Below are 288,358 nucleotides of genomic sequence, written 5' to 3' on the forward strand. Positions count from 1 at the left end.
TTTTCACTTTTTTTTTTTTTTTTAACTCTCTTTGGGCTAATTCTATACAAATGCAACCACTGAACTAAAAGTGCATTTCAGTCATTTTATAAGAATTTGTATTTTCCATTTATATTGATAAGTTTCTGTGCATTTTCCCCTTGGTCACCCATGCAGCCCAGGCTTTATACACCTTAGGCTGTCAATGGACAGAATAAATGGGAAAAGTGGGTCCTGACTGATAATATAAATTTATCAACATTCAGCAGAAAATGTTGTCATTTAGTATTCCAGACTTTGACTTAATGTGGAAGTTTATGACGCCACAAGAAAAAAGGTATTCACTCAAAACTCATTGATATCATAAAACAATCTAAACAGGATTGCATTTTGTTGTTACTGGTGGGAAGGTCATGTCTTTAAAAAGTAACATTTTGCTCTCAAAACTTCTTGTTCATCTTTCAATTAATCATGTACAAGTCTAATAGTCATTGATGTAGCGTATGAGGCTGATAAGAAAATGAGAGCAACAGCACGAATCATTAATCTGATGAGAAAAATCAGACACTAGCCAAAATGTGAAATACTGGTGTTTATTTGTTGGCACATTTATATTACAATCTTCAGTCTTCTCACACTGGTTTTATTCCACAGTCCCAAATGATGACAGGAAAACAATATTCCAGTGACACATAAACCGTGGGGAACACATTTAAAACAAGGATGTGACTTCAAAGCTGAGCTCAGCAGCTGGAAGTGCACCTGTAATCAGTTTGTGTATTAATTGCAAGTATCTCAGTGGGTGATGTCAATAAATCCTTTTGCAGTAAATCCGCTGATAAATGAGACTAAATTATCAGCTGCTTGGTGACATACTTTTAATACTATTATTTTGGCCACAAGATGGGGCCGGTTAACTGACATGGCAAACATGATTAGGCCATCACCTTTGGTACATGAAACAATTTTTATCTGCAGCTCGAGGTGGTTAAAGAACATCCTCCGTTTTACCACATTGAAACAGGTTGTGTCACACTAAAGAGCCGATTCTTGTGGCAGAAAATGTCCAGCAGAAAGGGGTACATCAGTTTGTTCCATCTTTATGCCACTTAAAACCCAATGTGAATTTTATTTGGGAGCATTTCCTTCAGTTCCCTCCAGCACCTTGTCATAATTGCCATTAATAACAGGAACTGCCTGAATTTTAGTAAGACGGGTTAAAAAAACAAAACAAAAAAAAAACAAAAACAAAGACATCCAGTAAACCTTATTGACCAAAGTGCTTCCTCTGGCAAAAAGGGTGTTGTGTTAGACACATACAAGACATTAGCTTGCCAATAACAACTGATTAAAGAACAAAGAAGTATGGTTGAAGAACAAGTGGTCAATAATTACAAAATTATGGACCAACATGTGGAAATCCTCCTCACATTCATTTTGACAGTACCAGTCACCCACTACAAACCTGACAGATCCTTGCCAATTTCCTCTGGGCTAAGTTAATCTTTTGGGGGGGGGTCAGTCAGATACAGGCTTATCCTACAGCTAATTGCACATTTACATGGAGACTAAAATGTCTAATCAACAAATGTGGTGCCAGGTTGGGCATCATAAAGCAAGACTTTGGCCGCCACACCTTTCAAAAACACAGCAGTAATATCAGTTCAAAGTCCCATGAAGGAAGAGACTTTCATACCCTTCCACCCATACTGGCATTGAGAAAACCTCTGAATGGGCACCAGTCAACACTGGCAGTCCACCTGAAGACACTGGCAGTCCACCTGAAGCTGCATCTACTGATACAACAAGACTTCTCTGCTGACTGAAAAGAAGAAGAAGAAAAAAAAAAAAAGCAGTCCTGGTTGTTTCTTAGACACTTTGTTCCTCTTGCTTTCAGATCTCATTGACATTTCCTGTGAGGGGTTTCTCATCAACATGAATCATCCTTCTGTAGTTTTCTGTACATATTCAGTTAAATGTGCTCAAGTGTAAAATTAAACTTTTTTTTTTTTAAACTAAGATTAAAGCTAGTTTATTTGTGTGCCTAAATATCCCAATTTTTTTTAAGCAGACACTAAATTAAGGTCATGTGGTACTTTGAGTGAAATATATGGGCATAAAGGGAAATTATTAAACAAAAACTGATTACTTTTACATTGAAAGTGACCAGAATTAATGTACAGAAGGAGTTTGTTGGAGATAAGTCCATTGACATCCATCACCAGACAATGCAGTTTCTCTGCTTTATGGCTCTGGTCATGTGTACCAGTTACTGTAGCCATCTAGCAAGCACAAAGGCAAAGATTTGACTTTAAAAGGGACAAAATGGCAGTTTTGTAGCTGCAACTTCTTTTGTCATAAAAACAAAAGAAGTTATTAGACTTTTCAATATGAACAGAAAACACAGTTTTATTTACAGGCATTTGGCCCCACAGGGCCAATGAGTAAAACCCTCAACAGGAAAATAAATGACTAGCTGCTGAAAAGTTATTAGACTTGCTTATTTTCTGAAGTACTGGATTGGAAACTGACTGCAGTTGCACTTTAGTTTGTCAAAAGATGAAAATGAGGAATTCCTTACTATTACAAATTTGGTTTGGCATAGTATAAGAAAATTATTAATATTCTTTGTTTAAAAAAAAAAAAAAAAAAAAAAAAAAAGGCTCTTTACTCTCACCCACAACCACATTCCGTGTTCTTTAGCCTCAGATGTACTGTATGCTATTTCAAGAAAGTTTCCGACAGCTCCAAAGCCAACGAAAGAAGTTAAATCAGTTTTCCAGCCTCAATTGTAGCACTCACATGTAAAGAGGTGTTTTGTCATTTGTACTCTCAACTTTGATCTATACAGAAATAAACAATTTACAATAAAAACCTCTGACACGCTATCTACAGCGCCTCCAGTTTCACAGTATTTAGCCAGCTGCCCCACGTCACATTGAGGCAAAGTGATGCAGCTCAGCTAGAGAAATTTGCCAGACATAAGAGAAAAGAAAAAAGGAAAAAAGAAACAGTATCCAAAAGCATTTTACATGTTAAAACAAGGTCTCAAACTGTACAAGGCTTGTTTGTTCTGCATCTTGCCAAAGACAGCATTATATATCCACGACTTCCAATGTCAAGCAGGTGTTCTGATTTGTTTGGGGATGCAGATTAAATAGAGGGTTTAAACGAGAACAACAAAAAAAAAAACCCAAAAAAAACAAACCTGTGACTGTAATGAAAAGTGCCCGCTAAAGTCATCTGTGCTGTTACAAACACAATGTAAACAATTGATTTTAACCAAACTGAATGTGAGGAGTAAAATATGGACATGGGTTTTAATAACTTAAGTGATAAGTGCTGCATTTCTAAAGTCCTTGATTCTTATCTACTACATTTCCTTTCTCAGTTTGTGGAGGAAGACTTTGTAGTCACAAAAGAGCATTTTCTTAGAAAGCAAAAAGAGAATAAGAAGAGGTAAAGTCAGAGTAGAAAGGTGGTTCATTTTACATTGTATGCTGACATTCTTTCACTCTCTACACAGTGTTTTATCTGTTTGAGAGTGAAACCTGTAGTGCTTGGCTAGCTTCCCGAATAAGAGAGAAACACAGTTGACACCTGAAAGTCTGCCGATAATGAAAAAGTATTCAGGGACCATATCATTCCGATTTAACAAAAAAAAAAAAAAGGACACTGACTACATGAAGGAGAAAAAGAAGAAAAGCCACAGACCTTACCACAAACTTGTTGCACAGTCAGCATCAGGTCACTCAAGCTGAGTGAGACACAATGTAACAGTGCTCATGCAAGACACTTTCAGCTATTCTGTTCTTTCAGATACACACAATATTTCCTATCCTTACAGCAGGGGAGAGGTACACTAATGGGCACATTCATTCACAGAAAATAACCAAAAATAATGGCGGAGACGTTAAAAAGACCACCAAAAGCCTTCAGCTTAAGCACTAAGTATACACTTTTACATTACAACAGTAAAAAGTAGTTCTTGCATTCAATAAACACCACGCTAAGGGCGCATAAGGGACAGGGATCGAGGAGAAACTTCATGCATTGTCAGTAAAAAGGAAAAAAAAAAAAAAAAAAAAAAAAAAAAAAAAAAATTATATATATATATATATATATATATATATATATATATATATAGAGGGGTCAAAAATTACATTTACATTTACAAAGTGTTTCAGACTATTCACCCAACACTTGTCATCAAGTCTGTGCCACAGTTCTGGCACAAAGGAGTTGGCAAGGCAAACCATGTCATTGAGACAAAAGAGAACAAAAAAAAAAAAGAAAAAAAAAAAGAAAAGAGGAGAAAGAGAGAAGTGACACAAGTAAGAGCGCAAGTGGTGGCGAAAGCTCCTGGGGAGGGTGTCAGAGTTATGGTTTTAGTTATCTGATACCCGAGACGGAGCTCTGATTGATGCTGTAGGTAGGAGAGAGGTCCCCACCTATCGTGGTCACCAATGGTGTTCCGTTACTGGTCAGGCAACTCTCCTGGAGAGCCTCGAAGTAGGTGGCCTGCACAGGCTTGTGACACTGCAACACTTGTATGGCATCGTCTATTTTAAACCATTCCCTTTTTCTCCCTGTTGACAGAACCAGAAACAATTGTAGAGGCAGTTGACAGATGAGACACAACACAAGGAAAAAAGGCATTAGGAAATTTATGTCAGTGTAATTATCTTTGCTTCACTCAGAGCTGATGGGAAAATCACAAGGGCAGGAGCGAACCCCCCCCAGCTAACATAGACTAGAATCTTTTAGCTGTGATATCATCAAAGCTTGGAGGAAAAACAAGAAAAAAAAAAAAAGCCAAAGTCAAGCATGTGACTGCTTGAGAACTTTGTCCGTATGATTCCCATTTTGAAAAGTAAACAAACAGTGCTTTACCAATGTTGACAGAGTCTTCCCAGTCCTCCAGCACCTCTGTTACAATAAGAACATACACGTAGGTTCTGTGTTTCCTCTCCTGGTTCTGCAGGGGGAGGGAACAAGGAAATTTCAGATTTTAAACTTCCAATCATAAGCACAATAAAATGTACATTCATTTCCTAAATATTTAAGGGACGAAAAGATGGAAGTGGAACACATCTTACCTCAAATATTCCAACTAAGCGGCCTAAAGTCCCCTTCACACCAGCCTGTAAAATAAATAGCGAGTTAAGAAAGTAATGCTAACAAGATACATTCACAACAGATGATTAGGAGTTGCAAAAACACAGAAATGCAGTCTAACAGGTCAACAAAAAGCACTTTATCTTCGAACTTTGGAGTGTTTTTGCTGAAAAGGATCCAGAAAGGTGCTGATGTTATTTGTATAGTAATTGTGAAACTCTAGTTTATGTTTTTGCTGCAGTGGATTATATTGCATCATGAGATTGTATTTATCCCCTGCAAACTAACTCCATCTAATTCCTTGGCTGTGGTTAAATCCTACATCCACACAAGGATGACGAACACAAACATGTCAAGATTTTGTAATTATTATCACACATCTCTGCGGTGGGATTTAAGATAGCAAACTGACAAACAATTTTTAGTTTTCAGGAAGATTTTTAGTTTTCATTTTTTCATTTAATCTGCTAAAACATGTATAATGTTATCCTGGATGAGGTTAAAGAAGAAAGTATGAAATGATTTGTAATGTCACATAATTAAAAAAAAGAGTTTTGCTGTGAACTACTATTATTACAAAAAAAATTGACAAGTTGAAATGATCTATTTTCATGAATATCAGTTGTTTAAAATGTCCTCAATGATTAAGGACTCCCTAAAGCAGTTGGCAGGTTATTTTATGTTGGCGGCATGATCATCTAAGTTAAAGTTTCTGAATTATACAATTGCAAACTGCATAAAGTACTGGATTGGACCGTTGTTCAGTCGTCATCACACACAACTTTTATCACAAAATCCTAAAAGCATCATTGAAAATTGTGCAAAATGGTCTAAAAGCAAACAGAATACTCCCTTTTTGTTGTAATCTGAGGTTAATTTCACCATTAAGGCCATACAATTGTCTATTTTTCCTCCTGAGAGGACAACTGTAAAATTTCTCTGTAATCATCAAGCTTTAAGCTTATTCTAACAAGTAAAACTATCTCTACAATTCTAATTCCCAGGTGAATAGTTAGTTGGGTTTAAATACAGAGCCGGCCACACGCTGGCATCTTTGAAGCTTCTTCAGGTTCTAGTTTCAGGCTATAAATAAATGTTGACTCCACACACTGCACCATGAACTGAGTGTTGCACTTCTCAAGCCTTCAGCTAGATCATATGGAAAAGAACAGGCCCACCACTACAAACTCGTAGTCATGCCAGGGATTAAGTAATAGGCCAAAAGTCAACCTGTACGTTCTAATGAAATGGAAAATGTCTTCCAGCTCAGGCATCTGGGTAACTGAAGACTAATGGGCATCACCCTGAAAATGGATGGACAGCACTGTGGCAGCTTTACAAATTATGGAAAGATTTGCCTTCATGCTGAAGGTTTAAGGTGTATCACTAACGCCGCAATACGAGATGAGGTAGGGAGCAGGTAAAATGGACAAAGAAATCGCAAAATAACCAGTGGCCTGCTCCCAAGTCTTCACTGGGTGCTCTGGCTAAACTCCAAACCAATAAGCATAAGCAATCGCTCGCTGCTCATATGCTAATCAGAATAAGCTTGGTGGGATTAGAATATGTCCTGTTACACCACCGTCCAATAAGAGGCTTAGAAAGCCAGAGTATGTGGTGATGTATTGAGCACCACTCAAAGTCACCACAGAGTTTCTGAATGCAGCCTTTCAGCACTTTAACAAACCTCAGTAGGGATGTGACATTGCTTTTGACCCTGTGGAAATGTGCTGGCAAGCTTCTGTGTTCTGCAGCCAGTAAAGCTACCAAACAGCAGGGGCCAGGATAAGAGATGATATCAGCATCCATCAGTGCGATAGATCACACAAAGACTAGCCTTTACATAGTCAGATGTCTGCAAAGAGCCGACAGCTGAGCGAGATTCAGTGTCTTCAATACCCCGAGTGTTCATTCTTATCAAACAAACAAAGGGCATGAACACTGGAGAAACACCCATTTTAACTGGCAGATGCTTGTGATTTTTAATGAAAGACACTTTATTATTTCTAGAGGGAACCAGAACATCTTTTGTTAGGATATACATTTTTGGGGGGGAGAGCAGACTGCTAATAGTCATTTATCATCCCAAACATATACCAATAAAAACATTATATTTTGCCCTCCAATGAGTCTGCTGTCATAAAAGTTAAACAATGAAGAGTGAAAGTCAACTGTTATTGATTTTGATGTATTCATGGGACTAGTTAGTGCTGGCCCCGGACAAAGTGCTCAATCTCAGCGTGATTCTTGACACCTCAACACTGCCTTGAAACATGAGGCTATGATACAGCTTACATGTTGCTAGGCTTTCTCTCTCTGTCCATGCAAACAGGATGACTGCATTGATAAAATGGATAGCAGAGCAAGGTATTAGTCCCAGTGTTAAATAGAGACATGATTTAACAGAAATGTAATACAATACTCATCTGAGCCTACATTCACACTAATTTGCCATGCTCCAAATGGAAATCCATTCTCAGAACATTATTCCTGGCTTGGGACCACATGAAGGCAGGTTTTACATCTGTTTGTCAGAAAGGGTGTTTATCACAGATTACACACTCAATGATGACTGCTTTGGAAAATACCTGCTGCTGAAGGGAGAAAATAAGAAAGATGGTTCACACAAGAAGCTTTAAAATGACATAAAATGTCTTTAAATGTAAGCTAAAATGTAAGAGTATTGGTACAAAATAAAAAAAAAAATAGAGCACCAACCTCTTCGCACACTTCTCGAGCTGCAGCAACATTGGGCTCCTCTTCAGGCTCCATTCCCCCTCCAGGAACTATCCACTTGTCAGGATGTCGACTACTGCTGACTAACAGCACCTGCAATGCATCCCAAACAAAACAGACATTACATCTAATTGCTACTGTTTGCTTCTCTTCTTCACACATCATAAAATAGTAGTCATCATGAAAATATGATCTACTTGAGGTGATCCAGTTGGATACTGTGTAAATCTTATTGGGTTAATTCACTTTAAAAAGAAACGGCTTGTCCCACTGGTTCCAAATGAAGTTTTTGTTTAGCTTTATTCTCCACTTGGGTGTTCAGAGTTCTGGGTGTTGCTGGTTCTGAAATAGGTTTTCAGTACAGCCACAGCTTTCAGGTAACCTAAGGTTCTTGAGATTTTTGTTTTTAATGTTCTCTGAGCACTGGTGGTACTGGTGCATGTCCTGTAATTATCAGCCCAAGTTTTTCACCATTTAGCCTCGACTTTAGCAGGAAGAAGAACTGATTTAGTCTCATTTCGTCTGCTCCCCTGGTAAAATGTTTATATCACAAAGACACTTTTGTGCTTGTTGCTGGTTACACACGAGTTTCACAAATTGCTTCAGCAACAGCAGGCGAGTTTGTGCTTTTCGTTGGAGACTGAAGACAGAGCACAATGACAGCCACGTTAAGTAGCGGTGTGCTGAAATGTGGGCACAAGGTTGTTACGGATTTTATCATTAAGATGATATTCTATATCTAACTGCATGAAGTTTGCATCGTCACATAAGCTAGACGGCTTATCGCTAGCACAGCTATCTTTATTTAAGCTACCACTGCTAATAGCTACATACAAGTCCAATTTTAACTAATAATACCAGTTGCATCAACGCTAACATTTTGTAATATGTATACCAGCATCTCTAATAAGTATAAGGCATTTCACAATGATTACTTAACGACTTACAATTATTTCTGCTTATTTAACGGCTCACGGAGATAAAGTCACCTCTCATCGGAGCCAATAGTTTGGGCTGTGGCCGCTGGCCGACAGCCGGCTGCCTGAGCAACAGTACGGCTAGTTAGCACGCTAACTCTAGCGTTAGCACGCCGAGCATAAAACCCGAGGCTTCCATCTGCACAGCTAAAGAGCCTTACATAACTCTTAGGTAAGTACGGGCTAAAAACTAACTTTCAACGTCCTGTCTAAAAGGACCATATGGCGACCCGGAATACAAAAGATCAGACATGTCCACCTGCCGTAAAATCATGGCTGTGTTGATAAATATGCTGATTTACTGGCTGATTAAACATAGAAAGCACCTACGGCGGCTAACGCTAGCTCGGCCTTCTAGATAACCGCATCACCGGACTCACCTCCTCCTCAGTCTCACTCCTGAAGCACAGACAGGCGGCCCGCTTCTTGTAGCCATCCCCGTCATACGTCCGGGTTTGGTTGGACTTGAGCTTCATCATTTCGGAGGCGCAAAATTTCAATATTACAGCTAAGGGTACCACTTGTAAAGATGATGGTTAAAGGCGCAAAGCCCTCCTCCGGGGAATCTCGGCGTTTTACTTAAAAGAAATAACTTCTTCTTCGCTTCATTTTCACAAACCTAGGCACATCTACGGCACGGTCGCCATTACAAGAAGCCGTTACGCCCACAACGTAGCTTAGCATTTAATAGGTCTACAAGCGTAAGGATTTTGCCTATCAGGGGTTTAAGAATTAGAGCAGCGGAGAATGAGGGGGAAATGCAACACCACGCTCTGACTGGAGCGAGCCGGCGAAGGGAAGCAGGCAGCTCCAACCAGCTTGATAGGGCCACTTCTTTGAGGCTGGTAGAAGTTTGTTGTTTATCTTCAGCCTGGACAGTTCAACCAAAGCTTTATTAAAGGAATATTCTGTTAAGATTATAAAACAGAAAAAAGGATTAATTTACCACCTTCCGCACTACAGGTAATGGACAGCGACAATTGACCTTTTTTTTTTTTTTTGTTTGTTTTGTTTTATTTAATCAAAACAAGAAAATTTACCGACGTTTGTAAACACATAAATACATAAAATCAAGCCAAAAAAAAAAAAAAAAAATCTATTTCAGCTGACAATGCAGTTTTCATTCCATTCACCTTTGGGAGACTGGGTTAAAAAAGCCAAAAACATTACTATAATTTTGATCACTTCTTGGTGTCTTTGTTGAAGATTTTATCCTCAGGTTTATTTTCTGTTATTTCCTCAGAAAAGATCAAACATATTCTAAACTTTTGGATTCCTCACCTGTCAGACAACTTTATTTGGATCTGGACCAGTTTCCTTAATTACTATTTTACTCTTGCGCTCTCTGTTTTTCTTTGCTTCTTTTACCCTCTTGTGACCATTGACTTTGTTCAGACCATTTGTCATATGCTTTCCTCCATTTAAAATATATTTCAACCTCTCATCTGGCACCCAGGGTTTAACATGCAGTTTAAGAACATATGTGTTTGCTCTTACGTGATGTGTGTGCGTGTGTGTGTAAGCAGCAGATCACTTGTATTGTTAGGATTGATTATGTTTCTGAATCTAACAAACAAATAAAATCACATTTAAAAGAGACAACAAAAACAATTCAAATAGAAAAAGAGAATAGCATTTAAACAAAAGAAAAAACACAATTTATTTTATCAGATGCCTTCTAATAAATGCAACACATATATATGTAAAGTGTTATATGATTTTTAATAAACACCACATTAGGTCACTCAGTGATGTGTTCAAATAATAAAAAGTAATGTACTGTGCTCACTAATAATTTATAGTGTTGTAGCTGTAAAAGAAGAAGCAGTTGTTCTTTTCTCAAGTGTGTACATTTTTTTTTTTATTTGTAAAACATATACTTACAAATCAACTCTAATAGTATTGGCTGTCATAAAAATAAACAACCAACAACAAGTTCTTCCATAAACCTGTTGTTCGAGTCTTTTTTATTGATCATCCAAATTGTTTTTTACCTTACTATTCCATATTTCACTCTCTGTTGTCTTAATATGCTGTTTCTATACTGGCTTATTTATTTATACAATATTTATTTATACAGTAATGTTTATACAATATTCAATATTCAAGTTTCATCTTGCAGGGACTGACATTTGAAGTGGATCGACATTCTTTCACAGTCTCAGATGGCTCTCATGAAACACACATCTCTGCTTTAACAATTTACACACAATTCAGACACATATAAATAAGTTATGATATGCCATACTGATGAAAACAGTTCATCTCCAACATAGAATAAGTTGTGAATGTAATGAAATATGCTAACTGATAAATTTTCTGTGGATTTTGTTAAACCTTGGTATGATTACATTCTCGTTTTTACATTTTTTTAAGTTTTAAATTTGTATTTATTATTGCCTTATCTTGCCATGTCCCATTTATAAAAAAAAAAAAAAAAAAAAATGTTGCAGGCCTGAAATAATAATAAAAAAGAAAAAACAAAACAAAACTGATGTGTATTAACAAATAAAGTGAAGTATTTTGGGTTTATACTCTGCAATGGCCTGGCCTACCTTGATCTGAGTGGTTTTCTGCTGACAGGGGCTCTGTGGTCATGAGTGGGCAGGCGCCTGGCATGAACAGATCCCCAAGATATTTCTTCCTCACAGCAGTGTCAAGGCAAATGTTAGGACACATACTTGGTTTTTTATTACCATGTGGGGGTTTGGATGGTTATGATTTGGGTGGAGGTGGCACGGTTAGTCAATATGTATGTGTGCGTGTGTGTGTGTGTGTGTTTGTGAATTGGTGCATTTGAGAGAGAGAGTGAAACTATGATTAGGTTATTATGTTTAATACTTGGATGTGGGAAGACTTGTTTTTACCGGGCCACAACTGTTTTTATGTAAAGTACTTTGGATTACTCTTTGTATGAAAAATTCTTTTATGAATAAAATTTGATTTGATTTGCAATGGCCTGAATAAAGAGTGCAGAAGTGTAAGAATAACTGCGTTTTTCTTTCTTTATGTAAAATATTTTGTACACCACCCTAACATTTGCTGATTTGGGGACAAATGAAGATTTATCAACTTATTTTTATTAATTTTATTGAGGTTAATTTTATTATAATTTTTCCTCTCAATATAGATTTTGTTTTTGTTTTTTGTTTTTTTTTAAATGTTGCTTTAGTCATCAATGATCAATACAGATTTTATTGACTTCAACTTGGGACAAGATGATGTTGTGAAGTTATAAAATTTGAATTATTTTACCATTTTAATGGATGACAGGAATGGGTGTGAATTTGGGAAAACAACTTTTGGGATTTTACTGAAATGCCATCGGCTGTTGTTGGATTATTTGGTTCCCGTGTGTCACATGTTGGATCTAAACCCATAAACCCAAGGCAGTTCTTTCAGACTTCCTTCTGAAGAAATCTTCTCTCAGATTCAGTTTCAAACAGCTTCACAAATGTAAAAACAAATTGAATTGAGTTTTATGGAAAAAAAAAACAGACAAAAAACACTTTGAAAAATGATTAGTTTGTTTTCTGTATCACGATAACTATTAAGATGTGATGAAGACAGTGTGGGTTGATATTTTTAGTTTGTGCTCATTAACTCTGTGTGTTTAACCATTTGCATGTATAAATACCAAAGAGTGTTTGAAGAATCTGTTCCAGACTGTTAGTTTTACAGTTTCCTGCTTACACATGCACTTGACATTTGGAGATTTTCCATGTTGAGATGCTTTCTTAAAAAAAACAAACAAAAAAAAACCAACAAAAAAAAACATAGAAACTGCAAGGTAGAGCTCTGAGTTGTAGATATGATTAAAAAATATCCACCAGGAAGTCTGGAAGTTATGTACATCCTCTCATCCAACATATAAAATATATACATATAAAAACTGCTTTAGAGTGTAAATAACAGCCTCATTAGACACTTAGTGAAAGCAGAAGATAAACATAACAGATGCTGCTTCTATTTAGTCATATTAGAACAAGGTAACCTGCCCTCCGTGAGCTGTCCGTGAGACTAGTGAGCTGTCCAGGGTGTACCCTGCTTTTGCCCAAAAACTGCTGGGCTAGGCTCCAGCTTCCCCGCGACCCTACATCGGACTAAGTGGTTAGGATAATGAATGAATGAAAGGTAACCTCCACAGCAAATGTATGTCAAAACATCTTCCAAATATGGCCTCAGCAGTGTTTACAGCAAAGCCAAAAGCTATAAAAGGGTGCAAAAGCCTAAAACATACAAAGAAGTGAGAAAATATTCAATCATAAGTTCTTTTAAAGCCAAACATATTGCACAGCATGATGTTGTGTCCACTTGTTCCTGTGTATAGTCATGTTGACTGCTTATATATTTAAATATTCTACAAGATGCAACAGATGTTCCCCTGGGTTAGCAGAGACGTAAACATCAACACACAAATGCCATCAAAATAACAATTCAAGGTTTCTTTTTTTCTTTTTCGGAGGTGGGAGTCAAGATACTATCAGATGTTAAAAGACAAACACCTTTATTTTTTTTTAATTCAACTCTACCACAGACTAACTACATACTACTGAAATATGATCATCACATTCCAGTGAAAACATGCTGATGTTTAAAACATCATTATACATGTTGTACAATCTTCTTTCTGTTAAAAACACAGCTTTTTCTGCATCTGTGACAGTTATCTTCATTATTTAGTAATTATTGTCGGCATATTACATTGGCATTCAGTAAAAATCTTGTATAATGTGGAAGAATATCCATTATGAATGGACGATGACAGAATGAATGGTTGTCAATGACAAAATTATTAAACATGTAAAGAACTAAAACACGGAGCACAGCAATGTCTCACACAGGAACAGAGACTGGATGGGATTAGATTGTTTTTGACAGCACAAGTTCTTTTACTTTCTATAAACACTTCTAAGCTTCAAACACTTGTGTTGATGCTGCATTGAAAGGTTGTTTTTAGTCTAAGTGCAATAAAGAAAAAATAATCCAAAACTTATCATTTGAGGTTCAGAAATATGAATGAATGATTGAAGTGAGAGCAATAAAATCCTCTTTTCTTTTTTATCACCTCTTTTCGGTCTCTTTCATTAGAGGCGAATGAGACCGAGCCTCACACAATTAAACATTTCTGTGCAGGGTCACTCAAGAGGCTGCACTTTCACTATCTGCAGTTGCTACGGCAACCCATTCTTTTTGCAAGTCTCTGGTGAATCGTTCACACACAGGCACAACAAATACAGTGAGTTCCCTGTCCAAAAGAGGGCGCTCACTTCTTTCTGAGAGCTCACTTCAGCATGAGCCGCGTTTTTCTGAAGAGAGACACTGTTGTAAGACTTATGAGTATTATTCATAAAGTCTCTGACAGTTTAATTATTTTTGGTCATAAGACAACTCCTTATTCAATTAGGTACTCTGCGTTGCTTTCCACACCATTATATGCAATCCCTCCTTTGTTGTGCTTTGTGAGTTTTTTTCTTTTCATACTTTTTTTTTTTTTTTTTTGTTCATATTCAGGCTTTATGTAAATAGTTGCACGTTGTTGGAGACCGCATCTTTGCACCCAGCTCCATGAGGAAATCTTTCCTTCTTACAAAAGTCTAGGGACATGATTCATGCATGGAGAAATTTCTGCTCTTACAGCAGCTGCTTTGTGTAAAACAGGTGAAACTAACTACACAATGATGACAGAGAAAGAAGAGTGATCAGGCAGATGATATTCAGATGAAACTGCATAGATCATCAAGCCAGTGGAGAACTTGGGTGGGACAAGGAAGCTTATTGGATACAGTGGAAAGACATAACATGAATCCACAAAGCATCTCCGCTTTGCTTGGGTGGGATTCAAACTGTTTAAGGCTACGTTCAACTGGGTTAAAAAAAAAAAGTACTTTGTTTGAACATTATAAGATGTTATTTAACTTGAGCTTGCATGTAAATCATTCAAACCACGTCAAGGTTATTTAATAGAAATGCCGCCTCAGACGATGCCAGTATCTTACGTTTAAGAGACTGATACTGGTCCCCAAGTCTTCTGACATGCAGCTCCTTTCACAGACAGCCGACGGCATGCCTGTCCTCAAGAGTGTTTTTGAATTGGCCGTCACAGCCGCAGTTTCAGCCTCGGCTTGTGTCACAGACGTCAGGTCTGCTCTGGAGCTGGTTGATGCAGATGCCAACTCGGCCTCCTCCAAAGTCAGCCCTCACAGCTGACGCCCTGTCTCCTCAAGGTCTGATCAGTGCCAGCCCATTCGAAGAGTCAGCCCTCCCTGCCAGCCGTCTGCCGGATCCAGAGCTAACTGTCTGACCCTCAGTCTGAGGAGAGTCCGTCTGCACTGTTTGATGCTGGTTTACAGTCTTTTATCTGTCCTGCATCCCAAGCTGAACCCCAGTGTATTTGGCTTACCAACTTTGGAGTCCTCATCCTAGCTATTGCTACCAACATGATCCTGTGGGGATCCGATTGTTCCACCTACCGACATACCTACATTCAGGCTGACCGGCTGATTTGCCACTTCTTTCAGTCGTGTGTTGTTTCATAGCCTTTTGAATTACAATGCTGGAGTTGGACTTGACTTTCCTCAACAAAGAAACAATAAAGAAACATGTACCACAACGCTGGAATTTACACACAGACGCTTAGATTTTCTTTTCTTTTTTTTTTTCTCCCACAGTTGCCAGTTCCTGTTCCCAGCGAGCTCTAAGTGTTTATTAGGAGTAACTTTATGTTTAGAAGAGTATATGGGGAATGCAAAAATCTCATGAACTCAATAGGATCCATCCATCTAAATAAAGAAAGTGATTTAGAAATATGCAGCACATTTCTAACAGTCACGTAGCAGAAAAGCAGAGATGTCGCAGCCAGGCTGGCAGTATAAACAAGAAAGGAAATTCTGCTTTGGTGCTGTAGCTTATAATGAGGCCATCCCAGAGGATGCCACACAACCAAAGGCTATGCAGCAGCGTTTGTTTAATAGAAGACTGCAAAGATATTGGAAACATTAACCTTTCTAGCACCTTGTTTCTGCAGGTAAATATGCACATTAATGACTAAATAAGCAGGAAATTGTGTTGTCTGGCCCAAGGCGAGAATAGATTGTGCTTAGCTTCACACATGAGCAAAGCAACTGTGTTTGATTTTTTTGGATTAAAGCGACATTTCTCTCTCTTTGCTGGATCCTTTGCTTGAAGGCATCAACAAGTTGACATAATCTAAAATCATGACTCTCTCATCTCAGATATAGCATAAAGTTAGCTTTTATTAAATGATCTCAAAAGGGTGAACCTTTGAAGACTAAATGAGAACCAAACATTTTCTGTCAGCGGGGGAGATCTGCTTATGTGTGTAAATATGTGTATAAAAGAACACAAATAACTGATACTTTAATGTAACTACAGGGCTTTAATTCCGAATTTGACTGCTTGTCTCCACTGTGGCATGCTTATTTACAGCCATTACTTAAGTACATTAGCTGTTGTACAAGAGATATTGTTCAGTACGATGCAGAATACTTACTATGTCTTATAATGAGCCTGTTAGGGTGCAGAGTTCAGGAAACATTTGATGTCAAAGGATGTTGAGCGTTATGGCCACCAGGTGCTGCTATCATGCCAGTTACAACAAACTCACATTTTCATCCATTTCCAACAACTCAGTAGCATAAAAAAAAAAAAAGTGAGCTGACTTCATGTACCGGAACTTTCATTATTCTAATGTAAAAACAAACCAAGCTGTAATAAGAAGAACAAACTCAACATCACCAACAAGTACTATTGTTTGTCAGGGATTTCAGAGCCAACTTTTTTTCAGTTATAATGAGAACTAAAGACTAATATCACAAAACCTTTATGCATCGGCTCTTTCATGGTTATAATTAACAGAAGTAATCATTCTGTAGTAGTTCAGTGGGATGACTGTGAAAACTTATTGTGGTGATTACATCACTCTTATTAGGGTTTTCTCTCCCCCCCCCCTCAGTTTTAATTCTGCAGCCATTTGCTCTGAGTAACAAATACACCAATTTTCCTCCTCCATATCACAGATCAAGTTATAGTTGGTAAATAAGCTGACAGGGATCAAAGATTTCACCTGTGACAACTGTCAGCCAGCCAGGACCTCAACAAAATATATCCCTCACGCATACTGCATGTGGTCAGACAGTCTGACCTGGCTGCTCTGTTTCATCACTGTAAAATATAGCTTCAAACCAGAGTGACAAAGTGACTCATTCCAATGTCTCCCCCTGTGACAGTCTCCATGTTAATAAATCGCATGTTAGCAACCTGTGTGTATAAATATGTATACATACATATATATATATATATATATATATGTATATATATATATATATATATATATATATAGACTGCAGAGGTTTTCATCTATGGTGAAGTGAATATTCTTGTGACCCCCTCAAAGAATTTACATTTTGATTAATTCCTCTAATGTATCCATGAAATGAGAGACGACTGGGGGCAGGTGATTATGTCTGAGTGGCTGGTCTTTTTGACTGGGATTTTAACTAGTGACTCGAATTAACATGGCTTAAATTCTCTCCGCCCCATAGCTAATTGAAACAAGTAATCTCTAGAGTTTGTTTCGCAGAGAAGGATGGGGAGGACTTAGTGGCACAACATGTTATCCTTGGAGCAGGCATGCTCAACAAGGCTGTCTCCCAGTGTACTGCAGCAGAAAGCAAAGCAGCTGTGGGCCTCCTGGAGAAAATGGCTTTTGTATACGTTCTCTACAGCTAAATCATTTACTTATGTTAACCATGCTGAACTGAAATTGAACGCCGGCTTGAGAAGCTCCTTTATAAGATGTGAAACACTGTTCGATAATATACACAAGTAAGCTCGATGATTCTTTTACATGACTTATATGGTCCCAATACGGCTGGTGAGACTGTCAGTGTGTAGCAGGAATTTGCTCCAGTAGTGGTGGCGATGAATATTCAGAGGCTCAGCTGCCTTCAGGGCCAACAGAGACATGACACACACACACACACACACACACACACACACACACACACACACACACACACACACACACACACACACACACACACACATCCCTCTAAGAACCCCCACCTCCCTTTATATTCTCGTTTCACACACACACACCATCCACTTTCCCTTGATGTGGTGGAGTTGGTCCAGCACTCCACAGGTGTGACCCACTCAGACCTGTGAAAGCCTCCGCAGACAACACTTCTCAGTCCTGCGATCAGGAAGGCAGAAGGAGCAGCTGCCGAATTATCACCATAAGCCTTCTATTGGACTTCAGGGGAAACGAGTCAAACCATTAAACTGACAAATGAGGAAGTGTTTTATCTCTAAACAATGCATTGTGTATGCTTTCAAAGGTGAATTGCCAAAAATAAGGGGGAAAAAAAGTCCATCAGTCTCACTGAAATTTCCAGTAATGGCATCCTCGTGCCTGCTTAAAAGTAATTTCTTGCACTTTTGCAGGATAATGTTGGACATATAGAGGCATGGCCTTGGACATAATTTTTACAACTTTGCTGCAGAGTGGAGCTGCTGTTACTCAGTGAAGGCACACACATACACTCCCCAAACATAAACCTAGAGTCTAGATTGAGTTTTCCCACACGGTGATTGGACTTGATAATGTTCGTCATGGTTTACGCATAAGCATCCCAAACGCTTCCAGCCTCAAACTGCGTCGGGCTGCAGCAGCACCTGTAAGGCGTGAGGCGGCCGAGCCTGCCAAATATCAGAAATAATAAAATCAAATCTTCTGCAGTTGGGAGCTGGAAACTGAAATGATTGCAGAGGTTTTTTTTTATGACGTTAAAGAAAATGAAATAGTTTCGCCTTGTTTTTGTCACTCCAGATGATCTGGCGCGCAGTAAAGGCAGAGATGAGATATTTTTAAAGCATCTCTCCGTTTGTAACTGTTTAGTGGCAGCGAGGCTTTCTTTGCTTTAATGTTACTTCCTAGACACGACTAAATGCAAAACCTGACACTCAGGTCTGAGTGTGCTGAATGGGTAAGGCAGTAGGCGGCCAAATCGACGTTCAAATTTAACAAATTTACGCAAACGCTGCGTGTCTCATTGTGACTGCACGCGCTGCCAAAAGCGCTGGTGGTAGTACATGCTGTAATTTGGCATTCACACATCTCGCCTTGCTCATTGATGGTGCATAAAGGCGGTGGACTGCGATGCATTCAACATCAATCACAACCAGTGCACGGGCGCGTACAGTCAGTCCGTCTATCAGTTGGAAAGAGCTATCGCCTCGGGTGTGGGATATGCGCCTCTCCGCTCTGTTATCCCGTAAAAATCTGATCTTCTTTTAGCTGGAGCTGCCTCAGTGAGCGGCTTGACTGGACATGCCGTTGATTTTTCATCCACACGCAGCGTAAAGTTGGAACTTGGGACTTTCAGCACCACTTTTTCCGTGGACAGCGCTCGCAGTTTTTCTGGGAGATCGACGCAGCCTCGAAATACGTGTGGATTCCTGTTGGATACTATTCAGAAACAATGTCTAGAGGTTTTTTTTTTGTGTTCTTTTTAAATAATAACTCCTCAGGAAATCTTCTCTTTGTATATTGATACACCAAAAATATATATATTTTTTCCCACGTTGGATATGGGTCAATTCATATAGATTCCTCGTGGGCAGAAGAGAGAGGTAAGTAAAACCACACAAGCTGCAGAAATAGGTCATGCATGGCAATCAGCAATGTAAAGATCACCTTAATTTTCACGAGTGTAAAGACAGAACACCAAAGATGGGCATTACAGATTGTTGTGATCCATGACACCAATCTACAGATGCACGTAAAACATTTTCTCGCGCACGTTTAAGTCCTGGTTAATCCTCCCATTGATGAATGGTTTACAGAGTTGTGACAGTTTTGAAAAGTATATGCGTTTGCTGTGTATGAAAGCAGTGCAACGCCCTGAACTGTAAGGGTATTGATTGTTTTTGCGCGTTAAGGCGCAGCGTTTTGTGAGGAGCTCCCTGCCTCGCTGCGCTGCAGAGGAGCCTGAAGTCTCACAAAAAAAAAAAAAAAAAAAAAAAAAAAAAAAAAAAAATCATAAAAGAATGACTCAACATCGAAACTGCTGCAGCCGCAGGGTTTTAATATAATTATAGTTACTGCTCTGAAAGCACAGATTAGCCAAACCATGGATAAACCCGTTTTTCTGTACAAGTCAATCCAGTTTGATTCTGAATAGCAACAAGAGGATGCAAACAACCGCTTCAACACCCCCCAGCTCCCTTAGATTTATCTCATCTCCACCTCTCTCTCTCTCTCTCTCTATCTGCGTCCCCCTCTCACGCTTGGAACAAGTTGGAACAGGTAGGGGGAGCACCAACTGGCTGGGTGTTTTTTTTCTTTTTTTTCATGCTTCTTCTTTTTGAGGGGGGTGGGAAACAGAATGTGAACCATCGATTGTCAGTCACTGTGCTTGTGCAGATGTGCAGCCTCCTGGCGATGCAAGCGAGACAGGAACTGCTGATGTCAAACTGCCTCTGTGCACCCTGGAGCAAACTTTAACGGGTTATTTAGGCATGCGTGGTTCTTCCTTCAAGGCCGTTGTTTTGTCGACAGAGATGCTCATAATGCTTAATTTGCAGATACTGTGTTTGACTGTAGGAGAATTATAAAAGACGAGAATTGATGGTCAAGGTTCATAGAGAAAGTAAATACCTGACACTCAAGGAAAGCTAAGATTTAATACTGCTTCCATTTTGAGCTGCTCCCTGGGGCCTCTTTGCGGGGCCAAAGATTAGCTTTGTGCTCTACTACTCTCATAGGCTCAGTTCATGGTGGGGTGGCTGCTATGATTACAGCCAAATATGCCGTTGTGCGCATTCCCTCTGAACTTACAGGCAAGAGGGGAAATGTTCTTCATATCAGTGGATAATTATGTCAAAACCGTGAGTCAGCAAAAGAGAGCTTTTAATTCAGCCTCTGAGCTCCCACGAGGTGGATTTTATGTCTTATGTTGGGTTATTTCTGTTTGTGTGTTCTTCACAGCTGAGGTGACTGATAGTCTACCTGGCTCTTGCAACAAAGAATGCTTTAGAAATCTCCCCCAGAGAGAGATTGGGTGGAATACTCTGTGTGTAGATTGTAGCTGGCAGAGAGGTGCGGGGCTTATTCAAACAGCCTTAGATTTACTTTTCCATGCTTTGCCTGGCTTATCTCATCCTTTGAGTTAGTTTAACAAGTGCAGACTCAGCATAAGACTGCTGGTTTGCCTTCTGCTAAGTTTTCTTGAATATGTCATGGGCTGGAGTGTAAGCAGCTCTGAAGAGATGCTGTAGCACAGGCTTATTCCCTACTTAATAATACACAAGGATTCAGCAGCATGCATGCTGTAGCTTCCTTAGAGAATCCACACATTAGTTTAGGTTTCATTCTCTTGGCGAAAGGGTCAAATAATGAACACGTCACACTCATTTGATTGAAACTATGGTGATCAAAGCTTGTGAAAATCAGGGGAAGGAGGGGGCGTTTGATCCTGTAGTTCTCCAGTTTGCAGAGAGACTCCCCCCGGTAGCCACAGCTTTTTACTACAGCTGCTGCATGAATGCAAGAGCAAGACTGCAATAAACAAACCCGTGCACTGTTTCCCAAAACAGAGCCATGGTTAAACTCCCAGCAGACCCTGGGTTGTTCTCTTTCATAAAGGTTGGTGGAGATGGGGATATATGTGTGCTGAGTATAAAGCTTCCAGGTTCCAGCTTCGTTCTCCTCCCGGCAGATGCCATCTGCTCACTGGGGGAGGTTTTCCAAATAATTCCATATAGTAATGACAGGCGATGTGAGAAACATGGCTGCATGCTATGTTTTTGTTTCTGTGGAAAAAGATAACAGGTAGCTTAATCTGACAGAAAACAGATGAGGAGATATCTGAATGCACCAGAACGACTCAGGTCCTCGTGTTGTTTCAGACACACACACACACACACACACACACACACACACACACACACACACACACACACACACACACACACACACACACACACACACACACACACACACACACACACACACATGCACACAAGTGTGAAATATTTCATCTGAAAGCATTCAGAAACAGTTATTACTTTGCTCATATTTCAGATTCTGTTGCTTATCAGGAAAAGTCATCCATGTAACCACACTGAGGAAGACTTTTGTATTTGATGTGTTTCTAGATGCAAATACCTTTGAGCTGAAGAAATGTTCAAGATATGTGTTCACCCGATTCAGATATGGTGTATATAAATAAACCTCTTTTTTTCCAAGTTAGATGATTCTCCTGTTTAATTTGATGACCGGAAATTAAATGTTTGTTCCTGTCACAGAATATGTTTACTTATTAATTATTATTATTATTATTAGTAGGATAATCTATAAGGATGTAAATCTAAAAAAAAAAAGGGAGAATTTCAAAATACAGTTTAATGCAAATATGTTCAGCCAAATGCTGACTTCTGCTGACTCAGTGTATAAATTCAGCTCTCATTATTTGTCATATCATTATTTTTAAAATGATATGAGGGGAAAACTGTTAGAAATTACCAACAATGAAGAGAAGCAACAACAGAAATATGAAGAAGAGTGATGCTGTGTGTTTCCTGAGTCATCACACACATGGATTCTTCCTGGGGCAGCATTGTGTGAAATGGAGTGTGAAATGAGTGCACTTAACATCCTTGCAGTGGATTATGCACATTATCTTACACTAGGGTTCGAAACCATCTTGCCTCTTACCCGTGAATCTGCCATCAAGTTGCATTCACCTTTCATGAGGCCTTTGTAATCTTTCCTACGTGCCCGAGCCTTTTTGTTCATCCAGTCGTCTTAGGGATCACCTTAGAAAGCCATCATTAGTGCATCTTGAAACAAAGTTGTGTTTCCTCGCTGTCTTCTTCTGTTGTTCCTGCAGACTGATGAAAGTACACGACCCCTGTCATAAACTAAAATATGGAGCTGTGCTTAGAGATAGATGATGATTATACTTTTCTTTATGTGGAAATTTTGAAGTTAACCCTTTGAGGTCAACGTCGACCATTTGGTAGAGGTAAATTTGTGGAGACTTTTATGAATTTACTTAAAAATCTGTGAAAATAAACCTGCCTGAGCCATTTCTACCATTCGGTTTGGGTATGTAAATCACAAACTACATGTTTGTTATAACATTACTGTTTCAAATTTCAGCTATTTCACATATATATATGTTTTTTTATTTCACAAAAAAACATTTATTCTGTTTATTCTTGTCCAAAAAAAATGGAAAATCACAGAGAAACATTTTCCTCTGTCCTTTTCCTTAGTGTGAACAATAAAGGGTTAAAGAGAAATTGTACATTTAATATGTACTTTTTACGTGGCGGACAGTTGTAGAGATACATACAAAATTTTACTCTAGTAAAAGTACCAATGTTGAAGTGCAAAAATACTCACAAGTTAAAAGCAAACTTCTTGCTGAAGTAATAGTGAGATTTAATTAAACTAATAAAGTTCCTCTGACTGTTATATTGTTCTTTATGACATGATTATTATTATTACAGTTATAGCTGCTGGAGGTGGAGTTTGTCTGAACTATTTCATAAGTTGTACATGCAGGGATAGATCTATCTTCCACTTTCTTTCCCATTAACAACTGCATCATTAATCCTCTCATGACCAGCAGGGAGAATTTAGATCCGATATTACACACTCAAAAATAGAGGTACCAGCTTGTACCTAAAAAGGTACAAATGCTTGTCGCTGGGGGTGTACTCTTTTGAGAGACATTTCTGTACCCTTCAGTTCTGGTCTATTTTTGTACCTTATCAAGTTCAACCTTACCTTATCAAGTTATGTTTTTTATGTTTTTCACAGCATTAGGCCTGGTCCATGTAACTTAGCAATATTATCTTATCTTTAATCTAGAAATAATCTTCAAAAACTCAAAACACTGACATTGTGGGCTACAGCAAGTGTTGTGCATCTAAACCGTGCGTTGTGCGTCTACATTTCTTTTGAAGCGACTTTTTAAAAATTTTTTTAAATAAACTCATCAAATATCAGTTGTAATATGTGGTGAAGTCGTAGGAGGGTATACTGATTGCTGAAGAAAAGCTGGTAAAAGTCCCAGTATGCACCATACGCTGTAAAGAATAGTCCCGGTACGCAAAAGGATAGACTTTAAAAGTGCCGGTACTGCGTACCGCTGCATACCGGCACACCTAAAGCACTGCTGCTAACAATAGTTTTTGTCACGACAAACATTTTTCAATGCTGCAGGTACCCTTATGGTTAAAATGGTACAAATTTGTACTTTATGTCACTTTGAACCCTTTTTCGTACTCTGAAGGTTTGCTTCTGGTCTCTTAGAGACCAGTATTGTACTTTTGAGAGAACATTTCTTTAAAATGTACCTAGAGGTACAGAAATGTCCTTATCTTGTACCTCTATTTTTGAGAGTGTATGTGTCTGTAATAAGAGAGGTACACTTTTATTCAGTAAATATACCAACATCACCAAGTCTAAATCACAGAGCATCAAGAAGCTTCACGCTCACATTTACTTTCTCCAGCATGAACAGACTAAGATGGAGGGAAAAAATGCAGCATATTGACTAAAAAAAAACAAACAAAAAAAAAAAACAGATACAGCCAAAATCACTGCTACTATCACATTTTAGTTAGATAGTGCAACAACTGTAGTCTCCATTCGCCCACGGCTCTAAACTTGCTGGAAACTGTTGACTGTAACATAGTCCTTTTATTCTTTTCTGAGGGGCTTGTTAAATGGCAATCTGGAAAACAAAGACTAAGGAGGAACATTGTACAAAAGAACAACTGTAGCAGTAGCAGATGAAGCGAGCAGTTGTTAACAGAAACATCACCATTTTCTAGCCCAGTTTCCACATCAAAACAGTTACAAATTTAGTTAAAAATGAAAATAATCAGCACGGGTTGTGTTTTTTTTTTTTTTTTTTTCATCAATCCAACCTTGTTGCTTTCTTTTATTTGTTAAAAATGTACACTACTGAAAACCGGCAAAAATGCAAAAAAACCCCTAAATGAACAAGACAAAGTGTCTGACAAGGAGCAGAAGTTTTAACAGGCCCGAATAAACTATGATATCAGTTTAATACACTTTTTAATGCAACTTCATGACAGAGTGCATGGTAGTTCACTAGGTCTGTGATGCAGATTCACAACAAAACGTCAAAACATTTTTACGTTTTTCGTTCTCATTTCCCTCTGTTTATGACCACACTGCCAATCTGATGACTTTCTAGCTCAATGTCCACCCACACTTCTCTGATGATCTAGTTATAATTTGACTAATTTTCATTCATTTAATGGTTTAGTTCAATTAGGGGTCGCGAGAAGCTTGAGCCTATCCCAGCAATCCTTGGGTGAGAGACAGAGTACAGCCTGGACAGGTTGGCAGTCCATCACAGGGCCAACACAGAAGGACAAACAACCATTCACACCCTTCCTATGGAGAATTTAAAGTGATCAATTAACCTAACATGCATGTCCTTGGACGGTGGGAGGAAGCCAGAATACCTGGAGAGAACCCATGCATACATGATGAAAACATGCAGACTCTACACAGAAAGGACACTTGTTCAAACCTCCCCCAGCTGAGGCTCAAATCAGTGACCACCTTGCAGGGAGGCTGCAGCGCTAACCACTACACCACCATGGTATTGTTTTATCAGTTGTAGTAACTGTATGGAGTTAGACTTGTGTTTTTATTCAATGCAAGTAAATATGCAATCTGGGAGGAAAAAAGGTTTTGGAAGGAAAAACAGACTGATCGTAATTTTTTTCACACCGATATAAAAAATAATATCTGATAGTATAAAAAAAAAGTTTTAAGATAAAATTTTCTTTCATAGAATATATAAAAAAATAATTTGATATTTAAAATATATATACTGTAAAAAAAAGAGAAAGAAAAAAAATTCACTCTTTTTCAGAAGAGGATCAGCAAGAACAAAGTTCTTGCTTCTCGTGCAGGATGGAACAAGCTGGTGTTGGCACCATAGCAGGGAAATGGTGGATCACCGCGTGCAGGGAAACCAGGGGGTTTTGTCGTAAATATTAATGAGAAAGGCAAAACCATCTTGCAAAAATAATCTCCACCCAGCTGTCAATTTGATTGAGAATGACCAATGACAACATGAAAAACATCATCAGAACTATTTTTTTTTTACCATCAGATATATATATGTATATGAACAGCTTTTTACCATCAGATATATATATGTATATATATATATATATATATATATATATATATATATATATATATATATATATATATATATATATATATATATATATATATATATATATATATATATATATGTATACATATATATATATATAAATACATATATATATGTATACATATATATATATACATATATATATGTATATATATATATATATATATATGTATACATATATATATATATATATATATATATATACATATATATATGTATATATATATATATATATGTATATATATATATATATATATATATATACATATATATATATATATATATATATATATATATATATATATATATATATATATATATATATATATATATATATATATATATATATATATATATATATATATACAGGTGCCAGTCTGTCCACATCAAATATGGACAGACTGGAACCTACATGTTCAAAAAATGATCTAATTATGATTGTAGTTATTTTATTAGTTAATTTATTTTGAAAATATTGAAAATCTTACATACTCCACCTTTAACGTTCTTTTCCCTGTCCGCTTCACCTCACTTAGAAATAGTTAGCTGAGGGTTAGAACAATATAGATAACCAGGTCTTGCCTGTTCTGTCCTTGATTTTTAATTCTAATGGCTGAGAATATATTTGTTGTTTAACCTCTGATTCTGATTGTGAGAGCCACTCTTCATACAGGCTACTTGCTTTTGTACTATGTATGAAACCAACTCATTCTATGAAAAACATGCCCTGATAAAGTTGCCAAATCTGTGGGATGTAAACAAGATGATAAAGACAGAGATAGAAGAGGTTACCATTTGGTTAATTATTACATTATGCAAGAAAAAAAGAAAAGCAGCGGTTTCATAGATTGCTATAAAGGCTGCTACACCACACACAGCATGACAATGGAGAGTTCGTCACATCTAGCCATCTTGAGAAATTGGTGAAGACAAACACTGTCTCTGTTATTTTACTATGTCTGTAGGGACTTCTGATGACCTGCTTCATTAGATTATTCCACTGACACAACACACAACACACCCTGTTATCTTGTCAGTTCATCTAGATGTTAAATACCTGCTTTCTCCCTCAACTTCCTCCATATGAACAGTCTCGGACCTATTTTGACTTCATTTGCATGTCTCCAAATCAATTTCTAGAATCACTTTAATTTCTCACTTTCTATTGAGAAAGGCATTTTGTTACTTTGCAGAACAAATGATGCAGCATAAAGTTGCAGATTATTTCAGTCTTGCTCTGCAAGCTTTTATTTAAACTGTCATTTTTACCCCCCATCACTTACATCCCATTAAATTGATCCCTACACTGCCCTTACTGGGTACCTGCATATTACAGTTTGTAGACCCGTAGCACAGATGATGTGCACAGATGATGACTCCCATGCAAGATATGCAAGGCAGCCATGTGACTTGTGCGTGTAATTAAAAGTGAATATCACCTTCACCTACATGTAGACATGTAGACATGTAGACAGACATATTCCACTTATTTCCTGTGTAAAATAAGCTGTTTCTGTTTTTCGCTTTTCCTTTTCTGTTGGGGAACAGCCACATCATGTGACTCCCACCGTCAGGACTTTCACCTGAAACATTGGGGGTTTTTGTGTCATACTTTTTATCATCATCATCGTTATTATTATTTCAGGACACAATTCAGTTTCTCTTGCCGTTAACTTTATACAAAACAAACCAGATCTGTCTTCTGTTCTATATTCTCCCAGGTTGTCCTGCATGATCATACATTGTAGGAAATACAGGCACCTCACAAAAGTGGAGCCATAATTGCTAATTTAATGCATTTTGCTCTGTGGACTAATGTGGCTATTATAAGCTTTGATGTGTGACTGGGTTGCTGTTTCATCACTTCATTAATCTGAACAGGACTTTTGTATTTCATCAAAGTTTTAATTGTAAGTGTTGCAGGGCAGTTTGATGAAAGATCTTTCTACATAATATTTTTGTATACTTTGAGGGGCCTAAATTGCTCTAACCTTCACTCACTGTGGATATTTCTCAAATAGGAAATTGTATCCCAGATATGAGAAGACATACTAAAGTAGAAGATGCATAATAATTCACACGGAAAAACAATCTCTTTTTGGTTTAACACACAAAAAACAGATGCTGACGTGAGCTCATTCAGCAAACAAGCAAGCAAAACAATGTGTCAAGAGTGAACTTATCAATCACACGTCACAGAATAAAACCTGCATATATTTTCCACTCATAATGTTAGTCAATACTCACTTTTAACCTTCAGCTCCTCTCAGACTGCCTCCATGCCAGCCTCCAGTGCACATCCTCTCTGTTTTCCTCTTGCCTTGCCCACCTTTGCATTAATAAACTCCATTAACATATATGTGCAGACACTTCCCCATGCCAAATGGCGTATTTATTAACGAGAAGCGGATGAATACAGTCTATTCTTGACATGAAATCATGGGTCCCTCAAAAAGAGAGCTGCACACTTTTGTTAGTCAGTTTCCGCCTTCTTCCATTTTCACCCAAAGAATGACAGTAACAATGAATCCAGAGATGAGAGGCTTGGCTGAGAATGAGCACTGTGTCACTGCTGATATTACCAGTAGTCGTTGCCTTCCTTTTCCTCAAACTATCACCTGTGATTTCTTTCCCTCCAGTTCATGCATGGTTGTGTAATGTTTGTGAATTTCTGTGTTTCTCATGTATTTCGTCTGCATAATGAAATTATGGAAAAAGAAGCTGATGCCGCAAACAGTTTATCCAGAAACACACATTAAAACAACTTCAGTGGATTGAGTTGTTGTTTTAGCATGTCCTGTGTACATTTTAAGAGCAGAGGAAAGCTCTTATATTCCTACCACCTCTAAATGTGGGCGTGTCCTCTGTGATCACGCTGCACTGCACTCTGCACATCTCCATTTTGCTCATGTTCCTTCTTAACTTCTTCTCAGATAATCATCTTTTAAAGCAATTTGACATTATTATTTTCTTAAATTTTTTATTATTTGAAATGTATGATAGGCTGGTGGTTCAATTTATTCTGCCAGTGTCTGAACACCAGGCTGAAAGGAGGATTTCTCTGAACTGTGGATTATTTTGCCCTTGCAACTGAACACAGGTCAGGGAAGACTTTGATATTGTAATAACAGTCAGACATCAAACTACAGAAGGTCAGAATAAATAAAAAAAAAATTCAATTGATGCTAAACTGCCACATATATTCACCCACTTGATGGCAGCACAACAAGATGAAGTCAAACGGCACTAAATAGTCGTTCGTATTAGCAAATCTGGCTTATTCACACATCCAACAGCTGTACACATTGACCACAGACTGCACTCAAGTCTTCTGTGTGGATTTACTCAGGAGGGAGCACTTACTAACTAGAAAAGCAGCACTCTGCAGGAATCAGCTGCTCAGAGCAGAGTACTGCATGGCTTAAAAAGAAGATGCGTGGCTGAACACAGCAAAAAACAACAGAACACTCCATGATGTCAAATCCAATTTTTTTTGTTAAAAATTTTTTTTGTTTAATATAAATTTTAGGACTCAATAAGTTGATTAAAATGCTACGAATGATTGCCTTATCATAAACCTCATCTCCAAAAATGTGCATACTTTCATAAATAAAGCACATCATAAGTAAGCAAGTGTTTTTTATTAGTCTATTGAAAATAGTTAGTCTGATCAAAATGATTGGAAACTGAAGCTCTTAGAACTGTAGTAACGCACCCAGATAATGCAGCTGGGCATTACATCACTCCTGCATGTACACACACAGTAGACTCAGATGAGACTCCCTATGTGCTCTGAAGCTTCATCTTTTTGGGGAAAACAGAATACAGTAAAGGATTTATTTTTTCTATTAATACATCCAATACTCTGATGAAACCACTCTCCTTTTGATCAGGCATCTAAAACTCTGGTCTTTGAGGACAGCTAATACTGTCAGGTTTTAGATGTTTCCCTGCTCCAACACAACTGTTCCAAATTAAAATCCAATCAAAACCTATTTCTGAACCACAACCCATTCATTTAGTTCGCTAAAAATGAAACAGAACATAAGAAAATGAACTCATGAGTCATATTTCCTTCTTGTGGTGCTTTAGAGGATCCTCCTGTAGGTGTTTGATGTTTCCCTGCTTCAACACCAATGTATAGGTGATTAGTATCAAACTTGATAACAACATCTTAGATCCATTTAGTCCTTAAGAACCCAGCGTGACATACATTATACATACAGTTTCTGAGACATTCCACATTTCTTTATGGTACAAACCTTTCTAAAAAGTTCAGTCTCATTTTTGTCTTTTGTCTCTTAATGGACACCAGAAAGCAGAAGATTACACTAAAAAATTTGACATATGACATGTTAATAAATTGATATCCTTAAAAAATGTGTACTTTATTTTATTTTACACTTTGGTAAATGGATTAATAAAGACCTCTTTTTTAAAAAAAAAAAAAACTGGACTTAGAACATTTTTTCATGGCTTGGGTCTTCATGGGTTGATTTAATTGTTGGAGGGAAACACCTAAAACCGAGGATAATGAGCCTCGAGGACCAGAGTTTGAGATCCCTTTACTTGGGGGTAAAAATAAACAACCAAATGATTTAATTGTTCGTTTTCATTGGAAGACTTGCTAACTACATTTTATACCCGCTTCTATTTGGTATTTACATTATCTTGCAGAAGCCAATTTTCACTTTAATTATTTTCCATGATGGGACAGCACTGTTGTCAGTCTCTGATGTGACAGGATGGCAGGAAAAACTGTTTTAAATCTAGCAGTTTTATGATAAGATGCCACTATGTGAAGATTTGGTCATGTTCATGGACACATTATCATTTTTGGTTTAAATAACTATTATTTATATAACTATTTTTCATAGGCCCTGTTATAGACTGGCAACCTGTGCAGGATGTACCCTGCCTCTCTCCCAGTCATTGCTGGGATAGGCTCCAGCTCTCTGTGACCCTGAATTGGACTAAGCGGTTGAGAAAATGGATGGATGGAAACTGTTTTTTTTATATTAAATTTAGCTTGTTATGGTTGTTAAGCTTATCATGTGCCTGAGAACAGAACATGGATTAGGGAGGTATTTATGAAAAAAACTCAATAAACCTAAACTAAAGATTTATCCACGCTTGCTGGGAGGACACGGCTCAGCGCTGGACAGCATGTGTCTTTAAAGATCTTTCACAGTGAAGCATTCATCATGTAAACATAGTCTTAATGCATTCTTTGTTTCTCTACCCTAAGCCAAATAAAGTAAGCACATAACACCAGTAGACCATAAATATAATTTACTTTAATTGCTGTGACTGTATATAGTAGAGAAAATGTATTAAATACTTTCCCATGGCAGATGGCTTAATTAACAACATTATTTCTCCATAAACTTGCTGTCATACTGACAAGTGATAAGTAGATTTCCATGGAAGACAGGATTGCAACAGGAGATGTTTTCCAGCATCATCATTAAAACATCAAATGAGAGGTTCTGGAAGAATGCCGTTCATCCCTCCAGCTGAATTTTCAACTATAGGCTTGGAAAGACTATATAGCAAGGATCATTAAATCTACACTAGCGGCTCATGGTGGCCCGACACTTTACTAAAACATTTTCTCTTCCCTCTGTCTTTTAATTTGTCACCCATTTCACAACATACCACCTGATTAACAGTTTGTTGCAAACCCATATGGTTTAAATCTCTGCTCTAAAACACGGCTGTCATTCAAACCGTGGCTGTCAGTATGTTCCTTATTAGTGACAGTAATGACCCCTAAGAATTTGTGAAGAAGGAGTTCAGCACACGGACAGATATCAGGAAGCTCATAAAATCCACCCACAAGTCTGCATTCCATGTTTTATTTTGGGGTTTAATACAATGCTACCTCAGTTTCTAAGGTGGTCTGCTTGTTGACTTGATTTTGGTTCAGCTTGTTTCAGAGATTTATGCTGACGCCATGCTGATATGCTGCCTTTAATCACCCTGTTGCTGTCAGTGATCACAGCATGGAAACATATCTACAAGTAGCTGCATGTTTAAGGTGTTTTCCTACCCTGATTCCTGCTGTAGAAGAACTCGAGATCTCTATGCAGCCAACTCTTATCAACACAGGTGTTGATAAAGTGGCCTCAATTATTGGCTTGGACATCAAAATTACAAATGGATGCCTTGGCTGTTACCTGGGGGACAGCTCCAGTTCTCGCAGTCACACTCCACCGACTGGTAGGGAAGGCATTTGATATAAAAAATAAAAAAAGATAAAAAAAGACTGCTTGGAGATAGATTGCTAAGCTCGCTGTGAAGATTAGTGTGTTGCAGGTTTTGGAGAATTGACGGAACATGAAGGGGGCTCTATAGCGGCTATATACGACTGATGTGCCCTAAAATTAGCATCTCTGGGCACCAAAGCGAAGGCTGAATCCTCTGATGGCCTGTGGTGATTCATTTAACTTTGAAACGGTTGATTAAACTGTCTCTGCCTCTTTGTTAACAGAGCAAGACAGAATGACAGTTTGACACGTGAAACCTGTTTTATTTGGAAATTGCATCACGCCGTTTACAGCTATCAGTGGCACCTGTGTATGAAAGTAAAACTTGTAATCACTGGCACAGATGTGCATGCAGGCAAACAAAGGTGAACTGGCAGGGACCAATTAAGATGATAATCTTACTCAAAAGCAACTTGAAAAGAGTTTTTTTTGTTTCAAATTGTGATCGCAAGTACAAGCATGTTAACAAATGAGAACATCTAGCAGTTGTATGCACCGAGACAGAACAGAAAGAATCATCGACTCCTTCGCTGGTTAGAAAATTTGGTAAAAACAACCTCAGATGAACAACAGTAAGTCATTAATTATTTAAGAAAAACAAGTGGAAATCCAAAAGTCAATTTTTGAACTAAAATAATGCTTCTTAAGAAATGCTAAAATACATTCCTTTAGCATCTACCTGACATAAAAGTCTCCTGTATGATCACAGAAAGTGCAAATGAAGCACTAAAAAGTACTAAATCACAATAAAATCATTGACTAAATTAAAACTATTAAAAGCAAAGTAAGTTCAAAGTTACTATGCAAGTGTTATGCATAGGCTCATGAGAAAAGAAAGGTTTCTAATCTAATTTAAAAAGTCTCTAAGTTTGAGGAAGGTTTAATTTCCACTGGCAGTTTGTTCAACATGTTTGCAGCACATCAGCTAAATGCTGCTTCTCCATGTTTAGTCTGGACTCTGGTCTGGACTAGTTGACTGAAGTCTTTGGATCTAAGAGCTCTGCTTGGTTTAGATTCTCTGAACAAAATACAGATGTATTTTGGGCCAAAACCCTTCTGGGATTTGTAAACAATCAGCAGGGATTTAAAATCTATGCTGTGATTTTAAAATTGGTGTGATGTGTTTAAATCTCTTATTACTGGTTAAAGCTAGAGTTTTAACCAGTACTAAGAGATGATGAGCTGGATGAGCTGCAGATGTTTAATGTTTTCTTTTTTAGGAAGTCCTGTTAAAAGCTCATTGCATTAATCCAGTCTACTGGAGATGAATGCATGGATGAGTTTTTCTGATCTTTCTGGGAGACTAAACTTTTAAATTTGTTGGTGTTTCTGAGCTGGTAAACATCTGTTCTTAGTGACAGCCTTTATGTGGGGGCTGAAAGTCACATCTGAATCTATCAACACTTCGAGGTTACAAACTTAGCTGGTGATTTTAAAAGCCCGAGCCAGTCCTGGCACTCCCCTTTTTGCTACCAAACAGAATAATCTTAGATTTGTTTTCATTTAAATGTAGAAAAATCTCTGTCATCCAGGTGTTTATTTGCTCCAAACACTGACAGAGTAAGTCTATTTGACTAGACACAAAAAGTTGTGTTTTGTCAACACAACTGTGGTAATTCATGTTAAAGTGGAACTATTATGTGCATTTCAGGCTAATTTTTTTTCATTTCTGAGACCAGAAGGACTGGGATTGATCGAATTATTGCCACAAATCGCTTTATTTACTTCAGACCGACCCTCTCAGTAGGCTGTCAGATCAGCCTGTGGGCAAAACGAGTGCATTGAGACTCTTCCACATTAAGCCCCGCCTCCCGCCACTGCACTACATTGGGAGCGCGCACCGCAACTGCTTTTGCCATCATTGTAACATCTCATAAACAGAAGGATTAGGCTAATATGAACTCAATAAAAAAAAAACAAAATACAATATCAACACATAGCATACAGCCCTACATGTTGGAACCTGAATCAGACCCTGAAAACGAAGTGGAAAACAGCAACCCACAGCACCGAATGCAGCAGGATGTCTCTCTTTGGTAAACTCACCAGCCATCGTTGGAAATAACTTTATCTGACGTTTTCCACCCGCCTGATGTATTTGTACATGCCCGTGTTAACCAGTAGAAGGTAACCAATCACCGAACCTTATCCCCCGGGACGTCACAAGGATTTCCAAGTAGAAAAAACTCTCTAAAACGACGCGTTTTTCGTCGCCATGGAAACCAAAAGGAGAGCGTGCTGGAATTCGAACTCAAACTTAAACATGCGTTTAGGTGATAAAAAACGGTGCCGTTCACATGTCTGATGAGGATTCAACACTGTAACACTGTAGAAAGCTCCGAAAACTCCAAATACCACAATAGCACCCCTTTAAAGTTCTGTAGTATTTGACCCCGAGGGAGTATATCCAAATTAAACAGAAGAGGTCCATGGACTAACCCCGGGGGGGTCACCACTAGTCATGGCTCAGAGTCATAGCTGGTAATCGTAACAAAATAACTACAGCTTTCTAAATACGACCTGAACCAGTTAATGACCTCTTCAGAAAGTCCAACACAGTTTTCATAAATGGCATTCACTTGTGCACAGCTTTCCTCAGATCCTGGTACAATAGTCTAGTTGAGGTCTGGACTTTGACTGGATTATTTCAACAAAACGATTCCTGAGTCTTTTCTTTCTCAGTTGTTCTGTTGTAGATTTTCAGACATATCTGGGCTGCATGACCCAATTTCAACCAAGGATAAGCGTTGAACAGATGACCTTATATTTGATTCAGGGATACTTCAGTATAGAGAACTTCATGATTGATTCAGTGAGTTCAAGATGCTCAGGATGTAGCTGCAAAACAAGGCCAAAGCTTCACAGAAATATGTGAGATTTAGTTCAAACATGGTTCTTTATAGCTGAATATCTTTTTTTTCCCTTTTCTACAGGAGCCTTTGTTTCAGAAATGTACGTTTTGCTACAGGGTTGATCTTGTAAAGAAAGCTTTCTCTACACTCCCCTTTTCTAAACGTAGCTATGTACTATTACATTTATCATCCTAACTAAGGTTTAAATAGTTTGAAATGGGGCTCTTTGAGTTTTTTCAGCATCTGCATTTGCAGTTTTTTAGCATCTGAACTTTCTTGGTCTTCTTGAAGTACTAGCCACTTTCTTGAACGTTTTCCACTTGTGAATGAGGTGTTTCCACAATATAGCAATGGACTCCAGGCCAGCAAACCGCCAGACTCTCTGCTTTTCTGGAGCTGCTTCTTCATGAATCATGTCATTCTGATCAGCAACACCTGACTGCAACTTGTCCACCAAATTTCCTCAGCAGTAATTAATATGTGACATTTTTTCACAAACTACTTTGGCATTTTTACATACTTTATTCAAAACAATTAATGAATGGGGAAATTTCTCATCTGTTATTCATCTGAGATTGCACTTAACTAGTTTTACAGTATCATAAGGACCAGATGTAAATTTCTTGCGCTATCAGAACCAGAAGCAGATTTATTGGCTTTTTCAATACAAGTTTTCATAAACTAGGAATTTTTTCTTGGTGCAATGATACGACATGGAACATAACATTTAGTAATACAAATAAAATAAATAATAAGATAAAAATAAAAATAATCTAACTTGAACAGAAAATACTTCTACTGTATAAAATGCAATATATACATGTAACGGGAAGCAATAGTGTGAGATGGTAAATAATAATGGCGGTGTGGAAAGAAACACATAGTGCAAATGGCAGATGTTAATTAATGTCAATGAGTCCGATTAAGAGTTATTTAGTGTTCATGAGTCTAATGGCAGAGTGGAAGAAACTATTCATGCGGCGGAAGGTTCTGATCTGGATGAACCTTGGCCTCCTGCCTAAAGGGAGAGGGACAAACAGATCGTGTCCATGGTGAGAAAGGTCAGCTGCGATCTGACCTGCACACCCCCGGGTCCTGGAGACATACGGGCGCTGGAGAGATGAGACCTTCTCAGTAGTATGCACGATGTGGCAGTGACTCCAGTGTACCACACGGTGATGGAGGAGGTGAGGATGGAATCTGATGGCTGTGTAAAACTGTACCAACATCTTGGTGGGCAGCTTGAGTTTCCTCAGCTGCTGTGGGAAGAACATCCTTTGATGTGTAAAACCTTGGAACTGAAAGAGGGTATATTTACTTGTACATGTGCATGTTATCTATGAGTGCACACACTGACAATTCATATTTAATTGTTTTGTTTGCTGATATCTAAAAAATGATGGATAGGGTGAAGACAGAGAGATATAACAGAAAAAGGCTTTCTTCTAAGTTAAGATGTGCAAATTTTTCATGTTGCATTTTTCATATTGCAAATGAGAAAGAGGATTAATCACTCTTATCACAGCTTACACATGGAAATATTCACTGAACCTTGGTGCCATTGCTTTAATTCTCAACATGTGGATATCATTAACAGAAGCCCCCTGAAATAATGTGAAAACACAACATTTCTGACCAACTGTTGTGTGTGCACACATGGAAAGGCAGAATGTGATTTAAGTTCTGGGAATATCTGTCTCAACCACATCCACCTACTCTTTGCACGACAAGCACAGAAGCATATGTTGGGAGGCGTGCGTACACATTTTGCTTACTAGCATGCAAAAAATAACCCATGATCAGACAGATACAGAATTATTACAGCATGCTACTCACATGACATATTTCATATATCTGCAAACATGCAAATCACAAATGTATGCACAGCTAAGGGGGCGGATGCATAGAGAGTGAGCTCATGGGTTGTATGAGCGCTCTTCTGAGATCCCTCTAGCCAACCGTGGGTGTTTTGTCTTTCCTGCGAGGGATGCTCGTTGTTTTGCGGAGGCAGGTTCAGCTCTTGGATTAATGAAAAGCTCCATCTTAGTCATGAAAAGAGCATTTTCACAATCTATTTAACATCATGCATACCAAAGGCTCACATTAGGCACTGTTGACTTATGCTCGCCTACAGCAGTGTTTTCTGATGCATTCACTGCCACTGCTGTGATCTTCTGTGGGTACACTGCTCCCCTTCAGACATGCCCATTGAGTCTTTTGCATTTCTTATGCACGCTGTCAGAAAACTCATTCTTCAGCACAGAGATGAAATATGGCACACAACTGGAAGTCTGAGGGAGTTATGGAAGAAATGATTGTAGCTTCCCAGGACTTCAGTGCTCTTTTTAGATAATGTCTTTTTGTCATCTACAGATGGATGGATGAGTGTCCGCAGAAACAGAGGATTCATGGCCACACAGCATGGTTTTAGGCAATTTAGTCAAAACCTTACAGGTCACACACAGCACTCTGTGAGCTTGCTCAGAGTGGCACCAGGTCAAAGGATTGCAAAGCAGGATGTTTCTGTCTCAGTGGTTAGACCCAACCGACAGAGACTTAAGTGGTGTAATAGGCTGCAGTAGAAAAACCCAGAAAAGTGCATTCCATGAGAGCCGGGTGTTATTACAGTGGCTGCGTCTGGTGAATTATTTAGTGCAAATGGTTGTAATTACACTGTGACTGCAGTAAGCGCGATTAGCTTGTGGTGTGTCTAGATCATTTCAGGGATCAGAAGACTATGCGATGAACTTAATGGCATTCCGGGAACTGCTGCACACTTTCACAAGCTTCATCATCCCACCGCCCTATAATTCCGCCCCGAAGCTCTGTCAGCGATTTCTCTCCTGTGAATGGCTGGCGTCAGAGGCTTCTCCAAGCTTTTAAAAGGATGTTAAAGGTCCTCATGAAACACCACCTCTACCCCCTTCATTGCCTCCAACACCCTATTGTCCAGCCAGCCCACAAAGCCCTCCAAGCACTCACGGCTTCTCAGGATGTCAGTTAGCATTAAAACAAGCCCCCTTACGCCTGTGATCAGGGCTCAGCCAGGCAGGGGAACTGGGGCAAAGCGAAGATGCTCGCTTTGGAACAGCCAAAGGAGAGACTGGTCATCTCTGCCACACTGACCTTTCAGGGCCTTTCAAAGATTGTGATGCAATGACGTGGGCGGTGAGTGATAGTGGAAGTAATGCTCAGACTCATCTGTTGGTGTAAACACAGAATGACTAGCACAGCTCAGTAAGAAGCAGCTAAGGACTCAAAGAAGACACAAATGTCACCCAATTCACTTTTATAAGAGGGAGAAAACTGGAAGGCCCATTATGTGGCCCTACTCTCTAGTCCTGTCCAGGTTGGTTCGTCTGTCAAGGTAAAATGGCAGGACTGCAAATTCTGCTTGACAGCACAAGCTCCCCTTAGGGAGACTAAGTGGCGTCAACCTGTAGTAGTCACACACTGTTGCTGACAAGGTGATGATGAACACCTTTCATTAAAAGGCAGGAGCTATAGGCTTGTCCTCTGAGGGAGCAAGTTCTGGTCTTAATGTCAGTGGAGAAAGGATCAGGGCAGGAGAAGGCCATGGGGTCCTCTCGCCGTGTGACTTTATATGCCAAGATCTCTTGTATGTCACCATGCATGCTCAGAAATTCAAAAGACCTCCAATTAGAGGGATATAAAAACCTTCCTGCTTGGAATGCAGGGCTACATTGAACACGTTTGAGCTTGTCACGGATGCTGCCGTGAACATATGGAATGCAAATTCATTCTGCTTGAAGGATGAAGAGACCAAAAGACAGGGTGACAGGTAACTATTGAAAGTTTGGCGATCTGAAATTGTAGCTTCAGAAGATATCAAACTGCACAAAGCAATATTTTCCTGTTTGAAACTGCTTTAATGGGAGCAAATACTGAAAAGTGTTGTTGTTTTCTTTAATCCAAACATTTGCTTGCTGCTGATTAGCTATTAGCCTTTGTTATATTTGCAGTTATCTAACACTAGAAATGCATATACTTTGAAGGGGTTTTGGCTTGGAGTCTGATATAACAAGTTAGATTTTAAACCTTACTTATTGTAGCTTCCAGATTTATTGTCTACCTTTAGATTTGTATGAGCATTTCATTCTGTTGCTTAGATATTTATTGACAGCTTGCACCATCGTACCGTCATGCTGCAGTGACATTTTGACAGATGTTTGGTATCCTTCAGAGAGTTAAAGAGTCATACTGCGCTGCATAAATGCATTTCCTAGCCTAAATTTTGCACAACAGATAATCACAGACAAACAGTGTTGAACCAGCTGTAAATGCTCCATTAAACATCCAAAAGATGCAATGCTAAGAATACTGATGATCATAATAGCAAAAACGCTTGTACTAAAAGTAGTAACTACCATTAACAGAACGGAAACTTGTTGTAAGATCAAAACACTACATGTCCATTGATTGTTTGGCTGAACATCAAGGGAGACAAGGAGTGTTGGATCCATTAGGGTTTACCTAATGGATGTAAATGATGAATCGAATATAAATGATGTCATTAGCAGCAATAAAATAGCTTGGATCTCTCGGTAAACAATAATACCTGAAGCAGACCTCCTGCCAGTGTGCAGCTTCACACCTACAATCTATCCACAAATCATTACTGCCTAACCAGCAGCATTAAACCCTATAACATTATGACAAGTTTAAACCATCTCCATGACAACAAGGATTACAGAAAAAAAAAAAGTTGTTCTGTCACTGACACTTCCTTTTCCTTCACTCAGTGCAGCTTTCATATCCTGAAACTTTATACAACCAATTCTGACAAGTGAGAGTGTGGAAATGTTTAGTTCTTGCATCCGAAGAGCAGGATGCGGATTCTACATTTCATCCCTTTTTTAACGCAGAACTGAATGTACACCCGCCATCTCAGTGACCATAGAGTGTTCTGTCACATTGATTTTCCTCCCTTTTCCCTCATAGGTGTGCTGTGTGAGGGAGAGTAAGAAGAAAAAACAATTGGTTTACCTGATATAGTTTCATTATCAGATAATATTGACATAGACTAAAAGAACATGAAGGAATTTTGAATGAATAATATTGGATTATTGGTGTTTAATAGCATCACTGAGGTCTTTATTGAGGTGTGCCTATCTGTGAAGCCTAAAACAAGGTTTTTTTCTTTTTTGATGTATTGTGAGGTTTTCAGGTATTCAGGTGGAGTTATTTTTTACTGCACAATTGCTCCTTATTACTGTTGTGATGGAAGTAGTTTCATGGCTACATATCATGTTTACTGGCCTTGTGTGTGGAAATGGATGAGTAGGAAGGGATTCGCACTGTTGTTTGCTTATTAGTATAATTAGTTTTAGAGGAAACTGCAGCTTCAGCTCCTATTGTCATTTACAACTTTTGTTAAATTTACGCCAAAGTAATGTTATCTTATGACATACAAACTAGATGATTTTATTATGCTTTTTTTAAAAAAAAAAAAAAAAAGTGCATTCAACAATGTGTTTCTAAAATCTTCTTAAGGGGATACTGTGTAAGAATCACTTCTATCTAGTGTTAAAATCATGTATCTCATTGAAACAGATGGTGCATTTTAGTACCTCACCATTTTGGACGCCTTTCACAACAACGGTGGCCGCAGTGTATCAAAAAGCCTCAACGTCACTTTAATAAGTCATCTACATGCTGTATATTTGTTCTGCTTGGCCAGTCAAACCAGCTTAGGTTACACTTCTTTCTTAAGCTGTTGTTAAGGAGAAGATTCGCCAGTGGTGTTATTAGCTAGAGTCAGGGCACAACCTCTATCTCCATTTATATATACTGCTAAAAAAAATAAAGGGAACACCTAAACAACACAATGTAACTCCAAGTCAACCACACTGCAACTGTCCACTTAGGAAGAAACACTGACTGACAATCAATTTCACATGCTGTTGTGCAAATGGAATAGACAACAGGTGGAAATTATTGGCAATTAGCAAGACACACCCAATAAAGGAGTGGTTCTGCAGGTGGTGACCACAGACCACTTCTCAGTTCCGATGCTTTCTGGCTGATGTTTTGGTCACTTTTGAATGCTGGCGGTGTTTTCACTCTAGTGGTAGCATGAGACGGAGTCTACAACCCACACAAGTGGCTCAGGTAGTGCAGCTCATCCAGGATGGCACATCAATGCGAGCTGTGGCAAGAAGGTTTGCTGTGTCTGTCAGCATCGTGTCCAGAGCATGGAGGCGCTACCAGGAGACAGGCCAGTACATCATGAGACGTGGAGGAGGCCGTGGGAGGGCAACAACCCAGCAGCCGGACCACTACCTCCTTCTTTGTGCAAGGAGGAACAGGAGGAGCACTGCCAGAGCCCTGCAAAATGAGCTCCAGCAGGCCACAAATGTGCATGTGTCTGCTCAGACAGTCAGAAACAGACTCCGTGAGGGTGGTATGAGGGCCTGACGTCCACAGGTGGGGGTTGTGGTTGAAGCCCAACACTGTGCAAGACTTTTGGCATTTGCCAGAGAACGCCAAGATTCACCACTGGTGCCCTGTGCTCTTCACAGATAAAAGCAGGTTCACACTGAACACGTGATAGATGTGACAGAGTTTGGAAACGCCGTGGAGAACGTTCTGCTGCCTCCAACATCCTCCAGCGTGACCAGTTTGGCAGTGGGTCAGTAATGGTGTGGGGTGGCATTTCTGTGGAGGGCCACACAGCCCTCCATGTGCTCGCCAGAGGTAGCCTGACTGCTATTAGGTACCGAGATGAGATCCTCAGACCCTTGTGGGACTGTATCCCTGTGCGGTTGGCCCTGGGTTCCTCCTAATGCAAGACAATGCTAGACCTCATGTGGCTGGAATGGATACTTTAGTCCAGGTCAGGGAGGAGATCCCCCAAGAGGACATCTGCTGCCTCATCAGGAGCATGCCCAGGTGTTGTAGGGAGGTCATACAGGCACGCGGAGGGCACACACACTACTGAGCCTCATTTTGATTTGTTTAAAGGACATTGCATCAAAGTTGGATCAGCCTGTAGTGTGTTTTTCCACTTTAATTTTGAGTATAACTCCAAATCCAGACCTCCATGGGTTGATACATTTGATCCACATTGATAATTTTTCTGTGATTTTGTTGTCAGCACATTCAACCAAGGAAAGAACAAAGTATTGAATAAAAATATTTCATTCATTCAGATCTACAATGTGTTACTTAAGTGTTCACTTTATTTTTTTGAGCCGTGTATATATATATATATATATATATATATATATATATATATATATACACACAAACTGATTATATTATTTAGTATATTATTGTCAAAGTATGCTTTTGCATTGTCCATTTAATGATTCACTGAGATTTCTCTCCAAGATATTTTGATATTCTTAGCTAAATGGTTCTCTTCAGCGATTGGTCAGTTTAGCGGATTTAGAAGCAATGTTATTCAGATTTGCATTAACTGCACCTAGTGCTGTTATTACCCTACTCTGAGACTGACATTTAAGAGGCAGTCTTACGGTGTGATTGAGATACTTGATGAGTAACTTTGAAGTGCAGCTTTTAGCAAGGAATTTTTTTTATTCAAAAGTCAACTCTTAACAGTGTTTTTTGGAGTAATTCTAAGAAATTTGATGAACATGGCATGGTTATTTACTCTCATAATCAGTTACTCCCACTCCGAACCTTGGTTTCAGGCTTTCCGTGTGGCAGTAGCATGTTCTCCCTGAGCAGATTTTAGTTTACTTCAACTTCCTCCCAAGGGCCATGGCATGCATGTTAGGTAACTGGCATTTCTACATTCTCCCAAGATGTGGGTATTTGTTTTTCACTTTGTGATGGACTGGCTACTTGCCCAGCAGGCAAGCTGGGATATTCTCTGGCTTCCTACAACCACACATTGCAATATGGGAGTGGAAAACAAAGATGGATCAGTGGTTTGAATGTTAGGGGCTTTCTTAATTTTAAAGATTTGTAATTAAAAAAATTGCAAAAATATGCCAAAAAGATGCCATAGCTGCTGATACTCACCATTTTTGAAATTTTTTTATTTACAAGAATTACTGTAAGAAAAAGTAAACCTACATGAATATAATAAGTGGTCACTTTTAGTCGTGCACCCATGAGAGTTTGTGGGATAGAAATGTTTATTTTCATAGGATATTTCAGCTAAAAGGGAAAAAGAAGCACTGATGTGTCTTTCCTTCAAGCGAAAATGTGACTAGTTCATGTTTAAGCTGCTACTCAGATACTTCTGGGTTACTTAGGTTAGGTCGGTTAGGAGCAAACAGACAACTCAACCAGAACCAGATGTTGTATATGAATGAAATTATTTTCAGTACGTTTATGTCCTTCATTGGACTTGGAAGAGATACAGTGAACACACTGTTATTTCTTCACTGTGTTGTACAGATGATGTAAGGTATCAAAAAATGAAAAAGAAGCCACCCAATTTTTTCTCAGAGAATAAAATAAAAATTAATCTCTGAAACTGCAATAAAGTGCAATTTTAAGACCGTATAAAATTCATTATTGATGGAGTAATCTCGTATGAGTGCATTTAACATTTGTTCCTTGAGATATGTTCCTTTTTATGCCCAAATAACTAAGAGTCATTTGAAAACAAGTGAAAAAGCAGCATATCTTCATAGAAATTCTTTTCTTATTAAGTCTTAACCACTCTTGCTCAAGGCCACTGAAACAGATTTCAACAAAGTATGTAAGACTTCTTGTAAGCAACATATAAAATTGAGGGGGTAGCTCAAGATTTTTGCCCATTAGCCTACTGCATTATATCTTCAAAATAATAACAATACCAGCTACAAAACTGTCCCATCATTAAATGAGCTGTGGTTCTCAAGAAAATATTTTCTTTAAATTAATCTTTGGTGGCCGATTAGCAGCGTTACAGCTAAGCCTTTTTGTCATTTGAAGTCATTCAGGTTTAAATAAAAGCAATAATAATAATAAAAGACAAACAGTTTTATCTATGAAAACAAATGCTGCACAGCTTTCAGGCCTCCATTATCATCTGTGCTCAAAGTTCCCGTTTAAAACAATAGCATCAATTTGCAATCAGTCTTACTTGATGCTGAAAGGCTGCGGTCAAGTTTCCACAAACCTCGCTAAAATTGTGTGTGACTTGTTACATTCCTCCGCAGCTATAAAATCGTACTTTTACAACTTGCTTTGCATGCGAGCGCAGAGTTTGAACTACCTCACCACAACACTTTTTAAAATCATAATAATTTCCTATCTACAGTCATTTCAGCTTTTGCCTTACATGCAGACAAAAGTGGGGTATTAGTTAAATGTTGCTCTGTTCGGAGGTCAGTGATGATGAAGCGGTGAACACCATCAAAAGAATATTTTATTTATTTATTTATTTTGTTTAAGAACATTGTCAAGAATATAATGGGAATGAAAAGTACTCAAAAATAATTGGAAAATTTTAAGAAAAGAAACGATCTTTTACTTGTGAATAACTAAAAGGTAACACCAGTCAATTTTAATTAGCGGCATTACCTTGCTGTTTCTTTTAGGACATTATCTTTGCACACTGAATGACTTCTTATATCTACATCAAAAGAAAACAAAAACTCTCATTAGCAGTCAAGCTCGACACACTGTAAAATTGTCGGTGACACCCCTCTCTCCTGCCTCTGAAGACTTGTTACAGCAGGTCATAAAGGAAAGGTGATGTAAAGCGTTTGAATTGTGACATGAATGCAGAGAGAGAGAGAGGCATTATTCTCCCCAGGAAAATACATCTTTATCCTCTAACAATGCCTGCTTCTTTTTCATTCAGATTATCTTATTTGAGATTGCATTGTTGTGCTGTCTTCCTGAGTGCCACGTAGCAATTACACACTTGTAAAGGCCTGTGATATGCTGCACAATCAAGCCAACTGAACATTACTGTCACTTGTTGGCTGATATGTTGGAAAGTTCTGATATGCAGTCAAACTTGAAATGCAGTGGAATAACTGAGGTTTCCTCTCATTGAATTGTTTGTCAACTTAGTCACTATGACCAGTCAAAAGAATAACTTGAAACCAGGTTTTGTCAAGTTTTATTCTGGATACCTTGTAACCTTGGAAATGTGGACAATCGGTTAGACATTTATCACACATGCATGGAAGTTTGTGCAAATTTTTTATTAAAATGGAGAGATTTTATGACGTTTGATTATAACTCATAGGCTCCCAAAGACATGTGCAATGACAATGGCTGGCAGCCAATGAGTTAAACCAGGGGCGGGAAACCTTGGCTCCTGTCATGAAAGTTTTTAATGTCTCCCTGTTCCAACACACCAGATTCAAATAAATGAGTCACCGTAAAGATCTTGATGAGCTGTTGCCTCCATTTGATTTGGATCAGGTGTGCTAGACCAGAGACATATGGGAAACCTGCAGGATTGTGACCCTCAAGGTCCTGGGTTCCCCCCTTCTGAGTTAAAAAAATTTAACACTCGGTGCAAATCTCCTGTTAAACCAAGCTGCATTTTGCAAAGTGAGACCTTCATTTCAACAAATACATTTTGTTATCAAACCACCTGTCTATCAGACCCCTGTCCCAGTAGTCTGCATGATCTATGTGGGTGTGTCTCATTAAGCTGCAAGTACTCTCCTTGTGGGTTTCCACCTCAAACCTGCACCATAGAAAAACCATTCTAAAGAAAAAACCTGATTTAGACATTTACTTTGACATTTTACTGATAAAGAAAAATTGACAAAGTCTGTAAAATGCGTCCCCGGGGGATGCATAAGATAACATGATTCTGCTGCATTTGTTGTAAGTTAAAGTTGGTGCAAAGAAGGTTGTCCAGCCCACACACTGACCAAATATTTCATGGAGAATGCCCTTTCCCACCTGCAGCTTTGGAAAAAGTTTCCACTCTGCCAACATCTGCTGCAGATCTCAAAGGACCTGTGGGCTGCAGCCTATTTTGTCTTTTCTTTTCTATTTCTTCAGCAAGGTTGGACTTTGATCTTTACAAAAGTTTGACAGTAAGAGCTTTGCTTTCCTTCTAAAAGTCTAAGAAATCTGCAGCGCTTTTCAATGGTGTGAAAGCAAAAATTGTCTTAAAAGGGCAGTTTTAGGGGGCAGGAGCAGGTGTACATGCTCATGTGCAAAATTTGTGTGAAGTTGGTCTCTACAATAAATATGTATTGACGTAACGGAAAGGTTTTCATTAGACATACTGTGTCACAGTGGCGGTCAGGACAGCTACTGTGCACATGCTGCACACACACACACACACACACACACACACACACACACACACACACACACACACACAAGCACATACACACACTCACACACACACACACACACAAGCACATACACACACTCACACACACACACACACAAGCACACACACACACTCACACACACATATATACATATATATATATATATATATATATATATATATATATATATATATATATGTATATATATATATATATATATAAACATATATATATATATATATATGTATATATATATATATATATATATATATATATATATATAAACATATATATATATATATATATATATATATATATATATATATATATATATATATATATATAAACATATATATATATATATATATATATATATATATATATATATATATATATATATATATATATATATATATATATATGTATATATATATATATATATATAAACATATATATATATATATATATGTATATATATATATATATATATATATATATATATATAAACATATATATATATATATATATATATATATATATATATATATATATATATATATATATATATATATATATATATATATATATATATATATATATTAACATGTTGTCATATTGGTTGCAATCCAAAATTAAATAGTAATAGTCATGGTAAAAGGATGACCAGTTGTATTATATTTATTATAGTTGTTTTAATCCAGATTGTTAACGTGAATTCTCAAAGATTTTGGTTTCGCAGATCTTTCAACCATCCTTTTTTATGTTGTGTTGCAGAAATAAAACTCGGGAAATGAATGGGATTCTTTGTTATTCATTGCAACATGCTATCTCAAAGTGGTTTTCCTAGATTGCAGGGATTTTAATGCGTTCCATAATAATATCACATGGACAGTTGAATATTCCTAAATTAAGGCCACTGTGTGTCTTCTTCAGATCAAAACAGGAATAGAAAAGCTTCTCGCTATGGATGTGGTGGAGATTATAAAGTTGCATTCAGGCCTTCATGAAGGCCTTCACATTCTCGATTTACTCCCCACAGTCCTTGGCTTCATGCATTTTGTATTAGCAGTAGTAGATTAAAAATGTTTGTGCAGTTTTGTCTATTTTATATGGGTGATGGCTTCTGCACCTTACTGTGCTATGAATGATTTCTTCCTCTTCTCCAACAGTGTTTGAGGCAAGTCAGTGGGACTCAGATCCAGTCAGTAAACTTGATGTCGGATGACCTGCACTGCAGGCACATAGACACTTGATGTTGGTGTGACAATAAATCATGTTGTTCCCATTATCTTGAAAAATCTAACAAGCTTTATGCCTCCAAACCGCTCATTCTTTCTGATATGTCCTAGTTTTCATATGTTGCAGTTTGAAGTGATTCTGTTGGAAATAAGTCTGTCAGGGGCACTGGCTTGATAAAACACAATTCCTTAATCCTGACAGGCAGGCAGGTCCAGCTTAACAGATACAGTAAATCAATCAATGTGTCTCAGAAGTAGCAGCTCTCTGTATTGATCGTGCTCACCCCCCTTCCTCGTTCCCGTCCGCACACAGACACTTGCTGGGACACTCTAGACAGTGATGGCTTGAGATGTAGTCTGTTGTTTAATTCAAGCACAGTTAGAAAAACAAATCCAGTGGTCTTTATTCCAAAATATAAGGCTTTAGAAACACTGTATTTGACCAAAAGATGAATTATGTTAGGCATCACTGCCACGTAATGCTTAGAGTCAATAGGAGGCTGGAGATGGTTCACCTCATGCCTGGCATCTTTTCATTGGGCCATTAACCAGGATCACATATTGAGTGAGATTAGTTTTCAGTGCTCGAGGGTTTGAGAGACCAAGATATGTTTTTAACCTGTAGACTCAAGACTCAAACCTGACCTCTGAAACATATTCAGTCGTGGCCCCAAGGTGTGCATGTGATGATAGGCAAGAATTGAAAGCTTTACAGCAAGGAGATGTGGTACAGTGATGCATACCAAATAGAGTTGGTGCTTTATTCCTAAAGTATAAACATATGGAACTCTGAATAAAGTATAAGACTGTAAAGATCTGGGGTACAAAGTAGGAATTTGGGTGGAATGGGGGGGTGTTTTTAATTCTAATTGCAAGCTGATCATCACTGAATCAGGAAGTTGGTTATTAATAGCATCTTCATCCCTTCTAGGCAGCATGAAATTTCTCCCTCCTTTCCTCCCAGGCAAGCAATTCAGGGCTTGTTCTCGCATTTCACTCCATTTATCTTCCACTAGATGCAGCTCAGTGATTGTAACCCTCCATTAGCCATCACCAAAAAGCATCTTGAGCCAGTAAACAGAAAATTTGAGGGATGGTTCATTTCTTCTTCAACCTAGTCTTCCAAGTCACTTCCAGTGTCTTCAGAACAGCATGCTGCATAAGTTGTGTTGAAGAAGATCAGCACTGGTTTTGGGTTAATAAGCCCTACGTGCATGTCCTAAAATTTCTGTAACAGGCACAGAAATGGAGCAACTCTCTGGTGTACCTGTCAAAAAGCTGATATTTCATGAGATAAATTACACCATTGTTTCCTCAGGGTTCTCAGTGAAGGGAAATCAAATAGCCACAGTCAGCTATTACATAATATCATGTCTTAGCAAGATTTACCACATATATCTCAGCAATCAAATAAATCATAGTTATTAATTGCACTTTGCTGGATTTCTAATTAATACACCTGAGACTTAAAACACCCCATCTCCCTTTACCTTGAAGAGCAACAAAACACATCCGATGTCGGAGGAAAGAAATGAAAATAATTTAATTTAATTTTAATTTCTATTGGGTTTTTTCATGTTTGGCATATCTTGGAGTAATTTATGAACACACACTTTACACTAGACACAGTGCTATTAATTTAAATGAATACAACCAGTAACTATGGACTGAATAAGTCGATTGACTCATTAGTCAGTCGTTGATTGAATTGCTCCTGCCTCTTTAATCTGGAGATTTGCTCTACACATGTAAAATATTATTGAGAAATGGAAATAATGGCCGCCATATTTAGTCTTGTTAGGTATTCTTAAGTTTCTTCTGGGTGTGAGGAATATAAGGAAGAAACAGCCGAGATTAAATGTTATCTGTGGATCTTAAAATGTATGAGCTTTTGCTTGACAGTATGATGAACTGAACACAAATGACTTAATAAATCACCTTTAGGATGATTGCGTGTAACATTAACGACCACGTTTTTAAGTCTCCCTCTGCAACAAGGTAATCCAGCAACAGCAACTGGAGCAGATTAATAATAGCAACGTCTCATTTAGAATATATTCAAAATGCTGATTTTGTGTTATGTGTTGGTGTACTTTTTCTGTTCTCTGATACTCTCATGTTAAATAATTAAGTAGGTGAGGAATGTCTAAAGCCAGAGTTTCTGTTATCACAAAGCATGGCTCTCTCTTTACTGACCAAGATCACCATGGCAACTTATGCAGCAGGCAGTCCACCATGGACCAGGTTACAATCATATTTTATGATTTATTTTGGCTGTGTCACATTGGCAAGGGAAGCTAGATGAATTCATTTAATGATATGAAATGAAAAATACTTTATTAATCTCCAAAGGGAAATTCAATAAATTTATAGAAAATGTATAAATATGCATCCATGTTTGATTCTGATAAGCGGGCAAATCCTGTGCTGCTATAATTAATACTGTAAATTGATTTTAAAATTGATAAAAAACTATTGAAACATTGCCACTGTGGATATTTACGACAGTCAGAATTAAATAGATAAGATGAATAAATGAATAAAATAAAAAAAAATTACATAAATCATTAATTTTGGGAAAGTGTTGTAAAAAAAATGTTTTTGAGCATTTGCTAAAGATTACATCTGAAGAGATCAACTGTTACAATGAACATTATTGGCATGGAAAATATAGTATACTATCTGGTTAAATTTAGTGAGAATAATTAGCTTTTTTTAAAATGCTACTTTTTACACTCTACATGTGCCTCTGACCTGCGCCTTCCCCTGACTTAAGAAACATTTCAATGTTTTTGGTGTGTGAAAAGTTTTAGATAATACATCCTACACCATCGTTTATGGGAGCTTGTCTTGAACCTGAAAGAAAAAATTTAGCTCAATGACTGAAACTGAAAATGTCTGGAGAGCAGTGCACGTAACACACAGCTATTTAAAAAAAAAAAAAAAAAATATGATCAGTATCATACATCTAGTCAGTCAGTGTGACATGCTTCAGTAATGTACAGCATTAAAAATATTTTACAAATGTGTCGAATACAATTATCGTGTCAGAACTATAAATAACTTTGTTGCTTCTTATTTGGTGTTTTAGGGTCAGTAAAATTTTGACAAATATAACTTTATCCTCCTCAGAGGCTTGACAATCACCAATGCTGCAATCTTGAATATGTTCTGTTACTGCACTGAAGTAAAGTTGTCCACATCAAAATGTATCGTAAAATAAAAAATCTTCACACTTTTGTTAAAAGCCCAATTAGAGGCAGGAGTGGACAGAGTAGAACGATAAAGACAAAGAGTGGGTGGGTGGCTGAAACCCTCAGGGCTTTTGCCACAAAATGAAATCAAATTTATCCAGAGATGATGTGACAGTAAAGCAACATCTTCAATGTTTTGGTTCAAATTGACCAAAATAGTTTTAGCAAGCTCAACCCCTTGCCACATTTATCCTTTGGAGATGGTTCAGAAAGGGCTAATAAATGAGCATTCATTGTATCCTCCTTAAACACACATCATACACTCTGAATATTCCAGAAGCGTAGAGCTGTCACTCAAAATAAAATACATAAATAGATAAAAATTGTGACCGTATCGCATTATAATCTGAAAATTTATTGTAAAAACATAAAATGTATCATGTTTTAATGTGGTAAGTGTCGTGAGGTTATGTTTTTTGTGTCCTTAGTTTGGTTTCCTTTATTGTTTTATAATTTTCCCTCTTTAGCATAGTTTCTGTTCATTAGTTCACCTGGGTTCATTTAGTTCATCCATTTGTCTTATTGTGTTCTTCTGTGTATTTATACTCCTCAGTTGTTGGTTTACTTTGCTGGTTTGTTGTCGAAGTGTAGTTGTCTGCATTGAGTTAACCTAATAAAACAAGATTCCCGGAACCTACTCACCATTCTGCCTCCGTCTCTGCGCTTGGGTCCACACCTCCATGTCTCCGCGGTATCGTCCTGACAGTAAGTTTTATTATAGGAACATGAAACACAAAGTACTATATGCAGATGTTGCTGCAACCCAGAAAAATTGGAGCAAAATCAATTTCTATAGAAATCATTGTCGTCAAGCAGAAACATTTCAGTAGTTTTTGTAGGATTAATTGTTCTACTCTGATTTATTGTTGTACACACAGGAATGTAGGACAGTTACAAACAACACACGTCACCCGCCTGCATCCAGGGAGATGGCACATGCACATGTATTGTTTTTGGTTAACATGTTCCAGGGGTTACGCTTCTAGTCCTCCTGTCTTCTGAAAACTAAATTCTAAATGATTGGATCCAGGGCTACTTATTCAGTCCTACAAGGGCTACAATGATGCAGGTTTTTCACGTATTACTGCTTCAACACACCTGAATAACATTATAAGCATCTAAAAGCCACATTCAGCAAAATGACTCTATTATTTTAAGTCAGTTGTGTTGGAGCAGAGATCCGTGGAAAACTGCCTAATTGTGGCCCATGTAGGACCAAATTGAATACCTCTGATGTCTGCATGGGAGAATGTAGTTATGGACACAATGTCCTGTCTGGTTTATTACAATGTCCTGTGAGCTTCTTCATTATAGTTTCTCTGATGAAGTACAATGTAATCCCAAATGGGACATTTCTTTTTAGTTTTCTCATTTGAAGATGAATATGGTTTATATTCCACATTTTCACTACAAAACGTATCATGTTATAATATGATAAGGTCCCGTGTTTTTTTTCTTTTTTTTCTTTCTTTTGGGTGAAAGCTGTATGCTTCCATAAAGTATAAATGTACGTGCAGGTTGAACTGAATGAAATCAAATTGAATCAAGGAAAACTGATTGTTTTTGTACAGGAAATAGGCCAAGAATTTTTCAATAAGGATTTCGTGGCTTATTTTAGTGCATTCATTTTAAAACCTAAATTAGCAGCTTGTTTTTTTTTTGCTGTAGGTTTTTGCTTGGGCTTATTTAAGTTTGACTTCAGTACAAGACCATGCCTCCCTGATGAAATAATTGAAATCTGCTTAATGTTTACATCTGTAGCTGCCATTACATCTGTGCAACAATGTATTTCTGCTGTAGCACTGAAAGACTTTAAATTATGATGTTTCAAACATTAAAGATTTTTTACTTTTGATTTGACAGTCGGGTGTTAAGATGAAAAAAAGGCAAAAAAGCTTCAGATTTACTTTCAGGTAGAAAGATATTGCCGTAGAAGGAGCTGGAGTTACAGAGAGACCACTGAATTTGCTAAGCAACAGGAGACATTTCCATTTGTAGTTATTACATGGCAGAAGGAGAAGAGTAATGATTTACATATAGGCACTATTTAAAAACCAATGACCAGGGAGGGAAATGTTAAAATCATCCAACCTCTTTTGGAGGCATAAATCCACTCTAAATGGGACAGTAATCATGGTTTGGGTCACATTGCTCTTCTCCTACTGCCATTCACGGCAGGGAGTGGGAATGAATGTGAGTCAGTACAAAGCCAAACTTACATGCAGTTTGGACAGAAATGCCTAAAACGTAGTGTCTTTAATATATAATGATGGCACTGGCCTATATTTTATCTGGCAAATTAATTGCAAAATGTAAAAAAAGCCCCCCCCACCCCTCTTGTTTTAACAGACTTTTAAACTTTCAGATAATCTTTAATTAAAAAATGAAAGTGTTTTGAAGAGTCTACTATGGAAATTTTCTGAAATGGATACTGACATACTGATTATTAATGCAAAATATGCACGCTGCCAATTTTTTTCCCATGATTGAAAATATGTTTATATTTAGAAAAAGTTGTGTTCAGAATTACTGGGGAAATTGATTCATTAGTTTTATCCTGTCTCCTCGATAGAATTTATACTTATGCAGTTTCGGCAACAAAGCAGAATCAAAACACAATTATTTTGAATAACTATATTGGAGCTGTATTTAAGCTATGAGATCTCGAGATGCTGCAGCTAACCTGAGGCTCAAAAGAGAAGAAAGCCCACATTCCCACTGAAATGATCTAAGTGACTGGAGGCTTCTCAGTGCTTTGAAGTCTGTCATAAACAGGTACACAAAATTGCTATTTGTCTCAAATGCATAGCGAAAGAACTGGCAAATAAAAAAAAAGTCTTTTACTCAAGAACTTGTCTATTGTGCTGCATTGAGGTGTTTGACAGATTGAAGATTTACCTTGTCAAACTTAAGTAAATAGACTTGAATGAAGCTGAGCTGTTACGCCCATGACTGTTGAAAAACTATTTATCTGTTTCAGAAAAAAAGGCTTTGTTACATGGCTGAGGATAATGATCTTATTTAAGAACCATCTTGACGCAATTCTTGGTGTAAATTTAAAGACTGGAAAAGAAAAGAAGTATAATGCCGCTCAGTATAATGCATATAAACACATGTTTGCTGGTAAAAATTAATACTGAATGTTTCCTGCAGTAAAAATGACAGCGTTACAGAGGTGGGATTTACTGGTTATGCGGCTGAAAAGCAGCTCAGTGACAGATGGCTTGCTCTGTTTAGGATACTGTTTTAATTTTATTGCACTTCTGATTTTACTGCACTGAAAAAAACAAACAAAAAAGAATAAGTAACATTACCCTAAGACCACTTACAAGTTTGATCCACTTTATTGATGCATCTTTTGTAGGTCTACTTCAATCGTTTTTTGTTTCTTTCATTAGAAACAAAGTGGTAGCCTCCACTGTACTCTCCAGTCCTTGTGTGCAGCCAAGCCCTGCTCTCTTCATTCATTTTCCTCAGGGCAGCACTACTTCTACCTTCCTATTGATCTACTGTGTAGCATCAACATGCTGGAGTGTCAATTAGAGAACCCCTCCTGCCCATCTGTGAGAGGAAAGCTTTCTCTAAAAGTTCCTCTCCCTGGCTCAGCCATCTAGCAGCTGTTCTGGTCTCTGAATAACCTCCTGTCTATAAACATACTTCCACATGCATGCTTGTTTGTACATATAATGTTCCCTTGGGGGAGGGTAACAATTGGGCTGCCAAATAGTCTGAAGTTGGGAAATTTCTAATCTGACGCTATTGTAAAAAAACTGTATTTTTCCAGGACAAATTGGTTTTGTACTATTGTTACTCGTAACAAAAGAAGAGGATATTCATAGATCTTTACTGAGTCACACTGATGTTGGCTTCAATAAAAGAAATCTTTCACACTTGAAATTTGGTTTGGGATGGGGGGGGGGGGTTGTCTTGTACAGAGCCAAGACAGAAAAACATTTACAACATCAGACGCTGCCTATTAATGTCCTCGTTGAGATCATTTTACTTCTGGTTTTAACATCTCTGGAGTCTGTCCTGTGAGATATACAACAGTTGAAATAGTGTCTGGTTTGACTGAGCATTAACTTGGAGAAATCTTTTGTCTTTAGTCTCATGTGTCATTTGAATTGTGATGCAGAGGAAATTAATTAATGATTGTCAAAATCAGGTTCAAGCTATCTTCTACCTTCTCTACTGCAGAAGTGAAATGGGGGAAATCTGTCATGTAGCCAAGAGGATGATGAGCTCAAAAACGGCCTGAAAAGTGATAACTGTCACAGAAAATTATTCTGATCACTTCTAGAGCCTGACAGGAGAGAGTGTGTGAGTGTGTGACCCGTGAGACAAGCTACACAATGTGCCATTCATCTGTTAGCTTATTACATGGTTCACTTTAAAGCCGAAATGGCTTCAGTGATGAGGACTGTCATCTTCCATACATGCTGAAGTCCTTTTAATGACTGTTTTCAAGGGCAGGGGTTAAATTGGCATTTACTATGTGGAGAGGCTGTGATTGGGTAGAGCTTTGATATACAGCAACTACCTTTTACTGACGATTTGATGTGATAATAGTTTTGCCACAGATACAATGCTGAAAAAGAGGATAACTTATTTCTTCTTAACTGATGTATTACATATTTGTTGTTATGCATCAACATGTTCATTACCAACTTGGGTAATAATATTTGTCTGTCCGAACTGTTTACAATTCATAAAGATGATGTAAACATCCTGAAACCAGCAGAAGTGACAACTGAAGTTAATCGGCCATTGGCGTTATGGAAACACAGATAAAACCAGCAATTTGGTCTAAAAATTTTTTTCTATTCTTTTTGTTTTACTTAAAGGTGGAGTATGTAAAATTTTCAATATTTTCTAAATAAATTAGCTAGAAAAATAACTACAATCATTTTTAGATAGTTTTTTTTACAAGATGTAGGTTCCAGTCTGTCCATATTTGATGTGTTAATAAATTACAAGTTTAATTAATGACAAATGACAAAAAGCATTTTTTTTTTTACTGGTAGGCAAACATTTAAGAAGGGTCTTTGTCATTAATTAAACTTGTAATTTATTAATAATAATCATCATAATCATCATCATCATAATAACACATCAAATATGAACAGACTGGAACCTACATGTTAAAAAAACTATCTAGTTATGATTGTAGTTATTTTTCTTGTTAATTTTTTTGAAAACATTGAAAATCTTACATACTCCATCTTTAATATTAATGGGTTTTTTTATTTTTTATTTTTATAGCAGCTATGGCCACCTACAGCTGCAGCAGCTAGGTGGGTTTGCTTAAGTTGCTTAACTGTTTAGTAGCCACTCACTGAATCTTAGACGTGCTAGTGGCTGTTAGCGTGCTAGAGCTGTAGCTGCTACTGGCTCCCTGCTCCTTCAGCTGTCGGTGTGCAGTGCATCCCTGTAATTGTTGGAAGTGACAGAAAGTGCTGAAGCATCTGTGAATGTTTGGAGCAATTGGCAAATGTTTGCTCATGTTTGCTTGCCAGGTTCTGTTTGGATAATTCCATCACAATGCGGTGTTTCCCCTATCATTATATCATTACATCATCATCCATCTGAAATCAGACAAAAATATCTGCATTTTCTTTAAACTCTACCAAGGAAGTGAAGATGGAAACAGCTTTGCCCCTGCAAGAAGTGTCTGGTGTCGGTATCTGGCTCCAGCATTAATAGAAGAATGTCACGTCCACCGCGGCCAGAAAAGCTGAATCTACCGTCATTACAGCGATTTCTGAGTTGGGCTGGGGTTTAAAATTGAGCAAATGTTTTGTTCATCTCAAATCTGAACTTTTGAAACATTTTAAGTGACTTTACTGACTTCACCTTTTTGTCAGGACATTTAAAAAGTAGTATCTTTTTTTTCACCTTCAGTCTCCTTTTTATCACTGCTTTTTGATCGTTTATGGGAAATTAGATGCAACGTGACTTCAGAGCTTAGTGTAGCAGTCAGATGATGTTTAAATTATTTAGTCAAAATTCTGTCATATTCACACTGTAATGCTGTAATCTGGGTAAGTTACCTGTTACAGCCACAGAGTTTATGAATACAAGATCCAGCAGTGCTGATGTTCAGTTTAATGAGATTTATATCCAGTTTATTAACTCTGTATGTAAGTTACACATAAGAAACTAATGCTAAACAGTCAAAACAGACTAATTATGATGTATGGTGTCCATATTTCAGCACAGAGGGGCATCACTCTGGCAGTCTTTTTAAGACTTTGCTTTGAGAAAGTGTCGGGTTGGCCTGAACCCCCCTCCCCACCCCCTGCCTGCTCCATCAGTTCTGTAAACCTGGAGGGAGTACTGTAATTTATACCCATTAGCTTTAAAGTTCCAACCTGGTTAGGACTGGGTGTTCCATTATTTTTGTGGAACATAGCAGCTGCCGGACCTCGCCTTTCACTGTCGATGAAACTTTGCATATTTAAATCAGAAATCCTCAGTTATAACACTGAGACTGATTTTACTCAGGCTATATCCTGCAACACCAAGAAGAAAAAAAGACCTTGTGGGCATAAGTGGATTATAAACTTGGTTTGTATCCAAAGGAAGTGCTTATGTAGTTAGTATTATCTTTCCACAGCAGATATTGGTCATTTTTAAATAGTAAATACCATGGAAAGTCTTTATTGTTCAGTGTTATTAGAGTTGTTGACAGAATTGGGCCTTTTTAAAAGACTTCTTATAGAGCTGCTACAGCTTGCAAGACTCAATAGTAACAATAACAATAGTCTTATTTGCCTGAAGGTTATTGTATGGCCTTTTGAAATGAATGAGTGTTGTGAAATATGCTTTTGCACCTGAAGAAAGGTTGTTCTCCTGATATGAATCTCCAGTCAATCCTGCAGCTGTCTTTGACATTTTGTTGCTGATAAACGTTTTTTGTTGTTTTTCTCAAGTCTGCGTTGTCTGCGTTTGCGGAGTTGTGCCATTAAGAGGTCATCGCTATACATGCATATAGTTTGTTTTCTTCCTCAGTGCCCTTACAACTTGTTTTCCTTTTATCCCCATCATTTGTTGCAGTGTTTTAAAATCAAGATAGATATGAGACAAATTTACAGTCTGCCACGCTTGAAGATGAATGAGAGCCACAACATTGCAACCATGTATTACAGCTTAGTGACTACAAGATATATGTACTCGCTGACAACACTCCCAATATTTTCTACCTATGTGCTTTCTTTTAGGTTAATGCATCGCCACATATCACACTAAGGCCTAACATAAGGTCTGTTAAAACCCCAGTGAATCATTATTCTGGAAGTCTTTGGTTTTATATAAGTAATAGTTTGAGATGATTACTTCAGACAGAATGGCAATTCCACCCAGAAAACTCTGAAAACATAAAAATAACTGAATGAATAATTTCATTCCTGGTCAGAGAGGAAACACTGTAAGATGGTGATGTGAAAAATGGCAAAACAACAAAACGCTTCAAGTAATCACAAACATAAGATCTTCCTTCTGCAGTTACGCATACCAAATACTTGCACAGATTGGCAAATGTTGTTTGCAGTTTGAAGAAGACATATGAGCTGTCACCCCACCATTCTTACTTCTACAGAGTCATGAAGTTTAATGACATCTGTCTGAATACTGCAATGTTGCAGAACATTTTATTATTTGACCAGTTCAGTGCTTATGGCTGTGTTGTTTTTTTCTTCTCCCTTTGTCCTATTGATATCGTGCAGTGTTAGCAGCAGCAGCTCTCAATCCACTTCATCTCAGTGGTTTCTTTAATGTCGGGCATGCTGCTTCTTCGTTTGTATTTAGCTATGGGGTCTAAGGTGGACTGGCTTGCTGCCCAGTTGTCATCTGCTCCGCAGCAGTTTAAGTGGACCTGCAGTGAATCAAGTCTGAAAAATTACTTCTTACGCAGTAGGAGATAGTTGGGTGTATTCAAAGGACCTTGTCTCCTCAAATATGCTATCAATGAATCTAAGTCATTGCTGATCCAAGGTTTCAACCCACTCTCCTGGAAAACCAATGTCTACAACCTTATTCTGCTGGTCTGTGCAGGGAGATTGTTCTTTCAGAGCCCATTACAATCACAGGGCTTAACAGGTTGCAGACATGTACAAGCAAGGTGGCTTGTAGTGGCACATTTTGTGTCTCTCTGTCATCAGTGACAAAAAGCAGAAGGGAGGACATAATTGTGTTAATATATGTAGATCCAGCTTCAAATCTGAATTAAAACCCAGATTTGTTTAGAACTCTTGAATCTATCTAATCCTCCTTTCAGCAGTGAAACAGTACAACGCGGAAAACATTTTATCAAAGCGCTATGAAAGAAGTTCACAATGTGGAGACAATATATGAATTCTTTTGTGGCAAAAATTTACATTTTCCTAGAAAGAGCTCCCTTTGTAGTTACTTGTTGAGCTGGATATGTTTCTTTCAGATATATTTCGATAAATTCCCATGAAATCAGTTTTTAGTTCAAGTGTTAAATTATGAATGCTGCAGTAAGCCTGGGCAATATGGCCCAACAGATTATCTCAGTATTTTTCACAAGAATTGCACTCCATAGCAGATATCTTGGGGTTTTGTGTGAATATGTTATTTTATTTTTTTATTGGAGAATTGATTGCAGCACTCCAGAGAATTTGTATTTTGACGTCTATCAGTAATCAACATCTGTTTGCTTCTCTTCAAACATTTTTAACCCATCGAAATTTCTAATAAAACAGATCTTATGTCTGGTTTTTTTTTTTATCTTCACAGAGGTGAGTTAGAAAACGAAGGGAGCAGATAAACGAATACTGCTACATTTTGAGCAAAACCTATCATAAAAAGTCAGGTCATCTGTGCTCGGTGACTCATTTCATTGCTTTAATAATACAAGTTGGTGCTTTCTTGTAGGTCGCTAAAAAGCCTGATTAGTCACCTTTACAATGAGGTATAATTTGTAAGCATTAAGCTACTGGGGAATGAAATGTCTGGGCAGTGGGTCAGATTGTGAGTCCAGATCTCGACCCCAATGAGCACTTGTGGAATAAGAATAGGATTAGCTTGAGCTCCACTTACTCTTCACATTAGAGGCAAACCCAACCACACTGGTTGACCTTCAGCATCTCCTGGCTAAAGATCAGGATGCCATCCCATAACAAAATGTGACCGGCATGAGACGGTTCCAAACCGCAAAGGCATAATGTGTTGTTGCATCTTTACTACTTTAAGAGAATCATCCAACCCCCCCAAGAAACTCCAAGCAACAGTGAATCCAAACAGGAGAACAACGTTTACCTTTTATTGTAACGGTGAATAATCAGGACTTCCAATGATGTATAAAAAGGCCCAACCCATTTGTATTATTAGACAGGATAAATAAATAAACACACATGTTACTTTTTAAAAAAAACTATGTGTCATGTTTAGTAAATTAAAATGCAGATATTAAGTAGCTAGCTAAAAGTTGACATATTACATGAGTCTTGTCATAGACAGAGAAGGGAAAGTTGGCTGCAGCATGACTGAGAGGAGAAAAAATATACTCTGACATGGATTTATAGTGGGGAAAGATATTGTCAGAATAAATTACTGTAAATGGTATCATCAATTTTATTTTAGTTTGTTGCTCCCCCATGACAGCAAACAACATTCAAAGCTGATGTAGAATGATGAGAGGTAGGCATTTCACAATTATTGCCCCTATTTTATAATCAACGTTTTTCTATTTGAGTTTCTTTGGCTCTTCTCAAATGATTTGTAAAGTTTTACTGTTATGGGAAATTTATTTCTGGATTTTTCACAGCTTTCACTCTTTGTGGCAGGTGAGCTGTGGCCATCTAAAGGTCCGTTCTTTGAGATGGACTAATTGAAAAGACTTTGCCCTTTTATCTGTGTCACAGTCTGTGTTAATGAGAAGTGAAAAGAAACCATGGCAGCTGACCGAGTGGAGATTTTACTTCCCTCAGTGCAGCTGGTGTCACTGAAGGGTTAATCACATTTAGCCAAACATCAAGTTGATAATGAGAAGTAACTGCTTCTGGTGTTTCTAAACCAAAGTGATTTAACACAACTGCAGTGTGGGGTTATTATTATATAACTAGAATGAACCACCATACCTTGCATTTTACACCCAGACTGACATTAAACTCAAAGAACATAAAAGATAGTGGAGTCAATAACCTATGAAAATACTAGTAATAAATATAAATATAACTAATCATCAATGGAATTTCAATAATCATGGCACCCAGGGTCTGCTCAGTTTGAAACCTTTTTTCAGAAAAAAACCTGTGGAGGGTTTTCTCTTTATATTCCATTTTCAATACACAACTCCAGAATGGGGAAAAAAAGCTAACGTGGATGTCAAACACTTTATAAGTTGTGTTTAAAAGACCAAAGTTACAGTAAAAATTAACATGTTTAAATGTGATTAAATTGGCTGTAAATTCTGCAACACAATTTCTACTTTAGGAGAGTTATATTATGGTGGAAGTTTACATAATCAGGCCACTTATACTGTGTTTTGGTTTTAGGTGTCAGATGAATACATACTGCTTCACCACAGACATGTGTTGTCACTGGGCTCTCAGGTAGATACGTCTCTGTTGTAACACTTCTTTTTGGAAAATCTTTCTAAAAAAATCACATTCCTAGTCGTACTACTGTTTACACACTGTGCCTCCCTTTTACACTCACACACATATTTACATAAACGTGGCACTGAATTACCGAAAACCAGATTTAAGCTGTGCTTGAAACTCTGGAGCCTGGCTTGATTTTATGCAGGCTCTTTCTGGAGATCACAGCTGGCAGGTGCCCCTCTAAGGCTTGCTGCAATGTCTTCCCCTGTGTGGTCGTCTGAGAAGTAGCAGATTAAGTTGAAGTTTCCAAAATGCATCACATTACCCTGAAAGCACTCTGTACGGCTTGACAACATATCTGCAGTTTTTAGTGCTGCTGTTTCTTTTGGTTAGCATTTTTTTATAATTCAGCTCTAGTATGGAATGAGCTCAAACGTGTGCAGAAAAACATAATGCACCACTTATCCATGGTATTAATTAAGGCTGGAAATCCAAGCTTAAGCACCAGAATCATATCTGTTATTGCCTGAGTGATTTCCCTGAGCTATTCTTTGCTCTGACTGGAATGCCATGTGACCAGAGTGTAATCACAGTCTGTGTGGTTAGAAAGTCGTGCTTTATGATGTTGCAAATGCAATTAATCATTTGGCCGTACAGCTCAGGGGCTACTTCAGTCTTTGTACACAGTACACAGTTTTCAGACAAGGTGTATAAATATGGAAAACCTGCAGTACAAAATGCAAATACAACAGAAGTTAAATTTATCTTTTCTTTTGTATAAAGAAAAAACAAAAGAAAGCACATAAGTGCCCTGTTTTCTGATGCACTCATATTTTACATTGTATAAAGGTTGATTGTATAATTACGTAATTAGGTAAGTATAGTTTTAGGTAATCAGAAACTGTACCAGAACAACAGAAAAAACCCAAACATGAAATGGTATGGGTGCATCTTTAAAGGAAAATGTTGCTTTGGAGTCTTTCATGGGATCTTAGTATAGAAGAAAAACTACTACAATCAGTAATTCAATGAACTCTCCTTTCCTGAGGGCCTGAACTTAAGAGTCTCTGAGACCCACATATGAGTTCCATCCATTATTATATTAATTCATTTTTTTCCCTGTCGTAAACAGGCATCTCTAGGTAATGCTATAGTGGTCCATTAGGCACAAAGACATTTTGACTTTATCAGAAGCTTATTCAGGGCTTTTGAACTTCCCTTAAAGCCTGGAATGTTTATAATGATCTGACAGGCTTTGAAGCAGCAGTGGTAATGCAGTGGTATGCTGCTTACTGCCAAAGCCAATAACACAGTCTTGTGTTACAGGAAATGTGGAACAATCAGTAATTTTTCACTTTGTAAGGTTAACATTAAAGAGACAGGGGGGAAAAAAAAGGAATGTTGCATTTCAATAGCAAACGCTGGCAAGGTTGGTAGCCTAAAACAGGACACATGGGCTCTGACTCAGAGCTCTGTCAGCCGTGAGAGTCTATAGCATCTTTTTTAAACTAAAAATGGTTGAATTTGTAAAAAGAAAAAAGAAATTACTTAGGGATGAGAACGGTTTCCTCAGTCTGTGCGCTATTATGCTGAAGTTAAAAGGTTAACTTGAAGGGAGGTATTGAAAAGCTCACGCCAGTTCAGATTCTTTTGCCATTTTCTGTTTTCTCTGTGCCACGGTCTCACTTTGCTTCTCTTTTTCATCTTTCAGGAATTCACTCTGAAGCCTGTGGACCTGAGAAGGCCTTAGGGCTCTGACATACACCAAATCCTTGCCCAGGGGAACAGAGGAGATTAAAAACTTCTGATTGAGGTGGAGAGGAAAGAGAGACACAGAGGGAGGGAGAGAGAGAGAGAGAGAGAGACAGTGGGGAGAAATAGCTTATCATTCTCCTCTATTCTTCTTAATGCCCCATGTGAGCGATCGCTACATGTGAGTCTGTGAATAGCAGAAGACACAAAAACCGCTGCCCACCACAGCAGTCAGATGATGGAGTAATAGAGTGAAAGAGAACAGGATTACATCCTGTGAAAGAACCGAGCTCAAATTCTACAGTAAGTGAATACCTAGGAGAGCAGAGACATGAGAGGGAGCCTTTTATGCATCAACTACTTTAAGGGGTATTGCAATTAACCCTCTGGCCATCATAAAATTATACCCGGCTTTTCTTGTTTTCTGTTTTCTGGTGCGGATTTGCGCTTGGACCCTGATCATGTTTCAGCCCCCAGCGTGTAGACCAAATCGGACTGGCTGTCAAAGATACAGGCAAATACTGCCGCTGTCGCTGCTGCTGCTGCTTCTTTATGGCTCCCTCAAGGCCACTCAGGCTGCCAAACCCAAAGGGCCAGGACAAACGCATTTGAACTCCATCCGCATAGACGGAGATATCTCCTTAGGTGGGTTATTCCCAGTGCACGCCAGAGGGCATGATGGCAAGCCTTGTGGGGAGCTGAAGAAGGAGAAGGGTATACATAGACTAGAGGCTATGCTCTTCGCCCTTGACCGCATCAATAACGACAATAATCTGCTGCCTAACATCACGCTGGGAGCACGGATCCTGGACACCTGTTCCAGGGACACTCACGCCTTGGAGCAGTCACTCACCTTCGTGCAGGCTCTGATTGAAAAGGACGGGACAGATGTCAAATGTCTCGGTGGGGGAGCGCCGATCATCACCAAACCTGAGAGGGTGGTGGGTGTCATTGGAGCCTCCTCAAGCTCCGTTTCCATCATGGTAGCCAACATCCTGCGCTTGTTTAAGGTAAGATATTCGCAGTTGTTGGCTTTGATAAAATGCAGTGGTGGTGGGAGCGGGGGGTGACGACAGAACAACTAAAACAACAGAAACTAACGAACAACAGAACAGTGATGTGTTTGCTGTATTGATCAACTGCACACAGTATTTAAATAATAAATAAGTGATGAAGAACACAAGCTGCCGAACAGTGGGAGAGAACAGTATGTGACGGATATCCACTGTGGATGCTTCCATAACTTTAGAGAAGAGATCCGATTGTAAATCTCATCATTCTGACTGTTGCCCTGGAGGAGTTGGTTGCTAAGCAATGGGAGGTATTGCCTGTCACAATACAAGTGTGATTAATGGGATTCTTTTTTTTTTTTCCCCCTTCCATAGCCTTTCACACAATCATTTTGCCATCTAAATTTGCTTACAATAAAAAAAAAAAAAGTGCTATTCATGGACATTTGGACTTAGGATGTGTTAAATAATTCATCCTATCTCCTCACCAGTCAGCTATGGCAAATGTAATAGTTCTTTCTGCTTTACTGAACATATCATTGTTGTTTACTGGTTGGCTTACAACAAAATAACAGCATTTACTACCATGAGCTTACAGTGGTTGCATGGGTATTACACATTTTTACAGAAATACTACTCAAAACACCTTCAGTGGTGCTGTTGTTACATCAAATTCTGTGGTAAGAGAAACAACGGATTATTCTTTACTCTCTGAAAACACATTTTGCAATGTATTTCAGTGATCCTGACTCTAAAGTCAGGAGATCACCTTGGTAACGAAAGAAAATCCATATTAAAAAAACAACCCCTCCCACCTCCACTTTTCTTAAAAGTGCTTCAGTGTATAAAAGTTACCTCACAAAGCGTGAACAGGTTTACTGTCATCACACAAGGCTTTGTATTACATGTGACACTGCAACAACATGCACTTTTAAGGCATCTTGAAGGCTTGTAGAAATAATATTAACAAAAAAAGTGCACACAATTCTTTTAGTTGCACAAATGTCTTCTTTGTTTTTGAGTATTTGCCATTTATGTATCATACAACATCAAATCAGTATCTTTAGTTCAGAAGACAAAACAAGTAAAAAGAAGTGACCATTTGTGCTGGGAAGGGCAGTTTCAGCATCTGTAAGTCCCTGTAGACCAATAGATTAACGTTTTCATTTAAATGATGTAACTGTTGATTAATAAGTAATGAAATTATCACAAGTTGCAGTGTCAGACATTGGATGGTGAAGACCAGGCAGAACCACAAGGGTGTTTCCTCCTGCTGGACCTGCAGATGCTGCCAGCACTTGTGTCGACTGCTAACGGACTATTGTCTGGTCTTGGTCTTTGTGTTTTCATCCAGATTCTGACCAACTTTGAGAATTAGCAGTTAAATAAAGAGATAACCCCTAAGAATTGAGCTCACTCTGATCATCTAGTCTTGGTAGAACAAAACTATCAGTAGTTGGTTATCTTAATATGACAATTAATTATAATCTAATTATTGTCTTAAAATGAGCTTTGTGATTTCGAGATAGTGGAAATGACTAACCTTTTAGAATCCATAAAAGACCATAATGAAGAAATGAATAAAGATTGAACATCTATATCTGGCCTAACTTGACATACCTTCCAATCTCAGATTTTTATGCCACGCAAGTTGTTTTCTAAGATACCAGCATGCATGCAGTATTTGCTATTAGATATGCGCCACATAGATATGTTAGCTATAAACAGAACTCCTAATTACCTCAGCAGGGTCCGATGCCAAGTAAAGCTTGCCTATCATTAAATAAATCACATCCATTTGACTTAAATTTAAGGACTGGGCTCAATGGTAACCTGATATGTTGACCAACCTGTCACTTTCTGAAAGAACTGTCGGTGAGATGCTGTAATATGGTTATATTTGCTTCTGTGTTAGATCCATGTTCCAAATGAGCAAAGTTTAATTTAGGATTAATTTTGCGTTTGGCAGGAGAGAGATTTGGTGTCAGGTTGGTTGTAAACGCTTAAATACAGCACTTTTTTTTTTTTTTTTTTTTTTCTTAATGCGTACTGGCAAAGACCCTGACCGTCCGTTACATTTACCGGGGCATCACAGGTTTAAATGAGACCAGTTAACTCTTGCTTGGTGCTTTCAGCTCTTCGATGAATGTAACATTTTGGGACCGAAAGAATTAGTTAAATATTAAGCTGGTAAAAATAAACTAACAAACAAAAAGGCGTTGTAAGTTTATGGTATTTATGTTGCTGAAAGAGTTCATAATTTTATGGAGTCTCTCCAATATATCTCCTAAAAACATTTGACAAATGAGTGTTTATGGCCAACATATAGAGGTAATTGTATTAAATGCTTTAAATTTAGGAACTCAAGTCAGCTGACTAAAAATGTTTGGTTTAGATTTTTTATTCTGGCCATCTGCCAGTCACACCTGAGCCAAAAATAGTTGATTTTAAAGCCTGCTTGTCTGGATTACTTGCAGATGGGCTGTAAGTTGTCTCTGGGCTTTCTGTCTTTTGGTTGTGCAAGTTAAAAAAAAAAGAAAGAAAAAACGCTTTGTGCATCTTTTTCGCCCTCAAGCTGTGGACATTTGTTCAGAAAAAGGACTTCCATTTTCAGTCATGCTGTCATATAGTAATAAAGTAATACAGGAAAGACATATCCTTAATGCCTGTAGATGGTGGAAAGTGAGCCACATACACATAGTACAGTTGCATGCAGATCATATGAAATACTGCTCTAATAAAAAAATACAATTCTGAAAATATCACTCTGATAAAACAGGAAATGGTAGAAATCCCAGTGCTTGGATATGACAGTATTTTTCTAGGGTTGATGCTGTGCAGCCGTTATTGATTCATCCACTGCCTTCCAGAGGGATCACTTCCATCTTTGCCAACAGGATGCAGATTTTCTCCAGTTGAAAAGATTATTATAGCTGGACCTTGATTTGGATACACATCGTCATATTTCAGTAACTGCATTTATCTTATCATAAATGTTGTTGAGATGTAAGTAAAGTGAATCAAATCTAAGCTTACATGTAAAACACATACAGCGGTGTACAGTGGATGTTTAGTACACAGTCAGTTATTTAGATTTATTAATGTATTAGTTCATCTAATACACCACAGGAGTACCCCGCAGTCTATGCATTATTTGATAAACTCCCTGATTCCTCTTGAGATGTATCCTCCTTGTCAATGCCTCCAGCTTTATCAGTGAACCCACTGTGACAGAATATACACATGAAGGTTTTCTGCTTCTTTGACACACTTCTGATATACTTGTGAGTCTTTGAGTTGGGTTCTTTGCACATGTACTTCATAAAAACTGTAGAAAACAAAATCAGGAATAGCAGGCCCTTTGATGAAGTGTGTGTTCCTACCCCCTCTGTTTCTATCTTATAAAATATGCCTATATGTGCACTCACACAGGTGATGCTCAGTATGAGTCTCGGTAATGAGCACCTCCTGCAGCGTGCTCCTGATCCCACTCTCTCATGGAAGAATCAAATCCTTTGTCATTAACACAGTTCTTCTTCATTTTTGTTAATGCACATTAACGTTGTCCTTGCTTATGAAACTGAAAGATTCTCTGGGCTTCTTTTTCTTTAGTTGTTATGCATGCATTGGCAATTCATGGTTCTGGCTTTTTACATTTACAGTAAACGAGTTTTAGAAAGAAACTCCACTGTCAGCAAGTTAGGTAGATCAACACTGTTGGAGTTTACCTGTTACTATGATCAAACATCTTCCTGTGCAGTGGCCAATCAATCAGCATCCACTCTAACGAAATAACAGTCATTATAACAATGAAAAAAAAGAGAGAGTATACTAGTAAAGTATACTAGTTGGTTACATAGATTAAACAGTAAACCTTTAATGGAGAGTGCTGTGTGGTCAATTAGATGGGGTCTTGATTTATAACTTTCCAGGGATCCATAGGTCAGCCAGATGTCAGCTGGTACTCCTGATCCTGATGGACCTGCTGATGGCCCCGGAAGGCTTTAACTTTACAGCCTTCTCATAACATCCACTGCACCAGCAACACATCATTTACTGCATGACCCAGCATGCAGAGAGGACAACTGCAGCCGCGATACTGCAGTTAGACATAAAAGTTTGCTTTAAATGAAAGCAGTGCATGCACACGAGTGCTGCCTCCAGCATACTGATGAAGACAGGCAGAGTCTTTTAACACATAAGCATGCACACAAGAGCACCATTGTGCTGGAACACACACACACAGTTTGCAAAAGAAAAAACAGTAGCACACACTTCAAGTCCATAAATGCCTCACAAAAAAACAAAACGACACATCACAGACAAGTGATGTGGAACGCTTGCAAGCAAGTTTCTTTAAATCCAGCAGTAGGAACCGTACAGTAGTTAGCAGGTTTACAGTAAAATGTTTCCTCAGCACACAGCTGCATACAGATGTGGTCCAGAATAGCTTGATGAATATTTCACTTCAACCTTATGGTAACACAGAGACCTGAAACTGCAGCTCAAGAATATTTTAGTGGAGTTTTGAGAAGCAGAAGCTGCTGTGACAAGCATTCGGGGAAAAGATAATTCATGATCACAAACAAGCCATGTCAGATGATTACATTATTCATTTGCCTTGCAGATGTGCTAATAAAGTTGACACACATCACCTACAACGCAGATAACATTTGCCGTTTAGCTCAGCAGGAGGTTCTGAAAGGGATTTCCTTTCCAACTCAACCCCAGCAAAAGCTTGGCTCTTGTTCAGTGAGAAGAAAAAAGCATCCACATAAATTTCCTTTGTTACGTTCTGTGATGCACATCAGGGGCACAATGGCAAGGCAGTGACGCAGGTTTAAGAAACTCAGCGTTCTAGCCTTTAATACTCACTGAAAAGCATTTTGTACACTCCTTGTTCTGACACTACAGTTTACTGCCGTACTGGACAAAGCATCTCATTCACTAAATGGTTAGTTTCAGCAATAAAGAACTCAGAGAAGAGTACAAAATGAACCATTTAGAGCATATAGAAGAAAATCTTCTACATGAAAGAACACACAGGCCTTCAGCATCCCACTCATTCTGACATTTTCTTTCAGCTTCTAGGTTCATGCTGTTGTTTCTGAGTTTTATAGTATAGATTTTTTAGCTGGGCTACTTTGTTATTGGTCCAACTTTGACATTGGAAGACACTGAACAGCTGTACTGTAATTTTAAATAATCCTCGTGTGATTTCAGAAAGTTTTTCAAAAACGGAAAGAAAACATTAACACTTGCATGAATGTTTTTCCACTCTGGTGTTGTCAGTGAACTGATATCAATTATTTTTGTTGGGCTAAATCTCGATGACTTAACTGCTACAAACTGCCAGAAATAAACTTAAGCAGACTGTATTTTTATATCTGTTCTTGTTGACATTAATGTATATTCCAGTTTGGAGGGATTTTTGTTTAAAATTGGCGGGAAATCTCCTGCTGGATGCATCATAGTGTACTAACCCCATGAAAATAGATAACAGATTTCTATCAGAGCTTCTGAGCTGGTCTCTTCCATTGTTTTATGCAATGACAGAGTTCTAATTGCGGGGGATTTTAATCTTTATGTGGATGACAATTCCAGTGCCACTGCTCGGGATTTTCTCGTCACCATAGAATCTTTTCATGTCACGCAGCATGTCTCCAGCTCAACTCATAATCAAGGGCACACAGCAGACTTAGCTTTTACACTTGGCTTATTCTCTCACTGAATGTTGATGATGTTGGCATTTTGGATCATGATTGTGTAGTAGTTTTGTAGTAGGTTTATGTTTATGTCCTCTCCAACACAGGAACCATTTTCTTTATATGTATGGTCCATTAACTCTTCTACAGCCAGAACATTTTCTGAGGCTTACATGTCCTCAGAAGCCTCTGTAGGTGAATGCTCTGACTTTCTATTTCCCAACACTGATAGATAAATCATCGCTCTTTATGGAGCTTGTAGTTATATAAATTGTGTTGTTTCCTTAAAGAACAGGAAAACTAAGGAGATCAATCAGATTTCAACCATGGTTAAATGATACTCATACTGTAAGAACATTTTGTAGAAGGGCAGAATGATGTGGAAGAAGGACAAGTTCACAACTCTTTTGAAATGTTTTATTTTTTTCTTATGAATGACCGAAACAAAACCCTGTTTAGTCAGTTAGATATTTTGCTTCTATTGTAGAAAAACACTTGCACAGTCCCAAAGTGCTTTTTAATATCAGTAAGCTTGTCCAGGTCCTGCAAACAGTCAGTTCATCATCTTTCACAGCATCCTGTGAGGACTTCCTGCAATGTTTTATACTGAAAATTGAGCTTCTGAGGTGCAACATTACTCCTACAGAAGCAGACTTTCCTACTGACCTGATCTGTTACTCTGTTTACAGTAAGCTTTAGCTTGCGTCTTTTGCATCTCTGTGATGTCTTTTTACATGTTACTGTAAATGAACTACCTCTCCTCTCCCTACCTTTAAAAGATGTCCTTGGCACAATTGCTCCAACAATCTGCTTAATCAGTAACTCCAGCATAGTACATGGTACAGTCCCTTCTTACTTTAAACATGCTATTGTTCAACCCCTTATTAAAAAAAGAAAAAATCTGGATGGCTCTGAAGTGACTAATTATCCTATTTAAAACTTCCTTCTCTGTGCAAAGTGCTGGAAAAAATCTTTTATTCTTACCTCCTTCCCCAGATACAAGTAGAACAACAGAAACCTTTCAGTCTGGTTTTAGGATGGATCGTAGTACAGAATCTGCTTAACTAATGGTTAAAAATGACCTCCTGCTGGCATTAGACTCAGGAAAATGTGCTGTGTTGATTCTTTTGGATTTGGGTGCTGCTTCCCACGGTGTGGATCACACGGTTCTTTTAAAGCATTTGTACTGGTTGGCATTCAGGGCATCACTTTGTCATGGTTTACTTTGTATCTTAGAGACAGATCTTTTTCTGTCCCATGAAATGATAAATTTTTCTTTAATGCCCCTCTAAATTGTGGAGTTCTTCAAGGCTCAATCTTAGGTCCAGTTTTATTTGTCCTGTTTATGTTTCCACTTGCTTCTATTTTTAGAAAGCAGAATATTTTATTCCATCGAGCCTCTTGGGTTCTCTGTAAGTTAGAATCCAAAAACAGGTCAGAAATCTTGAATTATTTTGTTCTTTTTTTTTTTTTTTACTGTTAGTATTTAATAAACACATCAATTGCCTAGTCAAATTTTGTTTCTTTAGTAAGAGTAGCCAAAGTCAAGTCACTCCTTTCCTTAAAACGCTTAAAATTGGTTACCTTTTATACACATCCTCAATGCTGGCTTTCTGTAACATCATTTTTACAGGTGTTTCTCAGTCTGCTCTGTCTCATTTGCAGCTGGTACAAATTTCAGCAGCAGATTTGTAACTGGAACAAAAAAGGAGGGCAGCATCACTCTTGTTCTTGTGTCTCCACATTGAGTTTAATAGCACATTCACACCAGCCTGTTTAACTAGAACCTCAGTCTGTTTGATCAGAAAGTCTGCTTTGTTTGGGGTATTGTGAATGTGCAAACAAATTCTGATTCAGATCAAAGAAGCGGGCTCGTACTACCTACGAATGCATGTCTCGATTCATTTCAAGCAGCCAAATACAGAAAGTGGAATACAAAACTGAGTGCATTTTGGGTTCAGCACGTGGCATCACAACTAAACACAACCAAAACATACACACTTGCTGGATGATAAGCAGCTCTGCGCGGGAGAAATAGCTCAGACGTGGAAGAATTTGGTTCTAATGGAAATCTGATCCACCCAGACCGCTGTGATCTGCTGTAGCTCTATATGTTCCTGATAGATTTTTTTTTAAAGGTCTAATTCATTTGGAAAGTGCAGCCTGAATGCAGACTTGGTCTGGAATAATATTACATCCCCCAACAAAATCCACCTTAAATTTCTTTGATATGTTTTAAAGCTCCAGAAGGTGCAGTCCCCTTTTTACACTGTAAAATTCCACTGCTTGTCTATTACCAACAGATATCTTGGATTGACCTATCAACTGCTCTTATCTTTTCCTGCATCTAAAGAGAAAGAAAGGGGGATCATGTATTTTCCATAATAGCTCTAAATCTTTGAAGGCCTTTCCTATTTCAGTGTGGGTCTCTATAAATATATTTGAGGCTAAATTTAAAGCTAATTTATTTTTGAAAGCCTTTCGTTGCTCTTGATGTTTTAAAAAAATCTATTTTTAAAAATTACTTTTACTGTATCTGCTTTTTAAAAATGTTTATTTGTTGTTTTTGGTTTGCTATTGATTATTGATAAGCCCTTTGTGGTTGTTTTTAAATGTGCAATAGAAAAATTTTGATTTTATGTTTGGTGCTAAAGTTTGGAGTTTTTGAAATAGATAATTGGCTTCTGAACCTCACACTCCAAGGGGTCCCCAAAGAGCACAAGAGAACACTTTGATTATTCACAGTCTGCTTATTATCATTGTCTTTTCAACACAGAGACACGTTGAGTGTACATGTTTACATTTTTTTTCCTTTCTTTTGACATTTTTTGACATGGAAGCCCCCACCATCTTTCTTTTTTTCTTTCTTTTTTTTTTTTTTTTTTTTGTTTACATCCCGTTGCAAAGTGAATGACTGGGGGTTCATCAAAATCTCCTCTCCTATGTTGAAACATGTACCTTTCAAATTAGGCATGGCTTTGTGCTGGAAGTTTCTGAGGGTGCATTTGCCCAGCCTTTCTGGAATATAAATCCTAATTTTTAAAAAAAATATTTTAAATATTTTCCAGTCTGACATCTTCAGCACATGTTCATTCCACAGATCTGCAGTCCTTAATCATCCTTTGTTTCAGTAATTGTTGTGCTGTGAATTGTTTCAACACGCTGTGATCATTTGTATGAAAAGTCCAGTTCATTTTGAAAGCTATGACTAAGTAACTGAACTCTGTGGCTAAGATTTGAACTCGATTGTGCATTATAAAGCACATAAGCAAGTAAAGTACGGTGAACTAAAATGTGATTTCAGCAGTGATTAATTTTACAAACACAGAGCAGCCTATTACATGCACCAGCAATAGAAAACTTTTAAAGATATAGTTCAGGTTTAGATGCTTGCTTACCTTTACCCTTTTGAGTGTATGTAGTTGTAGAATAGAAAAAAGCAAAAAACAAAACACACACTATAAGTAAAACTGCAATTATGTAACTGTGAGTTAACGCTATCTTGTTGATCTTATTGAAAATATACTCATATATCAGCAAAGTGTAAAGAGGAGACAGATATCATGAACAGCTGACAGTATCTTTTGAGAGCTCCTTCAACGAGCATGCTGATCCATTCTGCAGCTGTCATGTGGTTGAAGCTCCATCAGATTCCTGTTCCCCAGAGGTGCTCATATATATATATATATATATATATATATATATATATATATATATATATATACATTTATATATATATATATATACACCAACATGATAGGCAGTCATATCAGTATGAAATTGTGATGCCAGTGGCCATCCCATATCTCCAGAATCTAGGTATAAAATCCTTGTCCCTATGAAAGCCAGGATTATCATTAAGTACCTCTTGAATCTGGGAGTTTCTCTTCCAGAAATTATTGAGGTTCCAGACAGTGTAACACAAATACCTCGTCATTAACACAACTAATCAGGCTCGACAACTGTGTATAATACAACACCATTTGGTTTATATGAGGAATATCATAAAAAAACAAAACATCAATGTTCAGTCAATCTTAAATGTCAAATAGTTTAGTTTTCACTTTGTTGTGAATTTAGTAAAAACTAGGGAAGATGGGTCTTGAAGCTTCATGCTTGTTCCAACTTGCTTTGATAGTCTTTATTCTGTCATAAACCTTTCAGGGACACAGTAAAATGACAGTCCTGTGCAAAAATTGATTTTGCTGCCTATTTTGGGGGAGTGACAGTTATAAGTACTGTGAGCCCATCAGGGCGTCTCAGGTCAACCCAGACATCTCATTCAGTGAGTCAGTGACAAGGCTGTTCTCAATGACTACCTCATATTTTTTTTAGTTGTTCGGTCCAATGTCAAGAAGATGTCAGGTTTAGACTTCAATCAAAATATTCGCAAAGTTGATGTTATACAACTTGCCGTTCACATAATATAAGACTGAATACAGATCCATGTTTCATGTCAGATCATGAAAAATTTAAATTGCCAGGTCTGCAGATAGAATGACATCTTTTTTCTTTTTATTCAGAAAACTAACATTTTTTCTCTAAAGGGTGACACTGCAACCGTAATATGGCATCGGACACATTATTACTTCATAATTTCAAAATGAGGGCCATTTTCGCCAGAGTACTGCAAGTCATTCTAGGAGCTGCAGGTAATGATGAGGGAGATGATATTTTTCTATTTTCACTTTTTTTTTTTCCAGTGCCTTTTTTCCTCCCTGATCTCGTTGTCTGTCCTGCCATTAATATAATACTATCTGAATTTGTAGAATTTATCCATTGCTTTCTTGTACCTTTTCTAAAGTGCAAATACAATAATTGTGCTGGAGATTCAAGCTTTGATCCATCAGAGATGTTCAGACATGGTAACCTGCTCTCTGTCACTGAGACAGGCTTCTGCATCATCCATGTGATTTCATTCTGCTCATGCAGCCCCTGCATGCATCCAGAGCGCAGGCCTGTTTTCATCCTCAACACATAAAAGAAGTAGCTACTGTGAAGTGCTGCTTTCTTTATTTCTGGTCCTGATTTTGTCAAATCCTAAATTGTACCCCCTAAAACTTTATATTTTTATAGAAGGGTCCACATTTTATGGATTTGCCACACAACCCTTTTTGAGGGTCACACAGTCATGCATGCTGAATGAAAACCATATATTGTTGCTGGTATTTTGTTCTCAGTTTTATGTGAACTTTTTTGCTTAAAAACAAAGTATTGAACTAGAACTGCAACCTCTAGTAAATGGTTGAATATGTCCAGTAATATTGCTGGTAACTGTGCATACATCCAGGGCAAAGAATGTTCTAATCTCCACTATAATTTGGGTTGAACTGTAACTCAGTGAGGAAAAAAGGTTTAAAAGGCCATGATACTGTTGTAGTATTTTTAGTAGTATTTAGTAAGATGCATCTTAAACATATTTCCAGAATAATAAAAATACCTTGCAATGCATCCCTTTTTTTAATGTTTGAATGAAATCAGTTGATGCTGCTTTCCTTTTATTTGGACCCTAAATAACAGCAGTTAGCAGAAGCAACAGTACCATGGACATCAAGACAGAAACAACTTTAACTGTTCAACCTTCAAGATGTTAAAATGGGAAATATGGAAAATGCATGGATCTTAATGTTGCACGGATCATTTTTGCTTCCACTGAAGATGTTTTGTAAACACCGTTCAGATTTTTGATATGTAACCAGCCATGACAGGGACTCTGATTTGACATAATGAATAATGAACTAATGAAATACTATTCAAATGCTATCTTTGCAATCAAAAATTTCCACATTTTATTTTGCTGCTTGATGAGTAAGCGTTGATTCACACACTGACTCATTCAGCTGAACACCAAAAACTCTGATAACACACATACCCACAAGACATAATTTGTGAGGATTTTAGTAAAAAAAAACAAAACATATGTATATCATTTTATTTCTAATTTACATGGTACAAACTGGTGGGTACATCACTTATTGCCCTGGCTGCAATAATGACTGGTTTTGTTTTTGCTGCTTTACCTAAAATGAAGCAACACATTATTTGATGCAGGTGTCAGCTTCCTGTAGTATTTCTCTAAGCTACATGTTGTGTATTCTTACATAATTATATTGTTGTACTCTATAATTAAATTTAGCTTTCAGTATAATCTTAGTTTGCCAACAGCAGGCAGCTCATTTTCTAAGCAAATCAGATGTAACAACATTTTTGTATCTTACAGAGTTGACAAACATTCATTGAGAATCCATATCCAGACCTTCAACCATCTGTCACTTCCCTTCATATGCTAGCCACTCTTGTATGTGTGTGTGTGTGTGTGTGTGTGTGTGTGTGTGTGTGTGAGAGTGCGTGTGTGAGTGGGGATCTGTGGTTAAACATAGAAGTGCATATGTGTCCTAAAATCTGTTTCTTTGCACACTCCAGGTTAATTAGGTGAAAATCCCTGCCACTTAATATCCATGCAGCTCCTTTGGAAGAACTAAATAGAAACATACAACCACAACCACACACACACACACACACACACACACACACACACACACACACACACACACACACACACACACACACACACAGGAAAAAAACAAAACAAAACAACAAAAAAAACCCTGTGAAGTTTTCTCTCACACGTCAGAGTAAATTTCAGGTTAACAGAATATAATATTTATGCATACTCATTAGAAACCATTTACTGCATATCTGTCTTACAAAATTAGTCACGTCTCCTGTGGGTTGTAACCTGTGGGTCTGTTGAAGGGCTGTTGATTGTTGTACCCCAACCAAGTGCTTTTTAAAATACTTACACAGATGGTGGTTGAACCACACAGAATAATAACAATACTGCTTCCACAAAATAAGTTAAATTAAAAGCACAAAATGTAGCCAATTCTGCACAAGTTCATTTTTTTAAATTTATTTATTATTTTTGGATGACAGTCATTTTCATAATTTTGTTATTATTTTCAAATAAAGAGATTTTTACCCATTAAAACTGTCAAACACTCGATTTGTGCCAATTTCGTGAAAGGATGTTGATACCCCTGCGTACAATGATTTTTTTTTTTTCTATACATGGACACAAAAAGAATGATGTTCCATGACATTTCCACAAAGTATAAGTAGATTGTTTAGATTTTGTGCTTAAATTGAACCATTTGATTATGCAGGATGAACAATAAGGTTATATCATACGTTGCCATTGTAGCCTGATACCAGAATGCATTGCTGATCACATGACCAATATTTTATGGCTCCTGAGTGATGTAAAGAAGCACTATTTTCCCAGTGGGGCACTTCCTGACAACAACTAGTTTGGCATCTGTCTTGTATTCAAGCTTTACTCTGAGCTCTCCTGTCTCCTGTCCCATCTCTTCTTCTGTTATCTTTTCTTTTTCTTTTCCTCTCTTCCTCTGATAATATCCTCTTGCATCTTTTCTTGTGAATCGGCCATAGCCAGTGTGTTTATTTCCAATTGCTGGCAAGTGATACATCTTTTTAAGATCCATGGTGTGACTTTAACTCATGTTCAGGCAATCAGTCTTTAGTTACTAAACAGAAGTTTTCAGGCATTTGAGAGAAAACAGTCGTGCATTTTTTTGTCTGAGTATCACGAGATAAACTGTGGTTATACTTAATTTTTTCTAGGGACAAGGAAACGAATATGATAGCACATGTTTCAGTTGCTGCACTAGAATCTTGGCCTCCATCTTTATCGAAACACACTCGCCTCGCCTTGGACAGGGTGAATCATAATGGTTGATCTAATAGAGGGTGGGTTTGATTTGATAAGAGAGAGGAGTGTGCCGAAGAGTGCGGTAAAAGCACGCTGCTCCATGCTTCATCACCTGCTTCATGGTTGCACGCCTAGTTGCAGAAACACTTTGGTTTCCGTCAACTGAAAGAGAAAACCGTTTTTAGGTTCCACACTGATTTACATTTAAGTTTTTTTATCTGGTAATCCCGGGATAAGAAAATCTAGATTAGCAATTTACTTAAAGAACTGGAATCAAGTTCTTAACTAATTACATCCAGCTAAACAGCAGCTGTGAGACTGATTTGCTCTCACTGTTTTTTTTTGTTTTTTTTTCTTTTTGGCAGTTTCACATTCAGAAAAGAGCATTTTTTGACAATAAAAGGCCATATTTATTTTAAATTCTTGTCTCCACCAAGTCAGAGGTTATGTTTTCTGTTTGTCTGTTTGTCTGGTTGTCCATCTGGCTGTTGGCAACATAACATAAAACGTTAAGAGAAGGATTTTGATGCCATTTTCAGAATATCTCTGAAATTTAATTAATATCACAAATGATTAATTGGATGAAGGTGATCCAAATTACCACCTGAATTTGTAAAGATTTAAGGCATACTTTTACAGGTGCAGTGCAGGTGTAAACATACACCTGCACTGCACTGCGTCAAAAGATCTTGATGGAACTTTGTCACATCAAGATCTTTTGACGGTGAAAACAGAAGGTTGCTAAAGTTTGACACAATTACATCCTTATTGATTTTTTAAAAAAGTTTCCTTTAAATGTGCCAAAAGTTGTGTTGTAGTTTGTTGCCGTAAACATAGTTGTCCCACCAACAACAATTGTTCTTCGAACTACCAGCGAGACACAAAAGCCCAGTAAAATGATGGTAAACCTTTGAGTCTTTTGAACTATTTGTTCTGATAATTTTGTGACAGGTTAGAAAAGCATTGATTATGATATTACTGTTTAAATCTGGTTATGTGGTGTTTCCTGGTGGGCGCGGTCAGCTGACAACTGGAGGCACAGCTGATCCACATCTCAGCAATCAACGAACCACCTATTTAAGACCATCTCTGCCTGCTATCCAGCGCCAGATTGTTGATTGCCCTGCGGTAAAACAGCTCTCGGCTTGACCCTGATTGTAACCTGTCCTGTCTTCCTCCTGCTAGAGAAAGCCTGCCTGCCTGTTCGTTCGCTTGCTCCCCTGCCTGCCTGCCTTCCTCCTGATGCCCGCCAGTCTGCCAGTCTCTGAAAGCTCTGTTGGAAGAATTCACAGGAATCTGTGGAAAATCAATAAACCTCTCTCTGTACTCAGAAAGTGTCCGCTCTTTGGATCCTACTAGCCCCTCACCTACAACAGGTTATTTTGCATAGATGCCAAAAATACCATGAAATGACTGGTTACAGCAACAATAACGAACGTCTGTTGGTGGTTTTTGTTCAGTGTTTCCTGTTAGTAGATGATGGATAGACATAAGGACACCTGTTCTGCCATTAGGTTCGCTTTATATACTAGCAGCCAAAAGCTTGAACTCACTTTGCCATTGGATTTAATGGGAAAGTGTGTCCAAACTTTTAACTGGTGGTATATAACTGTATGATATTATGGATAATTTTCTGTCAAATGATGGGGAAAAGCTACAACTTTGAGAAAACGTTGTACAGAGTAAGAGTAAGAGTGCTAGTATGATGCAGGGGGTTGGTTCCACCAGCAAGCTGTTCATAGTCAAGTGACAGCAATGTGGGTTTGTGCTTGCCCATGGGGAGAGAGGGATCATTTGACCATTAAAACTTCTAACTAAAAAAGAAAAAACAGAAAGAAATTAAGGAAAAATGAAAGAGGTCTTGCCAAGGGCTTCTGGGTTAAGTAATGTTTCAATTAAAAGAATTGGACAAGACTGCAATCTCTTTACAAATTTCCATGAGACTCATAAAAATGGAGTTCAGAGATTCAGTATTTAATTCTGTCTGAATAAACCACATTATTAATGATGATTAGAAATAATTGAAACTTAAAAAGTGAGATAAGCATAAGCCAATCAGCTTGCTTGCAACTAACTAACTGTGTGATACTCCAGAATCCTGATGCGACTGGATCAGCTTGAGTTTTTTAATAGACGGCTTGTCTCTCTGGTGTAGCTATAATTTTGGCCGCAAGAGAGTGAAATGCTCACACTGGAGAGCTGACTCTATTTAGACACTAATGACATTAGCAGCCTTTTTGACAAGAGTTGACATGCATCCCATAAAGGTCACCAGAATGCTCCAATCCGTATTCATAGTGTGAGCAGCTGACTCACAGAAAGAAGTCCACTGGTTCGAGTCTGGGCTGTGGAGCGGTTTGAACAGTAGCCTTTCTGTGTAGAGTTTGCATGTTTTCATGTGTATGCAGACTCTCTCCGGGTTCTAAATTATCTGTAGCAGTGACTGAGTGGGTGTTTGTCTCTCTTTGTTGTCCATGGTGTGTCCTGTCTCTTGCCTGCTTATTGCTGGGATAGTTTCCAATTTCCCTTTGACCCTGAACTGGAATAAGCAGTATAGAAAATGAATGAATGATACAAAAATGTTATCTGGTAAACATAATTGTCTAAACATGAGAGGTCCTTCGTCCTGACAAATAAGTTTTACCTGCTTTTAAATCTTTTTCATACATCTTATTTGAGCATTGTCCCCATAATCCAGTTTCCTCCAGCTGTCCAAACCCATGTAGGTCAGTTCAGAGATGAAGGCCCTAAATTGCCTACAGGTGTGTGTGTGTGTGTCATTTTTTTTGTTCTTGACCTTTTTAACCCATTTGTTTAATGCCAACTCTTTTCTTTGTTCGACCCTTCATGGGTAAAGGTAGATTATTAGGAATAAAAAGTGAATAATGAATGGAAACATTGTTTTAGTCACCTGAAGCTTTTACACTCTCAAAAATAGAGGTACAAGATAAGGACATTTCTGTACCTATAGGTACATTTTAAAGAAATGTTCTCTCAAAAGTACAATACTGGTCTTTAAGAGACCAGAAGCACATCTTCAGAGGACGAAAAATGGTTCAAAGTGACATAAAGTACAAATTTGTACCATTTTGACCATAAGGGTACCTGCAGCATTGAAAAATGTAATGTTAATGGCTGTAATGTTATAAACTAGAGCAGAGTTGAGTGATGACAGTAGTACTACTTAACAGTCATTTACTACACCAGACAATGAAGGTCAGATGCTGCAAACTAAGTGTATGGCTGGTCAGTATTTTGAGTTTTTGAAGATTATTTCTAGATTAAAGATAAGATAACATTGCTAAGTGGAATGGACCAGGCCTAATGCTGTGGAAAACATAAAAAACATAACTTGAAAAGGTGAGGTTGAACTTGATATGGTACAAAAATAGACCAGAACTGAAGGGTACAGAAATGTCTCTCAAAAGAGTGCACCCCCAGCGACAAGCATTTGTACCTTTTTAGGTACAAGCTGGTACCTCTTTTTTTGAGTGTGTATGGACAAGTCTTGAAAGCATGTTTACCAAAGATAAAACCATCTAGTGAGCCACAAGATCTACTGTTGTAATATTTAGTAGTCAGTTGTTACCTTATATTTTCTGCACATTTTAATTATAGATGTGTGTTTTGGTGTTTTGTTCAAGTGATTTTTCTCATGGAAAAGTAGGATTAAAGTCTAATTGATCATATAATGCACATATGCTTCACGGTACCATCTGTTTGGAATGTTTTTGTAGCGTTTATCTCAGAGGGATTCATTATTTTATGTTTTAAATATGGAACTACTGAATAAATATTCCTTGGATTTATGTTTGGTGGGACAAAAAACAGGAAAAAGAAAAAAGTGTGTAAGTGAATAGAAATTGTTAGGTATCTTTAGGTTACTCTCCAGCTCTTAATGTTTTATGAGATAGAGAAAAAAATAGAATATAGAAATAGGACTTTACTATTGTTCTCTTTAAAGAAATGCAGTAAACACAATACATTGTTTCCTTCTTCCAGCCTATAATACTCAAGAAACCAATTTCTGATTTCAGACAATATTGTGGAACCTGTTTTAATGAACAAAGCAGGAATTTTTCATCTTGATATGCTTTATAAAAAGTGGTGTTGTAACAATTGGTAGTGTAGTAAATGCATTACTCTTTGAAAACCATGACTTCTCTCCCTGTCACTTGGTGGCATTGCATGCTGGCTTTCTACTGGGATATTCATCATGCATTGTGGTAGCTGGCAAAGAAAACCCTTAAGAGATATTTAAAAAACATTTTTTAAGACTTTCTGATTAGTTGATCAGCAGAAATAAACTTTTTATACTTTTTAAAGCGGAAGCTGCATCCATAAACAACTTTCTAATAATAAACAACTTTAAAAAGATGGTTAGAAAATCTATATCATGCACATTTCAGACTGAACATTCACATGTTGATATGTATTAATTTGTTTGATTGATGGTCCTTTTCCTTGCAAGTATATATTTTTGTATGCGTACACTACCAGTCAAAAGTTAGGACACACTTTACCATTAAATCCAATGAGAATTTGTGTCCAAACCTTTGACTGGTAATGTACATCTAAATTAGTCTGGACTGTTCACATGAACATTGTTATAAATACTGAAGTCAAGGCTAAATTTCAATGGTCTGAGGTCATTGTTTGAACTGGATATGTCAGGGGCAAATAAACAGAACTTCTCATGACATTTTACAAGTTTCTAAACAAAACTAAATCGCCAGTTGGATAATTAATGTAAGAAATTATCTGCAGCAACAGCACTTCATTTCACCCATGTTTTCACTGAGAATTGGCTGAACAATGACATAGAGGTTTTTCATGCTATGCTGATTTATTAGCTGAAGAATGGTACTGAACTGAATGCAATGACACCATTCTATGGCCAGCCTGTAGCTATGGTGATCTTTGACTTGAGCTAATCTTGCTGTGAAAAAATGGAAGTCTATTGATTTGATATTGACCTTCACAAGCTTGATTAAATCTTTTCATGGTCAGATTTACAGACCAACAAACTGTGTGACTGTTGCCATTTTCTCTAAGTCTGACAGCCAAAATCTAAAAAATACATATGCAGAGTGTTTTGTACCTTATTGAAACTAACACCTTACGCTTTACGTAATGTGGAAACCTGCTGGTTTAGCCTAACGAATGAGAACAAATAGTTTTAAATGAAAGCTCCATATCATCCCCTCCCCCATAACTATAACTGTTGACAGGTGAAAGGTTGCTGTAGTTGTTTTTTGACAAGAAGAAGTATTGATTTTGGATGGTCAGGGTTTGGTGGCTCAGCTGTGTTCTTTTCACCCTTATCATTCCCACAGCACCGATACAAGTGATTACAGCTGCTTACTGATGATGGTTGTAATAGACTGGTGTCAGGCAGGGAAAGGCCAGGCTATGCCAAGCAAAAATAATCAGCGGTCTATGGGAAGTCTGAGCTCTTCTTATCAAGCAGCTTGGCTGAGCAGCACAGATCGATTGTAAAGATGCTGTAATATCGGGCTGACCATGTCGAAAACAAGCCAGATCTTGTTATGACAATTTTCTAAATAGATAGATAGATAGATAGATAGATAGGTAGATAGGTAGATGGATAGATGGATAGATGGATAGATAGATGGATAGATAGATAGATAGAAGCCTGATGTTTCTTCAGATGGTTCTGGAAAATGGTTAAGTGACTAACTATTTAGGCAAGTTTTTATTCAAGACACCTTAACAACAGGCAATTTGCTTTGACCTATGGAGATTGTCAGTTTGGCACCAAAGTCGACCGACCAAACAGTGCAGAAAAGCTGTAAACAAACTCTGCCTGTGTGTTTTCCTTCAGTGCATGTGCTGTAGAGTGGGCATATGTGAGTGTGTTTGTCCTCAAGTGCTTTCAACCTGTGTATGCAGCCTGAGCATCTATTTGCGAAAAGGCCACCGGACCAGTAGGGAATTGTCAACCTTCCTGCCATCCAAATCTGTATGAAGTTTTTTTTCAGACCGAAGACAGTCCGCAGTGAGGCATGAGAGAGACCATTACACACACGTCTAGCACGCTCTAGATGATGAAGAGATCTGGGAAGCCATCCTCCCATGGAAACTGCCTCTGGCTCTGATGCTGCACACAGTGCACACAGACCTCATTCGCGCCTTGCAAGGCTCTGCCAACATAACGCTCTCTTGGTGGAAGCTACCCTGAGACAGCCGTGTGTCACACTCAAGTGTTAATAATATAATGAGATGAATGTAGTAGTCCTGCAACAGAAGAATGGGAATATGAGGGGTCACCTTATTAACGGATAAAAAAAAGATTACTTATATCCATCTAAATAATGAATGAAATGAATTATTTATGGACATTGTGAATACTGAGAATTTTTTTTTTTTTTTTAAAAGTTATTAGTTAATATAAGATGGCTCTGTGTAGGTGACACGTATTAATTATTTCTGAATTTAGGAATAAGGGACCTTTTTATAACAATCTTCTGAATTTCACTTGGTCCTCTGGTGGTGTTAAATGCCAGGCTCATGTTCTGTTTGAGAAAACGGCATCAATGAAGCAATTAGTGGAAATCTGAATGCAATGGGAAGTTCTGTCGTCACATACTGGGTCTGTCTCATCAATTCAGGTCAACATCTTGTCAGATGCTTGACCACAAGCTGTGTGTGTTATGTGCTTTATTTTGTAGGCAAGCATATTGAATAAGCCCTTCATCTCCAGAAGCATTGTTATATTAAAACCATCCAAATGTCTTGCTATTTCTCAATAAATTCCTTGCTGTTCTGCATGTATAAAACTGACTCCTAAAGCTGCTTTAACACTATCAATTTTAAAACTTCTTCTTGTGCAGAAGATGGAAGAAGTGTGCAGGAACTCTGCCAAATGGAGACAACATGCTTCACATTGAACGCTTGTATAAATAAATCTGAATCTTAGTGAAAAAAAGAGATTGTTTAGTTTAGTAGTCATTTTTTTTTCTCCATACCTCCTATAAAAGCCTAAATGTTTTGGCCTCTGGCTCATTCTAATAACAAGAATGTAAATAATTGCCCATTTAAAGAGGCAATAACAAATATGAAATATTGTCATTAAGAATAACTGTGTCTCATTCTTCTTTCTTTTTATCAATTCATCGGTATCTTCACTTGAGTGCTTATATTAATGACTCCAGGCTGTGACCATTTGGAGACATTTTGTGATTATTTTTTGGGGATGTGTGACTGCATTTTGTAACTAGAAGCACCAGTGCAACCTGAAGTTATGGCTTCCATTTGTTATTATGATTTTCTATCTTGTGAGCAGCCTGGAGGGGGTAAGAATTTATGTGTGTGCAAACGGCATTAGTTTCATTTACCTGTTCCTGGTCAGAGAGTTGGTCAAGCTGTTGGTTGACTCTTTTTTTTTTTCTTTGTCCTCTCACACTACAGTCCTTCATTTATAATGGTAGATACTGAAATAGATTTCAGAGACAGTAATAGTATGTATTTCATGTCTTGCCCCTTTGTATTATCACTAAACTTTTCTAATGCCAGCAATGAAACACATTTACAGAAGGAACTACTGCATGCCTGCCAGCAGCATTTTGTAATAACATTTATTTATCAGTCATGTAGTCATGATTCCTGCTGTGTGATGGTAAGTCAGTTTAAGCAGTGCTTGTATATTTTCTACTGTTATCATAGTAAAGAATTCCGACACATGACACATTGTCCTCCGGCTGAAGTCTCTTATACCAGTTTTCCTTTTCATACAGATAGTTTATTCTTCTGCCCTATAGAATACACACAACCATAGAAAATAAAAAATACATGTTAAATATTTTTATTTCTTCAAAGTCTTTAAAAATTTAGAACTTCAGCTGTATATTATCAATATTATGTGATTTGCACAATACTTTCAACTTTAGTGACTGGAATGGCTTAGCTTGATGGTTTCTTATGTTGATTCAGTGTGACATGATGCTGGTTTTGGTCCGGATATTTGAAAGGCATCAAGGAGAAATAAGGAAGTTCCTTTAAAGCTTTCATTTTCTGCTTTCTTAACACCTGCAGCTGTGATCTTGCCATCTCTTTTCTGCAACATTTATTTTTGTCTGTTAACACTAACAGTGAAGCACTCATAAATTGTGCGTGTTGTTACATTGTCAGTAACTATTATAAACTACATATACTATAGATATTATCATACTAATATTATATCCCACTATGTTTTGATATGCCATTAATGAACAAGAGCTTTCTGCATTTAAAGAAAATCAGCAAATGGATTCCCAACAACATGTCTGGTACTTTTATAATAGCTTTAATTGAACTTGCTCCTAACCATGTGGAATATATTCAGGACTTAACTATACTTCTGACTGAAAGTCATTGTTTGCCACAGAGCAGCCAATTGTAGTAAATTTATTTAAATGTAATACTATTCTCAGCCATTCAGTAATACGTCACCACAATTAAATCACAAATCAACAGCATGATTTGACTGGAATGTTGATCATATTTATCATATTTGTTTTACATTATAATCTACAGAGACTGGAGCTGTTTTGACCCATTCAGTGTCTCTATAGCATGGGGGGCCCATTCCGGTTCTTGAGAGCCCCAGTCCTGGAAGTGTTAGGAGTTTCCCTTGTGCTTGACATCAAACTCTGCACAAGTCTGCTAATTACCCATGGCTTTGAGTCAGGCGTGTTGCAGGAAAACTCCCAACAGTTGCATGACTGCAGCTCTTGAGGACTAGATTGAACCTACACCTCTGCAGTGTTAATTCTGTTAATTAATCACATTAACCAGAGTTGCTTTAAAAGTATCTTGCAACTCATCCAAAAGAATTTAGTCCCTTTTTTTTTCCCAATCCTATGCATTTATTTAATATTAGTGTCATTCTTCCTTTTGCATTAGCTGAATAATTCTAACATAGATAGCAAGCTACAGTTTCATTTCAGAGAAAAAGATTGATAATGTTGAATCTATTAATGACAGTTAATGTAATAAAAACTGTTTGACAGTTTTCTGTTTAGAAAAAAAAAAAAACAATTTTAAGGAAAATAAATTGCCTGAAAAAGCAAACCTTATAAAGCTTGGAAAAGCTTTTGTCAGTTATGATTATGTAATTAATCTAATGTAAATGAGGCTCCCAGAGAAAAAGATTGTTTTTTTTTCTATTTGAAATTATATTTCAAGGAAAAATATTAGTTGTTTGTGTAGAGAAATTGTATCTTATCTTACTCCAATGCTTGTAGAAATGAACTTATTTTGGTTTTGTTGGCAAAACATTTATTGAATAGATAAAATCAGCATACTGATTATTCAACAGTTGCAGATTACGTTGAAAGTGGTCTATTTAGTAGATGGATGGCAAAGAGTAGTAAGATGGAGGAAATCCGTCCCCACAGGGACCTCACCTAGATCTGTCTGACCTGCAGATGGATGATAGTCGAGAAGCCACAGCAACCCTATAACAAGATTAACACTGAGATGCAGCCCGGTCAGTGCTGATCTAGGTTGAGTTTCAAGATGGAAAAATTAGCCAAGACAATCATTCAGTAAATATTACACATTGTGCTTTGACTTATCCACAGTAAAATGCAGTTGTAGTCTTTCCTTTGGGATAAAACCTATGGTCAGGCTGGAAGGGAAAATAAATAGCTTCATATGCCAACATGAGCGGGGAAAGGGGGTAAAACAGCTTTTGTGGTAAGAGAATAACAAAGAATGGTCTGCATCAATAAAATCTCAGACAGCAAACTAGATGTACTCGCTCTGTGCATACTTGTGATGGGAAAAGCGTACAATTGATGCATTTTAGGGTCTGTCTCTATCTTCAAGAATGATGGTCAAACATACATAATATCCCTCCAGTTTGATTAATGATTATGCTGATGAAAATATGCATCTTTGCAAAATGAAAGAAGCTAAAAGGTCACTCAAATTTTTTTTATACGCTACTCTCTGCAAACACAAACAGTTTCAGAATCACTAGTGATTTAAAGGAGCTTTGCCAAGTCTGTTTTCAAGACTTAAACCTGAACAAAGAATCTCCATTAGAAATCCCATCACATGCTTTTGATCCAATTGACCTCATAGAACAATCTATTTATTTATTTGTTGCCAGCTAAAATTGTCCACATTTGCTAAAGAGGAACTGGTAAAATGGTTTGAGGATATACTGGCAATGCACACAGGATGCTACAGTGTTGGGAGGGGTCTAGGCATCGTAGCACCTTCTGAAGCTTCGAAGTTCTTCTGCATCATTACTGTTTGTTCTTATTTTGATCTCTGATGCTGCTTGATGCACTACTTATGCACAAAACCACAATGTGCTGCATTTAACAGCAAAGCTGTAAAAATCAAGCTTATTGTTACAATAACTTATAAAGCAATTAGGCCTGTAATAACTTTTTCAGTTAAGTCACTGAATTTATTAGCTTAGTCCAAATCTGTCCCTCTCTTTTTGTTTTTTTTATTTTTATTTTTATTGTCTTAAAAAGCATTATTTGGACAAGTAAAACTGCTGAATGAGTCGCTGTAAAACTGATGTAGATATTCATCTGCAGATTAAATCATTTTACTCATTTGAACGTTACAAGCCAATAATTTATTTAAAAGATGATTTTAAAGATTTCTTTTTACAAATAATAAATGACTTAACATATCAACCTTAAGTGTTGCACATTCCTCAGTTTATGAAAAAAAAGAAAAAAAATCGGTCAAAAGTTTGTTTGCATGTAGTGTAATTTTTTTTTTTTTTTTGCTTAGTGAGGTAAAATATTAACTGCTTGTTCAAGCTTTCATTAAACAGTTCAACTTTTTAGTTAGGGTTATTTTCATATGCAATATTCTGCTAAATTTGTTATGACTGAGGACTCAGTTTGTTTGCAACATTACTACATTTTCAATAATCAGCACAGTAGAGTTTGCCTTTTTAAACAAACCAAACATTTAGACAATGTTGTCCCCTTCTCACCTGAGGAGGAAATATCCTTTCAGGTGAACCACAGTTGCTTCAGACTTTCCAAGCAAATGAATTAGGTTATTAATCAAGAAGTTCTGCTGTAAATGCAGCTGCAATGAGTCAATTTTGGTTTAATTTTTCTCTGACTCTGTTTACAAGTTCTTTTTTTTTTTTTTTTTTTTTTTTTTAAATCAAATGACAGTGAGACCAATTTTTAATATCTAGATAAGTAACTGTCCTTAAAAAATATATATTCACATAAAAAAGAATTGTGCAATTCTACTGACTTTTTTTAGATACTTGTCTGTGAAAGATGGTTTGTATCTCACTTTCAGCAAACTGTGAAGCCCACACTGCACATGAAATGAAGAAGAGGAAAGCACAGAAAGCTGAAAAGCTTCTGGCAGAGGGCTGTGGGATGATGCAACAAGGTGTGCCAACTGTTCACTCTTTTTAAAAATACTATGTAAGTGAGCTAAATATAGGACTTGTTCATGTAAATGCAGGCATGTGTTCATAGTGCAACTGTTTGACTGGAAAAGGTTGGATAATCCTGCACCAGCTGATTAGGCGAATCTGAGGATTACATGACATATGCAGTGCTAGAAACAGGTGTTTGTCTGATTTGAAACAAGTGTGGCATAAATAATGTCAAAGAGTGAAGCAGTTATTCGTAACGTTTCAAACCCAGAGGAAAAATCAAAGAATCACTTAATATTCATCTTTTCATGTGAATAAAAACAATGTTTGGTTTTCTTGTAGGTCAAATGTTTCATTAGTAAAACATTTATCAGCACTGATATGAAAATGTGTTGAGTCAGGTGTTGACTTAAGTTATTATGTTGACACATCAGTGTCACTTCTAGTGAGCTGAATACTGAGTCAGACAGGCTATTCACCTACATTCTGTTTTCAAATACCTGTGTTTGATGTTAGTTGATGGTAGGTCTACTTTTCATAACATTATAAGATGTACTAAAGTTTTTTTTTTGTTCTGCAGACTGATTTACTTGGCTTTTACCTTTAAAACTGTTACAGAAACACCTTTTATGGTTCATCAGTGTACTTTGTGTGATGCTGTCCCATCAAACACCAGACCTTTAATGCCTCAGGTCAGTCTGACAAAGCAGTTGTTTAACTGGAAAAAAAAAAAAAAAGGAGTTGAAATTTGGGCTGTGTTTAGATGTTCGACAAGGACCAACGTTATCCTGAGCCAGGCACAGTTAACCACTTTTCAGCAAAATCTAATCAATGTGCCTTGAACACTAAAGGCCCATTTATGCTCCCTTACGTATACTAACAGTCAAAAGTTTGGACACACACTGTCATTGGATTCAATGGTAAAATTGTGTTCCAACTTTTGACTGGTAGTATGCGTAAATGATCTGTCTGTGTCATAGGTGTTCATATGTCGCTGCCTGTCTTATTCCATCCGTCTTTCAAGTTCTATTCTGTTCTGGCCAACCTTTCTAGGGGTGAGGGCTGCAACATAAAACAAAAGCGTGCCAGACTGAAAATAAGTTTTGGGAAATTTTATTGTCCCATATCGAGAGAAAAAGAAAATACAAGCCCAAATGGGAGGGCAGGTGGTGCAGCTGCTACACCAAATACAAATCCAAACTATTTCAAAAGCAAAAACACAGTCAAGCACCATCTAAAACCCAAATCACAAAACAACCGAAACAAAAGGCTAAGCTCAAATGTCACACAAAAAAAGCCAACACTAATGCACATGAAGCCTTAAAGGCTTCATGTGCAACAACAACCAGTCTCAAAGTGGTCAAGCTGTATCAACCACACAACTGCCACTGAATGAAGGAGGTGAAGTTCTTTTATACCACGGTGGAGATGTGTTGAATCCTCATTGGTTTGAGGGCAGCTATTCAGCAATCCAGATGAAGGTGGTATGATGAAGAGGAGCCAATCCCAGCCAGGGAATGCCAGCGGATGTTTTCCATACTGAATGAGTAGACTGAAAAAAGAAAAAAAAAAATTGGTGGCAGCTGTAACATATTCTATTCTACATTTTATTCTACAGTCAGATGCGTTAATCCAAACGACTTGCATATGAGATGAGTTGCTAAGGTTGTTAATTAAACTCATCCACTCGTGGACAGTGTTGAGTTTGGAGTTTACTTCCACATTTTGACACCGGTAGTAGCGGTAACACACTGCTTATAAAGTCATTTACAACCTTCCAAAAACACCAGAACTACAAGAACAAAATGTTTTTCTTTTGGTTCTTCTCAACTGCTTCTGAATTATTTAGATACTTTTTATTTGGCAATTTTTGTGCCATCTTCTTCCTGTTCCTTTTGTTCTTCGCTGGTTTGTTCCTTTTGTCAGGTGCATAGAGAGTTCACAAATCAAAACTGCCCTCGTGATTTCAATGGGATTGTTCCATTTTCTGCATCAGGAGACAGTAGCTAATCTCCTTCTTCTTATTTCACAATAGCGATGACAGTTGGTTAAGTTTTTATTTAGAATTTTAATTTTAATATTTTTTATTCTTTTTTTGTTCAAAAGTAGGAATTTCTTTGACAATAAAACACTTAAATTAAATTCCAGGCCTCTACTCATACTCAGCTGGTTCATGTTTAGCTACCTCGGGCCACTTAATTATTTCTGATGATGACTTTTATGATCCGTTGACTTCGCTTTGTAAAAATTTGAAATTCTAATCAGTTGTTGTTACGCTTTGCCAGCTTAAAATCAATTTTAGATCTGCTATGCAATCTAATATAAATATGTAACATGCTATCAGAAATACTGTTTTTAATTATTAATTGGGACCACAACTGTTTTTATTTTGTCTTTATATCTGTTAAAAAAAAGATTTCAGAGAAATTTGTTCAAGTGAGACCCCAAAAAGAAAATGTTTTTTTTTTTTTTTTTTTTTTTTTTTAAAGATATTCTTTAAAGTCAGCCTTGAAGAAACACCACACTTCTCATGGTGAGCGCCATAAGCATCAAAGCCTTGATTTGCTGTTTATGCACAGTTGAAAGCCAATCCCTTATTCAGCATGTTCCTCCTAATTTCCTACCATAAGAACAAGAGAGGGAAGTCCATGAATGGCTTGAAGGAAACATGTTTATCACTAACTCACAGCTGCATGCAACACTAAATGAAATCTGTGTGTGATGTCATGCAGCGGAGGAAGATTTTCCTGTAGTCACTCTTAACACTGGCTGCTTTGACATTCAAAGAAATGATCTGAGGATGAAATGCTATCTGCCGCTTACAGTCCTAAGAGCCTGTAAGCTGTAAATCAGTCGATTAAAGGTCTAAAAGTCAGAGCAGAACTTTCTTCTTTTTCTGAGGGCAATGACACTCTTGGGAATCCAACTGCGCTGGCTTTTGTACAGCATATACTGATAGAGCTGTGTGTGAAATTCAGACTTTATATGTTTGATGATAATTGAATTGTCAGGAATAAATGTAGCATTTAATTGTATTTTTGACTTTTTTCAAGAAAAGCATTTTTCTTTTATCTTGTAAGTTGAGTTTAAAGGTGAACACGAGGAAGTTAATTAAGCGTCTCCACCTTCCAGCTAGTATGTAAACCAGCGAAGAGTATAAGGATCATTGCTTCCATTTATCTTCCTCATTTTTACTGCCTCGGCAGTGACGTTTTATTGTTTTCATCTGAAAATGTGTTTTGTCACTTCCCTCTCAATTTAAGTCAAAACCATCCCCCACACATTGTGTTTTATGGTATTTTTCATCTCGTAGTTGATGGGATTCATGGTGGCTGAATGGCTTACTCCCATAACATCATCTTTACTTGCTTCTGCTGACTATGTATGTATCATTCAGTGAGGGCGCCAAGCGGTGAAGCTGCGTCTGATCCAGATCACTGTTTTATAGACTGATAGCTTTTGCCGTTTCTGACATAATGAAAGCCCTGTGTATCTGCAAGGGTATTACTCGATAGACCCAACCAAGAGAAGGGGAATGATAATAGTCTGAAGCATGATGAACCACCAGCCACAATCTTCTCTTTATTTCTGATAAAACTTTGGTGACTTGGTCAGTTATTCTAATTAATCTGCTGCACTTTGAAAGCTTTTTTCAGTTGGGGGCATTTATCTTATGTGGCCTTTATCCAGGGCCAATGCAATTTTCTCCCCTCTGCCACGTATCACAGGCACAGAAACCAAACTCTGATGGCGACAGAACGTATTCCTTCAAAGGAACTCCAGTGGGTATTCATGAAAAATGCATGAATGCCGACTACACATGGTTGCCCCCATAAACTGAGGCTCTGAAAATATGACAGTGATAAACAAGGCATAATATGTCAGTATTACTGTAAGAAAGAAGGTGGCTGGGTGTAGTCCATGCTTATGTATGCAGATTTCACTGAGGTTGGTCACAGTAGCTTGGGCCACAGCTGTCATGCTTCCAAAGTGGTCTTGTCCCTCTGAGAGTACAAAACAGCTCAAAATGTGTTAGAGGAACAACTCAGTCCCTCTTGTTCATGTTGTGTACTAAACTGACAAATGTGAAGCTGCTTTACTACATTTCTTTGTAATTAAAATGGTAAAGTAAAGACCGACTGAACTGTGCAGAGTAAATTATTTAGGATACAGGAACAGCAAATCAGTTTGTGGTGGTACTGTTTGATCAGCTGTTTGTAAAAGACCTCAATGACGGGTTCTGCTCTAATTCTCTCATCCTCATCGACACATCATGCTTTGTATTCCTGCAATGAACTTCAGCTGATTAAAACAGTAATTGCACCACTTATACACCTTTAAAAACATGACCTTCCAATCTTGAATCTGCACCTCGATTTTCCAAAACAAGGCCTTCTCAGTCGAATTGGGCGATTGAGGTACAGTATGATACAAAGCAGTAAATTGTTTATTGTAATGCCTTCCTATAATACTGCTTTGTGTTCACACTTATCGCAGAGGTGATGCATCATGGGAGGCAGGAAAACCAGAATTATGACTGCATGACATACATAACCAGCTAAAACGGAGATGTTAAACCCATTTTCCATTTAATGCTGAAAGTCACGGTCTGTTTAAACTAGACCGCTCTAAGCTGATACCGTCTTACATTTACCAAAGAGGCAGAGGTTAGAAAATCTGATTGGAATGCATAGAGGAGGTTTCTGCAAAAGAAATCACGCACAAAAGTGCAATTAATTGGGGCATATATGAAGTAATTTAACGTATAGGCTAGATGCATGGGATAAGATGTGTGTTAGGGGTAAATGACAACAATTTGGTTTAATCAAGTAAGGGTTAAGGGTTCACATACTTTTTCCACCCTGCACTGTGGATGTTTACATGTTGTCTTCAGTAAAACACAAACACATATCATATTTTGTGTAGTATTGTTAAAGCAGACTGTCTCTTGTTATGACTTAGATGAAGATAAGAAAATATTTTATGTCCAATTTATGAAAAAACTCAAATAAACCCAACATGTTCACATACTTTTTCTTGCAATTGTAGATATAGACATAGATATTAGTAGTCAAATTAGTAGTCAAATATTTGGATGCAGTTACTCATTGGATTTATTTACCTCTGCCAAGGTGGTGGTCATGTATTCGGTGGTGTTGCTATGTCTATTTGTCTGTTAGCAACATAACTTAGCATATGGGTGGACTTTGAATCAATTTACAGGAAGTCTCAGAAATTAAATAAAGAACAAGTTGTTAGAATTTAGACATGATCCTGACCACCATCTGAATCCAGGATTTTTTTTTTTCAAAGGAGTCTTTGCTACAGTTTGAAGAAAGAGGGATAATTTTGTAATTACAGCTTCTAACTCAAAAATGATGCTCCTAGTCATGAGCAAGAAAAAAAAAAAGGCTTGGCAGAGGTCTGCACTCTCTGAATCCTTTCAGTTGGACAAGTTCGTCAAATGTTTTGACTGATACTGTTTGTTATAACACAAAAAACAAAACAAACAAACAAACAAAAAAACAAGAGAAACATAATTTCTTGGTACTTTATGGAACAGTAAGAAATATATCTGATAGTTCTTTTTATTATTTGTCAGTCAACTCTTTACAAACTTTTTTCTGCTGTTCCTTCTTTTTTTATAAAGTGATTGTGGGCATATGTTGTACCTTTAGATCTCAGTGTGCTGATACACTGGTTAAATAGTGTGTTTGCTCTGTTCACTTTGCTGTTGTGCACCCACTCCAACATTTGCCTTGATAGTTTAATTTGACTCAGTTGGATCTGCAGCGAAACATTATTCAACCAGATTTTGACAGTCAAATTGGGCCACTGGCTGGTTTATGATCCAGTAACAATGACATATGTAGTGTTCTAATTGAACATTGTGTGAGTTCATTTTTAAACCCCACTAACAAATGAAACAAGACACAGTTTAATGGATCATGGAGAAAAAAAGGGAAGTTAAGCAGTGAAAAGTAGAAAAAAAGTGGAAATAATAGCATTTTAGGAGGTGATGTGATTTTGTCACTGGAATCAGAGACATCATTACATTTTTTATACATGTCAGCAGATGCATGTTTTAAGGAAAGAAAAAAAGCTCATTCAGATTTTTGTAATGTGAAGTAATTGTTTTGGGACTAATTTTGGGTTGGTATTACTGTGCTTTCACTCACAGATTCTACACCAGTCACCCTTGATGTAATGAAATTTGAGCAGTGACTCATCCCTGTTTCATGAAAGGAGAAGATTGCTATTGGTGCAATTCCCACGCTGTAACACATAAAAAAAAAGAAAAAAATGGCAAGGCTTTTTCACATTTTGACAGTTTTGCTTATTGCCCCATTTCCTCGTGTGGGAGAGCAGATGACGTCATAATGCATTCTTCTGGGAGCTCAGCTTTCAAATGGTCCACTCTCCAACAAAACGACGGCGATGCTAAACAAACCCAATTCAAGCAGACAAAAAAAAAAAAAAAGACAAATCCTATTCCAATATAAATCCTCTGCCATCCCCTGTAACAGTTGCTGCATTTATCAAAATGTATAAGGCATCCCATCACTCTGTGAGTAACAGACGGGATCTCCAATGTTACAACAGGGGACAGTGCAACAAATGGAAAGCTCTCACTTGTCAATATTTATGTTTCCCTCTGCCATGTCGAGCCCAATGTTTGCACCACAAGTCGACACATGGACTACAATACAGCTAAAGATTTATATCCCAGGTGAGGCCGTTCAAAATATTGGACATATTTGTAATATCGGACAGCACATAAAAGATACTGATGTATTTCGCCTGATATAGTTCCATGTGGGCAGGCCATTGATAAGAGCTGTCTAATTGAAACAGCAAGTTGAGAAATGGATCGATGATTACACTGGTGCAGAGAACTCTCCTTATGAGAGTCATATTATTAGATTTCTTACAATCTGATAACCCTTTTGCTTTTGATTGATCTTTTCCATTTCAAACATTCAAGGCTTGGATCAATGGTTCTGCCCTGCAGCTGGTACCATCAAAGAGGTTGCAGGTCTGGTAAAACAGAAAGTCGGCACTATCCGAGACTCATGTTTTAGTGAAATTGTGTGTTGTCTTACTGCTGCAGCGTTGGAAAAAAAAAAAAAAAGCCCTGCTGCCTCTCTACAGTAGCACCACTTATTATCTATGTTGTTCACACCAAAGCATCAAAAAGGGAACTTGAGTAGTTCTGTCTGTAATTATGAAATGGTGACATCTTCATGGAGTTCGTCTGATGAGAATTTAACAGTCTTGTGGTCTTCACATTATGTCATCTGATCTTTCCACAGTGTGCTTTCAAAAGAAATGGGATTTGACTGTAAAGGGGGGAGAATAAGCACAGCTAAGTGCTCCTCTCTAATTCTCCCAGCCCAGTCTCTTGAGATATTCCACTGGAGCTGGTGGGTGTAGCTATCTGAAGCAAAGGGCTGAATGAACTGTAATGAGATTAGTAAATACAGTACACAGGAACAGCCATTTTACGGGACTGCATGGTTGGTATTACATATCTTCCTTGAGCCGGCCTTGCCACTGAGCTCATCCTCGGCGTGTACTGGATACAAAAATGTAATCCTTGACGATGGAGTCACACAGTATTTACATGCGTTCCTGAGGTCTTTGATATAAAGAGCTTTGGTGTCTGTAGATGTTGTGTAAGGTCAAGGTATGCCATCTGCATTTACACATCAGTCACAGTAAAATACATTCAGCTGGTGCAATGAGAACAATATGGGAGAGAAATCAATTAGTTCATGCAAAGGAAGAAATATCTGATATTATTCCTAAGTTTTTATAACCTCAGATTTGCAAAACAACCAGTGTGGATAAATATGAAATCACATGAACACAGAGGTAACTGCTGCTTGGATAGTTTTGCAGCTTTACATGACCGTCTGTATTTATTAATCATCTTAAAAATACCAGTTCTCTGGTGTTGTCATAAAAGCACCAAACTTGACCTTTGAATCATTTGGCAGTTTTTTTTTCTATCCGCATGTCCTTACACTCATCTTGTGGGACATACATGTGACTGTAATCCAGAATTTTGCATGAGCATACTTTTTTTAATTTTATTTTTCAGTGAGCCTTGACATGTTTCAAAATCTTGTATTAAAATAAAACTGTGTAACTGCAGACATAGCTCAAGTTCAATGGTCAAAGCAAAGCACTCGAAGAAACCCCCTCTCTCAGTCACACGCTGCGGCATCAGCAGGGGGAGTTTTCAGTGGCCAGCTTTCATGTCAAAAAGACGAGTAATCACCATGTAGAACATCTGTGTTTACACACAGCTCATTTGTAAGCACTTTACAAAGCATACAATAAATGAATTTGCAAGGAATTTTGTGTCTACATGGGCTTGCAGACTTATTAATATATGATTTTATTAGTGAAGCATCACAGTAATGTGCTATCCTGATGCCTCAGTATTAAATAATTATTTAGTTTGTGTGTTTGAGTTCTGATTTTGGCCAAATTGTTTTCATGCCTAACCTGACTGTCCCTGTGATGGCAATCCATTGTGTAATGTGACCATCCACCCCATCCTACTTCCTTGTAAGCATTTTTAACTTGTTCTAGTTGCGCATAATTAATTTGAGTGTTTTAAATAATACTAAATATAAGCATGTAACAGTTTTCAAAACACAGTGTAAACCTATAACCTCTTCATCATGAGAACCCTCTGTACAGGGGGCATGAGATGCGTGCAGTATAGGCGATGTTCGCACACTCTAGAAAACACCAATCATAGCATGTAGCATGCCAAATCAGAGTGAGAAGCTCAGCTGAAATATTCTGCCAAGCACTGCCATTCAAACAACACAGAATTAAAACCCCATGCAAATTTCGTGGGCATGTTATTAAAAACACGAGAACGGCCCTGTACGCTTTACAAACTCCACTTTAAGCAAACCACGCATACATGAAATTAATCAATTTAGGTCCTGGTAGTTTATATAAGAACAAAGGGTGTTTTATAGTAAAGTATTCACTCTTACTGTTATATAATTTTGGTTTAACATCTTTCTGGATCCATTTTTAACCTGAATTTAGATGATATTCCTCAATTCTTCTGACTTATAGGTAACAGAGGTGTCCATCGTCAAAATCAGCTTGGATTTTAACGCGTTGACCTATAGCTACTCACGATTTTCTGAATGTTTTCAGTAAAGAATGAAATAAATTCATAAAAGCCCCAGTTGGGAAGAAGTTTCTGGGTTACTGACACAGGAGGATTAGTTAGTCTGTCAACAGTAAAAAAAAAGAAAAAAAAAAGAAAAAAACAAGGCACAAGAGTTATTACTGTTCTTAGCAATGATCTCAGAAAATAAAGATCGTCTTGCATTTCTCAGCTCCAGATATTAACTCTTCAGTCTCTTTCTACTTTCTACTTCTTTTTTTTTTTTTTTTTTTTTTTTTTGTCTTGTCCAGCATTTAAGCAAGCAGACTGATGTTCTGGATGCTGTGTTCTGCTGAGCAAATTTATTTTGCCAAGGGGAACTTTTGTAGATGTAATGATCCCCTTGTATTTCTTGATTCTTATTTTATTTTTCAATTTGTTTTGGATAATAGCTTGTATTACAGAGTTTATGCTGCTGGACCCGACCGGAAAGGACAGGAAAGGGGCAGAAAGAGAACAGAAAAGAGAACATAAAAAAAACAAAAAAAAACAAAAGAAAGAGATCAATGCATACATGTATATGCACATACATACCCACCTACATATATATGTATATACACTCGCACATACATTATATATATACATATATACATACATACATACATACATACATATACACATACATACACATGCATACACACACATGTACACATACATGCATACATAAAGATAGATATACATACATACATATACACATACATACACACATATATATATATATATATATATATATATATATATATATATATATATATATATATATATATATATATATATATATATATATATATATATATATACATATATACACATATACATACTCACATACATACACATACATATACACATACACATACACACACATACACATACATATACATACATACACATACACTCACACATATGCATACATATATACATATCCATACACATACATACATACACATACACATACACATAAGTACACACACATACCCACCCACACGCATAAATATATACACCCACACAAGCCAACTCTAGATTCGTGGAGAACAAAACCGTTGACAATCATGAGGACCAGAAACTAGCAAGTTAAGTCAAAAAGACAGAAAGAGAGCTACCTGCTGTTAGTGAATAAACTTGCTGGATGACTCAGTGACTGTGACACATGCAGAACATTCATGCAGAACATTCAGAGTGGAACGTGTTTAGAGAAGAGTGATCATGCTAATGTGACCCCGCCCGCCTACAGCTAGAGGAAGGCCAGGAGAACCCAGAGACCCGGGTAACCGACAGTCACCCCCAGGTACAGATCCCAACCCCCCCACTCCAGAGCCAGCCATGCATCTGCCCAGGAGGTGGCGAAGGAGGTGCCCAACCAGAGTCCCCCGCAGTCAGGGGGAACAGGCCCCAGCAGGCCCAGGCCGGCAAGGGCCGATCCCGCCGGGCACCGGCCACCTAGGGCAGACAGAGCGCAGGCCCCAGGGCCCCAAGAGCTCGTGAGCAGCCCCCCACCCCCGCAGGCAGAGGGCACAGCCCACACCGACGGAGGACCAGGATCCCCAGACCGCCACCCAGCGGCAGCCAGGTCGCACCCCACCCCGGGTACAGGACACCACCCCCCCACCACCAAACCACATACACATATACATGCATACCCCCCCCCCCCCCACCCCCCCCCCCCAACACGCACTCCCCTCACACATATACATGCATACCCCCCCCCAAACACGCACTCCCCTCTCAACCCCCATCCACACAACCCTCTGCAATCCATGCACATATACATATACAACCCCACCCCACCTCTACTCACTCACCCATACCAAGTCACACGAACCCCAATCGCCCCCGCCCCCACACATGCTCACCCCCCCCCACACACACGCTCACACCCCGCCACCCCATCCCTCTACTTCTACCCAACCACACATGCCCCACCAAACACCCCTCCACCACCCATAGCCCCCCTCCAAACTTCACCCTCACTCACACATCCCATTCCGCATATACACCCCCTCCCCCTACACACACACACACACACACACACACCCTCACCCTCACTCCTCCAACACAGGCACACCCCAATACAACCCACGCGCCAACATACCCCTCCACACACACATCTACTCATCCTCACACATCCCCATCCCCTCACCCCCCTACCCACCTATATCCCCAACCCTAATCCCCCCCCAGCCATCCCACCATCCATCTGTAACCCCATACACCCACTCCCACACATCCTCACCTCACCCCTCCATCATGTCCCATGTGAGATACCTCAGAGGGGGCAGAGGACAGGATGGCCCCGATCAGGGCCCCCAGAATTACCGCCCACCACTCCCAGCGTCCCCCCCCACCACCCCACAGATGCAGCCGACCCAGCACCCCCCCAGGGCCGGCGACAACCCTCCTACAGCCAGGCCAGCCCAGACTTAGGCCTAACGGACGGCACACTTCCCCCACCCGTACCCCCCCCCAGTAAAGCCCCGAGAGCAGGGGCATGAGAAGACCCTATCATCCCTGCCTCCCCCCCGCTTATGACTGATTGTGAAGTATGTATTAGTTGCAATTAAAATTGAGGGAATTGCCACGCGGTGTTGGGAGAGGGACCACCTAAGCAGCCCCGCCCACCATACACCGCATGCTCTTCCCCCTAATCATGTGAGTCGTCAGTGTTTTGGTGTTTGGTGTCTAAGTGTAATTAAAACTGGGAGGTGAGCCGAGGCTGGGTGCAGCAATCAAGACCACCTTGATGGCCTTTCTCACCACCCAGCGCCACGTGCACACCTCCCAATACCCTGCCTGTGTGTGATGGGGAGCGGGGAGGAAGAGGGGTTGAGGCATTTAAGTCTGGAGGAAAGTGAGCTTTCCTTCAGAAGGTGAGCCGCCCGCGGCACTGGGCATGCCCCCTACTCCCAGGGCCCCCCAAGGACCAGGACAAGCCGGGGACAGCCATCCCCGTAACCAGAGCCTTCGGCGACTCTAACCAGAGAGTCATCACCGACCCAAGAGGGGACCAACTCACCACATGCAGAAGGGGGGCATGAGGACAAAGAGGAGGCGGGGCGGCAGAAGGGGAATCCCAGACCGATTGTCCACCGCCCCCTCACTCACAGAGGACACCCCCACCTGGGGACATGAAGTCCCCCCTTGTCCACACATCGGCACTTCACACTGTCTCAGCACACACCTACAACCACACACACACACACTTCCGGACACATTCAGGTCCACCCAGCCACCCGTTCAGCCCACCCTTAAAACCATCCTCCTGACCCCCACGTCACATCCAAATCTCCCCCACTCCCATCCATCATATCTACACTTATCCACCAGCCGACCCCCCACCCCCAAGAGACAGGGGACAACCCCGGGCACCGGAGCCCGGGACCCCGCCCAGCCCACCCCACGGCGGCACAGGCGCCCGTTACGGAGTCACGCCCGCCAACCCATCCCCCGCCAGCGACCTCGCCCCGCCGCTGCGCGGCAACTCCAGCCGCTGGCCCATCCAGGTCCACAGTAGGGCTAGAAACCTAGCCACTCCAGCAATGGAGCAGTCAAAATCCCCCCCCAGGAGCCCACCACAGACCCACAGCCCCCAGAGAACCCCAACCGGCCACCAACCCCGAGCGCAATAAGGTCACATTCTCCCCCCATACTAAGTGATGGAGCTGATCACAGGGGACCAGAGGGAATAAAGTTCAGCTGACTGATCTCTTGAGGAGGCAGACATCATCTCGACACTGATCTGATCTAATAAGAGATTTCTGAACTGCTGGATACACAGACTTTGTTTGCTTTTCCAGTTTAGAAGGATAGTTTTCTTTGCGATACATAAACTGGTGAGGATTAAGTTTGCAGAATTAAATTCTATGTTAATTTCACCCAAGTAACCCAGTAGGCCCAGTTTGGGGTTTGTAGGGATGTTACATTTGAAGCAATTTGACAGATCTTTGACAGATGAGGTAAGTGAGAGAGGCGCAGGTAAGTGATGTGGCAGTGACGTAAATTTTGCGAGACGGCAGATTTAGTCAAGGCGCGTGAAAACAAATATTCATTCTACATCATATTCTTGCCAATATAATCTTAAAACTGTTTCTGGAAGCAAATAATTAAAAAGTCTTATTCAAGGTAAACTCTGGAGCAAAGCGAGGAGGATCTCACCAGCTTGTCGGAGTTTATTGACGAGTGTTTCAACCGCATCGTCATGGGCAAGACAAGCCAAACACCGACTCCGTCTGCGCCCAGATCCGCTTCAACCTCCAAGAGAAGCCGGAAAGAAGACTCACCCGGAGCGACGTCCTCTAACGGGGACGACACCTCGGACATCCTGATGTCCATTGACAAAAATCTCGCCAGCTTCGACGCTCGTCTGGGCCTGTTGGAAGTTCTCCACCGGGAGTTTCAGTCGCTGCGGGAGTCGCTGGAATTCAGCCAAAAGCAGGTGGAGTCTCTGGCCGCAGATATCGCCAGCCTCAGGGAGACGGTGACTTCTCTCAACGAGGGAATGACTCGACTCACAGAGGAAAATAAAAAAATAAAGGAAACTGATCGATCTCCAGGCGCACAGCATGAGGGACAACCTGGTCTTCGCAGGAATCCTGGAGCAACAAGAAGAGGATCCAGAGCAAACAATAAGATCATTTATCCAAACCAAGCTGAAGCTACCCGAAGACGCGGTGAGGAACATCTCATTTCACCGAGTTCATTGCTTAGGTGGGAAAAGACCGGACAGCCGCAGACCCAGACCGATTGTAGCCAAGTTCGTGAGCTACAAGCAGATAGAGCAGGTGAGGGATCGAGGTCCGGAACTCCGCGGGACCGATTTTAGTGTAAATAATCAGTTTCCCAAAGAGATTCTGGAGAGACGCAGGGTCCTGTTTCCCATCCGAAAAAAGCTCAGAGACGAAGGATCCCGTGCAGTCATCGCGGTGGACAAATTGTTCGTCAATGGACAGCTTTACCGTGACAAAAATACCACCCCCTGGCTCTACTAACCTCAGGTAATATCTATCACTCATACAGCTAATTATTGTTAAATTTACATGTTAATCTGCTATAAGCACATTAATTATGGTAATTCAGAACTGTACATTTACTGCCAGTCTTTGTAAATTTGCTGTTGTTGTTGCTTTCGTTTTGTTCTGTTTTTGTTTTTTGGCCTTTTTTTTCTCTTCCCCCCCCCCCCTTTAGGGCTTTTGTTTTTGCTCTTTTGTTTGTGCTATTCCTTTTATGTGTAGTTGTAGTTGTTTGCTTTTCTCACTCCTTTCCTTTCTAGCTGCTCTTTCATTCTATTATGCCATACCAACAATAATAGGTAGGGTACGCACGTACATCCACATGACACAGACACTAAATGTCATGCACATAACACACCTACAACACAGAGCACATTTAATCACATCAACACTCACCCCCAACTCTCACACACACTCTAAGCATGTGGACAGACATATAGGAACATTGTACACACAGATGAATTTATATACGCACACAATCTACACGCAGCATGCATGCATTAATGTGGGCTTGCACACACACAAACACACACATACTTTTATAGAAACACCTCAGTAGCTTGAGCATGACCACCCTGAGGTTTGTTACGTGGAATATACGGGGAGCTGGTTCCAGGGAGAAGAGGTTGAAGGTGTTTAGCAGATTGAATGATCTACAGGCAGACATTGTCCTGCTACAGGAGACTCATTTATTAAAAACAACAGCTAACGTACTCTCTACAGCACAGTTCCCTCACGTGTACTCGGCCTGCTTCAACTCAAGACAAAGAGGAGTAGCCATTCTGATAAACAGGAAAATTCATTTTACTGCTAATAATATAATTTTAGACCCAGGTGGAAGATTCATAATAATGACATTATCTATCCTAAACATGAAGTTATGCATTGCAAATATTTATGGCCCAAACACTGATGACCCCTCCTTTTTTCATTCCTTCTTCTCCTTACTATATGATCACCTTGATAATACACTTATCATTGGGGGCGACCTCAACATGACCTTAAACTCTGGGATGGACAAGGGGGGCGGAGCAGGGAAACATAGGGTCTGGCAGTCAGCAAGAGTTGTTAAACAATATATGGAGGATTTTGGTCTTTGTGATGTCTGGCGCTCACAACACCTCACTGCTAGAGAGTACACTTACTTTTCATCTGTCCACCACTCATACTCCAGAATAGACTACTTCCTCACTAACAGCTCTATGATGAACAGTATCTTAGAAACTAAAATCCATTCCATCACTATCAGTGATCACGCACCAGTATCATTTACCCTAATGAATAAGAAAACTAAACCATCTTATAGCAAATGGAGACTTAATACATCATTACTTAAAGATCCTGATTTTATCAGTTACTTCAAACGGGAGTGGTCTTTGTATATAGAAAACAATGACATACCAGGAACATCAGCATGTGTTCTTTGGGAGGCAGGAAAAACAGTAATGAGAGGGAAAATAATTTCATTTTCATCACATAAGAAAAAGAAGGAGAGTTAAAAAATATCTGAACTAGAGCTTAAAATAAAATCACTAGAAGATGCCTACAAGGCTTCTCCAGAAGAGCAAGTGCTGAATCACATAAGAAAGGCTAAACTAGAGCTGAATGAAATAATTAACCAAAAAACCCAGTTTTTGCTACAAAGACTTCGCTTAGAGAATTTTGAACATAGCAACAAATCTGGAAGATTTCTCGCAAATCAATTAAAAGCAAACAAGGAGAAAACAACCATCTCCTCTGTTAAAGATTCAAGAGGAAATATCCTCCATGATCTTGATGGAATAAATGACACATTTAGGGATTTCTATAAAACATTATATTCCTTAGAAACAGATCCATCAGACAACAGCATTGAGGAATTTCTCAGCTACCTCAATCTTCCAAAGTTACAACAGGATCAGGAAATGGTTTTGGACGCACCCATTTCAGTAGGGGAACTACATGAAGCTTTAAAACACATGCCCAGCAATAAAGCTCCAGGACCAGACGGTTTTCCAGTTGAATATTATAAAGAATTTTGGTCTATACTAGCACCCACTTTTTATAAAATGGCTTCAGAAATTAAGGAAAAAGGTCGAATATCTCAAAACATGAATTTGGCTAGTATTACAGTAATACTAAAACCAGGAAAAGACCCCAAACTCCCATCTAGTTATCGTCCAATATCACTAATGAACGTAGATCTTAAAATAATCAGTAAAGTGCTTGCTACAAGACTAGAAAAAATAACTCCACTTATCATACATCCTGATCAAACAGGATTTATCAAGGGACGACATTCCACCACTAATACGCGCAGACTAATAAATCTAATTGATTATGCCACCATACATAACCTGGAAACTACAATAATCTCTCAAGATGCTGAAAAAGTATTTGACAGGGTGAACTGGAAATTCTTATTTGCAACATTAAGAAAATTCGGGTTTGGCTCATCGTTTATCGACTGGATAAAGATACTGTATAGCAATCCAAATGCATGCGTCAGGACAAATGATCAAACTTCTCACAGCTTCAGATTGCAGAGAGGCACCAGGCAAGGCTGTCCACTCTCCCCCTCACTTTTTGCAATCTTTATTGAACCCTTAGCAGCTAGCATTAGACAAAACAAAGACATTAAAGGCATTAACTGTAGAAATATGGAGCATAAGACCAGTCTTTATGCTGATGATGTATTACTTTTCCTTCAAAATTCACAATCATCCATCTGTCAGACAATCACACTCATCAATAAATTCTCATCAATTTCTGAATATTCCATTAATTGGTCTAAAACCACCGTTCTACCCATCAACTGTTCCTTCCATAATACTCCTGACACTGCTTTACAGTCAGGAGATATTAGATACTTGGGAATAAACATCTCACCCAGACTGTCAGACCTTATAAAGCTAAATTATGTCCCTCTACTAAAAACAATTGAGGACGATCTCACACGGTGGAAATCTTTACCCATATCACTAATGGGAAGAGTTGCAACTATAAAAATGATGATTCTACCTAAAATCAATTATCTGTTTTCAATGATCCCCATTAAACCTCCCTCCACCTGGTTTAAATCGCTGGACTCTAATGTTACTAGATTTCTCTGGAAAGACAAACCACCACGGATTAGTCTAAAAACACTCCAGAAGACTAAAGATAGCGGTGGCTTAGACTTGCCTAATTTCCAAAATTACTTTATAAGCAATAGACTACAATACATCTCTAAATAGCTTAAACCTAGCTATCTAGATGAACCATGGCTTAATATAGAAGAAGCTATGTGTGAGGATATGGCAATTTCAGACCTGCCATTTATCAGCACAGCTGTCAAACGCGAAAAATGCTTTAAAAGCATTAATATCAGCTCCTCACTAATGGCCTGGTGGGAATTTCTTAAACTAACCAAATCCTTGCTTATTCCATGCAAACTTACACCTATTTGGAACAATCCCGACATCCAGCAAAACCGGAAAATGATAAACTTCCCTCAGTGGAAGAACAAAGGAATAAAACAGTTAGAACATTTAATAGAAAATGGGAACTTTCTCCCTTTTGATACAATTACTTCACGATATGAAATCAGCAGCACAAAATTCTTAGAATACCACCAACTTAAATCTATTATAGGTAAGAAATACACCCCTGATCAATTAAACTTGCAGCTACCTATCAGGGCTGCAGAATTCTTAAATCTCAATGCCCCGAAACTGTTATCCAAAATATATAGATTACTATCAAAGCTAGACGATTCCATATGTCTCCCAACTTCTAAATGGGAAGCAGACTCATCCAGTAACTTTGACCAAAATGAATGGTCACAAATCTGTTCAAATACATTTACAATGACTAAGAATTCAAACATGCAACTAATACAATTTAAAATTCTGCATAGAACTCATTATACAGGACACAGGATGTTCAGGATGGGTCTGTCACAATCAAACATCTGTCCACACTGCACTGGCAACACAATTGACAGCTACTACCATGCTTTGTGGTCTTGCCCACCTGTCCAGGAATTCTACTTTCTACTTCTACCTTGCTCTTCACCACCACATTCAGCTTTACAACCATCTTGGCATTCCTCCATGGAGCTCTCTTTGGCAGTGATCACTTCTACCTTGGGGGGAGCAATGACATAAATAATGCTTCTAATTTTACCATTAGCATGACCCACAAGCCCATCAACTGAAAACAAGAAGGGGGATGAGTAAAAGAAAGCTTTTATAAACATTTCACTGGGCTCGTTTTTTGATACAACAATGGTTCATAAAGCCGATCCTGGTGTTCTGAAATTCCAGTCTGGTTGCACCAGTGTTGTGCAAGTGTTGCTTGTTTAAAATTTAGTTCAATTCAGTTTTAAATTAGACCTGAGAAGTATAAACAGAACCTAAGAAACTTTTAACAAACCTGTCAGTTACTAACTGGGAAATCACACCCCTGATGGCTCCAAGCAGTGTGATCTGGATTGTTTGTTCTGTACGCAGGGGGTCTGGCCCTTTCCTAGTGGCTTTCTTTCTTCAAAATGAGACTTCCAGAAATACCCCAAAACTGGATGGAGGCTTTGACTCCATGTCTCTTGTAATTTGCTTTTTAAGTGAAAACAGACTTGCAGTGAAATTTTAACATTTTACTGTCAGGATCTTTGAATTTGATGTAAACACAATTAGCAGTGTTCATAAATTTGTTTAATTGAAAATGTTAGATGGTGATGGGGTTGAAAGACATGCGGAATCACTACTTGAAGTGCTATGTACCTTCTGTCATTGTAATTGTGGTTGAATGTACAGTATGATGTTTCATGGATGGTGGAGATGAAAGAAGCAGCTGGTGCAGTTCCAAAATTTGATGTGGAGGCTGTTTCACTGATTCAATTTTAATTAAATCTTTATAACAGACTAAGGGTTCAATATAAAACTAAATGAAACATACATCATATATATATATATATATATATATATATATATATATATATATATATATATATATATATATATATATATATACACACATATGTATATGTATGTATATATATATATATATATATATATATATATATATATATATATATATATATATATATATATATATATATATATACATACTATAGATTTAGTGTCATTTTTGCATTCTGCATGAGGTAGCAATTTTTCTCGCAGCACAATAGCCTCACACAGGAGGTGTGTCTTTGGTTGCCAGGGGAACGAGTGCTTTTGTTTTTCTGGTGGAGAGAAGAGGACGTTCAATTCTTGCCTGTTTTATTTATACCCTCTTCCTCCAATTAACGTACCCTCAATTACATCCCCATCCATTAGGAGTGACACTATAGTGAAGTCATAGTGTGTAGGGGTGGTTGCATCCCATTTCTGTTTTTTGCAGCTTGTTTCTGTATTTTCAGTACTTTTTTTTGCATTACATTTCTGTACTTCTGCTTATATATGTAGTATGTTTTTGTATATGTCCGCCACCATGGTAACTTCCTACCTAGACAAGTTGAAATCCCAAAAGTGACTGAAAATGACTCATTTTTAGTCATTGCAGTTTGAGTTTAAGTAGGGGCACATTCACATTGGTGCTGTTTGGTCTGCAAGCTGAAGTCAGTGTCTGTGGCTACAATGATTAATTTGGAAGAGTGTGAACACCAACTACAGTCTGATGTGAACTCAAGAAGTAACTCTTGTCTACTTGCAAGTCCAGGGTCTTGGTTGGCTTTCAAACAGACTATCCAGGAAACGAAAAAAGGAAGAAAATTTAAAAAAAAAAATCTAATTATTTGGTGCTCCACAGTGAAATTATGAATCCCCAAGGCGACATTGTGTGGCTCTGTTGTTTACAGCTTACATTTTGATGAAGTAGCCTTCAGAAGCAGAAAGATTTCATCTTTTTGTCCTGGCCAGTCAAGGAGTCCAAACTAAACCAAACTAAACCAATGCAAACTAAACCAAATAAAGGAATAGCATTTTTTAAGAAATCCACGCCCAATCAAACCAAATTCCTTGAGATATCCAGGTGTGAATGTCCCTAACATGGAAATGAAAATGTGTTCCCTTTATGCTTTCAAACAGTGTACAGCCCTTGTAGTTGTGAAGATAAACCTAATTTATTTTGGGTGTCATTTCAGACAAAAAAGTAGGCCTTCTAACAAGAAATCTGAATGGTCCTTTTACAGTTTTTTGAGCACACAGGGCTATGTCATTTAATGAAAACATAGGTGTGTTAAGTTATTAAAAATTTGACTAATTCTACAATTTATATTATGAAAGCACTTAATTTTGGGCTGTACTAATGTAGCTCTTACAGATTCTGCAGTGAGACTGTCTATGACTTTGCACAAACTATTATAAAATTCAGCAACAACCACAGAAAAAAAAAAAAAAAAACAGTTCTTGGGCCTGCCTAAAAAGTCTTTCAAGTGGCTTATTTGCAAAACCAAAAAATCTGAATTCTAGGATAATGTTCATATGTGACTTTAGCTTCAATTCAAATGCTAGATTTTAAGTCTTTTCATTGATTCGTATGCACCGTGGGTTTTAAGAAAATGAAAAGCAGTTCAAGTATTTTCCATTCTGCTTGTGTGTCTCCAAATGTTCTTTGGCAGCTCTATATTAAAACACAGCAGCCACCCAGAAATGATCAGGTTTGGATTTTTTCAGTCTGTTTGTGGAACCAGAGAATAAAAGGGAAAAAAACACACACACAAAAACAAAAAACAAAAAACAAAAACATGAGACGCATTAAGTTGCTGCATGACTCATTTTTAGTCATTGCAGTTTGATTTGCCAATGTGGGTCCCCATAGTGCTGGCTAACATCACTAGAAAGCGTTTGCCTGTCAGTTTGGTGATGCTTCATGTTATCTGCTCCTGGTGTGTTTTCCTCCTGTTGTCTGAGTGATTGTTAAACTAAATGAAACTGCAATACTGCACACGAAGAATAAAACAGGAGCTCCGCATTTGTGTATAATTCCTTTACTATTCTGTCTTGAAGCAGTGAAATTGAGATCACACATTTGGGTTTAAAAATGCTGCAATTTCACACTGCTGTTTGCCCTTGAATTTATTCTCATGTAATGTTGTTCGCATACAAGCAGAGAAAAGATCAGCAAGTAATGATATGAATGCAACTGACAGTAAGCTTCTGTATTTTAAAACTATGAAATATTAAAGTAACGATAACGACACCATCACTCTCAGTCTTCTTATTTTCCTTATTAAACCTGGACAATCTCACATTTATGCCGAATTAAGAATGAAACACCAAAATAATGACTGCTATTAAAAGTAAGGGCTTAACCCTTTAAATGCTGCAAGCTACAATTGAATTTAAAACATGCCACTATTACTGAAACTACAAAGGGTGCTACTCATCACAAATGATACAACTCACCTTCTAATCTGGATTTATCTTCCATAAGGACCTTCGTTATTTTCCCTGACCACCTAAATGTAATCATTCACACATGGTGATCAGGAGAAACCCTCTCTGTCTGCCTGCTCATTTAAACTCATCTCCAGGTCATGTTATCCCAGTGAATGGCAAGAAGATGAAAAGCCCTCTCTGGGTGTAAATTGGACTTTATGGCAAGTTTTTACTACGGAACTCATTCTGATAATTGTTCCTCTTCTAAGGTTAAATAATCGGTGATCAAGGGTGGGCTAGCAGTGTCTGTTTTTATTTATTTATTTATTTTTTTACAAAATGAAGGAACATGCTGAAATTATATTTGTAACATTATTTAGCTTTTAGTTTGAGCTAGTTTGCTTAAATCCATTATGAATTAACATATTTCATTTTAAGCAGGCCACTCCACTTGTACAATAATGATTACTCATTCCACCCCAATGATCTGTGCCACAATCATTAATGAGCTTACGGAAATGGTAAGTTACTCGCAGGAACAGCACTCAGTATTAATGAAGAAGCTCTGAGTTGATTCAGGATATGAAATTCAACATGAGTACAAACGCAGTATCTCAGATTTTAGCTGCATATCTTCTTGGTAAGGCTGGCGGCCATCTCTGAGCTCCCTCGTCTTTCCCATGTTAGCAAGAGCAGAGATAGTAAGAGTGAATGGGAGCAGGGTCAGTGAGACTGAAGAGAAAATGAAAGACTTTTTTGGGGTGTGGGTCAAAAATGACAAGACTGAGAGGCAGCCTGTATAATTAGGTGGATTAATTAGGTTGCATAAATCAGTCACATAACATCCTATCAGGGTCTTGCATTGCCTGCTTTTTTTATTTGAAAGAAGGGGCATTCTTAGACACTAATATATTAGTGTTTTTTTTAAAACCATTTTAATGGGTTATTATAATAACTGTGTAATCTTGATATGCCAATCACAAAGTACCAATTAAGGCAACATATGTGGCTAACGAGCTAAAAAATGCCCCTATTTTTAATTCCCTGACATCTTAACACAGTTAGTCTGTAAACAGAAGTTTAGCTGCGACGTCTTTCTTTGCGAGTCCAAGTTTAAAATGCAGCTATATTAAGTCACGGATTTCCATTTCCATACAAAGCTGACACAAATGCATGGAATGGTTTGTACACAAGAGGCAGTCGATGAGCACCACATGCTTTCTTCTGAGCACAGGAAAACATTATCTACATTTGCTATCACAAGTGGACAAAAGGAACTTTTTGATCCAAATAATGTCAGTGTTATTATGCCTGAATTATAGCAGAATAATTTTCATTTATCTGCCGAGATATGCATTTTCTTTTCCATGGCTGCGTCCGTAATGACATTGTGGTTATCATTTTCTTTTTCGACCATTTATTTTCTTGGAGCTTGCAGTTATCAGGAGTAATCGGATGGCTTTTACCTCACATATAGGGTGAGAATCGCTTATAACTTTATTCTTGTTTTTTGTTGCAAGTCTTTGAAGTGTTACAGTAAAGTTATTACTCCAGTTTTCAGACCTTTCCTTCAGTACCAATGTAAAAACGTGTAAGGGAAATGTGTTCGTTTTAATTCAATTTTAATCTGAGGTTAGCATTTTTGTGATCACAACTTTTAACCAACATGCACTTCCTTACTCTCTTAGCTGACAAAACAACTTACTAAAAAGTCATTGTTGGCCACATGTCTTTCTTTTATTTGGTCTCAAACAGTCTTGTATTCACTCATTTTATTTTAACTTCTGTTTTGTTTAGAAAGAAAAAAAAAAACTCAAAAGATGTCTGGGTCCACTTCTACATGATCACTGTTATTTACCTAGTTTGGATGTTAGATAGGTATTTTCCTGGAATCCTGTTGTACTTTTTAAAGAATGCTGATTGTGAAAATGTGCCATTACCGAAAGCTTTCTGACTATAAAACCTAATTGAGCTTAACAAATATTCTGTGGGTTCTTCCTAATGACAGCTTTCAAAAAGTGTTTATGATACACTAATAGCTGTAACATGAAATGATTAATAAAATTAATAATTAGTTGTAGCCCCTTGTTGGTTATTAATACAGCTCCAGTAACCTTGTAAAATGCCTGCAAGCCTCAGTGTCCTTAACTCAGACCTTGTGAACATGGCCGTGTCCATTCCCACAATGTCAAATTCAATATTCATCCTACCATCATGATTATGAATAGATTACATTTTAACTCACTTTCTACTGCCTGCCAGATTTAATTAGCCACTGGAAACTCTTCCGAGTGTATTATTTTTTTCTTTCCTCCTTCTTCCTGTCAAGGACTGCCTGGCCAGTCCTCGGTGACCCTGTCTGTGTTGTAAAGCTGCCCATCATGCCGTTTTAATCATTTATCCAACCAGTTCTGAAAGCTAGCTATGAACTGCCAATCCCGCTCTCCATGTGTCTGGCTGCCTGAGCCTGCTGCAAGAATCACATGCCAGAAGCAAAGTGTCCAGGGGCGCCATCCCAATGCTTATTCTACTGTCACAGTGACATATTTCCTCAACTACCCTTCCAAAATGTGTCTGATTTAGCTCACAACACATGTATATTTCACTCTGAGTGGGAGGCCTGACACTTTGACTTCTACAGACTTTAAAAAACAAAACAAAACAAAACTTCATTCTTATTTACAAGGCTAATGTTTTGTGTCATCAGTCCTCTCACACTGAAATGAAACATGCAGCATGATGTACTTCTCCGCTAATTTCCTCAGTCTGAACTGAGAACAGCGTATGTCATAACTCGATGTGTTAATTACGTTACGAATCTGACTTTAAGTATATTTGAGAGATCTTGTGAGAAAGGTGCCACACCATTTATGAGAAGGAAAAGCCGGATTTCATGGGAGAAGCTCACAACTCTGAGACTTCCATTTTCATTGACTTGCTGTGACCAATAGCATTTTCTCCAGCTGTTGCAATTCTCCAGCTTATTCTTGGGCTGGGGAAACTATCTTACAGACTTGCCAATAAAATGTGTGTTGCCACTGGGAAAGAGTGGGAACTGTCAATTGGTTTCACCTTATCTACCTTAAACATGCCTCTGCTGACTTCATGCTTCTTCCCATTTCCTTTTCATTGCCATTTTTCATTGTTTTCTTGTTTTTTTTTTTTTTTTTAAATGCCTTTCTCCCACCGCACCCAAAGACATTAGTCAATTACTGAAATTTAATCATCAGGCAGAGTTTTTTAAACATGGACTGAAACACAACAGAACTGTTTTATGAAGGTCTGCCACTAATTAGTTGCCTATCCTGAGTATTAAGGGGTTTTCTAAGGACTCTTTGAAACATAAAAAATGGTGATTGTGTCAATGTGCAGAGTAGTTTGTGTGATAACCATCTTACAGATAATTGAGTGTGCATGCACCATTTGACGAGGACCACAATCTCTTCATCTCTGAAGATGAGAAGAGGTCGGGCGAGGTAGAACTGATAGGTCTGTGAGTGCTTTTGAAAATCAGGGCTCCAAACAGTTGTGGAAATATAGATGACAAAGCCTGGCCAGGGAATTGCTCTCAAAGGGTCTGATTGAAAGCTCATGTCAGGAAGGCAGTAGCAATCAAAGGACTTGTGTATTTCAAGACGAAAGAGGCCATGTTGAGAGCATGATAAATCCAACATCCTGATAGGCCATTCAGAGGCAGCTGTTTTCTATTGTACTCCTCACTGGTTTCTACACTCCTTATAAAACACTTTCTCCATCCGTCTTGACATGCAACAGTTTCTTCAGATGTCGCCCAAAAGAGACTATGCACAGTTCCCTCAGTGACATCTAATTTCATTACCTGTCACATAAGCTTAAAAGCTTTAAAACCTAAGTGACAAAAATATGTGGTTGAGAAGAAAAGGAAGGATATGCAGTGGTTTTTTCAGGTTAAAGCAAACGCGATACACAGAGATGCTGTACTTGCAGGTTTGTTGTGGAAAGTGAGTAATTGACAAGCTACATGTAGGGTTGTGATGCTGCCAAGCTGCCAATTAGCCCAAGCACCCAGCCCATCTCTGCTTCATGAGGAACTGTAACACTGACTAAAAATACTGTGATAATACCCTTTAACATGAAACAGAAAGGAAGAAATGTGCTGATATAAAAACTGAAAAGCACAACATTCACTTATGGATTTGCATTCTGCATGTGTTTACACATACAGATTCCTCATATCAGTAAATGATTGGATGGATGTTTGAGTTGCCATTTGGTGACAATTCCTTAGCAATATATTAGCTAACATGGTAGTTTTACTTCCTTTAGCCCATTTATTTGGTTTTCTGGCTCACAGCTCTTAGTAGGATGATCTGAAACACACACTAACTTAAAAACTTTGTCATTTCCAATTGGACCTAAAAATATGTCTACATATTTATTCTCCTGTTGGAAGCAAAGACCCTTCATTGATGCAGAGATGAGCAGGGACCATTACACAACAGATGGGCTGGTGTAATTGAACCTTACATATACAGTAATTGTAAAGTTTTTTAGTTCAGTGAAAATTTCATTCAGATGTGCAACTTTGGTTACCTAGACACTGTCACTGTGCAGCAGCTCTGTGTAAAACTTCCAGAGAGGCGTGTGTAATTCCAGCACACGACAACACGGTTCCACATGGGAGCCTTTTGAGCTTCAGAGTGGTGCAGTGGTGCAGTTTCTGCTTCTTCCTGAACAACAAAGAGATCAGAAAAGAAACATGCTTGCAACTGACTCTTTTTGACTGTACAGTACTGATTTTGATTACACAAAAGTCCAATGGAAAGTAAATGATTTCAACATGTTTTTATATTGATTACAAAGGTATCACCTTTTCAAATAATATTAGACTGTGTCCTTGTGTCTGGCATCTCATTCACCTGGGGATGGAATAGGCTCTTGGCCAGTCATGGGGACTCTGACAGAGCCAGCATGCAACATGGTCTTGTGATTATCAAAGCCGTGACAGTAGGGGGGAGTCCTCCTCTTTGTGTGCAGGAGGCCTGGGAGGACAGGTCTAGGTTAATCTCCTGCTGTGTGTGAACTGGCAGCCAGCTTCAGAAAGTCCTGTGTGAAAACTGAATATGTGCAACTTTGATTGAAAATTGCCATGTTTTGAATGAAAGATTATATCTTCTGCCTCCATTTAGCCATCCACTACAGTGTTGGATTCATGTTGATGTGTGATTAAATTTGTAAGGAGGGATAAAAAGAATATATATATATACACACACACACACACCAACACACACATACATATTTATTTATTTATTTATGTGTGTACAAATATATATAATATATATATATATATATATATATATATATATATATATATATATATATATATATATATATATATATATATATATATATATATATATATACACACTTGGCATTTGGGCAATTAGGAGTAGTTTGGGAGGCTGGTGATGTGAACTTGTGTTGGACCCTTTACATTTCCACTACAAGTAAGATTTAAGTGATGGGGACAAGGTTTTTAACCTTCAAGCTGATGCAGAGTTAAATATTTGAAGAGAAAATATGTGTGTGTGTGTGTGTGTGTGTGTGTGGGGGGGGGGGGGGAGTGAAACTGAGTAAAAAATGTCAGGAATCATTGCTATCGAGAAAATACGGTTTATGGGCTTTTACTCTTTTGCACAGCAAAGGTTTAAAGGATCTACTTTGTCAAAGTAAACCACAAACAAAGTGTTACAGTTTAACAGTAACACTGCTGATGCCTACATAGTCGCTATAGCAACCTATGCAGATTGCTGACATCTGGACAATCATCTGATCTGATTCAACTGGACATGGAAGCTCTTCACTGAAAATAACGTTTGAGGATTAAATCTGATTTACATGCAGTCTGAACCTGGAATAGGCGTAGGCTGGCTGACTCACTGATCCTTCAGATCATGGAAGTGTGTGTATCACACAATTGCAGAGCCTCAATGATAGCGCTGAAATTTTAGTAGTCAAACTGTGCAGCTTATTAATATATTCATGGTGCTGATGCAGCAAAAATTTGCAGTCTTGGAGCCGTACTTTTTTCTTACTTTGCTTTCTATCTGTTTTGACTTGACTGTTAATATTCTGTTAAATATGTACTATGATTAATCAACTATAATCAGGCCCTGCGATGGACTGGCGAGCTGTCCAGGGTGTACCCTGCCTGTCGCCCAAAGCTGGCTGGGATAGGCTCCAGCTTCCCCGCGACCCTGAATTGGAATAAGCGGTTCGGAAAATGAATGAATGAATGAACTATAATCAGACAGATTATTTATGATATTTTACATATTCCTTAAATGTTTAATTATTTTCTTAAAATACAGTGCAGACCAAGTATTCTCACTGAGTCTACAATGTCTACACACAAATACGCTCTTTTTATATGAAAATATTTGGGGTAACACATTATAACATTTCACTTTATGTAAATGTGAGGAACATTTAAAAACAAAACGAAATAAGTTTTTTAGTAGTTATTAAACCTAGGTTTTTTTTTTTGTTTTTTTTATTTTGTTTGATATAATCATAATGTGAAATGATAAATTAAGTTTCCACAGATATTTACAAGGTCTTAAAGTCTGTCTTAGTAAGACAGTGTCATAATACTTTCATCTTTAAAGTCTCATAATGTCATCAATAAAAGATAGTAATTTTCTAATTATAATACATGATCAGACCTTACAATGTTTCTGAGGGACAATAATCTTAGCATATCTGCATAATGATTACATGTTAGTCACAAGTTTGGATCTGTTACAATCTGTCAACAATTTTTATTTTGTTTTTCTAACTTGTCCTGTATCATACGGAGCAGAATGATGGTTTCTGTGTTGTGCCAAACAAATTTTCTTTGTCAAGACTAGCTTTATAGCTATAAAGCCCCTATGATAGTAAAGTATTAATCTTTCATTTTAAATTTGTATGATGTGAAAATGATCTTCAATTCACTTCTGAGTAGCATTAAAACCTAAGACAAACTCTTCAGTCTAATTTGCCCAAAATGTTTATAAATGCTAAGTGTCCAACTTGTCCTTACCTGTGTAAGTTTTCTTTGTAAAACTTTGTACAACACCACAAACAACATCAGATGGAATGCAGAGCTAATCATTACAGTTAGGGAAGTTTTTGTTTTCTAAAGCCACTTTATCACACACATTAATCCCAGCTCTGCTTTCAACTTACAGGCACAGTTTAATAATTAAAGAACTCAAAGATCATCAATAATTGAGGTGTTTAATCATTAAACAACAAAGAGAAAGTAACGGGGGCAGAGTTGGTCGGAAGACACTGCACACTTTGCCCTTAGCTGACAGAGAAGCATGATCTTTTGGCTGGAGATTGGACAAAACAAGTTTATGAATTATTATGTGGGAGTATGTGTCTTGTGGTTTCCAGACGGGTCCTCCACTAGGATGACAGATACGAGGTATGGATAATTGGGCTGGTGATAACTGTCATCTGGGCACTTAATGAAGATAATCAGCTTCTAGTTTGACAGCTCAGTTAGGGCTATCCAGGTTTTACTCTCTCTGCATACATTTTCTGAATAGCGAGCAGGTCATATCGTCAGTTTTTGCTTGAGAGAACGAAATATTTTATATTGTAGGTTCAGTTTTTGCTCTTAGTTCTGACTTTCAAAATATAAAGCTTAATGTGTTGCCTGTTTTGGCTGAATGCACAGCTTTTTAATGTCCTTTGCATATTTTTGAATGAAAGCTAGACAAAAGCTTAAGTCTTGTTTTAAAACCGAGCTATAAAAGCAAAATATAAGTAGCCTGCAAGCACTGAAAGTATTTTTTTTTTTTAATCACATTTTTCCTAACTTTTCCGAGTCTGTATAGATACTGTTAACAAATACATAGCACCTTGTGTATTAATGAAATCATGGCAAGAATATTTACTATTGCTCCCCAAATTAATTCACCACTAGCAGCTACATTCTCTGTAAAAATGAGAAAAGTTAAAGAACCCTATTGTAGCTTTTCCTTCACATGTCTGCAGTTATCCACACTTGACAGGAAAACTGAAAAGCAATTTTTTTTTTTTTTGCCAAATTGATACATGTGAGATGCTTTCAGTGATACATTCGAAGCAGTTTTTCCAAAGATAATGTAAAGGAGTGTAGGTAGTACAGAAAATGAAGCAGTCTTTCTCTCCACTAACTCTGAATGCAAAACAGGAAGCACACCTTCTCATGTTACACATTCCTTTTTCCCTTATGGCCTACATGCTAGATTTCATTTCACAATGCATCAACAGCAACGAAAAATCATTACAGTCCCGTTTGACCTTCCTTGTGAAAATAGGTTTTAACCAATCTGTAGTTGGGGAACAACTTCATGAGTTGATATCCGCCCAACACATGTGGTTAAATGTTTACACATACAGTTTTCACTTTTTAACTACCTTAATCATTTAAAAGAGTCCCTTAAATAGTAGTTATTTAGATTTAATAAACTTAAAACACATATTTGGTATTGAAATGACAGTAAACTTCTTCTATAGAGTGATGTTTGTAATTGATGCTTCTCCAGTCATCCATGACTGCAGGCATCTGAGAATATGGCAATTCGAGATGAATGTTGAACAGTTTCTCACTGTTGCCTTTTATTATTATTACCATTTCCTCTGTAAAAAGTAGATTGAATAAATGAGTTCTCAGATGTTAATAATGGTGACATGTCTGTCTTAATTGCTCTGCTACATTTATTCACTTGTTGCTAACCAATAAGGTACCCTGGGGGTGTAATTTATATACTTTTCACTGAAAAAAGCTGCCTGCCAAGGCTGAATACTGTAACAGGGTGTTTGTTTTTCCACAGGTTAAGTTGTTTTTATTTTTCTTATGGGAAATTTGAGTAAAGCAGATGTTCCAGACATTCCTGAACACAGATCAAGCTATCACTAACACCAAAATTATTACAGCCAATACGGAAATAAATAAATAAATAAATAATAAGGCCCTTAAATTGGCCTAAGGGATTTATATATTTATTTACAGAAGACATTCTGAGTTGACTGGGACAAGTCTAGATGTCACATCAGGGCTGCATTCACTTAAAAAATAAGCTACTGTGTAATGCTAGTCAATGTGTTCAGATGCTGATAATATGATTTTTAAACATGGCTTCTATCACACCCCATTGTGAACAGTCTAAAGCCCTGAGGGGACCCACATGTGCAGAAGAACAGAAGCTATCATACGCAGCACACTGTGTTTATGGATGTGTGTATCCGTTTTGGAGATATTGTGCAATCAAAGCAGACAAAGTTAAGATAAAATACTGTTTTGTTCATTGTTTACATTTTACCACATCTCACCCCCTCAGGTGCAGATTGTGATGTCTGTCTCACTTCAGTATTGTAAACATCAGATGAAGTCACACAAACTGAAGCTACTGAATATATCAGATGTGGATCAGATTTGGTCTGATTTAGAAAAATTTATTTTGTGCTGTTCCAAAAAGAAAAAAAAAAAAAAAGTTAGACATTTTTATTTGCTTATCTACTTATTAGAATATACGATGCTGAATATTCCAAGTTATATCATAAAATTGTCACAGTGAAATTAAAGCTGTGATAGAAATGACAGATATAATGCTTTTCAATATGAAAATCAAATGAAGTCTTATTTACAAATAGCATCACAAGCATTCAATAGAAATCAGTCATCCTGCTACACACTAATGTAGTTTTTTTTTCTGTGCATGTTGTACAGAAGATTTTTTTTTAACTGAAGTACACCTGACACAGACAAAGCCAGGTAATTGCAATACTTTTTGGGAGTTATCTTGTGGATCTGGTGCCTTTATAGACCAGGAGGACGTTCAGCTAAAAGCCATGAGTTGAACCAGCTGATCAAGGAAATAGGTGAGCTAAATGTTTCCCACTTGGATTGCATCCAGAGGACCTGATGAACAATCTTGGCATGTAACATACCAAAATGACCAGAAGAGATTTGTCTAAGAGCATCCACTGAGCATTGCCACCCAAACAAAGCAAAACTAAAAGCACAAAAAAACTTAAGAAGATAAAATCTTCATTTATTTTTTGTGGTCATATATTCCAGGTGAAAAAAAAATGCTGTTCAGGTCAATTCCTCTGACTCTGTCACTTGGAAACTGAAAGGAAATATAAAATAAAGATGCACTGAGGACAAATGGATTAGCTTTCCTCAACTTTGTGCTGAAATGTCACTGATCCCCACTGAACTACAAGTTGCCCCCCCGATGTGTCTAATGGGGTGTGTAAGTAATATGTAAGTAGAAAGAACTGGGAAATGAACACTGCATTCAATGCATTCAAGAATTTCTAGTTTCTATTCAAGCTGAACATAAACATTGTGTAGACCTTCAGAGAGTGTCACATACAAAAGGAGAATACACATTAAAACCTAGCCTTCAAGTACCGCTGAGGCCAGATTCACTTAAGGTTGTGTGTGTTGACTTGTAGATTGAGGGGTGACATATGAGTAACTGCCCTTTTAATGGATCAGTGCATGTGACACTGTGTTTCTTTACTTGTGTGTTTGGTTTAAGGACAATAATACTGAGGTAACATCTTTCTTCTTTACTGTCACTTCATCCTCAGCAGAGTAATAAGTGATAGTTGGAGAAAGATTGATTATATCTCCACAACGATGTTCTCTACCTTGTTATTAAGAGGTACTTTATTGGGTTGTAATGGTTCATCATGGGACATTTTAAAACTCCAACAAAGCAACAGATCTCATGGAGAGAAACTCCACCATTTTATTTTTTCAAATTTTAATAAATGATTAGTGAATAATATTTTCTGGCGATTAATGTGATGTTGCCTATGCTTTTATTTAAGCCTGGGGTGTCATCACACTCCATTATAAAAATATTGTTGGATCTCGGCGGGCCTGTGAGAAACCAGAGGAGTGGATAACAGCCTGCCTTGAGTATTCAACGTCCAAGCTGTGGCATCGCTCTTTGTCACTGAAGTTTGGTTTGATCTTTTATCAAGTCCACTGCTTCCTTTTGACTTATGCAGGTCAGTGAGAAGGTACAAAAGTTTTATGTCCTGTAATGACACACCAGCAGATGGGTTGAACTAATATATAGAATGACAGTGTTATATACATCCCATTCCCACAGCTGACTTCAGAATGGAAAATCCCCATCTGGGAACACGCTTATCTTAGCTCTTAGTGTAGGACCTCCAGAGTGGGGTTTTACAAAAACAACGTCCTGCTGGAGGGTTATAATGTCCTTGTTCTCACATATTCCAAAGACACTTTGTGGTAGCAGATAAGAAATGTGTGTAAACAGAATTCTGCTGAAGCCATTCATCAAGCTATTCCTCTTTAAAGAGACTTATGATATCATAATTACAATTTCCTATCAAGTCGTTTTGAACCTCAGGCTGCCGATAAAAACTGGACAGATTAGTCTCTTAGCACACTGTAGCTAGATATACTGAATGCTAGAGCCTTAGCAGGAAAAACATTCTTAATCAGTGATTTCATTACAAAGCACAGTCTGGATTTATTATTTTGAGCAGAAACCTGGTTATAAAGAGAAAATAATTCAGTTGTTATTGAATCAACCACTCCAAACTTCAGTTCTGTGAGTGAAGCTAGATTAAATAAGAAAGGTGGAGGAGTGCCTGTTAATGACCCCCTCCAAGTGGCTCTTCAGATCAATCCCCCTACTCATATGTTGTTTGTTCTCACCCAGTGATTGCTGGGCTAGGTTCCAGCTTCTTGTGACCCTGCATTGGACTAATGGATTGATATGCTGTTTGTGAACATATACAGGCCTCTTAAGTGTTGTACTACCTGTTTTGATGACTTTGCTGAACTACTGTCAATAATATGTGTCGACTTTGACTGCATAGTTATTGTTGGTGATTTCAACATTCTTGCTGACGTTGCCGGTCTCAGATATTTTACAGACGGTAAATGTGTCTCTGCTTTCAAGTGTCAGGTTACCCAAAAAACAGCCGTGATCAGGCCCTGATGAAAAAGAAAAAATGATCTTATCTTACCTCCTCTTTCTCAGTAAGATTATAGAAAATCTGTCTTTCAATAGTTATGCAACTTGCTTTTATGTAAAGCACTTTAAATTGTCTTGCCCATGCAATATGTTGTACAAATAAACTTGCTTTGCTTAAATGAACTGGCAAAAGATGTGTGTGTGTTTTCCATAACCATATGATAGTGTCATGTTACTGGAAGGGCCAGTGTATCTGTGAGCTTCTGTGTAGTGTGATGATATCTTTATGCTTGCTGCTATTTTTCATCATGTGAGGGCTACATGGATGTCTTGCTGGTTGCATCATCTGAGATGTAAGATCAGCTGTGCAGTGCAGCACGCGCACACACACACATATGTGTGCTGTACATCACTCCACATCACGGCAACACCCTGGCCAGTAAAAGTGTCCTCTCAGTCTATGCAGAGTCTTTGCCACTCCAAAGTGTCCTGACCCCACTGAACCATGGACCATTTTAATGACCCAGTGTCTCAGACTGCAGGGAACCAGGAGTTGCAATATCTCATGCTGGCCCCCTAGTGATTTCCACCTGCGGTAGAGGAGGTCTCCTTGTATGGCCATGCTGGGCCACTGTGAATACAGGGCGTTCGTCTCCAGGTCGAGAGCTGACACTGCTTCCCACTCCGGTCGGTGTCCTTTCTGAAGCCAAGCCTGGACCCGAGCAAGGATTAAGTCATTCTGCTGGTATCGTTGAAGCTGCTGAGGTTCAATGGTTTCACAGTCATCAATGCTGGGTGCCTCTACACACTGCAGTGCAAAGACTTTGGGATCTTGCAGGAGGATATCCTCAACTCCTTTGCAGAACCTGCACCTCTCCCTCTCACAAGGACGTTGGGACAGAGCATCTGCATTGTTGTGGAGCTGGCCTGCCCGATGTTGAATCTCAAAGTGATAGTCCTGGAGGGTTTCAATCCACCTGGCAAGCTGGCCCTCAGGCTCCTTTAAATTCAGCAACCAGGTGAGCGATGCATGATCAGTTTGCAGAATGAACTTCTGCCCATACAGGTAGGGTCGGAAATGACAAAGACCTTGGACTACTGCCAACAGTTCTCTCCGGGTAACACAATAGTTTTTCTCTGCTTTGCTGAGAGAGCGACTGTAATAGGCTACAACCTGCACACCACGTTCCCCCTCCTGGGACAGCACAGCACCAAGACTCACATTGCTGGCATCTGTGTCAAGAATGAAGGTTTTTGTTGGGTCAGGGTAGGCCAGCACTGGTGCCTGCACCAAGGCAGAGCAGAGTCTTGAGAAAGCTGCTGCACAGTCATTAGTCCATTGGAATGTTTGGCCTTTTTGAGTTAGTTTGTGCAGAGGACTGGCAATAGTGGCAAAGTCTTTTATGAACCGGAGATAATAGGAGGCCAACCCAAGGAAACTACGGAGCTCAGATACATCACTTGGCGTTGGCCACCCCTGGACTGCACTCACCTTGGCTGGCTCAGTGGACACCCCATCCCCGCTGACAATGTGACCCAGGAAGGAGACTTCCTTGCGGAGCAGGTGGCACTTTTTTGGGTTGAGGCAAAGGCCTGCTTGGCGGATAGCTCGGAAGACATCCCGCAAATTCCGCAGTGCTCCCTGAAAGTCTGCAGCATGTGCCAGTAGGTCGTTAGGTAGACAACACATCGGTTCCAGGGAATGGTGGCTAGGACCCTCTCCATCAGACGCTCAAAAGTGGCAGGGGCATTACAAAGCCCGAATGGCATGACTTTGAACTGCCACAACCCCTCCCCAATGGAGAATACTGTCTTTGGGCGAGCCTCTGGAGACAGCTCCACCTGCCAGTAACCACTCCACAAGTCAAGGGAGCTGAACCAAAAAGAGCCAGCGATGTAGTCCAGTGCATCGTCGATTCGTGGAAGGGGGTAGGAGTCCTTGCGTGTCACTTCGTTAAGGCGCCGGTAATCTACACAAAAGCGCCATGTTCCATCTTTCTTCCGGACCAGGACTGCAGGTGCAGCCCAGGGGCTGTTGGATGGCTCGATGGTGCCTGCTTTGTACATCTCCTCAATTTTCTGCTGGGCTGCCTGTCATTTGGCCAGGGGCAGATGTCGGGGTCGAAGGCGGATGGGATGAGCTTCCCCAGTATCTATATCATGAAAGACCAAGTTGGTGTGTGTACAGTCCTCATCTTTGGCAGCGAAGACGTTAGCGAATGCTTCCAGCAGCTCCTTCAGCTTGTGTTGCTGCTCCTCATTCAGCCCTTGGCAGCTTCTGTCCAACAGGTCATCAATAGCCTGCCTAGTATTGTGAGATGGTAGATGAGGTGTGATCGGTGGTGTGAGGGACCCATGAGTCTCAGCTAGACCAGCTGACTCTGTTGATGGGGCTGGCTTATCTGATTCTGTTGCAGTGACTGAAATTTGGCAGGCCCCAGAGTCACTTGGCTTCTGGAGAGCAATGGTTTCAGAGCCCAGGTATAAGACAGACTTGGACACATCCACCACAGCTCCCCACATCTCTAGCAAGTCAAGCCCAATGATGCATGGATCTTGGATGTGGGTCAACCAGAACTTGTGCTGTTCTTCCTTATGCCCAACAGTGACTTGTATCGTCTTTGCCCCTAGCATTTTGGCCTTGCTTCCAGTGACAGTGCTAATGTGCTTTCTTGTTGGGCTCCATTCCCTGGGAGATCGTCCATTTGAACCAGGCAAGATTCCCAGGTACATGAGAGAGATGGTAGACCCTGTGTCCACCAGGGCTCGGCATGGGGTTTCCTCAAGAACACAGTCCAAATAAAGCCCATGTACCTGGCCAAGGTGTCTGAGTTTCTGTGTTGCAAAGCCAGGGGTAGTCTCAGCTACAGTGGATGGCAGTCCCCCCTTAGTGCCACCCAACATTAGTTTAACTACTCCACGGGTTGTTGGTCTTTGGGTGCTGGAGCTGGGCAGTACTGGGCAATATGACCAGGTAATCCGCATCTGTAGCATCCCTCAGTGAATCTCTTTCTGTGTCTGCTACGTTGTCTTGGTGAAGTACCAGCTTGGCGGGTCACCTCATTTTCTCTCTCCTCACCGGTGACCTGGTTCACCCGATAACAGCTGTTATGACGGGGGCCTTAGCATAGCACATGTTCCACCCTTTCTGCCTCTGCCAGGGCTGCAGCTAAGGTGGCGGGAGGATGCAGGCGAAGATGCTCTTGTAAGCGTTCTGGCTGGAGCCCACGGAGAAAAGACTGCACTGCAAGTTCCTCCTGGACGTCAGCACTAAAACCAGGGTACCCCTGACGAGCATATGTGCGTAAATCTGCTGCATATGCTCCTAGGCTCTCCGTGGGTTTTCTCTGACGCTTGGTGAGCCTGTTCCTGGCATCATCTGCATAGACCGGATGGCCAAATCGACGTTGGAGGGCAGCTTTCAACATTGACCAATCCTGGAGCTTCTCTGGCTGAAGATCATTAAGTATTTGCAAAGCCTTGCCCTCCAGAGAGAGGACAACGTGAACTGCTGTTTCCTCTGACATCCAGGAGTTCAGTTGTGCAACCAGTTGGACCTGCACAAGGTAGGTGTCTGCTGACTCTTCTCCACTGTAGCGTGGCAACTTTATTGGGATTCGCTGGGCCCCACCCTGTGGTGCTGCTGATCCCTCTCTGTCGGTTTGGTTAGGGGCTACAACTCCTCCAGCAGCTGCTGAGGTGTTGGTATCAATCAAACTACGTTCAGCTCGGAGAGGTGTGGCAAATTCTTGATGTCTGTTACCCACATCAGTCTGTTCCTGTCGGTTCCCACGCTGCTTTGGTCGTACATCATCCATCCATAGTGGCTGAATTCTTCGCTGTTCCAGTCTATGCTGATGTTCTTCAGACCTTGGTGCACTTGCTCCATCTGGCCTGGCAAGGCTGTCTGCTTTCCATCCACCCTTCTTCAGTTCTCCTTCATTTTCTTTTAATCTTGGATGTCTTTAACAGCAACCATCCCACTTTGGACACCAGTGTAATGACCAGCCAAAACACAATTAAGTGTTCTAGCTCCAGAATCATTTATTTTCCACCATCACAACAGCAGAGGGGAGGGGAGGTCTCTCCAGCTACAACCTCCCAGACTCACGGTGCCAAAACTGAAACCATGACTAACAGCCAACTTAACATGCACCTAATCATGAATGAAAGTAGGTCCATAACAGTGATTCAATAACAGTACTTGAACTTACTTGGTAACAATGATAACAGAACTATTGTTGTTACCAGCTCAATACCCATGAGCCTTTGCGGCTATGTTAGCTCCGAACACTACACTATTTTGTATGCTGCCAAGTTGAATTTATTTGGATTCTTGGAAGAAATAAATGAAACAACATACAGACCTCTGTTTTCTGATTTTTACACTGGCAAATACAATCAAGTAGCAGCCTCTGTGGTGATCAATTTGTCGTTCTTTTAGTGAAGAAATGTCACCTTTGGAGTTTAGCTATCATTTACCTCACTAAAATGTGTGCTGCTGACATTTCTAATGGCTTTACACAGCAGAGATTGTTGTTGTTACAACAGAGAATGCATATTTGTAATTAATATTAATCAGGTTTTATATTTCACTTTTAGTTTGGTTAATTGAATTTAAGTGACCTGCTGCTGTCATTGACTTTCATGATGAGCTCTGATAGCTTCATCATTAACATTATTACTTCCCTATGCTTTTTTCTTAGTAGACCAATCTGTCCACTTAACAAAAAACACTGCTTGAGATAATGTTAACTTTCTGATTTACACATTTCTTTAAACCAGGTATCTGAAATTTATGCATGTTTGAACCAGTTTTTGAAAAAAAAAAAAAAGTTCTTTATTATTGAAGATCTCAAAGAAGGGATGTAGTGATAGTCAGCTAGTAATGAGGACTGACTTATTGTCAGCTTTAATGAAAATCAAGCCCTCAGAAATCTCAAAGTAACTTTGGCTCAACCACACACTTGTACTTTCATAGATTGTAGATGTTAGGATTTCAGTTGTAATACATTACGAGAAGTAAATAAAAGAAATAGGAGGGTACAAAAAAAATGGAACATACACTTCTACCAGTCCAGAGGTCTGTGAATCCTCAGTATTTCTTTCTTTTGGGAATGCAAATGGAAAATCTTGCTAATCTGCCATGTTTATGGCTATTCATAGTCCTCCCTTTCTGCCTGTCCCTTTGACGGGGTGGCCACTGCAAGTCATCGCTGGGGTGAATTGGCACATGTTTTACTTCCTGACGCAACCTCTCTGCATTTTTCGGTCTTTGGACCAGCCCTTAGGAGAACTGTTGCCCTCGGGGCTGCAGTAGTGTCAGGGAGCAGGACTCAAACCACTGACCATCAGGTCACGCAACAAGTGGCTCTGCCACCTGAGCCACTGCCACCGCTCATTGATGGCTCTAGATAGGACATTCTTAAATATTCAATAAATAAATAGATAACTTGTTTCTTTGTACATGATAGAAGGAAGAATGTGCTGAATGGTGAAAATTTATCTTTAGGTGACCTGACAGACTACAAGTAACTATTTCAAACACTAGTAACACCAACCAGGTTAGCTACAAAGCCACTTACCAGTAACATATAAAATGGTTAGACCTTGATAACGAGCTGTTAGACAACAATTCATTTAGAATAAGGTGTATTGCAGTAGGGAAACATCTGGCTTTGAATACCAGATTTGGGGATCACCGGTGTAAATGATTTAAAAAATTGTCCATCATGCTCAGCAGGCTGCGCGGCATTTAACTACTGGACATTCAGCTCCGGCAGCTGAGTATAATGGGTTTAAAAAGGTGTTCGCTTGTTTATCGCAGTGAGTAATAACAATCTCTGATGGACATTCATAATGTGAGATGTTAGGGCAACATTTGCTTCAGACGGCTGGGATTTTTTAGGCACTGGAACAGGGCAGGATGTTTCGCACAGCCTCTCAACCTAATTAATTGTCAAATGCTTCTGCAGTAGCATTTTTATTTCTACCAAATATGTTCCCAAAACCTTTTCTTGCTCTGTTGTAATTGTTTTGAGATTTATTGCCATCAAATCTAAGATGAGCTATTTCCCATGAAATGGTGAAATGTCTCAGTTTCAGCATTTGATATGTTTAAAACATTTTGTGATTATTATATTTTTAAAATTTTTTAAATAAATAATTGCATTTACAGAAATCTGTTTAAACATCTTACAACTAATGAAGTTAATTTACAACCGTAGAACTGGTCATTATTTTGTCAATCACACTGAAGCTAGTGTAGTTTAGTTTTTCAGGCCAGTCTATATAAATTTCTTTTGGAGGAAATATGCTGTAATTTAACTGAGTTCTCCTTAGACACACTCAGCTACATTTGTAATATTCCACCTTCATTATGATAAATGGCAGACAGAGATTTTTATGCAAACAAGTAAATAAAACATGGGGTATAATCTTCTAAAAGTCGTTCCGAAATCAAAATAAATCACTCCAGGAATGTGTTGAGTGACTTTACCTGGCACAGAAAACATCTCCGCCATAGCTAATCTCATTATGGGATCATCCTAAACTCATTAGTTACCTGTAGCCACTCATTAACGCAACATGTTCATTCATCAAATGGTGCAACATAACAAAAACTGAGAGCCCCTGTGACTTAAGAGCTCCTCAGAACCTAAAACGAACACTCACCTTTTGAGGCTAAAATGATGCTTAATAGCTTTTGAACCAGCAGTGACCTACGCTGCACATGTTCTAACATGACACTGATTGCAGTTGGATCAAACAGGTGGTTGTGCTGGTGGTTGTGGTCAAAGGAAATCTTCTCTACCATCTCTGCTGTTATCATACAGATGTGTTTGTGTGTGTGTGTGTGCAATGCAGTGTATTCAGTGCTTGATAACCCTGCCAGTGTTTGATTGACATACTTCCTTTGGAGCAGCAGGAGGCAGAGCCATATCAGCCTGTGATAGATGGTTTTAGGAGACTTTCAGTGATGGATCTGTAGGGCTGAACCAGAACTGACTGGAACACACTGTGCTGACAGAAACTGTGTTGTGGTCATCCTCTGTGGTCAAACAGAAGGTATTATCCTGACATCTTAAGAAATTTGAACAGTTCTGATAACAGATGAGCAAGATGTTAGTGAAGGTTATTTAGAGTGAAAATCAGACACCCGCTCTTAATCCTGCATTGGATGTAAAGTGTTCATTTGTACAGCAGTAGCAGCAGTAAGTTTCATAATGTATCATTATTTTTCTCCAAACTTCAGCAGCTTGAATTGAGGGTCTGCAGAGGTGTGATCTTTTCTGCACAGAGATGAGGGCAGAGATGGAGACCCAGATAGCAATCCTCGTACACCATCAGAAGGTCTTTAACAGATGGACGATGCTATGTTTAGCACTGATGAGAAATGCTTCAGAGAAACCTAACCCTCCTAGATGTCTGAAGGGACTTGAGTGCATGTACCATTTTTTTGCAGAAAAAATACACAGTAAAACTTTCTTAATTCTTGGAACATTTCAGCATGCATACTGTTGTAGTACGAAGGGAGATCTGGCAACTCAAAAGCACTGAGAAAATGAACTAGGTTAACACAGCATTGACTGATCATGGCACTAGAAATGGCAAATGATACATTTTATAAACATTATTCAAATCAATAGAAAAATGAGTGCTGAAGTTAAGTTGAACTGAGAAATGAGGTCAATGGGTGGATTACGTAGGCCTCAAAGTCCATCATAGTGTTCTTATTCTAGTATACCACAGTTGGGAGATATGTTAAGAACTGTAATCTTGATGCTATTTTCTATATTAATCAGTCTTGATGACAATGTAGTTTGTTAATGCTGCTTTCAAAAGTGAATAATCAAGGGTGGGCTATAAAAGCAGCGTAGTCAAGCTGGACAAATTCATTGATATGATGACTGCAAGGATGGAAAGATGTGGGTTCTTGTTTGATTTTTTTTATTTTTATTTTTATTTATTCTTATTGTTTACTTTTAACCTATATTAGGGACCAGACCCTTCCTGTAGCCTCTGCAATTTTGTTGTATTGTAATCCAAAAAGGTAAAAAAGGAAATTAAAAACAAGGTTAAAGGTAAACTTTCATCTTCAGCAGCTTGGCTTGTTCCAAAATTCATAATATACAAGATGTTACAGTACTTTAAACTTTTTTTTCATGTTTTCATCTATACTATTCATCAATAGGCATTAATATCTGATAGTAAGCCACGGCAGGATCAGCATGTGGCAACTCCATGCGTTTCACTCTCAGTCTGGTCATGGAGTATAAGTGATCTTCTTTTAAAATGACTGCAGCTTAAAGCTGGATGCTGCGTGAGGACCAAGCTTTCTGTGTGATCTTTAGGATGAAGAGGGCCTGCCAAGCACTTGCTGTTCCTCACTGAAAAGAGTTAACAAAACACGCTTTCACATGAATCACCAGAAGTCTTCAATAACACGAAAAAGTTGCTAGACTTGTCAACAGTCCCTTTTTCTCTAAATAAAGTTGCCAAAGAGGTCTGAAAACTGGCTAATGCGTCCAAGTTGCTGGATTATCAGCCAATCTCTGACATGTTCTTCGGAGTGATCAGTGATCAGGAAACCATGTTGAGACTTAACTAGTGATTAAGACAATTGATTTTTTAACACAGTAATTTTTTGTAATTAATAAATATATTTCTGTTGCCACCTTAAACTCTTTAAAGGCCCTCTGTTGCTTAAGTAGGCAAAACATTATTATTATGGGGGTTAATTGCCTTTGTCCAACTTAGACTAAACGCATTTTACAACTCATTAAGAAATCTGTGTTTTCAAGATGTCAAATGAAAAAAGAAATTTTCTATTAAACTCCTTGAAATTGTCATAAAAACCTTTAACGTTTGAAACATCGTGGATAAATAAAGTTTGCAATATTATGCAGGGAACATTTTCTCTTGGTATTCTTGGCATTTTTTGATACAGTCTCAGGTCAGACAAATTGCTCTGCTCAGTAAAAATGAAGGTCATTTGGCTCATCAATTCCAGGCAAAATCAAATTGTTGACAGCGTGTACAGCTAATCTGAGCATGCAAGCACAAGTACTGCACAAAAATCAATATCTGGGAAGTCTACAAAAAACACACAGTCAAGTCCAACCGTGTGCACAGAAACACCTACACATCTTCAGTGTGAAAGCTGCATTTCGGACGTTCAAGCAGGCTGTGTAATACTGATTACATTTATCAAGTCAGACATTTTTTATCATCATTCTTATATAAAATCACAAAACAATATCCTTCTCTGTTGCAGCCTTGACTTAGCTTTGTTATTAAAAAAATGTTTGAGTAAAAAAAAAAAAAAACTATAGTGATTTTTGATTGAAAATATTTCTCTCAGACATTTAACCCAACAGAGCCTTGCATGACATATTTGATGCATGCACTTTATGGGACAATTTGCATAATTTTATGTTAAAAAAAAAAAAGAAAAGGTTTTGACATATCAAATGGTAATAAATGGCAAATACACCCCCCCTCCCCATCGTTTTTTTTTTTTTTTTCATTTTTTTGACAAACATAAACCAAACATTTTTAAAATGTGACTTTATTTTCAACATTTTCATAAGCTTTGTATCTTCATGAGGCTATTGCATCAGCATCAGGTCAGATCACAAGAGAGCTAAAGTAAACCGTGAAGAAACTGGTTCTCCAGAGTGATCTGCATGATTGAAGGTGGCTGATGTCAGTCTCTGTGGAAGACAAAGGCTGATGAGCGATGCGTTACTGGCTTTTACTTTTCCTCTCACTGCTGCCGAGTGTCCAAAATATTAAAGGTCAAATTGGACAGATTGATGTATTATGAAAAGGTCCAAAGCATGCTAAGAGTTTTTATTATCAGTCTCTTAGGGCTAAACATTTGACAGCAGAAAGTATGGCCCCACTTCACAGCTAAATGAAATTTGCCAATATTAGTCCAACTCAACATTTAGCATTCAAACTCAAAAAAGGCCATTCCAGTTAGAGCCTACTTTATATATATATATATATATATATATATATAAGTCCACAACGACAGTAATTCCTTTCTAACACACTAGCTTGATATTTAATATTGCACTGGTCTGAATCATAGCCAGATATCTCAATTGTGTTCAGTGTTACATTGTTGTTCATTCACACAGTCGTGAGAATCTGTTTTGTTATATCATTATGCAGAAATTCGTTTTCTATTCAGGCTCAGCTATTTACTGCTCCACTTACTCTGACAGTAACAAAGTGAAACTTTAATCTCCCCTCAGTGTCAACAACAGCTGATGGCAATTAGGGAGAAAGCCTGGATATTAAAGTGGTGCATCGACTCTGAGTGTAACCTCGTCTCTCAATGAAAAAAATTCTCTGACTTCTGGTTGCAGCTAGGGCTTTTGGTGGCCACAATTTAAAAAATACTGATTGTCAACAATATTTAGTTTCAAAACGCGAGCTCTGCTGCATCTGTCTCTGATCACTCAGGATCTCAACCAGTAGTCTGCTCACCACCAGGGGGCGGATTCTTTGGATTAAACAGCTAATCGAGGTGGAAAAAAATACAGACATTTTTACAAAATGTGGTATTAAAATACACAAATCCTGCTGTGTGCACAACCTGCACTGCTGCGGACAAAGTTGCTTGTTAAATATGAAATAAGCAGCTTCATTGCACAAAAAGTAGACATCGCTGCTCACATCGATCCCTACCGGCTTCAGACAAAACTTCTCGTGGAGGATGTAACAAGTTTTAGACTGATGAGATCAAGTCATGTTGAGAATTGAAAATACAGCTGCATCAAAACACTGAATAATAAATATGAGATCCCTTTGTGTAATTATTTTTCCAAAGGGGCGTTGCCTACACTGTATGAAAAACGTCAAGGGAACACAGAAGGCGTGCTCTATATACACATATTTGTGTATGTGTAATATATATAGAAATTATATATATATATAGATATACGTTTTTCTTTGTGTTTTTTTTTCTGTTCCCTCTCTATATACTGTATACATATTTAAATATGTTTGTGTATGTACGTGTGTAGAGTTGCCAGGTAGGTTGTTTATAAGTAGTGCATTAAAATTACAGGTATTTCCAGACACAATGAATGATCATGATTAACAATCATGATTACAATATTGATCAAAATAATCGTAATTATTATTTTTGTCATAATCGTGCAGCCCTTGTTGCAGTGTTTTCCCTGCTCTGAATTTCTTCCCTGGTTGAACACTGACTCAAGGAGCTTTGTGAAAGGAATAATTGTGCTTATGCCTTGGTTTGTGAAAATGTTTTTACTGCATGAAATCTAAACATATTAGATGCTGTTTTCATTGCAGATCTAGACGCTTAGAAAGTGGCCATTACGTAGGTTAACAACATTAATTAGATGTTGCAATTTCAGTAAATTTAACCTGCATGAAGACGGAGCTGAAGCAGAAAACTGCACGTATTAGCTCTGCACGAATAAAGGGAACACACTGCCTTTTTACCAATTGATACTTGGTATAATTCTGCCTTTACAGAGCAGCAGCCGACGCACAAAGCCCCTGCTGTGTGAGAGTGGAGAGCTTTTTGCACTGCAAGCTTTGCTTTTTGTGACTCAGTGCGAAACAATACTACAGCATGCTGTTAATGGAGTGCCAAATAAGACTCCCAAACTCTTTTATTATCAACACCTTCAGTTCTCTCAATACAGCAGTGGGGCAGGTTAAAATATTTTCCCATGTTTTCAAAACTACTTTTTATGTTAAATTGTTCAAGTGAGTCTAGAAAGGTGAGGTGAGACCACTTGTATGTTTTCATGGCTAAAAGTGCATTGAGGTGGAGGGGGTCTGAGAAGAATATCACACAATATGAAAAAGGCAGAAGATATGTTTTTTTCCCCCTTTTGTATGAAGACAGCTGATGTGTTCTGCAGTATTCATTCTTTTAGCTTTTTGTCTCAATCATTTACTTTAAATGTTTTGAATGAACTTGATTTATTTGGAAACACTGGTCTCCACTGACTGCGATGGACTGTCGAGCTGTCCAGGGTGTACCTTGCCTTTCCCCAAAGACTGCTGGGATAGGCTTCGTTTTCCCTGCAATCCTTAATCGGACTAAGCGGTTAGGATAGTGACTAAATGAATGAATGGTCTCCACTAAACAATATGAGCTGAACTAAATTTACTGACTTTATTTTGCAATCAGCTGTAGAGACCAAAACGGTGAATTGTACCTCAGATATGTTTCTCTGGCCATGTAACTGACATGTTTTATTTGTCCTGTTAACCAAACTCACTTTTCCAAAATGGAAAACGATGGCTATTTAAATAAAAATGAATAAATAAATCTTTCATCCTTTATGTGTAATTCATAGGCTTTAACTATTTTGAGGCAAACGTTTCTGTAATGAGCAACAAGGTCTTTATCTTGCATTTTTTTCAAATGTTTCTACAAAACTGGTCTTTGATCAGTTAGTGATTCATTCATTCATTCATTCAATTCACAAACTGCTTAGTCCGATTAAAGCTTGCAGGGAAGCTGGAGCCTATCCCAGCAACCATTGGGCGAAAGTCATCAGTCCATCATCAGGCTTATTTCCAGTACCTATTTCAATACTATTGAATACACATGTTCATTTAGTTCAATCTGCACATCAAACATGAACATTTTTTTTATCTGCTTTAATCTTGAATCTGTTCATCTTGAATCAGAAAACAGAATAGTAGAAATGTCGTGTAAAGATTCTAGTAATGTTATTTATATTCAACTATTAAAAGTAAGTGCAGTAACCTTATGCTGATTCTTCCAGTCTGTTACCTGAAACTGGTAGCACTGGTAAAGACAGTACACGGCTCACTGCTAAGAGATCATGGCTACTTTTTCTTGTTGCAGCAAAATATTAAACAGGTGAAACTGTAGTTTTCTGTTTACAGCTGTAGTGTTGGGCTAACACCAGACCATTTATAAAATCTTTAGTTCTAGCATTTTAAAGAAGGTTTTGTTTCATTGCATAAAGTCAAGACATCATTGACATGAATTCCAAAAGGTTAATTTTCTCAACTAAATGGCAAGTCTGTTTTTTTTTCCTGAATTTCTAGATTTGTAATGAATAGTGCTGTCATTCTGGCTGTAGTTAATCTCTGTCATCTTTTTGTAGAAACTCAGACTCACCTGTGTTGTGTTATTTTTAATTATCACATCATGTACATTTGTTTCTTTTTTTACTTATTTCTAATTAAATTTACTGGCTTCTTTTGTTGCTACAAAATGTGGTCAATGTGCATGGTAAGTTACTGGTTGCTTGTGTGATTTGAGATTAAAACTCAGAGGATGACACCAGAGTCTGACCGGTCATTGCAGTATGCCTTTGATGGACTGATGCCGCAAAAAGAATCAAAGATCAATCAAATAAATGCTTCACATTTGCTTCAAATTTGGTTTCTATTGTACAGTCTGACTAGTATTAGATGTTCAACCCATTCTTTTCCCATATGCAGAATTTAGTTGCCCCAGACAATTGCTAATGCAGAGACCCATGAAATAATGTTAGAGATTTCAACAATTCCCGGTGCTTCCACAAAGGTTTCATTGATCTAGTCCAGAGCTTAAGCATGGTTCAGAATGAGCAAGATGAAAGATGAAAACAGAGCTAGTTTTTCAGATAAAAAAGAAACAAATGAAAAAGAAGAAAATATAAATACATAAATGAATAAATAAAAAACATTGTACAAAACAAAGTGCCTTTTGAATTTGTAATTTTACTTTTTGATCATTAAATTCTCAGTTAATAAATTGTATTATGTAATTCATTGAATAATCAATTGTGTAATTGTGGCTGTAAAATATGTAAGATTTATTAAATCAGGTGAAAGACAGTGGCTTTCTGATGACTTATATTTCTTCTATCATGTGGCCACATCATAAATAATGAACTCATGCTGTACTGAAAGTAAGCAGTAGTGAAATGAAATTTGGAAAGTAGGAAAGATAAACCACTCTTGTCCATCCTTGTTTTCCATATGCAGCTTGATTGAAGCAGATGCTCTGCATTTGGCCGCACTGCAGGTTGCAAGGATCTGTCAGGTGTCTGAATTACAGATGCAAATATAGTCAGCTGTTTTGCATGCCAGCACCATTTGCACAGGAATATACTGCATCTATAGCTTGATCATCCACATTATCATCATTAAGTTTCTCCTGATCGCAACAGGATGCACAACAAAGCCAACAGTTTGGATAAAAAAGGGGACGACAGAGTCACAAAAAGGTCTTTAAAGATCCTGCTCATTTGTTTTGCATTGTGGTAGACACGTAAGTCTAGGAGACATCTATCTATCTATCTATCTATCTATCTATCTATCTATCTATCTATCTATCTATCTATCTATCTATCTATCTATCTATCTATCTGTCTATCTGTCTGTCTGTCTGTCTGTCTGTCTGTCTGTCTATCTGTTTATCTATCTGTTTATCTATCTACTTGATTCCAACATAATTTTGAGAAGATTCAGTTCAGACTAATGAACAAAACTGTTCTTTCTCTGTCTCTGCATCTCCAAGCAAATTAAGGCAATAGATTGTACTGTTATGCATTATTTGTTTTATAATTAATTGTAGGATAGTGACATAACACTCAATGACAAGTGCAGGCGGGTGCTGTAGGAAGAGTTTCCTTTAACAGTCACAACACCATGTGTCACTGGGATGTAGATCACACTGAGACGTATTAAGTCCTGCCACATTGATCACTCTTTACTGCATATACAAACTCCAATGCTAAATGGAAACAGCTGAACGTCTAGTTAACAAGTGTTATTCATGAATTCTTCCAGGAAAGAAGGGAAATTAAAAACTTGTCACTTTCACAGTTACTGATAGATTGCCAGGCTGACATGGTGTGAATGAAGTCTGCTATTTTTGCCCCCACACTGTATCTTACAATAGTCACAACAATTAAACAGTTTTGCACTCTGCCGAGTTCTCAGCAGAGCACATGTTGGGTGTCGTAGCTGAGAAAGCTGCTTGCCAGGAAGGAGTGATGGAGGCTTATTGCTCACTTTTTAATGGTGTGTATATATATATATATATATATATATATATATATATATATATATATATATATATATATATATATATATATATATATATATATATGTATATATGTATATATGTATATACATATATACATTGTTGTTCATTCACACAGTTGTGAGAATCTGTTTATATAATATATATATATATATATATATATATATATATATATATATATATATATATATATATATATATATATATATATATATATATATATATAAATATAAAAACCTCTCAAGGTTATATAATCATTATTTGATTTTTTTTTCTTTTTTTTTTTTTTATTTCATTAAGTGATTTTCTTACTGTAATCCTACAGTTTTCAAACTGAAGTGAAGGTAAAGGCCTCTAACCTGTCCTGATAAATACATTTAAAGCATGCTGTTGTCACTTGCCGTTGATTCCACGTCATTCTTTTTTTCCAAGCTTGCAAACTTATCATCCACCTCTGGAAGTATTGACAGCTGTCTTGATTATTTTCCACTAGTGAATAATCTCTTTTAGTGCAGCAGGATGTTTGATTTTTGTCCCCATAATGCTTTGCAGGTTCATGGGCAGCCACAATTTCTTCTCTCACTCTATTAATTACTATGGAAGCAGTAAGGCTGTAATTATTGCTTCTGCATTTGTTTTGTTTGTGACAACGAAGACATGTGATGTGCAATATGCTGTTTATCTGAGGTTATATTTACCTCATTTAAAAACCTGGTAAGAATGACATTTTATTTTATTTATTCATTTATTCATTTATTTTTACATCTTTTAACTAAAGAAAAATGAATTAATGGAATCTTTAGCTTCTTTATTTTAGCAGGATGGCTGTAAAATGTAAATGTTTTACCCAATTTTCTATTTTCCAGAGAAAATAGTAAAACGTGTTGGATTTGAGAATCTCACCTCATCTGCGAGAGTTTTCCAGTTTATAGGTGTTGGAATGATGTGAATATTTAATAGGTTTTGACTGTGTTACAGTATTTCTCTTTCTAACACCTCCAAACCATCTGGTGCTTGACTTCATGACCATTTATAGTAGGCTACAGCAAACTGACACGTTTGTCAGTCCTTGTACATGTTTATTTGTTTATTTGTTTCTACTTTAATCTGTATTCCCTTTTTGTACGTCACCTGTGGCCAGTTATTGGTAAAAAAAAAAAAAACTGACCTTCCAGTTAAATTTGTTCCAGTTGTAAACTTTATCAAATTTGATAAACTTTTACCAAAATAGCTCGAGAGGTGTCCACCGTGATTGGAGGATGTAGTCTTTCAAAACAGATGTGTCATTTTGAGACTTGCCTGTGTGTATGGATGAATCAGTGCATGTGTGTATCCCAGCCTACAGATTTATTTGTCTGTGATAATGAAATGCTGCATGTGGCAACAGCACAGGAAAACAGGGCTGTTTTCATTAGGATCATGTCTCACAGAGCTCACCTTCTCCTCATTTTGTTCAGAGACAAAAACATGACAACAGATCCTCATCAAAAAGGCACACTGTGTATCATTACCAGGAAACACTGCTGCCGCTGTGTTTTGCTCACCGACTGCCATGGGGATGAAAAATTTCATTTTCTCGAAAGCAGTTTACCTAATACAAAAACTGATATTGTGAAATCCCTGAAAACACTCCAGCGTTGAGAAACACAGAAAGAACCCTGAGAAAATTCTCTGCTAGAATTATGGTCACTCAAAACAAGCTTCGTGCTTTAGCTGACCTATTTATTTTTCTATTTAAGTGTCTTATGTAATGTTTTTTTCCTTTCTTCAGAGCACGCATCAGTAAAATCTTTGCAGCAGTGGGAGCAACAGAAAACTGCCACAAAATATTATCTTGCAAGTAAAAACCTTTGTAACCAAAGCTTCCCAAGTGTGAAAAATAATGTAAAACAGATTTTTATAAAAGAAGCTCCAGCTGAATAGGCACATTCTGTTGAACAGAAAACCCAAATTCCTTAGTCACTGAGGTCTGTTTATGTTGAGCAAATGACCTCTGTTCAGATGTGTGACATGCTCATCATCTCAGCTTGTGAACCAGACAGCCTGCTGCAGCGTAAGGCGCTCGCGATGCTGGGTATTATAAAAAGCTCAGCAGGGGGCTCGCCGGATCACTGGCTCTGTTTTTGAGTTTCAAAAGGAAGGCACTTTGTTGGATCAAACATCTCTGTGAAAGTGTTTATTATTTCCACGTCTCTCACATCTCTTTTGCCTTGTCAGTGATTAAAAAAGACGATGATCTTGTTTTGAAGCTCAAGAAGAGCAATTACAACTCATTGCCCAGCTAATGTTGAAGGATCAAGCCAGAAGTTACGTTGCCTCAGCGGAACGAGACCTAAACTTTTTCAGGCGCACTTTCAAAATAAAGTCAGATACAATGTTAAGACTAACTTTTCCATTGTGTGTAAGTCCTCTTCATGTCAATGAAATGTGTCACTGATGAGTCGGCTTGTGGACAAACAGGATCTCATAGTGTCAGGTACCTGGACATTAGTGGACATTAGTGATAGAAACTGTAGATCCAGTCAGTTGTGTCGTGGGAGTTTTATCAGTTGGGCCCACTTCTGAGAGTTTGGAGACAAAGTCAACAACCCGTACCTTTACTGGTGTGTTTTTACCCCTTGCTAAGCAGTGGTATGGGGGCTATGGCAGTCTTCATAGGGGAGGCTGTATCTGTATCTGTAAAAATTATGATGTAGGTGGGAAACTTTCTGCTGAGATTCTCCTTCCAGGCCTCATAAAAACTCTGGATAATGAGTGAGTGACACAAATAATAAAGGCACTTTCAAATATTCAGGAGCATGCGCATCTGCTGCATATGTGACAGTGTGTGTCTGTGCTGGTTTAAGTTTGTCCTGTCTGCTGACTTGTGGCTATACACACTTGCAGTACTTGCCAACAGAATCCAGAGCCTCATCTGGTATTTTCAACATGTTGTGCATGAAAAAGAATCCACATTGCTAAAACACGTCTGAAATGCATGCTTCCTCCTGCGTGCTCCAGACAGTCAGTTCCCTGCACCTTCCTGCTCAGATTTCCAGCTGGGAGAGCGCATCTCAAGTATAAAATACTCCTACTTTTATATGCTTGTGTAAATAACAACTGCAGAGGGGGCAAAAGCAGGCAACCTTTCAAAACAGGCAGCTGAAGTTACATCCACGTATACTTTACACAAGGAGGAAGAACAACTACTGCAGGGTCATAGCAACATTTACCCTGCTTAGTTGCTTCTCAGATTGGTTTATGAGCTTTTGTAGGAAGGTACAGTAGTTTATGTATTCTTTTCTTTGATTGGTTATTGTTTTAAAGTTGTTTTAAATATTTTTAAAAGCTTTTTCAGTAAAATACTTATCACTTAAGCTTTACTTAATTTTGTGTGACATCCAAACAGGACAGATATTATAGTGTTGATGATGGAGACAACATAGTGTTACATCATCACTGCAATGAAACATCAGGCACTGTAGGCAGCTCTGAAATAACAATCAGAAAACGATAACTCAGGCAAGTGCAAAGCGCTGGTCGAAAGGAAATCCTGAGCACTCAGTCATCTAAGCTTTGTAATTATAGGATTGCATTTGTGCGCATAGAGCAGGTGTGTCCATGAAGACAACTATCTTCCTACAGATACTGTTCTGTTTTTCTGATGCACACTTGTGGTTATGACACAAGTCTTAAAAACCAACTCAAAGTGATGACTGTCTTCAAAATGAACCAGAAATAAAAAGTGTTCTGTTTAACTAAAGCTTAGAAACATCTGGAGCAGCTTCATGTCTTCACAGTTCTCTCTTAAAATTGAATCAAATTATTCTCAAACTTATTGAGAGGTGCTTTTAGTCGTTGCTGACACCAGGAAATGTCCTGCACATTATTCCACATCTATACGCTGGCTGATTGTATTATTCCACTGTGTTCTAAAGGGCTTAGGGGCATGTACATATGGATATAGGTGGGTATGTATGTGTGTGTACGTATATGCATTTCTTTCTTTCTCTTGTTTTCTCTTGTTTTCTGTTCTCTTTCTGTCCCTCTTCTATCCTTTCCGGTCTAGTCCAGCAGCATAAAATCTGTAATACGAACAATTATCCAAAACAAATAGAAAAATAAAATGAGAATGTAGAGAATCGAGGGGAACATTACATCTATAAAGCTCCTCCTGGCAAAGTAAATTTGCTCAGCCGAACACAGCATCCAGAACATCATTCTGCTTGCTTAAATGTTGGACAATAAATAAATAAATAAATAAATAAAGGGCTTAGGGGCAAGAATATATTTTTGATCAACTACAGGTCTGCCTAAATGCACAGTCACATTGTCTTGTCTGTTTAATGTTTTACACACACACACACACACACACATATATATATATATATATATATATATATATATATATATATATATATATATATATATATATATATATATATATGCTACGCACTGCTTAAATCCCACTCTATTTGTGCAGTCTTGTTCATGAAGATGAATTTTATGTTTGATAAAAAATACTTTCCCTTGTTGCTGAATGGTACTTCACAAAATAAACTTGCCCTGCCTTGTGTACATATTCATCACTCCTTTCCCACAGCCTAACTAAAAGCAATTTATAAAGTAACCAAAATATGTTTGTGTTTGTGTGCAGATACCCCAGGTGAGCTACGCCTCCACGGCTCCTGAGCTCAGTGACAACACCCGCTATGACTTCTTCTCCCGCGTGGTGCCTCCAGACACGTATCAAGCCCAGGCCATGGTGGACATTGTTAAGGCTATGCGCTGGAACTATGTATCCACAGTGGCCTCGGAGGGGAACTACGGAGAGAGCGGCGTCGATGCGTTCATTCAGAAGTCTCGGGAGGATGGTGAGCCAACTTCTGGAGCACACATCATTTCTTTCCAGAAAGACATAAGATAGTTAATGCTAAAAGCGAAATACTAATAGGATATATGCTGAATGGCACTTAAAGTAAGTAACATTTTTGACAAGAGACATATGTTACAAACAACATAAGTCTGCAAACATGCAAATCCCATCATAAGCAGAAATGTGACCCTAAAATCATTGAGATTTCTGAAAAAAGTACATAAAAGATTGACTTGTTCCAAATACCAAGAGACAAAGACCATTAGAAGAACTTAAGACTGCCTCCATCACAGTCAGGTAGTTACCCAATACAAGTTAATGTCTAAACATGCTTTTTATCTGTTACATGTGCGTCAAGAAAAGTTAAGAGGTATGGCTGAAAAATGTCGCTTCAGTGATGTGCATTTGTTTTGTTCTTGTGGTTTTCACTGCTACGACTGGATTCAATCAGCTGCAATCACAAATGGACAAGCTGAACTTTTTCTTTGCTGTGGTTTTAAGGAGAATATTGGGAACAGATGGTGCCAAACTGTGACAAAAGGGCCATTTTGAAAACCTTCCCTGAACTCTCTGTACTAAAACCTTCCTAATTCAGTTCTGATGGGTTTTGCAGAGATAATGTTTATATATTTTACTACAATTTGACAAAGAAAGCTATAGCTGTATTATTCTAAAGCAACATTCACAACCACCCTGAAAAGAGTTTTATTCGTCATTATTGTTGTTTTATTTTTAGGTGAACCTGTAACTGTTTTCATTTGCACCGTGCATCTTCACTTATTTTTCTCTTGTAACAACTAATACTGATATTTACACGTCTTAGTAGATTTGGCGTTCTCTTTACTATGATTCCAAGTTTTCCAAAAGATTAAAATACACCTCGTGGTTGCAAAGATTTATTTATACTATTATGGTAATAAACACATTTAAATGTATGATTTGTACAAATTAGATTATAGAGCAGTGTATCATTTTTAGGATAATATTATGTAAAATGAAAATAAATTCTTGAAACAAACCTTTGAAAACAAAAAGAACAGATCTTGACTTAAAGCTCTGCAGCAGGGATACTCTAACCTCTTCCTTGAGGACCGGTGTCCTGCAGGTTTTCCAAGAATCCTCACTGCAACACACCTGATTCAAATCAATGAGAATTCAGCAGACATGTGCAGAGCCTGTCTGAGTCTGGGTCAGGTGTGATCCAGCAGGGACACTTGGAGAACCTGCAGCACACCAGTCCTCCAGGAACAAGACTGAGAAGCCTGGATGGTAACTGGATATTTTTATTTTTTTGTTTTGTTTTTTACAGTTAATATTTGACCAAAATGAAATTACAGTACATTAATATGATGAATAACAGGAACTACCTCTACTTTGAACACTTCTGTCACAGCTGGCTGCAGACAAAAACTAATGTTATGAGTCTTGCTATGAGGACACCTTTTTTGATGTAAATCAAGTTGCTCTAGAAGTTGTGTAGTTTAAAAAAGGTATTACCAGAACCTTATTTTTATTTGCGCTAGATAAGGATGCAGGAGATTGAATCTGAAATATGTAGGAGTATTTGCAGATGGGCTGCTCTGTTTTGTAGATGTGATACTTGCAGCCAGCCTCTTGCAGAACCCAACTCTGTACTCTAAAGTCACATATAGATCTTTTCTGTGCATTCATAAACCGAAATGCCAAACCAAATTGTGTATTTTATATCATACCATGAGAAGTGTTCACTCCAATGATGCGCTGCTATAGATGGCAGCGTGCCATGTGTTTTGAGGAGTAACTCCTGCAAAATGCTACAAAATTCATTGTCCTAAAGAGTGCCTTTTGTTGCATCTAATTCCTGGAGTCAACTTCTAAGAAATGGTACAGACAAATACCAAAAAGACAGCGGAGAAAAAGGCAGGTGTTGACATCATTACAGCTGAAAAAGTCAAAGACAGAGGTCAGTGTTTTGTCACTGACCTGTATGACCATACCCCATTAGAAGCCTATTTTTAAAATGAACAGGTGGACATACCTTACTGCACTGCTGCAGGAAATCTTAATGTTCATCTTAATTTGACTCATATTAGATAATAGAAAAACCATACAATGTGTACAGAGATGCTAACAGGCAATTAGTCTAAAACAGTTCCTTTATCTCTTTATAACAGATACTTGTGCAGCATCAGCATCCATACTGGGCATCATTTACATTTCCCTTATTGTCTCTGCTCCTATTTATTAGATTTCTTTACTCTATGCTGTGGCCACTAAACTAGCACGGATGTTATAAAACCTTTTGTACTGCACAAGAAAAACATTTTCAGAATCAAGCTTTTTATTTATTTTTATTTGATCTGTCCATAATAATCAAGACATTATTCAGTTATTATAAGATTTGTTACTTGTGCCTTCAGTTTATGCTGTTGGTACCAGACATTGTGGGCAGGCTGTAACACATAAATGTGTATTCTGTTTAGTCTTCCACATATCTCCACATGAGCCGTGGTTCTTAGAAATATGAATGGTGTTCACTATTCCAGGCTACCATAATGACTGTCTATTCAGTAAACATTCACAGTCTTTCTGTTACAAATAAAATTTATCTTTGAATCTTTATTGTACTTCAGCAGCAGATTATACAACAACAAAAACACATCTGTGTTAAGTCAGAAAGAATGTTAGAAAGTAATGGAGTGAAAGTATTGGTCCACAATAAAGCTATTAAATAAATGAAGTTGAGTGTTCAGTAGTTTTCTGTGGAGATGTTAAAGGACAAGCAGTTCAAATGAGGTGTAGATGTTTTTCTTTTTTTCATTTTTTTCATTCAAAAAACAGTATTTACTTCATTCAATTATTAGGAGAAATAGTGTCATCATATTGTCTTATCATAAAAGTAAAACTATCTGGAGTTTTAACATTAGCAGCTGAATGTTAATGATTAAAATGTTCAACTTGCAATTTATAATCTGCAGTTGAGTGACACAAGAAGCGGTATTGGAAATAAAACTCCATTTCCTCATGAAAATCATACAGACTGTATTGTAGGTGAATTTTGGACTATCTTCTCCCCTGGTTGTTTCCCTCCCCATGCCCCCCTACTCCTCCGCCACCCGACATCATACATACAGCATATAGGGCACGGTGGGGCGGGTGAAGTCGGTGGTCCCGGAAACCCTAAGGGGCATTTTCCGATGGACCCCGGTGACCACCTGCCCCACTAAATTTTAATTGCAACATAGACACCAATATACATTTAGGGTTTCGAGGGGACAGGCGCCTTGGCCATGGGGGGTGGACAGGAGCTACAGCGGTGGCCCTTGCCCATCCCCTCCCATTGTGGTCTTTCTCCCCTCGATTTTACTCACAACTTAGACACTATTACATTTACACAAGCAACACACACACTTAACACACACACACAGACACTCACATAAACAAGGGAATGCTGAGGAGGGTGGGTCTGGCAGCAGCTGGTCCCACCCCCCCACGGCCACCCCTTTTTTTACTTGCACTACAACCACGACCCACCCATGCACACACTACAGAGGCGGGCGATTGGGGGGGGCAGGGGTCTTCCTATGCCCCCTCTTCGTGGGGAGCACTCGGGGTACGGGGGGCGGGCCTGGTGCTGGTCTGGGGGTTGGGGACGGGGTGCTGCGGGGGGCCCTCTGTCCTGGGCGATGCCTGGGCCACATGAGGGGGCCGGCAGGGTCTCTGGTTGGCTGCATAAGTGTGTGTGGGTGTGGGTGTGTGAATGTGGAGAGTTCAGGTCTGGGGCCTGCAGTCCTCCGGCTCCGGCTGTCGCTGGGGGGGGATTGGGAGGATTGAATGGGAGGAGGTGTGTGGGAGGGAGGGAGGGGGGTGTGTGGAATGGGAGGGGGGAGTGTGTGTGTGTGTGTGGGGGGGCAGTTGGGCTTGGGAGAGAGAGGGATGGGGAGGGTGCTGGTGAGGGGGAATAGGAAGCAGCGGGAGGGTTGTGGGGAGGGGTTGTTGGGGGGATGGTCTACGGACATGTCCTTGTCCTTGGGGATCCCGCCCCTGGTATCGTGGTGGCGCCGGCCCGCTATGGTTTTGCTCTGTTCGGGCGGGGCCCGCTGGGTCTTGGCCGGGGCTCTGCCGGGGGGTACGGGTGGTCCTGGGGCCTGTGGGCTGCCGGCTCTCTGTGCGGCCCGCGCTTCGGCACCCGGCGCCCGCCGGGTCTTTTGTCTTGTTGTATTTTTTCAGTACTTTATATTGTTTTGCAAATACTGTAACTTTAGCAGCTTAGACACGCCTTTCTTTTCTGTCTCTCTGTTTCCTCCTTTCATTTCCTCTTTTTTTTCCTCTTTCCCTGCCAGGTCCAGCTCGGCCATATCAAGACTGACGATGATTGCAAAATGATAAAAGGAAAAAAATAAAAAATAAAACAAAATAAAATAATGATCATAATAATAAAAATATTCAGATTATCAAGGGCAGCTATATACTTGAGATGTCTCCCTAGACAGAGCAAATCTGTCTGGCAAAAATATGGCACGCAGATTGCTGTTCTGTATGCTGAGATGCTGGACAGGACAGGTTAAAAAAAAAAAAAAAAAAAAGATTTTGGACTATCTTCCTTCTGATTTAAGTACCTTGGCAAGGCAAGTATTTTGGGGGTTTCCAAGATACCTGATTATTAGTTGAGTAAGTGCAGGTGTAATTAGACAAAAGGGACTTTAAGATGCTCCGATGAAGTCTCTGGGTTGCACTGTGCTCGGGCAGAATGAAACTGTCTTTGCTGTTGTTGCTCATAAATTCTGCCTGTCACTTTCTGCACATTTAATCAATTGGGGAACAGTTCAGCTGAGGGATGGAAAAAAAAAGAAATAAAATGTCTGAGTGAGCAGTTGCAGGGATTTTATCAGATTCATGCTTTTTGTTCATGTAAACGTTTAGATATCACAAGTGGTCAATTCTTGTATGTTGTTTTGAATATTTATGCAGCCACAAAACACCCATATAATCTTTTTTCAGCTATTTTTGTCTTGATGGTTATTTTTGATGTAGCTGTCCAGATCAATGCATATAAAGTGTTTGTTTGGCAAACCACTCAGCCTGACAAACCTAAAAAAAGTTTTTTTTAGGGATTATTTGGTTCTTTGTTTGTTTTGTGTTTTGTTTTTGAAATACTTGCTGATATGAGGAAGGTAGAAATATAAGTCTGTGGAGAGAAATTTTACAACTAAATTTCTTTCTTTTTTTTTTTTTTTGGAGCAGGAAAACCTTCTTAGTTTTGGACGGGCACTACAACAGGTTAACTTGTTGAGAATGTATCACATCCACACAGAAAAGCCACTTTTCAAACCTTCCCCCACCCAAGTCTCAAACCAGCAGCTATGCTGTGAGGCTGTGGTGCTTACCAGCACACCACCATGCAGCTGTATGTAAAACATATATAGATATGAAAGTCATAGTGTAAGTTATGGAACTTGCTATGGCTGCCAACCTGTGATGCCATAATATGAACTGGGTTGGGTAATTTATTTGCCATTGAAACTTATTTCCTGTTTTACAGCTTGTCTTACACACTTTAAAAACTCTGGCACCTAAGTGGTTATTATCTGAAATATAATAAAAATAATACAAATACAATACAACCAGAGGGCAAGTGTCACCAGGGGACATTGCAATATAAAGCTGTTTATCATCAGCACGGCCAGGGAAGATTATGTCATGTCTCTTTATGACTTATGACTAAAAACGGAGCCTTGGGGAACACTGTACATCAGCTCGTATCTCCTGAAAGCTGATTCATCAATGCTAATAAAAAATTTCTGTCTGTGAGATAAGACTTGAACCTGATTACAAAACACTGTTTTAGACAACCTGAGATGCAATATTTTTTTACTGTGTTTTACCTTTACAAAATATCAGTAAAACACATGTGCAGAATGCCTGCCTAGCTAGTTAGATACAACATAATCATCAGGTGTCTGTTCATGCTCCTAAACATAAAGAGTTTAACAACTGTTTTGTATAAAAGAAAGGTAATACATATAAATATAATATATACATATACATGTACATACAATTGTGCACATATGTATTCATACCCTTTTATTAAAGAAAAGGCTGAATTTACAACAGTCACTCAAATAACTGGAGACTTAAAAAAGGAACAATAACAAAAAATTTGCAAAAATATAATTTAGTAATTTGAGACACTGTTTTTTCCATTTAATTGAGTTGAAGAAAGAAAAACAAACAAACAACCAAATGTGTCCTGGACAAATTAGAGCACTTTTCTGTTGAACAGTGGGACAAAATACCTGTCAACAGGTGCAGAAGTCTGACTGAGAGGAACAGAAAACACTTGACTGTAGCAGAAACATTAAATGATTGTTCAAAAAAAAATATTAGTTTATGAGTGATGTAATATCTAATTAATTATCTTTTTTGTTAGCTTTTTTTTTTTTTTTTTTTTTTTTTATATATATTCCTATTGAACCAGAATTAGAAAATAATGTAATGATTTTCATAAAATTTTTATTTATTATTATTTTAGTCAATTTCAGCTTATTTTTTTTCCTTCTTTAATGAAAGGCTATGAATAAATATGAGCACAACTGTACATACATACATACATACTTGTATATATATATATAAAAAAAACAATCTAATACCCCAGATTGAGACCCCATCAAACCTCCATATACACAGCATACAAGTCACGCTTAATCCCACAACACACATATATGTCAAATTATTTCTGAGGAGGCAACCCCCACTAACTGTAACATTAAAGCTAAGACACTAGAAAAATAGAAAATGTTAAGAATGAAACAAATTAGAAGAATCATTCATTTTCTGAACCGCTTAATCCAATTCAGGGTAGCGGGGAAGCTGGAGCCTATCCCAGCTGGCTTTGGGCAACAGGCAGGGTACACCCTGGACAGCTCGCCAGTCCATCGCAGGGCCACACACAGAGAGACGAACAACCACTCACGCTCACACTCATTCCTAGGGGCAATTTAGAGTAACCAATTAACCTAACATGCATGTCTTTGGATGGTGGGAGGAAGCCGGAGTACCCGGAGAGAACCCACGCATACACGGGGAGAACATGCAAACTCCAAATTAGAAGAATAAAAACATCAAATATAAAAAATAAAGATATAAAACAAAAAAACTGTAAAAAGACCATAAACACTAAAAACATAAAATGTTGGGATTTTCTGCTCTTTAGTGTCTGTCTATATGAAAGTCCAGGGAAGAAATTATGGCTTCGACTCCAGGATGTACAAACAATTAACCGTATTAAGCTAAGGCAAACCCACTTTCTTGTTTAGCCCAAATAAATGATCAAAAATTGAAAATAGTTAGTCAGAAATTGTAACAAGGACATAATAAACTACGCGAGGTACTTATCAGTTATGGCTCTGATCTGCAGTCAGTCTTGTAACACGTAGCAGAATTTATGCTCATTGTTGGTGTAAGGGTTTATTTTTGATTGGACAAATATTGATATAAGGAGCTGTCACTTTTACCTTTTACCTTTACATTCATTCGTTCATTCATTTTCTTAACTGCTTAGTCCAATTGTGGGTCGCTTGAGATCTGGAGCCGATCCCAGCAATCATTGTGGAAGAGGCAGGGTATACTGGAGAGGACGCCAGTCCATCACAGAGCCAATTGTAACATGTGAAAGGTTGAAAGTGTAGCTCAAAAAAAAAAAAAAACCCTGATCAAATTTAAATCCTAATAACTACAAATGAAATGAACAAAATAAACCTCGTCAATCTACATTCTTTGTTGCTGAAATGGCAGTTGTTTTTTTTAAATATTATTATATCCTGCTTAGCAGTCACCCTTCACACATCATGTGACTTCGTTTTTATGTATACATACAAAAATAACCAGGTTTAAAAAAATGTTATGACCATGACGTTCATAGCTCAGAAAATTCATTATGGTTTGGTTTTTGTGCTCCCAATAAAATTTAAAGAAGAGGATTTTTCTGGTTGTGATTTTAATTTTTTTTTTTTTCACAATTTTTTTTGACAGATTAAAAGAAACAACTCCTGTGACTATGTGAGGATCTTCTCTTTCAAAATACACAACATTCTACAAATGTAGAGTAAATAAAAAAGTAAATAATACATAAGCATCTGCACTTGGTGCACTCTTACTCTACCACATGCCATTGGCTTGAAGTGAGTATACCAAGATAATAACCCAAAGGAGACAAATTATCTGACTCAGCCCCCACAGTAAGAAACCTGGCAGCAAAGGAGCCACCTGCTTGGAGGAGAACCAGCACTCGCTTCCCTTTTCTCCCCCAAGAACACTAACAAATATACCTGAGCAAAGTGTAAGTAGGAAGCAGATGATGAAAGATAAATATTAATTCCAGCAGATTTTTTTTTTTTTTTTTCATCTTTACTTCTGTATTTCTCTTCTCTAAAAGAGGAAAACAGGACCTCGAGTTGTGATTAGGTTGCCTTCAGTGTTCCTCCTGTTGGAGTATTTTGAGGCGAGCATGTATCTCCCATGTATTGGTGCAGGATGTAACTGACTCCCCTCCTCTCTGCCTAAAGGGATAGTTGTGAGAACGGATGCAGAAACCACGGATTAAGAAGAGATCACTTCAGGAATCCTTAGATGTATTGCATGCTATCCTCCTTCAGATGTTATTCCAGAGAACATTTTGATAACAGCAGAATACATTTAAACAACTAAAATATAGGTTTTATACACGATATTGGCTAAAAAAGAAAATAATAAAAATAAACTTTTCTTTATTCTTGATTGTTCAGTATCACATATATGTAGATTGCACCAGGCTTTCTAAAAGTTCTTTTATTCATGACAATAAAAAGTTGTTAATTGCTCACACATTTTTGATCCAGACCCATCAGATCAATTTAAGCAAATATGTATTATATTGTAACCCCTTATAACTTACTTCTAACTAAGCATAAAAAATATCTGTAATTGATCACAAATGTGGTCCTGATATGCTATTACATTAATTTAGTGAATAAAGTTTGTCATAATCCAGGCTCTGCCACTGTTGCAACTTTGCAGCAATAGTATATAAAAAATGCTAATTCATCACAATCTAATATCTAATATCAAATCACAATATTCAACTAAAATATGAAAATATCAATGCATTTCTGCATCAATCAGAAATTTAAATATAAAATAATCTGTCCTCCTAATAAAACTAGTCTGAGCCAAATTTGATATATTCAACTTTAAAATTTTCACATAATCCAACATAAAAATAAAAGAAGAGATTTATATTAATATAGATTAAAGTAGAATGTAGTCTCTTATTCAGATTATCAATCTAAATGTATTTAGAATACAGTTACAATAACTGCAGTGGTGCAATGTGACTTCATCATCTTCTTCTTGTTCCTTCATTCTCTTTAAAAATCTAAATCAAATTCATGGTAAAAATCTGACACTGATAAATTAGGTAACAGCCATGGGAGATTTCTCAGTTGTGTGTTATGGGTTGTGGGACCGTTCCCATGATGACACAGAATCATTTTGTGTCTACCCCAAGAAAGGGATGCTTCAGTGAAGAAGCCAGAGAAGCAAGGAGAAAAGCTAAAACATGCCAAACTAATATTTTCAGGATAATAATGTCATTGGCTGATATTGACATTAAAATGTAATATCAGAGTATAAATATAAGAGATGCCATGTATAATTTTCCAGATATTTTTAGTTTTTTTTTTTTTTTGGGACAACTCGCTGCAAAAATAATGGTATCGACTGATGTTGGTATCGGACATGAAGAGTTGGACAAAACTAGTATATTGGACATTGGTAAAAAAGCTAATGTCAAACTTCCTATTTATAAGTGAACAATCCTCGTCAGGGCTCCAAATCTTAGCATTAGACCCAGTATGGCTTTATCCTGACAGAGAACTGAACAAAAGGCAACCAACATCTGAAGACAAGCTTGCAATGTCCTTTAAGAAGCCTTAGGGTTTGTCCACACACTCCTCAAGCCAGTTCATGTGTGAAAATGGTGGCGACAGCTAAGAGACCGGCTTGACCATCTCCTCTAAGGTGCATACTACAAGGCTGGTGGTGGGGTGGCGCTATGACAATTAAAGAGTAACTCTCCAAAGCAAATGAAGGCTCACTATATGTTACAGGAAGTTAGTATAATATTTATGTAACATCTGACACACACTGTTCTTCGTACGTGCTTGCTCCCGCTGTCGATGGTACAGTGGCACCAAAAAGCTGTAAACACGCCAGAATTTACTGGACTTGCACCGCGACAAAGTTGGTCTCCAAAGCCATTGTTGTTGTGTTTGGTGTGTGTTGGTCAAATTTATCCCTTGGTTGTGCAGTTACACTGTCCTGATGGTAGAGATTTCAAACCTATCCATTTTGGCACCTGCTTTCACACATAATTGGTTTCATGATGGCTATTTCCTGGTTACCTGTGGATAAAAAGGCAGATTACTAAAATACTTTAGCGGTTTTACTGCAGTTCAGCGCTATGTGGATGATAACCCCTGAGGATGGGAGAACCATTCCTGAAGACTACTTAAATAAATTACAAGAAAGATTGCTAGGAGCGTTTAGGTTATGTTAAAAAGCTAAGATAGTTAAATCTAGTGAGACCACATTTTAACTTTCAAAGTCATTCGAATTATTCATACTTTCTTTTGCTAAATACACTATTTTTGCATTTATGTTTGCATGTTTCCACCTATCGTTGGCACTGTATGTTCAGTTAGGAAATACATTGAGGCAAAAGGAAGTATGATGAGACTACGTGCCGCCATGGTAATTTCTTATGTCGCCAAGTAATTTATTAGGCGCATTCAAAGAAAGATATGATGGACTAATGCTGACATTCAATGTTTATTTCTCTAAATTCATGGAATCTAATTTGCAACATAAACAGAATGTGAGACGAAAAGTTCTCAACATTCACCAGGAGTTTACTGTATGGTCTGTTGCCACTTCAGTGTTTATGTATATATTTTTTGTCCAACTTTTAGGGCATTAGCACTGGACTCTAACCCAAAGCAGCATGACAACTCTGGGCAAAAGAAGCCCGTCTTTGACTGCAGACAGCCCTTCTTTGCAGAGATGTTGATTAGTATGGAGCATGCCCCAATAGTCGTCATTAATCAAGTTAATGAAACACAATGTCGATAAGGACCCTAACAAGATTCCCTTGCAAACCAATGGCCTGCCTGACATCAACATGAGAAAGCTTGCTAATGGAGTAACTGCCACCCCTGTGTGACGAGGAGGATTACAAGCATTAGCCACAGAGTCAAGATGAAAAAGCGCATGTGGGGAATGTAAAATGAGAAAGAAGAAAAGAGAACCACAAATAACCCTCTATTGCTTCAGGGTGATTTATTTGTAGATTCAGAGAACAGACAACATTAGACTGGGTTGATGTTGTTTTTGGTAACTGAAAAGGAAATATGAACTCCAAGGAGGGAGGGAAAGCATAACTGGCTTTTGTTAATCACTCCTTACTAAATAGATCTTTTAAGTTAATCAGAGGCTGTTTTATTTTATAAAGTGTAATGAAATTCTTTCAAGTTAGATGAAAACACCTAAATACCAACTATTTCATAGCATAAGATAAGATATATTTGCATAAGATAAAATAAGATAAGATGAGATGAGATGAGATGAGATCAGATCAGATCAGATCAGATCAGATCAGATCAGATCAGATCAGATCAGTTTACTGTCAATGTTTAAGGGTACACAACACAATTTATGTAGAAGCATAATCAAATAAGGTGTTAAACATAAATGTGAAAAGATGAAATACACACAAAAACTCAAAATGCCTTTTTGGGAATTATAAAAAGTGAGTAAATAATAATAATAATAATAATAATAAAAAGTATAAAAAATACATAAAAAGTCACTTTTAGCATTCAGTGACATTTAACTCTTCCATGGGGTAAATATGACACAAAGGGAAATTTTCCACCCTTAATTGACAGAGATTTCAAACTTTGATGGTCCATGGACAAAACCTTTTCTTGAGTCTGTTTGTCCCTGATTTCAGGCTGAGGCTGCACTTCCTTTAGCCTGATGGAAAGCAGGAGAACACATTGTGGTCTGGGTAGAAGCTGTCCTTTATGATTTCCCAACTCTGGAAATACACAGTGAGCTGGAGATTTTGTCCAGAGAGGATACAGGAAAGCCAATGATCCTCTCCAGTGATTTTCCATACGATCCTGAAATACTCTATATAATACAATGATGTGTAGAGGTATGCGCTTCACTTTACCAGGCTCTCAGTATGCAGGCTTGGCTTGTGCTCTGATTTTTAATTAAACTTTATGACATAAAGAAACACAACATTTTACATCTATCTTTTACAGGCAGCTATGCAAGTCACAATGTGAGCTCATGGAAAACATTGCAGGCTGTGTGATTAAATTAGAGAAAAGCATGGCTCCACCCAGAGCAACAGGGAGACTTTTGAACATCTGTATACTAAATGGCCACAGTCACCCTGGGAAGAGATCACAGCACACTCAGCAATGTTCCTTTTCCTTTCCATATGGCCTTTTAATTTGTAGTTCGCACCCCTGCGTGGTCTGTCAGCCAGTTATGGCCTTATTTATTGCGTGACACCACATGAATGACCCCTGAGTGCCTCAGATATGTCCTGCTGCAATTGCTTTAAACACTTACTTGTCATTGCTTAATTGGGCAAAGCTAATGGTTGAATAATCATCACTCATCTGCAGCTCTTCTCTTTGCAGCTGTTCTCTCTCTGTCAGTAACACTGTGGTTATATATCAAATGCAGAGTCAATGTAGAAGCTTATTTCCTGAAGGAAGTGTTGCTACTTGAACTGAGATGATAAACAATGCTCAATAAAAATGTTGACCAATCCCAGCATTTCACATCACACCATTCTGCTCTCATGGCAACAGTGAGCTAAATCCAAAACATGACTGTACTTTTTTATGTTAATGTGAATGAATAAATATTCAAATAGAGAAGATAATTGGAAAAAGTATGTGCACAGCAAATAAAAACTGCAGCAAAAAAAAAAAAAAAAAAAAAAGCAGGGGTGAAGGAGGTTATGTGGGATGCTGCGGTTTATTTTAGCCCGATGTTCTCAGGGGAAGCTGCACAAATTGGCCACAAAAAAGAGGTTTACAAGAATTGGCACAGATAAGGTTAGTGGCTGCTAAGCTAATACAGTATATGAATAATTACATGGGGAGGAAGGATAAGCCAGTAAAATGCAGGAAAATTATAAATGAGAACTATGTAGCGAACTTTATTCGGGTCTGTACGATCTCAATGCTGTGGGAATTTTGGAAACACTAATTAAAAGTATAAACGGGGTGCAAGGGTATAAATCTTTGTTTTACCCAACTGCTAGATAGGAGAGGATTTCAATATGATGGCATAAGAGAATAATGTAAATTGGACTGCTCAAGCAACTAATCTGGATTACAATTTTGCAACAAATCCATACAGCTCCTCTCCATTATAACGTATCAATATCACTTTTGTCAGAGGGATGAGATTTTCTCAGCTTCCACTAAGCACTTTCTAAATTGCTTCATATATTATCATCATTAGAATAGGCTTACATATTGTATTATTCAGTATTATAAATGTTTAATGAAGGCTTGCAAGACAGCTTTCTATCTTGAAGTAGAATAATAATCTGGCTGTTGATATGTCTAGGCTATTTTATATTACTAGAATGAATTCAGACATGGATTTAATAAGAACAGGATACAGATTCAGCTGCAAGGACATTTAAAGAAATCATGATTTTTGCTTGAGCTTCTAGTGCATAACAGCATAACATGACTTGATAAAACATATCATGATGTATGTAACAAAAAATAAGTCAAGAGGCAAAAGCTATGTGTAGTGGTTTCATCCTCTTTAAAGCCCAGGTCTTTTAAACGGGAGCTGGGAGCTTGAGAGTTCTGCAAAGTATCTGAAGCCCCATTTCTACTGAGTATGATATAGTCCTGTCAGAAAGTATCCTGCCTGGTCAGGTGAGTCTTTCCTTCACATATTGAATTGTTGCAAGGTAAACACGGTTTCGTCTGAATGCCTTCTGCTTCATCATACTTGAGCAACAATGACAATGAACATGACACAGCAAGAACAATGAAGGGCATCCAGTGTTTAAAGCACATTATCGGCAACAATAACGATGGCTGTTTGTAATTCCAGAGGAGACCAGTCCTTCTTTCATTGGAAGAAGGGATGTTTTCTTTTCTTGCTTTGGAAACTGTAAATGAACTGTTCTTAGGACTGTGCTCTTCTTGACATACATCTGTGATGGTCCTCCTGGGAAGTTCTGGAGCCAGGATAGTTCACCAGTTGATTAATTTGGATCTGGAAGTCCCACTTTTCCTTGTTTCGCCATTCTCCATCAGCTGTGGTGACATATCTCATCTTGACCCTGTGACTTCCAGCACAAGCTCAGTGCAGATGTTCCTAAAAACTGATTATAGTGCTCCACTTCATAATTTTTATTTATTTATTTTTTTACATATACTTTATTAATAATATAGTATATATACATAATTGTTTTTCACAAGTTTTTCACAAGGACATCTTTTTTTTTTTAGAAAAAAGTAAACAATAAATAAATAAATATGGATACACAAATTTTAAATAATGAAAATGAACTCAAAGAATGTAAAATCTCTTCTGCTGGTACGCAGCCAGTTGGTAAATGTTCTAATGTCCAATCTGGTCTTTTCATTTATAATAACATTAAGGTTTAATCCAACAACTTATAAAAGACAATGCTTGCTATAACACACATTGTTAGCTCTGGTAAATAAGCAGGAAGCACCTGATTTGTGCAATGTCTTACTTTGATCAGATTTTCCTTCACAACTGTTGTTAACTGTCTAGAGCACACCACCAAGTCTCACTCTCATCTGCTATTGCTTTTTCCTGACGAAACATTTTTTTCTTTCAAGAAAGTTCCTTAATTAGCAGGTAGAGGACTGTGTTTAGTCATCTTGTCTAACTTGGATCTTCCTCATGACACAGTCTGAAAAACAGATGCTTTAGATAAACCCACAGACTCCTGCTACTTCAGTGTTTGTAGTGTGTTTCCTTTTAATCTCATGTATCACCCTGTGGGCTGTCCCTTGGGAAAGAAAGGTGGTTTAATTATAATCTGAACACAGACAGGTGTATTTTCATTAAAAATTGAATGTGTACTATGTAGCTCTTTGTAAAAGCAGGTTTACGGTGGTAAGCGGCTTTTCAGGAAGTTTATCTGATTGAGATATTTTAATAAGGATGTACTTCCATGTTGGTAGTCTAGTCCATGCTAAAATAATCAGTCATGTTGTCTGTTAGTTTATATAAAATAAGTTTGTTCTTTTTTAAAAATTGTATGCCAATTACTGTTTACTCTTCTGAATGAGCAGTCGGTGTTTTCACAGACCCTTCGCCCATTCAGATGCACTTTATTTATTTTTTTTCAGAGGCTTGGTCCTGGCAAAGCAGTTCCAGCGCCCAGCTGCAGTTAGAACAGGACATGTTCATCATTGCTCCGAAGACTGGAATCTCACTAAGCTGCCACCAGTCGATGCCTTGGCTTACAAGCAATGTCTAATAATGTAGATTATAGAAAAAAGCAGAAGTTAACATGACTGAAATATGTTGTAGATACTTGTTTAAGAACAAAACCAGATTCAATATAACTAAGATTAAAAAAGAAAAAAAAAAATATGTGTATACATACACACATATACATACATACATACATACATACATACATACATACATACACACACACACACACGCACACATATATATATATATATATATATGTGTGTGTGTGTGTGTGTGTGTGTGTGTATGTATGTATGTATATGTGTGTATGTATACACATAATGGTTTTTTTTTATCATAGTTATATTGAATCTGGTTTTGTTATTTATATATATATATATATATATATATATATATATATATATATATATATATATATATATATATATATATATAAAGAGACTCAGTTCAAAGAATTTATCTAATTATTTAGAAGCTTTGTACTTAATTAATCTCGATTAATCACACTTTAATCCTCTAATCACATAAATGGATTTTAGTGGATGACTAAATCAAATACACACAAACAATAATATTGTTGCATTTCCATTCAAAACAGTTTAAAGAAAAAGAAAAAAAGCATCCCTGGCTAAAACAGGACAGATCTAAAACTAAAATGTAATTTTAATTTGCTACTTCAACTTCTCCAGCTGTTGCCTAATGTACATTTACAATGGCAATCTTTCAGTACTTTTACCTTTTACATGTTTTGTCCACATTTCTGTGATCACTTGCCTATGATTTCTTTTTCACCAGTGGTGGAAAAGAAATTGATCATTGACAGTGTACTAGCTTATCAACAGCTAATAAAATAAATAAAAATAAAAGTGTTCAGAGATGATGGCAGCAACTGAAAATGAATTGTATTACTGGAGTATATTTTATGCTTCTGTTAACTGATCCCTTATAAGGCTTTACATTGGAGCTAAAAGTAACATACAAGATTGGAGATTTGCCATTTAGATAGAAATAGACATATTTGTGCTTGAGAGAAGCCAGTGTCATTGCCCTGAGAAATTTATTCAGACAGCTGCAAGGACAATGTAGGGAGGCCTTAGAAACAACCGAAACAGATCGTTTACATTATTTTTCTCACATAAACCTTGTAACTTCATAGAGGAGCCTTAGAGCTGTTTCAAAGTCCCCAACACTGTAAAAGCGTGTCTGCCGTCTAATAGAGGATGAATGCAATTTCATTTTTTTTTCAAGAACCTTGAAGGGTCAATTTGAAGGAAATGGGAAAGGCACCCTTGTTTTAGTGATGCAGGGGAACAACGTCTCAAGGGGCGATGAATACCGGCTTTGGTGCCTAATTTGATGAGAAAACATTGGCATAAACCAACCACTGACTGTCAGAGACAGGCAATATTCATACACAGTATGTTCAAATAACCTTGGTGGAGAAACTGGATTTGCTTTAGCTAAAAAAAAAAAATAACGTTGATGTTGTATTTTGAAGAGGATTTCCATAAAGTAATAGGCAACACGGGGAGACCTTAATAGGATTCCAATTGTCCCATTAGTCCTGATGAAATCAGGTAAATAAATGCTGGGATAAATATTCAGAGCTGATCGGAAGGAATGTCAGAGGAATTATAGTTATTTGTCATGGCAGCTGTAAAATAGGTGCCTCTGCTGATCAATTCCTTCAGAAATTTTAACATTTTTTGAAGACGCTATTCTAATCTGTTTCATACTGTTCTGATTATTGCGATTCTTTGGCTTATTAAGCTATTAAATGTATTGCTTTCCATCATCCTTCAAATCCCCTTTGAAAAGAAACCTGCAGATTTGATAAAAGACCTTTCATAGCTTCATGAAAATGTGACGCTGCCCATCAGTCTCTGCCAAACAGAAGTGTGAGTTAATTCCATAGAAGTCCATCTTTTGTGCGAGTATAAGAAGAGGCAGCTGTTCCAGCGGAGAAAGACGGAAACAAACTGCTTTTTTATTTGTTTACTGCCATTTAAATATTTGAATGTCTTTATTTTCTGTAGCAGATTTCATGTTCACGGAAGAGGTTTTAATCTTTTTTCAACAAAACTGAAAAGGAAGATGATACTGGCTTGCACTCAGGATTTTAAGTGCTATTGAAGACATTACGCTAGAGTCTTTTTGAAGTTATGGGACCCGTAAGAATATTTTGTTTCAATTCAGAATGAGGGATAAAGCAGGAGCGTTTTAGTCTGTCAAGAATCACAGGATGAATTTTTGACATAATGTCACTTTGACTCGGGGTGTGTCACTTTCATTACAAATGACAACCCGCTTAACGCTCAGTTGAAACAGGGGGATAATGGGGAAGAGAGCGCATGAGATGAAGTGGAATCTGATTTTTAGGCAGGGAAAAAAAGCAATGTTTTCAGAATGCACAATGAGAATCAGTTGTTTGACTAAACAGCAGTAAGGGAGCTGCTATAGCTCTTAAATTTCATTACTGATTTTTCTCTACTTCAAGTGTGATCAAACAGAAGCTTTTCATTCTTTAGTGTTTATTTTTGAAACACACAAACACTGAAATGGCTTGTAATGCCCTCTGGAGAAATTCCTACTAGGATTTTCTGTTTGAACACAACAGCAACATCCTGCTTTCTTGCCGGTCAGCGCATTTAGGACTTTTAATTGCATACTTCCATTTTTCTTCATTTCATTTCTGCATCAATCCATTTTTGTACCATCTGCAAGCTTTATGAATGTTCTAACCTACCACACAAACAAACAGAGTGTGGTGTCCCAACATGAGCAGGGTTGATCAATGGCAGAGACAGCTCAGGTCAACAATTTCGATGCCTGTGTTTACTGAGGCAAAGTATTGGAGAAAGAACGGCTGGTGGAATGGTGGGTGCAAACTCGAATCAATACAACTGCTATCATCATTTGCAGGGTTTATTAATGGCTTTGCCTGAAGCCGGCAAAGAGAGTAACACTCACTTGCATTTAGGCAAGCAACACTCCAGAGTTTATGCACCCCACTTCCTATCAATCATCAGAGCCTAAGTTGCTCTCAGCAATGGTCTGGCTACCTCCAATCACCTCACATAAACACTCCCTTCAATCATGAAATGAATGACATCAATTATGTGGCCAAGCTGCCAAGATATACAAATGATTCAGAAGGGTTCTAAGTCTAAAGGCTAGCAAGAGCAACAGTGCAAGGCTCAGTTTAATTCACTTTCTTTCTCCCAGTTCCTAGCTGCAGCTCAATAGAGTTTTCATGAATTTTAAAAGGTATATCCTTCTGTTCATGACTGACAACAGCATCAGTCACGCAGGATACAGCCATGAGGCAATGAGCGTTTCCACCAACAGGTTCTGTCTGTCCTCGTGGTACTCAGAAAATTTCCTTTTAGTAAAAAAACCTTTGCAGCTGGGAGACTACAGAACGTGTCATCTGCTACCCGCAGACAGCAGTAAAAAAAACACAGTGGTTTTCATGGCACTTGAATTGTTTCTCCAGGATGTGGCGGTGCTGAAGAATAGGGGTTCTCTTCAGTCAAATATCGTGGCTGTGAAAAGCAAATGAACAAATCCATTTTTCCCTGCTGTCAAATAAAACTCTTGAGAGCTGGAAATGGATGAGCAAAAAAGACATAACAGTCTGTTATTTTAGAGCTCAGAGCAAAATTATTGGTTGGGTTTATAATTATGATCGAGCAAAAAATATTCTTCAAATCTGCATGGTCTGGCTGTGATTCAACCTGGAAGCTATTTTCAAAAGAAAAGACATCAAGCTGTAATGCAATGATGTAGAAATGTTAAAACAATGGGAGGAATGATTTTTCAGCTGACTGTACTGTCATTACCTCTTCTGCCTTAACACTGAGTTTATGCTGCGCAGCCCAAAGGTGCGGTGCCATGGCTATGAGATTAGGCCACTTTAACACCACTTATAGGATGACCAGAAGACTTCAGATCACAGTCCTGCTTGACAAAGTCCAAATCGCTACATTTAGCATTACCATATTTACACAAAGCTCAGAGGTACACTATGATAAATGGCATCACTTAGACCCCCTAGGTGACCTTCTGTTTCCCACTGTCATCTTTTCACAACACCACAAAAAGAAAATAAATCTGCATTACAGTGGTCTAAAAACCGCAATACCTGCAGCAGCAAATGACATAGGTAGCAGTATGCCACAAGACAAAACTTCCATATGGTAGCAACTTCTATGAATTACATACATCTGAAGGTTGATGTTCATGTTAGCGGCTTTAATTTTGTCCTGCATTCCATCATCATCAAATGTTTTGTTTTTTTACTATAATCATAATTATTTAAAATCTGGAAAATGAAGAATGTGCGTACTCTGCTGTGAATTCTCTACAGAATTCCAGAAAAGGCTTGAAAGACAGAGCCGGCATAAAATTGTCAGACATGTGTTTCATTGTGGGAAGAAAGCATCTCCTGCATGCAGATGAGAGTGTCTTTGTTTTAACATATTAATATACAACACCGCTGTGCTTTTTAATGCTTGCTGTAAAGTTTAAGTTTGTAGAAAACGATGTGAATGACCCAATTAATTATCATTAACATGATACAGCACAGCAGGTCTTCCATTGTTTGTCTACTTTGTTGATATTTAAAAGAGAATTGTACATTTTAATATCTCTGTTTCTAACAAAGCTGCTTCACATCTGTTTTGCAGATGAATAAGCTGGGTGATAGTAAGTGAAACACCGGAATTCCCAGCTGGAAACCACAAAGCGTCTTACAGTTTAAAGTCTCATCACTATCTGACACTCCTGATATTGTTTATAATGAAAGAAATGAGTGACATTATGTATGTTTGTAAAGAACAGGTGAGACATTTCTGGCTTAAGGCACAGATTCATGTGTTTGTGTGCTTTACAAAAAATAAAATAAGCGGAGTGTAATAGTATCCTGGAGGTTAAAGAATCCCACTCATGAGATAAACATTCACAGTTTGAAGACTGACTTGAACTGAAGTGTCTTCAAATATCTAAATAACACACTGAAATTATAATCTTTACACCTCAAGGTAAAGACAAGTGACACTTTACACCCATGTTCCACCGGGTCTGTATGTACTGTATTCTGGCTGCACAGCTGTTTTGTTCCGACCTCCGAAGCACGGCAGTTCACACCAGGACCGTGCAAGATACTGGGTGCAGTCTGCATCGATGCATCTGCAAGACCACAAAATCACACTTTCTTTTTAATAGCTATATCACTTAATGGCTGTTTACCGACAGCTTATCTGACTGTATGGGTCATGTTACATCTAGTAGCCCATTGTAGGACATCTTGACCCATACCTTCTTCTTTCTGCTGCTGTCCTTGTAAAGAGGACGTGTGCTGTCATATAAAATCTAGTGAGACCGCCCCCGATGTCACTGGTGAGTTCATCGATTGCAAACCTTCACAGGGACTTCAATATGATATTTACGATGTTTTACATTGATGCTGTGTCTGACTTCCTGTCTGGCTCTATCTGAACTGCAGAGATTTTGAAAACGTGGTAAATCTAAACAAGACCTGGTGCGTATTTTTAGTGGAGAGCTGCGATGAAGCGGTGCGCCTGCTGTGGTTCACACCATTGGAGGCCAGGGTGCAGCACAGTAAGTCCAGAAGAAATTGGGTTTACTGTAAAATTTCATTTGGTAGCACACGTTTACATTTGGGGCTCTATACGAGTTTAGTCTTCCAACAGAATGGAGGTGTTATGACTTTGATATGACTAAAAGTCCTTACCTTTCTAAGGCTATTCCATTAAACAAAATGATAAAGAGAAAAACCAGGAGATACTATTATCAAAGCATTAAAAAATATGCTCAACAATTAGCATCTATTGACTACGGGTACTTTGAGCATTTAAATAACTGATAACCACAAAGAGGGAGAAACACTATAGGATGGTTTTAAGAGCAGCTATTTCCTTAGTTTGAATTAAATTTTAGGATTGTACAGAGGAAACTTTAAATAAAAAAATAAAAGAAAAACATACACATACACACACACACACACACACACACACACACATCTATATATATGTATATATATATATATATATATATATATATATATATATATATATATATATATATATATATATATATATATAAAGCAAGAGGTTTTGGGAAAATTGTGATGAATAAAACACTATTGGTAATTTTCAGTAATTTTGGTATCTGCTATTTGAAATGTTAAGTGTGATGTATAAATAAAGAGTTTGAGGCAGAAAAAGAAAACAAGTGGCATCACTTCCATTGCAGCTTTATATGTGTTATGGTTAATTATGGAGTGTTGTGGCTTTTGTATTGCTTTAGTAAATATGTCACAACAGAATTTTCAGTGATATTAAATTGACAATACAGGAATTAAACATAAAACACAATAGATATGTAAATTACAACAACAGATACTTGGCTAATTCCAGATCTTACTTGCAAATGCTAAAAATGCACACTGACGTCATCAACGTGCCATTATGGTCGTATTTACATTTTAAATCTGTTCATATTGTTTCATCAGTGGATTTTTTCTTTTTATTCTATGTCTATTTAGAATTTCTGATAAGTGTTTCATCTTATTAGTTATTTTCCTGAGTTGTGTACACAGTTTCAGCAGCAGCTTCGTGATCAGCACACAAAAAGGAAATTAACCGGGGATTTTCAGACTTTGTTTCCAACTTGGTGCAGTGCAATGAATACACTAGATAAGCACATATCAGAGAACAATGGGAAAGATTTCCAGATGATGTGGTTTTAACTGACCATGGTTTGCAGATAAACGAAAATTTGGGCTTTTAGGGGTAAAAACACATTTTCAGCTAGATGAACGGGAAGAAGAGATAAAAGGTGACACGATACACCTGAGATTTCATGTTAAAACGGTTACTAGCTACAGCAGGTACATGATTTTATTGTTTTTATCTGATGAAAACTCGTCTCGTTGTTGTTCTATCAGACATTAATCACACCATTCAGGACTGTTTACTCCTTTCAGATGTTTCAGTCTGTCATCAGATCCTATTGTTTTTTTTTTTGTTTGTTTTGGTATTATTTGGTATAGTTTAAATCCTTGTCATAAATACATATATTTATCCTCATATTTTTCAGTACTTTGATTTTTTTACTGCTCTTTTTGCTAAAAACAAGATGTAAAAAATAAATAAATAAACGTTAGCATAGAATGTGGTTAGCTTGAGGCTAATTATATCATCACATAGTTAATTGCTGGTAAAGAACTTTATTACTTAAAAACAGTAATATCAAGCTACAAGAACAATCCTGAGCAGGTTTGACATTCTTCCAATGTACTTCCAAACATAGACTGTTATGAAGAAACTAGTACTAGCTGAAAAGTAGGAGAATAAGTCAGAAACACGTAGAGATCAGCGTCCCTTGGCTCCTGCATATAAAGTATTTATTAAGGTGAGGAAGTGATCTGCATCATTACACAGATGAACAATCGCACACTCCCCCTACTCAAGTCATCTGGTTAGTTTTTTTTCCTACTAGTATTAAGTCAATGCGAAGAAACATATAAAAATCATACAACTCAAGCTTCCAATGAAACAGTATGCTTAAAATGTGACCTCATACAACTATCTCTGTAACTCTATCCCAGATTCAAGTTTAACCCAGTACTTCACAAAACAGCCTCTTTGATTATCAGTCCATTGATTCGGATAAATTCCCAGTCACGTAACTTGTCTCAGATGATAAAAACAAATCAAAACAAGGCACTCATTATGTTTCAGTGCATGTCTTCAATTTTTGTTTTGAGCATATATCAGAAAAACAGACCATGTTTTGTCATGACATTTTTCATATTGGTTAAGGAAACAAAAACACTTAAAACACGGTTTTTCCTCTTTTGTCATTTTTCTCCCCAAAGAAAAGAGGTTCAACTTTAAGTAGAAAAGTAAACTGTGGGTCGGTTTACTCTGAGCTGAGCAACTCAGAGTTTTAAGTTCCAAAACGGCTGCAGTGCATTGGTTCAGTCAACTATGAGGATCTTAATAGCAGATACCTGCAGAACCATCAGACATGTCCCACCAGAAGAGAGTGCAGTCCTATAGGTTCAACTAACATACTATGTAGGATCCTCAAGCTCCTCTGACTCTGGTAGATGACCAAAGCTTGAGATGAACAAGCTTTATGTGTTCATGTCAATGGGTTTATCATTAATATGATTTTAGATTTTTTTCTGTGTTGACAATGTTATGAAGAAAGGTCCCATTTACAAAAGCAATTTTCAAAAAATCATTGCAGCATAAAACACCAACATCGCTATGATATTGGTAATGATGTTGATATTGATATTGCCATGTCCAGGGTGTGTCATGTTGAAGATGTACAGAGAATCTGAGTAACTGCAAAAGTGTAATTTGTTAAAGTACTTTTCAAGGAAGTTATGTCACATTTATTCACATATATCAGAGTTCTGAAACCTTCTCTGCCTATGTAAATTTTCATGTGTTAATTCAGCTTTTAAATCTCTGGAATTGCATTGGAAAGGACAGCCCATGTTTGACAGGGGCTTTCTTTATGTTTATGGTAAAAGTTAACAAATTAAGGGTAAGGCATACCTGTTTTTTAGAATGGAAAATCCAGAGACTGCTTCAACTCAGGTTTAACATACTCTGTTGTAACATCCCACTTTTTGCAAAAGTTTCCATGTTTGCAAACCCTGCAGCTTGCAGTTTTGCTCAACAAAGCATCTTTTTAGCATTTTAAAAATGACATCAGGAAACCAGATAATGCTTGTAATTCAAAACAGAAATGAACGTCATAAACAAATGACACATTTTAATATACTTTCAAGTTTACATTATGATGATAGTTGGGTTTTAAAAGCAGTTAGGAATGCAGTGTTTGTTTTTGTACACCACTGTTGTGTTTATTGACATTGTGAGAGGAAAAACCTGTTAGTATTGTGCTGAATCAAGTATGCTGCTTTTGCAAAGAGAATGTTGCAGCATGAGATTTCAGGGAAAATTATATCACTGTCGCTTTGAATTCTTTTCATCTTGCTTCTTTGATGCAAAATTGGTTTGGTGCAGCTGAGCACTTAACAACATCACAGAGAGTGTGAAATATTTTTCTTCCCTGTCCTTATTTCCCTCACATAACACTAATTCATACAATCCCTTTTGTGGGGGATTGTTTTTGGGAAGGCAACAACACTCTTTAATGTTATCGCTGGAGCACAGAATGAAAATCAATATATACAAGTGCTATTCTTTCAGGACGATTTCTAAAGGAAAAGGACACAGATTGTTTTTAAACAGTAAATCAGTAATGAAAAAGGCATTAAAGTTATTCAAATGAGGTCAAGTTCAGACCAAAGAGAACAGTTAAGTAAATAAGTCCTCTCTATGTGTTGTGCTTGTTGTTTAAAGTCATCTGCACACAAATAAGGAAATATATTTCTGGATTGCAATATTAAATCACATAGAACCAGTGGTGGAGTGGTCGCTCAAGAAGTGGGTATACTCTAAATTTTTCATTGACTAGAAAACACTGGTTCAGAAAAAGTGACATGTAAGACTCCTCCATTTAGTTTACCCCAAAAGTCCATCTCTATATTTGTTCATTGTCACATAATTTCTGCTCTTTGGCTTCAGGGAGGAAGAGTTATGAAATTACTAAACCAGTAATCGGCACAGACTAGTGAGAGACAGGCTCATGGACATATGTACATCTATCTTTATTATGTCCACCTTAAGGTTAAAGTTAACACAGCTGATGGCTAACTGCACCAGTGTAGCTTAGCTGAGCTGCTGGGCGACGTGTGTAGGGACATTAGTAGTTGTAAACGCAGCATCACAGGGGGCTAAGAAGAGGATATACTCAGTGCTGGCTAAAAAGAAGTGTATACTCCGTGTGCCCACGTATACCCTGGACTACACCATTTTATAACATCTAAGAAAATCATACTAAACTATTTTATTACCTTCAGACATGTTACTTTCTTTATTCAGAGAGTGGTGTAGATCTGCAACAGATTTCTACTGGACTGGAGTAAATAATCACTCATCTCAACTGAAATCCTTTTACTGCATGCTAAGCGTATGATATTTGGCGTTATTACATTATAAAGATGATATGAAACTTATTGTAGCAGGTATACATTCAGAGGTTTAAATGTGGACGTTGAGGTTTATCTAATCAGAACAAAAATTATTTGGGTCTCAGAAATTCTATGACCTGTATGATCTGAACAAAGCACACTGCAAGACAGAGACTGATGATGGAGAAATCACTGAAAATGAAGAGTCAAATGGATGAAAGGGACCAAGCAGAACAAAATAGCTCCCATTTCTGCAGTTGCTGTTTGCGACAGCTAACTCAAATAGATAGTTTGGGGCTCAGCTCCTCTTTCTGTCAGCAGCTGTTCATCATAAGCATTGGGATCGAACACTTTCTGATATATGTTGGAGCAGTGCATTAGAAAATGTTTTAATTATTAGGGCTTGGCCACAATTTAAATTTTAATGACCATGATGTTGCTTTTACTGTGGAACAGGGTGAATTTGAACTCATCAGACAACATAACCTTCTTAGGTTGCTCCAGATGCCTTTCTTTATGCTCCCTAGAAAATTAAACCCTTCTTCTGGTTAGTCTCATTGATTAGTAGTTTTCTTAGGGCTACACAGCTTTGCAATTCTTTCAGGTCCTTTTGCACTGTGTGTGTACAAATGATCTTACTTTCACTATTAAACATAACCCTGAGTTCTACTGTTGTTTTTCTTCAATTTGATTTCACCAAATATCCCTGATCATTCAGGATTTTTTACATTCACATTTCTTACATGAGGATGATGGTTCCTCACTTTCCTAGTTTTTAATAATGTGCTGGACAGTTCCCATACTTATTTGCTTTGTCAAATTGAGGAGGGAACTCTTTTTGGCCAAGTATTATAATATACCAAATCGGCCAGATCTGCTAAGATCCAAAGTTGTGAGTAGAAATCCCCCTAAATGATACAGGGATCTTGTAATCTAAAAAATACCACCATCTGAAACAAGATTTTACCCATTGCTTCACATCATATTGAATACATGTCAAAACCATTTAGAGTCTTGCAGAATATGTTGCCGATGAATAATATTTTTGGCAAAATTTATTTCATAATTGCTAATTATCTCAAAGACTGCATTAGATCTCTGATGAATGAACTATTTTTCTATACCAACTCAACCTCAGTCCTGGATGGCTCTCAATACATGAACCAGGCAACAATAACAACCAAATCTTATTAACAGTCCCCACACTGAGCAGTCATCCTTCTGCTGCGTCAGATGTTGGAGCTTATGTACATACTGCTTATGTCCTCAGTTTTAAGTTATTACTGCCCAGATTTATGTCTGTTTCAGAGGACACCCCCTGGCAGAACAAATAAACAAAACAAAAGGCTTGACTTGTTTTGTTCTGTGTCCTCAGCAGACAAGGATTTTACACCATGTGAATTTATAAACTTTGTTTATATCACCTTTTCACACCAGGTGTGCCCATTGGAGCCGCATTAGATAAATCAAACAAACCTCTGTCATCATAAAATCATCTTGCAGAGTGATAGAAAAAACTGGCAAATCAATCAGGCAATTAGATGATGAAAGCAGCTGCTTCCACTGTAGTGTTTCATGAGCGTTTAATTGGCCAGGAGGTGATGATGACAAACGATGAGAGGACATTCATCTGTAGCCGACACTCTATGTAGGACAGACACAGTTGAAGGCCTTGTCTCAAGGGCAGGAAGACGTAGACACTGAAAAGTGTCCAAGAGAAGGGAGCAGCTGCTTTTTTCAGACATTTTAGAAAACACTTGGTTGCATTTGATGCAGATGTTTGAGCCATGTTCTTCTAGGTCTGAATTCCTAATAAATAAAAGAAAGCTTGAACCGCCAGTGACGGTAAACCATGCTTGCTGTCCATATACGTCTCTGCAGATTTGGTTCAGCAGCTCAGTTATCTCTTAGGACTGGCAGATAGAGCCTTCAGATTTTCCTCCTTGGAAGCTCCTGAACTCAAGAGCAACAGGTCTGTCTAATGATGTGGAATTATGCTTGTGGTACATCTCTTACGGTGCAGAAATACTTCATAGCAGCTGTGTATTATTTCGGGAGGCTTAACATTTCTCTCACAAGCACTTTTCTGTACAACTACAGGTTCCTCCCGTAATTTTTCTTGTCGTTGCAATAAAATGTTAGGCATGAAAATAGGTTTTAAATTTCATAAATGGGCTCCTCAAGAGCTACATCTAAAAAAAACCTGTAAATGTGATTCCCCTATGTGAGGAGATATTTAATTCCACAATGTGACAACACAGAAAAGACAAACAGGTGTAGTCAAGTTTATGAATGAGCCATGTGCGATCCAACAGCGTAGACGTACGAAGCACTAGTGGCCTGTGAAGACCTATTATCTAATCATTGTCAGGCTGTCACTTCCAGATGACCTCTTCTCCACAGAAAGCAGAGAGGAATATTAAAGTGAAATTCCAAAACAGTAGGAGCCCACTGCTTGCCGGCCTCCACCATATGGCGCCTGGACTTTTTCTCTTTTTAATTAACACCTCTTGAAGGTAAGCAGTCTGTTTCTGCAGAGGGCAGGCTGAAGGTATATGAAAAAAAAAAAAAAACCTTTTGGGGCAGACTGTCCACGTAGAATCACATGGAATAAACCTGTGAACTGTTAATTTAAAGAAAAATAAATGATCTTACCTAAAGTGATTTCTTCCTCTTTCATAAGTACTTGGTTTTATCATTTTTTTGGTCAGCTGAAGCAACTATTTATTTGGTTCATTAGATTTGGGGCAAAAGAACTAAAACACTCAATATGCTTAACATCAAGCATTTTATCATCTGTGTATGGGCCTTATTAGCCCTTCATTACAGTTCCTTAGTCACACAATTCAACCAAAGTAGCATAGAGTTGCAATCAACTGACCAACACTGTTTAATTCAGTTCAACTCAGCTTTATTTGGATTGCGCCACTTTACAACAATACCATGACAGAGCACTTTACAGACACATTAATTCGAACCAATTCATTATAAATACCCCTGGAAAACCAGCAGTTTGCAGAATCATGTATAACTGACCAAAAACACAGGAGAAGGTTATTTTGTTGTACCCGAAATGACTTTTTTTTTTTTTTACCTTAACACACTCTTTCCTAATGCTGGAATTGTATAACACCTGTAACACCTCCTTAAGCAACTGTACCATGACAAGCGCGGAAATAAATGTTTTTAATCCTCCAGACAATGAATACGTAGTAAAGTGTGTTGTGCAAAGATTACTAAATAACTGAAAAAATCAAATAATCCCTTCCTGGATATTTCTCCTCAGAAAGGGAAGCTCCCAAAAATTTAAAATAAAGAGTCAAAGCTAAAATTAAACTTTGGGTTTTTTTTTAGCTGTATGATTAATTACTATTACGGTTATTTAAACCATGAACTGTGGATACAGCAGCTCAGTATGCAGCCGCCTGAGAGAAAACAACTGCTGCTTACTACTGTTTCAAAACATCAGTCATGTGGTAGGATAGTAAGACATAAATATAATCTTTGTACTGAGATGCTGACGTGGAAGAACATGAATTCATTCAAAAATGTCCAGAATAATCTGTTGTATGCGAATCAACAAAACCTCTGCAACCCTGAATTGGATCATGCAGCTATAGAAAATGAATGGATGGAAATAAACGAGACAGTTTGTTTAAACTCAATGGGAGGAAGTTAGATAAGCCAAAGTAAAGTGTCTGCGCTGTCTATACAGATGCAGAAAATGGTCAAGCAAGCAATCTGTCCAGCATCGTTTGGATTAACACATCATCAAAGCAATCATATGGAAACACTGTCCTCTGTACAGTTGAGCTAAAATGTTTTGGAAATGTGACAAAGATAAAAGTCCACAATACATGCTTCCAGCCAGGAAAAGAAGAAAACTAAATGGCCATGCAGATATAGACGTCGCTGTCAAGCAAGCCGTGTCAAATGCAAAGCAAATTACAAAGACTGTTGCAGCGTTTGCCAAGAAGACTTGTTTATATTCAGTTTTTGTACCGGCCCTTTTGTGCCATGTTGCATGTTTTTGAGCCAAGACAAAACATCTAATCTTTCAGCTGTTTTGGCACAGGGATCCACACCACTTTGCTTTCAAAGTGCTAAGTAGTTACTCCATGGGTTAAAGAAAAAAGAATAGAAAAAAATCACATGGCAGCTTTCTTCATTGTAACTGTAATCTAACTGAGTTATGTAACAATTCACAACCGATACATGTAATCCTTTAAATACGCCTCCAGAAACAAAGTTAAACACTACTTTTAAACATGCGTAGCAAATGAACAAAGCAAATCAAATGTAGAATTTACTCGAGTTCCTAACCATGAATCACTTGTCCAGTAAAGGTCAAACAAACGTCCAAGTGAAGAAACGGCAAAGAAAACACATTGCTGAATTAGAAGGAGATCCATGTTTTCATCAGCTTGAGCTGCTGAATTCTGAATAAAAACAGGGAAATCAAATGTTCCAGAGTTGCTTTTTTGTTGCTTCTTGTTGTATCAAAGGGGATAAATGCAGAGTTGCACAAGGAGGCTTTTGTATTTTTCAGACTATCACTGTTGCAAAAGCGTGTTTGAAAATTCAGTCAATTTGGTGGCAGTGAACTATGACACTATTATAAAGTCAATTAGGTAGGCTACACTCTAAAGCACTTCTATTCTAAGGGCAGAATGTGTGGATTCAGGCACACTCAAGGCATCTGTGGACTGTAGTTGGAGGAAGGAGGTCACGTAGAAGTCAATTGTTTTGATTGAAACCAGTACCTCTACTTTAGAGGTGAAAAATAACACAGAAGCCATTATCCCAGCTTTGCACTGGTTTAATGTCTTGCATGGAAAGTCAAAGTTGTGTGTTAGTGAGACATCCCTGATGATGCATATCAGAGTACAGTGGCTGGCCTGACAGAGGACTCTGTAATTAAATTCCCTTATGTTTATTTAAATGTGATATGGCAGACACCACCTCCACCCTGCTCTGCTTAGGCTTTTGGGGGATGATGCATGTTGGCACTTTGTTTTGCATGTTGAAAAACATTACAGTGATTAGCTTGATGGTGACAATGCTAACTGAAGGTCAAATGTCAGAAAGGTCAAAAGGGAAAAAAAGAGTTGCAATCAACTTCATCATAACCCCATCCATCTTTTATAAAGGCTTCCCGTATAATCTCCTTGTTAATACAGCCAACTTGCCAGATTTCTCACAATGCCCTACCCGTACCAGCCATTGTGGATGGAGGCGATGTGCCCATAAACCAAACCAGAAATAACGCAAGTTGTTTTTCTGTTTTCTACATTTTAATTCAGATGACAGCAGAACATAAAGAAAATGTGGAAGTTTTTACTTTTAATATACTCTAACTGCAGTGACCGTTCAAATGTGCCCATTTGAAATGGGTTGATTGTGCCTTGCAGCAAGATTGAGTGATTCAAGTCATTTGTTGCTGGAGGAATGGGGTGTGTCAGCAATTACATGGCTGATTGGGGTTGCAACATTTAGCTGCACAGATTTAACAACATTGTTCTTTGAATGCGACCCAGTGAAGGTACTTGGATTGATATTACATGAAAAAGCTCCAGTGTATCGTAACATTGCTCTGCCTAAAGGGTGCATGTTGCCGGGGATAAAGGAAAAAAATAAAGAGACGGCGGAAATGAGACTAGGAAAACACAAATTTACGTACTGTTGTGAAAACAGGACTCAATGCTGCATTAGCTTAAACTGAACTGCATAAGAAGAAATGACCACATAGATAGAGAGAGAGGGAGAGAGAGAGAGAGGGAATGTGGGATTGTGGGAATGTAAAATGCAGTATCATATACTGCCAATAATTTCCCTTCAGTTTATTTTATGATGTTTCTGTGATCTGAGGCTGAAATTGAGTTTGTTTTATAGATGAAAAACAAAAAATACATTTTGAATTAAACAGATTAAAATAGATTTGTGAGGGGATTTGTCTGCAACACATCGAATTCTTTATTTCACTTTTTGCTCCCATTATTTGACACATTTTTATCTTTAGAAAATGTTCATCTTTTTATTCTCTGTGTTAAATTAAAAATGAAACTTTATTTAAGTGAGGCAGTATGTAATTATAATGAGCAGGTAGTCTGGTACCTGTAAATTGACCAATGGTTGCCCATAAGTAACTGCACATAACCTGGGTAAATTTGATCTAAACTTGGTTCGTGTTGGACAGCTAAACACAGCCCAAATTTCTTTGTGTTTTTCTGGGCTACAGAAAGATTTTGATGGACTGAGCTCATTTAGCCATAAAAGCAACATCCATGGACATCTGGTGTTTGGGGGGTATATTTGACTCTGTAATGGGTAAGCACACAATAAAGGCAGTACTGGTAATTCCAAGGTCACCAGGTAAAGATGGAATTAAATGTTTGGTTTTTTTGTTTGTTTTTTTTTTTTTTTTAATGAAAAGGTTTTTAGAGTAAGACTGGCTGAGAACTTTGAGACTGAAAGATTTTTAGAAAATAGCTGCTAATGTTGTGTTGTTTCTTTCACAATGATTTGTGAATATAAGTCAGACAGGTTTGTCTTTGGAGATGGTTTGTTCTCTTTTATGAAAGAAAAATGATAAGAGACCAATTAGAGGCAAAGCAGAAAACTACAAACATCTTTTATCAGTTTACACACTCAGTCGTCAAAAGGCCTAAAGCATCTGAAGCATGTTTTCCTTCCTTTGTGCTTAAACAGATTAATTATACCAGGACGTGTTTACTTTTTCAAAGCCTGAGTGAAGCTGCTGGTAATATCTCTGACATGTGGAAAGGTGGTGAAGAATTTCCCTCCAATTGTTGATGCATGTTTGTGTTGCCACCTTCTGTAAAGTTCAACAGTGTTCAACAGTCTTAGTAAATATTTATAATGGTAACAATTCTCTTCATTTTATTTGGATAGTACAAATTATTCATTCACTCATTCATTTTCCGAACTGCTTAATCCAATTCAGGGTTGCGGGGAAGCTGGAGCCTATCCCAGCTGGCTTTGGGCGACAGGCAGGGTACACCCTGGACAGCTCGCCAGTCCATCGCAGGGCCACACACAGAGAGACGAACAACCACACTCACTCCTAGGGGCAATTTAGAGTGACCAATTAACCTATCATGCATGTCTTTGGACGGTGGGAGGAAGCCGGAGTACCCGGAGAGAACCCACGCACACACGGGGAGAACATGCAAACTCCACACAGAAAGGCCACTGACCAAACCAGCCAAGGGTCGAACCAGTGACCTTCTTGCTGTGAGGCCACAGTGCTAACAACTGCTCCACCGTGCAGCCCTAGTACAAATTAAAGCTATGTAATTATGAGACACTTCACCTGAATTCAATTAAAATTAAATTTCAATTCAAATTATTGTGATTAATTTCAGTCCAAATCAGTCAATTATTCATAATTATGATACCATGTAATTCATACTAATTTTACTGACTAATTTTCTTTAGTTTGATCCAACACCCCCCCTCCACACCCATTGGAACATGTAGTGATTGGAAGGCACCAGTCAAGAAAGACTATTTTTTACACACATATATAGATTTCTATGAGAACACACTTGGGACTTTGTGAGATCCCCACCAGTCTGAGTCTCCTGCAGCAACTAAATGGATGATTATTATAAAATCACCTAGACAACACATACCATACACATCATTGAAAAGGAAAGTATAAGCTTGATATTAGGTAGGGATGTTCAATATTGACTTTTTTTTTTTTTTTACCGATATCCAATAAACCAATTTCAACCAACTCTTAATTTCAAAAACCAATATCAATATTTTATGAGTAAGTTGTGCCAAACCAACAGAAATATTAAAAATATTATCTTATTTAGGTAATTTGAATCAGAAGAGCCTTAGCTGAAGAGTTTTACACATAATATGTGCATACTCTGTAAAAGTTAAGTTAAAAAAAGTATAAAACGATAACAATTATTTCCAATACTGCATTTCAATGTCAATATTGGTTGAACATGTCGGTGTGCCAATAATTTCTCTAATATTAAGGTTGGGAAGACAGATGTCTAAGCTAAATAATTGCTTGTACTTTTAGAAACTTTCGGAACAGGAAAACCTGCAGTCAGGGAGAACTTTTAAAGCTTTGATTTTTATTTATCAAAAATGTAATAAGGAGAATGAAAATGTGGTTTTGAGAATGGTTGTTTTGCACTTAAAATAAGAAAAAATAGATGATTTGAACAGAAAGGCTCCAAGAAATGTTAAAAATTAGATGATAATTTGATCTAGCCTGATAATTTGTCATTTTAAATGACTGATGTCATATATGCAGTCAGCTAAACAACTTGTATACAAACTGATGGTTGCAGCATTTAACTGGTTGATTGTTTACAGAAGGAAAGTTATTATTTTTATGTGTGTGTATTTACTGACAAATGTCACATATTTTCTGCAGTGAAGTGAGTGTCATTGCCAGGACTAAAATTGCTTTTATGGTCAAATATAATAAGCTTCCCTCAGAGAATTCCTGCTTTTGTCTGGATCCAGAGTGGCAGAAATTAACGAGGCTTTCTTCTGTTGGCCTTTAACAGAAGTTTCCACCAAGTTCACTGAAATCAGGGAATTTTTTTTACAAGATACACTGCTAACAAACATACAGTGCAGAAAACATAACTTTCACGATTGAAGTAAAAATGTCCAAATGTCATTCTGACAGTTTATTTATGCCTTTTAGTCAGACTTTCTTGGAATTGTTTACAGTGGTGGAGACCACTGTTTTCTTCTTCCAGTCATTTTAGCTAAGCATTAAATGGGGAACAAGTTCATTTATTCTAATATGTGTTTGTGTGAGTGTTTGTTACTAGTCTTAGTCCTTCAATAATAAAAAAAAGACATTTAGGACATGAATCAGTATTTTTTACTCTACACATTTATTACACACCCTCTATACATTTTGTTACTCACCGCATTGTTCAAATTTTATCCCAATTTATTTGGTTGCATCTGTTGAAAATGTCAAAGATAATACAGTTTGACAAGAGTAAATGAACACTTTTGCACCAACAAAGTGATTCTCAAAGGTCTATTAGCTGAGAACGTGGTATCTCTGACTGAGCATGGTGTGCAGTGTGTTGTCAAGATTTTGTGGGAAGTGGGAGACAATAGGAGGAAGTGCCATGACTGAAAGAAATATTATTCACAGTTGAACAATATCTGTCAATGATGTCCTTAAGACATAGAAACATAAAAAAAAAATAAATAAATAAAAAACAACAAAGGCTCGGTCAGATGCAGCTTTCAGAACCTAAAAGCTGCATCTGACCAGGTTGATCCGTCTACTGTACACAGAAGCCACAGTTTTTATAAAAAAATGGCTTTCAAGAAGTCATTGTTCAAGGAGTTAAACAGAGAGAAAAGCCAGATGTATTCCAAATGACAGAAGAAGTGCAAAGAAAATGAACAAATCTTATACAGAAATAGACTCCCCCCCAACAACTTGGTTCCATAGAAAGTAGAAACATTCAACAAACTAAATCAAAGCAGAGCAGCTGTTTTCAGCTTCGCAGCTGATTGTGGCAACACCCCTCAGTCAGAGTTTTACGACCAGGTCTGCCATGCAGTGTGTCTTGCTGTTTGCTCAAAAATAAGCAGCTTTTCAATTTTCAAACTGGATCTACAAACATTTTGGATCTAGAGCAAAGGAACTCATTTCGGTCCAACAACAACCACAATCCAGCAGGTTTTCAGTATATTCCTGCTTCAGCACACCTGAATCAGATTAAACAGATCCAACAACCTTGTCAAATTTTGCAAAATGACTCATTAATTTAAGTCAAATATGTTGGAGCAGGAAAACATATAGAACCTGCTGGATCATTGCTCTCAAAGAACCAGAATGAGTAACCCTGATCTGGAGGTGGATCGTTCTGGCAGGAAGTCAGTCGATGCAAAACAAAGTAGATCTGGTCCGTTTTAAAAACTAAAATACTATGTGCAGACTTTGGATCACATTTTACTCTGAAACCATCAACATTACTTCTTAAGTGGTGGCACGGGCACCAAGCCATCAGCTGGGAGGGGGGGTGTTACAATTGATGTGTCCCACCATGTTGTACAACACCAGACATTGTTATTACAATAATGTGACTATAAAGCACATGAAACATGGATCAGACTGGCCAGAAAACCTTTTGCTGGACCTCAATGTTACCAAAGCGTCTTGATAGAGGATGGAAACAAAGGTCGCCAATCTCTAAAGCTTAGTTTTGGAAAGTCCTTCCAGAAGCCTGGGGAACAATTCCAGATGACTACCAAAATAAAAAACAAAAAAGCTTGTTGCCTCAAGCCTGAAATGTTGGCTGCTTAACGTGATAGAATTGTAAAAACTCTGATTCTGCCTTATTCTTTACATTTTCTGTTTTTAATTAATTCCTCAGAACATCACATTCCTTTTTTATTCAGCATCTTTCAGTACATGTCATACATGTCAAACATCAGTGACTACTGACAGCCCTAATTTCAGTTTGAGCATGGCATTGTATTTCACCTCGATTTTTCTTCTTACTTGATTTTTGCCATCTCTTCTCTGAAATCAAGCTGCACACTTTGGCACAAAAAGGAAGCAGCAGCCCGTTAGAGTCAGAAGCAAAAAAGAAATCAAGTTGGTGTGTGCCACATGTTAATTATTTACTTGAGTGACTCCACAGACTAAACACACAAGAAGACACGAGTGGTGAACTAATAACAGGGGAAAGATGTACAATTAGGAAACTTAGTAGTGCAGAAAAACAACAAATTGTGTTTTCAAGTTTAATACTTTTGTATTTTGTTAGTTAAATTGAACATGACCTAAGCGTGGAAAAACTGTGATCAATTACAGAGTAGAACAAGTGACACTTTAGTAGGGCTTGGTTAAAACAACAAAATGTCACAGAAATGTCTTTTCATCAAGATTCCATCAGACTTTTCTTTTTCATGGCCCTACAGGATAATAAAGTTCTTTACTATCCACAGTATGATTTGCAAGAAAGTGGTATTGTTTGCATAGATTATTACAAACCTCACTATGAAGGAAAAAAACCTCCTGCCACCAAGCACATCGGTGCAAACCAATGACTTCTGTTGTAAATGCAGAAGGAAGGGAAAGACGTCATTTTTTTCCGGCATCAAACTGTGCTTCTCAGAATCTGTTTTTGCTCTGAAGCCACTGTGGCTTCATAATCTAAACTCGCCCACAAACTTTGGTGACTTTTCTACTTTTCAATTTTTTTTCAATTTTTCATAACTACATGTGGTATGAACCCATTCTGCACTGACCTCCATCAAATTAGTCTGCAACCCTAAATTATCTACTAATAACTTATCATTATAGGGGATTTATGGCTTTTTACAGGCAACTGTTATTTTTGTCTTTTATGGCATAACTACATGCTGACAAAGAGGTCTCTACTTAATGTATTCAAATAAAAGGAGTGCTGTGGTTTGCAGTTCAGGTTAAAACCAGATTTTACAGAACCGCTGCGAGGTTCATGAGCTCGCCTCTGATTTTACAAGTTGTGTTTTGAGCAGGAAATTACAGTTTTTCTTACTACAAATGAATTTCTGAAAGCTAGACAGGGGAAATGGGCTGCTGCAAATATATCTTTCCTCTTAAAGAAGAAAGCTTTTGTCAGCTCATGAGGAGAGCGTCTTTAAGATGTAATCCAAGATTTTTAAGTGGTGTTTTGCCACTCACATTATTTCCATAAAAAAGCTGATGTTGCACAGTCTACTGCATAATACATGCAGACATTGTGTCTTGTGCTCAGTCTGTATCTCATTAGCCTTGTGCTGGGTTTCAGCAAATACAGTAAATGTACACGTAGCCGGAGGAATTAAAATAATGCATGTTACAGAAGTCGATTCTGTCCGTGTTGAGACCATCACAGACAGACAGACAGACAACCTCTCACATTCACTCGGAGGGAACGAGCAGTTAACATAGCATGCATGTCCTCTGGACTGTGTGAGGAAGCCTCACAGATATGGTCTCATGTTTTGTCTCATTAAAACTCTGAGAATCAAAACTGATCAAAACCGCTTTGAACTGTAAATTTAAAACCAGTGATCTAAAAGAGGAATTAAAAAAGTTCAAGTGTTAATTTTAGCTGAGAAAGTAATTAAGACCGCATGAAACTTTTTTTTTCTTCTTTTTTTCAGATGCATATGCGTGGTCATGGGTCAGGACATAAACCAATGCTGATCTATGTAACCCAAATGATCTAAGTAAAAGAAAAGCATAATAATGAGAAATGTGTCATAAAGTGAATATTCAGAAAACACACGCTAAAGGAGTTGCTTCAAAATCTAACATGACAGCAAGCAGAACTGATACATGGGTTCACCACTCCTCAGAAAAGACTGAAGAATAAATGAATATGAATGTATTTGGTTTTTTTATGAAGATTTAGCCTTTCACTATTTAGTTTTCTGCTTTTTTTTTTCATAAATGTGACATTTTGTGTGTTTTTACAAAAATAAAGACCCCCCCCCCCCCCCCCCCCCCCCCCCCCCCCCCCCCCCTTCCCCTCCAACTCCATTATATGAAGCAGCAACTGCTCTCTGTAACCAGGACACCTGAAGTGGGTAAAAAACCTTCAACAGAAGTACTGCAACAGGGTGATGCAACTCATCAGAGTTAACAAGCAAGGTTAACTAAAGTCATGTTAGCTGTCTAAAAAATGTTTGCTTTGACTTGTGGTGGCTTATTAAAGTTGGTGACACAGGAGGAATTCAGGAAGCACAAAGGACAAACCACAGAGAAGAGGAATGTGCTCTACTTGATCATAGTGCGTAAACTCTGAATTATACCACTGTAGTAATGTCCAGTTGGTGTGACTCAGTCTCTGCGGTCACAAGACGAACACTAACTGCTTGACTGCCCGAGTAACTGTCAGGAGCCCAGCCTCTGATTAACGTACAGTATGCCATTAAACTGATAAATCAATCCCCATGTTGACAGTTTTGCCGGCCATCTCCCCTCATTCTAATTCCTTTCCTTTGCTAATTTATCCATGAGTTGCTGTGACCATCGGAGCTGAAATCCGCAGCTGCGATGCAGCTCTCACATACTCGACACAGATGAACACTGTTTGTATCCTGAAGTTCTGTTGACATCTTATTTATTCATTTGTTTTGATCTCACATTCACTGCGTTGTGCATGTCTGAGCTTATCTTGAATGCATCTCACCGTGCATAAAAATAGATAGACTAGAGATGAGACGACTCATCCTTTGTGACAAAGACGGACTGCGTGACTGTGGCTGGCCTGACACTGCTGCAGCCATTTGTCACTATTAGTTTCCATTCATTTTTTTTCTGAGGACATGGTTAAGATAAAGCTACGATAGTCATCTACTGTGGCATGTGAGAAACCGCAGAGTGATACGTGCTGAGAATGAATTCCACTTATCTAATCCCAACCACTTAAGCAAACACCCGAAATGTCTGATAATGGAGCCTGTTTGAGTCAACGGGACAAGTGGGTCATCATAAGCACATGGTTGAAGTGATGAAAAGCTCTCATGACTGCCGTCAGGACGCACAATCCCTGCAGCATAACAGCACAAACTCAAGGATGATCCAAAGCATTAAGACAGTTAAAATTAGAGTTTTTAGACGTTGCACCCGTAACTTTTAGTAACCCTACATGAGAATTTCCCCCTCTTGATTGCTGCCAAAATTTGTCAGAAGTTGAGTGTCTCAAATAGGCCTGCTGCTGTGGTTTTGTTTCACTCCAATAAAAAGCGGGATTGATCACATAAAACCTGTCAGGATTAAAATGAATAACTTTTTGCATCCAAAAGAATGTTGATTTAAACAATATCAATGAGATTGTTCCAAGTAAAAACACCTCTTATATGTACAATATTTAAAACATTTCATGATTTATATCTAATAAATAGCTCAGATTTAATTCTGCTTAAAATATGAGTCCACAGAAACACATGTTGGGTGACAAGTAATAGATAAAAAGTATACAACTATCTGCCTGTAAGAGATGAGGCTTAAAACTTCCCTCTTGGAGCGAGACCAGGCCCAAAATTTATTGCTCAATTTTCAGGATGAGATAAAAGTCATTTTATTGAGCCTGTGTAACTTTTCAACAGGGAGAAGCATGCAGCAAGGCTTTGAAAAACCCAATATGTGATCACTGCTCATATCAAAAGACTGGATGATGTTGTGTCTTCTCGTGTCAATAAATAAGCAGAAGCGAGTGTTGGTAATGACAATGTTGTGTCATTGTTGGTGGGCTTAAAGGATCTAAACATATTCTTCTGTTATTATATTCAACAGCATATTTTTAGTGGGAACAGAAGGAGCATCTGTTACCTGGTCGCTCATTTATGCAAGAAAATGGGAAAATCTTAAGCCGACATGATTTATTGGATAAGACATGTCAGTCATAAATCTTCAGCCAAATCTTACATTCAGCTTGTGTAGTCAGTTTGTCCTACAAACATTTCATGATTTATATCTAATAAATAGCTCAGATTTAATTCTGAGCTATTTGCCTAGGCATGGGTTCACGCTCTGCACCCATGCCTAGATAGTCTACATCAAGAAAAGTCTTTTAACGTTGAAAGTGACTTAACCATCATTATTTGACAGAAAACATTGATTAGGAGTGAAAAATCTTTAAATTTTGTGCACCTGCAGTTTCGCATTAATAAAAACACTAGGAGAAAAAAAAACAAAAAACTAGGAGACAGAGGTTGACTTTAGATGACAGGGAGGGGAAGACCTACACCCCTGTTTCTATCTGTTGGGTTGGAGTGTGACAGCTGAGCAGTTTTTGTTCCTGAGAATCAATATCATAGACTTTCTGTCTTGGTCATCTCCAGTTCTCTGCTTATAAAGTTCAGAAACTGATCGCATTCCTGTAGAAAATCTAAGAAGACCAAAAACCCGAGCCATGTTTTTGTTAATGCTGTACTAGCAGCAAAACAAATCACCCTAACTGAAAGCATCCGACTGGCATGGGAAAACAAGGCTAACGCGGCAGGTCATTAAAAGCCATCAGAACATCATCTGTATCCATTTAAAAAGATATCAGAGATGAGGTGTCTGCTCAGAGTCCCCAAGCATAAAAAAATACCAAATCCACCTCAGCCTGATCATCCTGCTGCCTTCTGGCAGACTGGAGCGTACTTTCTTTCATCTAACTCTGGGACTCCTGAATACATTCTGTGCACCATGAACATTTATCATTTTCCATCTTTTATTAATTGGTGTATAAATCCTAAAGTTGCAAATATCTGCATGTCTGAAAATTGTGTCAGAGATTCAACCTCTTGCAAGTTAACAATGTTAAGTGACAGGTGTGTAAAAACTAGAGGGATCCACAGGAAATCTATCTAGGACCTCAGAACTGTCAATCAGGGAAGCTCAAATACCCCTTTGTTGAACTGGTGCACCAGATATCAGAAGACCACAGAATACCAGTATGTTTAGACTGTAGAATTTATTAGTGGCACACATGGGATAGGAATCAACTTTCTCCGTTGAATTATTTCTGTGTGAGATTCATACATGGGGTTATTTGCGTGGGTAGTGCATAAATACATAACTCAGCCAAGTGTGAGAAATGTGTGATTAATTATTTTGAGTTAATTGATAAATAATTTCTCATGCTTTCACCCACACTAGTTATTTCCTACAACTGATTGTATATATATATATATATATATATATATATACATATATGTCTAAAGATATTTAAAACATTGTTTCTGCTGCCTTTAGAGCTGCAGGAGTCTCTTGTTTATGCAATCATCTAAAGCCGATGCTGATGCACTCCCAGAAGTCTAGTCTTGTTGAGGGAACACTAAAAATGTGACTTCATGATACAAAACATTATCAAATAGTCCTTTATTCCCATTTTGCAAGAAATCAAACTATTTTTGAGTAGTTTTGTGTTGCATAGTAATGTTTTAGCACTTCATTGCGGGGCACAGCAGGTCAACATGTTTTCCTTTCTGGAATTGAAGTTGTTTGTGTACGTTTATTTGATCCAAATTCACCCCCTGCTGGTCACTGTTGCTAAACCTAAAATACGTAAAATCGCACATTTGGCAAAAAAGGTTGTGCAACTCAGAAAATATGCATTATCTGTAATATATGTACAAATCCTGCCAGGTATGTGTGCAGTAAGGCAGAAGTATAGAACATGTTTAGCACTGTGGCCTCACAGCCAGAAGGTTGGTTGTTCGACTCTCAGCTTAGGGGGGATGTACAGACAATAGCTTTTCTGTGCAGAGTTTGCATGTTCTCCTCCTCCGGCTTCCTCCAACCATTCAACGACATGCATGTTAGGTTACCTGGTTACTCTGAGTTGCAACTGGGCTGCAGCAAGAAAACCGTCAACTTATGCTGTGTGTGCATAGTATATAGACAGTATATACGCTTTGATGGAGAGGAAGGAGACACATATGAATAAGTGGAGCCTACTGCATTGGTGGTTTTCTTGAACAGTCTTTTGTAACCCTAAAACCGCATATGAAAAAGAATGATGCAAAAAAGAAAACAAAAACATGCATTGCAAACTTGTATATTGTATATGTGATTTAAATACTTTCTTTCTACAACTTCACTAATACAGATGATTGCAAGCATGCAATTATGGAACCCAAACTAAATAAGAAATACAAACACTATTAGAAAGAAATCACTAGTCTATGCCATGTTAGTGGAATTTTCTGTTTGATTCATTTTTGTTACATTTATCCTTAACTTAAGTAAAACAGACATAAATATGGTTTCAGGAATTTGCAAAGTACTGACATTCTTTCTTCACAAATAGCAGCTTGTAACCACTTTTTTCCGTTCATGCATCGCCATTTACATGGCGAACTTACTGACTGAACTTGATGTGTTCCATCATGGAGAAAGTCTGGAACAAGATGGAAAAAAGTCTTGCAGATCAACACATACATTTCAGTTTCTAATGAGAAGCTTGTGCAAAATATTTAGTCCTACAAAAATACTTCATCGTGGTTAAGTTAAGATTATAAATGCACAAAAAAAAGTGAGACATACAAGATTATAGATCCTTTTTACATTAAAACCATCAAATGAACCCTTACTTTATTGTGTTTAACATAAACAACATCACTCACAGGCACACGCATCTTCTGTTTCTTAATGATATTTAAAATGTTATGCTGAGACCGGTGAAGTCCTCCATATAACGTGTAAAAAAATTCTACTGTAAACTCCTTTTAAATGAAGCATTGTTGTTGTTTTTTCCTCACCTCAGCAACTGCATCTTTGCATGTCTGTGATTTTTCTGGCACGCTGCACAGAGTAACTAACATCTGCAAATTCCTTGTTTTAGGCGGTGTGTGCATCTCACAGTCAGTCAAGATTCCCCGGGAGCCAAAACAGGGAGAGTTCGACAAGGTCATCCGGAGACTCCGAGAAAATCCAAATGCACGAGTTGTCATACTTTTTGCCAACGAAGACGATATCAGGTAAATCCTGGTAATAGCTACATGCTATAACACTTCTTTGAAGATAAGTAAAACATGACTGCAGCAGGCAGACAGACGTGCAGTCGTCTCAGTGCAGCTCCGGCCGTCCGCTGTGTAATGAAATGCAAGACACAATCAAAGTGGAGCTGTTTGGGATGCTAACTTTATCTGTGGCAACATCTGTTCCCTCACCTATGCAGGCGGCTTCTCCATGCAGCCAAAAAGGCCAACCAGACGGGTCATTTCATCTGGGTGGGTTCAGACAGCTGGGGCTCAAAAATCTCTCCAGTTGTGCAGCAGGAAGAGATGGCAGAAGGAGCAGTCACCATCTTGCCTAAGCGTCAGTCCATCAAAGGTACAGACATGAGCATTGTGCAAACATCAGATGTCCTTTCCTTTTAAACCCGTGTTTCAGTAAAATGTCCTCTTCCTGCAAGCCAAGGATGGTTCTAGTTCAAAGAGTTTTGCTGTTCAAAGAGATTTTTTTTAAATATTTTTTTTATTGGTGCTGTTATTTGATGATCAAAATGTACAAACTAAACTATATTTAAACAAAGGCAGTAAATTACCTGCATATCTGCGTGTCTGTGTTGTTATATTATAGGACAGCTGGTATGTGTCACAGCTTGTACCAACAGTGCTGTTTACACTAGCTGTGCAGTGACAGTGAACCCATTGATCTGTTTAGGGTTTGATCGTTACTTCATCAGCCGAACACTGGAAAACAACAGAAGGAATATCTGGTTTGCTGAATTCTGGGAGAACAACTTCAGCTGCAAACTCAGCCGCCACGCTGTGAAGAAAGGGTCCGGGCTCAAAAAGTGCACAAGTAAGATATTCTCTTGTTGAAAAAGAAGCTGCTCTGTGTTCTTTGTTTCAACTTTTTTACTGACTTGAAAACATTCTTCACTAGATGTCTTAAAGGAGGTGACACATTCGGCTCATTGTGAAATCGTTCGGAAAGCGTTGTCCGCCCATTAAAAGCAGAACAGATTCAATACTCAAAATCACAGTTCATCTTGCAATTCATTTCATTGCGGCTCTGCATTTCTGCTGAGTCATCTTTGCTTACTCATATGGCAATAACAAGTGAATGGCTTATCCAGGCTGTGTGCCATACTTTATACAACTGTTTATGGCACAAACTCTCTGGGTGGAAGAAGACATCGCATATTTCACCTTGATTTAAACATCTATTAAGCTGTGCAGCATACATCAGTGTGGGAATTTCCTCTGAGTAGCCTCTCTTCTTTCCATCTTCATAACTTACTCTGAAATTATTTCAAAGGAGTTAGTTTGCTGAACTCACAGAGGTCATTTTAGAGCATCTTTTATTTTAATGACAAGCAGAAACATGTTTTATGTGACACAGAGGGACCCGTATTGCTCAATCATATATATTTTGATTAGGTACCTCTGCCCAGGAGGTTATGGCTTTGCCTGTGTTTATCTGCCTGTTTGTTAGCAACTTTACACAAAAACTAAGTACAATTTTTAGGATTTTTTTGTCTGAATGGGTTTAGGTCTAACTTGGATTCCATTACATTTTAGATTGATCTGGAAGGAATTTTTAAAAGTATTCTTTTACGTGCTGCTAGGTGGAGGTATGCGCTCTCCATGTGCTTCTCAAGTTACACACAGGTTCTTAGTAAGGCCGTTAATAATATAGTTTATTGTGCTGTGGCACCTTTTTGATTTGATATACAATCAATCATAGTGATCACCAACAACTTGTTGGTGATAGTATTCTTAAATCATTTAAATAATAAAGTAGTGACAAATTTACACATTAAAACATCCCTTAAATATTCCTAAAACTCATGCAATCTAGTGAGTTTAGTGAGTAAAACTAATTTTCTCAGTTGCACAAATAAACACTGAGCTGATAGCAAACGCTCTGTAAAGTCTTATAAAAGGAACATAGAGCACGTCGTAACAGTATGACAGAAATATGAGTTCATTTGCAAATTCTGTTCTACTTTATGAAACATATGAAATTAAAAATTGCTTTACGTCTAGCTCAGTAAATGGAAATTCTGCCAGAAAGTAATCTGATCCACTGGATCACCTCGGCATCAACATCATCTGTGTATGTGTAGTAGTTGCAACACAGGATGTGCAGTCATGCTGGAAAAAATACCTTGATGTCTTTGCTTTATAAAAATTAATTAATTTAATTAATTAATAAAACTCTTGTGTTGTTTTGTACACAAATCTACAAAAGAAGTCTAATTTTACCTAATGTATTCAAAGGGGCCTTTTTTATATGCGGTACAGAGGCCTTTTACCATATGAATCCCTTCACCATAACAAAAGGGAAAGAACAGGTGGTCCTATGTTGTTCTGTAACCTCTGCATTCATATTGCGCCCTGCTCACTGTGCTACAGATGTAAGATGAGGAAGTAGATGCACTTTTACTTCCATAACACATCCCTTTAGTAGGTGACACAGAAGCGCTTTCCATCAGTGTTTGGTACTATACTTAACATGACAACTTTCCATACAAGCTCTGAATAATCTGAATAATCTCTGCAGAATCCACAAAATTTAAAAAGAATAAAACCTTGAAAAAAAAAGAAAAGAAAACCTTTCCCCTGGTCTATAATCACATTGACAAATGTGTAACTGAAGCTTCTGAAGAAAATGGACCACTATGGACAATATGAACACAAAGTTCTGCTGAATTGTAACCTAAGCACACTCAGTGTCGTAATAACAGTCATGCACTGTATAATAATTGCAGGTTTGATCCAGATGCAATTCGGAACCTCTTCACTAATTCCATCAATGCGTGGTGAACAAAGCAAACTCAGTAACTAGACTCTTACAGCAGCACTTTGCTGGAGTCATGGATGTAGTCTCACCCTGTCAACTCTTTTTTAGGAGCCAAACCTATTATCTGAAATTGCTAAGATTTATACTCACAATCAAATGACTCTGACTAGGTCTTATTTGACCTAAAACCTCAACACCTCGATTATAGTAATGGGATAAAAGCATGAAATTTGCATTGTTTAATCTGACTGTTAATATTTAGGAATAATAAAAAATGTCCTTTTTACCAAAAATGGCAGGAAAATTATTTAAAACAGTTCTGCATATGACACATTATGGAGCTCAAAACATGTAAACACAACATTCATTCATTCATTCATTCATTTTCTGAACCGCTTAATCCAATTCAGGGTCGCAGGTAAGCTGGAGCCTATCCCAGCTGGCTTTGGGCGACAGGCAGGGTACACCCTGGACAGCTCGCCAGTCCAGCGCAGGGCTAAACGCAACATGAAAATTGAATTATCCAGATTTCATACAGTAAGCTCAAGCTTCCCAAATGCACACAGATAGAAAAAAGCTAATTTAGTTACAGAGAGGAGGCGGTAACCTACAACAGCAAGAAATGAAATAGTGTACTAGATCGTGCTGCAAAACATCTAAGTGGATGAGGAGTGAAGAATACAGGAGGGAAAGAAAAAAACATCAACACGTCGCCAGACCAGACAAAAATTACTCGCATCTGCACTGAAGGGCAGTTTTATGGCTGAGGCAAACAAATAATGCGTCTTTGTGCAGAAAACACGGAATCTCCAGAGAATAAACAGAAATCAAAGTAGTCATTTTCCAGCCGTGAGGTGACAGTGCTAACTATGGAGCCAAAGCACCATCCTGGAGCCAGATGAATGCACCATATGTATGTAGCTTCCACTCAGACAGCAGTATTTATAAACAAGGCTGTGTCGTGACTGTACGCACACAATGTGTCCACACAGGGTTTACACAGTGGTAATCCACGCAAGCAGCACACTAACTGACTACAGCATTATGACTAAGAAAAATGTAAAAGAGAGAACATTTTGAGTCACATTGCATTTTTACAGAAGCATTTTGAATTGTGCAGCGACTTGAAACCACAAATGGATCATAATGGTTTGATCTCTTTGTTTTATTGAATGACAAAGACCTTCTGGTTATTTTTCTCAGAATCTCCAATTGTATGCAAACCTGAACCTTATATATAGCTTTCAATTTATAGAGAACAGTTTAACATCAGGACCATAACAAAGAGAAAATGATGCACCAAGAAAGCGTGAACACATTATTTGCGTGGAAACAGAGGAAGTCGGAGCAGCAGAGTGGTGAGTGTTACATGGCTCTGTTTAATGGAATCTGTTGGGTGGAAATGTACATTACACTGATTCATGTCAGCTGTTGGGAGGTTACAGGTAATTTCACCCACTTCGATTTCCTTTTTCCTCAGCTTTTATGAGCAACCAGCTTTATTTTTTCCTGCTTAGTAGTTGAATAAAAACTTATGAGAATTTACGGGATACAACTGATATAAAACAGGGGACATTGAGATTTGAGAAAATGATAAACCACTTCAGTAACAAACAAGAAAATCCAGCATCACCGTAAATTACAAACTTCTAAATGACAACATTACAAGCTTCATAGAGGTAGGATTTACAGCATGGCTGGGGCGTAAACTGTTTCACAGAGTTGTTAACATGAACAATAACTCTGCATTACACTTTAGTGAAATGACATGGACAATATGAGCAGAGACAGAATGTAGAACTATCTGGGACTGTAGCATCTAATCTGCTGGCTATTAATTTAATGTTTCTAGTTGTGATAAGCTTCTGCTTGCACTGGTCTGTTTTGTAAATGTAATAATTTAAAGCAGCTGTTACTGGTTCTGAACTCTGCTTAGTTTGTGGACCATTTTTAGGAAAAACCTGGTACCTTCAGGTTTTTACAGTAACGCTGTACCTGTCACAGCTGTGACGTCCACCTCTATTCAGTTCATGGCTTCACTCCATCTCTCTTTTCCTCTGGGTTTGCCTCTTTTGAAATCTGTGGTACTCAATAAGCCTTCAAGCACTTTATTTGTAGTGTAGTCATGCAGTGAATTGGCCCGGGTTGCTAAATGGGCCACATGGAAAAGTCACTCCTTTCTGTGCTTAAGAGCATATGCATATACCGTAAGAGCTGGCATGACCAACTCAAACGTTAAAGAGAAAAACTAAGCTTCCAGAAACAACAAAATTTGGTTTTGGGCCCTTTAAATCTGAAAATGTGACATTCAGTGTGCTGTTAAGCGTTGCAGGATAAAGTTGCATTGCAAGGTTACACAGCCTCCTCCCTCTCTAGCTCCGCTAACCTTCAGACAATGCTGCATTCACTGTATCTTAAAAGTAGAAGCTCAAACTTCTCCTCTTGTGGGTTGCTTTGCTGTTAATATCAAAATCCATCACTGGTTAAATACTTCACTGAAGTAATATAATAAATATAATTGTCTAAAAGTATTCTGATGTTTCGTATCCTGGCTTGGAGATCGGATAGCTTCTTTAAATCAATTAACTCTTTAATTAATTCAAAACTGGAAGTAAGAAGTTCTCATTTCATTTCTGTCAGTGAATGCACAGTCAATACAGCAACAGTAATTAATATCACTAAAGTGTTATTCATCTAAGCAAACTGCAGGTGTGGAATTGTAATTGAGAGAAATGAAAGAACAAAATCATGTTGCACATCAACTATTTTTTTCCTTCTATTATTTTGATACATGGTCTAAGTTCAGAAGGTTTTAAGAGATACTTTCCAAAGTTATTTAAATGTCACAGATCTCCAAAGAGGCAAACCTGGTAAAAATAAAATTTAAAACATTTTTTTAAAAAAAGAAAAAATGGGGCAGAGTGGATTTACTAGATGGAGTTACTATACAGACCCTAAATAACCCACTTAAATATAAATGTGGATTCATTGAGAAAAATGTTCATATGCTGTTGATTTTTTTTTTTTTTTTTTACCAAAACACATCCCAGATGCTTCAATAAGACCTGAGAAAATGGTGTTAGCATGTGAAAAAGGCTAAATGGGTTCTTTCAAACAGTTTGCAGAACACTGTGCACTCTGCGGCAAAAGGAAATTGGAATTTTCAACTTTTTACTGGGAAATATTTAAATGAAAATTGGAAGTTGGATTTGTTTTTGTAGTGATATAAAAACATTCCACTACTTGTGGAGCATGACTGGCTCAGGTCTATCTAAAGTTATCTATGTGAATGCTGATAAGAATTTGCTTTTATCAAAAGAGTTTTGATGACCTCTTCCTGCAGTACAGCGAATGCAACACGATTTAAACCTGAAGTTAGGTGGAGAGAAAGACGAGGAACTAAGATGATTCTGCTCTCAGCCTGAAACATGATTCACTGCACTACAAATCTACTTGGTGGTAAATTCAGACACCCAAATATGCACTCAGTCAGAGAATATATGATTTAAGTAGTGGTAGTAGCCAGAGGTAATTAAAAAAATGAATGGTATGCATATTGTGTAAAAACATGTTAATCTTTTCAAATCTCTTGTTTCAGGGGTTTCATTCCTGACAGACACACATCAGCATGATAGACTGTCCCTACAGCAGAGATAAATGGTGCACAGACATTAAGTGACTCATCTATCACTCACCTCACTCATTACAGATATTTTAGTGTTAAGCTTCACTATCAGCTCTGCTCCATGTGGAGTGAGAATCTCACAGAATTTGTTTGAAGTTAAAGTGTGACACGGGTGGTGCCTCTGTGCTGGTGGAGAGCTCAGTGGTGTCCCCGAGGCAGCTGTGCGAGAGCCACATGGGGCGTTCTGCGAATTATCAGTGTCCAGAGAGGGTTACACTGCTTAGTGTGATCAAAGGATAAGGAGGGCATGAGTGACTCGAGAGAAAAAAAAAAAAAAAAAGAGAGACCTGTCTTTTATCTGTGAGTGAAGGAGATGTAAAACTTGTATTGATTAATGCGGAGAGGAAAGCTAAGGTAGCGTAGGGACCAGTCTGCAGTCTGTAGGCTGTGTGTTTTGCCTGGGCATTAATGATGTTGGGGAGCTGCAGGAAACAAAGCAATGCAGATAAAGCAAACATGTGCCTTTTCATCCAACCATCTATTTTTTAAACCGCTTATCCTGAACAGCCTTGCAGGGTGGCTGGAGTCTTTCCCAGCATGCACTGGGCAAGAGATGGGAAATATGTTGGACAGCTTGCCAGTTTGTTCCAGGACGAATTTTCTTTTGGATGAAAAAAACTGTCTTCAGCATAGAACAGGGATTAATCATTTGAGAAGGATAGCAAAGTTTCTTTTGTTTCTGACTGTGATTGTGCTGAGGTTCTTGTTAAATTTAAATTAGATCAATATAATACTGACATACAAACTTACTTATGTGAATTTCACTTAAAGTGGAACTATTATGTGCATTTCAGGCTAATTTATTTTTAATTCTGAGACCAGAAGGGCTGGGATTGATTGAGTTATTGTCACAAATGGCTTTATTTACTTCAGACCGACCCTCTCCGTAGGCTGTCAGATCAGCCTGTGGGCAAAACGAGTGGATTGAGACTCTTCCGCATTAAGCCCCGCCTCCTGCCTGATATAAGTTGCCACTGATTGGTCAGCTGCCACTGCACTACATCGGGAGCGCGCACTGCAACTGCTTTCGCCGTCGTTGTAACATCTCATAAACAGAAGGATTAGGCTAATATGAACTCAATAAAAAAACAAAATACAATGTCAACACATAGCATACAGCGCTACATGTTGGAACCTGAATCAGACCCTGAAAACAAAGTGGAAAACAGCAACCCACAGCAACGAATGCAGCAGAATGTCTCTCTTTGGTAAACTCACCAGCCATCGTTGGAAATAACTTTATCCGACGTTTTCCACCCGCCTGATGTATTTGTACATGCCCTTGTTAACCAGTAGAAGGTAACCAATCACCGAACCTTATCCCCCGGGACGTCACAAGGATTTCGAAGTAGAAAAAACTCTCTAAAGCGACGCGTTTTTCGTCGCCATGGAAACCGAATGGAGAGAGTGCTGGAACTCAAACTCAAACTCAAACATGTGTTTAGGTGATAAAAAACGGTGCCGTTCACATGTCTGATGAGGATTCAACACTGTAACACTGTAGAAAGCTCAGAAAACTCCAAATACCATAATAGCACCCCTTTAAACAGTGACTTGCTTCACTAATGAGGTACTTACGAGACGTCATAAGATTTTTTTTTCTAAACTAAAACTGTCCATCCATCCCTTTTTCTTAACTATTTAATCCAGTTCAGGTTGGTTGTGCTTGGCTGGAGCTTATCCTAACCTGAACAGGATACCAGTCCATCTCAGGGACTGGAAAGAGAGACACATGAAATAAACAGGCTTCCACACTCAATCCTTGGATAAATTTATAATCACCAGTTAATCTAACAGGTATGTTTTTGGATGATATGGGGAAGTTTTACCTGTAGAGAACCCAAACATGAATGAGGAAAACATGGACATAAACTTCACATCTAATTCTCTTGTTTAGGAGTCAAATTACTCTTGCATGTGTTTACGTTCAGTTGGACTTATACTGAAGGTGTAGAGAGTGACTGCTATCCAGTTCCTGTCTCTGCTTTGACCTGGAAATAACACAAGCAGTAAGTAAAAACATAAGAACCGCAAGGCATAACGTGCATCTCATTTGGAAAAAAATAAAGCAAACAGCATGTGCAGAGCTGCAAAGACGTTACATTCACTGTTTAATATGGTGCTGATTTGCCGCCAGCTACCAGTGTTTTGTCTGTGATGTGGTAGGTCAACTGGAAAAAGTCCAATACTAACAAGCTGAAAGGGAGTAGCTCTACTTCCAGGATAGTACAGTATAACAGAGAAAATTGGACAAATGAATTCTTATTCCGTCTTTGTATATTGGAATAACAACACTAGTCCAATTAAATCACCCAGCTTAGAGAACATTCATGTAGTGGAATCTATCTGCCTTGAGTCAGCCAACACTGTTCAAGTCCCTAATCTTTACCAACTGGTTAGAGAGAAAGATCTATTACATCCAAGCTACCATCCCTGTCAACTTTTATTATACCAGTTTACTTACTGAGCAAACAGATGATGCAAAGTATAACAACTCTACACACAACCCGTAATTCTGCATTCAGTACAGTAATTTCTTACAAACTAGTGCAGAAACTGAGTGGCCTGGACCTTGGCTGTTCGACGTGCACCTGAATAATGGACTTCCTGAGGGACAGGTCCCAGAATGTCAGGATGGGAAACATTTCCTCCTGTCCTCAGTCCATTACTTTACTCCTCTACATGATCAAATTTGCTGATAACCTCACTCATTCACGACAAATGATGAGTCAGCCTACATGGAATGAGGTCCAGCCTCTGAGGCACCAAATAACCTGAATCTGAACATGGCAAACATCAAACACATGGTGGCCAACCACAGGACATTTGAACATACTGGGTCCTCATTTTTCTTCCCAGATGGAGAGGAGATCAAAAGGGTGGAGAGCTTGGAATTTCTTGGGACAGACCTCACTTAATGCCCTAACATTTCTCAGCAGGTGAAGGAAGCGCAGCAAAGGCTGTACTTTCTTAAGAAGCTCCATCAGGCCAACCTCCCTCAGTACCTGCACATATTTCCACAGATCCACCACTGAGAGCCTCCTGGCCGATGCTGCAGGGTCTGGTTCAACAGCTTCATAGCAGAGTACAGGGAAGACTTATAGCAGTGTTGATTCCCTTGGAGACATTTACACTGGCCCACTCCCCACACACCCTGGGCATGTCAATTTCTCCCTCCTTCTGGAAAATGCTCCAGAACACTCTGGACAGACTGGAAAACAACTTTTATCCACCAGATGTAAAGCAAAAACAGACGTAATTCATCACTTTTTAGAAAAGTTTGTGTCGACTGAAGAGGAATTTCAGTATAAACCAGTGCAAAAGGTCAGGGTTTGGTAAACAGCAAATGCCTATTTGCAGCTACAGTTGTGTTGAAAACCAGCAAAAGCTGCTTATGATAACAATACTAAAGATAAAATACTTAAGCTTTTTATGGATTCTTGTTTGGACATTAATAATTTTTCTTGCAACGGTAATAATCTGGCTTGTTTACGTCTATAAACTGTACATGACGTTCATTAACTGGCATTGTCCCTTTTAAATAAAAACAAACTGAATTGAATTGAATTGAATAATATGATGCCTCTCAAAAATCTCAATTTTGAAAAGAAGTTCTTGGGTTGTTGCCGTAAATCAGAAGTTTCATTTATACATCACTTGGCTGACTGCAGCTTTTTGTGATTCTAACATTGTAAATAAGAAGTTCTGTTTCTTGCTAGTCTTCCTAAGTACTTGTCAAACATTAGCATGTCAACTCGATATTGTGGTGTGGTGCAATGTGGCATTTATCAAAATCTACCGCAAACCATTTTCCCCAGAATATTCAGCAATAAAAAACCTTGTTTTTTTTTCTTTTAGGTGGGCATGAGTCTGTGTTTTTTCTAACACAGACTGTGAAATGGAATTGCTGGGACACATAGCAGCAGTGTCTCATTAATTAAAGAGGCAGTCCAAATGTCTTGGCAGGGAAAGACTGGAAGCCCTATGGCTCATCACAGGCCGGATAAAAAGGTCAGAGGTCTTGAGCCCCCACTCTCTGTCACATAAAGTCATGTGTGACACCTCAACAGAAGACACCCACACTCTGCTTTTGCTTTGCTTAATCTAATAGGATTTCTCTGAAATGCCAGACTGAAAATGTGTGTGAGAAAGCCAAAATGCCAACAGAAAGAGTCTGTGGGGGGGAAAGGGAAACGGTCTTGTGTAGAAGACACAATATAAAGTTAGTGTGGGTGGCCTGCCAAGCCTGCAAGTAAAATATCACTCAAACACCCACTCTGGCTCACAGGGCTCCCGTGGCATTAGCATGGCAGCCAAAACTGTGGCAATCTTTGTCCAATCAAGGCCCTGTGGCCCTTAATTACTGAGCCGTAACCTCCAACAATAATTCATGCATTTGAAAAGCTCATGAGATAATCAAGGATATTAAAACCCCGGTGGTGTGAAGTGAGGAGCTGGAGATGCAATGAAGGAAAGATGGCCCCGAGAAGGAGAACTCCTCTGATTTGGGGTCTAGCACTCTCTCCGATTTGAAGTGGTGCTTTAAAATAAGTTGAACCATAAAAGAACAGATGTTGAATAATAAATAACAGTGTGATACAAAATACTTGGTTATAAACGTTAGTATTCACACGGTTAGCTGGTTTATTCTTTAATGAAGTGAACTTAAAAATTATTACAAATATATTGTTCATCCATCCATTGTGATCATTTTAAAATTCTTTTTATTCCTTTTGCCTTTTATTTCCAATAGCTCAGTCCTAGCAGGTGGTTAGCAACAGTGACAATCTGCCAAAGTTTGGTGGTGTTGCTTAAAATTGGACTTTGCTATGTTGTGTGTATGTTCAGTCGATATGACTTCTGCTTTTCAGAGCTGGAAATGCTGCTTAATTTGCCTTGCTTTGTAAAATCTATTTTACATATCTGGTGATAGATAAACAAGGACCCAATGATGTGTAACCTTCAACTCCATGAAATATCTTCCCACTGAACTGCATATGAGATGACCACATCTATCTATCTATCTATCTATCTATCTATGCTTATTTATATATTGATTGGAAAATTATGTGAAATTTCTCTTTTTTTTTTAAGTTTCAGTTTTCAGTTTGCAGCAATTTATTTCCTGTTCCTTCTGTTGAATAATTTTGGTAAATAATCAGAAACGCAAGTCAGCTAAATGGCACTTCACATAGGTATTGTTTTGGTTTTTTTTTGGTTCATCTTGTTGTTGTTTTTTAAACCAACAGCAGAGTCATTATTGCAGGAATTCCAGCAGCAAATCCCCCTGCCGTGCTCTTATTAACTTGCAAAGCCTAATTGAATTCCATTTAGCAGACACATAAATATACACTGCTCTATCATTAGCTCGTCCTTGGTAATTAGTCTATTGTTAATCTAAATTGAACACACCTGCTTGGTATAATCTCTTTCGCACATACAGCAGAATTACATAGAGACAACTTTAAGATTTAAAACCTGTGCGGAGAACAGAGAAGTGGGGATTGGCATGTTGTATCTCCTTGTCGGACTTCACCTCCCCACAGCTATTAACTATCATAAAAACCTGCAGAACAACTTGGGCCAGGATTAATAAACTCCTACCACCAGTTACTCCACTAAGGCTGCTATACTGTATAAAGCATGTGTGTTTCCTGCCACGGTATATGGAAACCTGGTCAAACAGGTCAGCATTCAATTGAATTTGAACATACATCAATTTCTTAAAGCTGCTATTAGAAAGTGGCACAAGGTGTACAGTTAATGGTTAATGCGATACAGATCAGCCCAAAGCCTGATGTTTACAGAGTCACTCAGGAGGAAATCCATGTATTCCCTCTGGGTGATACAAAAAGAGTTTTTGTTTTCAACTGATGAGATTTCCCGGAGGAGAAAAACTTGCACTCCAGATATTGGGATTGATTTGCTCCTCTGCAGCGATCCAGATATTTACCTTCTAGCTAATTGCCAGAGGCAAGACCCATTCAGTGCAGAAGAAATAGGACTCACAAAGGAGCAATGCATTTTCTTCTGGGCCTTTCAGACTGACACAACATCTTTCATTTAAAAGGTTCCGCTCATTCCAAGTAGCTTACACACAAATGTCCAACATCTACAATGTTGAAGCGACTGCTCGCATATGCGTTGCCTGGCCACAGAAAAAGTTGCCAACTGGATCAAAGAAAATAAGTAAAAGCCTCATTGGATAATTGTAGCATGATGGGGTTCGGGGTTGTCATGGTTTCTGGGATTTTTTCCCTGGGGGGCACTAGAGCATGTTCGGAACTTTGATTGTTGGCTTTCTAGGCCAGTTTTTCCCTCTAGTGTGTGATCACTTAACACAACTTATACACACAGCCACACACTTACACTTACACACACACACACACACACACACACACACACACACACACACACACACACATTCTCTCTCTCTCATTGTTGTGTTTGTTGTTGTTTTGGGTTTTTACAGTTTTTCTTCCCACAGGTGCTTCTTATGATTGTCCTTAAGATGTCTACAGTCTTCTTTTACAGATGTAGCAGCTGGTTGTCTGCTTTTTCTGTTTAGGTTTATTTCATTTTCCCTTTTTCTGTCTTTTCTTTCATCATTTCTGCCATAATAAGCTAATAGAAAAAAATAAATAAACAACAAATAACATCTAAGATTTGGTGCGAGCCAAAAAAGCTTCTCCTAGCAAGATCAATTTGTTTGGCTATAAATGGCAGGAAGCTGTCATTATGTTGGACAGAACAAATTCCTGCTTGGGTGATTGTATTTGTGCAGTGGTTTCACCAGAGTGTGTATGCTGTAGTGTCCTGAACCCTATGCTGCTTCAAAAAGTGTTCTTAGGGGTATGAATGTGTGTTAGATGAGCACTTAGTATACACATATAGAAGTAATGTTTGAATCTGTGTGTGATCAGGTCAATGTAATGCGGAGTAAAAGTGGACAAATCATACCATCCCGAAATGCAATCATTGAGCAAAATAGGCAACCTGCTTCAAACAAGTGTAATTGACAAACTCATGAGCAGATAATTCCTCTTACTGGATGCAATCATGTCGTCCTCTTGAGTCTTAAATACATATATTGAAAATTTTCTTGATTATATGAAGTGGATCCTTTTCCGTTTCCTTAACAACTGCTGTCTGTGGATAATAATTCCAGGCTCAGTCACTACATGATTTAAGTGCTTGTCACCGATGAGAAGACCATTTTTGCACTTCTAATGTTCATGTCTGTTTTTGTCTTGCAGATCAGGAGCGAATAGGAAAAGATTCACATTATGAGCAGGAGGGAAAGGTGCAGTTTGTTATTGATGCAGTCTATGCAATGGCTCATGCTTTGCATAACATGCACCAGGAGCTCTGCCCAGGGAAGGTGGGTCTCTGCGCCAAAATGGATCCCATCAATGGCACCCATCTGCTCAAGCATATCCGAAGACTAAACTTTGCAGGTTAGTAATATTTTCTCTGATTAGAGTGCAGATTGTAAAGGCTATTTGAAGAACTTTCATAAAAACATACCTTTAAAAACATCCAAAACCAGTTAGAAGAAATTTTTTTAAGGCTACTGTACTGCAAGGTACCAAAAGCAAAATACAAAAACCTGTTTCAGAATAAGAATTAACCAAATACAAAGTCAGAAACCGTACGTAGCAATACATGGCTGCTATTAAACAGAGAAAAATCCATTTGGTACAGAAACAGATCAAACAATAAATCATGGAACTAATACTTAATTCATTGTAAATGAGATGTTTCTCTCTTAAATTCACCAATCCTAGTCGTACTGGGAGGAATGGATATGGTGCCCAACAGCAGTTGGGGGTTAGGGGCCTTGCTCAATGGCTCAGAGTGTTCATCATGCTGCTGGTCTGGGTCTGAGTCTTCCATTCACAAGTCCACCTCTTGCCCATCACTACCCCCATTAAAACCAACTCTACTGGAAGCTCATTTCTATTCGATGAGGAAAGAAATAATTTGGTTGTTGTTTTATTTCTGTCACTAAATCACTTAAAAAGTAGAGAACTTGTGGCATATTCCACTTTAATTAGCTTTTCACAAAACCAGCAAACCAGAAGGTATCACTGCAGACCACGTGAGAATCCTCTTTCAAAGGTCAAATGAAGGACTTGTGTGCTGTGCAGTATTTTTATGTTTGAGAGTTGGAATTTGTTTTTAATTATGATCATAATTGGGGCAAACGTTTGAGGCAAAACTATTCCAACAGAAGGACAAATGCACTTTGAAGACATGCCTTGAAACAGATCTATTACATCTAACACAGTGTGAAACAGGATCTGCTTCCTTCAGACAACTGAGCAGGAAAAAGGGAGCTTTTGCTGAGTGTTATGATGTGCTAACCGTCTGCATGTTAGGAGCTGTAGAGTTCATGTAGATGGCGTTGACTTTGTACTTGCGAGGGATCACAACCCCTCCAGTAACGAGCCACTCCAGAGTTCATTTGCGTTTGAACTCGGACTTCTGCTTTGCAGTCTCTTGTTTTGGTTTCAACCCAAAAAGCTATTAATCCTGCTCACATCTCCTTCAACATGATATTATTGCCAATTATTATAGCTGAGGCTGATGCTGTTCAGTCAGACTAACTGTATCTTTCTCCTTAAATCTTGACACTGTGACGGTGCCAGATGAAAAGTCAGAGGATAAAAAGTTGTTTTTGGCGACCATGAATGTCACTACTGAATTTCATGCCAATATATTAAAAAATGTCAACCTTGTTTTGGTGCTTTAGGAAAAATCAGATAGTTGAGATTAAGATATTTCCTCTGGCATCTGTTTAAAGCTTAATTCATGGCAACACATCAAAAAAGTTGTGGAGATATTTCAGTATGAACCAAAGTGGAAGACAACCAACAACCTGACATTACAGTACTTTGTTCAAAACTAAGTTTACAAAGTTAACCCTTCAATGTTTAATTAGCAATCACCCGGTGAGGCAAGTTCCAAGTGGGATCCTGCTTTTTCTGTCATGTGGCCGGCAGACAGTGGCAGGTGGGGAGGTTGACTGTGGCGGTACACCTGTTAAACTGTGTCACTTAGATGTCCTAACATGAAGTTAGAGAAAAGACAAACCTCACATGAAGCAGAAGGGCAAAGGCTCATTTTTTTCAAGTTTTTTTTTTTTTTTTTTTTTTTTTAATGATCAAATCACACAACTATATTATAAGTTGCAATGCTCAGAATGTTAAATAAAAAAGCTTGTAGGTTTTCTCTCAATAAAAAGGATTGTGGCCCAAGTTGAATAATATAAAAATTTTGTTCAGAGATGCTTTGTTTCTTTTGTTTTTTTTTAAAACATTTTATTCTTTTTAAATGACAAACATTTTGAAAGTAAAGATTTATTATACTTTTGTTTCAAATGCAGAATTTGGTGATTTTAAAGTAGCACTTCATAATTCTAAGAGGAAAACTGTGCTTCTGGTACATTCCTGAAGCTCTGGCTGCCCAACAGCATCATGCATACACTGCTCATCAAATTTCCCCGTGTGCATAGAAAGACACAAAACATTTCCTGTCCAAATTTAAATCCAATTTTAATTTTGTGGCAACAGAATTCCTGAAACAAATTGTGGCCTCAAACATCTGTTGTTGGACCATAACTTATTGACAAAGTCTGGATAATTACTTGATCCATTTTTAATTATCCTACACATAGTTATTATTTTGCAAAAATCTCTTTTACATGTAAAATGATTTCTATTAACCCACTGGCAAATCAACATTATTGTGCTTGTGCATAAATTACCCTCTTGACCCGTTTCTGTGGCATTTTACTACAGAAGACTGACTATGTTGGAACCAGTAATACACTGGTTTCTAACATAGCACATGTGATCAGGTGTTCAGAGGAATCTAGCAGGTTGATATTCATTAAACCGCACTGTCCAAACCTTTAACACCATGGTTTGACCTCAATTGGGAAAAAAAAAATCAAACAATATAAAGAGGACTTATTCAGTATTTTGCTTTTTCGAGTATTCTACACTGAAAAGACTGCACACAGAAAAATTGAATTTTGCTCACAGTATTAAAAAAATGTTGTGCTTTGTAAAGCTAGCACTGTTTTGGTGAGGTTAAGGGAACTTAATTACTTTACCTTGGTGATATTGGATTTCTTTTATTTTTTCCCCAGCATACAGTTTTGTAAACCCTCCTACGAACATTTTTGCCACACTTCATGTATTACCAACTCACCACTTAACTGACTTTGTGTCCTTGATTATTTGACCTATTTTCCAGTCCTTCATGCAGCATTACATTATACCCATTTATCAGTCAAGTTCACACTCATGACTGGCATTTCATTAATTGACTGCTTTCATACAAAGAGAAATGATCCAGAGTTTCATTATATACACATTGCCTTTTATAAAGCTGTGAGACCCAAGACAATTAAAATTCTTTCATAGACACTGGAGTGTGCAGTGTTTGCACAGATAAATTATTCATTTGAACTTCTGCTCTTCAAGCTAATTTGTCATACTAATATCTACTTATTACACAATGTCAATATGTGTTTAATTCACATCTAAAAAGGTAGAAGTTAATAATTTCCTTAAGGAAAAAAATGGAGTATTTTGGCCGTTTTTTATGTCTAAAGATGAAAGACATTTTATTTTGTTAATAAACCCTGTCATACATCAGCAATGTTCAGTTTTCCTTCTTCTTTTCTCAAGTAAATAGATAAATAACCCATGTTGTCTGTTAGAGCCAGCCACAATCTAACAAATCATTGTCCCCTAGACACATCGTTCCTCTGGATCTTGTATCTGCTTTGCTGCTTTTACAGGGATCATCTGTTTTCTGCAGTCCAACTTGCTGTTCAAGCCTGAAATTCAGGAGTTGCTTAAGAGACATTTTATTACATCTGGGAGAAACATTCCTTCTTCTACACTTGACACTGAGTCCAGATTGTCAACATGTCCAGCAACATAAATACATGTTTGAATAAAAAAAGGAAAAAGAAACTTTTTTTTTGAGTCCTTGTTTTCTCATTAAAAAATCTAAAGATAAGAGCATGATGCTATTCGGTTGATTATCCATTATTTTACCTAAAGCAGTTAACAGGGATTACTACAGCGATATCTGCCCTCTGCAGCAGAAAATAAAAACATTTTAGGCAAGGCTATGTATATACACTTCAGCTCACAACACAAGAGCTTTGTACGTCTTTATTGAGCATAACTTGAGGTGTTTCGCTTTGGCTTGATAAGCTGCTGATAAGAAGCTTTTGACTTGCTAAAACACAGCTTGGAAAGAGTAAATCGTTTTCTTCAACAACAGCTGTTAAGATGCTCTTAAGCCCCCCCTCCTGCACCTGCTGAGCTGCTCCGAATACAAGTGCATGGTGGAGAAAAACAACTGGTGGGCCGCTCTTCACAACATGTTGTATGTTAGGGTCAGCGGTTCGCATGATCTACCATCAGTCAGCTTTTACCTTCACTTCATCTCAAACATGCTCAGATAATCAGTGTGTACTGGGTTTTAATATACTCTGCTGAGCTGCTATTTTATAAGCAACTGCTTTGCTTCACATGGCAGCAATGCTGAAATTATTCTAGAAGAAATTTGTTCATATTTATACCAAATAAAACAAATAATTCAGCCATTTTGAAAGCAACAATTTGTAACTAATTTTATTATTACTTATCTCATGTAATAGTAAAAAAAAAAAAAAAAAAAAAAAAAAAAAAAAGTGCCTACAAGTGAATCTACATCAGTTATATAGATCAGCAGATGTTATATTTATTTCTTTGAATACTGAGAATTGTGTGATTCTCTTCGGAAACACTTTTAGCTTCCATCCAGAGCCGTAAGTCTGCTGTGTGGCAGACACTTCTGGCCTGACTTTTATTCTTACCAGACTGTATTCACACAATCTGACTAGAGGAGTTGCTGTGGGTTTACACCACACCTCATCTAATTGCATCAGCTCACAGCTGTATATTGAATCTGTCCAGATACATAAAACAGCCTGACTGCTGAGAGCGGATTTGTTGTGTGATTTTCTGAGACGATATTTATCTATGCTGTGATAATTGTCTGTTCCACATTGGGAAGCACACAGCAGTTGTCCTATTTTTTATAACAAATAAGCAATCGACCAAAATATTTGCAGAAGTGGGCCAATTTTTTTGTTATAAATCATCTTTAAGGTCCAGCCAGCAAAAATCTATTGTTTATTGTCAGCATTTTAGCAGACATCTCCAAAAAAACAAAAAAAAAACCATCCCATATCTTCCTGAAACTGCCTGTCAGGCCGTTTCCATTACAAATGGATCGTCTCACACTGCAAATGTTGAAACTAATGGCAAAGGTAAAATAAGCTTCTCAAGACTTTACATAATTCTTCAGCACGTGTTAACAGATAAATAAATGCAAGTTTTCTCAGCAGCAGATTGTCAAAGGCAAGCAAGCTGATGACGGGTAATCTTTCAGGAAACATGATCTTTAATCTGACCAAAGGACTATTTTAATTTTAATTCTTCTTCTTTTTTTTAAAGACATTAAATATTTTTCTACCCTGTTTTCCATATAGATATAGATATAGCTGTATTTTTCAGTTATCAATTCCTAGTTTTCACATATTCGTTTTTGGTTCAACAAGCAGCAGTTGGAGGTTTTGCTGCCTGAGTGGCAAAATTAAACACCTTCAGACTAGCACTGTGCAGAGCTCCTTCATTCCTGTTCCCTCCTCTGCACTTGACATCTAACAGTCGTTGAGATTTCATTGGACCACAAACGAATGAAACTTTGTGCCGTGTCTTGTGTCGCCAGCAGTCAAAACAGTGGAGGCGTTTTTGTTCCATCATGGACCAGAAGCAGTGGCCTGTCCTCTGTCATTCTCACCAGGAACAGTAGTTATGGTGTGTGGAACAAAGGAAATCTTTCTTTCACACCTCCCTCCCCTTCTCTTTCTAAGGATGTTCTGTCTTCATGCCTGTGCTGCTCAGAAGATAATTTCACTTGACATTTTTATGCATAATGCAATATGCCACTTTTTTCTTTGCAGGAATTACACATAGCCCTGTTGCTCACAATATCCTGTCTGTATCTAACATGAGAATACCGGTAGACAGTCTACTATCTTTTCTGTCATCTCAAAGCACTATCTCAAATCCTGTTGTACACACAAGTCAGCACCTTCTCAGCTCATTGGATGCCAGCAGGTAAAAGAACAATGACGGTGTCTCACAGCATGACCTTGCGGCATGTGATGGTGGAAATATGTGAGCTTTAGACTGACTGACCTCAACTAAATGTAACATGAAACCATTTTTTTTCCCACATTTTTTTCCTGCATTTTTGCTTATTATTAAGTTGGAAAGATAAACTGGTAAAGAATGTACCTGATTTTAAGATTGATGATCAGATAAAATGTCTCTTAAAAGCAGCTTGAAAAAGATTTAGTTAAAGATTGTCACCGAGTTGAGTTTGCAGCACACTTTCAGTGTCATCTTACAGTTTATTTAGTCGTGTGCTGATAGCTTTCCTTTAAGGGACTGTTATGTAGACTAAACAAATTTTGTCGATAAAAAAACAAAATTAAATAAATGGTAAAATATGACATAAGAGAGATATGTCCCTTTTATTTAAATGGACAGTATCTGTACAAAAAGTCATACTCAAATTTATGCATATCCTTTCATTAAAGAAAAGGCTGAATTTTCAAAAGTCACTCAAATAACTGGAGACAAAAAAAAGAGCAGTCACTAAAAATTTGCTAAATTATAATTTAGTTATGTAAGACACTGTTTTTACATTTATTTGAGTTGAAGAAAACACAAAACAAACAAATCTGTGCTGGACAAATTAGAGCACTTTTCTAAAGAACAGTGGGAAAAATGACTGATTTCTGAACCGGTGCAGAAGTCTGATTGAGAGGTACAGAAAACACTTGCCTGTAGTGAAAACATCAAAGGATTTTCAACAGAATACTAGTTTATGAGTGATGTAATGTATATTATTTAATCATATTTGTTTGCTTATAAAAAAAAAAGTATTTCTATTGAACCAGAATGAAAAACTAACGGGACAATTTTCATATTTTTTTTTTATTTTATTTACTTTAGTCAATTTCAGCTTATTTGACAGGCAGTTGTTTTTTTTTCCTTCTTTAATGGGAGGGTAGGAATAAAGAACTGTACATATTAAAAGGGAGCGACTGATGTTTCATGAGAAAAATAAAGGTATTTTATTCAAACTTGGGCAAATTTAACTGACAGTTTGATGTTTTCTTTTGAAAGTAAAACTTGCATGAATACTGAAAAGGATAAAGCAACTTTTAAGAAGCAAGGCTACAACATATTTGGTTAATAAAACAATTGTCTAAGTGAACATATTTTCAGATAAAGTCTATATTAAAAGTAAAAACCTTTTGAACACGTTTTACTTACTTTACAGTATTTGTAATTGTTAGAGACAAAAGTTGTCAGAAAAAGTCTTATTTATCACTGCTTTTTAAAATAGAAACAATTTAAACGTTATAGGAAGAAAAAAAAAAAAAAATTCACAGCTTCCGTAGTAATTTTTGTGGTATTTTTTATTATGTCCTAAAACTTAAAGAGGTCATACTTTATACTCTTTTGTGACCACATGTACATCTCATTAATTTTGATTAAATTTGATGCAAATCAGTAGATTTTTGAAGTTGTTTGGGGCAGATATTGGGCACATGTAACTACTAAAGTGGAGCACAACTAAATTAAGCATGCAGGTCATTACGAGTTAATGGCCAGCTGTCCTGATGTTGCCAATCACCAAGGTGTTTTGGTTGTGCATCAATGCAGAACAAGCACAGGTTAGATTAATAATTATACCCCAGCAATTACGGAGACTTGTATACAGCAACAGAAGCGAGTGTTAGGGTTGCAATCATTAAATATTACATGTAATCACATGCACTCCATTAACCTCAATGTTTCTGTAAGAGCAAACAAAGGAAAGAGAGACAGTAAACTTCAGGACACACATATGTGACCCGAGCGGGAGTTGGGCAGTATCAGTTAGAGACCCCTTTAAAGCTAATTACACCTCCTACTTGTGAGGGGACTTTTTTGTACAATGTATTACGTACTACAAGACAGATTTAAAAAGAAAAAAAGAAGAATGACAAAAGAATAATGAAATGACAAAAGAATAGTATGAATGAAAATGGCATTGCACACTAAGTTTTTACATTACTTTAATGATCCCGCTGTGGATCGCTACCTGAGTCTTTCATGCCTTTGCAAATAGCTGTCAAGGGGGTGGCAGCGAGGAAGGTGAAAGTGTGGACCCAAACGCAGAGATGAGGGAACAGGGATGCAGATTTTAGTAGATTTATTTTAACCAAGGATCTCCGGGGACTACAACAAACAAACTAACAACAAAATGATCCAGCAACCAAGAACTAAAACTGAGGGGTATAAATACACTGGGGAACCAAACAAGAAACAAGTTTACGGAATGAACTGAAACAAGACCAGGTGAACTCAATGAACAGGAAATCAATAAAGCTAAACAACAAACAAGGGAACCAAACAGGAAAAACTACAAAATAAAACAGGAAACCTGAGCTAAGGAAAAACACAAACCACCACATCATGACAATATCCTCAATATGCTGCACATCACTCTCAAAATTAAGAACTGCAAATTAATATTTGACCACTTTTCCGCAATTTCAAACCCAGTATTGTTAAAAACCACAGTCAGAATTACACTGATGTGATATAAGCCATCTAAAAATAATGCAAATGATTAGATTTCTTACATTTGCAGTGTGTTTCTTACATTTGCACAGCCCCATTAAAACTGTGGCTGACCCAGGGTCCATGGCATGTTTTTGTGTAATTGTTGTTGGCTTGTTAAAATAATACATATTCACCTGAAATATTACCAATTTCCTAACACTGTGAAAAAAGGTACATGAAGAATAAAAAATGTCTTTGCAGAAGTAGCTTATTTATCCAGTATTCTCAAAGTCACACTTATGAGATCTTTTCATAGCAAACTGGTTAACATTATAGTTCCTGATGCCATTAATGACTATCCACCAATGCTTCTCAAGGTGGCACTTTGATTATCTTGTCAACATAGTTGCAAAAGATTTGGAATTATTCTCTATACTTTTCTTATAAATGTTTTATTATTGTGGCCAAGTTTAACACGGCATATGGGTCGGCTGAAGCTAAAGGTCAAGGTTGCTCCAAACCCTTAAAAGGGAAACCTCTGATGCTCAAGCAGAAAGTAAAACTTCTTACAGATATCCGTACTGGGTTCATGTTTGGCTTTAAAATATAATTAGAGCAAATATCACAGGTTCACTGGAAAATGTACCAATTGTGCTACTTCTGACTCAGATATGTATGATGTCGTTATGCTCAAAAGTATGATTGGAGTTATTTAAGAGTGCAACAGTATAATTTACAAGTTACCATCATCATCTCCTTTGCCCCCACAGGAAGCCTGAAGGAATTTTACCGCAGAATATTTTAGTTGTATCTGCTCATTGTCAGAATGATGATTTCCCCAGGAGTGATCTCTCTGTCATTTTCAAAATATTGCAAACTTTTTAGAATTATGACTGCTGCAAAGCTGGTCTACATGTATGAATTCAATGAGTGGAAATGATTTTGCTATTGCTCTTAAGCAACAAACATTCTGCCCCCAAACTACAGCACTTTCATTACTACAGCCCTCTTTGAAAAAATTGCAGGTACCTTCATTTGTATTTTCCTGCAGTCCGTTAAAGGGGTGCTATTATGGTATTTGGAGTTTTCTGAGCTTTCTACAGTGTTACAGTGTTGAATCCTCATCAGATATGTGAACGGCACTGTTCTTTTTATCACCTAAACACATGTTTGAGTTTGATTTTGAGTTCCAGCACTCTCTCCGCTAGGTTTCCATGGCGACGAAAAACGCGTCGTTTTAGAGAGTTTTTCTACTTCGAAATCCTTGTGGCGTCCCGGGGGATAAGGTTCGGTGATTGGTTACCTTCTACTGGTTAACAAGGGCATGTACAAATACATCAGGCAGGTGGAAAACGTTGGATAAAGTTATTTCCAACGATGGCTGGTGAGTTTACTAAAGAGAGACATTCTGCTGCATTCGTTGCTGTGGGTTGCTGTTTTCCACTTCGTTTTCAGGGTCTGATTCAGGTTCCAACATGTAGGGCTGTGTGCTATGTGTTGACATTGTATTTTGTTTTTTTATTGAGTTCATATTAGCCTAATCCTTCTGTTTATGAGATGTTACAACGACGGCGAAAGCAGTTGCGGTGCGCGCTCCCGATGTAGTGCAGTGGCAGCTGACCAATCAGTGGCAACTTATATCAGGCAGGAGGCGGGGCTTAATGCGGAGGAGTCTCAATCCACTCGTCTTGCCCACAGGCTGATCTGATAGCCTACGGAGAGGGTCGGTCTGAAGTAAATAAAGCCATTTGTGACAATAACTCGATCAATCCCAGCCCTTCTGGGCTCAGAAATAAAAAATAAATTAGCCTGAAAGGCACATAATAGTTCCACTTTAATGTTTTATTTTGTAAGCAAGAATAGAGAAGTAAGACTATAATTTTGTATACTCTCACTATAAGACCTACCACAATAGATGTAATATGACAAAATACTTTTCTGCCTTAAAATTAACGCCTAAAATAAAAGACCTGTAAAATATGCCAAGATAAGCTTTTGTAGATTTTTTATAATATTATTGCTTGATGTGATTTTTTTGTAACTTATGTAAAAGGGCTACTATGTTATACCAGAGAAAAAATGTTAAACTCAAGGGTTTAAAAAAACAAAGAGGGAATACCCAGTATTCCAGCTCGCATACTAAGTATGTTTCCCTCTGGTTTCAGTGATTTCCATGTTAGTACTTGAGCAAACGGGTTGATTGAAAGACTTTAAGGCATTACCATGTGATGGTGACAAGAGACTTCTCAAAAACCTCTTTAATGTTTTAGGCACTAGAGACAAAGAAGCTCAGCAAGATTAAGATCTTTGATAGACAGCGTAACGGTTGACCAACATTGCTGATGTGCTCACCGTGTTTATATAACCACGTCACCTCTCTGCATGATAAATGCACTGTAATCCTCCCATGATCACTGGCTGTTTTGTGTTGCTGGTGGTATTGTCACACAGGCATGGCTGAGCAAAACAGTAATACTGTAATCCATCAGGGCTGATTCATCGCAATGTGGATTACGGCACAGCATCCTCCAGGGTCGAAACAAAGAGCAAGAGAAACAATGCACATGAGCAGAAATACATCAGATGCAATTGGACATGTTTATCTAATGTTCTTAACTGGGATGTTCATTGTGTTTGGGAGACAATGACTGCCCAAATGGGGTTTGCAGAAGTTCCCTCATTTTTCCTCTAAGCTGATTTATTAAAGTCAAATACTCAAATCTCTAACATTGAGCTTAGAGGAAAATCTTTGGTGTGCATTTGTTGAAACACTTCCATATACCTTGTTATATAGTAGTTTTCTGGGATTGTGCATTGTTTTTGATGATAATTTGGAGTAAACTGTTAAAGACAGCTTGATAAAAAGTATACATAAACTGCTGACATCAGGAAAGTTTGGCTGTCCATCCTTAGTTCAGCTGTTAAACATTTGCTGTTGCTATGTAAGTTTTTAGAGAGTGTTGAGAGCACAAAGTCCCATCCTGTTTTCTAGTGGAGACTAGCCGTTAAGGCCAGGTCAGCTGGATCTGCACACTTCCACAAGCAAATGCAGCCTTTAACTAAAGTAAAAGATTGCTTGATGAAACTGAGGTGAAAACAAGGTCTAATCCTTTGTTAGATGGATCCAGTCTCATAACTGGGATAAAAAATTTGAACTTTTTGATAATGCAAAAAAACCTCCCCATTCCTCCCCTGTGACTCAGTGACAGGTAACACAAAAGGTCAAAGTCAGTGGCTCCCGACCTAGGGTCCCTTAAAGAGCAGAGGGAGTCCCTGAGGCTTTGAACATTAGAGCCATAGTGATTATTGTCCACACATTGGTCCTAATTTAAAAGAAATGTAAGTCTCTATGCTGATTTAACTCTGGCTCCATCAAAGGACAATGCTCAGCCAGCACAGAGCGGGACAGGGAGTCCATGGCCTTTTAATATGTGCATGAAGGGGGTTCTCAAGAAAAATAGGTTCGAAACCACTGGTCTAAGTGGACAGCTATTGGTCTATGAACTTGTCTTATTATATTTTTAAAACCCAATGACTTAAACAGTCGCAGTTAATTTTTCCACTGTCCGGTCTCTTCTACTCAACAGCTGGAAATGTTTTTGACAACAATCACATCAAAGTCGTGTTCCCTTCAATGAGATATCAAATGAGCCTATTTACAACATCCATCCTGTCATAATGCTGCTACAACTAAAGGATCTAATATAAACTGGCCGTGTTGGCAGTGTGTTGTGGATTGTGGGAGTGTTGTCTGACACCTACACTCCTCAGTATTGTGGGGGTGTAATAGCACATTTAGTGAAAAGTCTAGTTAGAGGTTGCATTTAAAGATGCACTACAGAACCTCTGCAATTTTCTCAGTGATTCGCTGCTTGTCAGCGGCTAATTCGACATGCATCTTCAGTCTTACTGTGAGTAAGTACTGTGTACTGTGAGCGAGTAAAATGGTCTCATCTTGTATGATCTCTTGTGCTGTTTTTTTTTTCTTTTCCTCTCTTCCTCAAATAATGTTTTCTTGTGTTTCTTTACTGAATCAGCTACGATGTGCACTTAAAAAACAGCTGGTGTGTTTATATACATTTGCTGGCGTGTGAGGCTGTGAATAAAGTGGAAGCTGCAGTATTACATTGTCCCGGATGAAAAACTAGCATGGTGTGGTTTCTCAGCCTCGGAATGCTGCTGGGTAGCGGCAGCTCCAGAAATGCACATGAGAGGTGTCGCTTTCCCATCAAACAAGTCCGGAAAAGCAGAATTTTAAGGTCGGAAAGTTATGTAACGCATCTGTCACTGATGTCATACCAAAAAGATATTCGTTCACAATCTGCATCCCTGAAAACATGTATGGATGTGATCTGAGAGAAAAAAAGCGGAATCTGAACAGATAAACCAGGATAGATCCACAGTCACATCATAAAAAGGTCTGTGTAAATTGTTGGTCTCTTATGACTGATGTCTCCAAAGGAAATGTCATTGTTTCCTCTATTGAAGATTTCACATTTGCAGATGTAATGTTCTAATGTAACAGATTAATGACTCCTGCAGCACATTAGCTTTCTTTCACAGAGACTACCTCAGTGATATGCAGTAAATGGGAATGATAATTACCATTGTCTCATTTCAGGCATAGCTGGCAACCCAGTACTCTTCAACGAAAATGGGGATGCCCCTGGGCGCTATGAGATTTACCAGTATCAGATCAGAAACCGCACAGCTGAATATAAAGTCATCGGTAACTGGACAGACCAACTCCATCTGAATGTAAGAACAAATCTTTTGGCAAAATGGTTATGTTTGTCCTCGTGTTTGGAGTGAAAATCTTCTGAAAATGTTTTTTTAAGATCTTCGATATCATGTTGAAACTCCTCCCAAAGCATTTGATCGTGTTTAATTCCGTCTTCAAAGGCGTAAATATCCAGAGGGTACTTTAACTGATTAACAAGGCAGACGGTGATGAAAAGAAAGCCATTAGAAAGCTTAAGGACAGACATATTTAATATCTCTCCAGATGACACCACTAACGTACACAAACAATACCAAGGGAAGATAGTGGGATGAAAAAAACAGCAAATTATATAAGGAATTAAACACATGTTGTGGAAAGAGGCTTTCGGCAGGCTAATGTACAACTCAGCAGTACCTTCAGAGTCCTTTTTTTCTTGTATTGCCACTTTTTAAACATATTATGGAAAGAAAAGGTTTGTAGAAGGTACCTGCTGTGAAACTTGCCAGTACTGTTTCTGAAGCAGGCTGTTTTAATTAGTGTTCTTTGATTTCTTAATTAAATGGATATTTAAAGACAAAGTAACTGGCTTCTGATGAACAACCACAATTTAATAAAATTGATAACGCTAAAAAGGTAACCCTGTTTGAAAGGAGGGATTTAACTTATCTTTTAGGTATGCTTATGAAAGAAGAAAATCCACAAAGAAGGGTAGAATCTGTCATTTATTTTATCTTTAAGTCCCGATTGATTGTATTTTTTTTTTTTTGACAAATACGTCAAAAGCTGAAAATAAAGAGAAGCACATCACCTCCCTGCAGCGTAAGCGCTACGTTTCTTCTTTCGTCTCACATCTTGCCCTTCAGATAATTTAACCTTCCACAGAAACATTTTACTGAATCTAAGAAGAATACTGAAATGATGCATAGTTTGCCCTTTTCCACTTACCACCAAAACAAATGCAGATAATAAAGTGTACCTCAGCCACAACTCAGCTCAAAGCACCCTTTGGATTGTCCTTGATCTCCAACGACAGAGAATCTTTCTAAATCAATAAGCATCACAACCCCGACGTGTCTCCATTTTTTCAGGACATGTCATGTTTGTACAATGTGTATGTCTAAGTTTTATCTCGCTCAGTGTCCTTTCATATATGTCTGCTCTCCCTCATAGGTGCGTTCAATGCAGTGGCCAGGCGGCGTCCGTCAGATCCCTTCCTCAATCTGCAGTCAGCCCTGTCAGCCAGGCGAGCGCAAGAAGATTGTGAAGGGCATCCCTTGCTGTTGGCACTGCGAGCGCTGTGATGGCTATCAGTATCAGTCAGACACCTACACATGTAAGATGTGCCGCTTTGATTTGCGGCCCAATGAGAATCACACGGGTTGCGTTCCAATCCCCATTGTCAAGCTGGAGTGGAGCTCCCCCTGGGCAGTCATCCCTGTACTTATCGCAGTTGCTGGCATCATGGCCACATTGTTTGTGGTGGTCACATTCATCCGCTACAACGACACACCGATTGTGAAGGCATCAGGCCGAGAGCTGAGCTACGTGCTGCTAACTGGCATCTTTTTGTGTTACGCCACAACATTCCTGATGATTTCCACCCCTGATGTTGGAATTTGTTCGCTCCGCAGGATCTTCTTGGGTTTGGGGATGAGCATTAGTTATGCTGCTCTGCTCACCAAGACCAATCGTATTTATCGCATCTTCGAGCAGGGCACCATGTCTGTGAGTGCACCCAGGTTCATTTCTCCAGCCTCCCAGCTCATCATTACGTTCACCCTGGCCTCAGTGCAGCTGCTTGGAGTGTGCATCTGGTTTGGCGTGGACCCCTCCAAGGCCATTATTGACTATGAGGACCAGAGGGCATCTAACCCGGTGCTAGCTCTTGGTATGCTGAAGTGTGATATCTCTGACCTGTCTCTCATCTGCCTCCTGGGCTACAGCATGCTGCTCATGGTCACCTGTACAGTCTACGCCATCAAAACCAGAGGGGTGCCTGAGACCTTCAATGAGGCCAAACCCATTGGTTTTACGATGTACACCACCTGCATCATTTGGCTAGCATTCATCCCAATCTTCTTTGGCACTTCACAATCCACAGAAAAGGTAAGGTGCCAATAGTTGCTAAAGTGCAATTAATGAATTCCCTTTTACTTTTCCTTGCCAGACTTAAAATGGAACAAGACTGTCTTGCAGCTAACCCGGCCAAAAGAAGAGACTCCTGTAAATAAAATCTAACAAAATAATTTATTAATGTCTAATCTCTCCAACCTGTTATGTTGGGTTCAATTAAGGGGTTAAATTAAAGCCACGGCTGTCCGGGGATGAGGACCAGTACATAACCTGATGCTGCATCTTAAACAAAATACTCTTGCTGTGAATTACAGTTCTAAACCAATATTTTTAACGATCGAGGCAATGAAACAGCTTTTGTTTTAACTGTTGTGGAATATCAGAAAACAATAAAAATAATATAAAGTCATAAAATGTTGGAGCAGGATGTTGGAGGTGGAGATGAATGTTTTTCAAATAATTCCAAAGTTTTTATTGGTAAAGCATGTTTTTTATTCTGCTAAAAAAAAAAAAATTACCCAAAAAATACAAGTTTGTTCAAATGCAGAAAAGGTTTTTCATGGTTGTAAAATATATTTGCATTTGCGGAAAAATAATGGAATTTTGTTGTTGTTGTTGTTGTTGTTGTTGTTGTTGTTTTCAAACGGGGTTAAGCACAGATGTAAAGCACAAAACTTCAGGCAAGACTGTGAAGTTGCAGTTGTCTGTATAGCTCCGTCTGACTGGATTGTGACTAACTGTCCAATCAAAGAGCAGGTGGCTTCCTGTCACCTATCTAACATTTGAATGGAAAGAATGAAGGTATTTTTATAAAAGAAAACAGCCAATTGAATTCTATAATTATCAGCTATGAACTTATGATGATCATGTATTAAATGTCTTACATTCTTTAATAATCTACAAACATAAGTAATTTAATGAGAGAGTGTGGTCAGAGTCTCTTGGTGATTTTTCAAAAATAAAGAAGTTATCTCTTTGTCAGACTGCATCAAATGGTCTGTTAACTGTAGTTTTAGAAATCAAGCAGCTAAAACAGCAACTCAACAAGAAATTGTCTCATGGACGTTTCAGACTTTGAGCATACAATCTACTGCTTGTACATATAGAGGGATAAAATGACATCTTCTGAAAACTTAGATGACAGTACACAAGTCTCTGACTCATATGTATGTGTGACGTCTGTATGCCACTCCACATTAAAGACCAATGAGCTGTTTACACAAACACAAGCTCACACGTTCTCCCATGTCAAATCAATGCATCCAACCTCATGAACCATGATGGACCTGGATCACATCCAGTGGGAGCTCTGGGAAAACACAGGTCAAAAGGATCCAAAAGGCTGAGACTGGGCCTGGACTGCATATGCAGAATTGGCAGTCTGAGTGCAAAGCCAAAAGGGTTCCACAGTGACACTGTGGAAATGTGTCAATCCAGTTGAAAGAGGTGTTTTGGCAGCATAACAAAAGGTCCTCATTGGCCACAACAGAAGACAGAGGGAAAGCTTCATACTGGTATGGACACTATCAGCAGTGCCAGTATGGGTCTGACAGATGCAACAAATTAATCCTCACCTCCTCCCCTTTGGGATTAAACAAAACAATGCATTAAAATGCTGGCCTGGAAAACTGGCTGTGATAGTTTGCTTTGTGCAAAAAACATTCTCAAGAGAGCTAAAACGAGTTTTGTGTCTTGCTAAGAATCCAAAATACTTTCTGACCTTTGAAGCTTTTCAGAAAATGTGTATGAGTGCAGCCAATCATATTGCAATCAATATGTAAAATATGACCAGCAGTAGAATGATTTATTTATTCAACAAAGCCCAAAACTACGATAAATCATCAAAATGGACTTCATAGATGTAGTCAGATGGTAAATATCCAGTCAGTGACATCCACAGGTTAAAAACAATCTTCTGTGCTTGTTAGATACTGTTTGCCTCTTCTTACATGTCCTAATCATTCAAATAGTATATAGCCTAAATTTTTGACTATCAAACGTGTGGCATATAAAGCATAGGGGTTGCCAGGCCTGTTAAACAGGGCCATGTTCCCTGGGCATCAGTAGTTAACTATCCAGCAGTAAGGGATAAGATGATATAACAGTAGTACAGCTTGGTGGAAATTTAAATCCCTGTTATCTCCAGTTTGCAACAAATTCTCCATTTACAATAATTTTTAAACTTCTCTCAGGCCTCTCTTCATATTTTTAAATGATACAAATTAGTTTAGTTCACAAAAGAAAAAACAGTGAGGGAAACAAAAAAGAAGTTAGAAACAGCTGTTTCCTCATTTCTTTGAGAAGAAGGATCCATTTATGATACTAATGATAAAGCTAATATTTTAATAATAATAGCTTAATTAAATAAATGCAATGCATCAAGTAGAAAAGTAAAGTTTTTAGGAAGTACCACCAGAAAAGTGTTCAGCCTGCATGTCATATGATACAGTGTGGCGGAAATTCACAATAAGGCAAGAAGTTAAATACAAAACATGACTCATTGTACATTTACCTGACAGTAAATTAATCTTTTTTTTTTTAACAACATATCTATAGGAACACATTTCTAACAGCCACTAATATTCACATTTATCTGAAAATGTACATACATATGAATGAAGTCTGACCATTTCACTTTGATGCTGGGGTTTTCAAAGTCAACTTTCCTATTCAGGTGAGAGAGATATTCTCAGATATTCAGTTTCCCCTCTTAATTAATTTATAAATCAGCAGAGGTTATTTGAAAGCAACAGTGACAGCTGTGTTATTAAAGATAAGTAAATGGAGCATAACTCATTTTATAAACATAGCAGATCTCTATGGGGAAAAATGTGATCTGAGTAATGGGGGTCCTGTGCCCCGGTATTGCTCTTTTTCTAACAACGCCCCTGGAACCGAGTAAAGAGCAAGAAGTTCAAGTGCAAAGCCCACATTATTTTTTAATGCAAGTGTTGCTCATCTTAAGTCACATGTCAACAGCAGCCATGGATATCAGCAAGGTCTTTGTTTAATCAGCCCATCTCCTTTCTGAAGATGAAAGAGAATTACACAATCACAGAGAGATGGAGCAGCTTTTTCCGAGGATGAGGTAATCCATTAGCTAGCATGGCTCTGAATAGTTAAATAGAAGTGAAAAATATCTTTGAAGGGTAAATGAAGTCCTACTTTTTGTTTCATTCCCTATAAGATGTAATTCTAAAAGCCCTCAAAACTTTTCCAACCCAAACTTAATATAACACACTCTGTAACTTTAAATTATACGAGTCGCTCATTAATTATTATTTCCTGTAGAAAATTGTACACACAATGGTTAGAGGATACTTTTATCATTCAGACAATTTATATCGCAGCCCTGAGCTATATTAAGGTAAAACACATAACAGAAGACAAAATGGAAGTGTAGCTTCAGGGAAATGTCCTACATTTCTTCTTTCCTCATTTCAGTGAGAAAAATCATATTTAATATAAAACCAAAAGTACCCATGAGTTTAAAACCTTCATATAACTTGCTGTCTGATATATAGTGCCTTTGTCCTGTCTGACCATGCAGCACTGCGTTTCATTGTTACTCTGATGACTTGCACCATCCCCCCACATGTGTGATGTAGTTGCCACGGCATGATGTTAATGTAGACGTGTCCTATCTGCTGAGCCAACAAGAGAACAGAAACTCAGTGACGGCTCAGTATGTTTCCTTTACTCCTAACTGCTGGTAATCTTTTTATTAACAGCAAAACACACAGAGATGTATTTCTTTACAGTGGCATTAGTATTGTACATGTATACAAATATAATGTTCATATCCTGGAAGGGAGGTGCAACTATTTAAAAATATACAAAGAGAGGGAGACCAAAACAAAGTGTATGATGAACCACACTCCGTCTATATCTTACACCACACACCTGTTATGAAAACAGACATGCAAAATGTCAACACACTTTGCAAAATAATATCACCGCTATGTGGAACATGTCAAAGTCACATATAACATTTATATTGTTATCTATAGTACTAAAAGAGACCATACTTGTTTTTAGATCGTTTTAGGTCGTTTTCAAAAGAGCATTTTATTCTGTTGTCCTCCATTTTGCTTTGAAAATACATAGTACTATTACTAGCTTTCTAAAGCCTTTTATAGGGACTTGGACTGCTTTGCAGACAAAAGACAAAGACCTTGATCTAGAGTTTGCGTTCCCCACGCAAACTCTTGTCTGGGATTCGAGCTCGGTGTTGGTCAGCACGCTGTCTGAATGGTGTCCCTTAACAGCTGAGATCCAGGTGTTGTAGATCTGTGCACCACCCGCTGTGCAGCATCAGCAGTGATGCTAGCCTCATCCATGTCCACTTCCTGGCTCATAGCTGTGGATGGCATGGCTGTGATACTGTCTGCAGTTTATACTTTTTGTTTAATGTTTTGCCAGGAACTCAACAACTATATGTGATGATGGCGGCTCTGTCATCTCTGAAGCTATCCTGAGAATATTACACTCCACCTATGTGCAGCATTCCGTCTTTTTACAATAAGCTTTATGTTGGACCTTTGTTTGTACATGATTTGGATACACAGCAGTCCCTATATTTGTTGTGTGTTTCTCATTGTTATTTGGGTGAAAAGATGAATGCCCTTTCAAGAGCCTCCAGGGGTGCCGAAGGGTAGGAAACAGACAATTCTCTGAATAGACATTTTGACTGGTCACCATTCAGTCCGATAGATGTATCGACCAAGCAGCCACTTCCTGCGGTTAAAAGTGAAGCCTGTGTGGAAGTGGCAAAAATTGCAGCTCATCTCTCATCCGCTAGGGGCTCCAAAAGGGAGTCAATCCCAATAAAATCCCATGTTAAAAAGGCCAACTTCACAGTCAAAATGAACATATTTACAAGCGGATACAAACCATCATTTTAGGTTTAATAGGTCAAGTTCACTGTCATGACAACAATGAGGGTTTTTTTTTCTTTTATAACTCATCTGTTTAGATATAATTTATTCATTCATTCATTTTCCAAACTGCTTAATCCAATTCAGGGTTGTGGGGAGCTAGACCCTATCCCAGCCGTCTTTTGGGCAAAAGGCAGGGTATACCTTGGACAGCTTGCCAGTCCATCACAGGGCCACACAGACACAAACAACCACTCATGCTCACACTCACTCTGAGGGGCAATTCAGAGTAACCAATTAACCTAACATGCATATCTTTGAATGGTGGGAGGAAGCTGGAGTACCTGGAGAGAACCCATGCATACATGGGGAGAACATGCAAACTCCACACAGAAAGGCAACTTGCCCCAGCCAAGGATTGAACCAGTGACCTTCTTGCTTTGAGGCCACAGTGCTAACCACCAGGCCACCGTGCACCCCCAGATATAATTTAATGAAATTAAATTAAATTCTGCACAATTAGGGGTGTAGAAACAAGTAGAAAGAAGGCAGAGTGTAACACAGCTACAGACTTTAGCCGGCTAGCAGCCTGCCTATTTCACGTTAGACGTGTAAACTCCTGTTAGCTTGGTTAGCTTTTAGCTACAGGCAGCTTGAAGTTTCATAGATGTCAATCATCCTCACTAATGCTCACAGCCCCCTCCTCTGCGCCACCTTTTTTTTTTAATTTTGTTATGTTTTGTATTTTCCTGGAGTGATAGCATGTATGATGCAGCCAAAAGGGGAACAGTTGGAACCACCCACTGAGCTTCACTTCAGCTCTACAGAAATTCATGGGCGATGTAATAGAGGCTTTGTCCATGATTTTATACACTTTCTATAGCAGGGGTCTCAAACTGAAGTCCTCGAGGCCGACAATCGGGCAGGTTTTCCTTGTTTCCCTAGTCCAACACATCAGATTCAAATTATATGAATCAAACAGCTTTTTGTCAACTTCTTCACAATGACCTATTCATTTCAGTCAGATGTGTTGGACCAGCAAAGCAATGGAAATCTCCTGGCTTGTGGCTTTGGGGGACTGGAGTTTGAGACCCCTGGTTTAGAGTGTGGACCAAGGGTGTTCAGTAACTAATTTAGGATATATTGTGAAATGACTAAGCGTAGACCTGCCACACAACAAAAAAGAGGGAAAGAAATGTGGACTTTAGTTCATTAATTTTATTAAAAGAAAATGAAACATGAAATGTTTTTTTGTTTGTTTGTTTGTTTGTTTTTTTAATGATATAACTCTGCATATAGCAGATCAGAGAAATGTCTAATGGAGTTGTACTTTATTCTGGGCTGAGACATGGAGACATTCTGCTGTTAGACTTTAGATGACCCAGTGATAATATTGATGTTGGATCCTTTAATCTGACATGTTTGTGATTTTATTCTCCATATGGTTTTAGTCCAGTTTTCAGAGGACAGGTATGAAATTGGTGTAACCACTGGTAAATGGTCAAGTGTAATACACACTTGTACTTGTACATCATTTCACTATGTGCAGGCAAGTCATGCATTCATTACAAGTCCCACCTTTCTACTACATATACAATGATTTTATTTTGGCTATTGTTGTAACTAATGCCTAATTTACATGAAAAACTAAATAACTTCAAGATTGGTGTGTTACGCTATCATTAGTAAGTGTGGGGCACTCTCTAATTTCATCAGTCCAGATGGCCATTCTGCTGTCAGTGCCTGCGAATGGAAGCAGATACCAGGTTGCCATCTCCAAAATGTCTCCGCTGTAAGGTGGCGCTACACAAAACAGCTGTCAGATTAGTCGATAAAAACAGGTCCAAAGTTCACAACTGCAACATCAGAGTCTTGCATGCAGTTTTATCTTTAGCATATATATGGACAGGATGTCTTGCAAAATATTTTTTTCTCATAAATACAATTTTTTTTTTTATAAAGCCATGCTAATCCTTTTCTCCACATTGTCTAACTTCAAAATTTTCAGCAGATTTTTCGGTTGGACAAAACTTGATTTACAAATTCAAACTAAAAAATTGTTTGCAAACATTCATTTACAGCTGGAAAATCTTTATGACTTTAAACAAAGCCTTGAGTGGTTTCGTTTTTGTCTCTGCAGGCCAGATGTGATTTGTAGATGCTTTAAACCTCTCCAATGTGTGTTTATAAAACATTTTTGTGCATTTGAGAGCAAGTTTTCACTTCCCCTTATAATTTACAGCTAGCATTATCAATTGAATTAATTAATTTATTTATTTAAATATATTCATATATTACACAGCTGAATTAAAAAACAGCAATGGCAATCTAGCAATTCTTGCTAGATATTTACTGAGCTACTGAAGTTGATCGTTTTTTTTTTTTTTCAGTGCTTAACCATTTTTACTTAGATTACATTCCATTAACATTCACATGGTGTATTTCATTTGTTGTTCATCTGAGATTATATTAATATAAATAAGAAATATAAATAAGAACTTGTACAAACCACATGATAATTCAGATGAGTCATGGTTTCCATGTATAATGAATATGTATAGTATGTTGATGTTATACATTCTTGCATTTTTACAATGCACAATGACACACTGATGAGCATATCTGGGGCAATGTGGGAGTTGAGTCTCATGAGAATTAGACTTTTGCAGAGGTTGGTGATAGACATACAAAACTTTCCGCTAGAAAACATCATGCCTACCTCCAAATTCCATTCAAATGGAACTATTTTTTATCCACAGAGAACCATTTTCATGATATGAAGCCACATTGGCTACATTTTTTTTTTTTTTTGATTGGGAAACTTTCAACCAAACAAAAGCTGAACTTTATGGGAACAACAGTTTAATGCAAACAGATTTTTTTACAGATTTAGTGGGAACTGTTACTGCAGGTGACTGAAAGTACTTTGAACTTGTTGGCAGAACAGTAATGGAAGCTAGTTCAGCAGTGAATGGAAACCGTGTGTAATTTGATGAGCAATTACATAAACTGTGTCATTTCAGAAATGAACATGCCAAAGCAAACACACCTCACATAATCATCATACTATAAAATGACAGACCCCGCAAATTCTCAAAGCCCACACTGTCATGTCTTTCAGAACAATTAAACACTCCTTTTCCCCCTCATTTAACTTATCTCGCTGCCTGTGTGCTCATCACCAGTTTGCAGTGGGCTTCTGAAGTACAGACAGATATGTCATCTGGTACAAAGACCGATATAACAAAAGCTAGGGGAGGCTTTCTCTGTCATTCAAATGAGGACATCTGGTCCATCTGCGGGGTGTCATCACCAAGCTTTAAACTGCCTTCAGGAATGGCTGTGTCACCTGCTTACCTGGAGAAGTGGTCTAAATCAGTTGTTGTCTCAAAGACAGAGGCAGGAGGTGGGGCGTCAGACAATAGCAAGCATGACAATGAATCTCTAACACAATGGGATCACTTCAAATCCAATCAGCCCACACGAACAAGTCCTGCCATTACAGTGCATGAATGGACTGATGAATTAAATGGTGTTGTTTATTTCTCCCATTGAGTCTCCACAACAGTATTGACACTGTCAACAGAAATGCTGTTCGTGCACTAGTCTGACAAAGAGTGGGAGTTGTGGTGAGTTCAACAAGTCCAGAGTCAAACAGGAATGTGGGCATGGTTTTCATTTAGCTGCCATTGTTCCCCCATTTCCATGTCCTTTCTGTCTGTCTGTATGATAAAGCTCAACTTGGCTCAATATGACAACCTAATTCCTAGTTCTTTTCTTTGTAGCACTTGGGCTGAGGTTTAAAGTAAGCCCAGCTGATACTAGGCAGCTACATGAAAACACTGCAGATCACATACTGAGACTTGTGCAGTAGGGGTGGGGATCTCTAGAGATCAAACAATTCAATTGGGGTACAAACTGAGAGAGCAGCAATGCAACTAGAAATGATTATCACTGTCTTGCTGCATCTTTTTTCTTCATTGTGCCTATATATATATATATATATATATATATATATATATATATATATATATATATATATATATATATATATATATATATATATATATTATACATACTGCAGGCACTTCACCACATAATTAACAAGTAGACTTTTTTCTTTTGAATTGTGGCTTAGTTTTAAATTCACCACATCTGTAATCACGTCCAACCCTGATCCTAAACCTGTATCAAGAATCTGAGTATCATCTCCTTATAATCAAAGTGTGAGGATTTGCTCACACATTACGGTCACAACATACTTCTGCATTCTCAGATAGTCATGTGTTTTTACAGCGCAACGACCACTCAACACACATGCCTTTGAGTTTCTGTCAGTACAGTTTAACTCTGGTTGTAATATGTTTCCAAGATTTTTATTTATTTGTTGAAAAAACAGCTGTCATTTGCAATGACTGCCTTGGCATTTACACTTAAAGTTAGTCTTATCACTGGAAAACAAAATAAGGAACAGTATCTTCTGAAAGAACAAGTCATGCCATACGGTAAAAGAAAAGAAAAAAAAAAAACAGTTTTTCCCACTCACTCATAAGATAAACAGCATAATTTACACTAATGTCCTGTGGGCCCAGTAATAAATAATGAAGATTGATGTGATGGAACGAAGGGAACAGAGTAACATCTTGGACTTCAGAGAGCAGTTGTTGCATTCATTAGGCCTACAGCACAGCAGCCCTCTGGGTCTTGATAGCTGACCTCTGGGCGATCCAGTAATGGGTAAACAGGCCATGAAGCTAATCAAGGCCAAAGATCCGTGATCTTTATAAATGACAGTCTCCCATGAAGCTACATTATTGTGTCCCCCCAGGCTTCTATTTGTTTATTGGCTTAATTAGCACACAATTATAGTCAATTCTCATGCAGCAAGGCCTTCTGTTGAACATTTCCATTGCAGGCCAAGAAATAACACAGTATGTTAATGCAGAGTGGGAATTATGCGGTATAAATCAAGTTAGCAATTGCATTGTGAAGCAGAGGCTCTCTCGAGTCACTGGTTGAAAATAGAATCTGTTTACATTTATTAACCCTCAAATTAATCCTATGCTCTTTGTTGTGCTTAGCTCTCTGTAGAAAGAGACTCCTTGCTTTGACTTGTGTTGCATTTCTTGCATCAAGTTCAGTGATTAATGCTGCCATGAGCTGCATCTTCTGTGTCATGTTCTGCCTGAGGCAAAATCTGCTGATGGCAGTACGATGACAGGGGTATGAAATATACAGCAACTCTTTTTATGAGCTTCACTCAGTGAATGCTCAGGTGCACTGCAATCATGGGGAAAGAAATTAATGGATTGAATACTGGATTTGGTCTGACAGTGAAAAAAGAACTCCATTTGTAAGCAAATGTAGCTCTATGAGGAAGTACAAAAGGCACAATGAAGCTACACAATGACATATAGAGAGAAACACACAGATTTAAAGAGGTTGGCAATAATTTAGCATCACTTTAAGTTTTGGTGAAATCTGATATGACTGTTCCAAATTGTGTTTATAGTTAGACCAAACCATTTTTGACAGTGTAATGGCCATTGGGCAAAAATGACTGAATTGATAACAGTATCATCATAACTGAGTTGTTACTTCAACCCCTGACAGTAACTAACAGTTGCTGTCATTGTTACAGCTGTTACCATCAATTAAATTATTATTTAACAGGCAACTATTTCATAACTACGATACTATTGCAACTAGAAACATATGTAATAATAACTGATGAAATGATATTTAATCTAAATTTAACATCGAGTAGCAGCAGAATGTTGTTGCTGGTTAATATTACTGTGCCGCTGATCTTTAATATGTGACTTTGCTGTATTTCATGTTAAATTTGATTATAATTCACTAATTAAGAAATGCACTTTCAGCATATCATTTTTGTGTGAACAACAGCAGGGTTTTCTTTCTGCTTATGTTCAACAATCTGTCCTGAAGGCTGAGTAGAGCTCTGAGCAGTTGACTGGTTAACCCTTCCTACAGCTGGGAGGGAGCCACTGCAGCTGCCCTTCATCATACTGCCTCCATTCTTCCATTCTGCTCTCCCACCCCCAAACCAAAGTGCTAACAGGGTTGGCTGAGATGAGATGCAGCCAGCACCGCAGAGACTAACAACAATAAAAACAAACCATTTATTCAGTCTGAGGTGACATCTGGGAGGCTTAATGTTACTCTGTTTTGACAAAAGAACAGCAGGAACCAACTTGGAGAGAAGTCACCAGTTGAAAAAGAAAGATAAACGCCAGATAAAATACAAACAAATCCTGTGCACAAGAGATTTTATTAGATGATTCTAATTTCATGCATGCAAAAAATACTGATTGTGATTTACTGGGTTGTGTGTGAAAATCACATATTAGAACATTTCAGTCAACTGTGTATTAGTTATAGTTAATGAGTCCTCACAATAGTACATCTGTTTCTGCTTATATTCACATCACCCCACTTACAGCAGTGATTTATATTAAACTGGCTCAAAAGTGAGAAAAGTAAGACCCACGGTGAAGCTTTCTGAAACAGTTATCATTTTAAAACAGAAACTAGAAATATACAGTATTTACTAAAAAAGATATAAAAATGTCTTTGTTTCATTGGAATGCAGTTTGCATCACAATGACTTGCTCATAGGTAACTTGGGAGCTGGAAAACACATCTACCAGTAACAAACTGTGACTCCCACACAGTCACTTGTCACAGTGCAGTTGTAAAACAGGTGAGAGATAAATCAACCTGATACTCACACAATCTGTACATACGTGTCCGGGACTAACAACCAAACACACAAAACCAACGGTTGCAGACTTTGACAACGATATGAAAACCAGACCACCTGGGAACAGTTACTACTAGTGATCAAGGAGAAAAATTATCTCAGATTGAAAAAGCAGTCCATTAAATTAATGTCTTGTTAGGCATGTAGATCTGAGATGGTTTATGAATGACAGAAGATAATTCATATATTTATTTGATATTTTCCAGTTGTACATCAGTGAGTGTGAGTGGTTTTTTGTCTCTCTGTGCTGGCCCTGTGATAGACTGGTAACCTGTCAGAGGGTTAGCATACTTCTAGTTTGGTAGCCATTGGGATGTGCTCCAGCCCTGCATTGGAATTAGTAGCTACAGAAAAAGGATGTATGGACTTGAACTTAAGTACAACTAACATTAGCATTCTTGGCATGGTGTCAAGAGTTCAGATGGAGATAGTGTCCCTACATTTGCTAATAAAAATGCTTTAGATTCCTAAAATGATTCTCAAAAGTCTGAAAAGTGGGTCTACTTTGTCAACTACCTGAAACTTTACCAAAGCTGGTGAGGAATATTTTTAGTCCAAATTAGGCCATACTTTTTAGTTAAGAAAACAATCAAAATTAAAAATCCCAAGTAAATGAAGAATTTCACCATGTTAATATGATTCATGCATGCTCTTGGTTTCATAGGGACATCTAAGGAGGTCAGAGAATTAAACCTCCATGTGCCTGAAAATCTTTAACAAATAATAGTTTAAATGCATTAGCTCCCTCACTGGCTTTTCCCTTCTTAAAGAACATTTTCACACCATTGTTGTTTGGTCCGTTTTAAATGGAGTGGGGTTTTTCCAGTGATAGTACAATTCCTTTGGCATGGTATGAACACCAAAGAAACAGACTCTGGTCCACTAGAAAGCTGGGTGTCTTGGTTCACTTGCTAATGGTATGAAATCTTTTATAATATTCCTGCTCAATCGGAACGCTGTGAATGCCCCCTAAGAACTGTTGCAGTAAACAAGGAAATCTGTCAGTATTCAGTACCACAGCCTAGCGGTGTCACTTTATCACTTTGGGTTTGAAGCTGTTGAAAACCTGCAGTGTTGATGACTGAAACGTTTCTCTGCTGTCAGACACTCAGCTTCCTGCCAGTTTGAGCATCCGAAAATCCCTGTTTAGCATGGCAGTTCGCTAAACAGCAAATTGCAGTGACGAAGAATTCCCCTTTAACAGGAAAAAAAAAAAAGACCTCCAGCAGGATAAGGTTTGAGAGAGGGCAGCCAGCCCATTTCAACCTCCTTTTCCATCTGCGGGTGGGCTTAGCGGAGATGGCAGTGATGCATACAAACACGAAAACAGCAGGCTGGAGGATACCTGCTGAACACCTTCTAACAAAATCAAACCTTTAAATCAGCTCAGATAAGTGATCTCATTATAGTCATCTGCTGTGCAACTGAGCATAAACAGTCTGGTGAGGAGGGCCGGCTCTGTCCTGGGAGGTCCCCTGGACTCAGTGGAGGTGGTGGGTAACGGGAGGATGTTGGATAAGCTTTCATCCATGTTAACTCATCCCACCCTCTGCAGGATGCTCTGACAGTGCTGGGCAGCTCCTTCTGAGAGCGACTGCTTCTCCACACTGTCTGAAGGAGAGGTACAGATCTCTCCTGCCTGCTGCTGTCAGACTTCACTATAAACACAATGCTTGCTAAACTGCAGACCAGTAGCCAATTTACATCAAAGAACTGAGTTATGACTGGACTCTGTGTAATAACATCATTAGTTATTCACTCTCCTGCACTATTCATACCTGGGATATTATATATTCTGCCGTATATGTTTTCAGGCACCCTCCACTCTGTACCACATACAAGTATACTTACAGTTATACTTGCAGGTTGAAACCATTATCTGGACTGTTTTTCTTATCCTTTATCTATTCATATATTTTATATTCATATTTACTATTATGTCCATTTTATTCCATGCCTAGCCCTGTTTCCCCCACTGTGGGACAAAAGAAAGAACGTTGAATCTTGTATCTGACATGTTTAGACACATTTTTATCAAGTTGGCAATTTTGTGTTTGTAAGTGTGAGAAATTCTTGACTTCTGGAAAGGTTCACACCTGTTCACTGTGACCATTACAGTTTTTACAGTCATGGTAGGAAAAGTTATTTACAACAAAAACTTATTTATCCAACTTGTATGTCACAGTGACTCAGAGTACAGCTGATGTATAAAGATTCTCTTCCTCCTTAAAGCTTCCCTGTAGATGACTCATTAATTTGCTGCAGCTTTACGAACAATTAAGATGGAATGAGCGAGAATGATTTTCAGTTCTGCCCTCGCTCACAGTTCGGAGGATTTGACCATGCATAAAATTTTCATGAGCTTGTTTCTTTTTATGAGCCTGCTTGTTATGAGAGAGTAGCATCCAATTGACTGGAGTTATCAAATCTGTGTCCAGATTTACGTGACGGTCATATTAAAACCAGCATGGCAGAAAATTAAACAAACATGGTGGCTCTGGCTGGTTCGGAAAACTCATTATAAAAACAGATGAGATGCTGATTTGAAACATGTTTTATCATTGGACAGTTACAAACCTCTTCTGGACACGGTAGAAAAGCTTTCAGCAACAGCTTGGCCTATATTTGGGTTATTGGATGTTCTAATTCTAAAGATACACAGTAGATTTTGTTCTATACATGTCCATATGGGGAAACAAAAAGTGTTGTCAAAACAAGGTTAAATGTTTGCACTGTGCTTGTCTCTGTTTGTCTCCTGCAGATGTACATCCAGACAACCACACTGACCATCTCTGTGAGCCTGAGCGCATCAGTGTCTCTTGGGCTGCTCTACATGCCCAAGGTCTACGTGATTCTTCTCCACCCCGAGCAGAATGTGCCCAAACGCACACGCAGCCTCAAGGCCGTGGTTACTGCCGCCACCATGTCCAACAAGTTCAACCCCAAGGCCGGACTCAGACCCAACGGAGAAGCCAAGACCGAGCTGTGCGAAAGCCTTGAAACACAGTGTAAGAAAAGAAAATTCAAATCAGGAAGTCTTTACGAACCTCCAGGCTTTTTTTTTTTTTTTTTTTTTTTTGTCTTTTCATTCTCCAAGATTGTTAGATTCTCCTGTGTGCAAATCAGACTAATTTATGCTATGATAGGAAACAGAGCAAAAATGATTTTTTATTAACAGATGGGTAACACATTATTTAACACTTCATTGAATTCAGTAAATGTGCCGCTGTTAATCATTTGGCGGCTGGGAGGTGGATGCTTGTGCAAAACCATGTCAGCAGTCTGAGTCGTATATATGTGTTTTATACTCCATCCACTGCAAATCTGATGTCCTTTAACATCATTTTCCCCATTATTGGTTCTTTGAATTAAATGGAAGCACACAAAACTTCACAACTTGACATTTTTCTCACATGAAAAGCCACTTCTCTTAATTTTCTCTGTTTACAATGATCACGCTCACACTGAAATGATTATTTAATTAGATCACTGACAGGAAATCAACTGTTCTGACAACTGATTACTCGCCTCAGACAGGAGGTCATTGAAAAACTATATAGTCTTACTTGAAATGAGCCAGGCCAGCACAGTCTCTCCCCAGAGAATGCCATACGTTGCATGCTAGCTAGGTTTTTGGCTGGTTTCATATCATGTTGCTGCTGCTTTACAAACATTGAGAGTAGTTTTTTTGTTGTAGTTTTTGTTTGGTTTGCCAGACTCAGCAGTTGGTCACCACCAGCTGTACTTCCTCAAGGAATGGTGGGAAAGAATTGGTCCTTGATACATTTTTAAGGCTTAGAAATCCAGCATGTATATATATTATTCTTACTGATGTCAGTTACTTTGTGAGAGAGGGACCACTCTACTTTTCTTACGGTGTGTTCAGACCAAACGCGTTCTGAGCGTCAAAAACGCTGAACGCTCGACGCTGGTCACTAAACTCCCACTTTTGTGTCCGACGCCTAAAACGCTCCTGACGCGTTTGCCACATTTGCCTGGAGCGAGTGGCAAACACGACGGAAAAGAGAGGAGGAAAGGCGGAGCTTTTCTTCTGGTTAGTCTGAATGATGACGGATTCAGTAGAGAGATGGCATGGTTTTATTTAATAACCCCCCCCCCCAAAAGAAAACCGTTGCCAGGCTACGTATCCTGCTATGTTGCCAAATCAGTAACATTCAGCTTTTCAGCAAGAATGGTTATCCTAAATATTGCATGGAGTAACGGCATTCTTATGCAACAGTATATGGTGAAAATATAATAATGCCTCCTGCGATGGACTGGCGAGCTGTCCAGGGTGTACCCTGCCTGTCGCCCAAAAGCCCGCTGGGATAGGCTCCAGCTTCCCCATGACCCTGAATTGGATTAAGTGGTTCAAAAAATGAATGAATGAATAACAATGCCTCCGGAATGTGGGTGTTTCTTTTTCAATATATATACAGAGCTACCGACGGAGTTCAGTGCAGCTGAAATCAGTCAAAACTGGCAACTCTGACAGGGTCAGTTAGGGCCGTTATGACAGCAAAGTTTAGCAAAGCTCGACGCCCCCTTGCCGCGCCTCCACATAGACTTTACATGGAAACCTGCCGCTCTTGACGCTCAAAATGCGTTTGGTCTGAACTCACCGTTACCCATCTACAACTTATAATACTGACACGGAAATCATGGCAAAGGAGGCTGAATGTGAACAAACATCACAGACGGCATGAATGATATGTCATGAGTTGATCATGTCACGGGCAAAACTATTAGGACAGTGTCAACTGATGTATGAAGGTATGGACATATTTATTTATATGGAATTAGTTGTGGTTTTTTTACTGCAAATTGGGGAAACTGTCGTGGCTTTAGTCCAGCTTTTGTGTCTCTTGCTGTTGCAGCCAGTTTTTTTCTTTCCTTTCAAGGCAAAGCACTGTTTAAAAATCTCCTACAAGCCTTATATCTTGGCTGCAGGCAGTGACTTCTGGTTTCTTTACAAACGCTCCCACACAAAAATGTTCATCCAAACAGAAACTACAAAAGAGACATTTTTGATATTTATGATTCCTTTACGTAGATTAAACAAACAAAGATGGTTTTAACATCTGTTTGAGACTATGTTGGAGTTTGAAAATGATGCACATTTTTCTGATAAATGAACAAAAACCATTAATCAGTTAACTGATTCAATGCACTAAGCTAAAACTGTTATCCCAAATATACTTCAGAAAGTGTTCCAGAATGATAAGTATAAATGTGTGTGTGACTCTGTGTCTGTGTGTGCTTGTGTGTGTGTGCATGCATGCCACATTGCAGCCTTCTCTCATAAATGAGGTAGCTGCAGAGTAAGAAGTGTAGAAAATCACACTTAATTGTACATAAACCAGAAAATGTGCTATATTTGTCAGGGGGCATGATGGGGGACCCCAGTCCAGGCTCACTAAGTTAGAGGTGGACAAGTTGCAGGAAACTTTTTTTAATCCAAACTTAAAATACAACAGGAAACATAATTTGACATGCATGGAACATGACCGAACTGGACTGAAATGGACTGAACGTGACGTGACGTGACGTGACGTGACGTGACGTGACGTGACGTGACGTGACGTGACGTGACGTGGAAAACAATGATAACCAACTGGCCAAGGGACTAAGAGACTAATAAACTGGAAGTAGCAAGTAAAACAAGACAAATAGGGGAGAGAAACTACAAAATATAACCTGAAACCAGAACTAAACAAGACAAGAAGACACAACCCAAAAAGCAAAACCCTGAAACCATGACAGTAGCTTCATATCACAAGAGGTATTCTTGTGATTTTGCAAAAACATTTGATTAAATCCTGCGCTGAAATCTGCTCAAAAGTAGTCATCAAGTAGTTTCATCTGGGGCTGCACGGTGGCATAGTGGTTAGCACTGTGGCCTCACAGCAAGAAGGTCACTGGAAACAGTGGCCGGGGCGAGGTTTGGTCAGTGGCCTTTCTGTGTGGAGTTTGCATGTTGTCCCTCTGTAAGCGAGGGCTTCTCTCCAGGTTCTCCGGTTTCCTCCCACCATACAAAGACTTGCATGTTAGGTTAAATGGTTACTCTAAATTGCCCATAGGAGTGAGTGTGAGCGTGAGTGGTTGTTTTTCTCTGTGTGACCCTGCGATGGACTGGCGAGCTGTCCAGGGTGTACCCCACCTTTTGACTAAAGACATGCTGGGATAAGTCCCTGCTTCCCCGCAACCCTTCATCAGATCAGGCAGTTAGGATAATGAATGAATGAATGAATGAATAGCTTTATCTGCCATTCTCAAGATCTAAAAACAGCAATTTCTACACAATGCTTTACATTTTCCTCACCTGATCCTAAATGCAGACTTTTCTTACAGCAGAAATTATACCCACCAGAGAATCTCTTGCTGTGAATGTTATATGCATCGACTATCTCCAAAAGATCCACTCCAAAACCGTATGTACCAGCTCAGGTCCTCGAAGGCCACAATCCTGCAGGTTTTTTCATGTATCCCTATTATAAACAGTCCAACTGGAATTAATCAGTCACTGTGCAGAACTTCATTGATGGTTGGATCCATGAAATAGAAGCAGGTGCACTGGAACAGGGATACATGGAAAACCTGCAGGCCAATGGCCCTCGAGTACCAACACCCCTGCTCTATACCAGTTTTTATGTAAATCTCAGGACAAGTATCCATGTAACATTGTTCCTTTCTTTTTTTCTTTTTTTTTTTAAGTAGCATCAACCACATAATTGATTAACTTGACCTTATAGGTGCAGATTAGTCACAGTGCAGCTGTGGTGCACAACATCATTTGAAGTTAAATTGTTTCAAATAAATTTGCAAGTCAGACAAATGAATTAACTCTAAAAGTGACTGAATGTCTGAAAAGGTAGCATTTTAGGAAGATCTATTGGCGTTGGTGTTATATTTAAGTGTCCTATTTATGTCGATTTGAATGAAAATAAGAAGTTGTCTTCTGACTCATTTATACAACTGTTTATACAGAAGATGCCCATCCCCTGCTTTTTAATTCAACATGTTACTTTAAAATGAGTGAGAGGAATTCTTCATAAAATCCATCTGTAAAGCTTCAATTGTCTTTAATGTCATTTATTTTGCTGCAAAGGGAAAACAGGATCAGCACAGTATTATCATCATCTGCCGAAGCTTACAATTCAGTATTCCTAAAATCATTAATGCTGTATTTCAGGTCTGGACAGACACTTCTCTCAGTCAGTCCTGGAGCACATGGACAATGTGTGCATGCAAAAGTTTAAATAGGTCTAAACTAAATCACCTCAATAAGACTGCAGCTGTGATCAGACTATATCCTAAACTAACCATCGCCTGGAGACAGGCTGGGCTTTCTAGAGCATAAACACACAATATGAGTGCTACTCTCAGATGAAACCTAACCATAGCATTGGTATAAAGATAATAATATTATCACCATCAGAATGTTAATTTCCCAAAACAAACTAATCAAACGTAATACCTCAATAAACTATCCAGTGTAAATTTTGGCACTAGTAATCTGATGAATACTTCTGAAGGACAGTTGCTATGATACAGACAAACTGTTAGATAAAACAGTACTGAAGAGATTTATTTAAAAAAAAAAAAAAAAAATCAATGGTAGCAGCCAGAATTTAAACTCAGCCTAAAGAAAGAAGAAGTACGCAGCTCTCCTTTTAGAAGCAGCTGAATCCCCCGGCATGTGGCAGATCTCCTCCTTCCTCTAATCTTCATACCAATAAATGTGCTCTGCACCACAGTACCAGTGACACTCTGGATTTATACAAGTCAAGTAAATAATGACTTCAGCAATTGAGTCAGCAAAAATTGAGCATGTGACGTCCAAATCGCTCGTCTTCTGCTTGCTTCAGGCAGCAAAAGATTTTAATCAGTCATGTCTGTCAGCAGCGATGCATTCACTCCATCTGGCCTGAACTTTAAGGAATAGAGCCTTTTTGTCACACATTTAAAAACTGCATTCCCTCCCTTCTTTTAATACAAGCAGTGAAAAAGCTTTCCTTCACACACAAATTTTAAAAAAAAAAGCTGACTTGGTGTTTACCATTTACAGAAAAAGCAGAAATGAATATGAAATGTATGACGATGCACCGCTGTAACAAAAGCTCAATGCCGAGGCCCATCCGCACCACAACAGCTGCATGCAAGCAGACGCAGCAGAATTGATACGATTCAAGCTATAAGTTTCAGCGGAGGGTTAATTGGGCCTTTTGTTACAATAAATAGCATGAAGGCAAAGAGAATTGATAGCCAGCAGCAATTTCACCTGATGGGGTTAATGTTTACAGGGGCTTTACAGTGCATGGCTATTTCAATAAGAACCATTTGTCATTGTCATTGCTTGTGTGGATATACGGCTTGACGAAATGGAAAAAATCTTGTCTTGGGCCAGCTCTCACAACAGCCGAGATCTGGTGGCGATATGTCAGGATTTATCTGCTCCACCTCAGCAAATCGCCTAACACGGTCTGGGGAGACAACTGGAAAGTTAAGTTCTGACAGCTGCAGGAAAAAATAAAGGTGGCAAGGATGCTGTAGGTAATCCATGCAGGCGTAGATACAGTCAGAGCAGCCGACTTTTTGGGAATTACTGGCTTTAATGCGACACTGCTGCAAGAGACTCATGAAAAAATTAATCCAATATTTGTTTTTATTGATTATGTGATATTTTATCTTATTTGTAAGACAAGGAAACCCTCCCATGTTCAAATCCTGCTCACCTCCATCTAAGTCCAACTCCCCCCTCTCGTTTCTTCTCTTTCAGCTTTCTCGACAAAGCAAACCTACATCAGCTACAGCAACCATGCAATCTAAAGGACAAAGGTTCTTATCGCGATCCAGGATAACCACCCCAGCGGAGAATAAAAATACATGCAGTGGAATTTCACACAGCTTAAAAAAAAAAGAAAAAAAAAAAGAAGAAGATGTGTCATTGTACGGGTGGAGATCACAGGAGCCCGGAGACGTGACATGGTGAGGAGGGGCCACAAAGAGGGGTAGGAATGGACAAAACCCACGACCAGAACAGATAACAGTACAATTTTAAGGTTCCATCTCCTGCAAGCCTCACAAGAATACATCAACAAAAAGAAAGAAAAATACTTGCATGGCAGAGGCCTACAGACTGAAGGATGGAGCTTTCTGGTGAAGTGTTTACATTTCAGCTATACTCTCTTTCAAAGACTCCTGTCATCTTGAGCAGTGTTGACTGGAGCTGAACTCAAATATGTTTCAGGCATTCTTAATGTTATCTTAAAATCCTCTCAAGGCATCACAAGGGATTAATCAACACCAAAAAAAGGCATGAAAATATGGTCCATGGATTTCTAAGAGGGGCTTGTGTTTGTTTTTTCCTTTTTAAACGTGTTCCAGTCTCATGAGTCAGACGCCTGGAAATGAGGGGGATCATCTCAACAATGCAACAGATCTGGACCAGACTATATGTATTTTTCTTTTCTCTTTCTCAGCATCCCACTGAGTTAAGAAGAACAACTCCGTATATAAGAGGGTCTCTGCCAATTTTGAGCATGCCAGTTTCAACATCCTGTGTTGTGTTGTTTAAAGAATAAAACTAAGAAAATAGAGAAAAAATATCTTTGGAATGCATTTAAACTCTGTTGCAGCATTGTTAACAATTGTTTGGGCCTGAGCCTGTTGTACCTTAAAATCTGTTCTCAGTTGGTAAAAGGTCTAGTGAGTGATTGTTTATCTGTGCTTCAGTGAGGTCCCGATTTGTATTACCAGCTGCAAGGCTGCCACTGCCCTCCGCATACCTGTCTGTGCTTTCAAACAGTGGCTCGTGGTTAAAATATTACATATTTTAGCCAGGAGATCTCATTGTGAGCTGTCATCCGGGATGACGCTCCCATCACTGCCACCAGCTATTCTCTTGGTCACCTGTGCAAAATGTAAGGTTGAAGCTTGACTGTACAGATCCATTAGCGGGGGGAATTAAGATGAAGTATGCCCTTGAGAGGATCAAGCAGTTCACCCTGAGGGTGATATCCGTAATGGGCCTGCTACCAAGAAAATTCATTACTGTACATGTCCTCTTCAGGCACTCTCGTGATAAGGAAGAGGTGTTGGGAAGTTGTAAGGCTTTTCAGCAATGAAAATCTAATTGCTAAAATATACTGTATCTTTATCAATCATATGGAGCTCGCTGAACAGATTAATATTTGCCTTTGTGCGATATAAAAGCCCTTCCAATGTCCTGGGAAAAACGCTGTGGGGTCATTTGTGTTGTGAATTCAGTACAGCTTTTCATGCCTTCCCATCCCTCTGTATTACTTTAAACACCATTTGTGTTGCAGAATAAAATGTGAGTGCTGACCAAATTAAGTGGTAAGTTAATGTATGTTATTAAATAGATAAATGATGTCTGCTTTATGTCCTGACATATCCTAAAATTGGGGAAAATGTACAAAAAAGATACAGTGCCTGGCTATCTGACTATGTATTTGTAAAACCTCATGAAAAACTAGTGTGTGAAGCATGTTTAGATTTTTTTATACAAAATGTATTATTTCTATTAAAATGTTTTCAAACTTCAACATCCATTTTTAGGTTTTTCTTAAGTCATGTGGTCCTTTTCTTTGTAAAAATGGATTATATCCACTGATGTTTTATTTTTCATCATTTGGTATTGTCTCGTATGCTGCATCACCAAAAGCAGTCACAGCTTCGCTGCACATTTGTGCAAACTTGGGTATTTTGTTCCTGTGGTAAATATGTTCAGATTAACAGCAAATTTTCCTCCCTGAAGACAAGAAGACAATGGTTGCCATCCTCTGAATAATAGGTTGCCACAATTGCTCTGATAATAGCAGCTGAAGGATGGAGTTGGTGGAAGAAAACATGAAATTATTTCAAATAATGGGTTAGCCTCTTGAATCTAAGGCCTCAATACGCAGCAAGCTCTCTGCAGCCATCATCTTCTCCACGCCTTCCCGGTGCTGTGAGCCCAACACACAAAAGGCTCGGAAATAACAGTTCTTGCTTAGCAAGGGTGCTGAATGCATGCCTGAGTGCTAGATCACAGCAATATGCACGGTGAATGTGCATTATCTGCCCACAGTACAATGAAGAGGCTGCAGAGGTTCACTTCATAAGACCACAGGGTTGTGCATTACACACCATCACTAGCCCTGTTACTACGTTTTATTTTTCTTTTCATTATTTTGTGTGAACAAAATTCCTATTTTCATTCTACTTGAAGTAAAATTAACACAATATATGATAAACCCATCTATTTGCACTGATTCCTAAAAGCACACTCACCTGTCTATTTTTATACATACATATATATATATTTATATATATATATATATATATATATATATATATATATATATATATATATATATATATATATATATATATATATATATACATACATACATACATACATACATACATACATACATACATACATACATACATACATATATATATATATATATATATATATATATGTATGTATGTATGTATGTATGTATGTATGTATGCATGTATATATATATATATATACATACATACATACATACGTACATATATATGTATGTATGTATGTATGTACGTATGTATGTATGTATGTATGTATATATATATATATATATATATATATATATATATATATATATATATATATATATATGTGTGTGTGTGTGTGTATGTATAAAAATAAAGATAGATGGTTAGATATCTTTTAATGTGTGTGTCCTTCGTGTGCTCTTAATAATTCAGCTGTCAGTATATATAATGAGTTTTGGTATCTAACCATTTTCTAAAAAAGCTGCAATCTTACTTTTGCATTATGTAGTGGCTTTTGATAACTGTTGGCTGCTTTTTGTTTGTTTATTTCTAAATCATAATGTTGCAAATTAAACTTGCTTCACTCCAATAAACACAAAATGCAATTTAATGGGATGGAATAGATGCAAACACAATTTGTGTTCTTCTTAAAACTATGTAGAAAAAGAATCTTTGATCAATTGCTGACGTACCAGTTGTAACTCATTCGGGCCTTAAGTGTTGAAAGTCCAAAACTCCTCCAACTGCTGGCCTTTCTGTGCATCAACAAGTCTACATGTCTGCAAATTTTAATACACCTGAGGACTGCATAGGGCAGCTTGTCATGTTAGGTAACACTGACAAAATACATACAGGACTACATGTGTATGGGAGATCATGATGACATGACAATCACAGGGTTTAATGCAAACTGATCAGCGGTGATATTGCATCCTGGGAGATACAAATGCACAGACTGAAGATGAGAGGTTTTATCCTGCGTACTTGTGGTTCACATGAACCGATCATAATAGAACTGTACAAGTACTACACATCATTGCTGTTGAAGTGATATCATGCTGGGAACACAGACAAGATGCTACAAAAGCTTTCTTCTGAAAAGAAGACACCTTTATTGCACCGTGATCACATTGCTCCCCTACATTCAGCTCACATCAACAGAAAATATTGAGTTTACTCATCAGTAAAGAGGTGGATCACAGGTGGGCAGCTGTTAATTATATTATATGTGTCTTAGACAACTGAACTATGTGACAGCTAATCATTGTCTTTTAAAAATGCTGAAGTCATTTCATTGCAGTTTTCGTGATTCAAAGTCAGTATTTTCTATTAATCAATTAAAGTAAACATGACTGCAGTGAACTGAGGCTGGAGAGTTGATGCCAAGGTGGTCCTTGTTCAGGTATGAGTACCTGAGCAGATGAAATGTTTATCCAGCCGGCTCAGTCCTTCCCATGAGCACCTGAACATAGAACAATACAGCTGCCCTCAGGTGACAGAATGAGCGCAGGAGTGCATTTGTCTAGAATTGAGCACCAATATACTGCAGGACTAAGAGATGCACTGCAGTGATTTTTTTTTCCCTCTGGAGTCCTGTGAGTGAGCTCTCTCAGCTGTGCAGCAATACCACTGTTTGCCATCACAAAGCTGACAGGTGGTGCTTTGCCGTACAAAGCCTGATCTGGAAGCTGCGTTTGGGGCCGAGGTCTGATCAGTTCACTCTGGAATGGCGACAGAACAGACTGAATGTCTGCGTGGACAAAAGGTAAAGTGAGTCCAAAAATGAACTAAAATGCACGAAAATCTGCATCACACATGCTCTCAACCATTCAGCTGCCATTTCATTCATCTTTTGTCTTAGTGATGACTGCTTCCACTGTAAACCCAGCTACTCTAACATATACACAGTGCATACACTATGTTGCTAGGAAACAGTGCCTCATGAATATCTTGCTGTTATTGCACAATCAAAGTGGTGCCGTTCTGACAGTTCACTGACTGCGTGAAAGCAAAATGATTAAAAAAATGCACTTCTCAGTACAGTTCTGTTAGTAATACGTGACAGCGTGATGCATCATTATTTCACACTCACTGTTCTTCAGTGGCTTTTCAATCCTAATATTTATTCTTTTCAAGTTGTGTCTACAGATGTGGAATTTCAGGGACAGTGTAGAGTATTTAGCTACTTCTGATATAGACGTAATAACATTTTATTTTAACGATGCAGCTGGAAAAACGTGAATCAAACAGTGAAGGCTAATTCACTTTAGTTGATGCAAATGCTTTGAGGTTTCAATTAAATGTTTTCTCTAACATATTTAATCCTTTGAGGAACATGCTTATTATTTTGGTTTTCATCTTAAAAGGTTTACACACATATTGAAAAGCAAAGTGGTAAAGTGTGTTAATGTGAGTATACATATCAATATGTTATTCTGCTGAAATACAGATGAGATGGCATGTAGCCAAAATTAAACAAGTTTCAGACTCAGCTAAAAAAAAGAATAATAATAAAAAAAATTGATATTTTTAATATGAATATGAATAAATATAGAATTATGCAGCTGTAGCCCTTAAATTCCTAACAGTCTGGGTGGATATAATCTTACTAAAGGCCAACAATGATAAAGTGAAATCGAACAGAATTAGTGACGTTTTAGTTCAGACAGATGAAGGTTATATCTCCAAAACCACCATCTTGACACAGATTGGAGCAATCTGCTCTTAAAGTTCTCTTTCTGGGGGACCTCAGGCTTTCAAAAGGGAATTTTTGTGTGAATAATAACTGACTACATTTACAAAGCAAGCTGTATTGCATTATCCTAAATGTATTTTGATGTTCCATTTTAGTCAAACTAACATGTACTTTTTTTTAAAATGTACTGTATCACTGATTATGTGACTTATCTCTTATCTTAAAGCCACAGAGTTATAGATTAGATTACTCTAATCTCTGTGGCGACTCGCCGTTTAAGCACACATACCGCAACCGAAGCCACAGAGTCACAGATATGAAAATGTCCCATCAGGTCGTGAGGTACAGGGCGATACATGTTAATGCTGTCAAGTTATAACCATGCCCTCCAAGCTACTGGTCATTGCTAATGTCATCGTTTATAATTATGTGATTATGAAACATGAGGAAAAACAATCAGAAAATTCAGCTGAATGAAACGCACATATACCTGCTTGTTTGACTTCTGTGAAGAGTAACAGCAACCGAAAACTGTTGCAGCTTTTCCACTGTAGGCTAACTAACAGTTTAGTCGCCTCTATATAGCAAGTAACAGTAAATTATTTGACTCAAATGGGAGAATAAAGTTGTTACTGGACTACCTGTCCTGTTTGTGACAAAATGCCAAAATAAGCTTCACTGTTAGGCTGAATTAACTTACCTGTCCAGCAGAAAGATGGTGTGTTATAAAGTCCCTTTCCCTCATGAATTGTCTCCATGTAATAAATGCTATGCTGATGTATACACTCATTTTTCCAGGGTTAATATTTCTTTTTTTTTTTTTCCTCTTGGCTTTTGTCCCTGCCTTTTGCAGGGCAAAAGGTATGAGAAGTTCTCCATTTCAGTGGAAAATGGCAAGTTGAACAATCCACGGTTCTTTGCTTTTTCTAATTTCTGGAACATTGTAAGGCAGGGGTGCCAAAGGTTGAGGGCTCAAGGGCTGCTGTCCTGCAGGGTTTTACTGCTTTTATGTCCCAACTCTGCGAGGGGATGTGAGATGTAACAAACGAGGACTGTGGACAGGTGTTTAATGTGGAATGCTGAGATTTTTGGGGTTTTTTTGCAAGTGGAGATGGGGAACAAACAAATGCTGGTAATATTACAAGTGTTGGGTTTAGCAAAGCTGCTTAAAGAAAAAAAAAAAGGAAAAAAAAAAAAAACTCTATAAATAATACTCAAAAACCAGCCAGTTCAACAGGAGAAAACAAAGTACAAAATGTGGGAAATCCTTAACTAGACCAACACATTTTAACTTTAACTAAAATACTATAAATACACAGAAAAAGGAGCCAAAATGGCTTTAACATTAGCAGGACTGAAGTTTTGGGTACTCCCTTTGGGGACTGAGAAGGGGTCATTTGATCCCCTGCCTTGGAATGTGGTGGCTGATGAGCCCCTATTGTGATTCAAATGTGCCACTAATGGCAGGACTGAAGTTTTGAGTACTCTTGCTTTGGAATGTGGTGGCTGATTAGTCACTAGTGTTATCCTAAGATTCACCACTGAGCAGACTTTGCAAATGGTTCTGAGTGAAACAAGCCTTTTTGACTCTGAAGCGGATGACATCGACCTTCAAGCAGATTCTGACTCGGAGCAGTCTTCGGAGGAAGATGTTCCCCCTCCCCTGAAAAGAAAATCCTCGGCTGGATACCACGGTAACAGAGGCCGCAAAAGATGGCACAGTTTGGCGTAAGGAAAAGGTTGGATTTCACTCCTATTGAACCTTACGCTGCAGAGGGAGAGCCTACACATGAAGCCAGAAAAAGGATCAAAACTTGCCTTCAAAGCTTTCTCTGTTTTCTCACTCACCAGATGCTTTGTATTCATTCAAGTATGCACAATTGAGCATGCAAGGGAGACAGAGACTGTGGATTGGTTCATGGCCGTTCCAGAATTGATGGCTTTCATTGCAGTCATCATCTGGTGAGGGGTGACAAAGGTTCCAACATTGTTTGACAACTGGTCTGAGATGTATGGGAAAAAAACAGATCATGGCAACAATGCCTAGAGACCGCTTCAAAGAAATCATGCGACACCTTCGCTTTGATAGGCAGAACACCCGGCCTGAGCGAGTGCAGACAGACAGGCTTGCAGCAAAGAACTATGTCACATTCTACAGACCTGGGGCCTCATTTACGAAGCTGTCGCACGCTCAAAACCCGGCGTATGCCAATTCTAGTCAACTTTTGGGATTTATCAAAACACGACTTGGCAGTAAAACGTCCCTACTTCCATGCCAACTCTGACCCTGGCATACACATAACATCTGGAGAAACGGGGAATGGTGACACCAAAGGCAGAAAATAAAACCAAAGAAATGTTGTCTCATTTATGTACATTCACTTTATAATATGAAACAAAGGAATGAACCAATTTCAGCATCATCTGGAGCATTTTGTTCCAGCGTATCTCTGGACTCGTTCATTTTCCCCTGCTGACATTCATCTGCCTTTCTGGTGGTGATGTCCATCCCGTCTCCACCAGATAAAATACTTTTACATTTTACAACATTATCTATTATAATTTCTTCCTGATTTTCCAGAAAATTCCTCTTTTTTTGCTTTTTCCCTGCAGAACTGTTGTGGAAATGAGATGGATTAATATTTATCAGGGCGTTCACCTGACTTTTTATAGCCAACATGTGGGCGTGACAAGATGTTCCCTCACGTGCGCAACATTTAGTGTTGATCCTTGATTTATAAAGCGAAACAGGTGGGGCGTGCCTGCGCACCGCTTTGTAAATCGTGAAGTTTTTTTGCACCGCATTTCCTATTTTCTGTACGTACGCCACCTGTAGTCAGCGTTGCTACACACAGTTTGATAAATGAGGCCCTTGGTCGGCACGTCACAATTGATGAACAGCTTTACCCATCAAAGACACATTGCCCTTTTCTGGAATATATTGCTACGAAACCAGACAAGTTTGGGATCAAATTTTGGGTGGCTTGCAACCTGAAATCAAAGTATATCTGCAATGTCTTTCAATATGTCGGCAAAGACCCCAGTCATCCCAAAGAGGAGAGACTGAGAGTGTGGTAATGAAGTTGATGGAACCATATCTGGACCAGGGCAGAACGTGTTCACATCAATTTCACTTGCAAAGAAGCTGCTCAGCCGGAAAGCCACCATTATTGGAACACTCAACAAGATTCGCAGAGAAATTCCCCCTTCGGCTTGAGAGAGAAACTGCAGTGAGTTCAGCACTCAGGTCTTTTCAACGACTGACGCCACACTGACGGCGTTCGCAGCCAGCGCGAATAAGACGGTGTACGTTATGAGCAGTATGCACGGTGTCATTCAGAGTGAGGACAGCCGTAAAAGAAAGCCAAATACCATCACCCAGTACGACTCAACAAAATGCAGTGTGGATACCATGGACCAGATGGTGCGGGAATAAAGCGTACGGGCAGGAACAAGAAGATGGCCGGTCGCTGTCTTCTGTAACATTGTCGCCATGGCAGCCCTGAACGCCCATGTCCTATATCAAGACTGCACAGGAAGGAAAGAAAGGCAGACAGATTTTCTGATGCGGCTTGCCAATGAGTTGGCTGAGTCTCATGGGACGGTGAAGAAGACTGAAAAGGAAAACTGTTGTGGTGGAAAATACTCTGGTCTTGAGAAGTTGTAATACATCTAAGAGTCAACTGTCTTCTTACAATGAACATTTTATTATAAACTAATACAAGCACACGCTGGAGCTTGGAGAGAGAACTCTCTCTGCAGATGCTGAAGTAACACCCGATTATAAACCATGCTTAACTCCTCCTAGTTGCTGGGCAGACCACAGAAAACAATCATTCTCTCCTCCGAAGCTAAACTGAGCTCACTAAGCATCAATCACTCACTATATTACTTTATTACCTTTAACCTTTAGACAACTGGTCAACCAAGCAGCTGACAAAAACAGATGCCCTGCAGGAAACTCTTCCTGTCTCAGACTTTGTCTGCACATTCCAGACAAGGATCATATGACTTAAAGAAAGCTTTGTGCATTGACACAAAACACAGCAGGATCACAGCAAATCAATGCATATATGTCTAATACTTAATTCAAACCAAAACCCATAATAATTTCTCCAACACTGTCTTCGCAAACAGGCCACCGCACCAGATGAACTCAGCAAAAGAAAGAAGTGGCAGGTCCTGCACCGGTGCAAAAAGAACCCTGCTACCAAACAATGTGTTCATTGCTACAAGTTTACATGTGGCAAGAGCAACAAAGAAGTGCCATGGGAGTGCCAGGTCTAGTCAGACCAAGGACAGTTTTGAATAAGTTGTGAGATGTCAAACACACACACACACTGTAAATATGTGTGAATATTCTTTGTGTTTTCTGCAATGTTGTTTCAAAAACATGAATAAACCATTCGAAATAAGCACAGTTTCTATTTTGTATGTTTTAATTTTCTTACTTTCATGTCTCTTACTAAATTGAACTCAACAAAAAAGATAAATATGTGGCGATCCATTCTAAGCAATGCAAAATGTTTACAAAAAAGCAGGAACATTCAAGCTGTAAAGAAGAAGATTGGAGTCAGAAGCAATGAAGTTAGTTTCAGTTGCTGTGAAACCTAGTTCTTCCTTTTGTTTCTTCATTTCCTTTGTGCTGCTCTGACAATCTGCATATCAACTCACAGCAAGAGGCTGCCACATTATTAGCATACTGGTCAGACCACATTCCAAACAGGAGGATCAAATGATCCCTCCATAGTCTCCAAAGGTAGTCCTTCTAGTGTTAAAAGACTATTTACTAAAAATAAATAAACAAAGACTACAAAAAAAACACATAAAACCATACAGGCTTAACATTGTGGAAGACAAAAACACTACCAACTAAACAAGGTCTACGCAAATTATCACCGCTAATGCACACGATCAAACTCCAGCGATTACAAGCCGAGGGCAGACTGTCCGTGCCAAACAGTTGCTGACCAATTCACAGCTGTTGTTGGTTTTAATCTCACTATGTGGCTGCAACGGCTGTGATAGGCCAGGCAATCATCCACTCAGCTGGCAGGAAACAAGGGTGTGGTGAGCAGAGCCGGTCCTCAGGAGGTGATGGCACACATGGGTGTGAATGCAAAATAAGAGCAATTAGACAAAGTGGCAGGCAGCCATAACAGCTGTATACCTGCTCCAACACACCAGGCATACATTAAATGGAGCCAATAAAATTTTCTTCAATGGCACATTAATTTGATACAGGTGTGTCAGAGCAAGAACACATAGAAAAGCTGTATCAAATAGCTAAAGTGAAAAAGTGTGGAAGCTATTTTTCGCTTCTAAAATCTGCATTGAAACAAAGTAATTATTTGGTTTTTGACCATGACTGATTACCAGGTTACTGTGCTATTAGAGCTCCTGTTGTCCATTACTGGCTGAAACTTAGGAAAGTGTTTGAAACTCATTAATTCATTCGTTTTCTATGTCACTTAGTCCAATTAAGGGTTAATGGAAAGCTGGAGCTTATCCCAGCAATCATTATGCAAAAGGCAGGCTACACCCTGGACAGGTTGCTTGCCCCAGCCATTCGCTCCTATTCATACATGGAGAATATTTAGTGTGATCTATTAACCTAACATGCATGTCTTTGGATGGTACAATAAACCAAAGTACCTGGAGAGAACCTACTCAGACATGGGGAGAACACGTAAACTCTACACAAAAAAACACTGTTACAACCTCCCCCAACTGAAGCTCGACCTTCCTGCTGTGAGGTCGCAGTGCTAATGACTACGCTGCTGTGCAGCCAGCAGAACCGTCGAGAGGAAAAAAAACTCAAAACATAAAACTGTTCCCTTGTTTATAATCTTAATATAAAATGTTTATTGGGAAGTCTAAAAGTAAATCTCCTTCTACCAGGGCTGCCTTTCCCTACTGTTGGGCCCCTTGGCTGAGAAGTTTTGTAGACCCTGTTGTGTCTTCCAAATGTACCAAGTCTCATTATAGAAAATAATATCCAGGTGTACACTGAGGTTTTCTTTATTTAGTTGTATTGACGTATTAATAACATTACCATTATGAATAATATTAAATACAATAATGACTTAATAAATAACAGCAGCAACAGATCAAGCCTGTGAAGCCATGCTTCCTTAACCTAAACAGTTTCATTAAAATGAGTTTTCAGACACTGCAGCCACAACATGTGAAAACCTGCAGATGCTTTTACTGAACATTGCACCGTCCTTTTTAGAAGCACTTTCTTCCGATCTATTTTGCACACAAAGCTGCATTATTTCCTAAAATCCAAATTATGGATGATTGAATTATTAGCAGCTGTTGGGAACCCGTGATGGATGTGGAGAGGAGTCACACGCATACCTGCAGATATTTTGTGTCACAGCTGGGATCCCCAGATGTGCTCTCCAAGTCCTAAATGTCATGTGTCGCCGGATGGTCATGGTTATTAGGTTTCCACGCATGCGGCAGTCATGAAAACAAAGAAGTTGTTTTTTTCTTCAGATATCTTCTTCAGATTTATTTTTCTTTTATTCACCCCAGAGCCTTCTAATGTCTTTCTACGTCTTTCTACTTCATCTCCTGTTTAGCATTTAACCGTCAACATTAACTTTATCATAAATGTGCACCCTTACAGCGTGTGTCAATCAGATTTCTTTGCTGTAGGTCCTGTTTTTTCTCCAAACTCGCCATACTGCAAATCACGCAAACCCTTATTTAAACAGATTGTGCCCATTTAGACAACCACTAAATCACATGCAAACTGTGGTTCAGTTCTACGGAAAATTCAAGCACACGCAGATTGGGAACATGACAGATCTGGCTTTGGCTGTGCCCGTGTGACTACATGTGCCGTTGCGCATCCATGTCAAAGAGCTGGGTTTCGCATTTTGAGTTTGTCCACGGGGGACGAGATTTGGCATTGTGGCAACAAGTTCATTTGGATCAATCAGCACTCTCCAATCTGCATGAGGTGCTGATTGACAGCAGAACTTACAAGTTAAATAGCAATTAGACTTTTTAAGGTAATTTCATCCCAAAAATGACAGGCCCCTAAACTACGTGGGCCCCTGGGCTTCAGCACAGGTAAGCCCGTGCATTAAGGCGGCCTTGCCTACTACTACTAAACACACATACACACACGCACACACACACACACACACACACATACACACACACACACACACACATATGTATATGTTTATAAGTAGTGGACAATAATAATGATTATTATTTAATTAAATGTCCTTTCCCTTTAAAAAATACTCATATATAACAAAAATGCAGTTACTCTTGGCTTTCAAACATGAAAGAAAAAAACAGCTTTCAGCAGCAAATTCCTCTTCACACACAGTACGTGGCTAGGATCAACTCAAGTAAGAACTCTGACTTAACACTGATTGATTTATTTAATGCTTGGCTTGTTTAACTATTTAAATTACATCATGGTTTTCATTTGTCCTATAGCTTCAAATTAAAAGATGGTGCTCCATTATTCATGATGAAATATTAATATTTTATACAAATATTAATGTAACTATGCTACATTGTGCTTTAATGTGCACAGTGTAAATAAGTTCTATATTTGCCAGTATTAACATTACATGCAAGTGTTTCACAGATTATTCTTTCTTTTACGTATGTAGGTAACAGAAAAGTGGCATAAGGTCTGTTGTCAGTGAAGATTTAAATACTTACCCTTTGCTGACGGATTTTTATTCAGACTTACTTTAATAAAGTGTCTGTAGCTGTTTTCCACTTTGTACTTTTGACAGCATGCAGCTGCCGTGCACACGAGATAAAGATGTCATTAGAAATTTTATTTTAAAGGTTAAGGTTTTAGACATAACACGGTCGTCTGCCTGGAAGATGCAGGGAGTGATCATATCAACAGTGGAGTCCATTGAAAGATGTTTCTAATTGAGCCGTAGGGAAAAGGAGAAAACAGACGAGTGCATATGGATCCTCAGGTTTAAGAAAGACACTTGAATAATGTGTTTCCCTCAGGGAGGGAAGGAAAAAAATAAGTGTGAGGAGCTGGGTTAACCCTTTGCAATGAAACTAGGCCATCCTAACAAGAAGTGGGAAAGATTGTGACAGTACAATACAGTCTAGCAAACAGCCTGGGTCTCACATTCACCACCAATATTGCTTTTGTTTTTCCAACTCTCTCCTTTAAGCTCTAGTGACCTCGAGTGCATTGTGTTGTGTGGTAAATATAGTGTTACTGTATTTCTTTTGGTGGTCTGACCTCAGGCTACTTCACTGCAAACAGCTTTGTGTGTCAGCGGGGAACAGTGTGTGAGCAGACAACTTTCTCCTGTAATATTTAATGCAAATTTTTATATTTCAGAGCAACAGAATTTCCACTTCTTAAAAGCTTGTTACATACGCTGCGAGAAGTAAGAACTTTGTTGTTGCTGTCCTGGCCACAAGACCAAGAAAACAGTTTATTTCGGTCATTAATTCATAAAGGCTTCATCATTGGGAGAGTGGGATTGTGAATGCAGAGGCGGCTGTGTCTTTAACATGTATTCATTTTCATACTTTCTCACCATCTTAAAATAGCTGTTAAATAAAGCTATCCTATTGAATGTGGAAGTGACAAGTGTCCCTGCTGCAACACGACTGACTCAAATCAGTGGGTAATTAGCACACTTGTATTTGATGTCAAACTCTGCACAATATATATATATATATATATATATATATATATTTATATGTGTGTGTGTGTGTTCCTGTGTAACTGCACTTCCCATTTAGCCATTGTGTCCACATATTTTGAAATAGAAAACAACTAGGAGGTCACCAGAACACAGAGGGGAGTCACTATTCTTCCTTGCAGCTGCAGGCTATGCAAGCATTGTGCTTTTGGCTTGAAACTAAAGCTCTCATTATCTATGTGTATCACTTTAAACAAGCAAACTGTTAGCACAACTATAACAAAAAAAAAAAAAAAAAAAAGAAGTGCAGGCACTTTGTGGTGCTTTGGATATACATTATGTAAGTTTGTGGTTTAAACATGTAAACTTTCAAATCTGAGTTTAAATTAGTGTTATTTAAAGCATTTAACACATATTTCATCAATTTATGTTTTCTTTAAAATAGGCTTTTTTCTGTATAGTTTCTTCAGACATACAGAATTCATATACAATTCACATTCACATGATATTACATTTTAGGAAAGAATAGAATAGAATAGAATAGTCTTTGATTATAATTGTAAGATTCCACATGTTAAACGAAATGATGTGTTGATCAGTTTCAAGGTTTGTAAATGTATGAACAAAAAGTGTTATTAAATAGAAAAATAACTTTTACCAAAAATAGAATAAGAAGGTAAAGAAAGAAAGAAAAACCTTTACTGGATAACTAAAATAATTTAAAATGAGTTAACACAACCTAAGCCACCCTCATACACACTTCCTGCCTGTAGCACATTCCCCTGTGATTAAGTGTAGTTATGATTGTGGTATAAAAACTGTTTTGCAGCCTATTCGTCCATACTCTGGTTGTTCTGTATCACAATCTTGATGGAAACATTTTTGTTCAAAGAAAGCAAAGTAGCCAATAAAGGTACTTTAGTAATAAATCTTTCCTAAAGATACTGAGATCCCACAATAGCTTGAAGACATTGTCCTGAATGGAAACCTGTGGTTTTCATTTCATTTGATCATATCAGCTTTCTGCACTCCATTATCTGCATATAACTTCATATAACTCTTTCAATTTCCTGTGTATTTGACATCCTTTATTGCTTTGGTAATCTCTTACTCTGTTTTTATTCTTTGAATTTAAACATTGCAATTCTGCTAATTTCCGTATTGACACCAATATTCCCTTTGCCTGTGTGATTTAAATGACTTGCCAGTGACACTGTTTGTGGGCACCATCTTAAGGTTTTGCCAATGTTTTTAACAAACTTTTTTTTTTTCTTTTTGACTCTTGATATTAGCACTTTCAGTCACGGAATCATGATATTGTATCCCAAACTGACCACATATAGATGCAGCTTCAAAGAATAGTCTGAGTTGAAAATTATTGATTAGCACACCACATTTATTCAAATATTTTAATGTTCTTACAAGGTAAACTGTAGAATGTAAAAAAGCTTTGCTGGCAAAGACCTTTCTCTTTGCAAACAAACCTATATCAGAATTCATGACATGTAGTTGCAAATTATGTCAGGTATGAATTACTTGGATGTAATTCCACAGTCTTTAAAGCAGAATTTACAAGAAGTGCATGTTTATTTTCCTTCCCTGCTAACATTAAAGTGACTTATAATACATGCTGGTCATAAGGGGAAAAAAACAAGTTTGGAGCAAATATACTTGTCTCAGTATTGTACACCAGAAGCCATTAAAAAAAATCCTGCCAACGCAAAGACATGCACAAATATTAGCAACTGCTGTCACTACTTCACTGAAGCTGTCCACTGACTTGTTTGCTTGAATGAAAGTAGACGCCTACTACGTAACACCTGCAAAAATCCAAAGGCTTTCTTCCAGCTTATGACTGAAATCTAGAAAAGAAAATTTCTAATCACTATTGACCACTCTGCTTGAAAAAAGGCCAGGATTAGAAATGCAACTTTAAAAGCACAAAAGGTTATATAAATATGACGCCATCATGTGATCTTACAACCGAGCACCTGACATGTAACTGACACAAAAAGACAGCTGTGTTTTATCACAGAGATTATTAGAGCTTCTTCTGAACTGAGATCCTGCTCAAAAAAAAAAAAAAAAAAAAAAAAGTAGAGCATATGTAACCACTTTCTTTTGGCTGACAGCTCTAAAGACACCTCTCATTCTAGTGTTGTGCATCTTTTCTTCTGCAACACAAGCAAATCAAGAAGTGGAAAGAACAAAGTTTAAACCTGTGTTATAACAGTAGAAAGGCTTAGAACTGGTGAATTTGATTTTACAGGCCACATCTTGCACAGCTGTACGCTGCATCTAAAGAGTCTGACAAATTTAAACTAAACAAATTGACGAGTAATCAATCTGGCATGTTATGTATTATTTGAGAATCTTGATTGATTTATATATATATATTAAATATCTCTGTGGTTAATATTCTATCACCATGAGGCAAATAGCTTCAGATTGAGGCCATAAAAGCTCTTGAAATTGGAGACACTGAAAAGCATGTCAGACCGCTAATTGTGCCTGAAACTTTTGCATTCTGGTCTTTTTCATTTTATCAGCTCATTTCAAAATTCCTCAAGCCACTATTATTTATTCTCTCTCTGTTCCAGTGAGAACCACCACTTGGCTACTAAGTTAATAGCATGAACAGACACATTATAAGAAGCAGACTAATAAGTGTTGTAGTATAGTGGAGAATATATGTTAAAATAGTAAATAAACCATGTGAGCTGGGCTGGAGCAGCACTGTCTGTGTATAACTAATGAAATGACAAAGTGGACAATGAGTACTCAGGGAAGATCCAAATTTATTTTTTATCCCACAAGGAAGCTCCAAAAGAACTTTGTAAGGGCTTTACTAGGAAGTAGGTCAAGTCTAGATAGAGGTGAGCTCCATTCCTGAAGCTGGTAGAAATCATGATTTATTGCAAGCCGTTCAGAGCCCCTCACTGCACTGGCACTGTGGATGACACCATGGGTAAATGTGATACATAGCCTAAAAAAATCACTCTCCTTTTATAAGCAGGGTAGGGTGTTCTTGTCATGGAGAGCACGGAAGTTCATATTGTAATGTAACTACAGAGAACGAAAGATGCAGAAAAAAAATCCTCATCTTTAATATACAGTAGCTTCAATTTCCAAGCTGTCAGCCCTCCTAATACAACCACTCACACTCCAACAAATGTGCTCTTCAATGACTTTGATTATGTTAAAATGACTTTGTTCTTCCCACCAACAAGAATTAACAGCGGAGATATTCTCCCTTTTTGTCAGTGAGGCAGGTTGGGAGCAGACTATTACGAGCTGCAAGGGAACGTTCATCTCCTCGAGACTCACTTTTCTACCACACAAACTACAGTTCCATAGGATTGATTCAGCTGTTAAACCTTCCTCTGAGATGAATATTAATTCCACAGGCCAGTCTATTCATAAATAAAACTGCTTAAAGGCTTTGCAGAAAACCTATTGGAGGCAAAAAGTTTTGATTCTGATCCTTTGGTTCATGGTGTGTTCAGTACATGTCTATATGGCGGACACTTGTGTCATAGTGGCCGGATTGTTGAAACATAAAATAAAAACAGGTAAAATGGTCCTCCAAGCCACCTTGGTCCTTTTAAAAATCAGGGAGAGCAGAGTCAACCACACTAAACATTAATAGTAAAAACCAGTTTGTAAAAAAAAAAAAAAAAAAAAACAGATAAAAAAGATTAAAAGGTTAAAATATTAAAACCCCATCCTCCAAGCCAGTCCTCTAAAATATCCACTGTGCGGCTTGGGGTGGTCCTCCTTTCTGCAGCGACGTATCCATACACGCACCCCTCTGTTCTGCGGCACCACGTCCCAGGACCTGCAGAGAGGAACACATACGGCAGTCCACCATCCAAAGAGAGGGAACCCTCCTGCCTGGCCCTGCAGCCAGCCTCTCCCTCTGGACCCTAAACTTAGCCATTGTATTCACACTTGGTCCTGGTCCAGGAATCTCCGAAGGCCCAGGACTGAGTCCAGACTGGCTGCTGCACTTCAGGCTCCTGCCTTACCACAACCAAGCCACGGTGGGACCTGTTGTCCCTGGCCCCTCAGCAGTCCCTTCCTCGTCACTGTCATCATCTTAATCATCATCATCATCATCATCATCATCATCAACGCGATCACCACCATCATCGTCATCGTCATATCTTTCCTCCATCGTTTAGGAGCACTGTCTCCTTTCCTTCTGGTCCTGCTCTCTTCCTCTCATGTCCACATCACACCTGTTGCTCCACTTTAAATTGTCTGTTGCCAGACGCTCACAGGTTTTTTCATCTAACAATTAGTGTTGAGCTTGTCGGGCCTCCGGGGGGGGGGGTTAGTGAAACACATGCAATTCCATTTTAAAACCATGCATTTGACCCTGTCACACTTGAATGTGCCAATATTTGTGGATTCACAGAAACCATAATCTACCTGGTTTTATTATTGTATTCCCATTACCAGAATGGTTACTGTTGGTTGGTTTGAGTTAAGAAGGTTTTTGGGGACTACTGGCTGTTTGCCATTACCTTGGCTAAAGCAGTGACTGCTCCTTCATTTCCAGTGTCATCATGGGAAAACTGTGAATGGGCGACGGCTTTCTGCGTGGTGTATTTGATGTGTTGTTTCATTCTTTGAGATTTTGCTTCCTCTCGGTCCTCCTCAGCTTGCAGAAGAAGCAACAGTTCAGAAGTTAGGTAGAGGTTCAACTATTACATCTTTGTCCCAACAACCACAGTAAAACTGATTCATAAAGTCCAGGTTGGCTTTTATTTTCTGGAACACCAGCTCTCTCCACAGCTAAGTTCACAAACTGATTCATATCAGCTGACTTTTGACAGGTGATTGAAAAAAACTCACCACAGCTTGACAATGATTGTTTAGCATAAAAAATACATCAAGACCAACAAAACAGCTTCTGTACATTAGCACATTTAGCAAGTTTTATAAAAAATAAATAAACTTTTGTTACAAAATGTTTATTGTGTGAGACCATGGTAAAAGCATGTGTTGTCATCAAATTGTGTAAAATTGCTCTATGGGAAGTGTACTGTGGGAGTCCCACAAGGTTCCATACTAGGACCTAAGCTCTATTTGAAGACTTTATTACATTATTCTTACATTTATGTATTAGTAACTTTTAGGTTTGTTTTTTCTTATAAAGGATACCTGCTATACTTAGTGTTTTCCACAAATAGCTGCTTGTAGTATGAGACAAAAAAAACAGGCTCTGAATGTTCTAAATAGTACATATAATAATAGGGGAATGAGAGAGGGTGTAGTTATATTCAAGGCTTGCTTTGAATCCACCTGAAGATTGGCCTAATGTACATGTTTAGGAGGTTTCATTATTTAGATACAGGTAATAATTATGCCGATCAGTACCCTGGAAGCGTTCTGGGGGATATGCACTTGGTTTTTTTTTTTGGTTTTTTTTTTATAGGGAGACGGAAAATGTATTGTGTGGAAGTGGATTGGGTTTAAATTGCACTGAAATTATTTATCATAGAAAAAGCTTGAATTTCTGCCCTGAAGTTTTTACATATTTTTCCATTTCAGAATGTCACCAGTGCTGGGAAGCCCTCGCTTCGCTCTGCAGGTTGTGATTGCTGGTGTCCCAAATGGTGAGAATGATTTTGAAATGCAATCAGATTCAACTCATGCAAGTGAGGCAGAGGATGAATTTGAAAGTGGACATCAAACTTGGGCCACAAACATACACTGTTCCCTGAATCACCATCTGAAAAAGGATGTCATCAGTCCAAGTTCGGGTTTTACTGGGTCAGACATCACCAGTGATGTACTTTTGCTTTTCACCATTTAACTAGACATAGCTCAGGCTCTGTCAAGAAATACGAATAAGTACTTCTAATGTTCAGGTGAATTCATCTTACAGAAATTCTGCTTTCAGCTCGGCACAATGTAGCAGTATTACAATATATCAATACAAAATTTGCTCAAAAGAAAAAAATAAAATACATTATTTGTAGGATCTGAGGCCTCCTACAACAACATCAAGCAGGATGATTTTTGCTCGTTTTTTAAATTTTTTTATATCTAGTTCTTTCTGCATCAATCAACAGCCAATACAAACAGCTGAATATGTTTTTAGCTGAGTTGCTGGGCCAAAATATGACATGAAATCTGCTGCAGGATAAATTGGCACATTTACCAGAACCACACTGCTTTGTTTATCAACAACCTAACCACACCAGTCATCACTGATGGTCAATTAAGAATGAGGAATAACTCGGGGGCAGTTTGGTTACTGTGGTGAGAGCAGCCAAAAATAAAGCTCATAAAAGTGACATTTCAGCCTCCTAATTATCAACCACCATCTGCATGGCATCTGAGGGAATCTAAACAGTAATCCCTGACAAACAAACTGTAGCACAAAGAAAGTTAATTATATATTTCAGTTACATATTTAGGCTACAGATAACCACTGTGAACACGTCGGAAGATGAAAAAATGACTAAGTTACTCTAAGTCATGGAGAGTAAAAGCTTTATCTATTGTGTTTAACATGTTTTATTATATAATAAATGCTTTATGAATGACAATTGTTAAATTAGTTTCTGAATTTAACCAATCTCTGGATTCACTAGAGTGGTGGGCTTCCATGTTTCTTGGTAACAGCTGGAAGGATTAGGGGGCTGTGTGCAGAGTGCCACACCTGCCAGTCTGGGAAAGTTTATTACCTTTATTGCCATGTTGGTTTATGACCAAATACATATGATGACCCAAAAAATAGATAAAAATAATTATGTATATAATGTACATTTACATTTGTGTATGAATATATCATTTAATGCATTCAGCTAGTCATCCATTGTATGAATATCTTTCAACATGTAAAATAACAGTTATAGCAGCTCATGATTTTAGAGGGTAGATATAAATACCCACTCTTTCTAAGCAGACAACTAAAATAGCATCACTCACTGAATTTTACTCCTGGAAAAGAGTGATGACATTTATCTCCATGGTAAACCATTTCTAACCAGAAATAAACCAGAAAAGCACTCTGAGAGTGAAAACCTCTGCCAAGGCCTTTAAAATTTTCCTAATTCAAAATGGTGATCTCGATCACCACCAAAATTAAATCAGTTCCGCCTTTTCACATTTCCAACAAGCCCTGAAAATTTAATGAAAATCCATCTATAACTTTTTTAATTTATCTTGAACACAAACAGACAAACAGATCTCATTGGCAGAAGTAATAAAGGTTTTATAATTGATCCAGTCATGTGACTTAAAGTCTGCCCTGAGCCTAAAACGGAGTTGAAAATATTCTGAGTCACATTCTTAAGCAGTGCGAAGGGGTCCAACGATGAGTCGTTCAAAATATGTACTCCAAAAGGCAAACAAATCTTTCAAAATAATGCTGAGAACACTTCAGGAAATGAGTTCAGGGAGTTGCTCTGCACTTGTGTGAAAGTTCAGACAGGGTGGAAAAATCACTGAAGCTCACACCTGTCAGTCATATAAGATGTGACAACCGACACGTGTTTTTCCTGGCTTTCTGTCTGGAAATTTCACAACAGATAGCTATTACGTCCTGTAGAGGGACTGCAGGGAATACATGTCAGGAAGACACAGGAGTATTTGTTGTAAGGGCAAAGAACACAAACGCCTTCCATTCTGGTTTCCGTGGTGCCGCAGCCTACTCTTCCCCCCAGTTTCTTCCTCTGCCTTTAGCTTACTCTCTATTTACAGAGATCTGACACATCTGGCCTGCTGGCTGTTACAGTAATTGACAGACAGGTGATAAACTGTGTGTCAAGCAAGTGCTACATGCATGCTTAATGCTGATGGGCAAGAGGATTAAACTGACAGCAGATAGCAGCTGCTCCTCTGAAGCCATCATCAATGGCTGATACTGGATTATAGATTGCAAGTTTCCACCACGCCAGTATGCATATGTCTGAATCAATGCAGTTTATGTCTGAAAAATTTGACCATAAATCCAAGATGAAAAAAAGTGTTGTTGTAAAAATGCCTTTAAAAGTATGAAAATACTAAATGTACAACACACCTACAGATATTCTGCTTTCCCCTTTAGTGCTGTACAGAATCATTAAAGATTAACTATGGTTTGATGTTATCACTATACAAAATCAAATGAACAAGTAAATGCATTATGCATTTTTTTTTTTTGTTTTTAATCTACAAAAATCAGCAATATCAAAGAATTGTGAGAACAAATATTTAAATGGAATTGGCACCCAAAAAAATCTGAATTGAATCGAATCGGGACAAAAGCTTATCATCACAGCCCTAGCATTAATTATTCCAGTTAAAGGTCAGTGAACTAAATTTTTAAATCTTCCAATCCAGACCCATATTTCAGCTGTTGTCCAAAAAATGTTGTCTCTCTTGAAGAGCTGACTTCTGGGTCACCTTCCATATAAGTCAATAAAAATTCTGTAAGCATGGTTTCCAGAGCTATCCTGGGCCCTTTACTCAGGAAATTCTCTATACAGTCTTCTTTAATGGGTTCTCAAGCTTTGTCAACATGTATTGGCAATGGGAATTAAAATGATAAATAATTTAAACATTTGTTTAAATCCTGCTTTTTTTTCTTTTCTTTTTTTTTTTTTTTTTTTTGCTGTTTTTGATACTCGGCACCAAACTACTTCATTTTCAACTTCTGCTGAGAAAATCTGACTTGTTACAGGGATGACCCCAGCTGTTGATGTGTAGTAGCTGACTGTTGCTCAGCTCCGTTGCATCCCTATAGGTACAAACTGTGGCAGAAACTTCTAACTTTTCCTGCTTCTGTCTCCAAAATAATGGTCAGGGGACACAAAGGAGATTAATCTGCCTAACTTCAGGGTTAACCCATTTTATTTATACAGCGAGAGAGCAAGCATGTGACTCCCTTGCAAGCAGAGGAGCTGCTGCATTTATTGCTGATGCCTGTAGCAAAAACTGTACATTTGCTGCTAAAGAGGCTGTTTCTCACAGCTAACTCTTTATACTTATAGTCCTATGTCTCTGTCACTCCACTACTTTGTAAGCGCTCACTCTTAAACAAGCTATAGCCTTTTTATAACAGTGCTGCAAACATTAGTTGTTGACTTGCATCATTCAAACCATTGGATTAAAGAGTACACAACCCTGATATGTTGTAAACTTTGTCACCTCTGCATGGCGTTACTGGCAGAGAAAGTGCCTGAGCTGGTGTGTGAGATGGACCATCAGGTAGATATTGGGCTCACCTCCTACGGCTGGTCTTTCTCAGAGTTACCAAAGGAGAGAGGCGTCAGGCAGAACACAATGAATTAGAGTTAATTTTTTTAATGTATTGCTTGTTCCATGTTTAAAAACTCAAATGAATGTGTTATTGTAACAGCCTTAGAAATAATACATATACTTGAACCATATTTAAAACATTAAAGTTGTTCAGTCTAATTATGTAGGTCCTATGCAGTGTACAGGAACCAATTTAAAAGTGAACATACATGCAGAAACTTCAAAGAATGTGTCCTTAAAAATAGCCAGATTTATTAAACATGTGGTCAGATCTTTGAGCAATTTTTTTTTTTTTTTTACTATTAATCACAGTTCATCGAAAAACATGTATGAGCCTATAAGATCCAGCTTTTTGCACACCTAGACAGACTGTAAGCACCAATAGTCTGTGTGAATCTAATCACAAACTGCTGATGCAAATAAATTAGGTTGATTAGTAGCTCTTTGCGATGAATCATTCCCGCTACCAGCAGAAGGGAGAAAAAAAGACTGTTAGACTGAAAAAAATTCCATGTTCAGGCAAAAGAGAGTCCATGTGCAATTGGGGGGGTACACCCTGGACAGATCGCCAGTCCATCGCAGGGTGTCATGAAGCACATTTACACATATTTGCTAATCTGAATAAATTCCCATGTTCATCTACAGGTTGTCCTACATTCAGCAAAGCAAAGAAATTGTCCAAAGGAGAGGAATGAAGGATTTCTCAGTTTATGTTAATGGTGCTGTAAATGCTGATGTATAAATGGTGACAATATACCTTAATCTTAATGTATCTTAATCTCTGAATATTATACTGTAATACAGTTGGTTTGCCTTGTTGGCTGCTAGGAAATGTATAACTTTGTTGAGGAAAGAACCTAAACCCCTAGTATTAGCTCTTTGGTGGAATGAGCTCTTAAGCTATCTTACACTTGACACAATTTATTATAAGAATAAAGGCAGATCTTCAGAACTTTTTCAAATTTGGCAATTTCAAATAGAATTTGATTTTAAGAATTTTGTGAAGCCAGTCAAAGGGATGGCATTAATACTAAGATATGTTTGTAATGTGATGTTTTTGTCTGTTTCTTTTTCTTTTATTTAATGTCATTTGTTTGACTGGAGGAGTGAAGATGTATGACATTTTGTGTATCATTTATTAAAACCCTCTGGTGACTAAAAATAAAATAAAAAGTGACTCACCAGTTGACTTAGATAAGCGATATATGACTTTAAGCTGAAGTGGACTTTCCACTTATAGACTTGAAACCTGAACTTGGACTTGCAAAAAATGACTTTTAAACATCTCTGCTTTTTGTTACTTGAAAGAAGCAGAATATATCTTGTATACATTTTTTTTTTAAATACTATCATTAACCCAGCTAGTGAACAAACATTAAAGATCAGCTCTGCAGTTGCAGGTGCTGGGGTGATTCACGGCTGTCTGTCACTTCTTTAGAGAATGTCCCCGCCGCTTTTATTCAGAGTGATCGTGTGTCCTTGGAGCTGACTAACTGCTTTCATCCTGTTCTGAAAACTGTAGACACTGACAAGGAACAAACAGCAGAAGATGAAATGAATGAATCTCATCTCATGAACTCATGATTCATAATCAGTGGACATAGGTGGGTGAAGCACATGAGTAATACTCTCCCTATCCTTGGAAATTACCGTCAAATTGCCCTTCATGAAGTTTGCATTGAGCATGAAAAATGTAGTACACAGGTAGCTGTAGCGGTAAGACCCTGGGGAGATTTTATTTGCTCTGTGCTGTAGAAGAAAATATACATTTCTAAGAAATATAGAAAAATGGCTCTTTGATTATTATCACTGTGAGGTGGGTGGTGCGGAGCAAAACAAGCTTAAACTGAAAAAAAAAAAAAACAGGGACGCTAAAGAAACGCAGGACAAGATTTATATTAAATAACTGTGGTACTAAATCCTCAAAATTTAAATTGAAAGAATTCACACCTTTCTCAGCGGTATGGTGAATATTAATCCTGGGTGTATTGATATTTTATTCACCCCTTCATTACTTGGGGACACCTCAGTGCTGCATGTGTGTGTGTGTATATGTGTGTGTCAGTGTAGCTGTATGAGAAATTCTACTTTTGTTTTATCTTCTGGTTTTCTCTTCTGTGCTAATGTTTACTGCAAAATATGAAACTGTTCTCATATGGGAAGGCAACTACAAATAATGAGATGACGCCTTTCTGTTTCATGACTGCACTGCAAGAACTAATGCACCGAGTCATGTTGCCCCACATATTCATGCACAACAAAATCTGTCATGTTTTACATTTTAATGTTTAGCAAACTAAAAGCAAGTTTGCACATTGTATTTTTCTGTCCTTAACCATTTTTCTTTTTACTAAAATCCAAATAATTTCCATGTATATTACTGTGAAAGTTGACATTTTTGTCAACTTACCTGGAGAAGTTTGTGTAGATATCTGCTCCATTCATGGTTTTCTTTGCACTCCCTGCTTTCCAATATTACGGCTTAGATTCCATCAGTCTGTTGGCAGGCAGTTGTGTGTGTGTATGTATTTGTGTGTTTTTCTTCTTTTGGACTTATCAGAAGTAGCAACCAGTCCAAAGATACATTACAGCCAAGTGGACTGGGGTATTCTGAGGGATAGAAAACCTTCTCAGTAGATAGATTGACTGAGCATGTATTTTGCTAATCCCGAAGATCAGTGTAAATTTAACCACAATCTTCTTACCTCTGCGAAGGAGGTTATGTTTTACACGTTTATATGTTTGGGTTTTTTTTAATCTGCTTATCTGTTTGTTTGTGTTCAAGGTAACTCAAAAAGTTATGGATGGATCTTCGTGACATTTTCAGGAGTTGTTGAAAATGTGCAAAAGATTTTTGGATCCAGAAATTCTTTAACATTGTGCTTGCCAGAGGCTTGCACTCTCCGTGTGCTTTTCTGGTTTAGAGATGTTTTTATTGTCCACCCTTTGGCATGTGCAGTCCGTAGTCATGCTTTAAATATTTGCTGCATCTGAAGTTCACAGTTTAGCTAACAGTGCAAGCTAACACGTACTTTAAGTTCATGCGCTACAGACTTGTAAAAGGATGTCAACTCTTGAACAAGGCAATGTTAGAAAATGCAAGTCTTAGTGAAAGGTTGGGCTCAGACAGTGCTTCTTATGACTAGTGGAATATCTGTCTTAGAAGTGGAGACAATCTAAGAGCTTCCAAATAACTTTCTCGAAGGAATCATCTGTTGGGGCATTTTTAAAAATAATTTTATCCATTTTTTCTTGTCTTTTTCTGTTTAGCTTGGGGAGTGAAGACGAGGTGAAGCATGACTGTGTGTGCAGAATGACAAGTGAAGAGCCTGGAGAGATTTCTTTGCAATGAAATGTACAATAGCGTAATATAGAGATTTTGCTAGCCTCCGACCTTGGGGCTACAGTTGTCATTCTCACCAGCTCATCAAATGGATGTGGATAAAATAAAATGTGGATAGCACCTTAAATTCATGAAAAAGTTCAGGTGATCTACTCTACAAGCATTTTTTATCCAGTCCCTGACTTACTATAATCTTAAATGCTGTGTTACCTTTTCTCCGTTCAAACACACTGAGGGAGGTTTGAAGTTAGACATGCCTGGCCGGAGGAAAAATAGTTACTATGATAGAAAGTGAGAGACGGTGCAATCATAGTTGTTTCTGTTTCTTCTTTTTTTTTTTCCCTTCTTATTGGCTTTTTCCAAGGCCAGAAACAGCTCCGACAGCAGAAAGTATTAAATGAACAATTCTCCACATATAAAAATTCCACTTGTGAGTGTGCGAGTTTTCCATCCTGTCTAATTTCTACCACTGTCTTCATTCTGTTCCACTGGTCATCCATCACACCAAGGAAAACAAAGAGGCCTCCCAAGCGAAAGAACACTTTAGTTCTGACTGAGTTCTATATAAGCAGCAGCCATGAAACTTTCTTTTCACTTCACTTTCTCTTCAAGACCACACGGTCTATGCTTCATGTTTACTTTAGTTTTGCAGCAAGCTGCCTTAGTTATGGAATAAGCTCTGTCTCAACAAAATATGATTTTTATTTTAAATTCTTAAACTGGCTGAAATGGTCAATTGAACAAAAAGTATCCAGACTCATTCAGATTCAAAAAGCCTTTGTGGTCCAGCTGACCCACAGTGAGAGGGGAACTTTGTCATGGCTCGTCAGACTGACAGATTCTAGGATAGATGGATGCTATTTAGAATGAGCAAACCCTGAGTGAAGATCATGACATCCTACTTGGGACAGGATACGACTATATGTGCTCATATTGGAAAAAAGAAGTGCCCATAGAACAGACATTTTGTCAGTGATGCTTACTTCCCCCATATACTTTGAAATATTCAGAGACGCTACACATTATGTGTGTGTGTGTGTGTGTCTGAATTACAATAGGCTAGCATATTTTTTCACTGATAACTTTAACAAAAAACAACTTTATATCTACTTTTATTCACTGCTGCGTATCCTCTTTTCTGTCTGTCAGAAATGTCTCATTTCACCCCCGAACTATTTATAAATTAAAAATAAATCGTGCTCAAGTCCCAGGGTTCTCTGACTGGGAGTGAGAAACAGCTGCTCTATTATTTATATAAATTGTTTCAGTGTTAAGTAAAGAAATGACTGAAATTCAAGAAAAGCACATTGTTTTAGGTGCAGTGTTTTCACACAGATTGCAGCTTCCCACATTTGGTCAGGAATATACTCTGCTATAGACTTGTTAACTAATTAAGCAACATGGTTAAATCAGCTTTTTATCCTCTTTCTTGTCCGTATGCAACGTTGTTAGTAACACTAAAGGTGAACTCTTGCCATTAAATAGCTACAACAGTCCCGAAACCAAATGTCTGTGTGCTACCCGATCTGACTAAGCTTGGGTTACTTTGATATAGTAATAATGTAAAGTACTATCTTTTCAGACTTTTGCTAAACAATGATTTATGAGAAAGAATGTGGCGAAATTGGTTGGATGGATGTTCATATGAACACAATAATGAAAAAAAAAAAAAAAAAAACACCTGGGATGAGGGTTATTGTTTAAAAAATGCATTCATGTCCATAAAGTGACCTGTTCAGCTCAGATAAGCCCACCGCTGGTGAGTATAATACCTTCACCATTTTTTTTCAGCACTTTGAGATGATAAATTGTTTTAGATTGTAACAATCTTTGACAATTGAGACATGCACAGTACGGTAGGGATTTCAGGCCCTTGAGTTTTCCCCACTTGAGACAGCCAACAGAATGGTTCTTTACTAAAGAAATGCGTTTTATTAGGAATATATTCCTACAACAAGGGCTCGTCTGTCATCATGCCTGTGCAGAGGTCTATTATTACATGAGAGTTATCGCTCCTGTCCCTGGTAACACTGCAGTACCCAAACAGCTCCTATAAGGATGACTTATGGTGACTAAGACGAAGAGATATATAACAGCCAGACATCGCATGATGGATTACTGCTCTGCCTGGGCTTATTTTGTTGGTACTTAGGGTTGGCTGTGATATATACCAAAAAGCTGTGGCCCGGGACAAAGGTGTTTTGTCTATCAGGGCAGGTGGTTAATAGACAGGCCAACAAGCTCAGGGGAAGAATACCAAAAAAAAAAAAAAAAAAAAAAAACGGGGCACCATCACTCAGAACATTGTTTCTGAATGCTCTTTTTTTTAGTATCCCATAATACATCACTACACCATGTGTTGAAGTAATATAATAATAATAATAATAATAATAATAATAATAATAATAATAATTTATTGTACCCACAAACACCTATTTAGTTTAGGTGTTAATCTGTGTTCATCTAGTTTAAAAAAAAAAATAAATAAATAAACAAAGAACGCTTTTCTTAGATGAGAAGAAAAAAAGAGTAAATCAATATCATGATAAGGTCAGACTCTGATAACCTGGATTTATAACTAATTCCAAGTTCTTTATAAAATTACTTACTGCAGTAAACAGTGCAGCCATTAATCTGTCATCCAGTTGATAAAAGCTGGTTTAAAATGGTTCTTATGAGTTGTCCTATTCACAGTGTTGGCCTGTAAAAAACTTATCAAGTGTCATGTTGCACAGTCTGCACATCAAACATATTGTCATTGATGTGAGGTCATACCCAGATTCATTAGATGACTCTGTGGTAAACTGGTATCCACTTTCCATGCTAAAATACATCAAATATTATCAACCTCGATAATCACAGTGATATAGTGGTATCAAACTCTAAAACGAACTCAAAAAGAGTTAAGATGTTTCCCTGCTTCAGTACATCTGGTATAAATAACAGGTTGTTGACAAGTTCTGCAAAATAACCAGTCAACTGTGTCAAGTATTTTTAAGCAACTAAAACCTGCAAGGAACAGAATTTGAGATCTATGCTGTAGGATGACTAGACATGACTAAATCAACACATGATCTAGGAAGAATACAAAATCTGAACATTAGCCTTCAGAGTGTAAGACTTCCAATTTATCCTGTGGCTGTAAAGGTATTTTTTCACGCAGTAGCAGCACTTTAATACTCCAAGCTTTGCCTTCAAAGAAAAAAAAAGAAGCTTGCAAGGTCTGCTTTCAACCCTCAGTCCAGTCTTCAGGAAGTGAAACTGAAAAACGTCTGGAGTACAATCATAATTCTAAAGAGTGTAATTTTGGTGTTCATTCTAAAATATTTGCCTATTCAGTGTCTTGAGAAGGATATTTAAATGCTACTTTTATAAAAGTATTTTTGTTTTTTAAGAGTTTTTCAGCCTTTGGTAAGACAATATTCTGAACTTGCCTTATTATGTATTGTAAGGCTGTAAATGCTCAGGCCACAAGTCCATCCTTTCTTAAGTGTTAATACACATCAAAAACCCACAGTCTAGGCAAGAAAAGGCACTCTGAGCATTGCTATTCATTCCTGCCATTAAAAAGAAGTCATTTTTCATTTTGAGACTTGAAATCATTTTCTCAGAAAAGAAGAATATGCTAATCAGCCCGAAAGTCTTCTGTTGGGTAAGTCTAGATGCAGTTGTGAATAATCCTTTGTTAGATCACTCGTTAAAGGTGAATGCATGACTCCCCCATAGTCATTCTACAAACCAATTCTACCATGACCCTAGGTGTCCCCATTCCTTTAAAACTTCATATATATATATATATATATATATATATATATATATATATATATATATATATATATATATATATATATATATACCTGCGATGGACTGGCGAGCTGTCCAGGGTGTACCCTGCCTGTCGCCCAAAGCCAGCTGGGATAGGCTCCAGCTTCCCTGCGACCCTGAATTGGAATAAGCGGTTCGGAAAATGAATGAATGAATGAATGAATGAATATATATATATATATATATATATACAGTTGTGCTCATATCTATTCATTTCCTTTCATTAAAGAAAAGGGTGAACTTACAACAGTCTCTCAAATAACTGGAGACTTAAAAAAAAGAACAATAACTACAAATTTGCAAAAATATAATTTAGTAATATAAGACACTGTTTTTTTTCATTTAACTGAGCTGAAGGAAGAAAAAATAAATATTAGCTTATGAGTGATGTAATATGTAATAAATTATCTTATTTGTTTGCTTAAAAATATATATATATATATATTTCTATTGAACCAGAATTAGAAAATAATGTAATGATTTTCATAAAATGTTTTATTTATTATTATTTTAGTCTATTTCAGCTTATTTTACAGGCAGCTGTTTCTTTCTTTCTTTAATGAAAGGGTATGAATAAATATGAGCACAACTGTATATAAATATACACATATGCATGTTATCAATCAGCAATATCGCTTGCAAAGGTTACATAACTGGAGTGGCTCATGTTCCAGCCAGTCTTTGAACCATAACATGATCCACTTATCTCTAAGATATTCCTGAACAGAACATTTTAGACAATGACTAACTTAAATAATACCAAACTTGTATATTTGTGTACATATGTATTCACCCAACCTGAATTAAAACTTGCCAAAAACTTTAAAGGCATCTCCTCTTATTCTTGAAGACAAGACAAAGTTTCATCTTTAGTATTTCCAGACTTTTATTGACAAATAAAATGCAGAAGACTGTCTCTTTGGAGAAATCCAAATATTTGTTATTACCGAGGACAGAAATCCTATCAGGTTCAGGAAAGATAGATTCTAATGAGCTGAGTCTAATACAACCTTGTTGAATTTATATAAAATTCTGCCAGTTTCTATTTATGTATCCATTAAATTATACTTTCATTCATATGGTTATTCAACTTATTTATTTTATTTTTATATAGAAAACCCATATTCATCCTTTAAATCTATTGTAGGACTTGTCTGTACTCCATGAGATTAATCAATTAAAAAGTCTGTTGTTTTTTTGTTTTTGTTTTCTTTATCAGTTTAGAGGGGCTATAAAAGGGGGCTTCCACAAATGCAGATATTTATTTTTGTTTTTTTCATATAAAACTCTTGTTTTTAAACCCTGTTGCTGAGTGTTCTGACCCCACTTTGTTTATCGTTCCATTAACAAACACAGGCTTCTGAAGACACTGGAGGTAATGAATAAAAGGTATATGGACGTGTACTTCTGCAGTGCGTTTTCAGTCATGCCAACCACTCAAAGTTCTTTCCACTACATATCACATTCACCCATTCACACACACACTCGTACCCCGATAGGCACATCGGGGACAACTTGGGGTTCAGTGTTTTGCTCAAGGACACTTCGGCACATAGTCAGGGGAAGCCTGGAATCAACCTCTGAACTTTCCAGTTGAAAGACGACCGCTACAGCTGCTGGGGCTACAGTCACCCCAGGTAAATGTTTCATAATCTAAACACACACGCAAATACATGCACAGACACACACGCACACGCTCTCTCTCTCTCTCACACACACACACACACACACACACACACACACACACACACACACACACACACAGACACTAGATGCAATTTTGTGCAAAACCTGATTAGACCTTTACCCGGTTTAAAAACGTTCAGGACAAAGGGGTCATCGTTGCAGAATGATAAAGGACACCTGCGGTCTGTATTGTTGAAATTGTTTTATCTATTTTATTTCTAGCAACAGAACTAGTCTTTAAAGTACTGAAAATATTCTAAGACAAGCATTTCCTTTCTACTATGTGCACCTTTTAACAGAAAATGCACATCTTCATACAACTCCGTCAGGCAGCTCTTACACTGAAACAGAAACTGTTGAAGCCCCAGTGTGTTCTCTTGTTGTATCTAAAATTTCTAAAAAGACTGTAAGTCACACAAATCTGCATTTTTGAATAATGGAAGGAAATTTCCCAAATCAATCCATATGTTGGGTCCCAGATATGACTGGAATTAAGTCCCTTAGAAGCAAGAGAGAAGGATGGCTTTTGTGTTTAATATTACACTCAAACATGCAGCATTAGTCAACCAAAAGTAAACTTTTGGTGAAACGTTTATATTTCTTCTTAATAGGCAACAAAATAAAATGTGTAGTTATGTGTTATACACTAAAATCTATAACTTTAACTAAATTTAAAAAGGCTGGAAACTGTTCAGAGCAGTTAACAGCTGCAGTGAAGCACTTAAGACAACATGTGCATCGGCTTTCCAGTAGAGCTGCTGTAGAAAACACTACAACAGCTCCCCATGCTTGTCTGCATATCAGGCTAGCAGCTAATCAGTTAAGCTCAATGATATTGTTATGTGCAGAAATCTGTGACTTTTAACTAAATTTAAAAAGGTCGGAAACTGTTCGTAACAGTTACTTGACTCGGTTGCTTTTGCCTTATGAGGAATACTTTCACATGTTTTTGCGTGATTTACTTTTTAAGTATAAAGTACTGATTTCTGTCATACATTTAAGCATAGATTCAAAATGATGTTGAATGTATTTTTCTTTTTCATGACAACAGCCAATGCCCATATTTTCATCCTATACAAACACAGTTTCATAACCTGTCAGTCAGAGACACCTCCAGTATGTTATCTGCATGAGAAAGGGTTGACATAACATAAGAAACCGATCGGGTTGGTTGGCCCTCAATGAAAGCTCAGAACAGTAAAGGCGGAGGGGGAGGAAGTCTAGCTGTTGGCACTGCAATCTAATTTAGTCTCTGCCTTCAACAGACTGCTGAACACCTGCTAAGAAAACGAAGGCCACTGAGAGACGGAGGTTTTTCTTTTAATGAATAAGCATTCCAAGACGCAACTTAACATCTGCCTGAAATTCATAATAATCAATACTTTATGGTCACACCTTTATGGTCACACACATCAACGAAATGGGAGCTGAGCTTCAAAACCACTATTTCAGGCTCTATAAATTTTAACCAGTGACCTCCCAAGTTAACATTTTTTAATACATTAAACTCATCACCTGGTGTGAGTCTGTCCTTGGAGGGCAATGCAACGTAATGAAATGTAGCAATGCCATCTAGTGGCAGCCTCGAACAAAATATTGTTTATCCTGAGGTTAAAGGAAGATTTTCTTCTTTGAAAGATGAGATCTTCTTTGGAAGTAACAAAAATTTATCAACTTCAATGAGTCTCTTTCAACAGTTACCTCATAATACAGTTTCATAACGCTGACAAGGTCCTTGCATGTCTTGTAGTCGTTCCGACACTCAGGAGAAATCTGATCTGCATGTTTTTTGCTGCTCCCCTGCACCGACTATCAGTTTTCAGAGAGCTATTTTAAACCCTGCTGGCCACACACCGGCTACAGACGCCAGAGCATGCCTCTGGCCTTCGTCTTCTGCTGATTGATTGAAACTCTGCAGGTTCAAGTTTACATGCATTTACAAGATAAAAGCAATCACCCATTAAAATAACATCAAGTTATCCAAGATAAATTGTCTTTAGATTCAGTTTACCAGAACCAATTCTCCTAATTACATTGTGCATTTTATTGCTATCTTTTCATTTTTAGTTGTATTTGCTCGGTGTCTGTTTGTGTGCCTCTTTGTTAATAATTCTACAAAATTAAAACTGTGAGTACTTTCAATGAGTGCATGTGATTTACACGGAAAATAATGTTTTAGGGAAATGTACCACTGAATAATTATAACAACACTAATATTTTAAAAATGAAGTGGTGCAAGTTAAGTCAGTCTTGTGGAAGAAGGGAAACCACAAGGTCACGCAGGTTTTCAGAAGAGTCAGCATCAAAAAAACATGTCTATGATGTAAAAATGTCATAACATCCTCAAAGACGAGTTTGGCAGGAAGGAGAAAAACAAATGTATACAACAGAGTTAACGTCAACAAAATATTTGAAGGCAAACCAATTCGAGCTGTGGTTGTAAGAAGGGAGCAGTCATGAAGTCATGACAGGCTGCAGTTCAGCTATTTTGATGGTTTGTATTTGGAATAATTCTGTCACCTCTTGGTTGTGTGTTTGTTTTTGTTTAGTCTTTTTTTCAGTCACTTGACTATATCATTGAAAAATAGCACATAAGCTCTTCTCAAAGAAGGAAAATAGGATTAAGACAAAAAAACTTCTGCATTATTCATCTATACATTATGTTTTTAATTGGCACAAATGAAGGCGATTGTCAGTTTTCCTCTTTTTGCCATTTCTTCTGAGATATTAGCACTATGTGATCCTTGAAATGAACTATTTTTTCTTATGTTTTCCTTTTTAATGATGTTTGGGATGTTGAAGGCAGTGCTCTTCAATGTCCATCTAAACATGATAATTAATTATGTTGCTTAGAGGAAGAAATTAGCGTCTGAAAATAGCAAATTGTTTGGGAATGCAGGAAAACATGTGTTTGCAGGCGCCTCAAATGTCAACAGGCGTCTTTGTTTACTGTTGCAGAGGAATAAGGTTGAAATGGGTCAGATGCTTTGTAGCAGACAATCATCCATCATGTACAGGGCTAAAGAGGACAAAGGAAAGCTGCTGGATACACCAGCAATGATAAAACAACACTGTAAAACCTCAGCCTTAAAAAACAAGAAAAAAAAATCACTGACCTGCTGCAGATAAAATGTAACTTGTGCATGGTTAAAAACAATGTTAAATATCCAAGCAGGTAAAAAGATACAAAAACAAAAAAAAAACTTTTTCAGACATAGCACTGCAGAAATAGCACCATTTCAGTATTAAAGACTCAAACCTTACACTTGTTGGAGTGAAGCCTCCTTTTAGAGCTTTCCTATGACTGATTGTAATGACAGATGTGCATTTACTGGACAATCAGTTGGATTTTGTTTATCAGTTTCTTTAAAATGGCAGCCAAACTGAACTTTGACAAGATTTTGCACGTTGGTGCCCCCTAACAATATCCAATTCCACATCCATCTTGCATCCTGTCTCTTCTCTGAGCTCCCTCTAGCCAGTAAAACACATCTAATTTTGCCTCTTTATCTTGCTCTGTCACATTCTTGCTTTCTTGTTTTGCTTCTTCTGATGAAAGCCATTTGGATTTTTTTTTAATGACTCAGCCATTGCGTGTTTAAAAAGTGCCCAATATTTTGAAATCCAGTTGCTGGCATATGGCATAGTACTATAAATATGCCAGCTGTCATATGACGCTGCAGGCTGGAGCAGAAAGTTGTTAAAATTGATTTTGCAGCCTCAGGAAGCTTTGGGGCAATGGTGGCTCCAAAAATATAGAGCCACCATATGGAGCTAATATTTTTTTGTGCAATAACAATGAGTCTGAATCACAGTTTTTATGTCAGACATATAATGCATGTAATGTTGGAAGAAGTTGCATCAAAATTAATAGGCTTTGCTCCTTCATTCCTCCTCTAATTTGGGAGGTTTATAAATTGTATAATCAATGGGAGGAGTGGGACTAAACTTCATACAAACTAAATAAGTAACATGACAGAATGGTCTGTAAGTGTTAACATAAAGAAAGTGTATAAAAATAGTTTATTTCACGGTGCAGAGTTTGATTAGATTTATATGGTAGTTGAACTGGTGGGAATTTAGCAAATGACATCACAGCGTTCAGTTTTAATATCAAACACCTTTTGGTCCAACAAGTCTGTGCCAGTCAATTCCTTATTATTTAATAACAACCAAATTTTTGCAAGTTATGACAGACGATGAGAAAAAGGAAACAAACAAATAAAGACTAAACTGAGGAAAGAGTTTATTATGTGTACTAAATGTGCAAAAATCAAATTAATACAAAATCATGGAAGCCTTTACAGACTAAATTTACAAAAAGGATTTCCATATGCGGAATTACCTCACAGCTTTGTCTTCAAAATGGTTTTTTTTCACCACCACAAAGCAAAATAAGATTATCTGAAAACTTCACATCTAAATGAACCCCATTGAGATACTTGCAGAGTACTAAAACATGAACTTTTTACTCTGTTTTTATGCATAACTCTTTTAAATCTGGCTTCTGTTAGCCAGAAGTGTCATGTCACAAGTAACAGAATACTGTGGTGGGAGGGGTAAATGAGCAGTGCCAAGTTCGCAGTATCCTAAGTAAAGTGTCCCAGCATGCACCAGCAACAGGTGGCGCCTATATGAGTGCCCTGAGTATTGCATGACATAAACGGCTACGGGTTCATTGCCATGAGGGGACAGGGAGAAAGAAATGAATGTTGGCGGATGACATGAGAAATATGCAACCAAGCAAGTTTGAGTACAAAGAAGAAGGACGTGACATCTGGAGGGGGAAAAAAAAAAAAAATCCTACTCAGATTTAAGGACTTCATAGTGAAACTAAACTATGTTTATTTCTGGAAATAAGACTCATCTGAGTTATCCCAAGCTGCTTCAGCAGCTGAGCCACGAGGTGAACAGAGAATTCCAGGGAAGCCACGCTAACCTCGACCTCCGACACCCTCAAAGCTAAAACAGCTTCAGATGACAGAAGCCAGACAAGCCCTCAGAATCTCAGAAGTTTAAAATCCTATAGGCTACATGAATTCACTCGGTTGCTATAACGACATCCATCTCAACCAGCTCGTATGAAGCAGCATAAAAATTATAAATAAAAAAGGACCCTTAATAAAATAACTTAAGTGTCACATCAGCATCATCATTATCACCATCATCGCCACATTAGCTCTGATATCGTGTGTGATACAGGAAACCCCACTAACATGGTTATTCCCAACATGTGGGACAGACGGTAAACTATTCCAAGTCCATATTTATGAATGTCAATTGTTGAGCAACACTTGCTGGATTAACCAGTGCTGTCATGTAAAACCCCAACATCTCCCCTGACAGCTCACATCACACCATGTGCAGCCTTAAGCCCATCGAACCAGCTCATAAAGAATATCCAGTTACCTGAACTTTACTCACATACAACTAATTATTATGTAATTGTAATCTCTTAAATCTTTGTCTTTGAATAGGGTCCCTGTGAGAAACACTTCAGTTCGGTGTGCTCTGTTGACAGCCTGACACCACCTCCCACTTTTGCAAATAGCAACAAGCCAAGACATGGCCATTACAAATTCCTGTTAAATTGTCAATTAACACATATGAAGAGGGTATCATCCCTCCAATCAGAGTGCTGCTCACGTCTGTTCAACCATCTGGTGACTGGAACATGCCAGAATCATGTATGGGCCAAACAGCCAGAGGGTTTTTAATTTGATCAGCACATTTCTGTTCAAAGTTAAATGATTCACACGGTTGGATGAAGAAAGTCACAGTTTGTAAAAAGCAGATTATTATTTAAAATGTGTCATGTTCTACATTACAGAGAATAATGGTTTTAGCAGTTTTGCAGATTATACCAATTTCCAGTTGTGGATTATAACTAAACATATTTCGACTGCTTGATTTGCTTCAAACAAATGAACTTTTTAGGAATTGGTACTTCACTAAAGTAATTTCATTTTAGCTCTTTATATTATTGTACAACTCAAAGCTAAATCTCCTGAACATAATTTTCTGGTAGTCAAATAGCAAATTAGCATTTTCTATATAAATCATATTTTAAATTGTGGGTATTTAAGGCAACAGAGATTTGTTTGTGTTGCACATTTCATATTCAACACAAATCAAAGTGCTTAACACAACACATTAAAATCACGGTCCAAAACATTAGAATGTAAAGAGAAAAGTACAGACCCCTTCCTGCGGTCCTCCGAACAACACCTGCTGGTGGTCCCACGGTCCCAGTGCAAACAGTGGGGTGAACGTGCCTTCGTAGTGGCTGGGCCAAAACCTTGGAACTTTCTACCTCTGACGTTACGCTCCATCATGGACTTGCCGCTGTTTAAAGCAGTGTTCCTCTATCCTGGTCCTCAGGACCCACTGACCTGCATATCTTAGACATGTTCCTCCACTAAAACACCCGAGTCAGATTATTGAACTTCCCATCAGGTTCTTTGCAACATTTCATCCAGGTAGTGATATGAATAATTTATAGTCCAGTGTATTAGCTTTACTGTGCTGTGTGTTGCATGTTTACATCTTAATTTGTTCTTGTAAAGTGATAAAAATTGTTAGAGATCCCCTTTTTTTTGGATCAAAACCTGTTGGGAACGTCTATATTTTTCAGCCAAGCGCTTTCAAAAATCCTTAAAAAAAATGTTTGTATCCAGTTAGTGATCTGGATCCCTCCAAATATTTAATGGAATCTATGTTAGACTAAAACCTATTCTCAAAAAAAAAACAAAAACAAAAAAATCTGTCCAATAGCCTTTGCATAAAGTTGTTGACAAACAGAAAGATAAATGTTGGCAAAAACATAGAGGAATCACAGAATACATATATAGGGTTACATATACAGACATCATTGGAAATACACAATCATTAACACTGCTGTTAGTACACACATGGTTGATATTCACAAAGGAAAGTTAAATTTATTCTGATTCTTCTTAATAATTGTCTACTAAATAATCATACAATAAATTGCTATAACACTTACTGAAACTCTAAGTTTTAGTTCATGTAAGGCATCTGTCCCAAAATAAAAATTGTAATCTGGTCTGATTGGGTATCTGATTTGTTAAAAATGTGGGTGTGTGAGACAGCTGGTCTTTTTTTACTGGGTATGTTTAATGAGTCTTTTTCACGCATCAGTTGTTCTTTGTTAGGTTAAAAAAAAAAAACACATTGTAATTAACATACTGCTGTTCCTCTTCAATAATTCACACATGCCAAACAAAGATATCTCAGAGGTGAGCTTACAGTTCTGGGATGTTGGCGTGGTGTGTGAAAGCATACATTGAGGTGGGCCTATTTCCCCTCTGTTACAAGCTCCTTTGTCAATTCAGAGGCAAATCAGCAGCAGATCCAATAAACTCCTCTTACACACTTTGCTTTCATACGATACTGATGCGTAACAAAGTTGGATAAGTCCTAGCATGAAAAGACCAATGTAAAAATGTATAAAGTCCCAGTGTGTGAAAATTACTCCCATCTAGTGGTGCGCTAACTGAATCCAAACAACCAAGTAGTGCTCCCTGACGCCTCCCCATTTAAGTACTTTATTACCACTACATCTTGCACAAGTCGGAGTGTCCTTCAAGTGGTTAAGTGCAGAACAATACATAATCCTGTTCTGTTATTGATGCGACTAAGTTACAAGCATACCCTGAATGTATTTGGTACCAAGCTACCGCTAATAGCTAATGTCATGTGAAATTGTGTGACTACAGGGAGGACATCAACCCCCACCCCCTTGACAAATCAGCTGAAATAAATGTTGAAACACAAGGAAAAACTGAGGAAAAAAAGACAGAAAGAAGTGTACTGTCACCTGCTGGTGTGACTTCTGTGAAGAGTAACAACAACTGAAAACTGTTGCAACTGAGCTTTTCCACTCTAGGCTAACTAACATGTTAGCCATGTCTGCCGTTTTACATAGCAAGTAACAGAAAATGATCCAACTCAAATGGGGGGATAAAGTAGTTGCTGGACTGTGCTGTCCTCTTTCTAACACAACTCCAAAGTAAACTTTACTGTTACCTTAAAAAAAAAAAGTTAGCTTTTAGCTTAGTGCTGTAGCTTTCCCATTCTTCTAAAGCTGAACATCCTGTTCAGCAGTGCACCAATGATCATGGTGATTACACATGATCTGCGATATTAAGAAGGCAACCACAAGCTGTCTCACAAAATTTCTGAGTGTGTTCATCTTACTTATTGTCAGATTAAGGCAACTGTACATACTACATGTAGCATGATCATCAGGAATGTAATAAACATTTCCTTAAAAGGAAATCTCTAATTTAAAGACACACTAAAGAACTTTTGCCATTTTCTCCTGACCTGTTAGCTCCTTTCCGCCATCAAAACACAATCTTACTATGACTCTTGTTTTGTTTCTTTCTCTCTTTTAATCTTCTTGTGTTTCTTTGCTGACTTTCCTTATAATGCGTCTTTAATGCCTCTATATGGTATGTAATCATTTTAAAGTGTAATTTATACTAAATTAAGTTTGTAGCAGAAAAACAGTAAAGAAAGCTTGTTAACTCACTATCAGTATGAACTCAGCTAATGTATGCTTAAAAATGAGTAACTCAATCTGCTTTAACAAGCAAAGTAATCAAAAATATCTCCTGACCTAAATGTGTGTGTGTGTGTGTTCTGTATTTGCTGCTGTTGGCTGCGCCAATAGCAGGGTGTATCAACATGGCTACGTTCACAGAGCAGTAAATCAGACTGATAGAGGGACCTCATGAGCTGCGTGCCACTAAGGATTGGGGGCCTCATCTTTCCTGATCCTGTGATGCACTCGCTGAAGCTTCAAAACATCATGTCCAGGAATTAAAAATGTCTCACCCATCATGACGCGATTAAAATAATCCAGAAAAAAATAGTGTACTCATCCAGGGGCAAATGACTGCAGACCTGCAGTGTCGCCTGGGCAGATTTTGGTTTTGAAGGTTTGCTTGTCTTAACAAATAATTAACTCACAATACTCTGATAATCTTATTTTGGAAGCAACTGGCAAATTGATCCAAACTAACAATGAGAAAGGCTGATCCTTACACAAGAATTACAATGTCCATCTCTTGGCAGTTATATAGCTTTGAAGAACTACATTAACTTGCATTGATTGAAATGAAAAACTGAGATGAGACATAACTTGGAGCAGCAGAGGTAAAAGAATGACTTGAATGTCAAAGAACTAGGAGATATGGAGGGTAAAAGGTAGAAGGGAGGGTGTGAGTAGGTGGAATGTAAGTAGTGAAACACCACTAGAAACAGATGCTTGTAAAGTGCCAGTTGGAATTTGGTCCATGGTATTTGAGAATACCAAACCATCAGTGTTCCCTGTTGGTATACCTGAATGTGTCAGTTGTAAACAGCAGTTCAAGAGACTGGATGACAGCACCATACAGAATCTGGACAAGCATGAAGACTCTGGGTGTGTATTTGCAAGTAATTTCATGTAATGACCAATCGCAACTGGGACCAGACCTGAGTGTGCAGCCACAGTGTGATGAAAGCATTCATCAAAGTAATGTAATAAATCTGGCATGAGATGAGCTGATGGGAATAACTCAGGAAAAGAGCCATCGTAGAAATCACAAGGTAAGACATGTTCATGTTTTAAAAGTCTTAATCAGGTTCAAAAAAAGACCTTGACAAAGATTTTGTTGTATCTATCTTTTTGAGATGTCCTTGTCATCATGTGCAAAATAAACCTTTCTGGCTTTATGGACTAGATTTTGACTGTTAAACGGTTACCTTGTTTCTCAGTAAAATCTCCAAGTGGCGCCTTGCTCAAATCGTCCAGCTTTGCTCTAATCCTGCTGTAACATTAAGATCAAGGAAGACCAACACTATCAAACAAAAATTAGAATTTTGAGTGGAAAAAAATGGAAAAAAGATCTTAGAGGAATTGTCTTACTTTTACAGTATTTGTCTGTATTCTGTTTCATTCTGATCAGAGCTTTGCTCTCGCTGCCATTTCTACTTTCTGACTTCACACTTCTGGTACAAACCTCTTGAGTGCAAGGATCTTCTAATAAGTTACTTTACTGTTGGGCAGCTTTTTTTTGTTAAAAATGCTAGTATGAGTATGGACTTTAAATTCATGAATATTACAAGAAATCTGGTTGAAGCAGACCAGATAGTAAGCATCACATGGGATGTTACTGATTGCAACCAAAGATCACGCTTTCCATCCCCACCTGGTTGTGGAAACTGCTCCACTGCTGTCAGAAAGGCAGACAGGGTGGAAAATGCCCTGAAGAGTCAGATGTAGCAGTCTTCCTTCCATTGAGGACACCTTTATCAGCAGGTGCAGGATCAGTGTGGTCATCATGGGGGATTCCACAAATCTGACCCATCTGATTGTTTGACCCCATCCTCTTGGCCAAGAGGCTACAGAGCACAAATGGCAGGACTACCAGCTCAAATGCAGCTTATTCCCAGAGGATGTGAGAACTGCCTCAGTGTGGCCACATGCGCTACTGTGAGACTTGCTTTCATCTTGCTATCAGCAAACACTACAGCTGTACTGGTAACATGCTGCCCAGTTTATAATCCTGCACTGTAGTATGTATTTGTAGCAGTTATTGTTACATCTTTATTAGCTTTAAGATTAGGCTTCAGACCTTCCTCTTTGATAAATCTTATAGTGATGGGCGGTCTAGCCGTCTGTGAGGGACGTCCCATGATTCACTGAGCTCTTCCTTTTCATCTCTCAGCTCCTTATCTTCTTTGTAGAAAATTATGACAGTGTTGGCATCAGAAACGTATTTCTCCTCTTTCTGCTGGTCTTAATGGATATTAGATGCAGTGCATGTTGGTCTCTCTTTCCTATCATCTCCACCCCAACCAGTCCAGGCACATGTTTCCCCCCATGAGTCGGGTTCTGCTGGAAGTTTTTCCTCCCTGTTTAAGGGGAGTTTTTTTCCTTTCCACTCTAGCGTCCTGCATCTGGTGGTTTTTCTTTAACTAGACTACTTATTATAAATAGGCTCAAACTGATGTGTCTTTGAAGTGACTTGATATTGTTGTGGTTTATTTATTATTCTTATACACAACTATATTATTATGATATTTTTATGAAGTTGCAGACTGCTGGTCCCAAGTACAAATTTAATGTAATGAATATATGCAAATGACAAAAATAAATGTTGAACCTTGAGTTTTGAAAAGGTTTGAATTGACCTGAGGTCAAAGGCAAGGCAATTTTATTTATTGGGCACATTAAACAAAAAAGCAATTCAATGTGCCTTAGAGCTACACAAATAAAACAACATAAAACAATAAGAGAACCAAAGCAACAGAATTGAACAAGCATTTAAAAGGACCATTTAAAAGAGTAAGAAATTTCTGAAAATATGGATAAGAAAAAAAGGTCAAGAATCAAGACCTGACTTGGATTTGCAAAACGGGACTTGTCTGCAAATTGAACATTGCCTGACCTTAACTGCACTGTTCACGCTGCCGGATCCTTCTATTTGCTAAACGCAAACGATTATATTTCTCCCCAACAATTCAAAATTAGATCAAATTAGAGGGATGATACTAGTGATGTATGTGTCACATTAAATGAAATAACCTTAATCTCTACAAACCAAAGTTAATCAAAGAGTTTTACATGACAAACATTGATATGGGACAATTATAGAATATATCTCCTAACAATGAACAGAGGTCTCCTCTTAATTGTGAATCACTTAAAGGTCTCATTTCTCTGTGCAGCATTTATTACCATTAAAGGTGTGTGATGGAATGTATTATGTAGTACTGGTTTTTCTGTCCGTCTGTAAATACAGATTAATCAATACAGAAAACCGATATCTCAAATCATTTTTGATTCATTTAGTAGAAAATGTGACTTTGAAGGTGGCCGCTTTACATAGCATGTTTTCCTCTAGAATATTTTGTGAATGAGCAACTTAAGAGTGTGACAAAATACTGCTGCCCTCTGTGTCTACATAATTACAGAATGAATTTGAGAGAAAAATAACAATAGGCAAAGCCTAACAGTTAAAATAATCACATTTAGTTTTGTAGCTGTCATATTACTAAACATACTGTTCACAAAGAAAGGAAAAAAAAATCCTAAGATAAATACAGTAAACTGTCTAATAATATCTCTTGGTCTGATTACATCAATGATTTTATGCAGAATTTTTAATGTGCTACAGTCATATAAAAAATAGTCAGAACAGGATTTATTGTCTTGTAAAAACTCAGCAGACCCAACGAGACGACTCAGAAAAACCTCAGCCAAGTAACCGACATGCCTTTAGTGTTATGAACCAGGTGTAAATGTATGCTGAAACATGACATGCTGGAAATATTTGAGCTAATATTTGGTGTACGGCACTAAAAATCCCATGAAGTGATCTATTGTACATTAACCAAAAGAAAGGTTCAATTAAAGTTTCCCCAAATAACAATGTATCCATCACTATGTTTGCTGTGACCTACATTTTTACCATGCACACACTATGACCTATGAACTTATCCTTGAAGATGACCCATGTGGGCTGATGTCAGTACATACAGTATGTCAGATTTATGGTTGTTGTTGTGTGCTGCAGTCAGAGTTTACTGCGAAGGCTGTAAAGGTTTTTGGCATGCAGTAAGGTAGGCATGTGGTTAAAAAAACACATTTATGGACGGTAATCCAATACTGTTGTAAGTCTGCTCCCATTTGGTGGGTAAAAATTGTTGCCAGATTCGAGTAAATATATTACAAACTGCTTGGAAAACTAAATGTAAATTCTGTAAATTAAAACAATGAAATAAAATGGTTATGTGCTTTTTATAGCATCTTCTATCATACTGTACACAGTGCATTTCGGGTCAGGATTTTGTTTAGTTGGGAGTAGCTAATGCTTGTAAATACTCGATCAGGTTTCAGATCTTCATAGGAACACAATAAACTCCCGACAGCTGCATTCAGGCCGGCGTTGCAGTTGATGGGAGGGGGACAATGTAAAACAGCCACAGCCAACTTCATTTCTTTATCTAAGCCTCGGTGTTAGCTGCCAAGTCTTTCTTCCTCTCAAAATAATACAATACACTGCAACAGTGTGCAATAAATAACAAGGGACAAAAGTATGTCCGATGCTGCCTTCAACCCTGATATTAGATGTGGATCTAAGCATTGTTTACACACAGAATGACATTTAGACCTGTTGTTCACTTATTACGAGATTCATAAGCCTCTTAGTTCTGCTGTAAATATTTTCAATAGAACATTATCATGATTATTTCCACTCCAGTTTGTGAAATCAATACTAGCTGCAGAGAAATTCCTTATTTTGTTAATTGAATTTGACAGCATGGAAATTACTGCCCTAGTCATCAAAAGCTGATTACCTCTTCTAAATGCCATAACCAAATGAGCTGATAGTTATGTATGTCTTACATGCTTGGATGTAGTATAAATAAAACACAAATGGGTTCTTTGGTCTAAAAACAATAAAAACAATCACGGTGTTACATGAAATGTTAACATTTACAACATGGAGTTTGTGATCTAGTCCAGATAGTCACCAGTGATTCAGCCTCGAACATGAGAACAGATATATATCTTGATCCCAGACTTGCAAACGACTTCATCAAACCTTCTTCCTCATTTGTGTCACTTTATCTGGTTTGTGACAACAAACGATCCTTTAAGAGGTTTCTAACCTGCTGTCTGACCCACCCTTCGTAGTCACCCCCCTGCTTCACCGCCCACTCAACATCCAATGTCTTTGGAGCCATCACTAATACAAAAAAGCCTAAACAGCTTTTGGCAGTCACTGGGTCTGAGCAGTAGAGGAGCATCAAGCACAGACTTGCACACTGCTGGAAGGATCTATTACATTGAAAAAATTAGGAGAAGGCATAGTGTGACCAGACTGCTGTCTGAAAGGGAAGAGAGCTGAAAGTACTGAGGACTGAAAGCAGGTAGGTGGCCCTCAAAATGAGGGCTGGATGAGAAAATGTACCGAGTAGAGCAGAGAAGAAAAACAAATTACAGTGAAGCTGTTTTATATTCATACCTGCTAACCATGATTTAGACAAATGCAATTATAGAAATGTTGGTACTTTATAAACAGGTGCACACAAGTGCAGTAAAAGAAAAAAAAAACTAAGTTATGCATGTGCTTGAGTTTAACGTGGTTTTCTATTTGAACATGTGTTTGTTGTCCCACAAGAGTACAAACATTAATTGCAGAAGATAGCATTTTTATTTGCTATCCAATATCACTTTCTCAAATTACAAAGTTCATTGCTACATTTATAATTCATGTTTAGGTAAAACATATTATCAGATTTAGTTACGTACAGGTCAGAGATTTGGTATTCGTGCATAAAATCACCTTTGCAAGGCATGCAGGCTTCTCAGTTTGAATTTCACAGTTTTAAATCTGGGACACTGAATCACAGCAGTATGGCCAGAGCTGTGAGGTTGTCAGGTGATGACTAACTTTAGATGAAGGTATCAAATCGATATGCAACCTGAGATTCAGGGACCTGTAAGGAGGGAGTGAGTCGTAGATTGGCAGACAATCAATTTCTTTCTATATTAAAGAACTCTGCAGAGCTGCAGTTGCTGATGTCCCCTCTGCCCCTCTTTACCTTCTGCACCTTGTCCAGAGCATTGTTATGAGAGTTAACAGCCACTGTCTTTGATGGAAAAACCCAAACTGAAAGGTGGAGAAAATTGTTCACAACAAACAACCAGTTTGCTTTTAATCTAAGCGCATTTTACTTCGTGTCGTTATGAATGATAACTGCACCACCTTGTCGGCTCTGTAAAAGAATTTGAACAAACTGGGAAGTTCATGTAGCACCACAAGTTCTCATTTGACACCAAAAGACCATGTCATCAAGCCCAGTTTTGTGTGATTTATGCTGCTGAAGCCGCTTTCTTGTCTTGTTCGCTCAGCTGCAATCACTGACGTGTGGAAAAATGCAGTGAGGGTCATTTGAGAAGCAACCAGATGCCATTTCCAGACTGTGTGGTCAAGGGTGCACTCATCTGCAGGGTGGGGTGGAGGATTCCCTGAAACATGTCACGTACCACTTCGGCAATAAACATTTTCTGGTTGGGTGTTGTTCAAAACCTTCTGGGCCTTTTCCGAAGATTTCTCCTTAAGTGCTGCATATTCTGTTATACGGAAAGGTTTTAGTTAAAAAAAAAAAAAAAAAAAAGCAATCAGCTCAAGCAGTTTAATCACATATCAAAACCATCAACTTACCACATTTACATTGGTGTTATTATTTTCTTTCCTTGGAAGAAAATATAATTGAAAGTATATTAGAGTGTTCAGAAACAAATGAAGCAAACATCTGCAAAGTAAAAAGCTGTCTACATGCAGATTGCCCAATCTCTTGTTTTAATCTTGATGGCTTGTCATGGTGCCTGCAGTGACAACATGCCTGGCTGCTTATACACGAGCCAAATGAAATGAGGGCACCTTTTTTTTTTTTTTTTTTTTTTTTGGTTTTGCTTACATGTGTATTTACTGAAATATACACTGCAGCAAAAAAAAAAAAACGTTTAAATCTGAGTGACTGAAGCAGATGTTCAGAGTGTATTGAAAAGCTATTTAGCCAACAGCTTCCCTCCCCCACAACTCCCAATTCATTAAAGTACGACAGCCACATCCAAACATACATCTCTATGTGTAATATGCTAAAACAACAGAGCTATTCACCATTCAGAATCTCCTGCCAATAAACCCTAACCTGCAGGCTGTTTAGCATTTTCCATATGTGTCATGAAGTTCATTTTCAAGATGCACTAAGAGCCAAGATTCCTGCCAAAGTCTGAACATGTACTGGAGCTAGAACACAGCTAAAGATAAACACTTTTCAAAGACTGCAGGTTTTCTTTTCAGGTAGACATGCAGACTGTAAATATTCATAATCTTTGGAGAAATATGGAGCATTCAAAGGTTAATCTTTGGTCTGAGTTTAGAAAGCATTGTACTTTCTTTGAGCAAGATTTAGCAAACAACAGGGGTATTTGTCCTGCAGTAAATCCCTCAATGCAATTAACAGAGGGTGCATATCGAGCACACTCATCAGCAAATGTGATTCCCTTTTGTTTTCACATCATTATTATTAAAAGATGGGAAAATATAGCAGCAGAAAGTCAGTCATTATCTAAGAATTGGAAAACATGTCTAAAAGCATCAATAAAAATCCTGTTTTTGACTGTTTAAGGTGGTAAAAGAAATTAATATCAACTAACAGGAATGGTGTCTTTAATTTTTAGCAATGAAAAACAAAACATGTTGTTAATCAGGCTGACAGTACTCAAACAAGACTCACCTCTGATCCCCTGAAAAGCTATGTTCAGCTACAAACTCATAATGACAATAAGATTAATTTCAATAAGATGTAACCACACCTACTTTAAATCCCTGTCCAATGGGGAGGTTAAGACCTGTTAACATGAGAGTCTTTAGGTCAAGTTTTACAAGAACAAAAAATAGTGATGAGGTAAAGAGTTCATATGACCTTTGATAACTATGCAGAGTTGTGACTCATATAACAGTTAAGTGTCACATGAGTCAGTTATTGGGCATCAAGAGTGTCGGTGACCATTTTGGTTCAGTCATTATTCTAGTTAAATCAGAAACCAACCAATACAAATGTCAAGCCAGATATGTGATCCAATGTTATAATTTTATATTGATATTTGAAGCAGTAGCACTTAACCACACTGCATTTTGTTTCTGATATTTTGACCATTTACAAAAGATGAAGTCCAGTTCCAGCACAATTCATCATCAGCCTCTCCATCCAACAATCAGTGTTACAGGTAGTAAGAGGCAGTGCAGCTCCAGGACAGTTTTGTTGGACCAGCACAAATCACCACTACTACAACCCCAATGCCAAATACATATTGTATACTGTATAGGAGCACTAGGTGGCCCAATGGTTTCACAGATCCAACATGACCAGCCAGCCAGGTCATTGCCACTTTGGTCTTTCAAATTTCCTGTCTACATCTTCATTGCTTTCTTTATTTATTAATTATTATTATTATTATAAGTACTTACTAATGAACGTTTATTATTTTGGTGACTGCATCAAAAATAAAATCTGTTGTTGAACAAATAAATGTACATTTTAAACAAGTAAATTTAAACTGGCAAGAGTGGTTCAAATTCTGTAAGATCGCTTTGTCCTCTTTACAAGGATTTGAGTTAAATGACAAAAACTACACCTTATCTTTGTGCACAAAGTGCCATCAAAAGAGTTTAACCATTTCTGATATCAGGAATGTTATCCATTAAACATTCTCAGTCCAAAATGCACCCTGAGGTGAAACAGCCTCAAATGTAAAAGCTGATGTTATGAAAACAAGTTTTGGCGGTTCGAGTCAGAGGAATTCCTCTAACAGGAAATAACAGAAACTAAAATGTTTCACCCTGATCTCAGCATCATTGAGTCAGTTTGGATTTCCATAGAGAGACTCAACAGAGACAGCCTACATCCACAGAACTCTGCCGAAGCCTGCAGGACTCCGGAAACAATATAACTCCCAAGTGATGGTGGTAAACTGGTGCTGCTTAAAAGGCAAAGGGTGGAAACAGTAATTAAGTTTGTAGTTCAGGTTTTGCCTTGTACCTACTGCCTTTAATAAAAATGTTATTACTCCTGCAAGTGTCCTCCACTTCCTTTCAGTGCCTTACTTTATGTGCAGTGCTTTATATTTGTCAAGCTGAACTATAAACTGTACTGAGTTGCTTGGCCAAGGCAGTGGCACCCTGTGCAGTATTTCAGAACTAAGCTCAACTCTTCCTCCTGTTGATATAAGGCTTCAGCGAGATCTTTGCTTAATTATCACATGCCTTCAAAGGATTCTTAAGATAGGAATTTAGATCAACCCTTTAGGCCAACCCTTAATGTAAATGAGACTGGTTGCTGCCTCTCGCCGACCAGTAAGAGAACTGCAGCAGCTAAGAGAAGCTGTGCAACTAAAAAAAGCCATATGAGTCATTTAGAGCTGCTCATATTCCTCCAAAAGTTTTAAATATAACTCAGTGAGAAGATTTGAGTGGCACCTGCTTAAATTTTCACAAAGAGAATGAGCAAATATAAGCACAACAATCCCAAAGTTTTCAATGGTTTCATCTCAAACACTGAGGAAAATGTCAGCGACGCATATTTGAAGTGCGAAAGGTTTTTTTTATCTTTTATCCTTCATGTTTTGTTTTTTTTTCCTTCCGTGCAGAGCCCCTCTGAGTCAGCGGAGCTCAGGAGGAAATAAGGATGTGGAAGAGGACAAAGGTGACCGATCAAACTGCCGCAGGGCAGGCGGGTAAGTGCAGAAGTCACTCAAAGGTCGGTATTCCAGCTGTCTCTACCTGCATTTTCTTTTCTCCCAGAAATGATCAGCAACAAGATACCTTTGTACTTCTGTTCACAACTAAATCCTGTATAAAATGAAGAGTCATGTACTGTTGCATCCAAGACATACAAACCTGCAAGACTTGGAAACACTCTGCAAAACTGGCACGACAGAGATGACATAACAGTTTTGTTGTTACAAGAGAACATGAGCTTTGAAGATACGGAAGGCAACTGAATATTGCTGCTTCAAGCTGAGAGATGAACATTTCTGATGACACAAAATCAAGAACAGCATCAGAGCAGCAAGTGGAAAAAGCCCAAAGATTACGAGTTTTCACATCATAAGGAAGCCTGATCACTAGATGTAGTCTCTCAGTGTGGGAGTAAAGAAACAAATGCATCTTGTCAAAACGCTTTTATCTTTTTTTTTTTTTCACTTAAAGAAGAAGAAGAGAAAACACCTTACTTGTACTTGAATTTGAATGTTGGGACTAAGGTTGGGACGTTTTTTCCCCCGAAAGCCAGAATCATGAAGATGTTGGTCAGAGAAATGACCCGAAGCAAAGAAGCCTGAAGACGGGATCCAAAATATGCTGAAATCACCAAACAAAAGCATGCTGGGAAAAATGTTTTCTTTCTGATCAAACTCAAAGAAAAACAACTGAAAGTTCAAAGCATTGCTGACATCCATCTGGTGGTAGTAAGAGGGTCACAGCAACACACACTTTGAAAATAAAGTGACATTCTTGTTTTAATAGAAGATCTAATTAAGGCTTATTTTTAATTCATTTCCTGCAAATTGCTCCCCCACAAGTATTTTCTCAATTTCTCTCAAGCACTGCGCAGGAATCATCCTGAGATGTCTGCCATGAGAAAATGCGTAAGCAAGCTATGTGTTAAGTCTAATCAACAGTTGCACAGCACAACTCTCCCCATGCTGCTGCAACATCACACTGCTAACATGTTGTATTACATGTTGTCTCTCTTTAACCTTTTTTTGTTGCGTAATGTGTGTCTGAACATTCTGGTGAGCCGACATTGTGTCTGTGTTGTTTGTCCCATTTCTGGGTAATGTGTTATATTTTGTGGTGTTCTGTGTTTATTATGTGTTCATAATCCTGTCGAAGTTCCAACCTGCCATGGTGCTTTAGTCAGGATTAAATATTTACCTGTCCTGTGCCCTCTCCCGCTGTCACGTTACATGTTAAGTCGACGGTTCTGAGGGAGCTCACTCCGACAAAACAAAGGTATGCGAGAAAAGGAAACCGAATCACAAACGGTTCACCTTCTGTAAATGCATGACTCCATGTTGGATGAGTTGCATGTATGATGTGCTCTTCATCATGTCTTGAAAGGTGTCATCCAAAGTGGATGATAAAACTTTCAGTGTCACAACAGATGCACTTCATTGTGACATTTCCATCAACCCTCCATGCTTTTTGAACACCAGTTACATATTGTTGCTCGAGGGCACTCTGATTGTCACATGTCTACTTGGCTTGTAATTCAAAGGGAAAATGCCACTTTTTACACATAAGTTTAAACGTCAACTAGCTCTGTATAAGATGTGGATACAGCTCAGTCTCAATGTGGACAGTATTTACAGTATCTAACCGATGCAACTGGAACCCAGTACAACCTTAGAATTGCAGAGATTTTAGAGCTTATACATAAAACTTACATGTAAATGAGCAAGTTCAAATTTTCAACTTGGTACAATTTTAATAAAAAATAATGTTAAAAATTCTAGTAGAGTACTAAAATACAGTCTTATATTATCTCAAATTTATTTATCTCAGATTTGAACTTTTATTCTTCTTTTACTTTTCCAGATATAACATGTCAATTTCTAGAAGCTAAAACTGCTCGGAGAACCATGTGTTGTAAGCCTAACTCAGCAGGAAACCTCAATATACTCAGCAGCAATGACACAGATGACAATAGAAAACCATAAGCCTTGCCCAAATGTTGATTTTGTTTGCTCTTTCTTGTCACGATTGGTGTGGAGATGAGGGCCCAAATCCAGGAGACGGGAAGCAAGGATGCAGAAATTATACGTGATTTTAATTTCGATGAACAAAAGTGAGGGCAGAACTAACAGAATGAACTAGCCACTGACAACGCAAACCAACACAGAAACAGAAACTAGAAGCAGGTGAAACAAATCAGAAAATCAAACCAGATGAACTAATGAACAGGAACCTAGACATGAGAGAACTAAACAAGGAAAACTAAAAACCAGAACTAAGGAGAAACACAAAATAGATCATGACATTTCTAACTCTTACAACTTGTCAGAGGTCCAGAACAACATTAGTACACAATACCTGAACGAGATGAAACTTGTCCATAATCTGCACAAATGAAATTAACATGGAATGAAATGAGAAAACTTCAGTGAAAACTTTGCTATAAACCTAAAGAATCATATTCTGTGACTAATTCACCTTGAGCACAGGTGTGTGTTTTACCGAGCAGGTATGACGAACCATGTCCTGAAATCCTGACACGGCAAATCGGTTTGAAAAACAACCGATCATAGATCAGTTCTGTGTTGTAAGAATATTAAATGTGAATATTAAAGAATTAAATGTGGTTATGCTGAATAAAAAAGCAATGACTAGTTCAGTTAAAATACCACAAACATACTTGTAAACATTCTTCACACTCTATTCAGATCACAACTTAATCATCTAAATATGCCAAGATGTCATGGTGACAGATAAATTTAGTATCTTAGCATAATAGGACTTGCTGGTTTAGGTAATGTTTAAACTAAAACAATTATTAAAAAATAAAATAAAATAAAGTTAGAATAAAAATAGATTTTTAAAAAAGGGGGTTTCTGTTTTGTTTGAGTATCAGGCATAATGGGAGTCACACCAGCCTCCACAGAGGACCTCTTTACACTTATACCTTCAGCGAAAGTCTTTAGAAGATACCTTTAAAGGAAGCTA

At 38.1% G+C, this 288,358-nt stretch overlaps 3 protein-coding genes across 6 annotated transcripts in view; 2 read left to right on the forward strand and 1 right to left on the reverse strand.

The window, feature by feature from the left end:
• Positions 1–4,133: 4,133 nt before the first annotated feature.
• nudt3b (nudix (nucleoside diphosphate linked moiety X)-type motif 3b) lies at positions 4,134–9,438 on the reverse strand. The gene is made up of 5 exons (XM_079242284.1): positions 9,191–9,438; positions 7,816–7,926; positions 5,079–5,123; positions 4,873–4,957; positions 4,134–4,568 (listed from the first exon to the last, which is right to left on the reverse strand). The coding sequence occupies exons 1-5, from the start codon at positions 9,287–9,289 to the stop codon at positions 4,372–4,374; spliced, it is 537 nt and encodes a 178-aa protein (XP_079098410.1). The 5' UTR covers positions 9,290–9,438; the 3' UTR covers positions 4,134–4,371.
• A 54,261-nt stretch (positions 9,439–63,699) lies between these two features.
• Positions 63,700–235,111, forward strand: LOC306757276 (metabotropic glutamate receptor 4-like; the record flags this gene model as incomplete). Its single annotated transcript, XM_079242280.1, has 10 exons — positions 63,700–64,248; positions 142,304–142,520; positions 185,495–185,630; positions 185,831–185,985; positions 186,319–186,459; positions 199,348–199,548; positions 212,411–212,547; positions 213,683–214,618; positions 229,008–229,254; positions 235,026–235,111. 10 exons carry the CDS (start codon positions 63,700–63,702, stop codon positions 235,073–235,075), a joined length of 2,769 nt encoding a protein of 922 aa, XP_079098406.1. The 3' UTR covers positions 235,076–235,111.
• A 45,712-nt stretch (positions 235,112–280,823) lies between these two features.
• Positions 280,824–288,358, forward strand: part of igfn1.1 (immunoglobulin like and fibronectin type III domain containing 1, tandem duplicate 1) — a 26,236-nt gene continuing 18,701 nt past the window's right edge. For 2 of the 4 annotated variants that reach the window (XM_079241814.1, XM_079241816.1), the window contains exons 1-2: positions 280,825–280,994; positions 285,283–285,369. In XM_079241814.1, coding sequence (XP_079097940.1) covers positions 285,321–285,369 — 49 coding nt within the window. In that variant the 5' untranslated portion in view covers positions 280,825–280,994; positions 285,283–285,320. The other 2 variants (XM_079241817.1, XM_079241815.1) reach the window with 2 other exon arrangements.

This window comes from Telmatherina bonti (genome assembly GCF_933228915.1).
Source record: "Telmatherina bonti genome assembly, chromosome: 6".
Classification (NCBI taxonomy): Eukaryota; Metazoa; Chordata; class Actinopteri; order Atheriniformes; family Telmatherinidae; genus Telmatherina; species Telmatherina bonti.

What these genes read in the sequence shown, in the direction of transcription:
- nudt3b (XM_079242284.1), bottom strand. Translation starts at nt 9,289, where the DNA reads ATGATGAAGCTCAAGTCCAACCAAACCCGGACGTATGACGGGGATGGC. An exon ending in GCTTAGTTGGAATATTTGAG is followed by an intron (nt 4,958 to 5,078) that starts GTAAGATGTGTT and finishes CTCCCCCTGCAG; the next exon opens with AACCAGGAGAGGAAACACAG. An exon ending in GGAAGACTCTGTCAACATTG is followed by an intron (nt 4,569 to 4,872) that starts GTAAAGCACTGT and finishes TTCTGTCAACAG; the next exon opens with GGAGAAAAAGGGAATGGTTT.